The following is a 279,052-nucleotide window of genomic DNA, read 5'->3' on the forward strand; positions in this document are numbered from 1 at the left end:
GAGAAGAGAGCTTGTAGTAAATTAGTGTACTTCCAAACCCCTGATTGTGTACAGATACATCACAAATGCAAAAGTCGGTACCCTGCCATAATTGAGACCAGGGTCCATCTCATCCCACCCTCCGTTGCCAAGGAGCAGGCTAGAGGGAGGTTGCGAGGGCAAGATTAGTTTTCCAGAAATAGCTGGTCTTCTCCTCTATGCCGTTCTTTACCAGCGTGCTGACATCGCAGCCATGTTGTGCTAAAAGGTCAAATCCAGTCAGTTCCCATATTGTGGCTCCAGTCCCCAGGGGGACTTGCACAGCACACATGCTAACTCACCCCCACCTCCAGCCCCAGGTGAAGCAGCCGATTCCCTTGGGGAGGAAAGCCTGGAAGAGGGAAGAGTTTGCGTGAGGTGCCAGATGGACGGTGGGAGCACAAGCACATTTACATCTCTTGAGCCACACTTAGCCCCTAATCCCCAAAAGATGGGGGCTCTTCTTAGTGGCTCTATATGGGACTAACGAATTCCCAAATGAGTGAGGGAATTATGCAACCGTGAGGCAACTGATCTCATGTTCGTAGCGCTGGGAAGGAGAGGAGCCCTCCCCCGCGTCTTACCCGAGCAGACAGTGAGTGGGGTTTCCTTAATGGGAATCCCTCCGCTGCTTCTCCCCCAAAATCCCTAGCTCATGCGTGTGAGGTGTGCCGCCTGTGCATCAGATGGGCGGAATGAGGCTGCCGACTTATTTTTTGTTCAAAGGATTAGCTGAAGATAGATTTGAACTCCACACGTATATTTAAAGAGAAGTTTTTTCAGCAAGTGTAGTAGGCTTAGCCTGAAATGCCCAGCTCTATCCACCCCTCTCCCTCTGGGGAAAGGAGGCAGCTTGGTTCTGTTGCCTCTCACTGTATCTGTTTGTAAGAAAGTTGTGAGGGAAAAGCTCAAATATGTGGGCTGAGCACTCCAAGATAAAAAATAACAAAACCAAAAAAAACCCACCCAGATCCTCATAAGTGAACTGACAGCTTGAGGTTCACCCCAGTGTTGGTGAAGGCCAGTTGAGGAAGGGGAAGGGCTTTGTCCTTTCCCGGAGGCGTGGCACGTGTGTGGTGCAGGGCAGGTTAACAAAGCCTCTAGTTGGGAGCTCCCCCATGTTCCCAAACTCTCCAGCGTCTTCTATCACCTAACTTTCATTTACCCAGAGTTCCGAAGCATTTACAAGACATTGATTAATCTGATCGCATGGCTTCCCCAGCTACTCCTGCTCTATCTTGGGTAAGGTAGCACAACTTACCCAGGTCAGACTGTGGCAGAAGCAAGAGAAAGCCTGAGGAGCATCTGCTCCCAGCACTTTCCTACCTGTCAGGCCATGTTTGTTCTCTGTGCATGCAAGTGTGAGAAAAACTTGGTGCCTGAATGGGTTTTGCCAGGAGGTAGGGGTGTATTTGCATGTGCAGATCTGATAATTAAGTGACTGCCATAGCCGGTGAAGGCTGGCTCCCTCCTAGGAGGCCACAGAGGAAGATGACAACACCCCAGCCACACCAGGCAGGGAGCAGGGCTGAGGCCTGACCAGGAGGTGGGGACGGGGGACAGATCATGGCCCCTCAGGAGTGGATTTTCCCAATGTCACCGGGACACTCCTCTGGGGGAAGAGCTAAAGCCCCCCACACCAGGTCTCTGAGCAGCGAGGCTGGACCCTCCTCTGCCTTCGCCTCCCCAGGGGCGAGAGACATTTGGGCTAGGGCTGACTCAGCTCAGTAGGGGCCAGGAGGGGGGGAACACCCCACTGGGCAGCCCCACCAGCACCAGGACCAGCGGTACCGACGTGATCATGGGCATCTGCCGCCCTGAGCCCCGAGTGCCCCTGGCTGCCTGCCAGGGTCAAGGCAGGGGCTGCCTGCCAGAGCTGCATGGCCAGACTGAGCGTGGGAGTGACTGTAACTTGGAGGGGGCCCTGAAATCTGCTTGGGGTGTCCCCCCGCACCATGCTGGGCCTTGGCTGGGGAGGGCGGCTCCAACTGGTACGTGTCCCTCCACAAGAGAGTAATAGGAAAATTACTGCAATTTCTGCTTCTGGAAACCAGTCTGCCTGTGAAATAGCTAAGCAGAAACATCTGGGAGAAAAAAAATTGAAACTTCTTCTTGATCACTTGAAGGGTGTTGTGCTAAGATGGAAAAGCTGGCTTTGTGTCCCGGCAGTGCCACAGACTCCCTCTATAGCCTTGGGTGAGTCACCCAACTTTCATTTACCCAGCTATAAAGCAAGCGTAAAGGTGGGTTTTTTCTTTTGTCTTTATTCTTTTCTTTTTCTTCTCTTTCTCCTCTTTTCACATGTTAAGCTTCTTGGGCAGTCTCTTAGTACCAAGCGTGTACAGCTCCTAGCGTGTTATGGTGCAGATCTTACTTGGTTGTTTACTTCTTCCCATAATATAAATGAAAATTCACTATTAAAATCCCTGTAGGAATACTGAGATTGGGAGAGGTTATTTTGGGAAGGACAGGATGGAGGGGGAAAAAAAAAGGATTTTGTTAAAATGCAGACACTGCCCTTCCTAAGCCAGGCTGAGTTAGCATCCCAGGATTGGGTAATAAACGCTACTTTCTTGTGTGTTCATCCCTGCTTTCAGCCATTCTGAGCTGAACCTTTCTGCTGCAGAATATATTCTGTCCTCAATTAAAAACAGGAAAAACACAAAATAAAATAAACCCCCGGTAATATAATTCTTCTCCCACTGCCTGAGTCTCTGCACCAGGGAACTGTGAATAATCTCCCAGTGCAAACAGCCCCCTGTGTAAAAATAGCAACACAACTGCGAACTTCAGGGTAATCACTGCTTGATTTCAAAATATTTGTTCTGCTCCTGCCCTGTCCTTTATCTCTCAGGCCTCTATATGTCACTAAAGCAACATTCGACAGCTCCTCACCAGGTCTGCCTCCTCCAATGTGCTCCACCATTATTAATGGAAACAATCTCCATCTCAGAGTATTTAAAAATATACCCTTTGCTAAATATAGGCAATCTGCGTGTGCTTAACTACTACAGGGCAGAATGAGAGGGACCAAAATATTGACATGCACTGGGTGTATATAATTTGTTTTGATTGCTGCTCTCTCTCTCTCTCCCCCTATGCCAATCTGTGTATTACCCACACACCTTGGTGGAAAATCTGTTTTTATTTAGCATGAGGAATGTGGCTGCAGCTTGGAGCCTGGCTCGGACGGAGTTTCCTTTGTTTATTTTTCCATCCTCTGTCCAAACGGTGTCAATGAGAGCGGAGCTTACGGAGCTATTTATAGCCTCTCGCCACACTAGGCTGCACCTTGCCAGCAGCAGCAGCAGCAGCAGCAGCAGCAGCAGCAGCAGCAGCAGCAGCAGCAGCAGCAGCAGCAGCTGCCGCCGCCCCCGGGGGGGACAGGACAGGGCAGGCCATGGGGTAGGGCAGGGCGCAGGAGAGGAGGGCAGGGGAAAGCCTGGAAGGCAAGGAGGGGCAGGGAGCAGAGCAGAGGAGGTAGGGGAAGCGGGGGGCATGGTGTGCAAGGGGGAGAGGAGCAAAGGGCAGGCAGACAAGGGGAGCCATCTCAGGCGCTTGGGAGGGGATGGAAGCTGAAAGCATCAAAAATTGGTTTGGGAGAGATTCGAGGAGGGAGGTGGCTATTCCCAGGTTAGGAAGGGGGCTTTGAATCAAAGTGTCTTGGGGCAACCCTTGCCTGGGATCTGGGAGTGCTTGGGAGCTGGTCAGAGTGAGACCTGCCCCTTGGGAAGTGGATTTGGGGGATGCAGAAACATCACAGCTCGCCCAGTACAGAGGGAGAGTTTAAAAAAGAGCAGTACTGGAATTTGTCCCATGGGGAGGGGGTGACTGGTCCAGTGAGAGTCGTAACTGGGACTGGGGGACTCTGGGCTTGTGCGGCCGGTTGCCATGGGGGACTGGGTGCAGCATGTGCTCCCCATCCCTTCCCGGCATCATTCCTGTTTTAGGGTGCCAGGCTCTGATCTTGGCTGGGGAAACTGCACAGTGAGGGACAGAGCCACAGCACGTGTGGTGAAACCCCCTGAGAGGGTCTCGGCACCTCCTCCCCAGCCCCCTCAGCTCGAGCTGAGCTGAGCCTTTGCTCCCCTCCGACGAGCCTGGCCCCTCTCCCCAGGAGTCCTGCCTGCTTCCTGCGCCCCACCAGGGACGTTTCCCCTCCCTGCTCGTGGGTGGGTTTGATTCATGCCTGGCTTTATGTGCAGACATGTGCTAGTGGCAGTTCCCTAAAAGGGGGTGAGGGCGACCTACCCGATAACAGAGGTAGGTTCTGGGGCTCAGTTGGCAGCTGTGTTTTGTTGTTAGCGTTAATAAGCTTGCCCTTGGTGCAGTCTGCAGGGCTTGAGGTGCTGACTAAGGAGCAAAAATCCGAGGAAGGGGGGGAGCGAGAAAGGGAGCCTGCATTTGGGAGTGCGTGTGCATGCTCTCCCCTGAGTACATGTCTGGAGTCTAGGGCCACCCTATTTTCCTAATGGGCTGCAGGGAAAAAGCTGCAGTTTCTGCTTGAGGTATTGCTTGAGCTGGCAGGGAGAGCTGGGCTGGCCAGATGGAGGGATGAGAGGGAGGCAGGGAGAGAGAGGCAGGCAGGGATGGGAGGGGGGCGAAGGGAGCTAGACACCTACGCAAACACAGAGTGAGAGGAGATCCTTGGATGCAAACACAGACACAGGCGTCCTCCTCCTCCTCACATGCCCCTGATTCATTTCCACATGCCATACACGTGACATGCTAATTCAGGGCTACTACAGAACTCCAGGGCGAGAGAGGAACAGGAGAGAGAAATAAAACCCAGTAAGACACCAAACTGCAGATTTTTAAAGGGGATTCAGCACAGCTTAGCCATACCCCCGCTCCATGCTCCCTCCGGGTGGCCAGAGCCCGGGTGGCCAGGGGGAGGCCTTGCCAGCAGCCCTCCCCACCCCACCTCCTGACACCCCCACACACCACCACCTTGCGGGAGCTGTTCCACGTGACCCCCGCACACAAAACCAGCACAGTGCCAGCACACACTCCACCCTTCCCCGGGACACAGGGTTACATCAGCAGCGTACTCCCCTCCGCGTCCCTGTGGCACCACGCAGGCTGGGGCAGTGAGCTGCGCTCTGCCGAGCCATAGCCTCTGCCCTCCCCCCTAAAACTGGGGACTTGGCAAGCTTTAGTCTATATTTAAACATAGGCACATAAGTCCTACGTGCTGGGGGGCGAATAAACTCCAAACCACCACATTACAAACCCCAGAGATCCCCAAGGTAAATGTTATCCGGCAGCAGGGTAGGAAACGCTCCCCGCCACAGCCCCACCTCGCTGCAGCCCACCTCCCCGCCGCCAGCCCCAGCGCTTAGTGCCCCCGCCTGCCTCCATTCCCAAGCCATTACAGGCCGCCTGCCCCACCTGACTCCGACAGTCACATCCCCACTGTAACAAGGAGCTGAAAAGGGCGGGAGGAAAAACCCAAAATACCTGGAGAGCATCACCCCTTGGGTGCTACCAGGTGTGCCAGCAACACGGGCAGGGGAGAGCAAATTTCCTCTTGACGAGCACCTTTGCCCCAGCATGGGTGGGCAAGGACTCCTACCCTGGCCATCCCAGGTGAACGGCACAAAGAGGGGACCGGGTCCCTGGTGCATGATGTCCACACCAGAGCAAACGTGGTGAGCAAGAACAAGCAACCCTTTGAACTGTGCTTGGGAGTGGCAGTGGCCAGCAGCAGCAGGGCTAGACCTCTCCCCAGCAAACAATCAGCGCTGATGGGGGCTTCCAGCACCCTTCGGGGTTAGCCTTGAACCCCCCCAGCTCCCGTTGCAGCAGGTCAGTCTGATGGGGGCTCAGGCCTGGACAGGAAGAAATCCAGGTGAAAAATACTCTTTCCTTCAAAGGGGTAGGTTATTACACTCCGGGAAACAGAGGGGAAAATCCCTCAACCTCTCTCCTACAACCCCACTTCTGTTGGAAAATGAGGCAGGGAGAGGTACCAGCAACATCAGGGAAGAATTTTATCTCAGCAGAAGCATCGTGTATTAATTTCCTCATTAATTTAGTGGGCATGAGACAAGGGACTTAATGGAGTTGATCTCTCTGTAGCATGGAGCACCAAAGATATTTTGGGCTATATTGGATCCTTAGGATGCTTTTGCTAACTAGAGTAACCCTCCAGACATCTCTAAGAGGAGCTCCAAATCCAGCAGGGCAAAAGCATCTTTGCCTTCTCCTGGATAGCATCTTGTGTGTTGTACCTTTGGAAAGCATCAAGGAGAAATCTGGGTTGCAGTCCTGGTAATTTTCTCCTGTGAACAGGTGGCAGTTACAATTTTTTCTCCAAGTGCTGAATCCCCTTCTCTTTTTGGGAGCCAGGGGAGCTGGCCCCTGGTCCCAAGAAAGACATCTTAGCAAGCTGCTTTCTTCTTCTGTGTTCCTGAGGAGGAAAGAGAGATGATCTAGTCTACTGGCTGCTCTAGATCTCCCTGTGTGTGAAGGGGCTCTCTCTGCAGGACTGAGTATTTTGAACCAAGACCTGTGAAGGAGAATACACAGCAATCCCAGATTTAACTGCCATAGTTTTTATTAGAGAGACACTGCTCACTCAGGAGAAGAAACCTGTGCCAGTTCATGCAAAGAGAGAGAGGAGAAGGTGGAAAGCATTCAAGTTAAATATTCCACCCGAGTATTTTAAACTGACAGCCACATGAAGTAAAAAATCCCACAAGCTATATAAGATTGTGTAAGGCTTACTGAAAAACAAGGCTTTCTGTCTAAGGCAGAAGAAACAAAGGTCGCTCATAACACCCACTACCGTATGTATTTTTAAACTCCTATTATGTCCATTCTCAGAGGCCCTAATCATGATCAAAGTCCTTGTATGTACAGACATAAAGGTAAGGTGCCCACCCCAAAACGCTTTTAATGATGTACACAGATAGTTACGCAGGAAGGGGTCACAAATACACACATGCACAAGTGTGTGTGTGTATTTTACGTACAGCATCCTATCTCTTCATAATATTGCCTGTGGGCCCCACAGTACTAGACGCTTCCCCAAAAGTAACAAGGAAATCCCTGACCAAAGAACGTGCAACTGCAAGTAGAGACCAAACCGATCTGAGTGTTTAGTCCGAGCCTAACAAGCTGCCACGCACACGCCGGCGTTGCAGCCCAGGAGTCCCGCCTCTCCCTGTCTCCAGTAACCATGAGACTGCACTCCTTCCCACATTTGCAGGAACAAAGATTTTATTTTTCGTAATTATATTAATACCTGTTCTTCCCTCATGCTAGCAATTTGGCTGATTTCTTGTTTATTGCTTTTCACCTTCTACCATCAATAATTCAGCCACATAGCCCCCAGGAGGTGGAGAACTCATTTTACAGAGACTTGCCTAAGAAAGGAGTGATGTGATAGCTGGGATCGGAGCCCTGGCATTCCCCGTTCCTAACCCCAGCCACAATCCTGGAGACAGCAATCCCACAACCTGTGATGCCAGGGCTCTCACTGGCTTTGGGAGGTTTGTTCTGGCTTCTGTCTCCTTGGGTTTTGCCATGAATAATGGCCACAGGATGTGACCCTAATTGCAAATGAGGTCCACGGGTGGGCTCTGCACCCACGGTCTTGCCTCTTCTCGTCCGGTGGGTGCGCTTTGGTATTGTATTCCCCAAATCAAAGCGTTGTACCTGGGTCCTCTCAGGAGTCCCTCTGTGGATTAGGTCATGGGGTTAATTTCGTTTCTCAGTAAAAACTGGTTCTCATAATTAAACTGCTACCGTAGCCAAACCCAGAAAATCCCATGTTAGGGACTGGAAGGGGTGAGGAGAGAAAAGGCTGTGAAGAATCAGCTCCACTTATGCTCTCTAGCGAGTGTCTGAGCCATATAGGTCAGGCAGAAGCCATTTGCTGTGCTGTACCTGCTCCATGGATGAACAGGGGACTGCATTCTGCATATGTGTCAGCCGCCTCGCTTTCCAGTTCGATTCAATTAGCTAAACCCTTCTTAAAACCCTGTAGAAATAAATATCCCTTTACCCCTCAAGCAGCTGCTTTTTTTTTCCCCCGCATGCTGTCCTTTCAGCTCATCATTCGGATACTCCGGCCATCTCTTCGGGTGCCATGGGCTATTTTTAACCCCCGTGCAGGTTTCAGCGAAGCCTCTCCTTGCCGGAGTGCCCCCGCCGGGGTGCGGAGGGGGCTGGCGGCGTGGAGCAGGGAGCGAAGTCAAGCCACAAGGGGGCATGTGCTCTTCTAATTCACAAAATGTGCCTTCATTGACAAAAATGCTGAACAATTGGTGAATGGTGTGTGCATAAGCTAATGCTGCTGGAGAACACACGGGTAGTGACGGGGGAGCTTGGCCGGGGGGCTTGTCTACAGGGAGACAGAGAGACATGGAGGAGCGGTGGGGGCCTAAAATGCACCTGCGGCCTCTCTGCGGCTCTCTCCTGCTAAAGCCGGGAGCTCTGGTGGGGGGAGAGTCAGAGAGCCTAATTCTGCTCCCAGACTCCACTGAAAGTAATGACAACAGTAACGCCAAAGCCGGAAGGATGTTAGCGATAGTCACAGGCTCTAGCCTTGGCTTGCTCTGGGGATGCTTTCTGGGTTTTTTTAAGGTTTTGTAGCAAAAGTGCTCAGCTGCCAAACATTTTTAATTCCTCCGCTGGGCAAGACAGGAGAAGAGACTAATGGCTAAGAAGCATGTTTACACACAGAATATTTATTTCTGAGCAAACTCAACATCCACCTCCATCTCCTAACCTGGTGTGACTGAACCCGTCCTCACCACGGTAAGTTCCACAGTTTCTGCTGTCTCTTCCTGCCCTACAGCACTGTGTCGGGGTTTGGGGGGTTGCGCTAAAGGGCAACAAGAGTAGAGGGAAGAGGGGGGGCTGAGCACTGAACAGGGAGCCTGGACCCCTGGGGATGCTTTAGCCCAGCTTTGCTATGATCTCATCAAGTGCCTGCGAGTGCTCTGATGAATTAAAGGACTAGGAACTGCTAATGACTACTGCAAAGTCTTCCTTTCAAACAGATTTTCCAATGCAATGGATAAAAGAAAATATGAGATGAGAAGAAGCTTTTCTGGCTGGGCATCTCACAGTAAATAGTTGTTTTATTGGCTTTTTAGAGTCCTATCTTCTCGATCCAAAATGGAGCCAGATGTGCTGGGAGTCAGTTTATAATTTCACAGGATATGAGTCAAAATGTGCAGCTCACCGCCTGTAACTCCAGTGACTGCAGTGGAGTTCAGCCAAGGACAGATTTGGCAGAGAGGAATGGTCAAGATGGTCCTAAGCAATATCAGGTATGGGTAAGCAACCCTCACTTCTGCCTGCCCTGCGAGCCCGTGCCTGCCTGCTGCAACCTTTCCCCTCCAAGTGTCAGGGCAACGCAGTCAGACCTTCACCCACCGTGGGCTGGGACCAGCCGGTGTACGCAGTCAAGGGCTCTTCCACCGGTCGTTACAGACTACACTGCAATAAGGGGCAGGGTTGCGGAGGGTGAGTCTGACCCCGCTCTCTGAATTATTTCCTGCCTCCCTTTCCTCTCTTTGATGGCGAGAGGGAGGGAAAAAGCCAGGCAGAAAGAAAAAGTACCAGTGCTGTCCCCACAGCACGCAGAGTAGAGATATGAATTGCTCCATAGTGACAAGCCAGTGCGTCACAGGGAGCACCTCCTCCAGTAACCACGCAGGGGAGGACCAGGCCTACAGCCACTGTTATTCAGCTTCAACGATTCAGCCTTCAAGCCCCTTCATCTCACTTATAAAAGGCAGAAAGACCCTGTCACGCGGGTCAGAAGGTAACCTTGCCCTCTGTCTCCATCTCTCCCCTGCACAGATACGAGCAGGACATAGGTGCTGCGAGGTTTTATACAAAGAGGAAGAGGGGAAGTAGGTTGGATTTACCTGTGGAATGAAACTGATTTAGCTCTTGAATGAGTTTGCCCAAAATGGCCTCTCTGAGACTTCAAGCTACAATGCAGTGGAGGTAGAAATAAACCTGCAAAGGGCTTTCTAGCCTGAACGACGCAAGAGTGATGTGCGTGTGTGACAAAATTGTTGGGGAGATCAGCAGAAACAAACCCAGTCTGAAGTATGCTGAAGCCTGGGACATCATATCCAAGGCTGCTGCATAGGAGTCTTCTGTCAGAAACTGTGTGACTATTTCATGATGCTGACAGCAACACCACACCATTCAACATTTTATGTGTGGTATGGGCAAAGCTTTGGGAAGTCCAATTCACCCTTGGGACATGTTTGGTTAGGTAGGATGCAGGACGGATGCCTTTCACTGCGTTAGCAGTTTGCCAGGGCTTTGGTAGTGCCATAGCTGATCATGATTTTGCTTTTGTTAAATTCCAGATAAATCCCCCATCCCTCGGACTCCTTGTACTCCGTGCAGATCAGAAATTTCCCTTTGGACTTCAAGTTGTGAGGGTAGCCCTCCTTCACATGGGAAAAAAGACATCTTCCTTTGACCTGGGGCTAGACACAGACACTTGCTCGTGTGCTCTGATGCCTGCATAGCCTATGACCTCTAAAACCCCTAAACCCATGGGCCACGCAGCCTATCCAGACTGAAAAGCTCCTGGTTCTTCTTCCAGGACTGAACCTTCTGTAGTAGAAGTAAAGACAAGATGCCAATTTGATTAAAAAGCTGAAAATAGCAAGATGTGTCTGTCCCACCTACAGTTGAATTTGGTAACTTACCTTGTCCACCCTCCCTCCCCTTTTCTAGTTGTTCTTCTTTGTGTGGTTACTCATTTAGACTGTAATCTCCTTGTGTACAGGATGCTCTCCTATACTTGACCATAAGCACTGTGTGCACTGAACTGCCTTCTTTCACCATTATGTAGTGCTCGGAACATTTGTTGCTGCACAGTTAATGTGGTGTCTCCCTGCTCTTCTAGAAAAGTCCGATATTCACAGGACTGCAACGTCGGAGAAGTCAGCAATGAAACGCTAAAAGAAACATCCCTTCCCAACACAATCTTAACTGTGTCCTGCTGTCATTAGCTCCTGGGAATGGCACGGCAAAAAGTGAGGAGCCTGATAAAGAGAGCTGAGACCCTCTCTTTGGGTATGCTATTATTAGAAGCACAGACAACAAATTGGAAATCAAGCATTTATCTGCATCTATTCTGAGTGTATTAACTGTGTTGACTGTAGCTGTATTGATTATCCGTTGGAGCAGCTTGGAAAAGCTGATATCATGATACAGTGCAAGGTCTATGTTGAGAGATGGAGCGTAGGTTATTTGGTTTGCCGACAGAGGTTTGGCCGACGTGCCCGTAGTAATCTCTTGCTGCAGGAATCGTCCACAGCCTGGTGGTGTACATCAGTGTGATCTCCTGGTCGTTGGGAGAGGTGAGCAAGACCATCTCGCAGAAGGAATCTGTACAGAAAGGGAAAAGTCAAGATAACTTTTCATGTGATGTGTGTAGGCTCAGCACTTGAACATAGGCCAAGTCTAGCTTGCGCCTGTTTGCTGTGCGTGACCTTCCTCTGTGTTTTGCCACAGCAAGGGAGACGTTAGACTTTGTCCAGGAGTCCTCCGTGCTCGTTTCCAGCGTGTCTGCAACGGCTGGTGAGGGAGGGTGCTGGTGTGCGGGTGAGAGCCCTGCTGTGGCACAGCGCCCAGAGGACAGAGTTGAAGTCACATTGTAAACAGCATGTGCAACACAATTCTGTATCATCTCCGGGGTTTCCATGCTTGCTTTCAGCCACTCTCTGCTCCTCTACTTCCTGAAAGGAAATTAAGGAAATGTAATTCCCTGTAAGCAAAGTTTTGGAACATTCAATCTTCTTCAGTCATCGTGTCCCCTTCCCCAAAAAAAGCACATTTTTCCATGTCCAGACCCCAGCTCCCCACACTGCATTTGGTTCACTGTGTTGCTTCCCTCTCCTTTATCCTCCTGTGTTTGCAGGTACCAGCATGCAGCCCTGGAGAGGAGCTGGGGAAGGACTGGGGAGTAGCCTGGAGCCACTGAGCACACTTCGAAAGGTGGAGAGGACAAACATGAAGGGAGCGTGTACAATGAGTAGGAAACCTGAAACGAAGCACTCCAAAGCCCCATGAGGTATGGGTGTTGGTTGTGAAGTCTATGAAGCCCAACTGCTCAGCTTCTCCCGTTCCTCTTCACTGCTTTCATCCACTGTACTCCTTCTGGCTCTTTTTACTCCCCTACAGTGCTCCAGCTCCCCTGAAATCCCCTCCATTACACCCAGACTTTGTACCTCTGTGTCTTCTGACACCCTCCTCTTCTGCTCCATGCATGCACGGTTTGCAGCTCTCCTCCCTCTTTTCCTCCCACGTGTCCATCTCAGCTTTACCCTTCTCCTTCCCACCCCACACTCGGAGGTAATTTGAGAGACCTGTGGGCAAGTAGGAGCATGGCAGCGCTGTGAGGCGTGATTGTACCAGGTGCAGGGTGGCAGGACAGGGAATGAGAGCCAAGGTCCAGCCCCAGGCTGCTCCTGGTGCGTTGGGAAGGGGGTTGACACCCCTGGAAATTCAGAGATTCATTCTTGGTCGAACAAAAATGCTGCATGGAGGAAAACACTCTGCACAGCTCTGAGTGGCTCCAGCCAGAGACGGGCTCAGTGCCCAGCAGAAGGGCAGCGAGACAGATGCAGATTCCCCACCCCACCCCCACCCCCCGACTAACATACTCTGCTTACATGGTGGGAAGGGAGAGAGTTTCTAACTCGCTCTCTTCACTGCCTACCTGGCCTTCATTCTCCACCAAGCCTTGGGCAGGGCCCCTAGCTCTACTCCCTTGCCTTTGTTTCCTGCCACCTTTTAACCCCCTCCCTCTAATCCCTTTCGCCTCTCCAGAGGCCTAGCCTCTCCTCCAGACCCTTCTTCTCTCTGCATCCAACCGACCCACCCTGCCCCAGTTCAGTCAGCGCACATGCCCCAAATCCTTCCCTCTGTTCACCACCACCACCCCCAAAATGTAAAAAATTTAGAAACTCCAGAACAGCTTGTGCTAAAGGGGTTTTGTATCAGTGACTTACTGGGGCAGATGACCAAGTTGCTTGGTTTTTTTTTACTGCATTCACTTTCCGTGCTGCAGGTAACTTAATCCTGTTTTTTTTAACTGGTTTCTGTCTTCCCTCAGTTAGTCATTACTGATTTTTCCTGACTACTTATGTTTCTAAAACAACATTGGACTGTTTATTTTAGAGAACTCGCAAATGTTGTTTTTAAACCAGAGATAGCGGGGTTTGGGCAAAAGGCGCCCTTGTAAAATGCAAGAAGCGTGTACATCACTCTGTTCCTGAAAGCTGTCAAGAGAAGAAGTCACCTGCACAGTGCACGGGTGCAGCTCAGGTTCAGCCAACACTCCATGTCACCTGGAATCACCCAGTTATTTTACCAGCAAGCCGCCTGGAAACCTTCTTGCCTCAGCACATGTCTTACAGCCCATGTGCACTTCACTTTCTTTGGCTCGATAGTTGGCCACAAGCTGATGTGGGGACTCGAGCTCAAAGGTCAGTCACTTTTGCAGTAGAGTGTCATCACTGGGTGCTGAGCACCAGCAGAAAAGAATACCAAAGAACAGACCAGCCTGAACAGGACCAAACCATCTTTTGCAAAATAATAATAATATCAACAGTAATACGAAGATGAATGAATGCATGAATGAATGATTCATATAATGGCCATACTTTCATTCTTCCCCTGGATTTTCCCCTCAGAACTAAGGGTGGAGCCTCTGTGCACACTGATGCTAAACTTGGAGTAATCAGTCTGCAGATACAGTTGCAGCCACAGTACGTGTGTGGCCATTACATGAAAAAAAAGTGACACGTGAGATGCCCATCTGAGCCAGGCTGCGCATCCATCTTGCTCAGATGACTCCAAGTTTGCCCCAAGTGGTATTAGCCAGGGCCTCTGGGAGGCTCCTCAGCATCGCAAAAATCAGATCAGGCATACGAGTATCGAGGTGTGCTGCATATGAGTATCGAGGTGTGCTGCATACTTCCTCATTAAGCAGAATATGATGCTCATTCTTCACTACAGCAGAGCAATGCACACTCCAGGATGGATCTGAGCGTATACCGTGCTGAAGTATTGTAAGTAATAAATGGTGTACCCAATAGTGCCTAGCTGCAGTGGTGATTAATCATTTAGGCCCTGATCCTGCAAACATGCATGAGTTTAATGTTACTACTATGAGTAATCCCCTTGATTTCAAATTAGATTAGTCACAGTCTTAACACTTGGCACGTGAATAAATGTTTGCAGGGTGAGAGCCCTATTTATGGCCTGATCTTGCAAATTATTAGTCTAGCACAGTGCCTCTGTTCCTGAATAGTTCCACTGATGCAAAAAAAAAAAAAGCCTCAAACACTCCCCTGAATTGTGAACGTAGCAGGATTAGATCTGCTGTATGGTATGTACGCACAGCTCTGCATAGCATAGGTCATGGATAGATATAGCTGTATCTTGCCATGGGTGTGTGCCTGCTTAAGGCTCTGATGCAAAGCACTCGGAAGCCGATTGCCGTCGATGTTTTTTACTGTCCTTTACCACTTGTTCTAAGATTTAGGTCTTCCATCTACAGTGCAAATGGGATTTTTCTCCTATTTCTTTTTAAAGAAAGAAAGAGAGATTAAATCAGTTTTGCTAAGTTAGGGTGAAGACAATAAGGAACCCAATAAGCAGCTTGCAAATTTAAATCACCAGTCTAATCAAATTCCTCTGGGCTGCAGTGTCCTTTCTGTGAAATCAACCTGCATTAAAGGGACTGGGTTGCTGTTTGTGAATGTACCATCTCTGCAAATTACCGCTGCTCCGTTGCATTGTGTTTGTATGAATGGGGGTGACATGTGCTTGCCCACAGGTCCACGTGAGAGAGGTGGGGTGAGGAAGGAAGGATATTTTTAAAATGAATCTAGAGGGAGAAAGTGGAAGCTGCGGCTTCATAGAATGTGAATGCTATCCTAAAATAACCCCTGTCATCTGCCCACCCACCCACCCACCCTCCCTCCCTCTGCCAAAATCAAGGTGCAGCTCTTTCATTTAAAATTAATTTTTGGCCCCAGAGGGTATCGATAGATCAATATCTTGTGCTTCTGATCTCTTGCGGGCCACCCTTCAATGGCTCATGCAAAGGCTAAAAACAGAAAGATGCAACACAAAAGATACCGCAGTCAGCTCAAGCAGGGGGGATATTTTTAGATCAGAAAAGGGAAAGGAGGGGAGAGAGAGAGAGAGAGAGAGAGAGAAAGGAAAGAGAGGGAGAGAGGCTGGTCTAGGGTTTGCAATCTAATTTGGTCTCTCTCTTCCCCCCCCCTTTCTTTCTTTCTCTCTTTTTTTATTCCATCGGTGGTATTTTCCATACAATCTGATTTCTGCCCGCTTGGCCGGGGGGGCTGGCACAGCAAAGCCGGGCTGAAGATTCTGGAGTTTTATGGCTCATTCCAGCTAGTGGCTTCTCTCTGCCAGTTGAATTAATTTGATACTATTTTTGAAAGTCAGTGTTTCTAAGGGAGACCTAATGACGCAATGACGTCAATGCAGGTCAATAGCACACACTGGAGGAACTGACTGTGCTACCGGGAGCCAAGGGCTGGGAGCCCGCTCCAACACCCCGGCTCCCGCACACGCACACCCCCCCCTCCCCCCGCACCCCGTGGGCTGTTTGCAAGCACCCCCCCCCCCAAAAAAAAAACCCCAAAACTAAAAAATATGTGATGAGACGCAGTGCAGTGAAAAAAAAACCCACCCTTGCTACCTGTCAAAGGCAGCGTTATTGTGGCGGTGCACGCACACGGAGGCAGGCAGGGACACGCGTGTGCCCGCCCGGCCGGGAGCCGCTGGGCTATAAATAGCGGCGGGGGCGCGGGGCCGGCGCGGGGGCTGAGCGATTCCGCCCCACGCAGTCACTCAGGAGGTGCCGGGCTTGGCGGTGCGGGGGCGGTGCGTGGGCGGCAGGGCGAGGGGGAGGGGGAGGGGGGGGGAGAGAGGGAGGGGGCTGCTTCTCCCTGTCTCCAAGTCAGGCTCTGAACACGAACTGGCTTTTTTTTTTTCCCCCCTCTTTTTTTTGGGGGGGGGCCCTTTTTTTTTTTTTTTTTTTTTTTTTTGCCTTTCTCCTGGAAGAGTGCAGGCACACATTACGCGAAACCCACAGCCTTTCGCGATACACAGCTCGAAACGCTCTAGTTTATTTATACAGCCCCTCCACCCTCGGCTCTTCCCACCCGTCCCCAAATTCCCTAGAAATCCAGCTAAGGCGTGGGGAAGAGGGGAAAGCGGTTTTGGAGGGGAGGGAATTATTTATTTTTGTTTTGTTTGGGGATTGTTTTGGTTTGGGTTTTGGTGTTTTGGGTTTTTTTTTTCTTTGCATACAAAAATAAGTGAAGAAGATTTTGCAAGGTAGGTTTCTCTGTGTGTGTGTGTGTGTGTGTGTGTGTGTGTGCAGGTGTTTTGCTTTTGCTTTTTGCAAAGTTTTCTGATTTCAGTTGTTAGATGCTTTTACAAGAAGTAGACTTTTCTGATTTGTTCTGCTGCCTGCCTTTGAAAAGACTGGACAACATTGCATTCCCCCTCCTTGCAAAGAGTTCTCTAGGCTGTAGTGTCGTGTGTCCTGTGTATTTGATGTTCCTGCAGGAAAGCATGCTAGTTTGTGAGCTCAAACTGCAGCCAGGGAGCTATGTATTTAAGACCCCCACACACTTTTTGCAGAGGTTGCAACTTTCACTTTGTCACATTTTGGGGTGGGGGGAGAAGGAAGGCATCGACTCACTCGGGTAACGAGCTTGCAAATTAAATTTTAATTGCAAAAAGAGTCAAAGTCAGCAGCGTTAAAGCTTAAGGAGGACGGAAAGGAGTTGATATTTCTTGCATAGAGAATTTGCTACCACTGGGAATAGACTGAAAGCCCGTGGGGGGGGGAATAGGCAAAATAATAAGAAAGTAAATGATGAGACAAAATACTAATTAAAGTGATGTAGGGAAGTGAGAGGCTGTTACAAGCTCTAACCACCTGTAGAGGGAAATCTTTATACATAGTAATTTCTGATAGCTGATCTATAGAGAAGCTAAAGAGAATTACATGTTTCAAACTTTGCTGCTCTGCAATGTGCAAGCCGAAATGCCAAGCTGCTCGGTTAATTCTTGGGGGCTTAGAAACTGCAGAGCCTGTTAGCTCAGGAGAAACTAGGGTTTAGCAGCTACTGAGTCTTAGTCTCCACCTTGGCTGCAGCCATCTGTGGTGCATGTCCTGGTTTTCTTTAATGCTGCTGCACTCGACGTGGTTATCAACAGATGTCTTGCCTGAGAAGAGTGGGTTTGATTTATTGCTAATTTAAAGCGGGTTTCTTAATCGGGAAAAGTTGGATGGTCTTCACTGTCTGAGGGGAAGGTTTCCAAAGTAGCTGGGAGGACTGAATGCTCTAACCAGTGGAAAGCCTTTTCCTCTCAGAGAACCCTGCTCAACTTCTGTGTAACCAAGAGTAATAACTAACACCGTGTGATAACTGACACAGGGCACGATGTGAGTAATGATGTGCCACACCTTGTGCAGTACCTTTTCTTCTGAAGAACCTCAGGGCACTCAGTGGAGTGATGAAGCAGCTTGACCTCAGAGGGGACCCAACATGCAACTGCAGGGTGATGGCCAAATGCCTCAGAAGTGTGAGGTAGCACTGGAAGTCAAAGCCGTGGTAGGTGGTGCAGAAAGTCAAAAGTGAGGTGGTTTGGAGGCAGCGTTTTCCCTTCTCGCTTGCTCATGCACTATTTTCATCCATTGTCATGAAATGCAGATCTGTCAGGAATAGGCCGGGGGTTACAAAGCCCTCGTCTCTTAATTCTCCTGCCTGTTGCACCATCAGTCCACCTGCCCTGCAGAAGTATGGAGATCTTAAGTTAGCCTGGCCTTGAATCACCTCTACTGCCATCTGTTCACCCCTCATCTGTCGTTTGCCTATCCAGCTGAGAAAAGGTGGAAATCCTGTGGTTTATCGCTGTGAATCTTGATGCATACGTCATCGGGGTCATCTGATTAGTGAGAACTGTAGGAGGTGAAACACCATGAGGCAGTGCCACTCTTCTTTCCTCCGCATAGCGTTACAACAGCTGGAGTCCATCACCTGGGGGTGCTGGTTTAGGTCCAACCTGTGCCCTCAAAATATGCATTAATGCCTCTGATTTCTGGTTCGATGACCTGTATCATCTCCTGCCAAAAAAGCAAGTTGTTCCCAGCCCTCATCTTCTGAGGTTTGGGCTTCATCTGTTTTCTTTTCTCTGCTCCTCTCCCCCACCCCAAAATCTTTGACTGATCTGGATATCTGAGTGTTTTGAAATGCCACCAGGTTTAAACAGCTTCAGGAGCTCCTCGCTTGTTGCTTCAAGGAAACAGTCTGTGACAGGATGACTCTTTGTAATGAGTTTTCATTAACTCCTTTCACTTCCCCTTCTCTGGGAACTTCTGAGGTCCTACACATGGTCTTCTCAGTACAAACTCTCTTTAACCCAGATACTTTCCCATCCCATCCACTTCACCTTGAGTCGCTGCACTTTCTAGCCTACGATTACATTTGCATAGCTTGTGCAACAGAGGGATTTCTCCAGCTTGCACACAGCTCATCTACCTTCTTGCAGCATTCCACATGCTGTGTGTTTTCATGTCAGGTTTAGAAGGATTCTCTGTGTTGAAAGAGCTAACCACTACCTCTTTTTCTGCCCTGTCCTTTCTCTCTACTTCCATCTCCTCCTAGTCCAACAGTGAACAGGACTGCATCAACACAGGGTCTTACCCTGAAGGTGCTTATCTAGGTTTAGATGCTTGTGCTGAAGGATATTCCTTATTAATGCTCCTCCTGCTTTGTATGTTCTTCTGCTACTCTTGATTTTCTTCTGCTGCTCTTGATTTTCTCATGTCAAACTGTGTCCTGTGATGCCACTTATCTCAAGGAGGCTGCGTAAGCTAATTTTAAAATGAAGTTTTTATTCAAGATGGTGGTATCATACGCCACCATGCAATGTATTAAGAGTGTCAGGTGGACAGCCGTGTAGATGAAAAACCATTTCTTCTCACAGTACCGCTCTGCATTGTCTTAACAATAATTGCATAGTACTATTAGAGATCTAGAAAAAATCTTCTTCATAGTAAATGGGCAGCTATAAACTAGCACTTTCTTATGAAAAACCTTCAGAGAGGCAACCCCATGCTACCTTGTATACTCTAGGAATAAGAAGCAAAACTCTCTCTTCTACTCAACTATGTATGTAGTAGAAGGACTGGACAAAAAGTCAATGCTGGTGAGGTAGAACTACATTTTGTTCTTTCATCAAACGTCTTATGCTATTTTATGACCATTGATCAATCAGGCTTCAATTGTGCTAAATATTGTACTTTATGAGTGGATAAATGGAAGATTTATACTGTCTGGCAGAAGTATTGCCCTCTCTCAATTTCGTTGCAGACCTCTCTGAAAGACACTCCAAACTTCATTGACACCCATGTGCAGTTTCACTGCCAGGTTAGTTCACCTCTGCTTTCTCATTTGAAAAAATAGTATCAAGCCGAGATGAGTGGCTCCATTCATCCACATACTCCATGAAGTATTTTCGATACTCCATGACATTTTTCCCTTTGGAACACCAGGATCACAAATAAAATAGCAAGATTGTCTCACCCCTGATATTTACCTTATTGCAATGCATTCTTGCAAATTCTTGGTGTATAGAAGCTTCCATTTCTTCCAGATTTCAAGTTTAGTCACCAGCTTCTCGTTGACTCCCACAGTGAGATCAACTGTGAGGCCGTGCATCTTGCTCTTGCCACTTGTGACTTTCCACTCCTCTTCGTTCTACCCAAGATCTCCTTCTTATCAACTTGTGTCTGCCTCTTACTGTGACCTTACCAAAATGATCTGCACAGCTGGAATACCTTTCAGCAAATACCCCGTTTAATTTATCCACATCTCTTCCAAAATACAAAAACATGCCAGGACACAAGTAATTTTCCTCTGTTCTTCAGGGGACTCTGTCTTTGTTCTGTGCCGTTCCATTTTGATTGTAACCTCATGGGGCAAGTACTGTGTCTTGTTCATTATTTTGTACAGTACCCACCACACCATGAGTGGTTAGGTAACAATGACATAATCTGCCCTCCCACCTGAATAAGGATCAGTTTTCTTTTAATGCCCCAACCTCTGTTTCAGGTGTTGGCTCCCAGCTAGAATGTTCCACATGGTTACTTTTTGGTTCTGTGTTTGCACAGCATCCAACAGAATGGGAGCTTAATCTGTGATTGCCGATATATAATAATAAGGCTCATGTGTGAAAGTTTAACTTGTGACATGTGTTGCTAATGTAAGGAGCAATCAACTGATACAATATTAAAGAAAAAAAAAATAAACACGTTTCTAAATTTAGCTAAGTACTCATTGTCAGTCTTGAACAACAACTCAGGATAGCTTTTATATGCAAACCTTGAACTACTCAGAAAATCATTACATGGAATATAATTCAGACTTTGTATCTCTGTTCATATAGTCCTACAATAATTGCAATTACTGCAAAAGCAGCACCAAAATGATGATCTGTGAGGGATTTGCAGAAGTATATGTGTTTCATCAGCTGGCTCTGCAGCAGGCATTTATAGCAATATGATAATAGCCTGCACTTCTCTGTTGCTTGTCCATGGATCTCCAGATACTTTACTAATACTCAGTAAGTTATGTGTGATACTCACTTCCCCATCCAGTTCACGTGATGAGCTGGGTAAGTATTAATACCCATCTTCTGACATTAAGAGAATATAAATGTAGCCGCAGCAAGGAACAGAGAGACAGCTGCTACCCATCCTTTGCTTTGGTGGGCCCACTGATGAGGAGACAAATGGAGAAAACAACTGCGGTTCCACTACACACATTTGGCCATCCAGTGGCTGATGGTAGTGGTGTGATCAGGTGTATGCAATGCAGTGGTGTTTCTGAAGACTATCTTAAGGGCCTATACTCTTCCGAGTATTGAAGTGTGTCCTTCTTCCTGTTAATTTCATGGCACGTCCTGTCTTCTCAGTGATAGCTGTTAGTCCAGTAGCTGTCACAATTTTCCCCAGGGGAATTGAAGCATGACTTAACAGTAAAAACTTGTAGATGTTTCCACTCCCATGCACAGTCACATGAATTACCTCCTTCCGATTCATGATCAAATAACACCATGTGCCAATAGCCGTAGTCATTTATTTGGCAAAGTAAAAGGACATGAAGTATTGTAAGTTTCTACAGAGAAGATTCAGCAGGTGGGAAAATAAAAGCCATTGCTGCTTGGCCAGCTGGTCCTCCTGGGGCTTCCACAAGTTCTGTACACACTGATGGTTTGCCAGTCACAGTCAAGGAACCAGTGGCTTAATTTGTAAACTGTGCATAGCAAAGACAGCTTGGATTCAAGCAGAAACAGCTTGGATCTTGGTGCCATTTATAGGGTTGAACTTGCTATTAGCACGCAGTGCATAAATGTGAACTGGTTATAAAAATAGATGTTCAGACAAAAAGTCATATGTGATCTAGATCTTGTGCTCCATTCATGTTTTAATTTTCCCTGATGTTATTGGAAACCACTTTGCCAGATGTTTCTGCCCTACTGAATGTGGATTTCTGGAAGTTTGGGCTCTAGATAGATAGGAACACCAGAACCGCTGAATGGTGTGAATTTGAGGTTTTCTTACCCCAAAAGGTAAGTAGAGAAGTGACTGGTAAGATTGCCATCCTGTCCTAGTTTGAATATCCACTGGATTTTTCTGGCTGAGTAGCAATTTTATGTTGTAATTTTTGATAGCTAGATCGAACTACATCATAGGGAAGAACAAATCAGAGGCAACAAACTAGGAAAGAACAGTGTTACAGGAGCACCATAGGTCAGGATAAGAGCTCACAAGGCCGTGTCTTCATAACCCTAGGCATCTCACCTTGTCTTTCACCTCACCATCTATGAAATGCAGCTAAATGAATGTATTTTCTTTTTCCACCCCACTGTCTTCTTCCTTGAGAGAACTTGATTTTTTTTTCTTTGATTGGCTCCTTTGGCTTCATGTTCTATTATCTCAGTAAATAAATTCTTCCTAAATTACTCCAATATTACCCCACTCCATATCCCATTCTCTCCCACTGGCTATGATAATGGCTAGCTTGAGGTAAAGACTGACACAGATTTTTGGCATTTCTTCATCACTGCTTTCTCTTTTTTCTACCAGTACAAGATCCTGTATAATGCACCTCAAAGTATTGTCTTATCCTTTTGTTCTTGTTTATAACTCTTTCTTTAAGGTGGTTGCCAGATGTGTGCACATGATGTTAAAGGTCATGGGTCTTATTCGTGAAAAGTTCCATTTTAAAGGCTAATGAAAATCAAATCTTAGTGTAAAGGCTCATCAAATTCATAGCAGGATTCCTCAAAGGTTATGCTCCATGTGTCGGAAGTATGATGCCTATCCGCTGTATTTCTTCCATAGGTTCAACTTTTATTAAAAAGCGGTATGATTTTCTTTTGATATCATCCTCAATATTGAGACCTTAGTAGTCTTTTCCACCAGCTTCATTATGCTAATGGTTTTCTTCTTTTCATCCCTGTTACACAGAAGTATGTCTCTAGGGTCTGATTTTGCAGCCATTGGAGGAAGATCCAGTTTCTATCCTTTTACATGTTATAGCCATGATATATCTCTATAATGTAAACAGAAAAGTTAAAGATAACAAAGCAACCCAGGTATACCGGCATTTCAACCCAAAACTGTTCAAAGTGTTTATTAACGCAATCTGTGTGAGATGACATTAGCACGTGAGTTGTCTATTTTGTTGGTTTCCTGGTCTATGAATCCAGATTCTCCAAAAATTCCGTAAATTGAAGTCTTAATAAGTCCTTGATCTTCTGACACAGGTGAGATTTTCTTTACTAACATACTGCACAGCCTCTCATTCTGATGTTGGAGGAAAAGCACTCTTTTCCTCCTTGTGCTTCCTTGTGTGCTCTGATTTCTGTGATTATTTATAATATTGCTGTCTTCTTACTGATGACTTTTATTGATTATCTCAATGCTATAGATATCTTCAAGAACTTCCTGGTTAGGTAAGTAGGTATCATCTTATCTTCATTTCATGGGTGCATAAACCAAGCATAAATTGATGGGCACTTCACCTGAAATCTGAGGAGAACCTCAAAAATATTCAAGGAAAAAGCCTTTCCATGAGAAATTTCAGATCAACACTTGTTGCAGTAAATTTGTGATTAGAAGAGGAATATCTAGATCCTAATCTCCTGCTTTAACTAGCAATTACTCTTCTTCAGGTCCTTTCACTATCTTATACTTTGCCACTTGTAATAGCCAGTAGACTGTAGGACAGATGTTGCTCTAATTTATTTCCATTTCAGTGTGATTGCTCTTTCCTCTGGGTACTACATTTTCCTGTAACAAGAGTTAACTGTTATAAGTCATTGATTGCCCTGATATAAGGTGAATTATAGTCAAAAAAATGAGGGTTTTTTGTGAAATTCTGGTATATCTTAGTGGCGCTTCACTCTGTTTCTGGTCGTCTTCTGCTCTCCTTATGTTTGGAACATATCACGTATCATTCAGCTGCCCAGGTGAACTTGCCCAGGCCAAGAGCAGACTCTAACTGTTTGTGGGAGTAAGGCTGGGTTAGGAGAATATGTTATAGTGATTATATTAATGAATCAACCCCTGGCTCACAGGTCAGCAGAACTCCAAGGCTCTGAGGAGGTAACTCTTGAACTACAGCAAAACGTTGTTAGGCTATTTTCCCCTCATTTTGCAGTGCTCCCTCCAGCTGATCGTTGTCTTGAAGAGAGAAGGTGAAAACCATCTTCCAGGCCAAAATGAGAAAGAGGTGGAGCCTTGAAATTGCTGGATCAAAACTGCAAACAAGTAATGAATACCACCAAAATAGCTTTTACTTGCAAACTAAACTACTTTGTAAGTGGCAGATCATAGTTGTTTTGAGCAGCAATTTTGTGCAGGCTAATATTTTACTACTGCTACTACTAGTATCCCAATGTGTGCCATTGTCCATTAGGGCAGAGTTTGGAAGGGAAATTTCCAAGGGTGAGGACAGTCCGATATGCAGTTCATACGTGTTAGAGACTGGGCTGCCCACTTTGGCACCTCCAGTAGCTCTAAGTCAAAGGCTGCGTACCCGCAGTTGATGGGCACTCCGCCGCTTCGGCCAGTGTCAGCGGTATTACTTTTCAGTGGAGGGAAAAAATACAGGATCCGTTGCTTTCATTAAGACTTCATTGGTAGGGAGGCTTAGTTGTTTGGAAACAAGGAGATTGCTGATAACTAAAATATCAAGATAGAAGATAAATCTTCCTTTTAGTGCTTCTAATGATCAGGAGAAGTGGGAACTGCTGTTTGGTACACAATCGCCTGCCAAACATTCTTTCCAGTTTGGATGGTTTCCATTTCTGTTTTTTTAAGCCAGAGATTCCCTGGGCACTGGACTTTGCTTCCACCAAGCCTTTAGCAGCAGACAGGCAAGACGGGAAATGGTTCTGCTGGGATGGAGATGACACATTTGGAGAAGCAGAGGAGAGCAAAGGAGCAGGCAGGCTGCTTTTGTGAAATTGAGGCTAAAAGATGGTACTACAGCTTCCAGAAGAACATGTCAAACCCTTTGGTAGAAAGATTTAGTTCTTTCACTAAGATTGGAGAGTTCAGAAAAAAACCCACACATGGGACTGCAAGGAGCTGCTCAGGATGGGAAGCAGGGAGGGAATTCCAGGCACCTGCCTGGCTGGGGAGGGCCTGAGGTCCAGGAGCTGCAGGGCTTGCCAGAGTACCCACTCCTGACCTTCCACCAAGATCATCCTTTGTACACAACCATGTTGATACCTTTTCTTTGCAATAGAGAAAAGCTAAAGCTAAACAGCTTTCCTCTGTTCACATGCACAGAGGTGGACACTACAGAGAAATGCAAAGCTCTTAGGGTATGTGTGGGAGGGAAGAGAGAAGATGACCATCCCCTCCCTCAGCAGTAGGCCGCGGATTGTCTGAACACTCTTGGGTCTGAGTGGCAGAAGATAGTTTAGGTGTGCACACCTGCATCTTTAAACTCCTGTGTGGCCTAACATTTTTATTCGTCCAGGATGAGCTTCGTTGCAGCTCCTCGGAGAAGGTATGTTTCATGGCTGGCTTTTTGTCTGGGGTCTTGAGGTGACGAAATCTGTCCATGGTAAAAGGTCTTTCCCTGCTGTGGTATTTCTTCGTGTCCTTCTGGCTTCTGGGCTACTACTGCTGTAAAGGCCGTCTTTCCAGGTGTATATGGTGAAAGCACGGTTTAAGCTGGGCTGTTCTTCCAGATCTGAAGTACATCTCTCCCAGTCCTGGGGAGATGGGTTCGTGGCTGGCGTGTGCGGAGATGTGTGAATGGCAATGCGTCTGCTTGCTTCTACCAGAGAGTGCGTGTAGTCATTTTAAATACCTAATCTATCTTCCTGAACCTGGCAGTGCCTACAATGTGATCTCATATAGATGTGTGATGCCCCTCATCCCCGGGTGCTGCTGTATTAGTAGCAGTAGTTGGCAATGGTATTGTCTGGCTAAAAGAGAGAGAGGGGGAGAAACAGCCTTACCTCATTGATTGCAGTTTATTGACATTAGGAAATTCATTGTCTGCGAAAGAAGTTGGTAATAATTAAGTGAGTTAATAAATAAGGAATGTGTGTGTACAGATTAGACAGTAAATAACTTACTGGCTTCTTGATTGCCTCGGCATTTTGCTTCTCTCTTCATACAAGGTGTGAAGTGGGCTGATGGTGGGTAGGGCGTAGTAGGGGACTCTCGATACTCACCTGGGGAAGAGACGGTCCCCATGAACCTTGGCTTTCCCCTGGGTGCTGGCGTGTGTGTCTGAGCCTGTCCCCGGGGACAGGGAGGTTGTTTAATGCTTTTAGGGCCATTTTCCAACAAATGAGAGATGTGTTTAAAAATAGCAACAGCCCTTTGCGCTTGCCTTTTTTTAGGCATTTTAAGAAAGAGCTGCGTCCCTTTGTCTGGGAGACGGGGAAGACGACCTGCTCTTCAAGGTCCTCATTAGCTCCTCTGGGACCGTGGAAGGGCTCCTGGTGGCCCCCCTCCCCTCCCCGGCTGCATGTGTTAATTGTCTCCTCTTCACACACTTAGTGGCAAGCGAGGTCGTTTCAGAGATGTGTTTTGCTTAATGGGAGCTGGGAAAGGTGTGGTGCATAAAGGAAATACCTCTCTTGGCCAGATAAACCCCGCATTTGTCAGCAAGACAATTCTCTTTTGTGTGGTTGCTATTCATGCCTGGGTTTGGGGCAGGGGGCTCGGGGGTGAGAGTGTGTGTCTGTGTGTGCCACTGTGCAAGCTCAGGTTTAGCCATTTGCGTACAGACCACAGCAGCATTGTAATTTTTAATTGCAATTTCATTTGTTATTCTCTCCCTTTCCCCCACCCCTCTCTCTGTATAATCTGGATCATTGCTCTCTGTAGCTGATTCCGTGGGAGACCAAGCAGAGTGCGTGGGTGCAGAATATAGAAAACCAGAGCCATAGAATCTGTTATTTGCGTCATTCTAGGAGACGGGGCTGTTTGCCTGACAAATATACAGAATTAATCCTGGTTTTATCAATATCTGTCTTTTGCTACAGTAGCCAAATACAAGTGTAAGGTGGTAGGGGAACTAGCTGCTGCTGTTGTTGGGCGGATTGGGGGGGGAGGGGGGGGCAGGGGTAGTGAGAGGGGGAGAGAGAAAGAAAGGATGCTAAAATATATTCAGCTACCCCCGTGCTGTTTGTCTTAAAAATATTCAAAAACCTGAGATTTTTATCCAAACTGCTTTTTGTTAAAATTGCTAACCACGAGAAGGGGATGGGTGGGGAGGGCGGGGAGATGTTCTTGCAAGGTCTGGCTATGCAGATTGTTCTCCCTGCCTGTGCTTCTGCATGGGATATGTGTGTGTTTTTTAAGGAATATCTCCCCATCCCCAGCGCATATTCTTTTTTATCCCCCTCTCTCTCTCTTACAAACACACATATGCACACCCCTCAGGATTTTTGTGCAACTGTACAGAGAGCTGCACAACACAAAATATGGGGCTTGCTAATTAACTCTTTTCCTCGAATTGAAGTGCCTTACTGCAAGCACAAAGCTCCAAGCACAGACATCTTTTATGATGAACTAGAGCCTCTGAAGAGGAGAATCTGAACGTGACGTCAATAGCTGATAACTGACGCAGCCTTGCAAAGGAGTCTCAGGCTGGCTCCTTGCAGCCTGCAAGCCCTAATGATTCTATTTTTTCCCCAGTCCCCCCTCGTAGTGAATTACTAGAACGCAAACACACACACACCCTTTTTTTTCATATATATATTTATAGATCCTTTATTCTCCAAACAAAGGATTTTTTAAGGGGGGAAAGGCACTGGGAGGGGAGGAGAGAATTTAAAAAAAACCCAACCCTTCTTTGTGCTGGGTGCAATTCACTGTTTGAAACCATCTCTGTCTCTCGGCAAAGCAACCATCCCTGCCTGAAATCCACATTTGTGCATGATGGCAAACTGGTGCATGGTGGTTGTTGTGTTTTTTCCAAAGCCCACTTTATAAAGACACTGCAAGAAGACAGGCACAATAATGCTTGCAAGGCAACAGGCAGAGAGGCACAGAGACAGACTCAATACAACTGTGGATTAGGGGTTTGTGCAATAGGACAGCATGGAAGGCGGTCAGTTTGGGTTGTTTGGTGTGGGTTGGTTGTTTTTTTTTTTTAATTCTCTGCAATGATGCACCTAAAGCAACTGTGGATGGTGGTACAGAAAGAAGCTGGGGTAGGGGGGTGCGTGGTTGGGGGTGGTTGTGTTGTAGGGGGGCAGACTTAATGCACATTTAATGTTTTGGACGTAGCGTTCCAGCGAAATGCCTTTGTGTGTGGATTTTTTCCCCCAGTACCTGCTAAAAATAGCATCAGGGTTTTGATCGTGTTCCAGAAATAGACAGAGGGTTGCACTTGTATAAAAAGCGAGCGCGGGTGGAAGAAAACCTGGACATCACCGCAGTATTTTTTTCCAACTCCTGTCTGGAAATTAATTGTTGGATTCCCCCCCCCCCCCGCCCCTTTCCTCGCCCCCCCTCCCCCCTCCCTCCCCTAACCGAGGAGTTCCCGTTTGGGTAAGTAGTGATCTTTCCTGTGCATGGTGCAGAGAGTGGCCGTGAGTCTTGTCTTTATTTTATGCATGCCTGGATTATTTTTTTCCTTCCTTTCTACTTTTCCTCTAAAGCGAGAGGGGGGATACTCGTCTCCGTAGTGAATTTGGTGCATGCACGGAGCCCGGAGACAGGGAATTCTTGCAGAAAGGGGAATCACCCTGTCGGTAAATCTCTGAATCAATAGCGAGCTGCAACTCTCTCTCTCTCTCTGTCGGCGCTGTTGAGCCCCTCTCCCTACCCGCCCCCCTCTCTATTTTCGCCTTCCGAGGGGGGGCGAGGCAGGGCCGCCGCCGGCGGGGCCGGGGGGCGAGGGCCGGGCGCTCCCCGCAGGGCTGCCGCCGGGAGCTGTCCGCGCCCCGGTGCTGAACCCGCCGCCGCCGCCGCGGGCGGGGGTCGGCCCCGGCCCCGCTGCCCGCCGGGCGGGGGCCCCGCAGCGCCGCCCGGGAGCGCCTCTCCCGCGGAGGCTTCCCCGCCGCCGCGCCTCCGCGCGGCGCCGCCTGCCCTTCCCGCCCGTGCGTTTGAAAGAGCCTGTACCTGATGATGGTGCTCCGCAAAATAAGAGGCTATAGGTTGCTTTATTTGGACTCACCCCTTCTCCTCCCACCTCATTTTCCCCCTCTAAGTGCTCACACCTTCCGCAGATCGTGTGTGTGCGAGTGTCTGTTTTTATTATTGCCCGTCCTTCGCGTCCTTAGTCACATCCTCACCAGATGAGTTGGTGGAATGACTGAATTAGAGGCGAACTAGTGGGGGATTGTTGTGGTGTGTACGGAGTAGGTACGTAGGGTTACCTCGGTGCTGCAAACACCCGCCATCCCCCCGCTGCTCCTGGGAGCCGGGGAAGTTCTCGCTAGGCTATGAGCATGCAGGTTCACAGGCATTCCGGCTAGCAAAGACATGTCCTCGGATTGCATTAAAAGAGACACGGAAACACCGTCCGGCACTCGCACGCACCACCCCGTTATCCCGCACGATGGTATCCCTCCGAAACTGCCGTGGAGGGGGGCTTAGCCGCAGACTCAGACCTGCAAGGGGTGGAAAATGCAAAAGGCAGACAATAGCCAAGGCAGCAGCTTTCCCCTAAGCACGTTTAGCCATAGCCTCAGAGTAAAAGCAAGCTTAGAAAATGGTGCACCTACCACACAAAGCCCAGCAACAATTGCGGATCCTGCAGACAATGGCATGATGCAGCCATGAACATCAGTATAGCACAGCACATTGGGTTGGGGGGTGAGAGCACCTCCTGGCCAAGACCGCATGCAATGGCTCTAATCTAGGCATACAAAAGACATCATTTCTTGCAGTTAATCAAACACCAGCGCCTGAATTCACAGCACGGTACTCCACCCACGGCTGCCCTTAATGTCTAAACCGTCCCTTCCCCGAGCTTGCGTGGTCGTATTTACAAGCGGACCCGATATCTGGTTTGTTTGTTTGGTTTTTTAAAGAAAAAAAAATCCCCTTACAACACGTGTAGCCAATCATTGCAACTCTTAATATATCTCTATAAAACAGTCATTAGAAACAAGAAATGCCCTCCTTCCTCGCCCCCTCCCTCGCCTTCCCAGCCCTCCCCTCCTAGATCGTTGCCTCTCTTGGCACAATGCATAAGATTACCCTTAACTGGATCCTATTAAATAATTCAATGGTGGCGGTGTAATTTTGGTTGGAAACTGCACGGATTTCCAAGTCGTGACTGTAAAAGTGAGTAATGTGCTCTGGCTGCGTCATGGCTCCAGTCACAGATGGTTCCAAACTGAGGAGAAATCGTGACTTCGACTTGAGACGTCCCCTCTCCATGAAAAGACCATCCAATCACAACGGCGTCGGGGGGCAGCCGGACTCCGCGGAGCTCGCTTTCTCCTTGCTCTCCCGTCCGTGTGTGTGTGTGCGCGCCCGCGTGTGTGTGCCCGTGTGTGTGTGCGCCCGTGTGTGTGCGTGCCTGCGCGCGTGTGTGTATAAAATCCTCAACAAGTTGCAGAAGGGGAAGGGAGAGGAGGGGTTAATCCCGGGGAATCTTCTGCACCTAGTGAGATCGTGACCCTCCCACACAGTACAGTAACTTATATACATACCTGGAGGAAGGGACGCTTTGCTTTTGGGCTTTCTAAAAAAAAAAACAAAACCAAAAAAAAACCACTGTTGGTGATGGTCGCACCCCGCGCGGGACTCCCCGGAGCGGCCAGGGACGCGCCCCGCCAGGTAAGTGCTGGGGGTTTTCAAACTTCTGCTGCCTGCGCTGCCCCGGCCGCCCTGCCCGCCCTCCCGCGCTCCGCTCCGCTCCGCTCCGCTCCGCTCCGCCGCGCCGCTGCCGCTGGGCTCGCTGGGGGCTTGGGAGGCGCGGGGCGTCGTGCCGCCCGGCGGGCAGGAGCGTCGGTGCGACCGAGGGGAGGGAGCCGCGGCGGTGCGGGCTGGGACTCGCGCGGAGGTGTCTCGCGTGGGCTTCCCGCGCCTCGCTCGCGGGACCCTTTGCCGCCGCGGGGCAGCGGTGGACTCGCAAGTTCTGGAGTTTGGGACGAGGTGCGAGTCCCCTCCGGTCCCCCGCGGGTCCCTGCCCCAACTCGTGCGGGCGGGCAGGACGCGACGTGGACGCGGACGTGTGTTTGCCTTGCTCCTGCTGCCGCCGGGCACTGGCGGGGCCGCTGGTTCCCCGCAGGCTTTCAGTAGAAGACCTCTGGAGTTCAGTGACATGTCCCGGAAACTTTTACCGAGCGGGTGTCCCCGCCGGCGGCGGTGGCCGGGTGGCTCAGCGCCCGGGACGGTGTTACGGCGCTAAGGAGCGGAGAGGAGGGGGCGTCCCGCGTACCCCGCCGCCCCGGGAGGGTCGCCCCTCGGGGCTGGCCGGCTCCCCGCGCTGGGGGGGGGAAGGCGGCGGCGGGTCCCCCATGTCCCCGGCTGCCCGCCGGGAGGTGGCAGGCGGCCCGGGGCGCCCCCGCCGGGGGGAGCAGCGGCTCCGCGCCCCGGGCCCCCCGGCGGTGGGGCTGGTCCTTAGCTTAACGGCGCCCCTTTGGCAGCGGCTTCCCGGAGAGGGGTTTGGGGGGGGCGGCAGGGGCGAGGAGGGGTCTGGGCTGGCTCGGCCGCGGTCTCGGACGTGCTCTTGTCGCGGATTTGGTGACTAATTAGACATGGAGAGGGCTTTTTTTTTTTTTCCCCTTTTCTTTTCCCTTTCTTCCTTCCTTTCTTCCTTCCTTCCTTCTTTCCTTCCTTCCCTCCCTCCCTCCCGCTCTCCTCTCCTCTCCTCTCCTCTCCTCTCCTCTCCTCTCCTCTCCTCTCCTCTCCGCTCCTCTCCTCTCCTCTCCTCTCCTCTCCGCTCCTCTCCTCTCCTCTCCTCTCCTCTCCTCTCCGCTCCTCTCCTCTCCTCTCCTCTCCGCTCCCCCTTTCGGGGGGAAAAAAAAAAAAAAAAAAAGGAAAAAAAAAAAAGCCGAACTAGGCAATGTGAGGCGCCGCCTGATTGGTGGGTGACGATTTTAGCCCGCACCAATGAGCTGCCCGCCTGCTCTCTATTTATTTAGCGCTCAGGGGGGAGAGTTTTCTCTTTACGCAGCGCCCGTGCCCAGCGCCGGAGCCTCCGCGCGGAGCGGGGCCGCGGACACGCCGCGCTCCGCCACGCTCCCGCGGCCCCGCGCCGCCGGCCTCGGCCCCGCCGGGGGGGGGGGGGGGGGAGGAGCGGCGGTATCCCCCCCCCCCCGCCGCCGCCGCCGCCTCGCCCTGGCGGGGTCCCGGGTTTTCGGAGCGGGACTTGGTGGGGATGGGGGGTGGGGACCCGGCGTGGCGGGGGATGGCGGAACCGATCGCCCGTGGGTCCTGTGGATGTTGTGGTGGCAGCCGGATGGATGGATGTAGGAAGCCGCGGGAGACTTTGTCCTTCGCGAATCTTTTTGCGGTCTGGGCTTGCTGTACATAACTACCTACCCGGGAAGCCCTTACCCCAAAAAGCATTCGCGGAGGGCGCATTCGCCGAAGGAGCAGCAGCTGCGATCGCCGAGCCTTGGACTTATCTAGACTCTATGGGCTTCTATTATTAATTCCTGGCACCTTTCCCTTTCCCCCGTCCAGCCCCCCCCCCCCCCCCATGCTGTGAGTGTATACATGTGTCTCTCTAGATATATATGTAGCGAGAGAAATAAACACCCTTTCCCCCCTTTCCTACTCCGCTTGGTCCCCCAGACGTTCAAATATTCACCGTCGCCTACTAGCCTAACTTTTTAATCGACTTTTGCCTAACGGAGCAGATCACACGTTTATTCGGATAACTGTATGGTGGTTTTTATTTCATTAATGGAAAAATAAAAATAGAATAAAACTTCCTAAAAGTTCTCCGCCCCTCACCTTTCTCCCCCTCCCCTCCTTCCAGGGCATAGCTGTGTTTAAAAAATACGGGTGTCCTAGCTGGTCGAGATTAATTCATAAAAAAAAAAAAATCATCTTCGGAGCGATTCACTAAATGCTCTGTAACCGGGAGCCTCGGCTTATTTCGAGGTGGGGAGGGTGGGATTTACTGGGATCACCCCATAAATAATAGGGAGGGAGGAGGAGGGGGAGGCGCACGGATCTGCCGCGGTTTGGGGGAGACCCCAGTTAGCAGGAGATGCACCATGGAAGCGCTTGCCAAAGGCGCCTCCCTCCCCCCTGCCCACTTCCAACCTGATTTTAAGCAACTTGCAGTCCGGCGATCTCTCCGATCACTCTTTCCCCAAAAGCTAGTGCCCCCGAAAAGGGTAAAAAAGGCAGAATCCGGGGGAAAACCCAGCCGAGGCGATGCTTTTGGACGAGGTGATTGCAAGCGAGCAAAGCAGCATCAGCACCAGCTCTCTCTGGTTCTGAAACTGCCTTGTGCATGCACACAGCACTGAGAGCATCTCAGGCAGGAGTTGGGGAAGCTGCATTTTCCCTCTCTTTGCAGTAATTACCAGCCCGGATTCCGTGAGCAAGCAATAAATAGCAAAGAGAAATCCTCCCTGCTTGCCGCCCCCCAAAAGAAGGAGCGATTAAGAGCAGATCTGTCCGTGCAGATCAGCCTCGTGAAAGAGACAAGATCTCAGCAGCAAGTTGGTAGCAGAGTGGCCGCTTGACGCAACACAGGGGCCTGTGGTTCACCCGGCTGTAAAATAAAAGGGGGGGGGGGGGCGATCTAATGTCTCAACTGTTAGAGACTAGAAGGGTTCTCCCCTCTGCTCCCCCGACAGCGGCACGGAGGGAGATCCGGCTGAGAAAGGGCTGATCTTGCATTTCAGGGAAGCCTGCATTGGAGAGATCGGGCGAGGACCACAGTCGAGGCTAAGAGTTAATATTTCTCGAGAGATAAAAGAGATTTTGAGGATCTGCCTGCACTTTAGAAAAGAGTAAAAGGCCGGCTAAGGGATAAGCGGGGAGCGAAGGCGAAGGAAAAGCACCTCATTGCTCCCCTCCCTCCTTTCCTTCTTGCTCAGGACACGTAGCTTGAGCACTGTCTGGCTTGATGAAAACAGAGGTGGAAGGGTCACAGTATCTTTCAAGTAGACGCGCATTTTCATAATTATTTATCCTCTCCTATTTAGAGAAAAAAAAGTGATTGTCCTTTCCGGTCGCCAGCAAACCTCTTTATAGGGGTTTTATTCATGTGAGCATATTTTAAAAGGAGAGACAAGGTACTAGAGGGAACTTGGGAAAAAAAGAAAAGAGAAGTGATAAGAGGGATCAGCCAAGCTAAGGCTAAAAAAGCATCCTCTCTCTTCCCTGCCTACCGTCGTCCCTCAAGAGGACTGAAACCAGGAGTGATTTGGGGGGGGGGGGCAGCTCAGGCGCGAGTGGAAATCCGAGCGACGGTGGTGCAGCTCCACGTCTCTTTACCTTGCCAGCCAACTGTTGCTGCCATGCTAAGGGCTGCTGCTGCTGCGGGCGGGAGCGGGAACCGCTCCTCTCTGCTCGGGGGCTACCCCGAGTCGGGCTCCGCAGCCGCTGCAGCTCCACGGGGCACCTCTGCCTCACCCCGCCCTGCCCCACTCCGCCCTTCCCCTCTCCCTTCCCTCGGCCCTCAAAGGTTTCTATCCGCTGCAGGAAAGTTAGACACGTCGGGCCATCCGGGCCGCTGCCGGGCCTGCCCCTGCCGACGAGGCACCCACCCCCGGCAGCCCCCTCCGGGCCGTCCCGGGGGAGGCCCCTGCCCTCTCCTCCTCCCGCCGGGCCCCCGCCCGGCCCTGCCGGGGCGCGCCCCAGCTTGGCCTGGCCTCGCCTCCCCCGAGGTGCTGAGCCGGGGCCGGGCCGCTCGTCCCTCTGCTGCGGGCCTGGGGCAGCTGGGGGGGGTCTCTATGCTGGGGCTCTGTGTGTGTCCGCATGTGTGTCCCCACGGGTGAAAGGGACCCCGGGTGGGGCCGTGGGCAGGTCTCCGCTCCCCTCTAGGCGTCAGGGCAAGCCGCAGCCAGGTGAGTCGGGGAGGAGCGGAGACCCCAGCGGGAGTAGGCAGGCGTGCCGCCACCCCCGACCCGGTTAACCCTCCTCTCCCTCTGCCTTTCCCCTCAGGTGCGGCCGCGCCGTCGAGGTCGGAGGCGCCGCGGGAGCAGCGAGGGCCGCAGGCAGGTGAGAGCTGCGACGCAAAGGGCTTCCCCCACACCCCCGGGGCTCCCTCAGGCTGAGGCGGGGGGCTCGGGGCCCTCACACAGACCGGGGAGCCGGGACGGGGGCTGCGGCACCCTCCCCGGGCACACGGGCGCCCGTGTGCCCGGGGAGGGTGCCGCAGCCCCCGTCCCGGCTCCCCGGCTGCCGCCCTCCCCTTTGACCCCGGCGGTGGTTACAGCCAGGCCCGGCCTAACGCAGCGCTAAGCAGCGGCCGCCCCGGGGCCCCCAGCCCAGGCAGGGCCCAGGGCAGCACCTGCCGCCCCCGGGTACGGGCAGCCACCCCTCGTCCACACAGGGGAAGGCCCGGGTTGGCAGAGGGGAGGTCAGGGCATTGAAAGAGGCAGAAAAATCCACTTAAAGTTTATATAAATTATATACAAAAAGGCCATCGCATTGATTTCAGATGAAACCTGTCGTCGTAAGAAGGTGGGGAAGGAAAAAAGTTAGTGGGCTTTGCCTAAAAAAAAAATCTCCTTCTTTATCTCATCTTTCCTTCTTTATTCACTAGTTAACGCTCTTTTCCACTTCATAGTTAAATGCATTGTCCGACATTTGCAGTTCTCGTAGTTTTTGTCTCGGAGGTTTCTTCTTTTTCTTTTTTTTTTTTTTTAATCCACGATCCTTGAGACAGCTAGTACAATTTTCTGCCGACCACTGTAATCGTGAGGTAGAAAATTGAGAGGCAAATTAATTAATAGCACGTGTTTTAAAAGCAAAAGGACCCCCTCCCAGTAAAACAACAGAACATATTGTTTTCAGTCATGTTTAGTGATCATCCCCTGCTTTGTTTCCAGACCTGGCAGTTTTGGAGAAAGAGGAAATACATTCCAGTTACAAAATTAAAAGTTTATCGATGAGTAACTACAGCAAAGTCTCTTTACATTTACTGTATTTTGAATTTTAAATTCAATTTATGAGTAACTAAAATACATAGGAAGGCTTTTTGCAAGAAGTCAATTTTGTCCTTTCATTTTGGCATCTAATTTCTCAACGACCGTTATCTGCTCACGAATTGCTATGTACAATTTGCTGTAAAACAACAAAAATGTCTTCCTTCAGAAAGCTGCCATTATGGGCAGATGTCTTCAGAGGTTAGGGACTCCGTTGCCACCTGACTTAGGTCAAACACTTCGTTAGGAGCCGTAAAGCTTAGCAGCGCTTTACTAGTATCAGCTAGTTTACCACCAAAATAGACAAACTGTTTATTTACAGATAGGAAAGAAAAGCAGATCCTCGTAGCCAAAGATGGAAAAGGCCTGTTAGAGCTTCAAGTACATACACCTCCTAGACCAGCATTTAATCTCCCCCAAAAGAGGATGTATCAAATATTAAACTAGTACTGCTCTTGAGGTTTTTTAAAAGGTCAAGGCATACATTGCTAGGAGCATGGGGTCAGTGCATGTTAATTTACGTCTGTTACTGCACTTAATACAATTATATAAAGGCTAAGGGCCTATGAATAGAATTGCTGCTTAAGGCCTCTGAGCCTCCTGTATTCCTGTCAGTTAAGGGCTGAGAAATACCTCCAACCATCTGTAAAAAATTGCTTTGTGAATACGGGCCTCATGAAATAATGATTAACACTCTTACCCTCCCCTCCTTCTACCCTCCCTCCCCCCAATTTTTATTAGTATTCGAATCTTTTACAGATCATCTGCACATCAGTTCTCATTCTTGCTTTTTTAAATCTGTTACCACAAATATATTTGGCTATAATATTTGCATTAGCAGTGGTATGCTGCCATCTCATTTCTGGCTATAGAGACCGCTCTAATAAAGGACACACGTAAATTAACTTACATTTTTATTATTACATTTTCAGGCAAGTTTTGTGGTGGTTGTTGTTTGTGCAGCTTTCAATAACTATCAACTCTTGCTGAAATGCTAGTAGTTTTTAAATATACTTTTGGAGGGGCTTTTTCTAGAAATTAAAATAAATAACTTTTGCCTTTTATACTACTAGATACACCTCAGGTTCAGTGGGGGCAGGTTAATTTGGTTGGTGTCATGTCGTGCCCCCCCCCCAAAAAAAAGGGACAAAAAGTTATTATTTCTCTTTCTTTGAAATATTTTATGGGGACTACTTAGGGAATGATAAGTAGGGTTTGTTGACTCGCTGGCAGTGTCCACACAAGTCTGTTTTGCCAAAATATTCCCACTGTCATTATCACCTGTTTAGCATGACCACTGGAACTGCTCTGATAACCCGTAATGCAGTTAGCAGTTCTTACAGCGTGCTTAGCTGCCACTGCATTTATCTAACGTAGGGAGCGTAAGAGTGAAAACCCTGATGAAGCCTAATTAGCAGTAGAAGTGGTAGGAAAGGTTAGCAGATTTATGGTACTGCAGACGTGATAAGCAGTGTGTGGGAAAATATAGGGTGTAGACTTACCAAACTTCAGAGAGGAGCACTACAGCAGCCAAACTTAGTCTGAAATGAGACTACGCTGTTCCACTTTAATTTCTGTTTATAAATATAATCCATTTCCATTTGTAAATATAACCAGGAAAGAGATGCGTTTGGACCTGCAGCAGTGTCCATGGACGTTGTTTGGAGCAGGAAGAAGGAGTTGCACCTTATTTAAATACAGGCAATTTTCCGTATAAGTGACCTAGTATTGTTCAGAACAGTACACAGAGGCACAGGGTTGGCTGCACACGTGCGTGCATACATGCACGTAAAATACATATGTATGTGAATATAGAATGGATTTTTTTTCTAGCATTTTGTTTTAGTTCTGGATAGTCAAGCTTCCTAATTTGTAGAAGAGAGTTACAAAACTTGTCCCTGTGAAACTCAAAGTTTCCACGTAAAAGTAAGAAGTGACACCTGTGTTTTATAGCATATTTGATGCTGTTGTTTGGATGGGTTTGGAAGGACAATAGAAGATGCTTTATTAAGTATTATATTTGCACATGGAGAAATGCATCGCGGTAGCAGCATGACATGAGTCTCATTTCTAACACAGCTTTAGTTTCTGTAGAACCTCCCCGGGGTTGGTGCACACTGTCCACCCCGCACGGCCACAGTATGGTCTTCAGCACAGCTCAGGTGCTTCCCGTGACCGGCGTTCCTGTCCCTGTGCAGGTAGCCACAGGCTGAGCTATAAGCACTGTGGTGAGGGCATGCATTCCTGTACCGATGGTACCTGTGCTGGTCACCAGGATGCAGCATTAACCTCCACAGGAGAAAAGGGACGATTCCCTCGAGTCCAGCCAAAGGTGAAGCGTGACCCTTGTGTTTGTGTAATGTTGCTGAGTTGTGGCATTGTTAGTCCTAATGTCTAGGCACCACGTTGTTCTCTCCAAGCAGGCATAGATGGGAGACGTGGGAGGAAAAAAGAGGTGAATTTAATTTCCCGTTTATTTTGTTAGTGGATTCCCCCACCCCCAAAGCTCATTCTCTGAATTTGGCAAATCCCTGTTTTCCTCCTGTTCTTGCTCTCCCATTGCAGCAGCTCTGTCCCACAGGAGGTGGCCAAGCTGTCTTCCGAAGTCACCCCCTTTGCTACCCAGTGGAGGTGCTGAAAGGGTTATTGTCAACTTCTCCCCACAGCTGAAAGTGGCTGCTCCAATTGGGCATGTTTTTTAAAAAGGGCTTGGAGTAACGTGAGTTTCTAGGCCGAGAATATAGTAAACAATTTACTAAGAATAAAGCCAGGGTGTGCCCAGGAAAATGTGTTCCATCATCCCTTATTTTCAGCGAGCTGTAAGTAAACAGTATGGGATAATGCCATGCTAAATAACGTAAGCTATCATGGGCTTCTGCCTGAGCGGACAAGGTTCAACTGCCTGGGAAACCTGAACATTTTCAGTTTGCGTGCAAACCTTTCTGAAAAAGGGAATTGCAAAAAAAATTTCTTCTGAGAATTTGATTGTTTTAAATGATGCATTTTCAAAATGAGTGCATGGTTGAAGGAAAAAAATGGAAAGCAGTGGGAAACTGCCATGGAGAAATTACATCTAGTTTTTAAAGGATGCGATTCTTCCATTTTTCCTCCTTGAATTATCTGCCCTCACGTGAACAGTTCTACCGGATCGGTGTGGGAGGCAGAAAGCACTGCTGAATCGGGGCCCACCGCACGCTTGTGCTTATAGCGTTACTGAAGCAAATAAGGTTATTTTCCAACAGAGGAATCGGGACAAGCACTGAAAAAACGTGCTGTTGTGCAGCTCGTCGCATTACAGTCCCAGCTGTATGGATGTAAGTCAGTGCCCACGTTGGTGTCCACCCTCAGCACAAGCAAAAGGAGGGAAAGGAAGAAGTGGCCTAGAAGAGAGCGTGTTTGATCTTGCGCTGAGTGAATGGCACATAGTGTCCACTCTGGAAAAAATGTCAGCATTTCCCAGGAGAGGAGTAAAGATGAAAAAGGCCAGTTAATTAGGAGAAGGGCTGGGGAGAAGTGGCCAGCAGCCATGACACTATCAGTTATTTAACCTCAATATACGGAATATATAGTCAGCAGTATTAATCTAACATAAGTACCGTGAGCTGCGAGCATCCAAAGAAAGACACAAAAGCCAACAATGCCCTTGCCTTTCTCTGTCTGGAAAGCCTGGCTGGGTGACTTGCTAAAATTCTGCATGTCTGGCGTAGCTGCCCATGTCCTTAGTGGCAAGCTGATGCCAGGTCTCTATCACTTTCTGGTTTCCTTTCTAAATCTCTTTAATTATGTTGTTATATTTTAGTTAATTTTCAGCACGTGTTCCTATGCTCTGTTTTGTCACATTAGAAATGGCCAGTGATTTAAGTGAAGACAAAACCAGTAGGAGTAGTGGGGGGGGAGAGGGGAAATGTACATAAGCTATTTATTTGCTACGAGAATGTGAAAAATCCTGATATACCTGTTAGAAGTTCCTGACTGTGCCAATACATTTGCCAATTTTGATGCAGATACTCATTGTTAATTTGCTATTTGTTGGTACATCTCCAGTGCAGGCATGGTGCAGTGAGGGGTTCTCTGACCGGGCACAGCTCTCAGCCCTTGCCGTAGATCTGCTCGTGTGGCCTCTTGCTCTTCAGAGAGGCTCCAGCCCATGTGTCCCAAACGTAGGGCCAGACAGAATTGCTCATTGGAAGAGGAATTGAGTTTCCTCTCAAGGAAGTAGGAAGAGAGGGGCATCCTAAAGTACAGGGAGAGATGACATGGCTTTGGAGAGTGTCGGGTTTTGGCAATATATTTGGTAACTTTCTTTTCCTTCCAAATCAGGATGTAAGAAGCCAAAAAAAGAAATGAATTAGCAGAGTGACATGTAGGCTTTTGAAAAAATCTGTCCACTCTTGGTTCCCAGACTCACCCTCATCAAAGCAACGCTTCTCAGTCACCCTCCTAACCCTCAAGGGAACATCTGCTGGGGCAGTATGATACGGCACAGGTAGAGAAAAGACTGAATGCAACTCATGATGTGAACGTGGCAAGACAGTTCCTAGTTCTCCTCTTTCAATCCCACCTCCTTTTTTTTTTTTTTTTTTTTTTTTTTAAATTTCCTGTTTTGCCCTTATTTCTGTTTCATTGTTCCTCCTCCTTTGTCCTGACTCAGGCACACGCGCACTGTCTCTCTGTTTTCCTTCCATTGTGTCTCCCAGATTTTCACCCACCTCTATGGACACCTGTCTCTGGAAAGGCCCCTCAGCTGATCCCCCTGCTACACTGCTCCTCCCGCCCTTTTCCTATGAAGCACAAGACCAGTGCTCCTGGTGAACACAGGAGTAGAAAACTGGGAGGCAGGGCAGAAGGCAGAGGAGTGAGCCTGACTCTGAGCAGCCAGTTCAGCAGGCGTGGTCACTAGCTGGGTTGGTCACTGTCTTCTGGCACTTGGATGATCACAAAGTTCATCACAGAGCAAAGGAGGCAGATGTCGGGGCCTGTCAATGTAAGTGTGAGAAATCTACCCCCTCGGCTGCTGCGTTTGGTGTTAAGGTTCCTCGCCTTAATTGCTTCATAGGTAAACTAGAGTGGTGTGTGCTGCTGCGCCTGTTGCACAGGGCTGATGTGGACTTTGCAGGCAGTGTGGCTAGATCAGAAATGGATTACCCATCTGCAGTACGTTGCAGACGACGGTGGAAATTGCAAGGCATAGAGGGGAGCATGTGCTCCCTGTTTTATGATAAGTTGAGGCACGCAAGGGTGGGAAGGAAGAATCTACTACACAAAAATAGGATTTGTTAACATGTATTCCATATTTTTATATGGAGTTTTGTAAATAATTGTTTGTGTGTGTGTATGTTCATATGCATGCGTTTTTATCATGCAATTGTAGCAAAAGGCCAACCTAACTGAACCAAATAAGAAAAACAGGAGCAAGAAAAAAATCCCAACTTTACGATACTGATTTGTACGCTGAACTGTTCTAGTCCGTATACTGGCAGGTCACCCACACCTTCGTCTCTAGGCTTTATTAAGAGGTTGAAGTACTTGGGTATAGAGTGACATACAAGAACAGGGTGCCAAGTCACTAAGCTGAAACATTGGGAGCTCTGCTCAGCAGGCTTGCAGTCTAAGGGATGTTATGTTGAAGTGTGACCCTAAAAGTCGTCTTGAAGGACCTATGGCAATGACTTCTTAAAGCTCCATGTTTTTCTTTAAAAAAAAAAAAAAAAAAAAAAAAAAAAATTACGTTTGTGAGAAGGAACAGAAAGAACTATTATCTTTTGTTTTTAAATTAAAGACTTTATATTTAATGTCAGAAAGCCAAATGCAACTGATTTGTGTTAGTACATGGCAGCAAAGAGGTAAAATAGCTAGGACAGGAAGATAAACAATTGATTTGTTAATACTTTTTTTTTTACTGGCCAAACTGAATGAAATACAACAATAAAGAGCTTACAAAATGGGAAATCAGTATTGCCCTTTTTTTTTTTTAGTTTCTCCAAGTGCTCTCTGGTTTTGCTCCTTAAAATAAAATCAGTATCACAAACCATGACATCTTTTACATAATAATTTTAAATTTACGCAATAGTTTTAACTTATTATAACAATTATACAAGGTGAATTTTTTAGTTTTTCTTACCCGGTATTTGTGAATATACAAGCCTTCATATGTGCGTGAGGACTATTTTAAGGGTGGCTGGACGGATGTGTATGTGCACATGTGGACATATCCACAAATACATGTGCATGCAAATCCGTAGTAGAAATAATAAAGGCATTTATGTGATCCTTTTCTTGATATGTATAAGTTTTACAAAAAGTTAAAGATGGTTTACCAATTCACAGGTTTTACTGTACACTAAGAAAATTATGGTTCATTTCTTAAATATTTACTAACTTCTTTAAGGCCTATTCAGTATTAATTATGCTGAAGTACAGGGCAGACTATTTTACTATATCACAGTTTATGGAGGCGAGGGCATTTAAAAAAAAAAAGTTTATTGACCTGTGATTGCCTGCATTTCTGCAACTTCCATTCAGTTTTTTAACCCCAATTTTAACCATACAGCCAGGAAAATATTTTATGGCTGTCTGTATTCACCAGCAGTCTGTTGTGATACAAAGCTTTGTATGTTATTTGCAAACCCAGCAGCTATTTCTTGAGTAACTACCTCCTGATCCAGCAAGGGCTTTCCTCTTCCAAACAGTCTTCTAACAGGACTTAGCCTGACCGCAGTAGGGCTCCTCACAGCAGTAAGCGCTGCTCAGAGAAGCAGATGCTTGCAGGGAAAGGCCTTTTGTCTTGCACTACTGCATCTGAGATTTTTTCCCTTTCTTTTCACAATGGGTAAAAATACCTTGGTTGTGTTGAAAATCAAGCTCTTGCTGAATTTTGCTTTACTTTTAATTGTCCACTCGCAGACGTGGGATAAAGACCTTACAGCCCTCCCTGAAGGATCCTGGTTTCTGTGAATTTCTATTTGTTGTTATTTTGAAGAGTTTCCATAGGATGTAGTTCTGGCACTGTGTGACTGGTTCTCTGTTCACATGCTTAGTAAACCCATTAGCAATAGATATTCTGGCTTTATTAATTCACTGCCCCATGCTACATCTGCTCCAGGGCAGAGGGACTACTCAAAGCCTGAGAGGAATATTTGGTTTTCCTGGTCCTCTCTGCTCAGGTTGTCAAAAGATGAGAGTGGGGGTATTTTTTTAATTATTATGTTTTTAACACTAACAATTATTGCCTGGCTACTGAACAGAGACCTTCCAAACTTGTATCGCACAAACCATTGGTACCTTGTTTGTTAGCTTGCTTGCTTGCTTGTTTCCTTCTCTGATTGGTCATAGTCAATCTAGGCCTTTCTCAATGTAATGGGTTTGAAAAATGCAAGCTGGCAAACTGAGAATGGAGATCCTGCAGTTTAGCACTCAGTAAACAAAATGTGACCAAGTACTTCCATGCCAATAGGTTTAAAGATTCCCAAATGAACAGGAGTGCTGAAATCCTTGCAACCTGCTATACTATATCTTTTTGCATAAGACCTTCATTTACTCTCCTGTATGGTTCATGAGATTACGGAGTCAGTTCTGTTCCTACAGTGAGGCCATTAGCAAAACTCCTTTAGACTTGTATACAAAAAGTACTGGTTCAAGAGTGATAATTTTTTATTCTGAAGTTGTTATTTGACCTCTTCTTTTGAGGCATATTCATCCCTTTCATTTATTTTGTTCAGTTGATATATATTTATACACAGTAGAAACATCATGATTTAGCTATTTTATGTGCTGCCCAAATTTAAGCAGATATTACATGCAAGAAAAGCAATCAGAAAAAAATCAGGAAAATCTGATGAGATTGAAATGGAAGAAAACATTGTTCTGCATAAAATAATATTTATTGCATTTCATCTTTATTTTTTCTTTTTACATTAATTTGGGTGTTCTGATCTACAAAAGACCACAGTCCATCCATCGTGTCCCCCCCCCCCCCCCCGAGTCATGTAACACCCATTAAACACTACTGAACTCACTGGTACCACATAAGCATGCTCCCCTCGTATTCCCAACACTCCATACCTGAAATTTTAGCTAACACTGTCCAGTTAAATAATGGTCATTGCTTTTCACTCTTATTAAACTGAATCAGTCTCTTGATTCATTCCTGTTAAAGGAATTTCTTGTATAAATTTGAACTAGTATAGTAGGACTCTGGGGGGGACTGGGTATATGTGCATATATGTAGGCATATGTGCATTAAAAAAACCAGGAAAAGTATAGTAACTGAAAATAATAAATAGAATCAAATGAATCTGTTCTCAGTTCATTTGATTATAAGGCATTTGGGTAGGTTAATAGAATTTTAACTTCATGAAACTGCAGTATAGTTATTCTATATAGTAAAACAGTTATGCTGGAGAGGGATTTCACAAATTTATTGCTGTTCCAATAGTTGCTTTGAAAATGTGTTTGAACATACCTGTCTATAAGGTGCACGCTGCTCACCTAGTTTAACCGAATCTGATCCAAACCCCACAGAAATTAAGGGCTATTTTTTCTCTGAATAGGAATTGTATCAGTCCCTTCAGTAGCCTTGTTTATTTGAGGGACACAGCTGTCATGATTGCTCTGTGTGTGTATGTGTGCATGTGTAGCCGTGTATATTTTATCCATCTATCCATATACAAAAAACATAAGTTTTTTGTAGTTCTTACTGTGGCTTTGTGCATGCATTCGGTAGACACATGTGCATGAGGTTGTACATGAGAAGAATTGTGTAACAGTGGTCTCCTCTTTATGCACAAGTATTTTTTTTTTTATATCTAGGGGAATAGGCATTATCTAGACTTCAATGGGAAAAACAGCAGATTAATTTTTGCTGCTTTTTTCAATTTGTCCTTGAAGGTCAAAATTATTTTGGTGATCGCTTCATGTCACGATTTTTATTTGGAAACAGACTGTAATGTCTCTGGCTCAGGGACTGAAAAGTCATGAACACGTATTTGAAGTGTCTAACACACCAAAGGAGATTTTTTTTTTTTTCCTCTCCATAGTGATAAAGCAACTGTGGGCCAAATCCTGCTTACTTTATTATCCAAATTTTCCTAACAAAGTCCACTTACTTAATTACAGAGCTAAAAATACTGGTTGCTATCATAGGTGGACTTTTGCATCTGTATGTGTCATAGACATTACATCAAATAGTTGTTCCTTGATGTAAAATGCTTTTATTTATTGGCTTGCCTTTTCCTGCCGCCTAGTTTTAGGAGCCTAACCTCAGACAAGCAAGTTTGAAATTTTAGGTCATTGGTTTTTAACCTTATGGATAGTCCCCAAACTATACAGCACTTATTTCTGTATCAGCTTTAAGAATAGATGTATATAGAATCTAACAATTATGAGCTATTACTTTCTGGTATCCGAAAGCTAACCACAGTTAGGTCTAATGGAGTTTCGGGAAAAGATGTCAAGAAGGAAACCAGTCAACTTGCTCTCTGTCATTTCTAGCAGCCCTGAACAGTATGGAATTTGAATAACAGAATTTCAGTGGAGCAAATAGAAGATCTTGGATCTAAGGGAATTCTGAAAGGTGCAAATTGCGCTAATAGAGCACGGTGAAATGTGCCCATTTGGTCATCTAGGCATCAGCCTCGGGTGAAACCAATCTGTGCAGTCAGTCCCCCACCCTCTCAGGCCAGCAGACGCGTAAGGCTGTGGCAGCGTGTCCGACTGGGTGAATGGGCGGGAGAGGGGACATGCACCATCATGCTGAGGCCACCTGCTCGGTGCGTGAGCCCTGCTGTAGCTGTGGCACCAGGTCATGCTCTGCTGGTCTACCCACTGCCCTGCTGCAACGCTAGCTCAGCCTGTTAGAACGTCTGGGTCAAAATAAGAATGGAATATAATTGGCCCTGACCTTTAGTTTCAAATAGTTTTTAACTTTAGTGGGCTTTAGTCTTGTAAACCGGTAGGTCTGTAACGTGTGAAGTCCCCTGGAGTTGCGGTGGCCGATACCAGTCAGCTGAGCCAGCAGCCTGCCTCAATGCCTGCAGTGTCAAGGCTCGAGCTAATCTGTCTATTGAGGAGGAGCAAAAATGAAGCAAACTGAATGCTAAAAATGTAAGAAGGAAACTTAAACATCAGAAAGATACCAAAAATACTTGGGGGCTCTTTTTGAAATTGCAAGTTCTGGATGCACGATGAATGCAGGCTTGGCTTCTTATTTGAAGGAATATTTGTAATAGCTTTGTCTTATTTATTCTAAAGTTAGGCAGCGTTCTAGTGGAAACTTTGAGGATCTTTTAAAATAGTTGCTTAAGAAGCACATTTGCCTAGTAGAAGCAAGCCTTAATGAAAGTTTTAGTTTGTATATGCTTATTCAAGGGTCCGGTATGTGAGTAAGAGAATGTTTTGTAGGGGGGGAAAAAAAAAGATAAGTGTGTCTGTTAGGCATGATACAGATTCCAAGCCCATGTGTGTAAAGGCCAAATGCAGCTCACTTTCCGTACATTATTTACCACAGTCTTGTTTCCAGTAAATGAAAGTATTTATCTGAGTGGCCAGAGCAGAAACTGGCATTAAAAATTAGCCATGAGTGTTATTCCTTTGCATCCTTCAGAAAAAAAAAAAAATCCAAATTTATAATGAAGCAGACAACAAACAAAAAATTAAAAATTTACTCTGTCGTTCTTGCTATAGCTAGTCAGGGGGTTATTGATATAAAGTGCATAATGACTGCTACAGCTAATAAAACAAAAACTAATTGCATGTTTAGGTAACAGTCAAATCCATATTGCTCTGTCCCATTAATCTAGTCCTATTACACGTAAGCAGGATCTAGCCCATTGGCTTCATGAGGGCAATTCAGATGCATAAAGCAAGCATGTTTTGGCTCAGTCATATGCAAACAAAAGTCTCCTGCACATTTACAACCAACAAAGCAGGTTTAGGATGAATTTTTTATATGAATGTAACCCAAAGTAGGAAGGAAACATAATTCCATTGAGGTAGTAGTGGAAGCTAAATGTTAAACAAGCTTGGATCAGAAAAAAAAAAAGTGTCAGAGCAGCATACTGCCATTTTGTCACTGTCATCTGTTAATATAAATGTTATTAAATAAATATGAATATTAAAAATAAATATTAATCCTCTTTTCTTATCTACTCCATAGTAACAGTCATATTTTCCTTTTTTTTTAATTTTGACGTTAAAAATATAAAAATTTTTTGCTGTTCAGAACAAAGGCTGGAGATTTTTTTTTTCTCCATTTAAACTACTGATTAACAATTTATTTACTTGTCACTTATTGTTGACCATCCCAGTCATTGCTTTTTATTTGATATTTTACTTGATGTTTCTTTCTGGGCAGTATATGAAGCAGGTTTTAATTTCTGTATGATTCTAATCCTCTATTTCTACGTATATTACTAATATTTTCCTTAGAAATATCTTGTCTTTCAAATGAGAATTTCCCCTCTGTAACTTTACATTTGTATTTCAAAACACTAAATACTCTATACTGAAGTTTTCTTATTTTGAGCCGTCACTGTTTGGGATAGTCTTTCTTGCAAGCTTGGGGATTCAGGTTTGAGGCTATAAACACTTCTGTACGTATGAGTTAAGTCTAATTTTGTGAGTAGTCTAAGCCAGCAGGACTCCTCAAACAAGTACGTGTTTGCAGGCTTGGGACCTGCAGATATTTGGATTGAGGAGAAGACAGGGAGGGCTACAGATACTAAATTTTAATTACATATGCCTGCCAGGATCATCAAGAAATAGGACAGTATATTTCGTGAAATTGGCTGGATTGTTTGGGACTCGTAACACATAAATGAAACTGCTTAATTTGGTACCATAAGATAAAATTAACTCAAATACCTGATATCTTAATCAAACCTAATAATTGTGATTGTTGAAACCTTTGGTCCTGATTTAGTTAAATTTATAGGTAACAGTCTAACATCTAGAAATCTTCCCATCCGATGATACCTGGTTGAAAAATTTGCAAAAACAGGCATCAGTCTCTAAAATTTGTGGGGGGTCAAAAGACTTAGTAAAGATGCTATGAGATTAACAGCTTTTTATTTTATATACGTAAGTTGTTATAGTTGCTGTGTTTTTTCACTAAGAATTTTGTTTGGGTTAGTTAGGCTTTTTTCCCCCTTCACCCCATCCCTTCCAAACTGCAGCCACAAATTTAAAACCAGCTAAGAAAAAGCTACATGCCTGGTTCTTGATACTGCTCCTACTGAATTTAATGGGATCAGTATCAGTTTTAGAGATGAGGGGTATGGTGTAAAAGCAGAAGGACAGAGTAAAAAGAGTATTTCACAACTCAGAGAATATTTATAACTTAGTCAGAAGCTTGTGCAATGAGAGAAAAGGGATCTGAGGACATAGTCAATGGTAAATAAGGAGGCCAGAAAAATCAATGTTTTAGAAGCCATGTTTGCAAGTGTGACAAATATATCTACCTGGGAAATGGCAATTAAGTTTTTAAACAATATTGTTTTTACAGTAGCAAAAATTAAGGAAAACTATGAGGGTCAAATTCTGCCCTTAGATACACTCGTATATTGCCTGTTGACATTGAGAGGGAAGAGTTTAACATTTCACATCTAACTTGGAACCAAAACAAAAAGAGTGTTTTCAGATGACTCTGGAGTGACTTCCAGATCAGAGGATCCCAAATTGATCTGCCAATGTATGGAAATATGATTTCATCAGGCAGTGAGAGCAGTCTCTTTGGAGTCAAACGTGATAGCTATTTAACTGTACGTAGCAATGACAAATGGCAATTTTGGCTTTTACAGGAAAGAGGGAATTGGTCATATGGAGAACTTCATACTACAGACGGCTATCTCTGCTAAAAGGAGTGACAGCAATCCTGGCCATCATTCCCTCTTCAAACTACTTCGTAATGGCTTTGCTCCTCTGTCCTGTAAATATGACTAGCCCAAATGAATTGCTAGGTTCTGCAATTAAAATAGACCATTAATAAGCAGGATTTCCACGTCCTCCTCCAGGCTCCACCAGCTTTTCAGTATAACCCCGGACAGGCATCTGTTTTTTAAATGGTATGTAGTATTTACATGAGACATGTTTCAGCAAAATGGAGGCTTCAGCAAGCAGACACAGTTTTGGGTAGACTGATCCTAGGCAGCTGGTTACTGAACTGCAGGGACTGGCGTATGCTCATTTGTTCTACTTTGTTCACTTCTCTTCTGAGTGTAGCGTAGTGATCCCATCTGAATGGCCTGGTTGCTGGTAGTTTCTGAAGGTTCTTGTCTGGGATAGTGATTTGCTCCCTCTCCATTGTTAAAAATGACTCGGAAGAAGAATGAAGGAAGCCTGCTGTTTCAGCAGGCTATGTACGAAGATAGGTAGAAAGGTTTTGGTGGGTCTTCCCAAACCACACTGACCAGAAATTAACTGTCCTTTTTAACTGGCAGACCTTAGCAATGTCAACACTAGTTTTTCTCAGCTGTCTTTAGAGGACCCAGCTAAGCTGCCTATGATGTTTCTTGGCCCTTTGTTGAAGAAGGCAGTCATCAAATCCTTGATTCTCATTTGTCTTGCAAAACATTTTATTTATGTGGCTATTGACGTATACAACAGTCTTAAAAAAAAATCCAAATTAAAAGTTCTTGTATCCTTGCTGTCAATCAGGATCAGCTTCCTGAAGACCAGCAATGGGGATGTCCCTGTTAACTTTCACCAGGAAAAACAGGGAAAGGTATGTCGCCTGAATGCCTTACACACTGTAGCACCAGAACTGACAAAGCTGATTTCCTACAGTTGTTTCATGCTTTGCTGCAAGTTTTGATGGATGCTTCTCCTGCAGTTGGGACATTCATAACTTACCCTCTCCTGTGTGGATTTTCCAGTGCCTAATAAGGCATGCACTCCCAGTGCAGCCTTTCCCTTCAACCTGGGAAACTTACAGGTCTCAGTGGTCTTGGTGGCCACCTGCTTCCACAAAACTTGTAGGAACTTAATTGTCATTGAGACCTGTATCCGAGTGCCAGGTCTGACTACAAACTAGCAATGCATTCAATGGTTACTGAACATCCTGATGGTCACTTCTGTCTGTCTTTTACATGCACATGTATGCACACATACACATGCACACACAGAGCATGATCGTAAGCCTTGTTGCCATAGGAAACCAGGCTAAAAACAAGCAAGGTCAGAAGGCATGAGCTCATTGTTTTTCCTTTGCAGCTCCTTTTTAAAACTGCTAGCACAGGCTTTTTTTATTCATTAGATCAGATGTGTTCTTGCATGCTGGGTAATGGAAATCATACTTGCTGTGTGCTAAGCTCTGTTCTGCATGACACCATGGTGTCTGCTGTGGAGTTTATCCAGTTGCCATCTTTGTCAGGCCTTAGCTCATTCCCTAGTCATTCTCTACTTGATTCGGTAGTCATATTTGGTGCTTTGGCTTGCAGGTTTCCTTCCTGGTCCCCTGCTTATTTTGAGAATATCTCCCATAATCACTCTGATCTCACTGTGGAGTCTTGCCCACCTTGAAAAAAGTAGCAGCATCACAGGAACAAGGGATATTCTCACGTGGATTTCAGTGGGCTGCATTGTTTGCATAAAAGCCCAAAGCAGGGTCATCAGTGATTAAATATTAAGGAAGTCTCTACTCTGGTTAGGACTACCTCAACCACTATCATCTTTGCTTTAGCATAAATATGTATAGTGCATTATGGCTAAACCTTTATAATACAGAGGTACTTATGCTGCCTAGCATTTGTGGATGTGAGCCACATTCATCCTGTGACCAAGGTGATGGCCAGCCACCCCTCCAAACTGATGTGTTGGTGACAGATGGAGAAGCAGTCTCTGCTGTCAGTTTGAGATGCCGCTGTAAGTGCCACCAGCTGGCAAACCCTCCCTTTCCTCACCGCAGACCACGTTCTCTACCTTTGAGGGTATTGTAGGCTGCAGAACTAACCCTGGGCAGGAGATCAGATGGATACTAGAGGCCCCTTATCTGCAGACATTGATTACCTTTCTGGTCTTCTATATACATGTGCGTACTTTTAACTTCTTGCAAGGGTGGGGTGACTATGACTGGAGGAATGTTAGGTTAGTGAAAACAGCGGCACGGAGCTGCAAAATTTGAAGAACTTCTCTCCATCAGGGACATGAAAGCCATACTTTTGGTAGCTTTTCATGTATAACCCTTCTTTCTTTGGCCCCCTTGGTACAGCAGTACAAATGTCTGCTCTTTTGACCAACGTGGTTACTTGCGGAGACTTATGTGCCTTTTCAGCATGAATTGTTGCATTCTCTTCCACCTTCTTCTTCTAGTGAAGACAATTACAAAGTACAAACCATAAGGAGCAAGAATTAATCTGGGTATGAATGTGTAAAACAGCTTAATTAGTGATAAAGCATAGTAGATATCCCTCTATCTCATGTAAACATTAAGTTAAGGTGCCTACAAATGGGCACAGTTATTTGGACATATATTTATCATGTAAGAATAAATCCAACTTCTTGTTTTCCTTATAACTGTTTTAGAAATTCGGAAACTGTAGACCTACTTGGTTATGACTGCCTGTCCCTGTGGCCAGGGTAGGCTTGTTCCTTGCTTGTGATTTTCCACACTTTCACCCGTACTTGCTCTTACAGAAGTTCTGTTCTTGGGTAAAATCTGAAAAATTTCAGCCTTGAAAAATATTTCCACTTGTCCTGTCTGGATGGTCTTTCACTTCGGTGGATGGAAATTATATCTTAACTGTACATATTGTTTATTAGTGATTCCTTTGCTTTCCAACTCCCTACTTGGATTAGCTGGCCTTTTGACTAGTGACAATTAGTAAATCCCAGTGGCACATACGTCACCCAGATCCTGTCTGCATTTCTACATCTTTTCTCCCTGGGTTTGTCAGTGCTGCAGAGACAGAGTACGTGAAGTCACTCAGCAGCAGCCTCTAACCACCTCAGTTTTGTCAGGCCTTCTGGGGACAAAAGCTCTTCTCAGCAGCAAGGGTTTACTGGGGAGTGGGAAGCCTGCTAGAGTAAAGGTGGGAAATTGTAAAACTTGGAGTACTTCTGGCCACCAACAAGGGAACGAAAAATCTATTTTCTGAAACTCTTTTTCACCACCCCGTCCCCAACTTCCCTAGAACCATATCGCTGTCTTTGCTGGTTGCATACACACGGTCTGGGCTGTTCCTGGTGCCGAGCCATGAAACGTTTGTAGCCTGGGAGCTGTGCTGGTGTTCTGGTTGATGTTATCATATCAGCAGAGAAAGGAACTACTAGAATGCAGTTATTTTCAAGAGCCATCTAGGAGATTAAAGTTGCCACAGAGTGTGTGCCTATCTCCCTACATGTCTCTCAAATCCTGGGCACATAGTTTTAAAATCCTTAAAGAAAAGGGATCTGGCAGCTCACTGAGAGATATCTCAGAGCTGGCACCATGTATCTTGAAGGTTCACATCACTGGCTGTGTCCATGCTAGTAAATTAAATTCATCCTGGACCATTCTCTGGCATTGAGGTCAACTGGCACAAAATAGCCAGTATCCATACTATTAAGCTGTCTTGAACTCCAAGACAGGACAGCCATATGCAAAATGCCTACTGAGAACAGTCCCTGGCTCGTGGTAACTCCCACCCCACACCCAGGAGCCGTTTGGGAGAGTGCTGTTTGGCCCCGGCCTCGGCCATGCCAGGGATCTTCTAGAAACTGGAGAAGATGTGCCAGCGGTAGTGTCCCTGGCACCATTTAATGTTTCAGAGAAGGTGTAGCCAGCAGTCGTGCAGGTGACTGAGCCTTTGCCACAGCAACAAGATGGAAGGGTTGATCATTTTCACAAGGGCTACGGTTCCTTCTCTTTTTCAATCCCTTTGTCTTCTCTCTCAAACCTGAGATTTTATTCTGATTAACGCTGGGATGGCTTACTATTTTCAGGTGTTTAATAGTTTGCTGTTGTGATTGTATTTGTGTTTGAATTTCTATCTCCCCAAGCACAGGGAAAGGGATTCTATAAATATTATTTGATGTAATTAATAAATGTCAGTTTCTTTTGTAATGTAGTAGGGGAGTGAGGATGTGCACTGAGAGAATGACCAGTAAGGCAGAAAGGCATTTTTTTTTTAATTCCTGTGCCACCTTCGCCATAGTCCCTGTGCCACTATTTCCAGAAACTCTAATGCCACTGCAAAGGACATTATCTATTATAAAAACTTTTGCTAATGGTCCAAGGTACGAAGGCTGATAATAAATTACTTAATACCTTCTCAGGTATTTTTTTGTAACTCATAGTTTGCTGCCACGATCCATAGAAACCCCATAGTACAGATCCTACTGAAAGGATGCACTTGGTCAACATGTTTTTCTTGATTTGGGCATTCAGATTCTTTTGATCCCTTGTAGGCTCTTCAGCAGAAGATGGTCATGATTATTTTGTGTCAGTATAACCTTCCAAGGCACATCTTCTTTCTGAAATGTCCTCTGTAGCCTGATGTAAGCCCTGGTTGAATTTGGCCAGGTGTGTTGATAGGGCTTCTGCACACTGAGTCAGACCATTTGTCAGCACTGGTCTAGGAGGAGTACTGTTAGCCAGGGAGAAGTGTTTTCCTTTTGCTGATTATTTGGTTAACTGAGAAGACTTCAAATTTCTTGTTAATAATAATATACAAATCTACAGGTAAAAATATAAATTAAAAGATTTTAATCAGGTGCTGATATGTCTTGGAGCAGATTAGTCACAATACAGTGCCATGTAGATTCATGGTAGTCTATTACGGCTGTGCTTACATTCTCAAACTGGTGTATCTATTCCTAGAGCTATGTTGGATAAGTAAATAAAATGTCTTTGGTATTTTTGCTGCTCTGGGGCATTCTGTTAGACTGATAGTTGGGTGAAATATTCTGTGGGCCAAATGCTGTTTGCTTAACTCAGGGGAGCTAGTCTGCTTATTTCAATGAGTTAGCAAAGCAAACTGGCTTTTGTTGTTCGGAAACTATTCGGAAAGCTGCACTATATTTTTACTGAGGATCCTCCACTAATGTGGATGCCACTATATGCTTAAATCAGTGGGAAACCTGTGGGAAAGTCAGAAGGTATGGCACTGAGTTTGCAATGTTCTAGGATTTACAAACAAATCGTTGGAGGGCGGGTGTGCACGGGGCAGATGGAACCAAAGTCCAATACACTCCAAATGGCATTAAGTAATATCCATGGCTATTTCTTACCCTGTGATGTATATATCGGGCTTCTGTGGCAAGAAGGAGTCATGCATACACAGCGCTGGGATTATTACATTCTAAACTAAGAATTTTAGAGTAGTTTTAACAAATGTTCTATTCATCTGTAAAATCTGGAAATGTATTCTGTCAATGGAGGTTAGTACATAAAGATTGACGACTGTTGAAAAAAAATTGTGAACTTTTGTTTGAATATAACTATTTGTTTTGATGGTAATTGAGGCAATTCCTTCACTTTCCACAAACATTCATTAGAATGATATTCTGTAGAAAAACTGTCACATGCAACAATGCATTTCTGTATCCATACGAATGCCTGAACTGGAAGTCTGCATGCAGCTCTTAGGAAAGCCTTTGATGGGTTGTAAATTTACCAACCAAGGGTAAAAAAATGATGTCAGGTGATTTGGGTGACCAGCAACCCCTTATAAATACTAATCTATGAGTGGTGAATTCTTAAAATACACAAAGCAGTAATTTTAGTGAATAGCTTGTGAGCAATCTCATGGGCAGAAATATGTTGGCAATTACTCATGCAATAATTTGTGAAAAATACGTCTGCTTATTGACATTTTGAAAAAAAAAAAGATAAATCTCATAAATGCATTGCGGGAAATATCTTGCCAGCTAACAACGCAAAACACGACTCCACTTACAAATATTTAACCTTCCGAACTTCTGATATTCCTTCTCAGAAGAGGTCTGTCTAGACGTATAGACCCAACCAGTTCCCTGAACAGCAGAAATGGAACCCCAGAGTTGCGACACAGTTTGAAAAAAACCCAAACCTATATGGGTGGCTTGGTCCCAGTCTGAAATTTGCAGCTGGCTGGTTTTCTTAAAAAAAATTTCAAAGTCTTGTACTTGGGCTATATTAAAAAAATGGATTGCGATTTGAGCTTTGAAACAAAATTCACTTCTGAAGGCTGTTATGCACGTGCATTAGGGATCCTAGTATGTATTTGAAAAAGCAGTTACTGGCAGTCATTAGTTTAAACATCTCTGCTGACCACATAAGGCGTGGAGGTAGATCCAGAACAGTTTATAGCTCATGATCTGTGATCTGCTGCAGCTATAGCGTTTATGAAGGCCCATTCCTGCATCATTCCCTTCTCATGGGCCATCAGGAATATCAGTTCTCCCACGCTGCTCCTCTGTGACATGCTTTAGAGGTTCAAAGGATGTTGATTTTCTGTGGCTCCTTCTTCCTTTTATGTCCTTGCTGAAACTCCCAACAAGGAAGGTCATTTTTAAGGGTGTATTTTTGTGACATGTACATGGGACATGAATTGAGACTGACAGATTCATTTCATGCAGGATACAGGAATAGTGCTTGCAACTTGTGGTCCGTATGTGCCTGCACTGATTTCAGATTGGTAGCTTAGCTGGGATAGCTACTTGCAATTTCTTTTTTTCAAGGTTATTTGTGCCATTTCAGCCTCAGCTCAGTAGTGACTGGACAACAGATCCCATCATGTATAGACATGGAGCCCTTCATATATTCCTTTTCTGTTTTTTAATATAGTTTGCTGACACAACTGTTTATTTTTTACAATTTTCTAATTAAAATCCAGTTCCTAAAGCACTCATATTACTAAAATAATTTCATACTTTACTAAAATTTCTTCTGGTTCTCAAGTATGCAATGACTACCCTAGCGTAGTCAAACCAATATCCTTCCGTTATAATTTGATGGTACATCAGCATTAAAATGACTTTGTGTTGTCTGCCCGTCTATCAAAATATTCCAAAAGCAATTTATGATGTTAACAAATTTTGGGTTTATATTTTATACAGTTAAAAAGTATGTAGAATTTTGAAACCCTTCACATTCAAGGCCAGTTAAATGAAAATACAGCAAAAAACACATTCCGCAATAGATACCTCACAAATAATTTGTTTGTCTGTCAGTTGCATCTGTCTTGCTATGGAAATAATAGTTAAAAGGGGCAAATGAGTGAAGTTGTTTCTAGTTTTAGATTTCGTTTAGAAATAAAACAACTGAAGATGGGTAGAGATGTTTCATTGAACTTTTTCCTGAAATATACAATCCTTTTGTTTATATTTTTAGATTTCAGCTTTCCTCTGAATGATTTGCTATCCAAAACCAAAACAGGGCTTTTCTGGTACACAGTAATTAAAAAATGAACTAACAAGTACTAGAAAATGAATCTTGTTCATTGTAGATTGGTGACCTGTACTGCAATGCAGAAAGCAGATGATGACCCGAAAGTCACAGAGACTGAAAAGAGTGACAAAATTTGTTACAAACTGATTACTGAAATTGCTAAGGAATCTGTGTTTTGAGGCAGCCATGTGCCCTTAAGCCTGTCACAATTTGATTCAACTTCTTTTTTTAAGCATTCAACGATGAGACTGAATTAAGCATTCCCAGCAACTCGTAACGTTGATGTTGCTGGCCTGAAATACCCAACCTTTTGTCCCAGCCCTTCTCCCCGCACGGCATGCATTAGTACACCTAGCCCTGTTATCAAGTGCCCCTCTCGTTCTGGCCCCATTCTTCTTTCAGTCAATGGGAATTACAGTATAGGTTTTTGTGAGAACAGGGGCTGGCCCTCTTTCTCAGGATTTCTTTCCTCAACAAAACAATAACTTTGCACAATGCCTGATTGGTTTGGGGGGGTTGTTTATGGTAACTACTTGAGTTCAACGGTGGTTTTGTATTTTCTTTTATTGTTGCTAATTTGAATTTATTTTAAAAAGGAGAATTAGATTACCCAGACAGGAAGATGTTGATGCAAATTTCCTAACTGCTAAGATAATAAGATTGAAATTAGGAGCCTGTACATATCTTCAAGAAGCATCAAAAATACGTAACTACAATTTAGGGACCTTAGAAAGATTTCAGTTTTAACAGAAATATGATTCCTTGACTTGCTTAGTTCAAGTATGTTTTCTAAATGCCGTGACCAAGACTGAAAAGCTCTTTGCTTCCTCAGTGATTCAGCAGGATTGTGTTGAACCCCTCCCGAGAACAACATCCTGCAACAGACTTCTCCCCATTTTCTCCAGATGATCTCAAAGACTCCCCAAACCAAGCACTGTGAGAATTACACTTTACAGTCCATTCCACCATATATCTTCTTTATAATTTTACCTGGAAATTTTGTGGGGGAGTTCAAACAGCAAAACTTACGCTATGGAAGAGTTGTAACATGTACTACCACACACGTACATGTGTGCAATTATTTTACAGCTCAAGAAGCCTAAAGTCCACCTTCGAGACTAGCACTTTTTAACCAACCGAATGCTACAAAAATATAGCATATCTATTATTTATTTCTCCTTATGTGTACAGCTAACAGTGCATATTCAACCCAAAGGATCTCTCAGTGCTTTACAAATGACCTATGTACAGGAATTCCTTCCACACTGAAATGCCCAGGCTTAGAGGGTGGGCTGCAGCCAAGAAAATAATCAGCTTATAGCACACTGCATAATGTGTGTGAACTGCACAATGTGTGTAAGAATCATTCTGGCCAAGGGCATATCAGACAGTACATCTCACCAGTGCATCCTATGGGAAAAGACTAATATTTAAAAGCCATATTAAAAATAAAAAACCACCACCAACATTGTTCATTGACAGTCAATACGATCCATTAAGTTTTTCTTTTTATTTACATATGTATATTTTTTTTTATATACATACATACAATTAAATCATTGGTATCCCTAAAACTTGTCTGTTTTCACAACTAATTTCCTTTAAGCACCAGGTTTTAATAACTGATGATAAAGGAAACTAGAAGAAACTTGACTTACACATCTAAGAGGACAGTATACATCTGTATTGACTAATGATACTGACTTACAGCTCAAAGTACCAGCCCATACGCAGACTGTCTAGTCTAAACTGTGAGCTAGACAGTGAAATGTGTGTGTGCGTTTATTTTTAAATACTACAGCACCTACTGCCTGGTTCTTGTTACTTATATAGAGCTGCCAGCTTGGAGATCCCCAAACATTTTACCAAATTAATTGAGGAATAATCCCATTTAAATGAAAAAAAGAAGGAAGAAAAATTCTAACAAAAACCTAAAGCTTTTTTCTCCATTTAACAAATGAGAAGCCATCAAACAGTTATATGATATGGCTTTACCAATAATGCATGGTGAGCCATGAGTTAATACTTACTGTCAAAACTGAGTGCCATAACTACACCTGCCAAGCTCCTTCTCTGGCCAGGCTTATCCTTCAGATTGCTTTTGGGGTAGAGGCAGCCAGTTGTTGTGGGACTGTACAACCCTACCACAGTGGGACTAAATGTGGTTGTCCCATAGCACCCATGGCAGTCTTAGTGTTGGCTAGTAATTATAAGGAGGACCCCAATGCTCATAACCACTCCAGTGGTGTCAGAGTCTTCTATTACAGAAGTCTTTTCATAGGAGACCTTCAATACATGCTCCAATGTCTCGGGGAGAAAAATATGTTGACTACTACCTTGACATTCCTACCAGCATGAGGAGAAGGGGCATTGTTAACCTTCATCTTCATCATAATTCTTGCTTTCTAGATAATTTAACTTAGCTTCTCTAAGGTGTTTCCCTTGCTTTCTCTTCTCCTTTCATTCTCCCCATCTCCACACTGACTCCCAGGATGCCTCTATTCTCAAAATTATTATACCAACTCTCAATTAATTTTGCTATTCAGGTACTGTCTTTTTCTGCAGATTCCTCAGGACAGATTTCTTCTGCAAGTCCTTTCAGAGGAGGTCTACCAGTGAAATGTCAATGATAACAGGTTGAAAAGGGTGATAAAATAAAATGGCAAGGAATATGTGGAACCAAACAGCAACCACTGGCTGTCTTCTGTAGAAAACCCTTGCACTGCCCAAGCATCCCCACTCTATTTCTCCCTTTTCCTCATACTCCTTAAGGTATGTTTTGGATTAGTCTAATTTAGAACATTAACTTCTCAGCAACAGATTTTTTTATATTTTTGCCTGTACTGGGATATATGTATGTATGGCACCGTATCAGTAACAACGGGAAAGGCATCAGCACAGTTCCTTTAGCTCAAATTTGTGTGTACTAACCAAGGGATTCATTATTGCGGCTCCTCCATGCTTTGATTTTCAAGTCAGATCATTCATGACAAGGCTGCAGGTAGAAAGCCATACTTGGGAATAAAACTTGAAGTAGTAAAGTGGGGGAAGAAGATCTTTATAAATGTAATCCAAGCAGTTATTATTTGATAGCTGATATTTTTGCTTCTCTCATCCCACTTACTGCTGAAGAACACAAGCAGCTCATAAAGAGAAAGAGGTATACTTGATGGAGAAAAATAGCTGATTTTTTTTTTTCTGAAAAATAGGGACTTCTCTTTGGAATGTATGTAAGTGGTGGTATGTACACATTAAAGTGTGCCTGCATTTATTGTAATTGGTGTCTCTGAAACATTATGTGTACACAGTCTCTCTATGCAAGGGAAAAAAAAGGAAAAAAAAAAGATGGTTCAAGCTCAAATAAAATTCCAGTCTGATTTGGGCAGACAGTAATATGAGAATGTGTACACAGGATGCAAATGCCTACATAATGCGTATGCCGTCTGAGCGTAACCGTGCACATGTTCTCTCCATGTCTGTGCATGTGCACTTAGCTTTCTTAATATTTGTATGTGTTTATGTCAAGTAGTTGATTACATATTTTTGTATTTATTTTTATGTGTGTCTGTCTGGACATACATACAATCCATTTTAAAGGTTCTTCCAAGTCAGTATAAGGCATAAGTATATCCATTTAGCTATGTCTGTCAATGCTGTAATGAAAGGATGCACGTACTTGAGTTCATACTACATATACTAGTCAGGACCTGTGCTCATCCATAATATATGTATGCATGCACTCATGTAGACATGGTTACCCTGTTTTTGCCTGATCTGGAGAGCTAGTATATCTCTGTGCAGTAGTGTGTGTGCAAGGGAAGTGCGTTTGTGCTAGTTTGCAGACATTTAACACATTCTCAGTGTACAGAATGCTGACCACTGAGTGCTTATGACAACATCAGTGTCAGTGATAATTGCTAAAGTTAAAGATATTTTAATTTATCAAGTCAATAATGTCCATATTCTTGCACAAAACTGACTCTATTTTTCTCTCATCCACCAAAAAAAAAATCAGAATTACAACACTGTGAGAGAGGTGACCTTTGTTTTTTAAGGGAATACAGAGTATGGCCAAGACTGGTTTTGATAGTTTTTTTTAATTTTTGCCTCATGCTTAGTAATACAAATTTTTAGATTTCTGATCCCAGGTTTGGAAATTGCATCCCTAGTAAATGTTTTACAGGCTCTTTGTAGATGTCTGGTGAGCCAAAGCGAAGGACTGTATCCATCAGTTGTTCTGTCTAGTTAATTTGTTAAGTGAAGCAACCTTCCTGAAGACCTCCTTGGGAGAATTTCGTACAGTTTGCTAAAGAACCAGGAATTATTTTTTTTATGGTAACAGAAAAAAAGTATTTCAGTCTCCAGCACCTTGAATAAAAATAAGGACCTGATTTTTCACTGCTTCATCTAATAATTCAGGCCTATGCAAAGTGAGTGCAAAACAGGTGTAGACACTCTGGTTTGCACTTTTCTTATCTGAGTCTTGAAACATGATTCCCTGATGTGACACGGAGTACCAGCATGGTGAAACAGGTCCACTTTGCTTAAGCAGAACTGAGTATACAAGGGGCAAGACAGCAGAAAATTAGGGCATAGGGGCCTATCCCAATTCCCCTGAAGCAAATGGGAGCTGGATTAAGCCTAAATCTCTAATTACATAGGGGTAATAGTCTATCAGAACTCCCACTGAAGCAAAAGGGAGTTGGATCAAGCCCAAGACTCTAATTGCATTTTTCCTTGCCATTTTTGTTCATATATTTTGTTTACTCTGGCTCATCATTACACTATTTTGTAATTATTATGATGGGATTAGTGTCCATTAAATATCTGATTTCGGCATGGTATGACTTGTTCCTAGTCACTGATGTCATTGATGTATGTCAGAAAGCTTTGTATATTCTGGTGGATATGGCAAGAGATAGATGAATTTATCTAATGACTGAAATGTATCGAGGCTTATACATTTCCTACCAGCACTTCAAAGAGCCATACTAGTTTTCTGCATGCAGAAAACAACATAGTGCAATGCCACACCAGGATTTTTTTCTCCCCTTTTTTCATCCTGGTGTTCATACCAATACCTTTGAATTTCCACTGAGAGGACTGGATTTATCTAAGGAATTTGATAAGAACAGAGCATTACTGACTATGTGATAGATAGCTATTATTTGGAGAAAGTTTCCATGATACCTGTTGTTTTGGAGCACCCCAGTATATTTGTTCAGTTTGTTTGATACCAGATTTCCTCCTGCTCTTCCAAGACTAACTCTGCAGTGGTATCAACATGTCATCTACGGTATAGACGTTTGGGGGTTTTTCCCATCTTGAATCCAATCCCCAAACATCACAGTTCTAGAGTAAGAAGAGAGTTACACATACCAGGCAAGGAGAAATGTACTCATCCTTCCAGCGGTATACTGACTGCGCTGTACTGGTGGTATTAAAACTAAAGGACCATATAGAGGCCCTGGTACGCGATGGGAATTCTCACTGACGACAGCAGAAACTGCATGCGTCGATCTAGGCAGGACTCCAGGTAGATGACGTCAATGTGGCTTGGAAAACATCAAAGTAGGAAATATGTGCTGGAGCAAGGGGCATTTCTGCAGTCATTCTTCATGACATAATTCTACTTAGTCGCCCATTAATAATGTCCTGAGACAGATGGGCACTGCTTTATTTTGGAGATTTTATTGATTTGTCCTAATTTGTACTTCTAATTTGTGACCCTAAAATATAAGCTCAAAATTAGGGAAGGGCTTTATTCAACACAGGTGTAGAGTTCTGGAACAGCTTTGTTACAGGAGCAGTGGAAACAGGCAAGTAAATTAGCTATGGATTTTGCTTAATTAATGAAAGGGATTATATAACAAGGTTGTCCAAAATAGGAGGGCTTTACTCATCAACATAGGAGATCCCATCCACTGTAAGTTCCACTGTATCTATCTGGGGAGCTCTGAAGGAGATACTTATCAATACACTGTGGTAGGACATGGTGAATCATTGATACATCTATTAATTGCTTCCTGGGACAGGAGGACTGTGACTAATTTGGAGGTGTTTTGTTCCCAATTAATATGTTTTTGGCTACAGTAGAGGTACATAAACTTTGAACCAAATAGTAGAAGACATGTCTGTCAATTAAACTATCCAGGAGATGTATTGGTAAGCGACCTTCAGTTACAGAGATATAAAGTCTAAGTAACCTTAGTCACTTCACTGGAGTCATTCAAGACTTAAACTGACAGAAAAGAGGAAGGAATGTCTTCCTCGTTGCATCCCTTTTATCCCAGTTAGAATAACACAGCCTCGACTTGTATCTCCTATCTGCAGTAGGAAATACGGTTTTCTTTCAAACTGAACGGTATTGTGGTGTTTAGCTCACTTGACAGTCTCTGTCAAAGAAGAACATTTTTTCTTTTTGAACTTACAAGCCTGGTTTGCAGTGTTTCCAATATGTACATTAAAATCCATAGGACCACATCACATTGTAGTCCTAGCATGCCTTTGTTAATATCGAGAGGGACATTTGCTTAAGAACGAACAGGATGAAATAGTTCATGATAAACAACAAAAAAATGTTTAAAAATAGATCTGACTATCTAGCTTAAAACTGATTTGTTTCTTACATTCGTAATGAAGATTAGTTAGAAATGTTTACACGATTTGTAAAAATAGCATCACAAGGCCATTTTGGCCACTCGGTGCTTGCAGCCCCGGGCTGCGTAGAGCCTGGGAACTCGAGGAGGCGGAGGAGTAAGCTGGCAGTCCAGCTTCACCATTCAACATGACCAAAGTGCACTGACAAACAGACACTACAGGCTGTGAAATTCAAGTGAACTTGTAAAAATCGCTCTCTTGAGCAGTCCAGTGTGCTATTGGTAACAAAGGTAAGGAAGCTATTTAAAACATATACCTTAACTAAAACATTTACCTTAACATTGCTTTTGAAAAAAGCAATATAAAAATACCTGTCAAATCTATTTTAAAAGATAGGTTCTGTTTTGCCATGAGGGAGGAAACCAGGTACTGGATGGGGAGACAGTTTCATCAGTGGGGACTGACATAAAGGTAAGCAGGTCCTCTCTGTATAACTCTAATGACAAGGTTCCCCCCCCTGCCCCGCCCGTTACCAACAGACGCAAAGGGCAGTACACCTCCAACCGGTGAAGTTAGTGGAATTTTGGGTGGGTTCAGAGGGGCTGGCTCTGGCAGAATTCTGCTAGAAAGGGGAAAAGTGCAGGTTCTGTGACACAGCTTTTGTAAATAAATACCTAAATTATGTGTAATTTGGCAGCTAAGCATTTCCTTAAACACTAACATCAAGATGCAGGCTAAACAGTAAATAATAAGAAAAAATTGTGTTAGTAAAAAACCCTCTCTTTCCTAATATAAAAAAAATGGAGAAAATATATTGCAATGTACATGCAAAATGTTTTTTGCTTTTTTGAAGGAAAGAGTGTGTATGAAGAAACCTATTTGAGCTAAGTTTAAGAAAAAGATTTGTGAATGTAGTAATGGTCAAAAAAATGACTGGACAAGATTTTGCATACATCTCTAGTTCATTCTAACCAGGGAAAAACTGATTCTTCTGCAGAGTGCAGACAGACAGATGACACTCCGCAGGTTTGGGCTGGGGCTTTGTGTAGGTGACATGTTGGCCCTCAGCACAGAGTGTGATTTCACAGAGTTAGGTGGTAACTTTTTAAACAGGTTATTACCCACATTTCAGCCCCCAAGATCTGAAAATCAAGGTACATGTTACTGCCTCTCATAATGTTTATTGGAGATCTCTCTGCTCCAGTTGTAAGAGGCCATGATGCTTTACCAGGCAGACTGAAGTCACGCTCTCTGTATCTTGTACAGGTAGTCTGGCAGCATTAGAGTGATAGAAGTACAGGCGATGGACCTGAATCCTTACTGGCATACGTGAGAGAAACTACAAAAATCATTGCAGCTGCAGATGTTCACATCAGTAACTTTGGCTTTAGTTTGTCAGTAAAATGTGGAGATCTTTGCTCTTAAAATTCCTGGAAGTTTTCCACCACGGGTCAGTACTGTGTACCATGTAACTCTAGTTTAACAGATTGCATTTATATGTAGGGAACTGAATGCATGTGCTAGGAATGGGTAGTTTTTTGCGGTCACTTTTCTGGAAGACACATGCCGTAAACCTGCAGCAAAGAGTTAACAGTACTCTGGGGCTCAGCACAGGGGGCTAATCACAGAACAGTTGCTGACCTCAGTGGATTTCAGCAGATCAGACCCCAAGAGGATGGTGCAGACGTCATGCATTGGGGTTTCGGTTGTGTTTTTTTAAAAACTAGTTAACGACTGTTGACTTTAGTGGAAAAAGTGTAATAAAAAGGGTATTTGCTGCTTAATGCAGAATGTTTTAACTTTTCAGAAGGTAGTTCTTACTCCTCTCTTACCCATCCGGTCCTCTGGGCTGGCCACTTGCATGATAGGCTTTTTTGCAGCCGAGGACGCAAGAGCACAGCAAAGATGACATACCCGAGACTGTGCAGTCAGTGGGAGAGCTACGCAAAAGAGCCCTGCAACTGGCAGCAGACCAAACTGTGACCATTAGATTCCAGTTAAGTTATAGACCTTTTAAAAAATAAAATCTGGGATTAAGGTGTTTGGTTAACCCTTTGGAAGTGGGGACTTTGAAAAGGGAGGGTGGTTTGTCTAGGGAAGCACTAATATAGCGTGATCTACTGTGAAAGAGCTAATAAAGGGTAAAATCAGCAACTCCATGGGTCGTAATACCTGTGGAGCAGGTACTCTTTTAAAGCAGACTAACTCTTTTCATACCTTGTAACAGTTACCTTCCATGTATAAAAGCACCTTTTCTAGTTTAAATAATTGTCTTTATTAATGATTAATGGGCTCAGAACTTGAACTTGCTTTGTTTGCAATTACAGAAATATTCAAAATCACCTGAATAGCACTAATTTCTATTTATTAGTAATGCATTTTTTTATTTTTTAGAAGTTAAAAATAGGACAAATTACTAATTACATTTTAAGTAAATTTCACGTCTCGTTTAAATAGAAGTTTGTTACACATCTAGACTGAAATTTTAGATGTCCTGTTTTAATTTAGTGAGACAGTTTTTGGCTCAAAGAAGGGTAATTCTGAACGGAAACGTTATCAAAGCTTTATTTTTGGCAACAGCTTTCCAAAACGACACCAGGTGTAGTCTCCTACACCTTGTGTAGTTTCAAGCCCTTGCTTTGCTGAAAGTGCTCCCGATTTCCTTGGATCAGGCCCATACCTATCTTTGTCACCTCAAATGGAGCCATCAGTGTCTCTCCATAACAAAAACCTTCTTAACCCTTCCCTGCCCGGCACCTTCTCAAAGACTTGTTTCAATTCCAGCAAATCGAAGAACCAGCAGCGGAAAGCTTTGCTGCTTGGTTTGGTTAGTCTTCACCAGACCATCCTGATTTAACTCCTTTTTTGGGAGAAAGTAAAGGAGTTTTCACCAATTCTACCTCTCCCCTCCCAGTTCAACACTTTCTGTATTTGCTGGGAAAATTTCTTGCCAGTTAGCTTCTTTTTTGGGTGGGAGAGGGGAAGCCTACGCCTTAACAGCATATAGACCAGAGACACCAAGATCACAGGTAAAATAGATGGAACTACTAATTTTTCACAACTATATACTAGCAAGAGCGTGCACCACGAAGGCCTGATCCTGACTAACCTTCCGTGCCTTTCCATTGCCCTCTCTATTTGACACCTGCAGCTTTGTGGAATGGAAGCTGACTTTCAGCCCTGTTTTTGCTAGTGCCCCGGGTCCTGAGCCTGCAGGGGACTTGTGTGCCTGGGACCACACAGGGCTGGGGGGCTTGTGAGTGAACTGCTCTGTCTCTGCACCTCTCTCCTTCTTGGGTTCAGAGTCATTTTTACATGAGGCTAAACTGCACTGCTTACTGAAGGAGTTTATAAATCCTGGGGGCTAAATCTAAACAATGATTCCCAAAATTATTTTGTCCTGTTAAAACAGCTCTATAAACATCAGAACTAAAGATGCTTTCTGCTCTTTTCTGAAAAAGTAAGGAATCTCTGCTGGCTATTCGGAGGCTAAATCCTACAACCTCTAGTGAATATTCATGCATATTCATGAAAATAATCTCAAGGAACTCAATAGGAACATTTCTGTGGATCAGGATTATTCCTAGGAGTGGAGGTTAGCGTAATACAGCCCTGGTAGAACCTCCAGTTGATAATGCTGCAGTGCTTCCTCTCATAGTACCTAGCTTTTAGAGCTAAGTTTTGAAAGCAGTAAATCAAAAGTAAAAGTTAAAACCTTTAACTGCATGTTTCCAAATGCAGTATACAGCCAACAACATTAAGTATTTCAAATGAATTAAAACCCAAGTAATCAAAAAAGGCCTTTAGCTGTAGTTTTGTTTGGGTTTCTTTTCTCGGACATTTGGGATCTGCTATAATCAGTTCTAAAAAAATTAAAATCTCCAGGATAAGCAGCTTGAATCTTTAACTAAATAAACAAAATGTTGCAAAGTAGTAGAGTTTTTAAAGGAAAGAAATTGGTGTTTGGATTTGTAACAATAATTGCAAATTTAACTTGGAAACCAGCTTTTTCTTCCAGATGAGGGAGAACCAGAAGTAGCCAGAACATTCAGAAAAGGTAACTATATAAGCTTTCAAAGCTGCTTTGATAACATACTGTCTACCACAAACATTATTTTCACATAATCATAGAAAACATATTTTCAATATTAAGAGAAATTTCATACAGGTCTTTTGACCTCCATAGTTAACTCGGGCAAAATACCTACTGCCTTTAAATGTACTGCCTGAAATTACTTTTGTCTGGCAAAAAAAAAAAAAAAAAAAGGGTTAAGCTTTATATAGCCTTTGTTTGTATATATTACATATTGTGAAATGTCAACATACAGAGACAGGTTCTCTTAATTATCTAGAATTCAGACTTGAAGGAAATTAAAAATTAGACTAGATTAAAGTTTAGGGAAAACACTATAGGACTACAGCCATCAGCCAGATAATTTCAGTGGGCAGCTTTTTTTTTAAGTGAAAATTTATACTAAATGGCATCCAGTTGAAAAATCATTTTCAGGGAAGATATTTTCTTATATTATATTCTGGGAAGTTAGATTCATAATAGCCAAAGTACTACGCAGTATGCAGCTAAATATAAAACAAAGTAAGCTCAGTTATCTAATATAGATATAAATACAAGTATTTGTGAAATCTATTTAGAGCAAGGGTGGGGTGTTTTGTACCTTAATATACAGAGGAAAAAGCTGGAGTAGAAATATTGTATACTTTAGCCAAAATATCAGCTAAATATTTTTTCCTTTTTCTGGATTTATTTCCTAACAGTAATAAAAAAGATTTAAATTATCAAATAGGTCCAAAGAGTAAGCATACCTAATTGTTACCAAATTCATATAGTAAAAGTTAGGAGACAATTGGATTTTAAATTCCTGTGGACTGATCCTGCTCTCCTGAAATCAGTAGTAAAATTCCCTTTGGCTTCAAAGGGAGCTGAATTTCATGTCAGCTTTTTAAATATGATTTATTAACTCTTCAGTATTTTGCTAAAGAATAAAACTTCACTGTTTCTTTACAATCAAAGTAACAAAAAATTTAGATTAAAATCTAAGCAAACAGGAGTAGCAAATACTGTAAAAAAAGCTTTTATGTGGTTGTTATTAGTCTATCAGCTGATAATTTGATAAAAAGAATTCAGTCTTATTTATCTACTATTTTTCAGTGGTTTGTAGGACTTAGATGTTTTACATTCTCCATTTAACATATATAGGATCCAAAACAAAAAAAGCCCTGCCCTTGCAGAATAAAGGCAGAAATATGTTTTGGCAATTAGAACAATTAGATCTAGCTGCTGAATCTAAAACTTAGTTACTTAAGTATTGACATTTTAATGTTAGCAGTAGAAAATAAAGCAGAGAGATCTTTGGATCAAAAAAGAACTTCTTTTAATAAAATACAGAAATTTGGTTTTTCAGACATTAAAAAAAAATCTTTATTTGTATTTGTGAGTTTAAATCTGTAGTTTAGTAAATACTTTGTTTAAATAGCAGGCAGAGGCAATCTTTGAAGAGGGGTAATTGATACTATTAAAACTTACAATTTGTACAAAGAGAAAATACTTTGATAAAGGCAAACAATAAACAGAAGTCAGTTTGGGGTTCATTACTATCCTATGGATTCCTATAGTTCATGCTAATTCATATGACTTAAAGACTAAAATATTAGAACCATTACTCATCCTTACTGAATATATTTCTATTAAAAAGTTATGTTTTTTCCTCTTTTGCAAAAATTGCTATTGACTTTTCTACAGAGAAGCAAAAAAAAAAAGTCAGTAAATTCGATCATAATTCACAAATGCTCCTTCTCGCAGCAGATTTTTTACTTTGAAATTACTAATAGGAAATTATTTGAACAGTTTTTTAAAGTTAATTTATGTAAGAAGCTTTTTGAAAGTTATAATATTATCTTACTTATAACTGCAGCTGGAATACAGCCCTTTTTCAAATTGAATACTGTACATAATAATTAACAAAACGTGGATGTAGATACAGTTACAATTATTAGGAACATTAATTTGCATTGTTGAATCTTAGTGGGGGGTTTGTTCTTTCTTAAGGCTTTTAAGCAGTTAGCAATGAAAATAAATTGAGATTAAAAAAATCTGTTTCAAATCTTCCTTAAAAACTTTAAAAATGTTTCTAAACCTTTAAATGTGGTTTGATACATTTTTGTCTATTATGTATAGGTTATTTATAAATCTTCTTACGATAAAAGATTTCTATTTATAGATAGTTCATATCTCATTAAACTGACTGAGCAGACAGGGTTACATCATACTTGTTTGTAAGTTTAACTGAGACTTATTTAATAGAACAATGAGCTGTATAAATATTCTAAATGAAGTTTTATCCAAATAAAAGCATTTGTAATAATTAATATATGTCAGCAGTCCCATATTGATCATGTGTCTGGAAGCTATCTTTTCAGTTTCTACTTAATATTCTTGGAGGTTTTTTCCTTTTATGGCTTCCAGAATAATAAAAATGATATCCTTGTTGTTTTTGAAATTTATAATAAAGAATAAATATTGATTTTGTTTTGACATCGAAAGAAATTACTGACAGAAGGAGATATACAGCAATTTTGCACAAGTAACTTTATGCAATTGAAGGTTTAAAGTCCTTGAAGTAAGGGAAGGAGTTTAAAAGAACAAAAGCAAACAACCCCCACCACCACATATTTGAATAAAAATGTTTTTAAATGTCTGCTGCAATTTTTTTAAGAGGAGAAAACAGCCATCTCGCTTTGGTAATGTATTCAAATTCAAAGAATGCCATTAAAACCCATGATGAGAGTTGTACCACAGAACTTAGCTTTTCAAAAGACTGGTCAGCTCCTTAAATTTAATTGAAACTACATTAAAAAAATGATGTTTTCATGTACTAAGTAAACCTAAATGTTTACCTTGGGAAAGAATAACAGCATATATCTGATTGATGGAGACATGAACACCACAAAAGTGATTTTTTTCAAGGAAAAGAATTATTTCCACATAACTTTTAAATCAATGGGCATCTGTTTATGGCCATATTAGTGCTATAATCAGTACAATAAGCTAGACTTTACAAACTAAGTGGAAGGTAGGTTCAGTATGATCTGAAATGGGAGCGAGCTCAGAGTCAGCTCAATGTAGTGGCAGCACATAAATATAAATGTCAGGAACAAAGTCCAACTTCTTTGACTACAATTTCCACTGAAATACTACTTTAAATTTGAGTGGGCTAACTGTATGTGCTTCAATGAAATCATGTGCTTTTAAAAGATGTATTAATAAGCTTAAATATGATTAAGTTACTAAATATTTCATTAATTAGAAAGTGAGCTCTGTAAGCTATAGTCTAAGCCCAATATGGAAAACAGAATTGATGTATTAGTAATATGCTTCATTCTTTATTTATTAATGAACAGTTTTAGAGGTGAATAGTAAATTCTCCAGAATAAATTCACAAATTCATACCTCTATTACTTTTTTTGAAAATGTTTTGCTCTTCTGTCACACAAATTATGTATTCTTTTTGCTCTCTAGAAATAATGCCCAAGTTGCTGAAAGGGTCAAACATATTACCAGCTTTGTTTTAAGTCCCAAAAAAAGTTTTCCAAGATTTTTATATTTCACATTAAAATAAGGCAGATGTGGAAGGTGATTCAATGTAATCCATTAATTTAAAAATTCCCAATGATGAAGATTCAGCTATAAATTATTATTACAGTAAACCATTATTACATAATTTGATATGAATTTCTTCTGCAGGACACCATAAATATAAGACAAAGTCCTACAGTCAAAACTCCTACTGATGATAGTATAAGATTAGGCAAGGCAGATACTGCAGGATTTGGAATGCAGTATCCTCATTTGTGGCTGTAATCTTATAACCAGAGGAATATCTATATTAGAGGTTCAAATTTTAATACTTTTTTCTACTACAGTTATCTAGATTTCTATTCTATTTACTAATACTAGTACTTTTGCCACAGTTTTCATTGTTAACGTATTTCAAACAAGAAGACCCAATTGCTTGGTCTCTGGTCTCTCAAAATCCATCCTGTCAGGATGACCATTAATTAATATAGCTTTAATTAACTTTAAGTTTTCCCTTTCCCTTTTTATCCCTGGTTGATTTGGGAGAGGGGAAAAATGGGACTCAGGTTAGTATAATTTCCCAACTCACATCAAATCCTGTGTTTCTATAAGACAAATTCATGGGGTAATAATGACATGCTGCTACTAGTATGCATTTTAAACCCAAAAATATACCATTAATTAAATTTATTTCACTGAAAAAAAATCCAGTTAATTGGCCCCAGTGTTTACCAGAGGTTGCAAATTGTGGTTTTAGTTATTAACTCTTAGTTTTAATGGTCATTATACTTACAGTATAGAATGCTATTTAAGCAACCAGGCCTCATGCTTTTAAGATTTAAAGCAACCATTCAAATCATCTTCACCACTGTTCTGTTATAATAATGCAGCAAATCTGTATTTCATGACATAGGGATATAAGATGAGATGGCACTGTGTGCACAAGGGCATCTAATGGGAACCGAAAGGAAAGCAGTCAGAATACAAGGATATCTGGATTTAAGTGGGTTAACGCCAAACTTCTTTGTAACTTGCTGAACTGAAGATACAAAATTTCAATTAGTATAAAATCATAGGTGTGAAGACGTGAAATTATATAGACTGTCTGATCTATATAAATCCAGCCAAAAGCTTATCAGTGATCACTGGGCTCATGTGATAGCAGTGACTAGTTGTACTGCAGTCTGACTCCACATTGAAACGGAGTTTGGAGTAGAGGTGTGGATGAGTTGGAGGTACAGGCTAAGCTTCGTAACCGGGAGACGGTTACCCTCAGAGCTGACCAGCTCTGGGATGGGGACCGTTCCAGGTCTGTGGTACCCGACTGCATTTGCTCAGTCCTCCAGAAATTTTGAGTCAGGCCTGTTTTTGTAAAAAATATTTGGCTACATTCTAGTGCACAGTGCAGTTGGTTTTAATCAGGTTGTATTTATCAGAATATTTCTGTGTATGGTATTCTATATTTATGGGTTGGACTTTGTGATTATTCTATCTGTTTGCTTAAATGGAACTGAAGCTTTAGGAATAGAGAGCTACAGTTTTATTTCCAAAGAAAAAATATTGTTATGTAGAATGGACTCCATATAAAAGAGATGATATGTCACCTAGCTGCTGGTGCACTTATTCCTTACCCATATGAGATGGAAAGTAACATGAAGCTAGAAGGTAGTAATGGCTGTCTTAAACTAACAACTGGTAAAAAGCAGGTGGATGCTGATAGATTCACTTGCCACCGGTGGGGGCTCCACATGTGCCTCATTTTCCAAATTTAATTAAAATTAAGAATTTTTCCTGTATATGAAGGTAATTCTCTGGAATTTCAGAGTTCACTAGTTGCACACCGATGTGCAACAATAGTGCAATATGGGTCGTATTTATCAACTGCATGGTATGTAAGTGATATATAAGCTCTGAAAGTTCAAAAGGGGAAAAAAATCTTAGCAAGGTTGTGTCAATTAAGAGTGTTCTCCCCATGTTTAGTTTATTTGAGAAGAGTAACAGTGAAGCTTGAATTAATCTGCTTGAACCTTCTCTTTTGTGTGACTTTATACTCTGGCAGCTAGCTGGGTCCCTTTACAAAACACAGTAAGACCAGCTTCAATACCGTTATTGTGAGAGACACAAAACCTGAGCAGAAATATCTTACCTTAACCTATATGAAGTGGCCACTTCATACTGCTTTGATCAGGAGTAAGTACTTGGGCCCACAACCACTGTTTACGGATAGGTCTGTAATTAATTGACAATGTGTGGATAAATATCAGGCCCAAATTTTCTTTTTCTGTGCCCTTTCCTGATTCCTGATTATTTTAACTATGTTTGGGCAGCTGGAGAAGACTAGGTTGCTATTAGCCATGACTGAAGTTCATACAGTATTTAGACAAATAATGTAAACCTTTTTATGAAATGTTCAACCATTAATATTGGGGGCTACAAAATCATATAGGACAGTAAGAAATGTCCATGGGAAAGACTGACGGGGCCTCATTTTTCATAAAAATCTATAGGATCGTTGGTGTAATTTTTATAAAGCACTTTTTTTTTTTTTTTTTTTTGGTGGGAAAAGATCAAAGTCACACCCAGAATATTTCTGAAACCAGAACGCTTCATTTTCTTTTTATGGAAGTCTATTGGATTTTGTTTCATTCCGTTTAAATTGTTATGTCATGCTCAGCACTGCCCTATTGGAAAGCCCCTCACTTGTTCAGTGCTAATAAATGTGATTTGCTATTTGGGAATGGCTAGACTTGGCGTCCAGGAAAGGGATGCCTGTACTATATGTCCAAGTTTAGTTGGACACAGCTTGGTTTACAACCCATGAGTATGCGTTCTTGAGGACTAGATAGAGTATGTTTTTGGATGGTCCTCCTGAGGATAAAAATGGATGTTCTGGTCATCCTCTGTTAGTAGGTGGTTTCTGACCTTCATTATGATACAAAGCAAAAATTTCTAGCCAACTTTTTTTGACGAGAGGGTGTTATTTATTATGCTAGCTTGTTAAGAGAGCAGGAGAAATAAGGGGTATTTTATCTTTTGCAAGCATTTTAATTTAATATGGTGAGTTGAATGTATGCCATTTGCCTAGGTGCCCTGGAATGTCAAATAAAATGTAGAAGTAAGTAAAATATTATTGTCAGATTTGCTGTAGGAGAACTGGCATACCGTCTTCCCCAAGCTACAGTTGGGGAAGAACCTTGGGAGTGTACAAATCTGGTCTAAGCACAAGGAAATAGAAGGGCTGTTTGGCAATAAGTTGTTTTCATAGCTGAAGCCCTTCAAAAAGGCAGAGGGAAATAGAGCAAGCTCATCAGCTGTCTCCTTACAAGCCAAAATAAATGACAGGTACCAAGGTCACGATACATTTTGAGACAATCAGAGTCCACAGGATTTTTAGACGTGCTGAGCACTTCCTCCAACTGAGACGAGTGGTGTGTAGTTCCTTCCCATTCTTCCACTAATAACTCATTCAGAAGGACTAATGCTTTTGGACTATGAGGATCACGCCCTGCTTTTTAATTGTAGAAGGATACTGAATATATGGCAAAAAGGTAGTCACTAAATGAAGCGCTGTTAATTGATCTAGTCCGATAATCTTCTATCAGCCAGCCCATCACTAGGAAGAGTTTTGTGTTTCTTTTTTTTAATCTCATAGGGATCAAGTGCTCGGTACCTGTGGTGCGGTTCCTTTTCCCGTTATCAGGCAGTATATGTACTTCCTTTTTTGCCATCTGCTGTATGCAGTGTCATTATGTCCATTAGTGCAGTATTTATCAAACTTTCTGAATCTGTGGCCTCCTTTTGATTCACCTCTCTCCCTGTTATTGTCTTGAATTCTTCCCTTTTTCGATGACAGAGACTAAGACTCTGTAATCGCTGCCTGAGAACTTACTCACTTTTCCAGGGAGACTGGACTTGCTGCCAGCAAGCCAAGGTAGTTAGTGGCCTAGTGGCTACCCTAGATACTTGCAGGAACTTCTCAGTCCCCTGCTGTCAAAAACTGAGCTGCTGCTGACGAACTTTGTTTTTTCCAACACTGTGAATATCGTTATGTCCTTTTGCAACCCATAGTTTGAGAAACGCTTCTTTAGCAGAGGTGAAGTTCCTGTCTAGTGACGAATTCCCTAGCAGCACAATTTTAGAAAGTGACAGAAACCAGGTTTGTTGAACCTGGATGCAGCGAAGGTCTGTTGATAGTGGCAGAGGACCTACATAATTCCATGACAGTGCAAAGTCCATACGATCACCTGAGTTACAGCCATCTTTCTCTCATGTTCCTCTTCAAATAAAATTATTCTTGGTAAGGGATATGGGCGATAGAAAGAGGTTTTGATATTGGTATGTTGCTTTAAACTTAAGGAAAAAATGAAAGTATTTTTTTCCCTGTTGTGTATATATTGTTTTAGATCTCTTGATCAGCTGGTCTTTAGTTAGAAGTTGGAATAAATTGTACTGGAAATCTAAGAGGTTGCATTACATTGGTTGCTTAAAATAGGTCCAGATGACATTTGTAATACTTGTGTTGTAATATTCACTGTATCTCTGTCAACCCCCTTTGCAAACGGTAAGATGCTGTTGGCTCACAGGCACAAGTAGGGGTCCTCAACGCGGTTGGGATGCTCTCCACGGATACCCATCCCCAACAGCTAGCCTGGCTATTGCTGTGCTTATCTTGGTCTCTCCTGCGTGAATGCCCCACTGAGTTAGGATCAGGGTACCGCATAAGAGATCAGGAAAAGTCTGGTGTATTTGAGATTGAACTAGAGTGAAAAAGAGGTGAAAAGTCAGCGATCCTGGGCTGTGCTCTCTACACCTGTCACAGACACTGTTTGACCTGTTCACATCTCTGTTCCTCAGTTTAACCTACCTGTCATGACAGTTACTCTCCGCTACAATTATTATTAATAACGTGACTATTACATAGCACCAGCGGTTATGCCTGGTGCCTTCCAAAACAAATACATTAACAAGTATTTGTTAATAGTTGCTCTGCTCCTTGTTTCCGGATGGGAAAAGGAGAGAGGAGCAGGCTGCCCCTGTGATAACCTCTTGTACTGCAGCAGGACCTGTCAGGAGAGGGCTGCAGACCATTAGGAACCCCAAGGAGAGACTGCAGAGCCCTTCAAGACTGCTGGCGTGGCTAGGCAGGGCACCTCATGGGGAGTTCCCTTCTTTGCACTTCAGGAATTAGTATAACATTAAGTATCTTTGAAAGAACACCAACCCTCTTTCCTTCGTCTTTCCCATCTGTCTTCTGCCCCTCTGCCACACTCATAGTATTTCAAAGGGTTCGTTGATAATACTTGCTGTGAGGCCTTAATATCCTTAATATTGGAAGACAAAAGATAAATAGCAATCACACAGCTAAAATTACCTGGTTAGTTTAAGTAACACAAAAATGTATGGTAACTATTTATATAAAAGCCAGGTAAAATGCAGGGCAGAATGCTCCAGAAGGAAATCATTTCTACGAGTGCACCAAGAGCAGCATTTAAGAGCAAGGCTAAGTTATGAAACATGTCCTTTAAAGGAACCATTTTGAAACGGGCCATTGTATTTCCCTGTAATTATTTCTCTCATTGGTAATGATCCACCAATATTAATTGATGGATATTTACTGATTTCACGAGTGTCTGCTTAAGTTAAGCTTCATCATATCTTAAAGAAATTGGTACAATTCAGGGTCTTTGCCCTAAAAGCTAACGCAGTGAAAGTTAGCGGTAGCAAAGTCTTTCTCCCAGGACACTTTATCACTGGGGGAGATGCAGCCCTGGGTGAAAGCCTGATGCAAAATCTGTGTAGTAGCTAACTCCCACCAAAGCACTGTATCAACAGCCATTGCAAATCAGAAAATTAGGGACAAACAAGTCTTAGACATTGCAGTTAGAAAAGAGTGAATTTCGGCACTTATGAGGAATGTGGCTACACTGGGACACAGAGGTAGTGTGTTGAGTGTGTGAAAGTCAGTGTTGTGATAATGCTTTCCGGTAAACAGAGTTTTCTGTGACCCGGGTGATTATAGTGGTCTGTCTTTGTATGGCACTGAAGCACTTTAAGGTGCGGTTGACCTAGGCGAGTGAATAACCCCACTGAACACAGGGGCTGTATTTGTATGTTTGAAATTAAGTGTATGTGTAAGTCTCATGTTGAATTGGCCTTGGAAACACAAAAGATGTCTTCTGGGAAAAGGAGAGGAGAGGTGGAGGTAGAGAAGGAAGGCGGAGAGAAATCCTTTGAGAGCGCGGTTATTCCTCTTCTGTGTAGTGGCATCCAGGAAAAGAGAAAACGGGAACATGTGCTACATAGTGCTGTGGAAGCTGCTCGTGTCTAGCTGCGTGACGTGATAATATAAGTCAAATATATATTACCACAGTCTACTTGGATAGAAAAGTGTGTGTCTGTGAAGCGGATGGGTACATGATCACAATGCAATTCCCCGTTTTTATTCATGTTTCATATGGTGAAATAAAACAGTAGGGTAAATAAAACTGAGATACAAGTATTCTCACAGGAGTTGCATACGTAAGCTTTTAAGATTTGACTTTTGGCATGTAAACAGGACAATAATTTCTGTAAGCAGCTAGTGACAGTTTCTCTGTGTGCTTGTGGGACACAGAATTTCTAGGAAAGAAGTTGAAAAAGTGAATGTTGCGCCGCTCCTATAAACCCTGAAGTGTTTCCATTAAGTCTCAATGTCTCAGAAACCCTTAGGTCTACAAAGACAGAAACTGCAGTGCTTTGGTAGCTAGAGGAAGATTTCACTGTATGTATATGTGCCTGCCTACACATACGTGTGAGTTCACGTCTGTGTTTTGGAGTCTCTGCCGTAGAGAGGGGACGGTAATATAGAAGGGAAGATACAGGTTTTGAAAATATAAATGGAAGCCATTTTTTTTTCCTGCTGTTGATAGTTCTAGTTTCTGAAAGCATTGTGGTTTATCCTGAAAAAAATGAGGGTTACGCAAGTATATGCTTGGAAACTTTGATTAAACAAGGTCCTGGTGCAAGACAGTAATGGTTCTGTATCGGTTGGAGCATTTCATATAGCTTGCGCTGGGCACAAGGAGGAGAAATAGTTATTCGCAATGGTAGCAGGGAGATACAGTGTTTCACTCCCCATGCCAACCAAAGTGGATAGATGCCCTCTAATTTCCTACGGCCTGTGTCAAGAAGGGTATTTATCGCTAATTTAAAAGGATACAGAAAGGTAAATGCAGGGGCTGTTTTTTTCCCTTGAGTTTGCATAGGAAAATAATTGAAGGCAAACATTGTATGTTATCAGGCATATATTGGTCTGCATATGGCATTCTTTTGTTGCAGATTACAGACCCAGAGGCCTGATCCTGCTGTCAGTGAAGTTAATGACACATTTCCTATTGATTTCAGGGAAAGAAGGAGCAGACCACAACCTAACATCAGACAGGTGAAAACTGCTCCTTTAGAAGGATGCTGCCCATTACATTTAGGCCCCCAAATTATTTTTTCTTAGTGTCCTGGGAAAGAGATGGACATGAATTGTTCATATTGTAAGTGTAATGAGGATTGTTTAAAAATGTAAATGTCTTCTTTAGCATTGCTGAACCGAAAATGTAAAAGATTCTGCCAGTGCATGAAAGTGAAACTGGCTGAGAACAAAAGTGAAACCAACAGGCGACTTTCACTCCCCAGGCCGAGTGAAATGCAGAAAAGTAAATCCTAAACAGGTGATGCTGAACAGTAAATTTGAATTTTAAAATTTTCTTTACTTTTTTTAGTGTAGAAAAGTGTTGCTTGTGATCTAGATAAAGATTTCCCCAAAGATAGGTGTTTTCTCTTGATGGTATCTCTTTAAAAAGTCAGAATCAGTTAAAAATGTCTATTTTTTTCTTCACTATGTTAAGGGGCATTTCTACATGTTACCCCTTTTTCCTTTTTCATGCTTTGCATCACAGGCTTGCAAGTCAGTTACACTTAGTATGCTGACAGGAGCTTGTACTAGAGCAGGACAGGGCTCACCTTGCTTTGCAAAAGTATGGGTGACTGTAATCAGCAAGTTCCTAGAGAAGGAAAAAAAAAGTATCTTTAAAAATATATGAAAATTACAGTAGAATGTGTTTAATCTATAAAACACTAAAAAATGAGAGACAGTGTAGCAAATGGGAAAGAAAAACATTCAGTTCTTCCTGCCCGGTCTAATAGGATCCGCAGGAGACAAATGTACAGAAAAGTGAGCAAAGACCAAACAAAGCAACAGCAGAGGGTAAAAAAAACCCATAGGGTGCCATGGAGAAAAAGAGAGAATGGAGGAAAGAAATGGTTTAGATAAGTTAACATTGTGCAAAATGCTTCCTTGGTTCACATTTGTCAATGTCTAGGATATTGGGTGGAAAAATACATGTGCGGCAACAGTCCGCTAGGATCTAAGCAGTATGAGGAGGGTAAAATAGGTGGAAGGAGAAGGGTAAAAGATGGAAGAAAAAATTTCAACACAGGCAGGTCCTTTTTTTTTTTTTTTTTTTAAAAAAAAGGCAGTTTAGTCATAAATACTACACCCTACAGTGCTGAGGCTTTCTGACCATGACTTACATTGATAATGCTTATTAAATGATAAACTGAAACAAGGGTTTTTTTGGAAATGTAGCACACCGTGAATTTGTACTCATTATCTTAACCTTTTTTTCCTCTCACATTTGTTTGAAAAAGTGTAGAAGGAAAAGGGGCATAAAAATGGTGTATAGACAGTGATTTTAGCTGGTATCTTCCTTGCAGGTGAAGGGAGGAGATAGAAGTCTCAAAACTACAGGCCTGTGTAAATTCTGCAGTGTCACAAATAAGTACACAATAACACAAATCACAGAAAAACGGGTAAAGCAAACACCATATTTATCTGAGAAGGTATTCAGCTTTTAAAACAGGGGAGGGAAAAGTTGCTGTGGGAAGGAATATCTCAGGACTCTGTCCCTCACGTAAATGGCTTTAAAAAAAAAAAAAAAAAGATTTCAATATATGTAAAGTAAATTATTTTTTTCTTTTTTAATATAAGATCATGCCATTTGCAGATTAAATGTTGCTAATGAGATGGCGCATGCAGCAGTATACAGGCCTCTAAGAACTGAAAACCAGGTCTGGAGAATCTGGTACTTCGATTGACCATGTATGGAGCTAATTTTTGACATGTGTACCTGACTTATCAAAAACAATTTTGAGGGCTCTAATTAGGATGTAATAGGAGTTTTTAAAATGCTTTTCAGACCAGGAGATACAAAGTGTTGTGGGGGCCGGATAATTTGAATGTGCAGAAATGGGTCTAAGCATATAATAACTTTAATCTGTTCTCTCTTTATGTTATAGGGAGCGCGGCACAGCCTCTGTTCTGGACAGAAGGACAGACGTCCAAGGGAAGTGAGCATCACTTCTCAGGTAACGTGCTGTTACTGATGGCTTTCGACATAGCGAGAAAATAACTTTTTGGATTAAATAATACCTGACCTTTTGGCCTTTTTGGTTTTGGAGTTTACTGACATTTCAGACAAACCCAAATATTTCTGTTTTGTCTTGAGAGAGGTGAGGAGGCAAAGTGTTGTGAGGGAGGGAAGTTAATGCCAAGTCCTTCTGAAGTCCGGTCGGTTGCAGGAGAACAGCAGTGCTGACAGTGGTATACTGGATTTTCCCATTAAAAGATGCAAATGATAGGATGTTACAGAAAGATAGATGTATTTGTGAGCTGTGGTGTGCGTTTCAGTTCACCTTGTATTAGAATAGCAAATAAACTGGAAGTGGATGCTGTAATTTATGGTTGGTCAAAGACAGGGCTGAAAAAATTAGTTCTTTCTAATTGTATGTGGCTTTATTGTATTGGCAAATATATTTGATGTGGTAGCAATTAAAAATAGTCTGTTTTGATTAAGTTGAAGGAACGATACTTGTTTTTGAAGCATGCTGGTTAATTAAGCAAGAGTCAGTAAATGGCATAAAGCTGTAGATAGGATGCTTTTTGAGAAAATGCAATTCCTTGAGGTCAAATTAGTCAATAAGTAAAATTTTCTGATCAGGAAAGAGGCTATATTTCTGAGATATTTTATACTTTGCGTAAGCTTATTATACACCAATAGAGAGAGGAGCTGTGTTAAAGTGTTGGACTTGCTGTTGTATTACGGTGCGTCACTTGTTCTTTCTGGTTTGAATTGTTGATTCAATTCTGATAATTTAGACAATAGAGAAATGTAAATTCCATTTACCAAATGGGATGTTTGTAGCATTTAAAAGAGAGAGAGATTAAAAATGGTTAGAAGTCTCTAAAATCTATAATGTTGTTCTGTAGCCTTTTAAAAGGCAAAAATCCAAATAATAATATTTCCACTGGCAAAATAATATACAATATCTAAAACCAATATAAACTGCTGTTAGAAGAGCTTTGAATCAACAATACGTGAAGATAGGTAGCTAGGATTTTGCAGTATTTTTCTTCCCCTAGTCTCCCTCCTTTTTGGCAAGGAAAATTGAAAGATTTCTTTTAAATATAAAAGGAATAAACAAATAAAATTGGAATTAAATGTTATGTTTGATATTTGGTGAAATTTGTTTTCTTAGAAGTATTTTGGTTTTTACATGTAAGTGCTGTGAAATAGTTCAGATCTCAAAGTTTGTGGGGAGAAAATATTTCAGCATCTTTGTTCATACCTGAGGAATCCATTTTAGAAGTCCATTTTCCCTGTTTGCAAAATACATTTTTATTAGATCTATGTATTTGGGTTAAGACTTACTTAAAATTACTTAATTAGGTTATACTGAAATTCTAAGTGACTTAAAAAGAAGGATTATGATAATATGACAAAACATAACACTATTTTCATTGAAATCCTTAAATAAAGCCCTTTTAACATGCCAATTTTAAAAATCTACAAATTTGGGGTGTTAAAATAGTACAACATATAAAAAGGCCGAACTCATTATGGAATGTATAATCCTGTACCAGTGAGCAGGGATTTTCTAGGTACGTCTGGAACATGGGAGGAGGTCATTTACACCTTCAGTTTGTTTTTGAGCATTTCTCTTGTGGTATTGTCTTTTTTAAGACTTTATTATATATATGTGAAATACTTCTAAAATGTTTGTGGTTGATTTGTAAAGAGAAAATTCAGAGAAAGAGGTAACAGTGTAGGTGCGCTAAGCTAGATGGCAATTGATTGTGTTTTCCCAGGAAATTTTGAAAAATATACCAAAGTAAAAATTGCCACAGTAAGGAATAAATTCTAAATAATTGTATTTGTTCCGTTTGGAATAGCATGGCTGTGAATTGTCTTTAAAAACCTCCTGTAAATATCTGCAAAACAGTACAACATAAAAGGGCTTTCCAATTGTGTTTTCTCTAGATAAAGCTATTGGCTTGTAGACTGATTTAAGGGACAAGGTACTAAAAAATAAACTTAAAAAAAAGAGCTATATATGTGCTTTTCTTATCGATAAATTTTTTTTAAAAAAAAAGGAAAACGTATATGTGTTTCTTTTCTCTGTGTTGTTTATGGTCTGAAATAAATCATAAATTTGTGATTTATTTTTTAAAAAGAAGTATTTGTATGAAAAATCTGGCAGTAAGTTTGTTTTACTTAGTATTTTAATTTTAGAGAAATAGCAGAATGTTTCTGGATATTTGCATTTGTTTCAGAGGTTGGAGTATAAGCCAGATTTCTGTGTAGTCTGTCAGGCAGTTACACGTCTGAGCATGTTACAGTTTGTAGCACTACAAATTAGAGCCATTTGACTTGTATTTGCTGCACAAGGCTTTCATAAAAAATATTGCAAATGAAATAGATGTATAGGGGATGAGCTCTGCATGTGCACGGGGGGTGTCTCGGGGTGCGGATGCCGAGCTGTGGAGGGGGGTCGGGTGAGACCCAGTGGATTTTACTCTGAGGTGCTGCTTCTGCATGAACTTGTGCTATCTGCCCCCGTCCCTCACCTACTTTAAAAATGGATTCTGACTCTCTGGGTTATTTTTTTAGTTCGCAGCGGGTTAATTGTATGCACATCCATTTGCTACGTATTTTAAGAGAGGAGCTGGAAAAGTGCTGTATGCGTTAGTCACGCATATACTGTACGCCTATATGAAGAGTATATGGGAGGGAGGACAAAACATGATAGCGTGACTGAGTTTTCACATTACTTTTCACTGCAGGATAACCCAGCATTTCTTGGTAACTTTGTCCCAAAGTTTTCTGGGGGTTGCAAGGCTATTTTTGAGTTAATTTACTTACTACAATTTGTCTTTTGAAACAAAAAAACCCCAAACCAACCCCCCCCCAAAAAAAAAAACAAAACCCACACCAGTTGGAAGAAGAGATTTCACTTGCTTCTTAACTGGCAGGGAGCGGGCAATTATACCACCGCCGCCAGTAACAAACAGCAGTAGCTGGGACCAGAAACCACAGTGCAGGAATAGAGACCTGCCACAGCATGAGCGGGCCGGGGCCGGGGCCGGGCTGGGCCGGGCCGCTCGGAGCAAGCACCGCCGCCGGGCCGGGCCGGGCCGGGCCGGGGGCGGCTCTTCCTCCACGGGCCGCGGAGGAGCCGGGCCGGGGCCTCGGGCAGCGGAGGGCCCGCCGCGAGGAAGTGGTTGCGACGGGCGGAGGGGGCCGGCTGCAGCGGCGCCTCGGCGCCACAGAGGGTTAACGGCGGCGGGGCCGGGCAGGCTGGGAGTTGTAGGCGCCGCGGCATGCTGGGAGGTGTCGTAAACGCCGCTGCGGCGCCTGCCCAGCATGGCGGGCCGCCTCTCTCCTTGCCAGGCGGGAGCGCAGGCAGGCCGGGCGCGCCGGCCGGCCGGCCGGCCGGCCAGCCAGCCAGCGCGCCCGCCCGCCCTCAGCTGCCGCCGCCGCGCTGGGGAGGCCCGTGCCCGGCCGGCGCCGCTCGAGGAGTGCTGGCTTTATCCCCCGCTCCGTGAGGATCAGCCCCGGGGTGCCGGCCCGGCCCGGCCCAGCCGGGATACCCGCCTGAGGTGCCGGCAGGTCAGTGGCGGGTTTGCCCCTTTCCCCCGGAGCCGGCCGGGCCGGGCGTGTCCGGCCATCCCTGGCCTGCCCTGATGCCGGCGGAGGCGCTGGCCCGCCGTTCCCGCCGGGCAGCGGGCGGAGGCCGGGCGGCTGGGGCCTCCCTCTGTCACCTTCTGCCCGCGAGCGGGCTCCCGGCGGCGGTGCCGGCCGTGCACTGCGGGGCGGCCCGGGGCACAGGCACCGACCGACCGGGCGGGCGAGGGCCCGTCGGTGGTGGGGACGGAGGATCAGGCCGAAAGCGGGCCCCGGCGGCCGCGGGGCGCTCGGGCTGGCCTGGCCTGGCCTGGTGGCAGCCGCGCTCCGCCGCGGCACCGTGCCGCAGGGCGGCGGGGCACCGGCCCGGCAGGGCCTCCCTGCGGGCTCGCCCGAAGCCTCGTCCTCCCAAGCGGGAGTTTGCTTTCTTTAAACAACATGTGCGGCTCATCTGCATGGCTCCCGCTGATGGCTCTGCGTCCCCTGTGCGCTCCTGTCGTCCCGCCGCAGCTGTGGCTGCTCGGGGCCCCGGCCGAGACGCTGGCTCACAGGTTCACGGCGTGTGCCGAGTTTTGCTTCCGCTTTCTGGTGAGCTCTGCATCAAAACGAAGAGCCATGCCTTCCTGTGGCCTCCTCCGGGAGTCAGCTTGCTGGATAGCAAACGCTTGCACGTGGCAGGAGGGGGGGTCTCGGTTTTTATCTACAAGTTTGTTTGTTTGTTTTTTAATGTGAAAGGGAAGAATTTAGATGCATGAAGATGCTGAAGTGTGTTGAAGTTATGGAGGGACAAACCCAGGAAGCAAACAGGACTTGGTAGTCTACCTGTTAGCAAGGTATTTTCTCTGAGGGCAAAGCAGAGAGGGAAGAAAAACGAGAAAAAAATATTACATGTTAATTTAATTTATGCTAATAGTGGGCCCAAAGTGCAAAATCAGCTTCTTAACATTCTGATGTTTTAAAGGAATTTGTTAATTAGCTGGAGGTAACTTATTTTATGTATGAAAGGAATGACAAATAATAGTATGTGAAATAAATCAGTCTGAAGTGAATTTGGTAAATTTTGTTTGGGTTTTTTTTTTTTTTCCTCCTCACTTTTTGAAGGCAAATCTTGAAAGATGGTGGTGCCATGCATCAGCAGTTAGCTGATCTTGGGGTTGAGCATGCTTAAACTTCTCATGGGAATGGAATGGGAAAGATTCTTGTTAGGTAGTTTCTTTTTCTTGGTAATAGTAATCCTCTTGAAATGCAGAAGAAAACATAATTTATTTGTTAACTAATAAATGAAGGTGTGCAAAGAAAGTAACACTGAGATCAAACAAAAAAGGGAAATATGCCATAATAGGTTTGTTTTCTATTGCATGTGTTACAGTTCAGTTCTGAGAGGAGGTATATGAGGAGCTCTACAAACATTTTTGTATTTGTGTGAGGAAGCACATCGGATTTTGCCAATGATCGTCACCTGAAATGCAGTCCTTAAAGTATACCCAGATGGGTGTAATTCTCGGAAGAAAGACAGCAAAGAAATGAATTTTTTTTTTAGGGAAGGCTAGTGGAGGTGCTTATAAAAGAAATTGTTGGGTAGACAAAAAAAAGGGATAAGTGTCTGAGTGCCTGCTTTATAACCCCTGGTGGTTTGGACTTGCAGAGTTAAGCTGTTGAAGATGACTTGAGATACAAAATCAGCAAGTTGAGAACAAAATAAAATGTAAAAGTTCAAGACAAGGAAAATGTGAATAATGTGTTTTAAACTTATTAGCATATGGCCCACTCTATTCCCATCTGAAAAGAACCATTGCTTTTCCAGCTCTTCAATAGGGAAATTAATTTTACTGGATTCTGTTTTCTTACTTCAGTGGCAATGGAAGTGCATTAGCACAATAAATACAACATATCCCCTTTCCAAAAACGTACAATCTAGCTTTAAATACTATATAAGCAGTGGAAGCTACAGGGCCAAATAGTTGAGGGTACCCAGTGGAAAGACAAGATTTGTAATACGGATGATCTAATCCGATAGCCATAGTACACCTAGCTGTAGAACAGTTTCTGAAGGGCAAAATAAAAGACACAGAGAAAAATGAAAGGTGGGATGAAATGCAGCATAGTTTTAGCAAAAACAGACTGTGCCAGACTAATTTGTTACCTTATGCTAGGATTTTCTAGACAGAGGAAACACACTAGATCTAATATGTTTCATTGTCGGGAAAGTATTTGATATTGTACCATGTGAGGAAATTAGAGGAAATTATGTAAATGAAGAAAACTTGGATTAATTACATTGTAAGGTGACTTGGGAATGCACTGACGGATAATAGGTGGAAAGAGAATGTACTGATGGAAAGGAGGCTGTGAACTGGATTTTTCAAAGACTATATTGGAAATGATTTAATTTTTCGCTTAGTGATGCTAGTGAAAAAGTAGAACTGTGGTGATAAAAGCTTACGACAAAACTGGTGGACTGTATCGATAGAGAGGAGGATTGGAATATCCATGTACCAAGAAGATGAATCAAAACTGAGATTAACAGAATTAGATGAGATTTAGTGATGCAAATAGAAGCTCCTCACAATTTATTCTAGAAGAGCTCATCACTAGCGGTGATTTGGTAGTTGGTGTAGCAGGCAGCAGCAGAATGACAGCATACTGCCATGTGATGTGGCTGAGAAAATAAAATAAAAAAAAGATGGTGTCCTGGAAAGTATTAGGGGAGGGATTTCCTGTGTGTATAGAAAATATTAATGTCAAAGTATGTGGCATTAGTGAGAACTTATCTGGAGCCCAACTGTCACCTGCATTGAGATAAATGGATTCAAACAGATGGATGGAACAGATGCAGAAAAGGACCACATGGATGTTAAGAGGAATAGAGAGACTGTTAACGGAAAGACACAAAAGTGACAATTACAGTTTTTATATAGGGGAGGAAAATAATTATGTGAGCTCAAGATTAGAGTAAACAAGCAAAACAAATGCGTATAAAGGGGATAATGAGCACAGTTTGCTGGAAATTACAGGAAGAGTTCTAACTATCAGACCACTGATATTTTGGAGCAGTTTCAAATGAGAAAGAAGTTTAAATTTCTTTTAAAATGAAGTTTGATAAATCCAGAAAAGAACATCAACGTTTGGTTCTGCGTAGGAGTGGGGAAATTGACTCGGGAATCCTGTGGGTATCCCCTCCTTTAATTCTGCGTTCTCATGTATCAGTAAAATGGATTCTGAGATGGGTGTGTACATTTACAGTGGGCACATTTTGAAAATGCTGCTGGTTTTTGTCATCTTAATTTCCTTTTCCATTAATCAAGTTCTTTTCTTCGGACCCCTTACTAGAAGCAGAGTAGTTTGGTTATATTTGCTATCAACTGCTTACCACCTGCGCACTCTGAGTTGTGCTGGCAGAAGAGAAGCGATGTTCTTTACCTCACTGACTTTAACATTGGGAGTAGACAAACTGTATGATTTGGACACCATGGTTGAAGGTGTACTCACACAGTGCTGCCTGACTTCTTGTCCCTGGATGGGCTATTTGTAGAACTCTTCATGGAAAATTTTTTAGGGAAAAACTTGGTCATCTAAGGCAAGACAATATCGCGTTCTGAAATGTATGTATAATCAGCTCCCTTGGGATGTTACCTGAGACCTTGTACCTTTTTTTCTGCCTTTTAGACTGTATAGTTTTTAGATACAGCACTTAGTGCAGCACTGAAGAATTAACAGAAGAACCTTAAAATTAAAGAACATTGCTTTTCAGCAAGGCTACCATACCCTAGGCAGACATTTTAGGTTTTTACTTGGCATTTTTGCTATTTGGGAAATCTCCACAAAGCAGGGTGTTAAACAATCATTGCTCAGCCATCCATTTTAATTTTATTTTTCAGTCCACAACTGTCGCAGGTTATTCAAAGAGAAAGAATTTATTTTAAGGAGGTAACTTCCCATTCGGTGGTCAGTAGAAAATTAAGTGATGGAATCAATCTAATCATCAATGTATGCGTTAAGTGCTACCAGTGGCACTTTCACTAGTTGCTGAAGCAGAGAAGTGAATGGATTACAAGGATTAAAATTCCTTCATCCCCCTAGAGGTGAACAAGTCCTGTGAAAATGGAAGGCTCATTTGGTAAGAGACAGTATGAAAGACCTGGAAGACAAAAAAAGGAATATATATTATCTCTAAATGGTTTCTTGCACATTTTTTCTGTAATAGATGGTGGGATGTGAGCTACAGACAGAATCTCAAAGCTTACAGGGCAGAAATGTGGCCGTAAAATGATTCTGTGAGTATGGAATAAAACACGCTTGGTCGTTTTTTAACCTGGATTCCTGAAAAATATTTTTCTCTTCCATCATAAGTCTGATTCTTCAAGGAAAATGATTCCTGTTCATAGCAGATGCTTTCTCTTGTTCTTTTCTTGACCTTTTTGAATTGGAAGGAAGTCACGGACTTTCCCACTGAAATGGTGGGAACGCAGTGTTAGGACTACAGCAAAGGAAATTTTTCTGACCTGATTTGCCCGTGTCATCCTACAAGGCTTTCCGTCGCAAAAAGAGGCACTTCCACTAGTGTCACCGGTTTTTCGTTCTCTTGTGCTGTATTACGCCTCTTGAAATATTACTGATCGGAGGAGCAAATTTATGGGAGTGAGAAGCATTCGTGTGATATGGTTGATAATTACTTTTGCATGATTCAATAACAAAAGCAAAACAGCTAATATTTTAATATTAAACAAAAATAAGGTGTTAGTGCTGTTATTAAGAGTAGGACAAATCCATTCTCTTGCTGGTTTTATATAAACAAGTCTGGGAGGAATGTGTAGACGTGTATACTCACACACACACATATGTATATATACACATACACCTGCTTTGCTGCATGTGCTGGCTGATGAGTAAAAATAGAAGAGAATCAATATGTAAAAGTGCTGGGAACTTACACACTGAACAAAATCAAAGTATGCCAGACTGGGAAAGGGATGGTTTGCTGCAGCCTGCAGCAGCATTCTTTGGGTTCTTTTTTTTTTTTATTGTTGTTGCTTGTTTGTTTTTAATTATTATTTGTAGGAATGCTTTGGAGCCAGGTCATTGCTGCTGTAAATCTTCACATTTTCATTGATGTCTCAGAGGGATGGTGATTTACACCCCCTGAATAGATAGCCTTCTGGGTGAGGACATTATTATGGTGTCTTTGGTCTTACATCATTTACTTCCTCTTATTGCCAGAAAGAAAAAACAGTCAAAGGAGAGGTAACGATAAGCTCCTCAATAAGTGCCTCCTCAATAACGAAGGCGGGGGGGGGGGGGGGGGGGAGCTCAGTACCTCTAAAATGGTCATACAGTTGGTACAAAAGCTGGTGGATGTTGTTGTTATAGCAGTATCTATAGGAATAGAAGTAGCAAGAGGAGAAATAGGAATTTTGGCATTCCCCTGGTCTCTCTCCAACTTGTGAAAATCCTGGGATGGAAGGAAATGCCATCTTTTGGAGCTACTTATTTTGTTTTCTGCAGTGCCTTCATATACAGAAACTTCTCTTGAAATATAATCAAAGCAGAATAACTAATAAGTAAGTAAGATAAAACTATTGTTTGTACTTGTTTCAGAGTGGCGGTGGTAATTTCTGTCTCAAGTGTTTCTGTGGAAGGAGAGTCCAAATGATTGCTGCTATTCTTATTGCTGTATTTAGGTAGATGACAGCTTGGTTTAAATTACTAAGGCAAAGTGAGTTTTGCTCTCCCACCATCAAGCACAAAGAAGCATTGAGTTAAGAGAAGCCAGACCTCACTTGTTTGAGCAAGGCGATATTTTACTACCAGAAATTCCCTGACATAATATCAACCTTTAATACTTCTTTTCCTATTACCATCCAGAACATCTGGTTGCCCTTGGCATCTAAAGATAAAGCTTAGGCCCCCCCAAATCACCTGCTCAGGTGCCATCTAACTGTGAGAGGACCTCAGTTCCTGCCCCTAGATTCCTCTGCCTGCCAGGGTCCCAGTGACCTTAGTGCTGGTGAGCAGTGCATTTGCACTGGGCTCTACCGGCACGGCACGGCACTCCCCTCCAGTCTTAGCGGGGGTCTGTCCTGTCAGGTCTCCTAGAGCAGGTCAACTGCGGTTGGGCCTCACGAAGTGAGACACACTGTGTCTCACTGTAGTCTGCCAGTTCAAGTGTGTGAGACACGGAAACCTGAAGTTCAAATCCCATGCCTACCTCAGCAGATACATCCCCTAAGAGCTCATGCTTCATTTCCCCCAGGACCTCTGAGGTATTTGGAGAAGACGGGTATGGGATGAGTGTGCATGTTGGAAGAACTGCTACTGTTTGGGCAGGAGAGAGAGCAGTGCCACATCACTGAAGCCAATGGTTAGGGCAACCATCTGCAATGATGGGTACTTGGGATCCAAATCCTTGTTGTAATGGGGAGCAATATACAGTCCTGGGAATGACTGAATCTCCCAGAGTGTTTTTTAAATGCCAGCTTTAATAGTTAAAACTTTAATGGTAGAACTCTTCAGGAAGCCTGGAAGCCGGACATTTTAAAGAATTACGGAGAACTTGAAGAAAAAAAATACAGAAGCATAATTGGGTGTTAAAGATAGGAAACTGAGATTTTTTGCTCTCAACTTCTGTCCCTGGTAGGGTCCTAGTTGAACTCTCTGCCCTCACATTTCCTCACGTGCAAACTAGGAGCGATACATCGTACTTAACGAGCATTCTTCAAAGCATAGTTCATGTTTGTGAAATACTGGGAGTGGCCAAGGCAAAGACTTCTGGAAGTACCAGGTTATGGCAGGGGCACCAGAACTGTCTGGCAAGTGGATCTTTAAGGAGACACTCGAGGAAGATTTTTTTTTTTTTTTTTTTAAAGGATATGATGGCAAAGCTAGTCCACTGGGATATGGAAGAGGTGAAGTAGTTATGTGGAAGAGAGGAAATGTCGCATGGTTCCTGTCCCATGGACATGAACCAGCTCGTGCTAGGCGAACTCTTTCAGGGACAATAGATGCATTGGAGGGGGGTGGAGGGAGGGCTATAGACACAATGTCACATTCAATGTACTCACAAAAGGATGCAGTGAAAGAGGGTTGAATGTATGTAATACAGTGCAGTGGATGAACAGTAGGTTATAGATGAAGAGACAAAGGTTTATTGTCAAATGTAGTCCATCATGCAAGGTGACACTGAGTGTTGGCAGTGGCGTGAGGGACACGCATTCCTGAACTTAGTTCATTTTATGTCGACAAGTATCTGTATCGCTTATCTACAGTTACGAAACTAGGTAGCAGAGACATCAAGGATTAAACAATGAGAACACAGTATTTCATTTCTACAGATGGTATTTTCAGCTCAAAATCAATACGTTTCAATGACCTGTAGGATTGAAGAAGGTTAATCTTTTGTTGCCGTGGTCCATATTATGTCTTTCCACTAAACATATGCTGCACTTAGATTTGCAGCATGCACAACTACTACAATTTTTTTTTTGAGAAGTACTTGATTTCCAGTGTTGCTGGTGATTTAAAAAAACCCAAAACTTTATATGCATGTCCTACTGAAGCCTTTCCTTGGTTTGCATGATGAGAGGATCTGGAGCTCTCCATTGTAATCACTTCTGGGAACTCTAAATGGGGAATGGCAACAAAAAGAGGAATTCTGAGATTTTACAAGAGACTCACCTGTTAATCCATAGTAGGTAAAAGTGAAAAATCCCTGTATAAAGTACTAGAAGTTTGTAGTGCCATTTGCATTGTTTCCTTTTCTTCTTAAGGGGAATTGAATGGACCTTCCCATAAAGAGCAGTGTGCATCTGCGTGGCATGTTAAATTTACAATCTGTAGACTCAACTAGTTAATAGGCCAACTACTGTCTTGCTTTAGATTCTGTTTAGTTTCCATTGCTACATTTGCCTGGAGTGATTTGTTGTTGAGAAATTTGGGACTTTAATCCCTGAAGCAGAAGGACAGGTTGCTGATGCCCAAGGTTTATTGAAGAAACAAGAAAGAGTGTATAGCTGTTACACAGTGTGGTAACCTAAAATGCCTGGATGACTCAGTTTCAAACTAAGACTTGTGTTTCAAAGGTGACTTGTGTTTTCAGGTTCCTGTCCTTCTTATAGAAACTATAGTCAAAAGTGCGCAATGGCAGGGTGAGACACACAAATCAAAATTTGTGCTTGCTTGCTTATTTATTATGGCACTTAATGGTACCAGTTCCATCCCTGTCTCTCACCCTGCTGCTATCTGGGTCACTTGCACCTGTAAGCTCTGCAGAGCAGGGACGGTCGGCTCTTCTGTGGTTGTTCAGTGCCTGGGTGAGTTGGGTACCCCTGCTTCACGAGTGCTGAGGCACCTTGTGTTAGGCCCCCAGGAGTGCTGGAGGGGCTGAGAGCGAGAGCCAGCTAGCTGCTGCTGTCAAGGCCCAAGTCTAAAACATAGATCCCTAAGCCCCTGCTTACTAGTACGCCAGGAGTGAGGAGGGTTACATAAATACCTGCTTCCAGAGTGGCCCAAATACACTGCTTTAACACATGCTTAACATTTATGCACAGGATGAGGCTGAGAATGTCTGCCCCAGTGCCCCAGCCCCTCCAGTCCCGCTGGCTTTCCCTCCCATCATTGCAGCTGATGGAGAACCAGTTATTCTGTGTGCTGTGTAACAGCTTCAACCGAGAGCACCTTGCCCAGCACACGTCTGTGCCGTGCTGTTCAGACACTTTGCTGGTGCAAGCCGTTTCAGGCAGAGGAGGGAAAACTGTGTTCCTGGGTGAGTGCTAAATAGCGTGTCGGCTCAGAGGGGTACCATGACCCCTGCAAGGGGATGGAGTAGGAGCCTAAGAAAAGGCTCAGGATTGGGAATTCCACACGAGGTATCTTACCTCACCCCAGCTATTTGAGGTGTCTTGAGAGATTTATTGGCATGTCCAACTGATTCCTGTAGAGTTCTTCACTTAACAGGATGGACAGTGTAGATCCCATTCTTAGGTATTCTACTTTTTGCCTTCAATGTGCGCTGAGGCAGCGTCTCTTAATTTGGGGCTGTGGATTTAGGCAAAGACACACTGCAGTGCTCAGCCCTGCAACAGCCAGGCACTTTATTGAATCTGGCCTCACTGCAGTAAGTGTGAGTAAGGGTAAGAGAGGCATGAGAGGAGAATGACTGTACAGGAAGGAGAGTTGCACTTGACTTGCTAGAATGAAAAACATATTTGTAAAGGGATAAAATTAGCGCTGGGTACAAGAATGCCATTTAATGAAACAAATGACTACACCTCTTCTCAGTGGCAGGAAAAAAGCGACACATCACAGATAACCAGCAGTCCCCCATCCTACTCTCCGGGTTGCTACAGAGTAGACGGCACGGCCGGCTGGGCTGGCCAGGCTAGGGTGAGGAGTGGATCCCAGCGCTGAGGCCTCCCGAGTGCTGACACCCCCTGGCCACACGCCTCGCTGTATGTACAGTGAGTGACTGACTTTGGTTCTCATCTGTGGGCTTGTAGTAAGAGGTGTCTTCCTCAGGTACTGGGAGAGCAGGGCAGGAGGGAGGATATACGTGTGAGACATGGGAATGTGGTCTCACTGAGATGTGTGATTGCTCGTGAGGTACTTGTGGCAGCAAAGTCACAGAAATACTTAATAAAAATTGAATGTCTCTTATTGGATGCTCTTTTATCCCCTATTTGTTGTATTTTATTTCTCCTCTCTGCTATATTTTTGCTTGCTTTATGTCTCCTTTTGATGTCGTCTTCTCTGTAGTTCTACATCCTTATTTTGTGTTCATTTTTATTTACTGTTGCTTTTTTACTCATGCATGTCTTTACTACTTTAGCATTCCTAAATACTTTCTCTTTTGTCTCTCTTGTGATCTGCCATACAGTTTGTCCACCTTCCATGCGATGGAACAATGTAGCTGAGTTGTGGGTTGACTTAGGCTTGCTTCACCACCCTGAACCAGGCTGCATCTGCAGTCATCTGGAACGGACTACATGCCCAAACTGATAAAGGATGCTGTGGAAATGTGGATCTCTGGGGCCTTGGCAAGGTATCCTCATATACATATGTGTGCATGTTGATGTGTGAGTACATTCAAAATGCCTGTCTGTTCCATCAGCTCAGCTGACTGGGTGCTCCTTTGGGCTTTGCAGCAGCTTATGGGAAATGGGAACAGACCTGCAAAGCTCGTGGGAAGACTGGGGTTAACCCTGAGAAGGGGGATATGCCTGTTGCCCAGGAATGTGATGATTGTAAGCAAGAGATCAAAACCCCCTCACTTGACCTTTGTATAATTCCTTCCCTTCCAGTGAGTCCCTTTCCCTGCCTGTGACTCATCTTCTTCTAAATGTAGACTGTAAGCCTCTCAGAGGACTGCCTTTCTCTCTGAACAGAGTAGCATAAAAAATAGCAATACTGTTGAATAACTGGTATTATTTTTTAACACAGAAAACTTGAGGACTGCCTTGCTGTATCTGTGCTTCTCTGTCAAGGGATTTATTGGTTCCCCGAGAGAACAGCGGAGCAGGTTCTGTCCTGACCCGCAACAAGGTTGTTCATACAAGAGGCCTCAGGAGCAGCACAACTGCAGTACAGTGGGCAGTAGACGTTATAATGAAAGATAGGTAGGCTCTGACAAAGGCCAACGAATCTTTCATAGCACCCACATACTTCCTTCCCTATTTCTGACCCATTTATAATTGGCAGCATCCCCGTGGTAACTGCAGTGTGGCTTACATGGACGTCCAGTGGGAAGTTGCCTGCTCCCTTCAGCAGGTTGCCCAACACCCGTCTCCTTTCCTCCAACCTCTACATATGCTGTCCAGCTGCCCAGCCCACTTCTGTTCACAACACTTGGTGACCCTGGTGATCATACCGTTACCTTCCATCCCTCACTTTAGCTCTTGTTTTGCCTTTGACTTGTAGCAGGTCTCTTACTAGAGCCAAACTGGTTCCTTTTCTCTTTTCAGATGCTTTTGCTGTATCCTGTCTCTTTATTGCCTGGTCCTCTGGAAGACAAAAGAGTGAGAATCGGCGGTGTGTGGTTATCCTGCAAACAGTTTGAGAACTGCTTTGACAGCCAGTAGAAGAAAATAGCGTGATGTGGCCACAGCAAGCGCATGCTCTAACAATTTACAGTTGCACTATGATCCCAACGAGGAGTGATGCTTGAACCTCCCTCTGATTACCTGTGTTCTTTTCTTTTGCTGTAACAACGTTGTTTCTTTCCAACACACAAGTGTTCATGCAGAAATGCCAAAATTCTCCATGCTGATTAAAGTAGGTTTACAAATTAAGGAAAGGCCAGTATGGAACAAAAGGAAAATTAAATTATCCCAGCAGTTTTGCACTTCCTTGTAATCAAAGTCCTGTCTTTTGCAGGTGTTACGTTACAGATGAATTTTCCTTGTGTAAAGACTGCAGAAGTTAGCCCTAGCAAATCACACTGTTCTAAAAATGGTGGCCAGTAAGCAGTAGGTGGGCTTTCTTGGGGAAAAAACAGGAAGAAAACTTGGTGAGAGCTTGATCCTCTGTGGTGTCACCTTTCACAATTGAGTGACTGACAAACAAAAGAAAAGTGAGCTAAATCACCGGGAGGATGGATGCCTTCTGTTGTGGAATAGGACGAAATCCAGTTACATGCTCCCTCCCATTAGATCTGATATGACTGCTGTATGATAAAGATGAATTTCTAAAAATCAACCATAAACCTATAGGTCAGCCAATAAGACAGTGACTTGACAAATTTTTAATTGCAAAGTGTATGATAGTTTAATGTCTTTAATCTGCATCACTGCAGACAGTGTATTGTTGAATCCAATGAAGTTTGAATGCCACTATGAATTTAATTGTTTTCCACAAGCAGATTATAAACAGAAACCTTTGATTGCTATTAATTATGTATCTTTGAGTGAAAAGCTATTGTGTGTATATATATATTTAATAACAGGAAATGTAAAAAACATTTATTTTTATTAAACTAATAAAACGGATAAACCTATCAAAGCATGTTTTCATTTAATTTCTTTGGTCTTGTTTCCCTTAGCGTAAATGAAAGATCATTAAGTGCAATCTTGTCTATCTTGGGACACACAGTTCGTTGCATCAGCTAGTTGATGTCACACAAAAGTGTCTTGTTTCTAAATAAGAGCTTTGAGGTTGTAGCGGTCTTTGTAACTGCACCCATATGGCACCATAATCTGATCGGGACCTCAAGGTACAACACTCAGGGTACTACTTACCTGTTGCATTTAGGGTAGCACCTAATACAAGATCTCTCCAAACTCTGAAAAACGTAATCCCTGCATCGAGGAGCTCACGCCCTATGAACAACGAGGAGGCAAAGGTTAGGAAACATGGAATGGGACAAGGAGAGGTAAATTGTAGATAGCTTGTAAATCCATCCAGTTTACAGTTGGCAGATGAGCTCCCCGGAGGCTGCATCCAGCATCAACATGGCACGTGGAAAGTAACCTAAAGGAGTGGATGAGGGGAACTGGCAAATGGCTGCAGCCTGGCAGCAGCGCTTTAGCGGAGGCAAGGAAGGCACGGAAAGCTGGGGGTTCCTGAAAACCGGCTGGTGGCAAAGCTACGTGTAGGGACCCCTGAACGTGAGTGCCACCAGCTTGAGTGGCTGTGGCAGCAGCCGGAAAGCCAGTGAGGGAGGGAGGGAAAGAGCAACGTAACAAAATTGGTGGACAAGGAAGATCAACTCCGTGACTGTTTTGGGTTCAGCTGGGATTGGTGGTGGGTATCTGGGACGGCCGAAGTAGGCTCTCCTAGGTGTCAGAGCAGCACGGAAAGAGGAGGAAGTCTGAAGCAGAGCGGTGCTTTGGTAGAGCTTGGAGATCTTCAGCAGTAGCGGCTGGATTTGGGTATGACCTGTTTTCCAAGGCAGAGGAGAGAGGAAAGACAACGCATAAAACTGCCCTCTGCGCTACCTGTCGTCGATGACTCGGATGGATGTGGATCTCCGAAAAACCTCATCTAGAGGAGGTTTCTTACTGCTTGCAATGAGGTCATTGTCAAACAAATCATATAAAAGGCTTGCTTTCTAGAAAAAGATTTTGACACTGCGAGTTGCAAAAGCCCACCTTTAAAAACGGAGTCTGCCCCACCTCCGCCGCTGCTGGACTTTTCCGGCGTTTTGGTTGACCCACACCGTGCACCAAGTCGCCGTTGATTTTCCGTCTTCCTCGGCCGTTCCCGTCCTTTCGGCCCGTTCGGGCAGTACACCTCAACCACGAGCTATTTCAGGGCTTCAGCCTCCCACAGCCTCCGTGTCGCACCTCCCCCCCGCCCCCAGGCCGGTGTCCGTGAGAAGGAAGGACAAACCCCGGGCCTGCACGTGGGGTACGGGTGGCGCGGCCCCGGCCGCTGCCTGGAGGCGGGGCAGGAGGCAGCGGAGCTTTGTGCTCTTCTCCGCCACCACGGGAAGAGCCACCGAGGGGGGGTGATTTCGGAGGTGTCTCCTACACCCCTCCCGAGTCCAGGGGTTCCCAACCCATCGCGCGCGGGGCTGTGGGAGCGAGGTCCTGTCTAGCGGGCCGGTGAAGGGCAGCGGGGAGGAGCAAGCCCAGGCGTGGCGCAGCAAGCGGTCAGCTCGGGGGAAGTGTCTCAGGAGGCCCCCGCCGCCCCCGGACCTTGCCGGGGGAGGCAGGGTGAGGCCGGTCAGACAGGAGGGCGCTGCCAGCCCCACGGTGCGTGCGGTGTAACGGCAGCCGGGCTGCGACGCCCAGTCCCGGGGATGGACTCTCCCCGGTGCCCGGCTCCCTGGTTTGGGGGCACACGCCCCTGCCCGCGGGGTCACTGCTCCTGCGGCCCCCCCCCCCCGCCCCCCGCCGTGGCGATCGCAGCGCGGGGGCGCCCCGTGGGGGAGCGCAGCGCGGGGCGGGGGGGGAGGGGGGAACCGAGGGACGTATTGGGGCGCGAGGCGGAGCCTGAGCATTTTATGAATGGGCTCATATGACGTCAGTGGGGGCGGGAAGATAGGCCCCGTCTCCCACCAATCCTGCGAGACCCCCGGGCGGCAGGACCAATCGAAGCACGGCCGCCGGTTGACTGCCATCCTCGCCGACCAATGGCGGTAAGAGAGCCGTGCCGACCACGTGGGGCGCAGGCCGCAAGTAGTACGGGGGCGTGTGGCCGCTCGCTCCCTGCCCCCCTCCTTTCCGGCGCGGCGGGAGCGTGGCGGGGCCGCGCGGCCCGAGGGCGGGCGGGGCCGGCCGCGTTGCCGGGTTACCCGGCGGCTGAGCGGCCCCTCAGCCAATCGCGGCGGAGCGGGGGCGGGCGTCGTGACGGCTGCAGGTCGGCGGTGGCCGGGAGGGCTCAGTTCGGCCGTGGCCGCCTCCGCAGCATGGTGGCTCCCACCGCGCTCCCGGCCGCCGGCCTCCTCTACTGGGTGGGCGCGCTGGGCGCCCTCTACGCGGCGGCGCTGGCCTCCTACCGCCTGCTGGCCGGCCTCCGCGTCTGGGTGCTGGGCAGCGGCGCCGCCGCCGTGGGGCCGGCGCTGGGCGCCTGGGCAGGTGAGCGCGCGTCCCGGCCGGCCGCGCCGCCCCCGCGACGGCTCTTCCCTCCCCTCGCCCCGCGGGGCCGGACCCCCGGGGGAGCCCGGCGGCGGCGGCCTCGGCCCGGCGGGGAGGGGGCGAGGGGGCGGGGCGCGCTCCTCACGGGGAGAGCGGGCGGCGGGTGGGCCCTGGGTGGAACCGGGGCGGCCCGGCGGAGCGGCCGGGGGCGGCGCCTCGCGGCCGGGCTGGCGGCAGCCGGGTCCCCGGGCGGGCCGGCGGCTGAGGGGCCGGCGGGCTCCGCCGGGCGCGCTCCCGCGGAGCCGGGCTCGGGCTCCCCGCGAAAGTTGCGGGGCCGGAGGGCGCCGGTCAGAGAGGGTCTGGAGGGAAGCGCTGTTGGTTGGGACTCGTGCGCGTCGGGCGGGCGCGGCTTGTTTGAACTTCGGCTCGGGCCGCCTGGCCCGGCCTCCTGGGCGGCCGGGCACGCAGCAGCCTGGCTCGGGCAGCGCGCAGCCTGGCTCGGGGTCCGCGCTCCGCAGAGCGGTGCCTGCCCGAGGGGAGGCCGCGGGGAGCGGTCCGGGTGCCGGCAGCGGTTTCCAGCGCGGCTGGTCGGTGCGCGCCCGCCCCTTCCGCGCCGGCGCTGGCGGCTGGCTCCGCGCGCGCCGGCCTCGCACCTCATCGCTGACGTCACGTCAGCCCCGTCCCCCGCCGCCCCCGGAGGAGCGGGCTCTTCCCTCCGCCTGCCCGGCTCCCTGCGCGGGAGGAGGGAAGAACCGCGGGTACGTCGGTACCGAACAGCCCCGCGTCTGGCAGCGTGAGGCGGAGCGGTGCTGACCGGCGGTGCCGGCAGAGAGCCGGTGCGCGGCCGGACGGTGGCTGCTGCGAGCCGCTGCGAACCGCTCCGGAGCGCGGGGATTGAAGAGCGAGGGAACAGACGCCCTAAGAACGGCTCGCTGACAGAGGGGCTGTGTGAAACTTGTGCCGACCCCCCCCTTTCTCCTGCGGACCGTCCCCTCTCGAATCCGGGGACGTGGTTGCCTGCAGCTCGGGGCCCTTCCGAAAAGGGCTGCAGCACGAGTGGCCGTCCCTGGTGAAAGGGGCGATAGTAGCCATGGCCAGGAGGGAGTGGCCACAGCACTTAACTGGCGTCCCAGAAATACAGGGGCGCTGTGGAAGTATAGCGGAGGATATTACCAGGGGATTCTCAGTGCTATGTTGTGCGAACTTTTCTCAGTTTTCCCATTCCTGGTCACGGGAACCGTGCTGGGGAAAGACCATTTCTTCCATCTTAGTCTGACGCTGCTACAGTGGCTTTTAAGTAATGATGAGGAATTAGAAAGGGCTTCCCTGCTGGAGTAACAGATCAGGCCAAGAGAATTTTCAAATCCGTTCCTGCCAAAGGCAGTGGGAAGGGAAAGTCCTGTGTCTGGTTGGGAATTGTTAAGGTGGGCCATAAAAATAATTGCAAACTGTAAGAGCTGTGAGTTTGAGATGAGATGGTAGTTTGAAAGGCTGCAAAAGGTACTCCCTTCCCTGAAGGGCAGTAGGAGGGCATCAGGTGTTTAGACTCTGCAGCTGCTTCTGGGTGGCAGACCTGTAGGTACAGCAGCCCCACAACAAGCTGGTAGGTTGCAGGGCTAATGAATGTGGTTCCCCATAACCTCTGCAAGAGCCAACACAGAACTCATGCGTGAAGACATGGTTGAGTAATTGAACGTCTGTTTGCATGAGACACCAGTAAGCCAGCAATGCTACTGGCAGCGTACGTAATCCCAGCGCATGTCATGGGTCCTGCATGCACAGGCTTGAAATACAGCAGCAGTGCTTTGGACAAGTTACAGCATTACGTACAGGTGATCAAGCCCATGTCTTCCTTCCAGCTAGAGAAATGCTATGCCTCTTAAAGGTATGGTTGGCACAGGAGACCCAAAGCCTCTGACTTTCTAAGGTTGGTTTTGAATGTATTACTACATTATCAGTTGCCTGCTGGCCTGTGGTGCATCACAGAAGTCTTGGTTGTTACTTTAACTTTTCTGCAGTGTTTCAAACATGGAAGTTTTCAGTGCTTGAGCCAAACGCCGCCTTATCACCTGGAACCGCAGACTGTAGACAACAGATCTTTCCTCAGTCACATCCTTGAACATCCCGTGAACAGAGAACTGTGATGCAAATGTCCTCTGTCACTGTTTCGTACAAGCGCAGGCAGCAGCGGGCCATTGCGTGGGGCCAATGGATGCTCACAAAAATTATTCTTTCTCTTTGCCATGATCATGATCTTCAAGGCATGGAGGAAGAGGAGTGTTGGCAGTACAGCTAAATTCCCTGTGTTTATTACTCCCGCTCTGAAGCGGGAGCACTGCTGCAACACCTGCTAACTTGGACCTGAGCTGTCACTGTAGAAGGACACGTGGCCATCATCAGCTGGCTGTTGTATGTCCTCTGTGTGCTGCTGATGCAGGCGAGATGCTGCTTTACTGGGGTGGCTGCTGTAGTCTCCAGCTGAAATGAGGAGAGGTTTTCTCAGTGTGAATAAACACTGGGGTGGTTTGCCCTGAAGTGCATTGTGGCACCAGCAATAGGCTGGGGAGGCTCTCTGTTTTCTCTCCTGCTGGAAAGGAGGGTGAAGGCACAGCTGCAGATACATTGGGTCACCTTGAGGATTAGCGAATTACTAAGTCATACTGTGGGAGGAAGTGCATTTCCTCCTCTCCTGGTCTTTTAAAAACCAATGGGTCTGATGCTAATTAGCTGCTGTGATTACTGTGACAATGCTTTTTTTCTACTGCACAACTAGAAAGCAACTCTACAAAAATTAGAAAGCCCTTACAAGGCCTTTTGTAAGGGCTCTTTACTGCCCTTTAACGCTTCTGCACATCTGAAATTGAGTTGCAAATTCTTTCCTTGTTTTCTTAGTGGGTTTTTGGTTGCATATATGCAATTGCTTCTGTCTCTGCTCTGTCTAATTGGCTGGTATTTAGAAGGAGCGGATGTGAGGAGGAGGAACTATGTGAACTGGTAATGTACTCTGAGAAAATTAGGTTTGTACTACTTTAAATAGCAGCTGTTTTGACAAAAAGTTAATTTTTTCTACTGTCATGCTCATGTGTGAAGGTCTGTATGCAGCTTTTCTGGTTTTCTCTCCCCATAACTCACATCTGGCTTCGTTTTGGCTACTGTGCAGTGATGGAGGTTGGGTGGATGTTGTCTCGATGCGGGATTTCTGGGTGCATCTTGAGAAAGAATACAGTGAAAATTCCTGGGTCAACTGCTCTGTACCTTTAGCGTGCCTCATAAATTGGTAACAGAAGATAAGAATAACAGCTCACTTGCTTGGAGAACAGTTTAGCTAAATAAACCACAGACTCGAGAGGAGCAGAGTGCCAAGGAGTCATTCTGAAATCACCAAGAATGCAGCAAAGATGTGGCTATTCCACTGCCTTCCTCTAGACAGGCAGATCCGTTGGCAGTGCTGGTAGTTGTGATCCATAATGGTATTTCCTTAGGCTGGATGAGAGTGTCCCTTCGGTGGTGGTGGCAGGCAGCCACCTCGCTTCTCTGCCATTGACGGGTGTATTCTGGAGCGCAGAGTCTCTGGAGCAGGGAACCGTCTGCTGCTGTCATAGCTCCCGCTTGCAGAGTTGCTGTATCTCCTATTTTAGGAAGCCGCCTCTTTTTCTGGAAGAGATGAAATCGTTTTTCTGCCCCTTCCCTTCAGTAACTTCGTGAAATGAAGTCAAACTCCTATGGTAATTCAGACTGGGAGGGACCTCAGGAGGCCTCTAGTCCAACCTCCTGCTCAGAGCAGGGTCAGACCACTTCGGTATATGCAAATAATCAACTTTGTATATTCAAAATACAATGGCTCTACAAGTTGGAGTGATCTGATGCTCTAAAACTTCTAAATCTTGGTTGTGTCAGATACTTAAACTTTTCTTTCTTTTTTTCCTGGCTCAAAATTACAAATATTTTAATGAGAAATAATTTTTTTTCCAATTTGCTGTAACTGAAGTGATGTGTTAACTGGAAACAAAATTTATTTTGACTGTGTAATTGGCCATATGACACTCAAAGAAAAGTCCTGTTTTCTTTCAAGCCTCACAGTGGCTTAGAAAAGGGTCCACTTCTTCCCCCAGTGCCTTTGATACAAGCATGGTTGAATAATCGCACATTTAGTGATTACAAAATGTCTGATAGTGATGATGCTTTCTCATGTGGTGAATACAGCTGTACAGTTGTACTGGGGCCAACAAATGTTTGTGAAGATGAGCTTGCCTTAATTAAGCTTCTTGGAGTTTATTCACTAACATGCAAAAATAACTAAATGTGGGCAATTTGCTCTAGATTTCTTAAAAAAGAATCTGTAAGAGGTCATTAATCAGGATGGTGCTCTCAACTGCCTCTAACTTTCTGTAATTTGGTTTTAGACAAAACCCCCTTATCCAGTCTTAAACCATTCTTTTCCTGTGTAAATGTTTAACAATAAGTTCTTTCATCAGCAGCGAAGCTGGGTGGACGCTCTCTGCCTGTTCTTGTTGTCTTCTTTTACTTAACATGGGCTACATTTGACTATGCGTAGTCCAGCATCTGAAAATAGTGATGCGTATACCAGGGCCGCTAAGGGAGGCATGAAAAATACGTGTAACCAGGTACACGAGCAGTGGATTAGATACTTATTTGTGTCTTTATGGTCAGGCCTTTTAAAAACTAAGAATATGCGGGGTGATTCCCAAACTCTTATTGACTAGGAAGTTGGGGTAATAACAAGCTCTAAATCAGACCTTAACGATAATCCTATTAGATTAATGAGATGTGATGCTTATATGAAGAGGAAGAAGTGACAAGCTGGATTTTGTGCTTGTAAATGGTTTGAGTTAGATTCCCATCTCTAAGATTATGCTTCCTATGGTCCCTGGAAACAGTGTCTTATAAAACAGACCCTGATCCTTGTGAAGTTAAGGGACAACCTTAATGAAATAAGTTGGATGATAAATGATTTTAATGACAATTTTAAGAGCTCCATACAAACGACATTCACTTGAGTGCTGACCAGGTGGTAACCTGTTGATAACTTTGAGCAGCTTTCACAAGCCATGTCATTTTTCAGGCTCCTTAGCATCAAGTGAAATAGTTGTTACCTGAAGGTGTTTTTGTTTTCTGCAGTTAAGTTTCAATCCCTGTTGCGCAAATGAGTGCAATCTTGCTTTGCAGGTGTTTGGCAATATGCAATGATAGTTGACAGACCACGTCACAAATCACTATTGCAGATTAAAACAGCCAACCTGGTGCAATGTGTGGTGAGGGTATAGTTAGTAGGGAAACAAAGGGAGTTTCAACCTCTTAGCACTGCTCTCACTGCAGGCTGTGAGAGGAGAGGCTCTGTGCGACTCCCTGTTTTCCCTGCACCTGAGTGCTTGGCTGGTGTGTGCGGAGCTTTGGGGAGAGCTTTTGGTTATCTCTCATTCTTTAGCAGAATCACTTATTCAGGGATTTATCATCTTCAGCACTTTGGATCCATGGCGAGGGTTTTCTGGTCTTCTCAATTCTGGGCGCTACACAAACACTTCTACCCTTGTATGAAATAAGCATGGCAGTCGTCAACCTAAAAAGTAACAGTAAGAACATGTGAAAATATGCCAGCTTGCTTATAACTCTTGATCATGGCAGCTCAAGTCAAACTTGCAGCCTGAACTTGGAGCATGTGTTGTTTTCTTGTATGGCTATTTGCAAAGTGCTTCTGAAGGGTTACTGCTCTGAACTGTGGCTCTGGGAACGATCTGGTGCAAGTGTCCTAATCCTGTCTGAACTTCCCAGAAGTGCCGTACTGCAGTGTGTATGGTGTTTTCTTTTTCCATCTACCATGTAACGTTTTCCGGTATCCATCCTAAACTTTCTTTGGTAAAAAAAAAAGAGCTGTCTTCCTTTAGTCATCAGTCCTACTCGTAGCTTGTAATGTAGAAGATTTCTGTCCGTGTCTCCCTCCAGCCTGCTCTTTGTTGGACTAAGCAAGTGGTGCTCTTCCAGAGCAACCCAGGAGAGGTGGGATCTCTGACCCTGTTGCTCTAGGCTCAGCAGCTCGCACTGCGTGGTACTTCAGTGGGCTGCAACTCCTTTTGAGACCTTGCAGCTCTTAGTGAGTCAGGGAGGTCCTCTACTATTTTTTACGTAGGCTACTGCTACTAAAACTAGTTTTGCTTCCTGGACAATATAAAGGAGTAAACCATACTCTGCTCTGTTTTCTACAATTTTGCTGTCTTTCTGCTTCTTGATTGCTACTTTTGGGTGTTTTCCTTTGCACATGATGTTACTAACTGTTTAAAATGCCTGCTTAGTAGGATTGCTCAACACTTGTTGCATTAAGTGCTCCTTCTTGCACTCTCTGGTCAGAAGAGGAGAGGGAGAGCAAATGCTTAGAGCCCAGAAGTCCAGAGTCCCATCTCCGGTTCTGCTGCGTCCCTGCTGATGGGACTTCACTTCTGGCTTGTGTCAGCACCTGTTGAGACTAAATGGGTATGTGCGGGCACCACCAACCCAGCATCAACCAGGCTCATAATCTCCAGCTCTAGTTTGATTTGGTGTGAACACTTCCATTCTCCTGTCTTTTTGAGAGATGCTTTTCATTTTTCAAGTGAAATTCTGCGTGGAACTGTTCAGTAACACAGAGCTAATGTCACGAGGGAACTTGAATCAGAATATGAACAGGCTTTGCCATGTTTAACTGCAGGAACAGAGATGCATGTGAAGGAGAGTTAAATACTGTAGTATGGTCTCTCCACCTCCAAAAGAAAGCTAATGGTGAGTGGAGGACAGATGCTGTTTGCATTAAGGTGAAAGGAATACCCATCTCTGATAAGCAGCCTGCGAGAGAAATGCTTGAAAATTTATTAGCCCAGGGGATGAATAGCTGTGTTATTTTAAGCTAGCTCGTTCTCTCAACCTTCTGTGTATTTTAAAGTAGGAATACTTGTAATGGAAATCGGTTACTTAAAACTAGGGAATTTATGCAAGAATGTAATCTAGAGTAGTATCTTGCTCCAGTTTCTTTATATCGCTTTTTTGGCCAGTGTACTTCCCTCCCCTTTGGGAAGGTTACCTGTGAAGCACCCTGGTGAAAGCAAGGAAAGGCCTTGTGTAGGAGTGAGGAGCATGGAAGTGTCTCCAGCAAAGCAGTCCAACTGGAACTGTGCCGGCTGTTAGAGCCAGTTGGGTATGTGCACTCCTGTGTAAGGAACAAGTGAGCTAGCAGGAGGTCCTGAGGGTGTGAGGGTAGAGCTGAGAGTGGGGTTTGGGGAAAACTGCAGTAGTTTACCACCTGGGAATTATTTTTTGGTAGGTGGGTGAAACACATTGTTCTTGGTCTTAAGAATATTTTCATTCCTAATCCATAGGGTTGGGACGACCATCTCTGCTACAGAAGGGGTGATAGTAAGAAAATATCTTTCCTAATTATTCTAACAGAAATGCCAAATGTGATTCTTTAGGCTTGTATATGAACACAAATGTGGGATAAACAGTGTCGCTAATGGGTAAAGCATCTCATGTTGTGTTGGGCTTGCATGGTTTAATCACTTGCCTAATTAGATTTAGGGTTGCTGCTTGTAACTTCAGATGACTTCTGTTGCTCACTTATTGATAGGCTTTAGGAAACGGAGGTTCCTAGAGTAAAGCAAAACACTTCTGAGATTAAGTACATTAATATCTGAAAATGCTAGAATTGGGGCTATTTGACTTCCTTCCTCTGTAGTACATTTAATTGCACAAAGGGATTCTACCTTAAATCTGCTATTTTTTGACTCCTGATTATTTAACCTTAATGTAGTATTTTTTTTCTAAGTCTGTGTAACTTCCCAGATTCCTGGAGTTGAAGTCTAGAGCAGTACACCATCACCCACTGGGTGAGTCATTAGCAGAGCTGAAATCCCGATCCACAATATAAGCTTCTCCAGCTAACACTGGAAAAGAGCTATATGCAAAATTTCCTACTGAGCTTTTTATTTACTCCCCTGCCCTCAGCAACAGATGGTGACACCTAAGATCCTGGGGTTTAGTTTTGAAAGAAACCTCTTGTGTAGCAGTTCTTAAAACTGGAGATGAGATGTCCAGAAGCTGAGCCTCAGGGAAAACTGTGACTGTCCCTTTGTTTCTTGTACTACTTCTTCCATTTTTGTCACCCTCCCTGCTTCTTTCTCTCCTGAGGGTTCTCTTGTGTTTCTCTCATGACTCAGTTGCTTGTCCCAAAGAGGGTGGGAGACAGCTGTGTGGCTCAGGTTGAGGCATGGTCTGTGTATGTGCAGTACTTACTGTCTAGTTGACTGTACAGGATTTGGTTTTGGTTGCTTATTTTCTCCTCTTAAGCTCATTAATCTCATGATTAATGAGCCACGGTGTCCTAGGAGGGTGTATAACATCAGTCATGCCAGTACCCAAGGGACAGCTGTACTTCCACTTCTTGAGGAGCTCTATACTTTCTGGACAAGGAAGAGCAGAGGTGAGGAGCTCAGCTCTAGGGATGTTAATCACAAAGATTTTCCAGAGGATTTCCATGTATGTTAGAAGACTATCACTGAAGCAAAAAGGAGAAAAGCTGTAATGAGAGAAGGGGAATGGGAGGTGTGGGATAAGCTCAATGGGGCAAAGGTTTTTGTTGTTGATGGGAAGAAACTGTTGTGCAGAGACTAAAGAGTCTGGTCTCCTTCCACAGTCTCTAGTCCCTACTTTTAGATGCAGAGGTTTGTGGGGGTGTGGACAGGTGTGTGTAGGTGTGGAAAGCAGAAGGCAGAGAACTATCTGCAGTGTGACTGCTGCTACCCAACCAACACTTGCTTATGCTTGCATGCTGCTCTTCTCCATACTCTACTTCACCACTGGATCCTTGTTCCAACAAGTCCCAGTTTCACGTTCCTCACCTGTGTCCAGCCAATCTGTTCCTCCAAAACTCTTCCCTTGTATCTCTTTTGAAGCCTCTGATTAACTTGTTTCCCATGGGCTTTGTCCCCTCTGCTTCCTTCCCCAGGATTCTTATCCTGCCAGCAAAGGCATTTGATCTATAAACTCGTCATAGCTTTCACAAGTATTTTTTTTCCTGAAGAGGTGTATATGCCCAGTATTCCTGGTGTCCGAGTCCCATCTGCCACAGGAGCTTTCCATCTCCAGAGTGTGACTGAGCAGGGGTGATTCAGCACAGCTCATGAGTCAAATCTCTTAACAGGAGGGAGAAGCAGCAACCAACCAGGAGAAGGATAGGGTGGTAAAGGATCGCTGTACTGCTGGAAGAAGCTGCTACCCTGTCAGTAGTTGAACAAGGGATTAGAGTTAGGGTTTCTTAGTGTTTGTTCCTGCCCTCAGATGTCCTGCATGTCCAACCTACTGTTTGGCATGGCAGAAAGGGTTGTGTGTTCTGATCAACTTACAGTTGTGCTTAAAGGCAAGTTACCTGTCCTAATACAAACTCTTTACTTCAGTCTCCTTGTCCCGGTAGTCCCAATTCTGCCTTCAGACCTATGTCAAAACTTTTGGTGCTCTACAGCTTTGTGTTGGTTCCTAGATTCTGAACTAAGATCCTCCATTTGCTGGACCGGTTCTTCACCTTTGCCATTTTTTGCCAATTCTAGTTGTGGTCTGAGTGTTCACTCCAGCCTCCAGGGCCTCGTTCATGTTCCTTTGCAGTGGAATCAGTTTACTGCCTCTCTCAAGCGATGTCAGTTTATAAATGAGATATCTTCAGTCACAAGAAGACTGTGTGGTTTTACATCATGGCTTTCTGATCTAATTGTTTGGTGGGGGGAGAGATGGTGGTAGATGGAGAGCTCTTCTGCTTTTCTCCTGCTTGTGCTGGCACTGGTGTTTGTCTTGTTCTGCAGTGATCTGGTCAAGGAGTCTGCCCTGCAGAAGATTGATCACTTTTGGCTATTTATGCTCCTTAGACTGCTTTGCTGTGGGTCAAATGGGTTCCAGTGCCCGTGCAACAGAAGGGAAACTCAGCAGTATCATGAAACTGTATGTTGAGGATACAGTTAAGCCCAGTGGTCAGCTTGAGTTGCTCCAAGACCAGACTGCTGCCAAAAGAATTGCTTCCGCTCTAGTCGCTGGCTGTGAGCTCTCACTGCTTCCCTTATGTTGCCTCTAGTCGATGCGTGGTGGTGGTGTGAGTGAGGTCTGCTCACTAGCATGGCTGACAACTAACTCTGCAAGAAAGACCAGCTGCTGGGTTAGCTGGATCAGCTTGCTGATTTGCCTGAAAAGCAACTGGTGAACAGATGCTGGGGAAGCAGGTAGGAGTGGATGGTTGGGTGACATCCTGCAGCTACGCTGGCTTAAACTGAGCCTAAAACCGCAGGAGGAGCCTGTTGTCACTTCTGTTGCTTGGCCCCCCTCTTGATGGGCTATTCCAAAGTCTTGTTTTGCTTGGTTCCATGTGGGTCAAGGTAGGTGACATGTATGCAGTCCTCTTGTGGGTATGTTGGGAGGCTTGTTTGTGAGTTGCAGAGTACAGTTTTGGAGATCGTTGCTAACAAGTTCTAACAAGCTCCTTTCCTTTCAAAGACTAGGATAATGGTCTTGTCTTGATTTGCTAGTTATGGAATTAATTTTAAGAAAACTTTAAGCCACTCCTTACACGGTAGTTTTAGCGTTCTGTTCTTTCTGTGGGGACTTACCCTTAGGGACGGACCAGTTGTATTTGGCTATATTTAAAACTCTAATTCTGGGAACTGAAATCTTGATGGTTTACAGTGTTTGAAAATGTGAGGGGGGTGGGAAATCTGTCCATCCGGAACTCATTTTAACTAAACTTTCTTGGCTTACAAAGAAAGAGGTGGATTTTCAAGCTGCCAGCTATGCAGAATTGTGGTAGGATCTCATCCCAGCTGGATTCCTCACTTCTACGCTGTTGCTGGTTGTGGTTAAAAATCAAAGTGTAGAAGTTCTGATATGAAACATTGCCTTGCCAACATATGAAAATAATGCATTTGTTTAGAGAATGTTAGTGTGACGTACCAGTATAGACTAGCTTGTTTCAGTCACTGTTAGTAAGCTTTGGATTGAAACCATGTCTCTCATAAGCTAGCCTACAATTTGTCTCCTTGCAGCTTCGCTTTTTTTTTCTCTCAAACTTACTTTCAGCACAAATTCTGCAGAAATAGAGGAAGTAGATCTGAGTAAGAATATATTTTATCAGTGCATATTTTTTTAAAATAGTCTTTTCTGTAGAAGTTTGTTTATATTTTCATTTTTAAAGGCTTACTTTTGGGGGAATTAGTAGTATGGCACGCATCTAAGCAAGGCATGCTGATCATAACTTTTAATGCTCAGTCCTGTCCTGCATATAGTCTTACTAGCGGTGGATTTTCTGCAGTCTGAAGTTTTGCCCTTACTCCTAAATCTTGGAGCAGTGATATGGGTGTTCTGGTTTTTTTTTTTCCTTAAGGTGTCTTGGTAACTTTGATGCAAGCTACTTCCACAATGGCCATTTTTAGTGTGAATGATGTTCCTAAATTCAGTAGTGCATTAGTTTGCAGGTGGGGTGGGCTGCGCTGCCTCTAACAGTGACCTGACTAGACTGTGCTGTGCCCCAGTTGGTCCATATTCAGAGTGCTGATGACCATGTACATGTCCTGTTGCTTTTAGGACAGCAGTATTTTGGTGAGGTGGCACTGGCTGTCTGACCATGCTGTAGGAAAGGTTTGTGGGACCTGAAGGAGTGAAGCAGAATTGCTGCATCAGTTCCTGCTGGCAGCGGGGGAAGCTTTGTGCTGTTTTGAGGGGGTCTCTTGGGAGAGAGGCTCGCAGGACCTGGGGATAATAAAGCTGTTTTGGCAGGCTGGTTCTGGCCAGTGGATTAAAGGTACCAAGATCAGTCTATGCTGAGGTGGTAAGAGCAATTTCCTTTGCTCTTCCTAGTGTCTGACTTCTAAAGGAGGGTTTTCTTTTGGACCAGAAAAAGAAGTCCAACAGCAGGCCCCCAGTCCCACTCAGAGAGGAGTGGGGGGAGCACTACTTGAAACCTTTTCTGTTGTTTGTTCCTCTAGTGGAAGCGGTAAACCTTTCTAAATCAAAAAGTCCTTGAGAAGTTGGGATAGCAAGGATGGGATGTCAAAAAGGGGGGAGAGCAGCAAATAGGAAAAGAGGGATGGGGCAGGAGGTTCATAAAGTCAAACAGGGAGCCAGCAGGGTGCAACCTGTTGTGGGTGCTGCTTTCCAGAGTATCCAGGCGGATGCTGTTCTCTTTATAGCATTACATCTCTGGACAAAGCATGTTGCTGGAAATTCCTCTGAGCTTCCTTTTTTCTGAGCTGGTCTGCTTGCTTGGGACGAGCTGAAGAGTCCTGTCACCACTTACTTGAGGGGTGGGCTCTGTAAATGAAAAGGGCTTTGGGGAGACTGCAGTGAAGACCTTGGAAGGAGGTTGTGGTGGAGCTTGATGCTGCATTCTTGGTGTAAGTATCCATAGAAGTCTCCACCTTGCCAGGAACAGGGTACGTGTTGAGGACATGGTGAATAGTGCTGTGTCTGTGCCTGTGCTCCCTGATGGAGCCAGGGCTCAGTGGGACCTGAAATTCATGTGGAGTGTGGGCTGGCCCGGGGGTCCTCCCCTCTGTCAGGGGTGTGTGCCCTGCTGCCTTGGGTATGGGACAGAGCATGTAGGGCTGTTGGCATCAAGGGTGTGAATGCTCTGCTGGATTCTCTGTGAAAGCCAACTGTGGAGACTCGTGGGGCAGGGCGGTGAGGTGCAGGAAATGCTCTCAGTTGTGTCGCTTTTTCTGCCTGCTGCTGCAGCTGAGCATGGTGCGGGCTGGGCTGCGAAGAAAGTGTTGGTAGCCCCGAGCTGGTCCTGCTGGAAGCCCAGCTCTCTGGAAGTGCCAGCTGCTGGTCTGGAGTGGGGCTCCAGCACCTCGGTAATGCGCATTTTTAGTGTCAGAGTGTTGATCACATGAATGTACTGGGATGAATGTGTAAGGGTAAAAGGTGGTCCTCACACCTGTTGAACCCTGGGCCTCGTGTGAGACTTGCCGGCTGAACTGCTGCTTCCCTGTGGCTGCCTCTGCCCCTTTCCTCGCGGAGCGGCACTGCCGGGCACACCTGCTCCCCAGCTGTCACCGCCGTGGGACAGCCCAGTGCCCCACGGGCTGGGGCAGAGGCATCACGCATGGACGTGGGGCCAGTCTTGTTCAATGTCTTTATCAATGATCTGGATGAGGGGATTGAGCGCACCCTCAGTAAGTTTGCAGATGACACCAAGTTGGGCGGGAGTGTTGATCTGCTTGAGGGTAGGAAGGCTCTGCAGAGGGACCTGGACAGGCTGGATCGATGGGCTGAGGCCAACTGTATGAGATTCAACAAGGCCAAATGCCAGGTCCTGCACTTGGGCCACAACAACCCCATGCAGCGCTACAGGCTTGGGGAAGAGTGGCTGGAAAGCTGCCTGGCGGGAAAGGACCTGGGGGTGCTGGTTGACAGCCGGCTGAACATGAGCTGGCAGTGTGCCCAGGCGGCCAAGAAGGCCCATGGCATCCTGGCCTGTATCAGAACTAGTGTGGCCAGCAGGAGTAGGGAAGTGATCGTGCCCCTGTACTCAGCACTGGTGAGGCCGCACCTCGAATACTGTGTTCAGTTTTGGGCCCCTCACTACAAGAAGGACGTTGAGGTGCTGGAGCGTGTCCAGAGAAGGGCAACGAGGCTGGTGAGGGGTCTGGAGAACAAGTCTTCTGAGGAGCGGCTGAGGGAACTGGTGTTGTTTAGCCTGGAGAAAAGGAGGCTGAGGGGAGACCTCATCGCGCTCTACAACTACCTGAAAGGAGGTTGTAGCGAGGTGGGTGTTGGTCTCTTCTCCCAAGTAACTAGTGACAGGACGAGAGGAAATGGCCTCAAGTTGCGCCAGGGGAGGTTTAGATTGGATGTGAGGAAAAATTTGTTCACCGTAGGGGTTATCAAGCATTGGAACAGGCTGCCCAGGGAAGTGGTTGAGTCCCCATCCCTGGAGGTCTTTAAAAGACGTGTAGATGAGGCGCTTAGGGACATGGTGGTGTTGGGTCGACGGTTGGACTCGATGATCTTAGAGGTCTTTTCCAACCTTAATGATTCTATGATTCTAAATGGCCGCACGGCGGGAGCCGGGGGGTGGGTGGGTGTGTCCCCTTCCCGCCCCGCCGCGGCGCCGCAGCGCCCCCTGCTGGCCCCGCCCGGCGGCCGCGGCGGGCAGGGGAAGGTGCGAGTGTTCGGCGCCGTCGGTGAGAGCCCGTGCCGCCGCCGCGCCTCTCGTTGGGAGCCGGCCTCGCTCCCCGCTGGCTCCGGTGGGCGGCGGGGGAAGCCCGCCCCGCTCCCCTCGGGCGCCGCGGGTGAAGGCCGCTCCCGCCCCCGCGAAGGGTTAACGCCGCCTCACCTCATCCGCCCCGGCCGCGCCGCGAGGGAGGAGGAGGAGTGCCGTCGCTGCGGCGGCTCCCGCGCCCGTTACCTAACCGGTGACATAACGCGCTCCCTCCGCTCCGCTTACGAAACGCCCGGGGCCAGCGCTGGGGCAGGTTCGCAGACCCTGCGGGGGGGGGGGGGTGGAGCCCTTTTGAGCCCGGCCAGGGTGCGACTGGCTTCCCCCTCCCGGATTCCCGTTATTCCCGGGGTGCGGGATGCCCTCGCTCGCGGCCCCCCCGCCCCGAGGGGCGGCGGGCCGCCCCGTTCGCAAGCCGGGCGGAGGAGGAGTTCTCCTCCCGAAGTTTCATGAACGGTTCGCGGCGAGCCGTGTGGGTTGTGAATGGACGGCGCCCGCCGCTGTGAATCGGGAGGGGCGCCGTTCACCGCCGGATCCCTGCAGCCGCGGGACCCGTCGGCCCCAGCCCTGCCTGGGGGTGGCTGAGTCGGGGAGGGGGGGGCCGCCGCCGCCTCGCGTGACGGGGACGCTGGCTGGTCCACGTGCGGCCGGGGGGCCGCCGAACGCAGCCTGCGCCAGCCCATGCAGTGCCCACAGGCGCTTCCTCTGCCTCCCTGCTATGCCAGGGAGAAGAAAGTGCATCGAATCAATTGCAGCTGAAACATCTAAGGAGGCTTGATGTGAGCCCCGTTTCCATAGGAAAATCTGGGGAGCCTTCCCCTGGGGACAATACTGCAAGTTTTCAAGGGCTCGGAGTGAAATATAGAAGGCATCAGTGGCTGTTTCTTTATTTAGAAATGGGAACGGAAAGGCAGTGCTGCCTGAGCTTTTCCTTCAATCTTTAATGCAAACACCTATTGCAAAACAGTGCCGATACAAATAAAACAGTCAAGGATTTCTAAATCGCTTTAACATAAGAGTCTCCCTAATGCTTGCTGGTAACTTATTGAGGGCATTTCTCATGAGACAACTGTAAGCTTCCAAACTGATTAACTTGGGCGTGTTAACATAATTTCCTCCCCCCCCCCTCAATTAGAGCAAATGTAATTAAGAGTGTGGGATGGAAGGGACCTCTGTGGAACAATAATTACCAAATATTCCCATTTTAGCTAAAACATACATATATTTTAAAGCCAAAAAATACAGAACAGTCTTCAGATTTGATCAGTTTCTAGCACTGCATCGTTGTCTTTCAGCTCTAAGTGACCCCCTTTTATGAATGGTAGGTTTTGCTCAATTGAAGAGACTAGTCTGTTCTCTGTTCCTTCTTAAAGTCTGTGGGCTAGAGGGTGCTGCTGAGCGCTTGAGTAATCTTCCTGGCAATGCGGAGAAGAAAGACTTTTGCGAAAGGTGTGGTTTGAGCTTGTTTAAGCTTCTGTTCGAGAACAGCAGTGCACAAAAGCAAGATAATCAGATGACTTCTAATTTAAACAAAATTGCGCTTGTGTATTGGTTTCTAGTACATAGGTTAGAATGTAAAATGCGGACTTTAAACAAAATATTGCAGAGTACCTCACACTTGTAGGCAGGGTATCTTTTGAAGATAAGTTTAATGGCTTTTCAGCAACTTTAGACTTTGTCATTTTTTGTATGAAACATCTATTTGAATAGATTGTTCCTCATAAGAATTAGCTAACTTCCGAAGACTCTAGAAACTTAAATTCTTCTTGTGCTACTCCTCTATGTTTTTAAGAGTTGCCTTTATAACATGTCAGCAGCTGAATAAAGACTTGCCAGCTACATCAGCTTTTACCTGTGCTTGTCTTTGCATCTTTTTAACAGCACATTATCTACTAAATATACTACTAAAGCCATCTTTGTCTCTGACAACACACGAGAAGCTATTTCCAATATGACTGAGAGGGCTCTGCTTTTAACAGAAATAACGGTCTTATTTAGAGTGAGAGGTTATAAAAGGTTTAGAGTCATTCCTAGCATAGCATAAACATGCTCACCAGGTTCTCGTGGATCTTGGAGTGCACGCAATCATGCTTGAACCTGTGAGAGGGGACACCCTGAGGGGTGTTTTCTTGTCTCCCCAGAAGTGCTACTTTAGCAGTTGGTTTGAGCAAGATTGCACAGATACTTCATTTCAAACTAGCAAGGGGGAGGGGAGGAAGAGTCATATTTGATGTTTTGTGTCTTGGGTAGCAACAGGCAGCTTAAATGGTCTAGTCCACCTTTTTTTGTACTTGGGAACTGAAGACTTGGGTGACTTGAAATTTTGGGTCTTTCCATTCAGTGGGAATAGAGGCACAACCTTTTACTAGAAGATACAATAATATCTCTAAATGGGAAGATACCGTTTGTCACTTAATGTGTACTACTTTAAGAAGCCATCTAGGCTAATTAGTGTTCTAAACCCTTCAATTTTATTACCTAATTTAAGTACGGGAGACTTTTACCTGTAGTGGTCACATTAATTTCAGTCCACATTTATCCTAGACAAGCTGCACACAGATGTAATAAGGATATGATAGATTGACCTGCTCACTTAAAATTGTGAGTGTCCTGCAGTCCCATAGTTCTGTAGCCTCACGTGAGGAGTGGTGGGCTGGGTGAATGGGAGCAGCTCTTTCAGGCTCTCGTGACACCAGTGAATGTTTCTCACCTCTGTCTAGCACGACACATCTTACGTTGCTGCTGTGCTCTTCCTTCATCTCGGTAAAACCATCAGGAACTGGCCCAGTGTCCTGGCTTGTCATCGCTCCTGTGGCGCAGGAGTGAAGCAGACATACGCTTGTACTCTTGCTTCCTGCTGCGTATATGTTAAAGGACCTGAGCTTGCTTTCCACAGTTGTCATCCTCCTGCCACCTTCACAAGGCCTTGTAAAATTCCCTGTGTGATGCTCCCCATACTGCTGTTTTGGGGCTTCAGGTGTGGAAGCCTCTGTGCTTCAACTTCCTTACTTCTGAGCAGGTTACACGGTTTGGGCATGAGTCTTGTTGCCACTTCAGCTGTTCTGCAGAATCCTTATTTTCATACCTCTGTGTCCCTAGAGCAAATGCTAACTTCTCAGTGTACAGCTTGTTTTAATGTTGCTTCTAGCCAAAATGAATAAAATATAACTGGGTGTTTTCCTGCCTCAATTTCTGTTCTACTTCTGAGCAGTCAGGATCTCTAAGAGAGTTTAATTCCCTGTTCTGTATATAGCTTTGGAATGAAATCTCTCCAAGTCTCGCTGCTTTGCAGACAGATTCCTTTTTCCCCAGATAGCTTGCAGATGTTACAAATTCTACCCACATTGGCTTTCCCATGCTTGTGTTGGAGGGGGAGGAACTAAATATATTGTGGGGGTGGTGGGGTGGCAGAACTTGACTGCTCCAACAAGTAGTGAAGAGTTGTCAAGCTTTTCTACTTCTGTCTTTCTTGCGTAGTACATGACATGACGAGAACTCATGAAGAGGGGAAGATCTTAGAAATATCCTAAAACAAAGCAAATGCTTTTGCTGTGTTCAGATCCATCTTTACACCTGCTCTCTCCTGATCTGTTACGTGCTGTAGGAGCTGAGGTGTAAAACTTGAAACAAATGTTAACACTACTAATGCTAACTGCAGGCTTTGCAAACTGGCCTGTGAAGTAAGATGTGAATTGACTCGTGCTCAAGTTGTTTTTTGTTTTATGGCTGCTTAAAAAAAACCCCAAAGACTAAGCCTGGAATATAATCAGGATGTTAATGTGGAGTTTAAATAGATCATGACAGCAAAAGTTTGGAAATACAAAACCAACAAAACCCAAGCCAAATGTGAGCTGTTATATATATATATATGATATGTGCAGGGGAATTCCTCCTGAGCCCTAAATGCTGGCCATGACTGATAAATGGATGGTCTGAAATAGTAGGTAAGAGGAGCTATATATACCCTGCATGTGTTAAGCAAAGGAATCAAACTCTGCATGGCAGCAGATTGGGCTCATGGATTTATTAATATATTGTGTCCATGACCACACATTCAAAATAGTGTATTTTTTTTTTATGGCCCTTGCACCTCTTCCACCCCCGTAGGCCCCTGGAGATCAGAAGTCAAACAAAAGTAGTTTCTTGGGTAGTTCTGACTTCAGGAATACCCCTGTTTATTTTTTTTTGGGGGGGGGGCAGGGGGGAGTAGGTGGAATTTGAATTTATAAGGGTCAGTGGAAAACGTAACAGTAAGCTTGATTGTGTTACGTGGAGGTCCACATGGCTATTGCAAAACCTAAAGGGTCCACAGATCCAAAGGGCTGAAAAATCCCTATTCTATTTTAAAAATAATTCAAAAAAAAAAAAAAGCCTTAGCATCTCTGGAACTCTTCTCGTTTTTAGAATTTTTAGCTGTTGAAACAGTCACATAGCAGAAATGTGTCTTAACAGTTGTCAGTTATACACAAGAACTTTTTAAAAGATCAAGAATGGAAATAGCTTTGGGAAGGATTAGATGTTGTATTAGCTTTGTGGGATTTTCAAAGTCTTCACAGAAATTTAGCAAAGAAACCTAGCTGCTTCATATTCCAATAGAAAATGAAGAAGTCAGAAAATCCCTATACAGTGTCGTGTAACTTTCTTGTTATATACAGTGCAGGGCAGGTGTATTTGCTGATGGATGTATATATACACTTTTTCTCTTCATATGTAAAATCTGACTCTTTCTTCGAAGATAAAACTTTAAGAAGGGTGATTTCTGTGGGTAATGTGCTAGTGCAGAGAATGGGAAGCTGACAATGCAGGGTTATTAGGTATCTTGTAACACGTTTTAATATGGCTTGGGCTCTTAAATGAAAGGTTCTGGGAGAGCCCTTGCAGCTATTGCATCACTTGCCAAAAATAGCATCTTTACTGCATAAGGCAGCCTGTCTGCAGTGTGGATAGGCTTGAGAAATTAGTGCTTCTTGTGAACGATGTTCGGTCATTTTTGCTTCTCAGTTAAGCTGTTTTTTAGTCTAAATTTTGAGGCAGAATGAAGTAAAAGGTTTTATTTTCTGGCTCTGGGAGTGGGGTGGGGTGAGTTTGAAAATAGCAGTGTCCACAGTTCTGTCTGCAGCGTGATTCTAAAAATACATTTTTAAGCTTACTGAAATTACAATTTAAAGACACTGATAAATATGTTCTTATATTGTAATTGTCTGGGGAAGGGAAGAAAAAAAATTTGCTTTGTGCAGCATGAGGTAGTCTGCTATTCTCATCAATCACTTAAAATTTAGGAGTGCTTTTTTTAAAATTGCAGTTATACAATGCAAGCAAAGTATAATGCTAATCTAACTTCTTATTTTAAAAAAAACACAAAACCCAAATCCCTTCCCTTGAAAATAGAAGATATGTTCTACAGTGTTTTTTTTCCCTTGTCTTATTCTGAAATCTTAGTCAAAATGTACCAGCAAGGGAGTGTGTTTGTATTCCAGTGGTGTTGCTGAACCAGACAGGTCTGCAGCACAGCATTTTATTTTTAGACTCTAGGTTGCCATTTTTATCCTGTAAAAAAATATTTATCAGCGTCTGGGTGACAGGCCATCAGTTTTTATAAATGTGTCAGACCACATTTTTTCCACCTCTCTCTCTCCCCTTCTCCTTTTATGTCCTGCTGTATACATTTCTTTTTGGGGGGAAAGGGAGAGGAGGAACGAGGGTGCGGATTTTAATTCATGCATTAGGTTTTTTTCAATTCACAGGTCTTTAGCGTCACACAGTTCATTCATCTTCGGTACTCGGCTGCTTACACAGCTTTGCTTATTGTCTGCAGTGGGTGAACTGTTCTGGTGCACAGAGCTGAAGGCATGGGAAGGGGCCAAACAGGTTTGCTGCTGGACTGATTGCCTCAGCTGCCCTCTCTCTGCTCGCCCCCAAAGTACCCTGATGTGGCAGTGCTATTGAGAAATAGTTTTATGTATGATTTCGGGGTACTTGTCAGGTATAAAATTACTTCCTGGAGAAGCTATTGAAGATATCTTTGCAATAAATTTATATAGGTCAGCTGACTTCTAAAAATAGAAGTGGGGAGATCTCTCCTGCTCTGGGATACTGAGAAGTGGCTAGCGCATGGCAGCAGGGGCTCCAAGCGAAGCGGTTTTAGGATGGTGAGGCAGTAACTCTCACTAAGCGTGAATCTATAGCACAAATTTCTTTTCATGGCGGGCGTGCCACATGTTACAGTTGCTTTCTAGGGTGCTGGACTTTGGAACCTCCATAGTGCAGCTGCCCTGTATACGTGTGGAAAGCCTGAGGCTTTTGTAAAGAGTTGCTCCTTGAGTCCTTGAAGAGCCATTGAGGTTGGCAGGGAATTCTGGTGACAGCAGTCCACGCTGAGCAATTGGTACTGCTCCTGGCCCCTTCCTTTTTCCCCTGAACCCAAACATGGGGATCTTGCTGTAGCAGTGACAGGAGCTTGCTTTTGAGTGACTCCTAGCTGCTTTTGCTGGTGTTGGGGAAGAGTTGTTGCTTGTGGGAGGTGGCAACCAGGAGCAGCTTGCTGCTGGAGCTGAGTTAGCTCATGGCCCAAGGGGGACCTGCCTAGGAGGGCAATGGGTCGTATAAAGGTCTAGCTGCGTACTTAGGCTTTACCCGAATGATGGGAGACGTAGCATCTCAAATGCTAAAAGAGGACTGAGAGAAACAAGTGAAAATGGTGCAAATACTCTATCAGTAGTTGAAAGTCTGAGTCAACTCTGTCGTGATTAGTTTTGATTTATTTATAATTTTAAAAACTTTTGAAGTCTTGGCAGTGCTAGTACGAAAGATGGCTTGTTGGGGCAGGGCCAAACTTAAGTGTTACGATAGGTAATGGTAGGTATTCACAAATGTAAGAGCAATAAAATGATTAGGATGGGTTTTGGGTTAGAAGTGGAGATTCAGTAGGCTTAGACTGTATATACACGTGTTAAACCTTCTTTAAGGGGGAAAAATGGATTGGATTTTGATCTTATTTGGAGAGGCACTGTAGATTAAGACCTTCCGAAGGAGGGTTCTCAGGTACAATCATGCACCTTTTGTGTATGGGAGTATAATATACTGAGCATGTGGTGTGACTTAACTAGTAGCCTCCCTAAGTGTGTATAATTAAAAAGTAGCTTATCAAAGATACACTTTATCAGTCATATTTCTGCTGCACGAGATAATGTAACACTATGCCTTTCTCAGGGTTAAAACCTGTTTTTCCTTCTATACAGATAGGTAGCTGTCCTGATTTATAACATGCCTTCCTAAAAATGGAACTTTTTCATTTTTGCGTATTAGGGTTTGTAAACCCTAGGAAAGTGGCCTTGTGGAAAAAAGGTACAGTGGTAGGTGGTGCTCTAGAAGAAATTAAGTAACACATGTATTTCAGTTTTTTGATCTGTTTTGGCTATGATGAGTTTGAAACCATGTTGTAAATAAGAGGTTAAGGATTGGAGGCTGGACATAAAATAGTTTACTGTCGTGAAAGGTAATGATATCCAGGTTGGATAAATGTTACAGGAGAAAGCAGGTAAGGCAGAAACGTGCTAGTGGCTGCATGGAGTGAGCACAGGCCTGACGTGGCTGGTCTGAGCCAGAGCGAAAAGGCTTGTCCACATGTGAGGCTGCTCGGGTGCAGCCTCAGATCTGCCTTCAGCAGGAAGGTGCAACGGTGGCCAAGTTCGTCCGTGCAGACCTGGGTTAGTTAGTAAGTCCTGTTCTGTCCAAAAAAAAATGCTGAGGAGCGCAGTGCCAGTAAGTGGTTCCAACATGGCCAGCCTGTGCCTAGCTGGGGTATTGGTACCAATTTGGCAGCAAGTAGGGTGAACCCAGCCTGGCTCCCACTCGGGACTGTGTTGGCTATCTGCTTTCCTTCCCAGGGGCTGTGCTGCAAGGAGTTTTGTCGCTTGGGTGCAGTGCTGGGTGAATGCGCGAGTCCAAGGCACTCCTCAGCTCTCCGGGAGGCTGAAAGGCACCCAGTGATTCTGTGGGAGATGACTTCGGTCTGGATGGGCTCATGAGCTGAAAGCTGGCAGGCTGTGTTGTGTGACAATATACCCATGAGAGTATCTCTAGCTCTCTTTCTTCTCAGAGACCATCTTGCCTGTCTTTCCCAGAGAATGTTTTATCTTGGACACAGTGATCCTTGTTGCAGACTTAGATGCTGCAAATGTTTATTATCTTTGGCACAAGGCAGGGTGCTGATGAGGGTGGTGAAGAAATGTCCGAGCAGTTCTGCAGCTTGGGGTTCATTGGAGCTGGAAGTTAAGAAGAAAAATCAGTTTCTACAGTGTCAGTTTTCTTAGTCTTCCTGTGCTTCCCGGTTTGCCTCTTTTTGGTGTATTGTTGACGCAGTGAAATTCAACTCTGTAACTTCCATTCAAAATGAAGATTTTTAATTCTGGAGATAGGGAGGGAGCATGATTTTTCTAATAGATGGAATATATTTAGATAATTTTGGTAGTTTAAATGTACTTAATTTTTTAATTCATTTGCTATCTGCAAACCCGTAGTCCAAAGAGATTCTGATAGAGGCTCTCGTCAAATGGTTGCCTGAATGTCTAATCTTATAAATTTTGTTATATCCATTAGATTTACCTGTTTAATAAAGATATAAAATAACTTGAAAAGCCACAACTTCAATTTAAAGGACAGAGAGAAAGTCAAGCAAAGTGATCAGCGTCATTGCTTACCATGATCAGGAGGTGGTGGAGAAAGCACCAAATCCCAAACTAGCAGATCAGTTTCAAAAAGAGTAGAAGGAGATGATACTGTCCCATGCAGGATGTAGTTCAGCTGTGCAGCTTCTTGTTACAGTCTGTATTAGATGCTAAAGGTTTACATGGATTAAAAAAAAATACTGTCAAAGATCTTGATAGCTTTTTCTCCTGTGAATTTGTCCAAAATCACCAGCTGTAGTCCACCAAATCGCGGAGCTGCAAGCTGGAGACAGGAAGAGTATCCTGGAGAGGTATCACGATGTGCTTGGCTTCTTCTTAAATTCTCCCCTCAGTACCTATTACTGACCACTGCCAGAGACTAAGTCTCTGTTAGCTGGATCTCTGTTCTGAGCTGGAAGGTCTGTTCTTGTGATAAAACCGTTACACCATGAGAGAGCTTGTCTACACTATGTTTTTCTCCCTCGCTTCCAATATAGATAGTTGGATATGTGCAAATGGAGGGAACAGGTGAATGATGACAGGATGTTTTTATTAAGTTACATGGTTTTTTTTCTAATGATCTGATGCGTCAGCATGTGCCATGCCTGTACTGAATGATGCATTATGCTTGAAATGTACCCAAACCTTGATTTAAAGATCTCTTCAAGACTTTGTGTTTTGTATAATTCAAAATAGTTCAGATCCTAGTCATGAAGCTGTGAAAGGTCAACCAATGTTTCAAGGGTGTAGAGAAAAGGTTGTATTTAGCATTGCATTCTGGGGTCTCTTGACATGTACAGCAAAAAATTATGGAATTTCACGCCCATAGTCTGATCTTAAAAAGCCATTACGAGGTTCTGTTGCTTCTTTTCATGCCCTATATGTTTTTGGAGACTGGTGTCCTCACTTTGAATATGGAGGTGCTTGAGTAAGATGATTTGAGTTATTGCCAACACAATAGGGGGTGCCAGAAGGAACCCCTTCCTGCTTCAGATCCTCTTTGTGAAACCAGGGTCTCTGTTCTGTTAGGACCACTGTGCATTTGTCTTTCATATCATTTGTCTCTCATCTCTAGCTGCCACTAGCTTCTCTTTCATGAAGAGATGAGCAGAGACACTCTGGAAATCAAATTGTATGTTGAGATGGGGAGGGGAGAAGAGGAGAATTTCTCTGATGCCCTCTGACAACCTGAGGAAGCCTAGAAGCACGTGATTAATAGAATGTATCAAAAACAGTCAACAGATTACAGTCAGGCTTGTTTTGTTTCTCATTTTCCTTCTGATCCATTAAATGGATAGTAATAAACAGATTCTTGTTGCAAGTTTGTAGTTCTGTTTCCAGAGTTACGTCTGTCTTGTCCTGCACTACTGTCTGGCATCTCAGATCTCCTCCAGCAGGTCAGGTTCCTTACCCTTACTGTGTTCTTCAGAGTCAGAAACAAATTTTTTTCTTCTTTGAGATATCCTAATTTCCAGTCTTAATTGTGACCAACTTACATTTTCTTCCCAATGTTAACCTGAACTCTTCCTTTTCTGGTGGTTACACTACATGAGCTTATGAAGAGCAAACAAAACCCTTTGAAACTCATCTCCCAAAATAGGTAACTCTTAATCATCTTAGCAGCCCTTTTTTTTTGCAGCTGTTCCCATTTAAACTATTTAATGTATTATTGCTTTCTATTACTATGGGAAGCACCTCAGTGGATGCAATCAGGTTATATAAATTGTCTTTATAGCTGCATCAGAATGGCAGTTTATAGTCCATTTTATATTCAGCCACTGCACCCCAGGTACCTTTCTTCCATTGCTTACAATGGTCACCTCAACTCTAAGCAAAGTTAGTCTCAAGCGCACGTCTTGACATCTGGTACCACCATGTCACCACATGATATCTGGCAATATTTTCTTTTTATTACTCTGGTCTATAAAACCATCTAATTCTTTGTGGTGTGATGCTGTGATCCGTTTCAGTAGCTAGGTTGTCTGTGAAGTTCATAAAGCATTCCCTTCTTTGTGCAGTGGTCACTAGTAACAGTGCTGAACAGGATTTGTGCTGGGATCAGTCCCCGAGGAGTGTAACTAGTAATTTGTTTTCATCCTGATAAAGTTTAAAAAAAAAAAAAAAAAAAAAAAAAAAAGAAAAGAAAAAGAAAAAAAGGAACTTTAATCTGAACCGTTGTAGATGCCTCCCCAGGTAACTCCTGACAGTATTCTAAGATTCTTATGTTTGGTCCCAGTCACCTTCACAGTCATAGTTTCTTATGGTCATCATATAAAATGATTTTCTTTTTGCCTCGTAGGTCTGGAGCATTATTCTTGTCTAAACTGATCACACTGTTTTAAAAGTTTGGCACAGTTTGCCTTTTTTGATTAGAAATGGATCCAGTGCTGCATTTTTATCCCAATCTCCACTTTTTTCTATGCTTATGATTATTCTGACACCTTGCATAGCTTTGACTTGAAATGAATAAGCCCCATAGCTTGCCAGGATCCCTTGTTATACTCTTCTCTTCCCAGGTGTTGGTTTTTTCTTGCCATGTCACTAACTGGAATTTGTTTTTCTGCCTGTTACAAACATATAGTGAAAGAGAAAAAAAAATATCTCTAATTTCTTCTAGTGACTTCTTATGTAGAGCCTTCTTTCAGCTTTGCAGACTCCAAACCCAGAGGCCCTTAGTTCCCTGGCTGCTTAGTTCCTTCTCAGAAAAGCAACTTATCTATGCATGTTTCCAGTGGCAAAAACACTCAAAGCCTTCAGAGGGTGCCAGTCCCAAGCTATCTGATCTTCAAAATTTTCCTGTTGTATTCACCCTCTCTTAGAGGCAGGAAGAATCAGACGGTAATTTGAACGACCTCCGTGCAATGTGCTTTCTTGGCCTGGTTGTGCTTGCAGCGACAGTCAGCATCTGTCACGTATTTCACAATGATGAACAAATGAGAGCTTGTTTTTGCTGAATATTAATACTATGCAGTAACTCTTATGGTAGTGTCTTACTGAGCACAAGGCAGCAATAGCTTTTGCGAATGCTTAACTCAACTTAAACAGAGTTGAGCAGATGATCTCAACAACTTCCTTGCTATTGCAGAAGTTAAGTTCAGGGCACTCTTGGGTTCACCTGACATTTTCTGGATCAAAAGCCTTGAAAGCATCAAAGTTCTTAAATTTGTAACAGGATGGGGTGGGAGCTTCTGACCACAGGAGACAGGATGACAAAGTTCCCGCTCTCCTCTCAGAGTTCCATATCCATAACCCAGCCGCCTGTGACTAACAGGAGAAAAAGACCTCATGGCAAAAATTTGAGTGTGAGCGGGTAAAAGAAGGCCACCCTGGAATTGGGAGAGCTCACATAGAGGCAACTGGAACTGATACTGCATAAGCGTTGCCCGTGACTTTCATGAACTCTTCTGTATGGTTTTCTTGTTGAGATTTCTAGATTGCTTCTAGCTCTCAAGTCTAAAGGAATCTTGAGAGTGCACTGCCCAAAACCCTTTCTTGCTGTAGTTCTGGATGAAAAGGGAACTTGTCAGTTCTGCGATATTTATAGAATATTTTTCTACCCACAATCCTAGCTCCTAGACACAAGCTGTTACCAAGTAAGTGTTTGGTTCCAGGAACTGAACCTTTTTCTGTAGCCTGTCTTTTCAAAGCCTGACCATTAGGTGTTAGCTCCTTTGTGCAGAAAAAAAACCTTTATATGAGGAAAAAAAAAACCAACAGAATTTCTAGGATTTCAGCTCGGGTACAGATGATCTTTCTGATGAGGCTTCCTATTTCAGCAAGTTAAATTGAGAATAGAAGTGAAGTTTGTTTCATTTTTGCACTGAGTTTTCTGTTTTTATTTAATAAAAATGCAGGGAGTTACTGCTGTCTTATTAACTTGCAGCCAGCATGCTTATCTTCTTTGTTCTTTGTTAAATATGAGCTGGCATGTGTTAGGCTGCGTTAGCGTTCACTCTTTGGGACTTCAGTGGTTTCTAAATTTGGCATTGCTAAGCCGGTGCACTGTTTGCTTGAATCAATTGGGGCTGCTATTTTTAGCAACAAAAGGGAATTGAAATAGCAATTTTCTTTCCATGTAATAGATTCCCAAGAGGAATACTGATGCAAGCTCTCTGTCATCCCATATTCTCCCCCTCCCCAAAAGCACTCAGACGAAAGGCAGCTGTCACGGTTTGCGGCTGTATTAATCTTTAATCAATCGAGTGTTTTCTGCATTCAGGTGTTCAGGGAAAAAAAGGGTCACGACGAGGATCTGCCTAGAATAACTAAGCACTCGTGCATGGTCTGTGCAGTCAGAATTTGTGGGTAACGGCAGGGATAGACAGAGCAGCTAAAAATAGTATTTGCTTCCAGTGTTTCTCCAGTCTATTTTTGATGCTTGATTTTGATAAGGTTGATTGGGCTCTTACTAAAAATAGCTGTTCCTAGCAAGCTGAGGACAAAAAGTAGAATATTTTTAACTAGCACAGACTAAAGTACTTTTGTTGGCTGGAGATAATCTAGAAGCTTGGTATTGGTCAAATGCCAGTGATTTATATAAATCTGTAATAAATGAAGCACTGCTTGATGCCAAGCAGGGATAGTCTTTTCTCCCCTTGCCAGCTTTTGTTTTCCCCAGGAGCTGTCACATTCTTAATATAGCCTCCGTGTTTCGTAGCAGAAGAATCTCGAGTCTTCAGTTATTTATGTGTTGTACTTTAAGTCTATGCTAAGGTTAGCTGTGCTATGAAGTTTCTCTCAACTGTATTGCTTTAACAAGACACACTAGGTTCCTAGTTTCTTCTTTACGTTGATGTCTGCTGCAGCTGGGTGCTATGCCGTGACAGACCCTCACTCATACCTGGCTTCAGTCTTGCAGGACAGGGATGGCTTTTCTGTGTGAATGGAGGATGTAGCTGAGAGACTAGCTCTGCAGTGGCCATTTTGACAACAAATTTGAATACCTCTCAGGGGATCAGAAATGTAGCTGAGCTGCCCTCCTTGAGATCTGTTTGTTAGCTTAATTTTTTGGCAGGAAGAGTGTAGGTACTCCCAAATTGCTGGACCTGCATCTTTCTAGGGGCAATAACATTGTTAGTGGCTTGAGTTCTCCTTCCTAGGTCATGATGTGCATGAGTGCACCTGCAGTGCTTTGAAAGATTGCCTAAAAACTCACGCTTTTCTTAATGAAAACAGGAAGATGGCTGAACTGAAATGAATTTGTAGTTTGAAGAGGCTAGTAAAGAACATGCATAATAGTTATTAGCTTCATTGTGCAGGTAGTCAAAGCAGTGCAAAGAGTATGCCTGGTGCTGTTTGCTAGCAGCAACATGGATAAAAGTATGCCATGCTTTATCTCCATTAGGCATCTCAAAAGCTTATTTTGCTGTGGAAAATGTGTGTTTGTATCTGAAGGCAGGCTTGATCTCTTTAAGCTTTGTCTTCACTGTAGTCTAACCTTGAATTGGGCAGTCACGAATCTATAATCTTGTTTCAGTGTGATTGCTCTGCAGAACTGCAGTAGAATTTTCTATGCTTGCTGTTGCTCCCTCTCCCTGTGTCAATGCTGGTCCTTGCTCCCATCGTGAGACGAGATGATTTCTACATGCCTGCCTCATGCTTTACTGCACCATTCTTTGCTTTTGTTTTAAGATGTCCTAGCTGCGTGAGCAGATAAAAATGTTCTTTCTGGGCCTTGAATATTCACTTCATTCACAAAACAGACTGCCTTGGTCTGCTGGGTGCTGCTTTTGCCTGGCTGTAGAACGGTGGTCCCTTTTTAACAGTAGGTAATGTTTATCCAGTATACCTCTTTAGGAGGTGGTGGTTGTTTTCTAGGTGACCTCTTATTTGGAAGGGCAGTGGCTGTTACTTCTTAGAAGCAGAAAGAACATGTGAGCTCCCCGCACCATTGGTGGTACCTTATCCCGTGCAGGTTTAGCCATGGGCTGTGGGATTTCTGAAGGATGCAGGTGCTATTGGAAGCATTTGCATATTCACCCCTCTGTAAGCCTTCTGGAGAAGAGTCTACATTTTTAGCCCCTAAAGTCATGTACCACTGGGCATATTAATCTTCTAGACTAAAGTCACTGGCTGGTTACATGATGTGTTTCATAGACTTGGTCTATGGCTTTTTTAGTAACGGGAAAGCTGTTCCCTTTTAGTGCAAGACCACACATCTCACTGACTGCTGAGTTCATTTAACTTTGCCCTGTGTTCGTCAAGGGTTGCCGTGAGTTTGGTACTGGACAGGAAATGATGCCAATGCTTATGAACTGCATCACATCTGTTGTGTATGTGACCAAAGCTGTGAGACACACCATGTGAAACATTAGGAGGTGAAGTGGCTAGGCAGTATTAAGGTTTAGAGAATTAGTGAGTTGCATCTATCGATAACTAGTCCAGTAGTAGAAGCTATGGTGGATTCCTGTGTAGCTGTATCTTAAATTGAAGAGATCATTGTAAGAGGTCAAAGATGTATAAGTAAACTCAAAGCAGGAGTTGGAAAAGGTGGCTTTTTTCTTTTTTTTTTTTCCCCTCTTCCCTCCCCACAACATATAGGAAGCAAAATTCTGACACAGTCTTTAGGGCAAAGACGCTATACTGTCCTAAGGTGGAGATTTTGGTGATTTATGGAAATGATTACATGATGTGTTAAGGATAATACTGTAATTAAAAATTTAACTGCTGATATGAGCTCTTGTGCAGATGACTTGTATATATGCAATGGCAGTTGAAAGATGTACAGCCTACATATGGCATAACCTCCTCCAGTGGTGTGAGCAGATGATACCCCATACTGCTTTCTTTGTTCAGAGACCCTGATACCAGCTTTCCCACTTCTTGCCTACCATTTTGAACAGTATAGGGTCAGTTGGAATATAAGACTGTTCATGCACAACTGAAATGAAAGCTGGGACTAGAGGATAAAACCCATGCATACATCTGTAACCCATTATAACGATGATTACGCCAGTCTTACCCAGTCAAGAAAGTGTCATTACATAGAAGAGCAAGAGATGTTCCTTTCAGTGTGCTGGACTCGCTAGGGCCAGGCTGTGTGGACTGCGTGACTTGGAACAGGAGTCTTTGGGCAGGTTTTTCAGAACTGAGAAAAGGTGTTGTAGTCTTGCACATGTCAGCTCAGCTCTGTACTTATACATATGCTAGTTTCAAAAAAGCACGTCTTGAGATGGGAATCTGTTCCAGATGAAGTCTAACTATTTTGTGAAATACCTTGCATCCAGAGCTGCTGAACTCTGGCTAGTGGTAACTTCCTGGGGTAGAACGTCTCCAGACCAATGCAAGTGCATATATTGATTTATTAAGAGTGAGCTGTTTTCAGAGTATGTCATGTTACTGGATACCTTTCCTTATTTTTCTTCCCCTTTTCCTCTACAGCCCCAAAAGTCAGGGGAAGATGGATATTGACTTCTTTGCCTAAAATCAGCCAGTGCTTCAATACAAGCCTCCATTCAGGCAAACTTTTATTCGGTGGGCTCACACATGAGCTGCCTGGGCACTCTTCTCACTTCTCTTCTGGAGACGGCAGATGGCTGAAGTGGGAAGCTACTACAGTTAGTCTGACTACTGAGTAAATGTGTATAATCACACTTACGAGCTGGTGCAGCTTTCTTGTACAGACAATAACTTATTCCTACCCTACTTGCTTTGCCTTCTTTAAGCTCTGCCAACTGCAGCCAGTTTGTAACTTTTGTTGGAAGGCAGTCTGTAGAAGAAACAGAATTTAAAAGCTTAATCCACACTTGGAGTTAAACTAGCTTTGGCACATCAAGTTGATAGTAAAAATTTAGTTAAACTGGCACAGCTTTGGAGTGGTTAAAACTGTAACACTTGGCTCTGGAGTGGAAACTAGAGATGAATGTAATCAATATGAAAATTATAACTGCCTTGCTAATGCACAAGTCTTACTAAAGCCTCTTTTTTTTTTTATCGCTCTCCCCTTCCCCATAGCATATACACTTTCGGTAATCCAAAACAGAGGAATATAAGGTGGCTGAATCTTGACTTTTGTGACGTTGGTCCAGTCAGTGGCCTTTGCCCCACCTCTTTTCCTTGCTTTTACAACATAGGGTCTAAGTATTGCTCTCTGCTCTGGCAGGTATCTGTCTGGGCAGCCTTTCTGACCCACCAAACTGCTCACTAGGATCCCATAAATGGGCTGTAACCGCAGCTCCCTGGCTGAACTGGGTGCTACTGGTCAGCAGCAGGACAGGTCTGTATTAGTGCATATTTCCCATCGTAGTCCTCTGGTGCCGACCTCGATGGCCTCTGCACCAGCACAGCTGTTGATGGGAAGTCCATTTGCTTAGAATAGGTGAGAACTGAGCCAGGCGGCTTCTCCTGAAGGGCCTTAGGAAGAGAAGCATGGCCTGAAAAAAGGTGGTTTTTAGGTTATATGTTGGAAAGCAGTCCTTGTACTGTGTTTGTTCTTCAAGATGGTGTGGGAGCATGAAGCAGGAGACAAAATTATCCTTCTCAAAGTGGAGCCACTAATAAAATGATGGTATTAGTGCCTTCTTGTGAGAAGAGGATTTCCCTTATTGCTAAAAAAACCTAGCTGTGTGCTTTATTCGGATGCCTATGCCTTTACCTGCAGCAGAAGCAAAACAATAAAGTGTATCAGCTAGGTGCCTGTTTATGTAGGTAATGGCTCAAGCACTTTTTTTTCCTGCTGGGATTTTGTAATGTTTTTCATCATTTATCTATATCAGATTTGTTTAAATTTCTCCAGTTCTGTTCTGGAGGGTATTTTAACCTCTGGACTACAGGTTATATTAATTTGAAGTAGAACCTGAAAAGGGAGGAACCATCCTGTTACTCGTACTTCAGTTAGAAATCCCTGATCTTCAGCTGCTTAAGTCTCATGTTCCAGCCGATTCTATTACAATTTACCTAAGCAATGGATTCAATAAATGAGGTAAATATCCTTGACTGAAATTGTACTTGCACTTTACTAAGCCTTTAAAGTGCTACAGATGCTCTTTTGGAGTCCCTGCCTTATGGAGCATGCACTCTCAGCTGTAGTTGCTAGAAGCTGAACAACTCACAGTGTCAGAAAACAGTATTTTAAAATGCTGAGCTTGTTATCTGGGAATAAAACCATTAAGTCCATGAATTTTGAGTTGGAAGGAGGAGAAACTATCTATAAGTGTTATAGGGCATGGCTGTTCTTTAGGTACCTCACTAACTATAATGAAGGAGACAACCCCTTTCACTGAGTCACTGAAGTTGAATTTTTTCCAGATTGGGTCAACTTAGAACATGTCTAGCCACTGTTGTAAGCCTAACAGGGAGTGGTACCGGTGCAGGTTTTTGCTGTGCTCTTGTTTGTTTCGTTGTTTTCCTGAAGCAATAATGAATCGTGTGATAATAATGTGAAACCCAAGATCAGCAAGGCTGAAACTGAAGCTTGTTAGTCCTTGAACTAAAGGGATAGTGCCATCCTGCAGGACTGTAATGCTGTCTGGCTAAATGGGTAACAATATTGGTATAAGTTTGGCTGCAGGCAAGTGGACTCCTGGGAATATATTCTTGATTTCTTCCCCAAGGTCTGCTTTTGTCGTCACTTGGACCCTTGCTTGATCTTTCTGTATGTGGATTTGTTTCTGTAACAAAACTGTTACTTACACTTCTCTAATCGTGGCTGGATAGGAAGTGGCAAAACAGTGTGACACAGACACTTGGCTTTCTCTATAAAATTCACTGGGGCTGACAGTGCAGCAGCTAGGACTCCATTTCCTAGCCAGAGCATCCTGCGTGTGCAGTATGTGTTAGTATGCTAACGGTACGGTCCTGCATATCCTTATCACGCTGGAGCTATGGCATCTTGCAAATAAACCTTGAAACCAGGGAAAGGATAAATGTATGTGTATGTACCTTCATCTGTGGTCATCTGTAAATCTAGCTCGAGTCAGGGGCATGACTGGATCTTTCATTCTTAGCCTGTTATTGCACTGTTGGCTGGCCATTCAAGCTCAAATAGGACCTTCACTGGCAGCTTCCTCACTTTTTATTACATCCACTTATTTATAGCTAGCCGGCACAGAAACTGAAATGGTTACAGCATTTCCTAGCTGTTACTACTCAAACAGAAATATTCTGGCTGCTGTTTGCATGCCAACTGTTATGGGTGATCTGCAAGCAGTGACTAATCAAATCATAGGATGGTTTGGGTTGGAAGGGACCTTAAAGGTCATCTAGTTCCAACCCCCCTGCCATGGGGAGGGATACTTTCCACTAGACCAGGTTGCTCAGAGCCCCGTTCAACCTGGCCTTGAACACTTCCAGGGATGGGGCATCCACAACTTCTCTGGGCAACCTGTTCCAGTGCCTCACCACACTCATAGTGAAGAATTTCTTCCTAATACCTAATCTAAATCTGCCCTCTTTCAGTTGAAAGCCATTACCCCTTGTCCTATCACTACGTGCCCTTGTAAAAAGTCCCTCTCCAGCTTTCTTGTAGGTCCTGTTCAGGTACTGGAAGGCTGCTATAAGGTCTTCCCAGAGCTTTCTCTTCTCTAGGCTGAACAACCCCAACTCTCTCAGCCTTTCTGCATAGGATAGATGCTCCAGCACTCTGTTCATCTTTGTGGCCCTCCTCTGGACTTGCTCCAACAGGTCCATGTCCTCCTTATGTTGGGGGCCCCAGAGCTGGATGCAGTACTGCAGGTGGGGTCTCACCAGAGCAGAGTAGAGGGGCAGAATCATCTCCCTCAACCTGCTGGCCACGCTTCTTTTGGTGCAGCCCAGGATACGAATGGCTGCAAGTGCACATTGCCAGGTCATGTTGAGTTTCTCATCAACCAACAACCCCAAGTCCTTCTCCTCAGGGCTGCTCTCAATCCATTCTCTGCCCAGCCTGTATTTGTGCTTGGGATTGCCCCGACCCACGTGCAGGATCTGGCACTTGGCCTTGTTGAACTTCATGAGGTTCTCACGGGCCCACCTCTCAAGCCTGTCAAGGTCCCTCTGGATGGCATCCCTTCCCTCCAGCGTGTCAACTGCACCACACAGCTTGGTGTTGTCGGCAAACTTGCTCAGGGTACACTCAACCCCACTGTCCATGTTGCTGACAAAGATGTTAAACAGCGCCGGTCCCAATACCGACCCCTGAGGAACGCCACTCGTCACTGGTCTCCACTTGGACATGGAGCCATTGGCCGTAACTCTTTGAGTGCGACCATCCAGCCAATTACCTTATCCACTGAGTGGTCCATCTGTCATATCCATGTCTCTCCAATTTAGAGACATGCAAGCATGTCTCATTCTGGTGCCCTGAAGTGAAGTTATTGCTGAATCTCAGTGCCAGACACCACCTCCGTCTGCTGTGAGTTTCACTCAGGTAGAGGTTGACCTGCGAGTTGAACCAACACTCTCAGTTCAGTTTTCTGAAACATTAAATAAGGCAAATTATTTGGGCATGCCTGCGTTCAGGGATAAGCAGTGGAAGCACAAACCAAGCTGTTCTGATCTGACTTGAGGACAAACAGAAAAATCCGGTATATTCTGTAGCCACTTGGAGAGTGAGAGCAGAGACAGATGAATGAGTGGGGAGCTAAATGAGTAAGGATATTGAGGTGTAGGCATTGGGTTTGATGAGAAGGAAGAGCTGAGAGAAAAAGGAAGTGGTGCTGAATGTGCTTGCTTAAAAAGTAGTTGGAGAAGCAGATTCTGGATGGAGGAATTACTATTTAGTGAGCAAACTGAGATGATCAGCTACTGGTGTCGTGAGAGCCCTGGAATAATCTGTCAAACTAATGGCACGTTGAGTCACTCAGAGCTTCTCAGCATGTGGAAGAGAATCCTAGAAAGACTTGAGGCTTGACACAGATCCCAGTCACCCACGGGTGAAAAAGTTTAATCTCTAGAAGCCTGGCTTGCAACTGATGGCTGCATCAGTCACTCATATTTGGTGCTGGTAAACACAATGGTCACAGGGATCTGAAATCTACTGGAGAGTCACTAAGAGACCTGTTGCCCGTGTCCTAAAATGTTTGTTTTATTGGATGCTTTTACAGGCTTTAAGATACTTTTTATTTTACTATATACTTAAAACTAAGTTGAGAGCTAGTTTAATAGTCATAACTGAGCTTTTTTTACAGTCTGCAAAGCTTCTAAAGAAGCGTAGTGGGCCAGAGAAGGGGTGCTGAACGTGATTCTTAAAATAACTTGTTAAGCTCATAACTCCTTCTCTTCCTCTCCTTTCTTACATGTGGAAAAGATTTTAGTGCGACTTCCCTAAGAGATTTAATAAGTTGTACACCTATTCCAGAAACTTTGATGTGTCTCTTGGTTGGAATTAGTACTTTAATGGCCTACTAATGAACACCCATTGCAGTTATTTCTGTGAAGCAACTAATGTATATGTCTTTCTTTTTCAGTGGTCACAGGAGCTACTGATGGGATTGGAAAAGCCTATGCAGAAGAGGTAAGAATTCTTATCACTTGGAAGTGTATCTCGACCCTTGGCAAGATGTCATGCTGTCTCAACTCTGTCAAGCATCAGGTCATATCTCCTCACCTTATCTTAACATAGATATCTGTGGAGAAAGAGGTCTATTGCCTTGCTTCCCTCAGGTGACCAGCCAAAAGTTGTATCCCTTTTTGTTAATTTCCTGTGTTTGTGAATTTTATTTTTAGCCTTTACCTTGTCCTTCAGTTTTTATTTTTAACTTTTTTGGTTGTTACGATTATTTTAACTTTCTCAACCCTTGGTATTTCCTTTTGGTATTTCCAGGCACTGACTAAATGGCATTTCTAGCTGCCTGCAGTATGTTCCAATTATTCCCTATAGTTCATGAAGTCTCTGAAGCTGGGTTTTACCTCTATCTCTTTTACCGTACTTTTGTTCTTGATGGATATGTGGGCTCCAAATATGGTACTGGAATGTATTGCTTAAGACAGAAAGTGCCTGTTAGTATGGGGCAATTTAGCCTATAAGCCCAGAGAACATCATGACAAATAGTGCTGACTACAACAATTTATAGCAAAAATAACTTTCAACTCCAGCATCAGTACCAAAGTGAGCCTGTCTGTACTCATTTTTGTGTAATTTGAAACACCAGCATGGCTTTGTGTGAAGAGATCAGCAGTGAGAGATTCCCTTTTTCTGGAATTTTTTGTTCTGTGGTGCCCACGGGGACAGTAGCGTTCATCTTCACGGGTAGTCCTCGCCCTTCAGATCTCCCTTCCATCCCTGTGTGCCCTGCCACCCACACCCTTAGTCCCCAAAGTCCTTTCTGCTTTGCAGAAAGTAGCACCCTGTCCTACTGGGTCAAGATAGGGGGAGTTGGCTGCAAAGGGAAATAAGCCTGATGCCAACAGTGCCTGATTCTGGCGCAGAGCTGACGCTCATGCATGCCAAATATCCCAGTTACACAGAACTTAAACAAATGATCACTTAAATTGAACTGCCTAGAGCAAGTGGAAGGAGATCATTGTGCCCAGGGCATAGCACTATCAGGAGGAAGTCCTCTGGTGTGGGAGATACCCTCTGAATATCATGGGAGATTAGTTTCAGGATATATATGTTAGGCTATCAGGTGAGTGAAACTACAGCTTGCTTTATGTTCTGCTGGTGTCTCTGAGAACCAGGCTGCCTTCAAACACAAGTGGGTGCTGCTGGTAGACCCCTATATACGAACCCCTATTAGGAAAGCTGATGACAAGTATGAGATCCTGCTGGGAAACACTTGACTGTTTCAGCTTCCCTGCTGTAGGCACAGTGCACCCCAAGGAGTACAAATATTCATTCTTTGGCTGTAGAATAAAACATTTCTATTTTTAAAAAATTATTATTGTTATTTATTTATTTAGAATAAAACACATATCTACCCGTTGACAGTTTACGTGGATAAAGAATACTTGATGAAGTAAAGTGTGAATGCAGGGTGAAATGTGGAATACCTGAAAAGACTTACCAATCTTTCAATTAACTCTAGAGATGTCTTCATAAGACTGCCAGTGGAGGCTTGGCTTTCTGCTAGGAATTCCTATCAGGTTACTAGAAATGCCACTGGCATACAGCTGCCTGGGCACCGATGGCTGTGATTATAATCATGCAGATTACTTCATTCTCCTTGGAGGAGTTTGAGAAATGTAACAGTGTGTTGAGAATCACCTCTTCGAAAGTTTGACATGGTCACCAGTAAGTGATGGAAGAGTGTTACAAGTTTGTGGATTCTCTGGTTGTACTCTGCTCTGTTAGTTACTTTCCTTCTTTTCCAAGCAAAGAGCTGTTTTTACACTTTTCACTCTTGCAGTATTAAGATCTTTATGCCTTGCTCAGCACTGATAACCTTTTCATCACTAGACCACCCCTTCACGAAAGGTAGTGCCATAGTAAATGCAAGTTTTCTTCTCTGTTTGGGTAATGCTCACCCAGTCTTCGATTCCAAAGCAGCACATTTTTTTCTTTTTTTTTTTTTTTTTAAGGGTATGGTCAGGAGTCACTATTTGTTACCCCTTTCTTGCTGTCTGCTGTTCACTTTTGCAAATCATGAGTTAAATTTAATCTCAGATGTATTTGTATGCTAGTGATAAACTAGAGGTTGTGATCCCATTGCAGTACTCTGCTGTGCACATCTGCTTAGTATTGCTTTTTGTAGATCCTCTTGCTATACCTACTCTAACAAGAGCTTTAACTCTGCTTTGGTGGGCTGTCAATGACATTCCTTTCCATCTTGGAGAGAAAGGGCTTTGACAGCAGCTGTGTTTTGCTACCAAAGTGGAAAACGTGGTAGTTACTAATATGGGATTTAAGGAAGTCAGACACCTACATCCACCAACTCCGTTAGAATGGTGACTCTTGCTTGCATCAATCCTTAGGCTACAAGAGCATCTTCCCAATGTTTGCTACTCTGGATGAGTTTTTGTGATTAGTTTTAAGATCATCTCATTCAGCCTTTTTATGACCGTACGGACATTGGCCAAAGATCTGAGTATAATGGCAGGTTATTTACAAAGCAACTGGGTCTTCCTCGTTCCTTATGTAAAAACGTGATTAGTTACTGGGATCTCAGAGGATCATTATTGCTCTTTGGACTATTGTGGTTCTTTTCAACTCACTAGGCCTCTACCAGGGAATTCAGAGTGCTCAGCAGAAACTTACCTGGTTTCATCAGACTCCAATTGAACTTGCCATTGAGCCACCGTATCTTTTCCAAGTTTGATTACTTCTCTTAAGTGGTATTCTTTCCTACTTAAGGCTCTTTCCTTGGCCATTTTATGTGCTCTGTACTCAGAGAATTCCTCTTGCAAATGGGTTTCCATTTCCAGGTTTCAGATGCGCTTCTCAGAGTCTGTCCCTTTAGTGTCAATATAGCAGCAGTTTCTCTCAAGCTCGCTCTTGTGGTGGAAGTTCTCTAAATGTCCTGAGGTTCCACTAACTGGGTGTGTTGACATGACTTTGCTTTCTCGACTTTTGAGACAAGCACAGCTGGATACTTCTCCGTAAAGCTGAGGTACCTACTTAAGCAATCTGGGAGCCCAGACATCATGACTGCCGAAAGCAAGCAAACTGTGTGTCAATGGTCTGGAGCTTGCACCCATGAGGAACATCTCTGGGGCTGTTTTGCCCCATGGGACCACAGCTATTTCAGACTCTGAGTAGATTACTTTCAGGTTGTCCTCGGTGTCACAGGCTGAGATACTTTTAGGTAAAGTATTTGCCTTCGCCGCCTTGATCATGTGGAATGAGAGAATGCTATGTTATTCCCTTCTCCCTCCTGCCCTCCAAGCCTACTGCTTGGTTTTATGAAAAGTTTATTCCAGTGGGCCAGGTGCTTATCTGGAGGTGTATGTGTTCATCCGTTTTAGACAATTGTCCTCATAACACTAGATCATTTCCTTGAGCGGAAAGCAGCGGTTTGTTAGCAGTTCCTAGTGTGAGTGTCTTTGGTTTCATCACACCTCACTCTAAGCTCACGACAGATCTAGTATGAGATTTCTTCTGCTTGGAGATCACACATGGGAGTGAAGTATGGAGTTCACTGATGAACTTCGTCATACTTCTCTCTGAAAGAAGCTTTCTTGGTTTGCCTACTTCTGCTAGAAAGGTAGATGAGATTAAGTCATTTTAGGTTGTCGCTATACTATGCTGTGGTTTTTTGATTTTTTTTTTTTTTTTTTTTTTAGGTTTCCTTTAAGACCCATTCTCATCTGCTTCCTAAGGCAGTGAAGGAGTTTTGTTGGAGCAATGAGAACTTACCTGTTTTTTATATGTAGGTGTTAAGTGTCTGAAGGGCAGTGTCACTGTGAATTGTGGATATATTGTTTTTACTTTTCTCTGTAACAGGGACTTATAGTAGTCACAAACATTGTTTGTTTTCATTGCAGAGTAATTCAGATATGTAGCTGTCTTTCTGCAGACAGTTTTAAATTGAGTTGTTAGATTACATTACAAACCTGCAGCGGTAGGTCTGATTTGATGACCAGGATATGCTCTGGCCACTGCTTAAGTTACACAGCTTCCCTGAAGAACTGCATGAGTAAATTAACCTTTATATACCTATGATTAGTACAAAGTAAGGGTGGAGTCTGACTAAAGGAAGCAAGTATTGAGTGCTGGGGTAATTTTGCAACATGGTTGTTCAAGTGACCATGGATATCTTAACTTGGCACGTTAATTATGGGTAATAACTTCTTTGCTCTGACTTGCAGGGGTGTTGTAAAAGTTCTGTAAAATGTCTGCTGTTGGTTTTCTATTTTATAAATGTGCCTATAAGCCTGTATTAGATGACTGAGAAGATAATACATTTGTCATGAAGGGAATCAAGTAAGAAAAAGCATGGAAGTATTTGTCCTGGTTTACTCCTTCATGTCTCTATTTAAAATTCTAATTTTTTGAACTTGCTGGTCATATATTGTTGTGATGTTTGACAAATTATGCAATTCCTTTAATTAGGATACTAACTGAAAAGAGATTTATGATTGTTCTTATGTCTCCTGTTCTGTTTTGTTGCAGTTAGCAAGACGTGGAATGAAGGTGGCTCTAATCAGTAGGTCAAAAGAAAAACTGGACCAGGTTGCTAGTGAAATAAGTGAGTTGAAAATGTCTTCCCTAAACTTCACAGGCATGCTTATAAGTAAATGCAATTGCACATGAATTTCATACATGCTGATATATACAGCTTTAATTTTGAAAAAGGTTTGCTCTTGTGCACAGTGCAAATGTTACAGATGTAAGTGGTAAAGGCCTTGCAGATTAATTTTACAGGTGTTCATGTTTAACTTCTGAGAACAATAGAGCTTAATTCTGGAATAAGTACTTCTAAAACTGTTAGTCTTCCATATAAGAACAGCTTACCAGGTCAGACTAAAATACCACCTATCCCCATAGTAGCTGTCTAAAATCATAATAAGGAAAAAAACATGTAGCCATTGCTTCATCTTGAGGCAAGTTTTTGATTTCATGGGCTTCAGCCATAGGGTGGTTTCTTTGTAACTCAAAGTTGTTGAAAACATGTTCTTTATGTTACTCATTGTATTACCAAGTATACAAATTTATTGTGGGTAGCTTCCCCCTACTCCCCTTTTTTTTTGTTTTGTTTGGGTAAACTACTCAAAGATAGATTAGAGAGCTGTAAGCTTTTCTGAGGTGATGAGTGTGCATAGTCATAGGAATATAGGGAATGAGTTAATGTGTTTAAGAACCTGTATGAGGGATTGTTTCTTCAGTAAGTGTGTGGTAAATGGCTGTAATGCAAAAGTAAGGGAGCAACTTAAGTATTCCAATCGCAAATGTAAAATGGATATCTGTACAGGGTCAGTTAGGAGAAAGCTTCCTCAAGTCTCATGTTGACAAATGATTTTCCAATCAGAGCAATGTATAACCATAACACACAAGAATTCCTCTTGTAATCTATATCTCTTATTAAGGCAGATTTCATGCAAGGTTATTAGCTTATGCAAAGTATGTCAAGATAAAGTGAGAAATGTAGCCTTGTGTGTAGAGGTTTTGATAAGCAGGAGTGGGAGTTGTGTATTACAAAGCAGGTTTCTCAGCACAATGATGTTGGGTAAAGAAACCTTTAAGATTATGCTTCTGTCTTACCCTCCCTTGTCTTGCTTAGACTTTTCTAAAATGATTTGTGTACATAATGCAGATAATTGTAAGAGCTGCTCTCTTTCAGAGGTCATAAATGTATTATTTTGGCTTGAGTTTGTTAAAATTTTTAATAAATTTGTTAGTGGTACCACTTTACTGTAGAGCATAATCTGTAAGTCAAGCCTCAACAAACTGTCCTATACCAAGTTGTAAGGGGCTGCTTAGTGAATGTAAAGATGACTAAAAGACTCTAGGACTTCAACTTGCCTAATGGTAACTGTTTTACTAGTTTACTGAAAGAGAGGGCATACAATTCTGCTGATGTAAATGCCGCTGTCTCTGATTTTTAGTGTCCAATGTAAGATGGCATATGAAACTGTTTTCTAGACAGGAAAGTCTTCCTTTCTATGTGTATGCTTAGGTGGTAGAGAGCATTCCTTCTTAGAGCAAAGATGGCATCAAGTCCTATCTTTGCTGGTTTGGAAGTAACTGGCATTGTTCTTTAGTATCCTGCATGCAAGGATGTCGCTGCAGTGTCTGGACGTACCTGTGATACTCTAGTCAACGCAGTCACAGTGCAAATTAAACGGTACAGGTGTCACTGCTCGGGTAACCTGCGTGAGTACTGAAGCTTAATGCAAAGACATACAGAAGTTGCAACAAGATGGTCTTTTTGGTGGTTCACTGCAGTAGCTGGATGGTATTTTGCTGCATATGTGGGTGTATGCAGTCACGTTTCTTACTATGCTGTATAAAGCTGTCTTGCTAAGTAAAAGTGTAACTGATAGAAGTATCTACAAATATCTTGTTCTGGAATCAAACACTTAAGCATGAAGCGACAAGCTTCCTGAAAGTGGTCATAGCCCTTTCTGTGCCAGTCTGGAAATCTCTTCCTCCTTGGGAATTAAGCATGATGCTGACAGGACAGATAAATCTACTGCTTTGAGCTTTCAGCCCTTACATGATAGCTGCTGGGAGAGTTTTTCAGATTAAAATAATAGGTACATGTGCCTATGTAGAGCAGCCTGTAATACATAATTACTGTTAGGCCTCACCCAAACACTTTTTTGCCTTCTTTCCTAAACCATTCTGAAATGAAATGACTCATGCTGGGTTTTCAGAACATTTCTTTTGACAACACCAAGCTACTGAAATGTATACCTTGTTCGCTGTGGCATATGCTGAAGGATTAGGATAGTCTGAATAATCGAGCAAGCCTGAGTCGCACTTTCGGATCCTGCTAGGTTTTAGCTGGACACAATTTTCTTGTATTCAGGCTCATGTGATCTCTGCAGTCTGTTCAGATGTTGTCATATATAAGGTGGGTGACTTTTTTAGAGCTAAGGCTGTAACTACTTGGGTGTTTCCCTTGCAGGCTCCTAAGGTAGCTTTAAACTTCTTTATGGTGGTCCCGCAGTTTTTCTTCAAATTGACGTGAGCTTGCTCCTCTTTGAGTAATGACCCTTAATCACTTTAAGAAAGAATGGCTATTTAACTAATTCCAGTTCTTTGAATTATGTGAGCCGTGCATGTTTTCTGTTCCTTCCTCATTTTCACTGATCAGAGTCCTGCTCATGCTAGTGAATGGATAGATGCCCTTTGCCACAAATAACAAGAGGGCTTTTGAGGATCAGGTATGTTCATTCTATTTCAGAAGAATATTTTCTTGTGCTCTTAGGATATACTTATATTAGGAGTGGTATCTATGTACAAAATGCAAGTTGCATAACCACCATCATAAGGGAAGAACTGATACGTCTTTCTGAACGTTAAATGCCAGCTGACCTGGATCTGGTATTTTTGTGTGTGTATGCACATTAAACTGGCTGTACTGATGTTAAAGGAAGGCCAGATGTTCTGAACTTGCAGCTCAGTTTGAGCAATGAAAATTAGTGGATTAATTACAAGTAGTTAAAGACTTCAGAAGACTTCCCAATGTGTCTTCAAGCATGTTGTAAAGCTGAATTTTTTTTGCAGAATACTTAGGTGTTGTAGGATTTGCCACAAAATGGAAATTCTGCTTTGTGTTCCCTAAGAAATAGAGCATAGGCCACAGACTGAAGAAGAAAAAATTTTGAATTTCCTCTTCAGTGGTCCTGGAACACCTTTGCATGGAATTACATAGGTTTTATGGAAACATACTTGATCTTTTAATCAAGTTTTCATACACAAACACTGACTACTAGGGTCACCGTACAAAATCCTTGATCTAGTTTAGTTTATGCTACATCATTGTTCCAGCACCTTTTTAAAGTGCCTGTTGTATTACATCATTAAACACTTTCAAAGGTTCAGGGAGGATCAGAAAGAAAAATTCTCTGTGAATGGAGACAATTACTTGAACGCCATGTAATGAGGCTGTTCCCTGATTTGCTGTATTTAATAACGAGTATGGTCCAAGACATCTCAGGTGCTCTGTGCCAGCAGTTGGTTCAAGAGCCATGGATTTGTAAGCAGAAAAGCTTCAGTTATTGCACTGCTGCTGATAGGTATGTTCTGAGCAGACTTGAGAAGAACTTTGCTGTAGAAACTCATTTTCTAGGGGCTGCAATATGAAGAATGTAGTGAAAACCAGTCAAGCAGGGAAAACGCTTTAAAGAGAGCTTGCCTGTAGGGAAATTGTCAAAAGAGGAATTTGGTATCGGTGTATGTTATTAGCTGGTGGCTTCATAGGACAGGTGGTGGAGCTCTGCATAAGCTGTGGGAGGCAAGAAAAAACAGTTGTAGCTAAGTAGTGTTCCTACTTGCAAGTGTAAGTACCTACTTACTTGTAGGTAAGTGCATATAAATGCAACACAGGAGATTGAGTTTGTCATCAGTTACTATACAATTCAAAACTTTTTTTAAAGTAAATTCCCATTTGCTGCTTTAAAATTGGTAGTTGTTACTATTACGTACACACAGGTGATAATATTAGTTCCTAAGAAATTGTTTGGACTGAAAAAACCCAAATTTTTTCCAATGTATTCTCACAAATGATCATTTAATTGGAATACGTTGTCTTTTAAGCCTTTAATACTGTTTAAGACCTAGAGTCCAAAACTTTAATTTGATTCTGCTACACGTCTTTCTTTAAGAAAATAAAGGTTTTTTGCAATTAAAATCCATGTAGCTGACTATTTACTTCCAGTAAGTTTCCTGAGCTCAGTGTGTAGTGTTCCTGAAGTTGCTTGGTCGTGGTAGTTTCATATTGAGCTGTTCTCTAACCCTAAGATTTCAGGTACATTGTAAACTGATAGCTGTCAAGTTTAGACTTGGGATCTATCATGTTCTCACTACTCTGGCATGATTTGTGAGTACATGAAATGAGTGGGATGTGGTGCCAAAACCAGAAATGTTCCTTCTCCATTTCCTAGGCAGGTGGGTTTTACAGCTTTCTTCTGCTTTCTTGGTAACAAGATAGCGGGGAACATTCTGAAGCAGACCTGATGCTGACCACTGTGCTTGTGCCTCAGCTGTTACCGTGACCTACTGCTACAAATGGCCAATGCCCCCATGGCAAATCTGTCCCCTGCAGATGCTCAGCTGCACCTACCTGGGAGCGCTTTGCCCCTTAATTTCTGACCTGTCACTTGCATTTCCTCCCCCCCACGCCCTGATAAATCCTCCTCCCGTCTTGGAGTTGGCAGGTAGGAATATTTGCATTTAATAGAGGAGGTTGAAATGCAGACACACTCGGTGAGGGAAGGGACATCATCTTACTTTTCTTGCACAGAAATGACAAGGTTCACTTTCCTGAGCTTAACTTGAAGACTGACTGAATCTGGCAGTTATTTTGACCTTTTGTGATCTATTTCAAGGTAAATTAATGTGTTTGCAGCCTTCCATCATCTGAGCCAGGTTCAGCTTGACATACTTGAAATCCCCGTATATTTCTTGGACTTGACAAAATGGCTTCAAATATTTTGGACTTGTTTTGATGCACTGAAGTCACCTTTCACATAAAGTTGTAGCATAAGGATCTTTGATTCAAAATGAGCTCTCGGTTTTCATCTCTGAAGAAACTTTCCCTTGGATGAAGTGAAGAAAGTTCCCATGGTTTTGCCTTGAATGGTGTCAGCCACTTACTAAAGGAGCAGTTGTCAGACACTGTAGAGAGCTGATGGAGGATTCAAGCTGAATTAATTTTTATTAATTTGTCAATAAATGAAATAGATGAACCCTGAATACAATCAACAGAGCATGTAGAAGACATAGAACAATTGGGAAGGGAGCTTATTATTTTATTTTATTTTTCTTTAAGAAGCATCCTGCGTCTGTGGTTTGGGTTTTTTTCCCCCTTAGTCCCTCCTTTTCATCATCTTCTCTTACATTTTCTCAGTGAAATTTTGCCTGGGTTAATTTGAAGAAACTGAGCAGAATGCTTAGAGAAACACTTGACAGATGTCCTGCAAGCTACAGGATGCAGTCCTAGGACTGCTTTACCCTTTAGGAGAATTTTGAGGCAGCTACAAGGTAGGACAAGCCGTGAGTAAAATATTCTGCAGGTGACTAGTGACATCCTCGCAAAAGGGCTTTGTTTACATATCAGCTGTCAGCATATGGAGTAACAGACCACGTTGTCATAGTTGCTTTTAAGGATGGAAACCAGTTTAAGAAAGTTTAGCAGTTGGTGTCCTGGGTTACACATAGCAGTAAGTGATCTAGCAAGTTCTAGCAGACGGTGCTTTTTCACACGTGGCAAGACTGAGTTAGCTTCTTCCAGAAAGAAGGATTGGAAGCATGCTTGCTGTGAACCTCACTGCCAGAGTGCTTCTATGCAGTATTTGTTGTGTTGATAGTTTGTAAACCCATAAAGTCCAGGAGAAGAAATGTGTAAAGGTTATTTAAATGTGAATTAGGTGCTTTGGGTTTCCTTTTCTGAATATAAACTACAGCAGAAGTAGCCTTTTCCACACCTCAGATACTCTGTATGTGTGTATATCGTGTCTATAGGTTCAGGACTAACTCTGGGACCTAACGGTGTCTTGAGTCTCAATGTTTTACACGCTAGGTAATTGGATCAATGGGGCAGATGACTTACACTGTACTTTTGAAACCCAGACCGAAGAACTAGGAATTAGTCATCCTTGCAAACATTCAGGGTCACTGCTGCCTCCACCTGGCAGTAGCTGGGTGAGGGAATAGGTTGCATGTTCTTTAATACACAGAAACTTAATGCCTGTCTCGCCTAACAACCTGTTTGTAACATCAGCTTTTGTGGATGCCAAAAACAAGAGCCCTTGTGCTAGCCTCTGGGCCCTTAAACACCTTCTGTTAACACAAAAGCTGCGATATATTGCTTATCACTTTCAGTGTAAAATAAACTGAATATTACGTGAAAAATGAGTATTGGATTGTTTTCAATGAGTGAAAGTCTGTTTTGCAAATCTGGTTTAAGGCAATTGGTGGAAGCTCTGTTGCCAAGAGACTTAAAATTAGGCCTTTTGAGAGGCTCTACAGGGAACGGTCGCTCTGGAACAAGGAAAGGACTGGATGATGCTAACAGTGCTGTCCTTCTACAACTTCATTCTATGAATGTATATTTTAGTCTCTTCTCACTTTTTTAGCACGTTGAGTTCCGTTACACCAAGCCCTTTTTATCTGTCAAAGCTGTAAAAATCCCCGATAGACTTCTCTGCTGAGGAAATGGTGATAATCGCATTTATGTTTTTTCAGGAATATGTTGTGGTGAGGAAAATAATTAATGCTAGTTAGTAGCTCTTCATAGAGAAAGGAAACTCAGTTGATCTGTTTTTCACAACAAATTCTTTAGGGAAAAAAAAATCCATGAATATGAAACATAAACAATTTTAAAAATGGTGTAACTAATGGATGCAAGTATGCTTGCTGTGTAACTCCTTAAGCATGTGCAACACTTCCAGTGCTGAACTGGGTACTATACTACTTTGTGCATTAGATGTGGACTAATTAACAATGTATTTTCCCTTACAAGTAACACTTTGGAGAACCCTGGAAACTGTGCTTTTAAGTGTCTGTCTCTTAACTACAGTAAACACTTTTCTGTGGATGCTGAATGCAGATGAAACTCAGGGATGTAAAAAATAATGCTGAATTAGCCTAGAAGCTTGTTTCACTTTTTTAATTTGTTTAATTCATGTAGAGTGACTGACTTAAATGTCTTGAAATTGACTTGAGTAAGGGCACAATTTTTTCATTAATCCATACTACGATACCTTTCAGTCTCTGTAAGTGACTCTTAAATTCTTCTTACTAAATAATTCTCCTGGTCATTCTGGAATTCACTCTGTTGACCTTAAATCTGAAAAAAAAAAAAGGTTGGTTTTTTTTTTTTTTAAATCATTAACGTTCTAATAATTGTAGGGCTAGAGAATTTAGACTTTTATTTTCAAAAAGTGATGAAACATTTTACATGTATATACATATCATGTGTACACATTGTCACAGTCAGGCAATAATAATGACATTAAGGAAAACTAAATGTTACAGGAAGTATTGGAAATAGTCCATATGCCCTTCATAAAATGAGTTAGTAAAGTAAAAATAGCTTTCTTCCTGCTGTGTAAAAACCAGTACCACCAATGAGTATCAAAAAAAGCCTTGGTGGGGGGTTGAAAATAGCATCAGGGGAAGAGGAGAGAAGGAATGGGAGTTTGAGATGCTGCCTGTCACACAATACTAACCTCTCCGCACCTGATGTTGCACTTATCTCTGAAACAGCTTGGGACTGCGTCCTAACAAACTCTTTGTGCAGCTTCAGCCATAGTGGATAGTTTGAGGTAGCGATGAAGAAAACCACACAAGGGCAAAACGATGCTGTTCTTGGAAGGCAGGACTCCTGACCTGCGCAAGGATGGTCGCACATGTCTGTTGGGGTGTCTCATGCCTAGCCCCATTGCGGCGTACTGGAGTGAGGGGGTGTGTGTGGTGAGCATTGAAGCTGTGCTTGCCTTACTGCCTGAAATAACGTCGACGTTTGGAAACATTGCGATGACTTGACTGTGCAGCCCCCCTGGCTGTCAGCCTCTGCAGCTGTTTTTACAGGCTGCTTGATTTTGTGTTTTTAGTTAGCTTTGTAATTAGGACAAGCTTGATTTAGGGAAGCTTACAATGTTGAGCATAATGTTTGGGTGAATGGGCTTATTGATTGATCCTGTGTGTTGCTAATAATGTTTTTCTGACTTGGTAAGTGTATCTTAGAAGCTGTAATATATTTTGACGTAATGGGAGTCAGAGGAGCATATGGAGGCAAGTATTAATAAAGCATGTTTTCTTTCTATGTTTTGTAGCAACAGTACTGCTTATACACATTAAAAACTTAAATGTCCCCTGTGGCTCAAGGGTTTGTGGACTTTGGCTTAGAGATCCATCTTCTGCTGTGTCGTCTTTGAAAGCTGAGAGAAGTGAGGAACTGACTTGTGTGTATGTGTGTGTATTCGAACTTAAAGCTGTTTAACAGAATTGTAACTTTTTAAATAAGGTCTGGCATTTTTTACCCATTCTGTACTTCTATGTGATTAGATTTTTAAAATATTCACTGTTTTTAAGGAAGCTGTATCTATGAAATTACATGTGCAACTAGTGCAGTATGTAAGGAATTCCCTGGCAGTGTTGCATGTGTAGTTGAATGAAAGGAATCTGAACCTATTCCTTAGTGCTTGAAAAAATGTGCATACACACGTGCTTTTAAAAATGTGTTGAAACATAGCAAGTTCTGTTAAATTGTAGGCAGGCATCTCATCATGCTATGCAGAAACTGATACAGTAAAGCATTCCTACCTGGAGACTTCTTTTGCAAACCAGGTGCAGACAGAGCTTTCTTTTAGCTACAACTTACTTCAACTTTTGTTATTCCTTAGGTACTCTGCTTTGGAGTTTTATAGAAATGTCTATAACTTAGGTATCATAATAAAAATCTTACCGTATCTGTGGCTGCATATCTGCTCCCCTTCTGGACACTCGTGTTCTCTTGCATGGGGTCTCTGCTGTGCAGCATCCCTCTGGATGAGGGTTCAGCACTGACCCTCCCTTATCTTCTGTGCTGCTCTCCAGGCCCTAGTCTCTCTTGTTTCTTCTTTTGCAGAAATGAGAAGCGTGATCTGTCATTTGGGACAAGGACTGATACAGCTACACAAATGGGAACTCTCATCCCCTCAGAAAGGCTAGCCTTTTAGGTATTCAGTTTGTCTATGGACTTGGTAATCAAAACATAAATAAAATGCATGGGGCAAAAGAGTCCATAGGTTTTGCTCTAGATCACCTTTTCTCCTTCTGTTACCTGTGCTACTGGGATCTGATTCCTGAAGAATATTGCAGGTTCTCCAGGCTTTCTGCTCTTTTTCTTAATATGCTTCATATGCTCCTCTGGTAATTCTGTATTTCACTGTGACTGATTTGGGGGGGGGAGGTTTATCTCATTTTACATGTCTTTCTCAATATCTTAGACTTCATTGAGTAACTTAAAACTGTAATTAACAGCTTGTACCTATTCTACTGAAAGGGAAAGCTCATTGCTTGCATTCTTAAGTCCCTACAAAATGATCAGAAAAAGCTAGCTCTTGTTATACCCAGCTGACTTTAACATGCTTCTATATGGTGAATATTATCAGTGCGTAGTAACAATCTGCTGTCACCAGTCTGGAAGTATTTGGTCCTTCTGGAAAACAGATTCCAGCCATACATGACACTCGGTGTGCTACTTCTGTGAACTCTGAAAGTCCTAAATTGGATACGTTCCCAAAATGGATGGCTCTCCCTTAAAAAAGCCCAAAGACTTTGTAGAGCTATCTGCAGCTGCCCTATACTCTTAAATTCTTCTTCATCTCTGCCCTGCATAGGTATAGTACTAAAAAGCAGAAGGTTTTCATGTTTTGCTTTCATCTCTCAGCTTCTTACCCTTTATTGAAAGGTTACAAACTCTCTGGAGACTGGGTGCCGGATTAGGGTGAGTTTTGCCACTGCAGCAATACTGGAAAGATGACATCTTTATTTGTGGATGTAGTTGAACCTCCTTACTTAAACAAATTTTTCCCCTCCTGTGTGATGAAGAATGGAGAGCTATTTTTCTGCTGCTTTGCTTGCATGTCTGGCCATCCTGAAGCTAAAGACCAAGTGAGACTTCTTTTATGTTTTTGCAAACAGTTGCTTTATACCATGTCACTGTGATGGCAGTATTTATATGAGGCTTTGAATGTAAAGTGATGAGATGCTTCAGTTCTAGCAAGAGGTTTTTAATGTACTTTCCCTGAGCTTGAAATAACTGCTTCCCAGTACCTGCTTACAACGTGGGCCTCGTGTCCTGAACCTCTCTGTTGCAAAGTTGACTGGATTTCTTTCAACATACTCGGTGCAAATTCAAGCTGCTGTAGCCAACTGCTTTGAAACAGGTGGTGCAAGTACTAATGTTATTTTGTTAGGTATGGTGATCTTCTAGTTTTCCTGTTTCCCAGCAGGACTTTGTACCACAGACCCCTTTAACACTGACACTGCTTCTGTCAGGTAAACTGAGCTGCTTCTCCTGACCATCAGGCTAGTGTCTGTTTGCTTTCGCATCTGAGGACACAAGGTTACTACTCTGGGGGAACCTTCTTTCAAGCCCAGTTTATCTGTGTCTGAAAACTTCACTTCCTTAGCATTTTCTTAGCCTGTCAACCCAGATTTCAGCTTAGGGGGGCTGCTGCTTTGAATTATTTGCAAGCTTCCAAAAAAATAAATTTGAAGATGCTTACCTCCTAACCACTTTACAATTCTTTATTAGTCTTTATTTAGGTTGTAGCTCACTGTAGTTTCTAACGTTCCACTTTTTTAAATTCCAGTGTGATCCTTTTTTCTGGTGTTCTAGGTAATGTGGTGCTATTTTGCACCTGAATCTTTTTAGTAGCAAAGGTGTGCCCTAGTTTGCCTGATCGTTTAGATTAGTGTTTTCCTTGCGTAGCAAGACACTGGATAGATTTCCTGTAAGTCAGACATCTTTCTGGCCTTTGGAGTTAATTAAGCTTCTGCTTCACCTAGTGAGGTTGTTACTAACCATCTTATAGATGAGAAATCAGTTAAGTGTTGTGTCTTTTTGGCTGTTGCTCAGGACGGTGCTGGTGTGCTTTCTGCCACTGAGCTGTCCTTGCTCTACCTTTCTGTCTTCAGTTCTCTGCTGCCTCAGTTGTGCCTGCTCCGTGGCTGCCTGCTTGCTGAAGTGCATGGTTTCCAGCTCCACCAGTCTGTCTTTCTTGAGTATTATTCTGCTCCCCCCCTGCCCCAGTGCTGCAGCATCTTTTCACTTATGATCTTGCTGGCTACAAACTAACTTCGTTTGGCACCTGGAGGTACTGTTTCCATGTAAGGTAGAACTGGGGGTCTCCCCTGGGCCTCTTAGGCTTAATTTGCTCTTTAGCAGCCTTTGTTCTTGCATTTCTAGGTAAACACTAAAGTCACATCTGTGTAAGAGTAAATATTCTTTTCCTGTGAACTATTGATGACTTAAATCATGTATGAATACACGAGTATCCTTTTAATAAACATCTTGAACTTGACAATTTGGTTTCTGATTTTAAAATGTCAAACTGAGTCTCTAATATTTGTTTGCAAGAACTTCCACGAACATTAGACAATGTATAAAAATTAAAAACCAGAGTTTAGGAAGACTATTGAAATCTGGACATATAATATGCATCATTTCTTTTCAAAGCATGAGTGTATTTAAAAGTTTTATCATAGTGGAGACCCCTTAGAAGGACCGTGTAGGATAGATGTGGCTTTTGTTTTTGCTGTCTCCCTTCCACCCTCCTTGTGCTTGTGAAATTCAATAAGGTAAGATTTGTAAAAGCTGAAAGGGGCAGGTTCAAATTCTGAAAAATCTAGAAGATGCATAGGAGAAGTCTGACATGCATAGGAAATTGAAAAGACTGACATGAAAACAAGTAAATGCTAACACCCTAGTGTCTGCTGGCTCAAAATTGAGAAGTAATGAAAGTAAGTTACCTCTTCAGTGTTACTGCACTGACATTTGGTTGCTATCAACCAATGCATAGTGACAGGAATGGGGGGAAAAAAAAAAAATCATTATGAGGTATGACTGAGGAAGAGGCGGTGGCAGTTCAAAAACCTAGTATCAGATGGAGCAATCAGAATGGATCCAGGCACACCAATTTGCAATTTGGTCAGTTCTGCTTTTGGCAGGTTCAAAAGCAAAAAATGTGGCAGCGGTGAGGTGGTGTGGGTGCTGAAAATGTGTAGGGATTTGTAGTGACTGGGCAAACAGCTGTAGGGAAAAACTGGCTGAAGGCCATCAGGGTAGACATACCCAGCTCAGGAAGTTTCTGAGCAACAAACTGTTGGAGCTTGGGATAATAAATTGAGGAAACATTACTATGTACTTTCTTTATACCATTTTCCTCTTTATCTGCTACAGAATACTTGCAAATACTTGCATAGATGGACCTCTGGGCAGACCTGGAATGACTGCTTAAATGTCTTTATGCTTATTTTGAATAGTGGCACCTTAACCAAGTTTGGGACACTATTTGGAGTCCTTTTCTGAGGATACCAAAGGTAGTGTTTTCTTCAAGGGATTATCCATAAAAGTGTGTGTATTTCTGATGATGTGTATGTGAAGAACGTGGTTAAATAGCCTATTTGTTTCCAGACCGTCTCATCCTGTACTGTGCAGGAATGCATAGAATGGGAACATGCCTCAGGAGGTCAGTTCTTTACCACCTGTGCAAAAAGTGGCACTTTTTCCAATTACATTATGTTCCCCTTCTAATGTGCATTTTTTATACTGCCTTTGTTTGCATGACCACTGTTTTTCTATAGGTATTGGTCTGGGACATGCCTATGCCTCTGCAGTCTGTGTTCTTGGGTTGCTATCTGGATCTTCGAAAGAATCCATCCCAGTATCTTCTACAAAAGTTCACTTTGCCTTTTTGTCCTTTACCATCCTGCTCTATCACCATTATGACTATTGGTTCGTTCAGCCTTCCCACAGCTGTGAAGATGTTTTGTCAAGGCTTTGTTCGTGGTCAACAACTTATTTTTCAAATGATGGTGTGGTTGCAGAAGATCATGTCTGCTTTTATTAGATTACCAGGATACTGTTGTGCGTAGTTGGTCTCTTGCTAAATTACCAGAAGTCTTGGCTAAGGTTTACAGGCCCTGTAAATTAACGGGACATGTGCAAGTTTAGGTTAAAACTTATTTGTAGGGTCAGTACTGATCTCACCTGAAATTTTTAGTAAATGAGATGATTAAAACACTGGTGTGTCAGAGTTGAGGAATGTGAAGGAGGTCTGCTGAACTTCCTTTCCCATCCTTGAGACCTTATGGGTAGGTGATGACCGATTGCTGCACAGCTATTGATAACATGGCGGTGTAATATTCAGTTCCCCGCTAAGAAGCATTTGAAATACCAGTTCCAAAGATGAAACATTAGATTCACTTTTCAATATATCATCAGGAATGCTGGACGTGCTGGCAGATAATATCAGCTCTTTCAGATCCTCTAGCTGCTGACTGCAAAAACTGGCTGATACCCTTCTTTTGCTCCCTGTGGCTCCCGAGTATCTCACGGTCTTCAGGCTGAAAGCTCCATTAAGGAGTTTCAGGTTTTCTCTTCTTGGACAGCAAGAGCCCAGTGACTGCTAGATATCCTGGATTAGGACATAGCCTGCTTGCTTCTTTCTCTATTACGCTACATCTCAGTCTTTTTGGCAGATAAAACAAGGATGTGCACTACTCTTTCTTCTAGCTCATCTGTTTGAGAACATCTTAATCCTTCTTAAGATCAAGGAAATTCCCTTTTCCATTGCTCGTACAGAGCAGAGCACACCTGTTCTTCTCTGCACCTTGTGCTCTGACTACTAGGATGGGCTTATGTAAAAGTGACTTAATGCTATTTGCATCGTTGTTTGACATGGAACCGTTTCTCAGGTGTACCTACTAGTCTTTTCTCTGATGTAGTGGATCATCCCACCTACCACAGGTTCTGGACAGAGCATGGGATACGCAGAAGTTACAGGATAACTGAACTCTGGTGTGAAATGGGGAGGGAGGGTTTGGTCAGCAGGTGGCATCTGCCGGGGCAAGACAGTCTCGCATGTTTGCAGTGAGCAACCGCACAAAGACTGTGTCCTCTGGCCATACCGGTAGGCAGTCTTCTACTTTTCGTATGTTTTTATACACTGTACTACCCATGCTCCATCCACAAAGGGTGCTGCATCTTTTTATAGGTGTATTGCTTGACTACCTTAAATGTAGTGGTTCTTTGCTAATTTTCTAAAGGCTCAGGGGAGGGTCTTATATGAACAGTGATGTGAGGACTTTTTTTTTTTTCTTTCTATTTATAGTATTAGGTCTTCAGATTTTTTTTTTTTCCTTACCACATCCTCTCAGTATCCCTGTAGTGATTTCAAAAGGCTTTGAAGATAGATCAGTAACAATCCTAATGAAGAGTGTTGAGTATAAAAGGGCCAGTACCAATTGAGCAAATTTGTGAGGATGGTGTTTGGGTCCTTTAAACAGCTCGCATTTCATGAGGCATCTGAGTGGCAGTGAAGACAGCTGCAGAACCCACAAAACAGTTAAAAATGGCACATGTGTGGAAGTGTGCGACTTGGACTTTGCCCGCCCAGTCCACTCGCACATATTAGATGTGCCTCTAACGCTGCCTTTTAATGCAGTGTCCTGTAAGAACTCGCATGTGTATGCTAAATATTAGAACAGCTGTGTTCAAAAATAGACCATTTCTACCCCCCCCCAACGTTGAACTTGATTTTGTTCTGATGTGAGCACAAGACTGCTGCTGCAGTAGGGGCTTAATGCTACTTACGTCGTCATTTGACATAGCAACATCTCTCAGGGGATTTTTAAACAATGCAGCTGTTCAGGAGAGATGAAGAGGTTGAGGGTGGGGAGGGGGAAAAGGAGGAGAAATAATTTCATCTGCTATTAGGGCTATTGCGGGGGGGAGGGGAGGCAGCCAGCAAACCAGCGGGTTCAGTAGATTCATGATTCTGCATGAATGGACGGCAGGATCATGGGAGTCGTGGCTTTCCCTTGAATGGGAAGGAGCATCATGGGAATCTGGCTGCTTCTAATCTTTTTGTGAATGATTCTTTTCCTTTAACATGGCACTGCTTTTATGAATGGTTCTGGGGGAAAAGTGCTGCAAAATCCTTCTCAAGCTGTATACAGGTTCCTTAAGGAGCACTAGGGTGGGAGTCAGGTGCAGCAAAACAGAGATGCTGCGGTGTTAAGCTACTGTTCTGCTCTTTTGAAGTCTGAGAGGACACTGTACTGATTTTAATTCAGTGTAATTGATTAAGCTTGATGGAAGCAGAATTGCTTTTTATATGAAGTATTTTTAATACTTGCTTTCTTCTATTTCAAAATGTAGTTGGCTACGTGTATTTTTCCTGTTCTGTTAAGGAAGGAGATGACAGCATATCAGAATGGTTTTGGAATGATTAAACTTGAAGTTCTGCTCTTCTTGTTCACCCACATGTTCCCTTTTTGATTTATGTTCAAAATACTAAATATTCAAGAAGTCGTATGGCACCAGCAGTGAGAATGGAAATGGAGGGCAATAAAGAATTGTTTTGCTTGGTCTGAAGCAACTCATTTACCATTTGGCTTAAGTTGGAAAAAAGTGTTCTTAAGTTGTACTTGAACACTGTTGTGTACGTGCATTTTCAGATTTCAGCTTTTGTTTTTTTGATTCTGTGCAAACCCGTATAATTTGTTTTCTTGCCATCTTTGTTGTCCCTTGCAAACAAAATGCTGAATCATTTGAGAATTTGTTCTCACCAGAAGTAGCTTAATGTCGCAAACTTCTTGTGCAGGTTATGTTAAAATTCAAGGATTCCTATTGCAGAGGTGAAAATGGTAATGTGTAATATTAGCTACTTAACATAATGTTTTGTAAAACCATAATAACTGATATATTCTTAATATCTGAATGGTAATTCAACTATTTCAAACTTAAACTTTTAAAAACTTTTTTTTCTAGAGGAGAAGTACAAAGTGGAAACAAAAGTCATTGTGGCAGACTTTGGAGAGAGAGAAGATATTTACAGTAGAATCAAAGCAGGATTGGAAGGCCTGGAGATTGGTGTTTTAGGTTTGTATCTGATCTTTCTACATCTTTCATAGTGGTGTTTCGTCTCAACGTGCCTACTAACTTTTTCCCATATTGAAGTTTATTGAAAACAATTCACAAAAGCTAATGTTTGCCTGACTAAAGCTATGTTGCTGCATGCTGGGTATGTTTTTTAGCTTCCTGTTGATCGAGTACACGAGATGGTGCTTGCATGTGTGCTTAGGTTCCAGGAATTGTGATGCTTATTGAATGTTTTTGATGTGTTATTCTGTGATTGCTAAAGGCTCTTTAGCTTATGGCTGTGTGCACAGTGACTTGACCTAATGCTGTCTTAGAACCTAAGCAAGCTCCAGATACTTAGATTCAGCTTAGCAGTAGAGCCCTGTGGGAGAACCATTAACTTTTAATTATAGAGCTGTTGAAATTTAATCATTACAATATAGCATCAAGTAACTGGCTCCTGCTTCAAAAGTTTTAAGCATGTTCTGGTCATGTTGGTAAACTGCGGTTCTTTTGCTGGTAGCAACACAATATGCCCGAGTATGGTTTGTGAAATTGCAGGAGGTAGGTGGTGTGGTAGTCCTTGAAAAAACAAAGTGATCCATCCAGTTACTTTGTCGAATGTAGAACTAAGGTGATTTCAAGAAGGTGTTTATCACAAATTAAGAAGAGTTTAAACGTAACAGCAGTTTACCTGAATCTTTTGAGAACAGTGGTGTAAAGGCAGTTTCTTATCAGTTTTCTGGTTCTTTCCTTAGAAGCACATATACCTGTGCATATCCTGTATTTCTGTGGTTACTCAATATGGGGATGAGAACCTGTGATGGTTAAACGTAAGGCATGAAATTTTGTAAAGTTGCATAGCTCGGTCATCCACTGGTATATGTCATCTGATAAAGTACTTCTCACTACAAAATTCATTTTACTAACCTGAAGTGCAATAATTTGAGCTAGAACTGTGTTTTTTTTATTAAAAAAGCATGTTTCAAAATAAATGTTACACGCATGATGATATAGTGTATGAACTTTGCTAATGGATGAATCTTGTTGTACGATGTCTGCAAATAATGCCCAAGAAAATAGTGTCTATAAAAACTCAATTAAAAAATAGCATTAAAGGATAAAGCCCAGAATGTTCCCAATACTTCTGACAGATTTGAGTACACGCAACTCATGAGATCCAGAATTTAATTGCTATAAAAATTCAAATCCATTGAGTAACTACACCTGCCAACAATGTGTTTTTTTGTAAAGGGTAGTTGTGACAAAGCTATGGGTGCCTTGTTTCTTGTTTCTGAAGGAAATAAGTTCCAAAGAAATTTTGAAGATTAAAATTAACGTCTGTTCTAATCTGTCCCGTCAAAATCAACTCAGGGAATGTAAGGCTTGCAAGCTGCCTGTCACGTAGCAATTGCTGCAGAATAGTGTATCACTTAAATGTCTCAGAACTCCAGCAAACCTTTTACTGTGTGAGGTACGTGTCCACGCTGGAAGGGCTTTATTATTTCTTAGGCTGTGATAAGGTTATGGTGATGCACGAAATAATGAAAATCTGACTCTTCATAGTCTTGCTCAAAGTGAGCACTAAAGTGGTGAATGTGTCTTAAATTTTGTGTAAGCTTATTACAGGAAAACAAGCACGTTCCTCAAACAGAGCCTGCTTCTTGCTTTTATTTGTGTGAGCACCTTGACTAAAAACATGGTAAAAATAGGAACTGAATGCTCTAGAGTTGTGTATTCTCTAGCTGAGTTCCTCTGCTTTTTTTTCTTGCAGCCATTGTCAGTGCAGGTTTACAGAAATCTCTCTTCTAACTAATCACTAGCAGTTTTAGTAGATCTCATGCTTGGGCTCATCAGATTACATGATACGTAGTTTTTTTTCTTTTCCTCAGTTGTAGCTGTATGGCAAGAAACCACTTGCCAGTGTAATTTTTCAACACAGATGATGGCTACTGCAGAAAGACCGTATCTTAATTTTTTTACGGCAATTAATTTCATGCTTTAGTGCCTTATACTTTAAATTCTGTAGCATTTGTTGCAATCTGGAATATAGCTTTTGCTGATCTGCGTTTTTCATGTTTGTGTGAGGGAAAACATGGGTTTAAATGAGAACAGCCATAAGGGATGAATTCTCAGGTTCCAGTATATTTTCTTCTTTCAGGTCTCATCTGGAGCGGTAGGTATGAGAAGCGTTGGTAGCACAGCCTGGTTGCCAGTGATCGATGCTGATTATTTTTTTAGCCTTACACTTAAGAGTCACGGAAGTCTCCACGTGTACTGCTCAAGATTGAGCTTTTGATTATATAGTTGCACAGAGTCTAACTAAAGTACTTACATATTGAAATCCTTGTAAACTTCTTATTTGGAAGCTTCTTCTCACCCACGTATGAAGGCTAAAAGAGTTTGCATAATGTTTTGCTGTGTGTTCAAAACAGCGTCTGTCAGTGACTTCGAACATGTGCTAGCTACAGCAATATGTTAAACAAGCAGAGGTGGGAAATCTTTCTTTTGCTGTTCTTAGATCGCTGTGATTCTCGAAAGGAGTTTGAGCTGGACAGTGTCTTACCCTGTTGTTATCCAGATTTCTCTAGGTAAAATAGGCCTGTACAAACTGAAAACTAATTTTTGTAATGTTCTGTTCCAAACTGCAGCAAAGTATGATCTGGTAGAACATGATTGCTGAAGGTGGAAGGGTACATATCAGGGACCCAGTCTGCAGTAAGGGGTGTGAATTTTGTGCGACTGTCTCTGTAGCATGAATCATATAAATATGCTAAATTTGGAGAGAATAACCAAGGTTAGTCCCAAAACCCTGCCACAGTTCATAGCCAAAATCCTTTCCAGAGAGATGAACTGAAAAATAGTTTATTTTAGGATGAAAAGAAGGAAAAAATCTGGTGCTCTCTTGCAATAGCAAGATTGGACCTTCTTCCTTTTTAAAACTTTTCTCTCTTTCTAAATATAGCAAATGTCTGCTGGGAATTTGCCCACTCCCTGTTCTCCTCAATTCCTGTATTTTTAAAGGTTATCTAAAAGTTAAAAATTTGAAACACACAACATGACTAATGAACTAAGGGTTTCCATAAATACACAAAGATGTGGACTACAGGAGCTATCATTCGAGGGAATCTCTGAATGAAGTTTGTGTACTTTGCCAGAATCTCTCCTACGTGTTTCCCGCACGTCCTGCATCCCTATTGATTCTTAAATATCTTTCAGGTTGGATGTTAAAATGATAGCTTTTGGCACAGATGTAGGGGCCACTTTTTTAATTTTATTTTTTTTTTAAAAAAAGGCATCAGTACCTTTTGACGGTGTTTCTTACGGTGGTGTAGACTCCTGCCCTGGAGGTGTACAGTGCTGTTGAGCGTACATAGCACTCTGGGATTCTCTGGGGTGTAAGACACTATATAAATGTAAAATGTTGCCACAGCAACCAAATGTCACACGATTCACTTGCGTAAGATGAACAACAGATACTTAGGAAACGGAGATCCCATTTGCTTGCTTTTTTCTGTCTCCATATCAATATGCTTTATCAAGTTTGAGGCAACCAAGGCTGCAGAGCAGCATTGTTTCCTAACGGCATTGGAAGTTTTCCCCTACTTGTGTTGGGATTCGAGAATGGATATTGGTTTCATGTCTGAGAATAAAACCTCGCCAGTCTGAAGTGTTGAAAAAAATTGGGTTTAAGTAATTAATGCATCCTCTCGGTTAATTTTAAATGCTGCCAACGGGGAAAGATTTTGCAGATGTGGGGGTGAGCGGGAGAACAGCTTGCTGCGATGAACCTCCCTGTAACCAGTCCCTGACGAGGCAGCGAAAGCAAACCAGAAACCCTTTCTAAAGGCGGATAATCTCCGTCGAAAACACGGGCTGCTCGGGGCGGGGAGCTCGCCCCGCCGCTGGCGCCTCCCGCCCCGGGCCGGCGGGGCGCTGCGGGCGGCGGCCGCCGCCGCCTGGACTCCTGCTGCCACCTGCCGCCGCTCCCCGGCGGAGCGCGGCGGCCGGCCTGCCCGTTGCCTTCCTCCGCGGGAATCCGGGGCTGGGGAGGGTCACGGTGCGTGTCCCGAAGCGATCGCTGGCCTGCAGCCCTCGGGACGCCTGGGGAAGGGAGCGGCTGGCCGGAGGAGTGTTGGGGAGGCTTACCGGGAGACGTTTTTGCTATCTTATTTCACTTTGTATGTATGTACTTATTTATCAGAAGAAGAATAAAGATGTTAAACAGTTTCAGTTGATGTCCTGCCAGGCGCTGAGAGCTTTTCTCTGGCTTGAAACTCCATTTTGGCGACTGCATCTCCGTGTTGCAGCGATGTCGCGCGTGCACTTGCACGGTGTGCGCTGACATTTCTCAAAGAGGAAATGTTCTTCCCCTGCACTGTGAAAAGCGGTGGAAGATGGGTACGATGTGCTAAACGTGCCAGCTTTTAAACAGTTGGAGAATTAATATTTACACGTTTAAAATGGCTTGCATATTCACTCTCACATTCCACTTGTGTGGGTACAAGTATATTTACAGTTAAGGAAACTTGGCTAAAGGGGTTAGAATGTTTTAGATGCAACATCTTAAGAGTATTGCTTGAAAATTGTCATTAATCAGAGCGTGAGAAATCAGATGGCATCCAAGCAATCTAATTAAAACTTCATGCTTTCGTTTCAGTCAACAATGTGGGAATTTCCTATGTTTATCCTGAATATTTTCTTGATGTTCCAGACCTGGATAAAGTAAGTGCTTTTGTGGTACCTTCTAGTGTTCTCATTTTTACCACTAAATGCTTAATGGATATGGTGAAAGTATTTAGGTTTGGTTAAGGTACTCACATAACAAGGTTTTCTGGTTAGAATTAAGGGTTCAAAAAGCTAAGAGGTTTACATAAGCAACATAACACAATTCAGATGATGGCAGCCTCAGTTTTTTGTGTTGTTTTTTACTTACGCTCTTCCCTGCTTCTTCATTTTGTATTTCTATTTTAGACAGATGCTCTGGGGTCAAGATCTGAATTCCACTCCTGTCCGTGGTCTCAGCTGGCGGCTGTTCTTGAGCTGCTTTAGCTTGTGGGGAGGTTCCTAAGTGACTGAAGGGAAGGGAAGCAAGCAACTTCATGAATGGAAGCTGCATATTCCATAACACTATTATGAAACTTAAATATGACAGTTTTAGACATTTTGTAATGTAGGGACAATCTTGGTTGCATTGAGTACTTTGAAAACTCTGACTATGAACACTTTCACTGGTGCATGATTTTGTTTCCTAAACCCCTGTAGCTAACTGTATTTATTCACTGCAGATTTGTTTTTTCTGCTTAAGTATTGATAAATATGTCTGGTTTTTGGTTCACCTTCAATTAAGCTTCATAATATTTAGCAAAAAAACCCTTTTTTTTTTTTACCTGATGAATAAACTTTAAGTCACTAAAAACACTGTTATGAAATGGTTAAGAGCAAAGTACAGACATTAATTTATGAACATGTCTAAAATATCAGAATTTATTTATGTTCATAAATATTGCAAATAGTGTTAGGAAATATGGTGTCAATGTGATACATCTGTGTTGTTCTTTATTGGTATGAGTCCCTAATCAGGGATAAAACATGACCAAGAGCAGTTCACAGACTTTGCTTTGAAAGCCTGTCACTGCTGCTGATACTTAAGCAGGAAGGCAAGGAGTAAAGGTGGATGTATAAGTGTAAGGTTTAATTTACCCTGGCACTTATAACCCAGAGGGTATGTAAATATTGATCAAATAACTTGAAACAACAAAACCCAAAACTTTGTTTTCTTGCAGACAATCGACAAAATGATCAACATTAACATCATGTCTGTTTGTAAGGTAAGTGCCCTGTTACCAATACTTGCTCTTGATGTCTTAATACAAAACCAGTAACAATTAAAATTCAGTAGTCTGAAGCAGTTACTTTCACCTGTTGGACCACAGGTTCATTCTTCATCTTGGAGTAACCCAGAAATTATGATTGTTGTATCAGACTGTCCTGATTGTTGTGTGAAATATAATTTGTTGCAAAGATACCTATTACCTATTTAGAAGAGCAAGGTATGTACACAAAACAACACTTAATGCTTCTTCATGCTTATCATTCTAGTCCTTCTTGTAAATCGTTCATTCTTTGCCCCCTGTATCTGTGTTTCTTGGGGTAGGCAACCCTTATCTCTGCATACCTAAGGTTTTTTGTACACTGTCATCAGAAGGCACTTAAATATTTTCTGCGAAATAGATGAGCAAGAAGGAAAACTAAGTTCACAGAAGTGGGCATTAACTTCTGAAGTAAGGTTACCTTCCCTTTTTGATATTTAAACTGAAGTTTTCATTGGGAAGAAATCAGCCTGACTTCAGGCTAAAACATACGGCTGTTCCCTTGTTTATTAACATGAGGCCCATTCAAAAATCAGATTTTCATCCTAGTATTTCAAAGCTTTAAACGGGCAGAGGCAATAGTAGCTGCTTACATGACACCGGGAGTCAATTAGTGTATTACCAGCAACTGCTGAAGAAACTCCTTGTGATTATGCACTGCTAAACCTTAACTTTCTCTTCTTATGCATAACAAAACTTGCACCTCCATTAGCTGAGGGTTAACCTTTTGCTGCAAAGCCGAAATATTGGGTGTTTCAAAGCTGGCTTGAAAGATTTGACTTTCTTGCAGCTGTTCTGATTAGGTTAAGTACTAAATTAATCTAGTACAGTGCTCTCAGGGAGTCTAAACTGTAGGTGTTTTGTTTCCATGTGAGGAGGCACAGGGCGTCTTAAAATAATGCTTCGGTAAGATATTCACACCTTATTAAAACATAGGCAAACAGTGAAAATGCAACCCCTGCATGACTGAATGGGATTGTTAATGTCAGCCTGCTGCTGCTGACTCTCACTGTTGTGTGTGTTTTATTTGACATCTTAGAACTACTTGTTGCAAAGTTAGAAATGCTACAACAGTGAGTCTTCAGAAACTTTTCACCTTGAAGATGACTGCTAACGTGACGAGCACTGATTTTAGTTGACTGACGATTGTGGCCCATGGTGTCTTGTTGCACTCCTGCAAGATTTTCATCAGAGAAGTCAGTTATTAATGGGCACCTTTGAAAACTTCTGTTATGGAAGTCATTTAGCAGACTTGTTTTAATGTTAGCACAGCTACAGCAGGTGTAAATGTGAAGTAACGCTGTAATGCATAGGCCTCTTCGCTAGAGATTAGTGTAATCAGAAGAATGCCTCTGTTAAGGTGTGACATCTGTGCTGTGCCAGCAGAGGGAGTGCACTATTCAGTGATTAAAGAATTTGGGGTGTCAGTCTTCCTGGAAGCATTTTGTTAGAATAGAAGAGTTACAGATGAACTACTTTAATACGTATTTCTGAAGATGGTAGGCTAGAATAATAGTTGAGGTCTGCTTTAACTCGGTATACACCTAAAATTCCAGAGATGCAGCCAGATTATATTGGTTTCCAGAATAACTAGTGCTGTTTTGTGGCTTGAGTTTTTGTGTTTATGATCAGTGGTGGTCAATAATTTAACAAAATTGTCATACAGTTTCTTGTAAAATTTGCATCGTGTCAGCCTCTTCACATTCTAATGTGGTTGTCTTCACACATATAAAAACTTACTGAATATCTACTTGCTGTGTGTTAATAGTGTTTTTCCTTCTGTTTAAAAACTTTTTTTCTTGACCGTGAACAGCTCGTGCTACTGGGTATAATCAGAGTTTGAGCATAAGCTTCCAGGCTTGGAAATGTTTCCTCCTGCATGAGCCTGTTGTGTAATTAAACAGTAGGCACGCCAGATGCTTACTGTTTGGGGGAGAGGAGTACATTGGAGATATGTACCATCTGTAAGTCATTTTTTCAGGAGAACCCATAGAACTAGAGAATCATGGTAGGAAAAAATAATTTTGGGAGAAGTCTGTATGTCCTTTCACTTAGATTTTTGGGACGTAATCCTGTGAATATTTAGTTCAGTGGTTTAGGTTGATACCATCTCTTATCCAGGGGTGTAAGTGTGTTTAAAAAAAAAAAAAAAAAAAAATTCTCCCTTCTTGCCTGATTAAAAACGTGAAGTTTGGGATGGAAGAGAGCACCGAGTTCTTAAGGAGATGAAGGTCTGTTGAAAAGGTGAAGGTACAGGAGAGACAAAGCAGGTTTTGCTGGTACCCATTCAGGCTCTGCTCACAGTATCTCCAGATCCTTGTCAGGTGTCGCATAACCTGTCTACTGTTACATTCTGGAGCATTGCCATCCACTTCCTTGCCTTTGGGAGAAAACTTCCTCAGTGCTTAAAAGGTAATGATATCTCCTGTCTTCTTGGTAATCTGCACCATGTGCCATCAGCAACACCTCTGTTGGACACCATAACTCTTCTGGCATGCATGTCAAATAACTCCAGTTCTGGCTGAAACACTCCTTAGAATTGAAGTGGGAAAGTCAAGATATTCAGCCCGGTCTGACTGCAGAAATGTTAAGGTCGGTTTTGTTGCCACAAGCGTAGGCATTTTTGAAGGGTTAATGCTCATCCCTTACCTTTTGACCCATCTTTTTCTTTGTTAGGCAGCTCATTGGATTTCCTAGGGACTATGCAGCATGTAGGAAGGGGTATGCTAAGAGATAAGACCCCATCTTCACCTTGCAGGATAAGTTATGAGCCTAGTTGGTCCTGCTGTTTAATACTTTTCCCAATCATAAAGGATCTAATACTATGAAATTTTCCCTGATGTTTGAGAACTTGTTTCTCATCAGAGCTTTTAAACATGTTTCTTTCCCAAATCCTATTCCATGCTGTCTGACCCCATCGTGTCCTTAGAGCAGTGTTGGGTTAGATCACCCATGAACCCCACAGTGGTGCAATTTTGGGGCTCAATCAGGCTGGTATGAAGTGTTGTGATTACTGTGATCTGCCTTCAAAGTGCCCTGTACACCACTGAAAACAAGCTACGTAAAACTATGTAAAACATGTTGGAAGTCTCACATATGTAAAATACTGGTTAAACCCAACCAAACACCACCTTGTCCATGCCCCCCCCCCCCCCCCCCCCCCGAACTACAGTAGGTTCTTTTTAAGCTCTTTGGAAAATGTCACATTTTTATGGTGATGTGCCGTGCAGGAGTTACTCCGTTCTTCATATAATATACAAAAGAAGAAGTGCCTTAGGTCTTGATGATGCCATAAATAGAATGAAGAATTTTTGTTTGTGGTATTTTTTCAAGAAAGCTTGAGACTTAATGCAGCCTTATACAAGGATTGAGTTGATAGATACGTGAGGAAGAAGATGGGGTAGTATGCGAAGTTTCATGGTTCCTGTCATGATCTCATCTCAAGCTTCTGGGGGGATTTAAAAAGCAGAACTCTTTAGTGATTGTTGGTGGCAGTTCAGGTAACATGGGTTTCTATTACAATTTTTTGATGTCTCATCACATTTTGAGACACAAACTAAACATATTTCTGCCGTTGAATAAAATAGCAGGTCAGAAGTCCTGGGGTTTTTCACTAACCAGCAAGTGTTGAAGAGCCAAAATTATAGTTGCTCTGTATAGTTTTCATCTATAGTTCCTTTGCATCAACTGCATCTTCTTGTGTCAATTCACCTTTGTATGCTACAGCCTTTGATTTCACCTGGAAAAACAATTAAACTTGATTTGGCTGTTGGATTAATGTACTGAAAGCTAAGGATGCCAGGCTTGCTGTCCAGTGGAAAAAGTGGGTAGGTAATGAGCATAGAGAATAGTTTCCCATACTTCAGGGAGCCCTTCTTTCTCCTTTGGAAGCTGCAAGAGATACTTAGTATGTGAGGACAAGCAAGTATGTTATTTCAGTTTGCGGCATCGCAATATGCTAATTGCATTGGGAGTGAGGCATAAACTTGTGTTCCCTTGAAAAATGAGTAGGACTAAATAGTTGAGGGAGTGCTGGCTTAGCAGTTGATTAAGCAAGGAGCTGAATTGGTTTGTGAGCTATTATGTTGTGGGGGAATGTAAATTTTAGCCTTGCAGGCCAGGCTTTGGTTGGAAATTGGCATTAACATAGGAAGGGGGAGAGTAGATTACATGTATGTACATGCCTTGGTGTCTGTGGTAATCTTCGCCTTGATCACCTTACTTATGTTTTATACTGAGTGTCAAATACAAAGGGATAACAGGCCTACAAGATCGAGCATTTTTATCATCACCGTATTTGAGAAGCTTATAATTTGCTTAAGACTTCAAAATACATAAATACTCTGTGTTGAACTGAGAGATCTAGTGTCAGCTGCCCTCTTAATGGAAGAGGAGCAAGAGGTGAATTATACCAGGTTGTGAATCCCAGGCAGGACAAGGGAACAACTCTACCTACAAAGTCTGAAACTGTAAGTTCAGGAAACAAAACCCACAACCGATATAAAATTGAAAGGGGGAGGAGAAGCTAGTATATTTGAGAAAGAGGGGAAATAGTCTTTTGCAGACCTATGCGTAGAAAGAAGAAAAGCCTGGGGAGCAATAATCCTGAAAGACAGTAGGAAATTACCTCTCTCTCTCCCATGAGTGTTCAGATGGGCTAGTGCAGTCTAATACCGTGGCTGTAAAGGTACCTTACCAGAAATCAGATGATAGTTGCTTATGCCCTGCTAGAACCCTATGTGAATTTTTGTATTTGCTGTGTATTGGAGGGGATCACAGTAAGTGGAACGTAATTCTGAGGGAAGTGGCAACACTGACTTGTGAGAAGAGATCACTCTGTATGTGTGTATTCCAGTCTAGTCAAGAGGTTTCTTTACATTTATATTCAAAGTCATAATCAAAGGGGGGGACGACGATTTAGCCAAGTACATAATATAAGTTTATAACAGAGAGGTACAGTTGCCAACGCTTGGAAGAGGAGCAAGCGTTCCGTGAAGGTGGTAATGAATATCATTCAGATGGTCTAGAGGGAGAAATTAGATGCTGCGGTTTCCCCACCTTGCTGACTTTGAACCTGAGAGCATGATACACAGGAAGCTGGAACAAGGGAAATGGAGCTGTGATAAATACTTTTCAGCAATAGGGAAGCACTTGGGATTTTTCTTCAAAATACAAGTAACTTGGGAAAATTTAGGAAATCCTGGAGTTCTGTGGCTTTTTGTAGATTTGGGGTTGAGACAAATACGTATTCCACATCTTGAAAAGAGAAAAGTTCAGCCTTCTTATTTGAGTAGTCTTTTTCCTACGTAAAGGGGGACGGGAAAGATGCTTATTTTGAGAGCTTTCCCTTGTAAACTGGACTCCAAAAGTTTGTGGCTCTAAATAGGGAAAACTTTCTCTCCTAAAAATGTTGCTCAAAGGAAAGTCACTGGCAATGAACAGGGCTTACAGCATGTTAAGTTTGTAGTTCCCTTTGTATGTCCCGTGCCCCTTTCTGGTTCCTGACCTTGCCACATGCGTTATTGCATGATTTCCTGCTGAACTGACATCAGGTTTACTTGCCAGTTTTTACAAATATAAATCATTCTTGTTCTGCTTGGGGTATGAGCTGCATTAAGAAGTTATTGTTTCAAAAGAGATACATTATAAAAACTTAACGGTAGATGCTGAGAACAGGTTTCGTGATCAATTTAACTACCAGTGTATGAGTAAAATTCCTTAGTTCTTTCAGTGCAAGGTCTGCAGATGAGAGTTGCACAGGCACGGTGTCAGTTAACTATTTGTTAAACAGCTATTTGTGAACTTGTGTGAATCCTCTACCCAGGCACTACGAATTATCTTATGGTAGCAATGGTATTTTTTACATGCGTGGGTGCACCACAGGAAATTGCCGCTCTTTAAAAAGTTATGTTGCTTTGAGTTGTTATAATTTCACTCCAGATTCGTGAATGAGATCTGAAGGAAGCTTCTCAGCTGCATAACAAAGCAGAAATGTTGTCCAAGTTCTCTAGCTTCATCCGTTGTTGTACTTGCATAGGCTTAACTAGAGATCATTATCCCTTTTGGAAGTGGAAAGAGTGACTTGCAGTCATAACACCTTACCGTGGAATGATTTCTCTCTGAATATACAACTGTGGTATTAGGTTTCTGGCTTTGGATAACAATTACGTGGCCCATAATTTATGAAGGATGACTTTGAATATTTACCTCAGCTTTTCCTACTGTATTTTAGCAGTCTGAGTGAATATCATTTGAAAGGTATTCAGAACTTTACAAATTATTATTCTTTCCCTAAGCTCTACTCCTGAGCTATTGCTTGGATCGGGGTGAGAAAAGACTGCATTTTGGTGATCACTAAGAATGGGAGATTTTTTTTTCTGAATTAAAAACACTGGAAATACATGGCTATAACTTCTAACTATTTGTTAGTCCTCTAATAGGAGCTTTTAAGTGTAGCACCTGTTTTAGAACATAAATCTAGCCATATGGCTGTGCATTTCTGTACCTGCAAGTAGGAATCTCTGCTTCTTTAGACTGAAAGTGCTGTTCCTTTTTCCAAAATTAGAAGGTAGAAGACAGGTCTGGTGAGGAAGAGTGGACAATACAACCAGTGCTTCCCAGGCATGTAATAAATGCAGTTGCAGATAAACGGACGTCAAGAAATGATAGCTGCCTGTAAAAGATCAATTAAATGGTCTGTAATGAATCTCTACCTTGTTAGCCATTTGCTGTCAGCATCCTGGAACTTAGGAGCTGGAGGGTTAGGTGTGAAAGAAGTTGACTTAAAAATAATGCAGCCCTCCAAACCAAAGGAACTATACCTCAAACTCTATGGTACCATTATGTGTGTCTGTGAAATCATTGAAAAACAAACAAGCAAAGAAACCTCAACACCTACTGCTTCATGGTTGTGTGCTAAACATAACTTTTTGCCAGACTATAGAAAATATAAAAGATTAACAACTTCTGATGTCGAGGAGACTGTCCTGAGCAAATTTCTCAGACGCGCACACATGCACGCAAGTTCTCACTCTGCTCCCGTGCAAACTTTCAGAAATCAAAAACAGTTTTCTTTGGATGAGCTGGCAGTTTTCACATAGCCTAGTGTCTAGCTACTCTGTCTGAAATTACCTGAGCCTTCAGAGTCTTGGGAACATTCACGTTTTCGACTGCTGCACTGGCATTTCTGTGGAAAGTAGTACTCGCTCAGAAAAACAGTTATGTGAAGGAAGCCTCAGTGAGTTCAGTAACCACTAACTGAAGGCACTACTCTTAGGGTGGTTCCCAGCCTCTCCTTTAGGTTGCCTGCCACTTTCTTCTTCCTTTATTAGATTGCCTTCAGAGAAAGAAACACTGTCATAGAGTTCTCTGGCATCCTACATGCTAATTCCTACAGACGCAGACTTGCAATGCTTTGGCATTTATGAAATACACCTCATTACACAACTGGCTATCTCTAAATAAGACCTAGCTAAAACTTGGATTCTTTATCTGGGAAACGTTTATTCAATTCTAGATGTTTGTTGTTGAGCTGCCTGTTTCATAATGGCATGTCTGAGATTACAGCTATTGAAGGCAAGAGTGTTAATCAGTTTGGCTATTTTGGATAAAGATCGTGCAAGTTCGTATGGACACTGTTATTAGTGGCAAAACTACGTTTCTGCTATAGATTGTTTTATTTGAATTAATGCTGGCAATATTTTACATGTGTGTACAATGTATAAATTTGCCAGACCCGAATACGGCTGCAGAACGCCCTGCCAGCATTTTTCCAATAGCGCTCTTGCACTGCTGAACAGTGTGAGTGTGGACTTGGCTGGGTGAGGTGAGACTGACTCAGAGAGCTGCCTTCTGTTATTTCATTCTTTAAAAAAAAATCCAGTCTTTTTTTCTGTACATAAAGATACTGAATATACATATCTCTCTTCACACAGCACGATGTAAAAATACAGATAGGAAAAACAGTTTTGCCCTATTTCACAGGTTTTTGAAATTCCCTCAAAATACTAATTTTAATGGAAACAAATGGAAGTGATGCTGAGTATGAAATCCAGTTTTGCCATCAGTGTTTTTCTGTGGGGGGAAAAAAAAATAAATTTATTGCCTGTCCAGCTGAACTTTAGAAACAGACTATTTAACATAGCTGGTGGTGAGAGACTTCTTGATTTCTACCTGAATTGTGTACCTATTGTTATATCTCAGCTCTCAATGGCTCATAGTTTTTTAATTTATATTAAGTCAAACAGTTATTGTAGCATGTTTTTCTGTGCTTTCGTTTGGACATCAATAGTAACCCGCAGGTTTGTGATACACTAAGTTAGAGCTGCTTGGTGGGTTACAGTTTTGATTCAGACCATGAATGCATTTTTGTGGATTTATGACAAAGTTTCAAACGTGGGTTCCCCTCTGCACTACAATGGGAGATCCTGTACTGGGTTTTCAGACCATTATGGGTTGCCTAAAGGAAGGCAATTGCAGTCTACGTCCATGTGTCAATCTATGGAGATGATATGCAGCGTTATGCTGCCCTTAGAGGCAAGAAACAGTACACTGCATTTTGCCAAGGGACCTGTGGGAGAGATCATAAAGCTTGCACCAGATAAAAGATCTGCCAGTCTTGAACTAGTCTTAAAATCGGCCCAAATCATTCTTTATCCTTTAACATTAAAAGAAATAGTCGTTTCCACATCTCTTTTGAAGCATTAGTGTGTGAAAAAGCTCATGTATACTTAGACTTAATGTTAGAAGGTTTTTTGAAGTTGCATCAGATCTGTTTAGCTTGGTGATGTTTACCAACTCTGAATACTTAGTTTGACTTCTGGGGCAGTACTGAGGGTTAAATATGTCAACAGCCAACTTCATGAAAGAAGGTCTGTTCGACTCCTGCCTGTACAGTCCCTATTGAAGTGTCATGCAGCATGGCTGATGGCAGAATCTACTCCAAGTGAGAAATTCCAATAAATACAAAACACAGCCCTTCTCTACCATTTTCTTTGAGTGTTAACTGCAATCAGCTGAAACTTTGTTTTCTTTTGTGATTTTTCTCCTTTATTCCTGAAACAATGTGTTTTATAATTTAAAAATAAAAACAAACAAAAACCCCGAAACCCAGATTCAGTCGTATGTAAGGGCTAATGCAGTGGTGATAGTAATATCAATAGCTTGCTACAATAAGATTTGTTTCTTTGTAATAAAAGTGCTTACAGGTGTTTTGTGCTCCTGTATATGCTGATTTCTCTCTTTGTGTGTGTGTTTTCCCTCCCATACTACTCAAATGTTTCATGTTTTAAGCTATCAAGGTAATTTGGTATCAGTGGGAGTACCATAACGTTTTGGTGCCATTAGTATTTTATTACCCCCTCCTCACTGTGTTCTCAAGAACTTTGTTGGAACACCTTTTAAAGATGTGAAAAGTGGTAACAATTTATATTTCTTGTCTGATCTGTCTTTGGTGTCAGTGGCGTGACATTTATTAACAAGGTTGGTTGGGGGCAGGGTAGTATTTGGCACAAGCTGAACTTTGACAACATTATTTCTTAAAGGCAGAAGTTTTGGATTTAAATCGTATTTAGGATTTCACACTAATTAAAAATTTGTCTAAGTTTGGATCAATGCTTGATTTGTTTCCCTTGTCAGAGCTGCTCTGTCTGCAACTGGGAAGCTTGTTTTAGGATTACTGCTCTGGAGAATCCTTCAACCAGGTTGTAAATAGATTGCTTAGAGTCATAACGAAGGCAGGAGCTTCCAGAGCAGTGGGGAGGTTTGCCAGGCTGCTTTGCTTGTGGGGGTGTAGGTTCTTCAGTGTGAAAACATCTGTGTAATCAGCAAAAAATGTTTGGGGGTCTTAAATGTTTTCTGTAGGTAGGAAACTTACCTTCACTAGTTCTGTCCAGTGCTTTTGCTGCTCCACAATTTATTTTTAACTTAAAATCAGCAGTTCAGTAAACCTAGCTAAAATGCATTGGATATTGTCTTGAGTCTTGGCATAGGTGGTAAATTTAGTCTTGAGGAAGACAGATGCTTTTTGTGAGGAGAGAAAGATCATACATGTACCGTAGTACTCTCGTGTCTTAATGTTCTTTAGAGGCCACAGATGCTGCAGAGCGGTGAAGATGTTTGTTTGTTTACTCTTACTGTACTTATGCTACTAGCTGGATGGGTTCACCAGATTCAGTGCACACTACTTGACAGAGCCAAGTTATCCAGGTAGAATAAAAATAAACTGCCTACGCAAAGTATGGTCTCTGCTTCCCCGAGCCTTGGTTGGGGTAGAGGGGGTGGCAGCTGCCTGTGGGAGGAAGGGAGGCTTCCCTCGGTCTCTGGCTGTCTGGTGTCTGCATTCTCAGCCATCACGAATGTTTTCTTTTTGCAGATGACACGATTGGTGCTGCCCGGCATGCTGGAAAGGTGAGTCACACTAACACTATCCAGACAAAGTCATCATTCTTTATAGGGGAGAATCCTTTCTTGAAAAATTCATTACTGTGACTGTTCAGCCTAGTCTCCATGTTTTAATGGCAGAGTAATGCTGGGTGAGTCACACTGATGGTGCATGAATCATCAGACGGTGGAAGCCTTTTCCACTCGATTCCCTTTTTATTTTTCCTCTCCCTTCTCCACTGTTGTGGTGATTCCTTTTAGAACAGAATTAAAAAGCCCGTCTGACTCATCAGCACTAACTCAACAACCTGCTATTCTGAGGGGGTGGTTACAGTTCCTGGGAATAACCTTCTTAAGGCTATTTCTCTAAGTCATTGTAAGTAAAATGGATGCAAAGAATATGTTCTCATTATACAGTAGGAGTTATATTGAGAAAAGTCTGTGATCATTTGGAAAAGTAGAATTGGAGACCAGCTCTTTAACATAAGAGTTAATGTACACCACTGTTGCCGTGGAAGACGTGTACTGACTTCCTAGCGAGCTCCCAGGTGAAACGAAAAGGTGCATGGTTTCCGTGTAGTTCCTCCAGGCTGTTTTCTAGCTGATGTTGACTGTCCCAGGCTGTTCGCCGTCTCTGTTGTGGTACTAACCCTGGCTTGCTGGGGGTTGCCCTAGGTCAGGTCTGAGCCACGCTTGCAATACTGAGGAAAGCTGTGTAGAACCATCCATGACAGTCACCATGGTATTGCCTCCAAACGAATACTGTAGGAGGAGCATGTATATGGGACAAGCCTCCAGATCCGACAAAGGTTAAGAAAAAAATTGTATTTCCTGCATCATCCCGCTATCTGGGAGCCTTCATTGCAGATCAGGATTCAATTATTCAAGTGCTGCGCAGATGCAGAGCAAATGTTTCACATCTAAAACAAAGTTTCTTCGTGGGTATAAACTGTCAGAGCTAGTGGCCAGCATGGGAGTCAGCGTCTAGCACATCAGAGTGACGGTGAGCTTAGATTTTTAGTTAAACAATCAGGAGATAAGAAGGAGTTTATTTCATGTAAAGAAACTTGAATTAGAAAAGAAGACCCAAGACAGAGCTCCCGGGCAGGGGTGTAATATTTCCCAATGAAGCTGGAATAGAGGATGAGGATTATAGTAGGGTGGTGGTAGCTACTCAGGGTTTGTAAGTCAAAAGTTACTCCTTGCCTATGTACTATTATTGATAGATAAAGGTATCTGCCTTTTGTGAAACCACCGCCCTCTGAAGATGCCAACATGACCAAAGCCATTCTGCTATCTAAGGATTTAATGTTGTTTTGTTATCAATTTTTGGAACTTTGAAGGTCTAACAATTTCTTGCCTCCATTTCTTTGTCTAAAGAAATGTCGTAGTTATCCATTTGGCAGAGTTGATCTTTTCAGCTTCTTAGGACAGAATGATGTATACTTACAGAATATCCTGTGTATGGTTGGGTTTTTTTACGTATTTAACCTGGGTAAGATGATTTGAATGAAAGGCAGCAAACCAGGATCCTGCTGACTTCTGGTTCTGACTAACCCTGAGCACACCATGTTATATTCTTCTCACTTTTCCAAGCTACATGATTACCTCAGGAATCTCAAGGATAAATGTTCAAGAAGAAGCTTGGAAAGAAGAGATTAATAGTGGTTAAAAAAAAAAAGTACACATCTTGAACTTTTTCCTGTGTGTGAGCAGCCACGTTGAATGACTGGTCCATTTGAATGAAGGCCTTGGTTTCTGTCCCAGGGAAAAATATTTGAAAATTTTCTGTTTGGTTTTGTGAAGTCAGTTAGGTTTGCAGTGCACAGAAGCAATGTCTGCAGCTGCGAACTCCTGCATAGTCATAGCTCACAGGCCATTAACACCACTAAGAGTCTGTAACCGCAGGAGGACATGGCTGTCCAGCAAATCCAAGAGCATGAGCGAATGGTAGCTGTACTTGGCTGCTCTTTGGGCCAACCATAAATTTCTCACATGGGACCGCAGGTTAGGAAAAAGGGCTCCAGGCTCTAAGAATAAAACCAGACTAGGAATCCCATCGTTATTCCTCACTTGTTCGAGGATAGCAACAGAAATAGAGCAGACTTTACATGCTTTGCATCCAGGTCTGTAAGGAGAAAACACAACCGCATCTTGGTGTGTCTGTTACTTTATAATAAATATAGCAGCATTAGGTGAATGCCACTTCTGGTGATGGCATCTAGATTCTCTGCTGTGGCTCCTCTCCCATGCTCTGAACACTTAAAGTGACAATTTGTAATCTGCAGCTTCCTATTACAGTTAAATGAGCAGTTCCTCTGTAAATTTTCAGGCTACTGTCTAAGGTGGGAGACTCATAGAACTGAAAGTCGAGGCTTGATGTCTTTGGGAACAAAAAAACCACCAACAAAAATCAGTTGACTGTTTCTAGACAAATATCAAACTATGGTATTTATTGCCAGGGAAGTAGCAAGTGCATAATTACATTACAGAGGAAGCTTGCTCTTTCCACTTGGCGTGCAGCTGGAGCAGGCGCTGGTTGCCACAGCAACAGGGAGATGGCTAAATATAGCCTCCCCGGCACTGGACCACTTAAGGTAGAATGATGGGGAGGTGTGAGGGTGTGGGCCTGGCTCTCTTCATCTTGACCAACTTTTTTTTTTTTTTAAGTGCACACTTGAGTTGGATGGAGCCAAAATTTCTTTTTGCTGCGCTGATGCTCGTGTAACTCTTCAGATCCCTCCCTAAAAACATTTCTTCTCCAATTCCTCTAAGAAGCAAAATTGTAACTGGAGTAATTGGAAGTGTTCCCCCTACACGCACGCTTCTCAGTTTCCTTTTATCTGGAGGTTTTAAGTTATGAGCTTTTAAGGCTAGGACTGTTTTCTTTATAAAGAAAAAATACAAACCACAAGACCCACAGTGGCATTGACTGCTTCAAAGAGACCAATACACGGAGCTTCTGCAAAGGGCTGCTACTAATTTGTTGTGTTTCCAAGAGAGTTTTCTTCACTGGGTCAGACCATTAATTCACTGCACCTAGATGATGGTCACTACTGCTGGAAAGTTGCAGTCTAGCCAGACGCTGCGAGACCTGTGCTTTACAGCCTGAATGCCAGCCTCTCTTCTAAAGCTTCAGTTTGTTTTATAAGCATGATGCTCGTGTTTATCCTTACGCCTTTTTGAATCCTATTAAGCTTTTGTCCTCAATTAAGTTTTGTGGCAAGTATTCTTATAGTCTGAATATGGGAAGAGCACTTCCTTTTATCGTATCTAAATTTCAGTCTGTCATTTAAATAAATGTCATCTTTCTTTTGTATTCTGAGAGGATAAATCAAGATCTTGATCTTTGTCATTCATTAGTCTGTATATTCTTATCATGGCTGCTCTTAATAGTCTCTTAAATAGCTAAATTGAACGGATCTTTTCACCTCATAGATGTATCAGGGTTTTTCTTCTCCTCTTCCCCTTTCTTAAATCATCAGGTTCTTAATATTTCTGTCCTATATTTGGAGGGATAAAAGTGTTCCATAGACTGTAATACAGGATTTCAGTGGTGGTGGATCTGTCCCTGCCATTCCCACCATCCTGTTCTTTGGCTGGTTTTGGTGACTGCTGCACAAAAGAGAACTCCTTGTGGACTTTGTTTAGGCTTTCCAGGGAGCAGATAGTTGATTTAAAGTCCTGCAAGGTTTGTGATTAATTCACGTTATTTTCTTTAGTATCCGTTGTTGGTTTTGTTAATATTGATTTTTCATCTGCCATTCTGCAGTCTGTTCACATAGCAGTCTGAGCTCTTTAAAAAGTTCCTTATAGTATTCTCCAATCTGGTAATCTCTTAAAAACTGCATGAATACTCATTTCACTGCTAATCCCCATTTGAGCTCATGAATAAATATCATAAGCACCCACCTGTCTTGATATGAATAATCTGGCATCCACTGTTAACCTTTTGCAGTCGTGAAAATTCGTGATTAATTTGCAGTCTTATTTTCTCCATACTACATATTTTGCTCCATGTTACTACTTTATTTCACCAACCAAGCCTTGCAGATAACTCCTGAAAAATACAACGAACTTTGGCAAAAGTGTTTGAAATTCTGAATGACTGAAATGATTCTTTTCTGTCACGCTAGCCATCTCATTCCCAGAGGTGAATCAATCACAGATTTAATTCACACTTTTATCATAGCAGAAGCCATGTTGGTTTGAATCTGTTGTCACGATTTTCAGAGAGTTATATCGTTTTAATTTTTAAGGGTCACTTAAGCTCAGCTGTTTGTTTTCACAATGGCTACTTAAATCATTGTGGCAGCAGCGGCATAGGGTATATGTGGATGAACAAATATGATGAGAAACTCGTATGTGAATCCGCAGGAGCTGAGCTGCGTGATGCCTACCTGCGTGAATGTTCTCACTCTGCACTAAACACGGCATACTTAGTAGTACATTCAGGTAAACTGTCTTGAATTTACTACAGGGTAAGAAGCAGCAGAGATGCATCTTTCACTGTGTTGGACTGTCTGGTAGCACATTCTAACAGCGTACTTGCCCTAATTTGCCTGAAGCTTTTAAAACTAATTCTTCTTTCTACCTAGCACTAAATAATATGTCTGGTTTTGTAGGTAAAACTAGTCACAGAAATAGACATGCTCAAAATCAGTCAGTGGGTTGGGAAATCCAGGAGTCTCACGTTCTGCCCTACCTGCACATGCTTGGCAGAGCAGGTGGTAGCTACTTTCAGACTGGTACCCTTACTTAAATATTATGGTGGAATACTTTCAGTGTTACTATAATACAGCTGTAAAACAACTCTTATTTTCTGTAGTCATCCACTAAATATCTTCCATACTATATTAAAACACTTCTGTATTTGAGCAGTAAATTCAGATACTTCCTATCTTGAAGATCCATCGTGAAGTAACATTTAGAAGATGTAAGGGATTATCAAAGTGTAAACTGTACAACAAACTTGTGTTGCCATTTCTGCCACTTTGGCCCGAGATTTAGAAGTTGCCTTTTGGACTTGTGCCAGCTTCGCTCAATTGGTTTGGCATAGTTTAGCTCAGTGTGTGTATAAGTGTATGGAGCTTGATTCTCTTGCTGTATTGACCTTGGAGTTGTTCCTGATTTATACCAGCTGCTTGAATACTTATATTGTGCTTAAAGTCATATTAGTAAATTTTAATTTAGGATTTGGTTGGGGTTTTTAAACAGGTCTTAATCTCAGTTGCATCCTAAAGGCTTTCTTTAGGCTTGCAGTAATTTTCTGAAACATGAAAGAAGTTGCCTTTGTTTCATGATAATATATCTTCACTGCCTTTCAGATCAAAAGGGGTAATCCTGAATATCTCCTCAGCTGCTGGGACGTATCCAACTCCACTACTGACTCTTTACTCTGCAACCAAGGTAAGTGTTCTTTTCCACACTGAAATCAAGTGTCAAACATAAGCCAACACTACAGGAATAAATGTTTTGGTGTCCATCTAGTGGTGCTTTCATGAACTAAAAGTACTGAGTTTGTAACTTAAATTTTTTCCAATAGTGGAAGCTGGAAGGTCGAGAGAAAAATGAGTGCAAGGATTTACTGGCATGGAAATGACTATTTTATATATTTCATCATGCATTCTACTTTTACATGGAAAAGGATGCTAGTGTACCAAGCAAGCTTAGTGTGACGTTGAGAAAGGACATTGACTAAGTTTAACACACTTTCTTATTTTGACTTTGAAACTTTTTTCCCTAATCTTACTGAAGATGTGTGTCTTCAATATGTATGTATATATATTTATTTAAGTAGGACTCTTCTGGTGCTTGCTGGAAGCAAACATTTGTTCTCCTTTTTACTAGTTGCCTTAAGTTTAGCATTTCAGGTAAGAGAAAAGGTAGAGCTCTAAGGCCTCGCCATTACGAAATAGTCAACGTCCCTTGATCTGCTGACCATATATCCTGCTAATGTAGCCCAGTATGTCGTTAGATGTTCTTGCAGTGAGTGGATTATTGGCTTATGGCAGCCACCATAAATTCCAGGTTTTTTGCCGCAGGGCTGCTACTCGAACAAAATTAAGGCATGACGTTACCCCTCTCCATATGCAGAACTTTGCACTTCACTCTGTGCCAGTCAAGAAATCTCATGATGTTTAACAATAATCAAGCTTATCAGGGTCTCTCTGGACTGAAGCTCTGTTGTGTCAGCAGCTCCATCTAACGTTGTCATCTGCAAATTTGCTGAGGGTGTGCTCTGTGTCATCATCTGGGTTGCTGATAGGAGATACTGAAGAATATGGGCCTCTGTATTGATCTATAGGGTTCTCTGCTTGTTATCAGCCAGATGTCAAGCTATTGATCATGGCCCTTTGAGCCTGGTGGTCCAGCCAATTTTCAGTCTGGCCAGCAGTTTGTCCTTTCAGCACATATCTGCTCGACTTCCAAATGAGAGTGCTGCAGAAGATGGTGTCAAAATCTTTACTGAAGTGAAAATATATCTATATATATATCACACATACGTATAGTTTATATATAATTAAAAATCTGTTTCCCTCATCTACAAAGCTAGTCCACTCCATTGTAGAAAGCACTTTAGTTGGTCAAACATGATTTGCTGTTGGTACATCAGAAACAGTCAACACAGATTTATCTTCTTGTCCTTTATGTGCTTGGAAATGAATTCCAGGAGGAGGGCTCCATGATCTTTTCACAAACTGAGTTAAAACTGACGGGATCATTCTTGCCTTTTCAAGGAGGGATATGTTAGCCCTCTTCTAGTTGTCAAAGACCTCCCCCAGTTTCCATAGTTTTTCAGATACCGTAGGCAGCAGACTCATATACATGCAGACTAGTTCTTCCAGCTCTCTTGGGTGAATCTGTGGTGGCTCCATGGATTTGAATACATCGAGCTTCTCTGAGTAGTCCCTAAATTGTTGCTGCCTCTACCTATCTCTTTCGTTAAACAAAGCTGGTGCATGCAGAGGCATGTGAGCAGGCTTTGGCTGTGCAAAGGCAAGAGAAGTGTTGAATACCTTAACCTTTTTCTATCCTTTATCTCTAGGTTGTCTCCCTCATCCATCAACAGACCCCCATTTCTCTGAAATTCCTCTTGAAACTCGTGTAGCTGTAGGATCCTTTACTGCTACCCTTAATGTCCTTTTCTAGTCTCTTCCTAGCTTGGATTTTATTCCTAAGTACCCAATAATGTTTTATGTTTCTCTTTTGTTAGTTCTCCCTGTTTCTGTCTCTCATATGCTCATTTTTAGTTCATCAAGAAGCTCCCCACTTAGCCAAACACTACTTTTACTGAAATTTCCTGTCTGCTTCCACAATAGACTGGTTTATTTTATCAGTTCATAAATTACTACTCTAGATCTACATTCATTTTAAATTGAACTGCTCTGGTTTCTCTTTGTGTCACTGGGACAGTTTTGTCTTTCTACAGCTGGTCTTATTTTTTTTCCGAAGATACTTATAGGGGCTTCTAAAATGTTCTCCTAAAAGGTCTCCAGTTAATGCCATAAAGACAGAATATGGGTACACAGTATGGAACTGAAGTATACGTGATAAAACTAAATGCAAGAGACATTTACACCGGTATTAAAGCAGTATGGCACTACAGCTTTTTCAGGTGCACCTGGTAATTACCTTAAACACTTCAAGGATTTCAGAGTCTAAGCAGAATCTTGACAGGATGAAGAAACCTTCAGTAGCATCATTTGTGTCAGAACAGACCTATTTTTCCTCTAGACTCTCAGTAACGTCTTCATATTTCCAGAAAGGAATTGATGCACGCTATTTTATTCATACTAAAGGAGGGGATATTTAAGTTTAGAAATCATGAAAGCCTGGATTAGTTTTAGCTGATAAAATTTGCTCTTGAAATAGCTGTTTCCTGAGAGCACAGTTTTTTGTTTTAATACGAAAGGTCACTTTCATTGTGGCAGTGCCTTCAGCTTTATGGAATGAATTGAGCTTCTGATTTTAGTGATAATATGCCTTATACTGCTTTGGTTAGTCTTTTTTCAGTGAGAATCTTAAATATTTCCTCCCCTCCCCCTAAGAAACTCAATTACAGCTTAAGTAATCTGCCTATTCTCGGTGCTGCTCATCTTCTACCAGAGCAAGATTAGTAAGCATGAAAGTGACTCCCCTAATGTAGCTGTAGAAAGACTGTATCTGCAATTTCTAGGTTTTTTTTCCTCATCTATATAGAGGGAATTTAAAGCATAGTATCCTTCAGGTCTAAGTCAATGGCTTTGGCTAATTATCAGGAACAGACGCAGTCCAACTCTTTAACCTTCCAGTGGAGAATTCCCTATTTTACAGTGAAACAAGACACTTTTAAAGGAATCACAGTCATATTTTTGACAGGCTTACCTATCTACCCGCATTAATACTAATAAGAAGTGAAACGTGATTGCCCACCACCACCACCACGTCTTTAGTATTTGGGTTTGTTACTGGATATCCAAGGAGAAGTAGTTTTCTTAATGCAATGTTTGTCTGTTTATTCAGGGGATGCTTAATTAGATGGCGTTCTTAAGACTGTTTTAAGTTAGAGGCTGCTGGGGGGCTTGAGGATCTGGAGGTAGAAAACACACCTTGGCTCTAAATAAATTCTTCAAGCAGAAAAACTCCAAAGTTTATTTGGATACTGGAAGTTGCTTTTTCTTCTCATGTAAAATGAACATTCTCTTTATTGCAAGCTCTTTGCAACCAGTAGAGATGACAGTCTCTTTGTACTGTCTCTCCATATTTGGAGCAGTAACTGATTTCAGGACTCTGTCATGTAGAAATAGTTAGAAATTTGAATGATCAAAGCCCTTTGATTAACACAATATAGTTTTTTATTTTTAATAGATTATTGATATACTCTGTGCAGTTATCACACATATCTGGTAACTGTGTTCAGGGACTGCACTGAACTATTTGCGTGTATATGCAAGTGACATTGTTGCAACAGCACAACTAGCTCACTTGAATCATTGCTGCTAGGCCTGATTTTCAGAGACTTTGTTGAATACTGGATTTCATTTAAAACTTATACTTGGAGGAAAGGGAGAAGGAAAGAACAGTTGGACAGAAGATAAGCTTTTTTGGTTTAATGAGCCTCCTAGCTTGTACATGCAACGTGACGATGAAGAATAAAAGGACCTATCGGCTACGCAGCAAAGTCTAGTTTTCTTTCAGATCTTGTGTATGCTCAGAAAAGTGTCTGTAGAAATAGCCCAGTAGCATGGGAGTGTTTCTTCTGCTTCTTGTATAGGCTGAGTTCAGTAGGATGACCTTAATAGGAAAAACACTGGGCACCGCAAGCTTTAAGCACTGGTTTCAGTTAGGACTTCTGTTAATCCAGTGGTGATATGGTCAGCAAAGGAAGACTGCAAAGCAGGTGCAATACTAGAGCTTTGCTGTTTGTTTTGAAACTGGTCTGAAGCAACTGCTTCTTAAATACTTGGATTAATTTATTTAGTATTTATTTTAGCTTCAAGCATGGATAAGATAGCTTAGTTCCTGCAGTTTGAAGGTACTCCATTCATCCTGCTTGGCTGTATTGTTTCACTAAAACATGAAACCATAGCAGAACCTGATATTTTGTCTCACTGGACTGCAGGAGGGAAAAGTGGAAAGGTGGTTTAGACAAACTCAGGGAGGGGGAATCTATGCTGGTTTAAACTGCTGAGTAGCCTTGGGTTATTAGGACAATATGTTCTCGTTGTGGTTGTGGAGGTGGCTGTATCAGATGTGAGGGCATCTTGAAGGCAGGTACTAGCATCCACCTTTTAAACCCTTTCACTTCTTTCTTGCAACTTTTAGTCTCGTAATTTCTAAAACTTCCAGAAGTTTGGGAGAGAATCCATGGTAGTGGACTTGAGGACTAGGAAAAAATATCACCGTAGGGTGGCATTTCTTGAAAACGTAAAGGCAGAAGACAAAGTATTTAAACACTATGTTTTAAAAACCATGCCCAAGAGAAACCTACTTAAATCACTCTTAGACTTTTTTTTTAAGCAGATGACATAAGTAGTGGACAATGTGAACATACAAAGTCTTATTTTCCTTTTTTAACTAGGCTGTATGTAACGAATCTGGTTCCTTTTCCTTCTAAATTAAAAAGGGTTTAATTTGTTTAGATTGAGCCTCACTTCTGTAAAAGTGCTTTGTAAGCATAGGGTTTCTATTCAGACGGCATTGCTCTAGTATGCAAAGTTTCTTTGAAAACCTAAGGTTTTTCACTTTGAAAACAGGAACTATAAATAGTAATTCAAATATGCTTACAAAAACCTGCAAACTACAGTTTCCATTTTAATGCATAGCATGCTGCATATTTCCCTTCTTTTCTCTCTAGGCTTTTGTGGATTACTTCTCCCGAGGCCTCCATGCAGAATACAAGAGCAAGGGCATTATTGTGCAGGTGAGTAGTTTGTTTCATGCAAGTGTGGTTACCACAGCAACACTGGTGTCTTGGTAACTAAAGGGAATCAGCATATTCTCTTATTCATGAATATGTGACACAGATTAAGGATAAGGATTTCCTTTGATCCCATTAGCAGTTTTCTTAAGTTACTCTGAAACAATGCGTCTTGAAGCAACAAAAAACATGGTTTGTTTTGTTTTGGTTTTTTTTAGCTGATGGTGGTAATTGAACCTTTAAGTATAAAATATTCCATAAAACTGTGCGCAACTCTGTAGAATACATCTTCATACAACTTAATCTACTGGAATGCACTTCTGGAGTGCATTTGTACAGAGATTCAATGGGAAACTGCTCAAAAGACTAGAATAGTAGCAGTCCATTCCCTGCAGTGTCAGTGAATCAACTACTAGTGTAAGCATAGTAGCAAGAACAAACAAAAACCTCAAAGACCCTTTATATGTAATGGACTGATTTAATTTTCTTTAGTACTGGATTTCCACGTTACTAATGAGTTTTGCTTCCCCCCCCCATTTGTTTACCTTCCATGGTTTTCATTATTTTTGATGGGGCATAAAAGCAAACCAAGCCAGTCTCTCACAGCTTTATGGGATTTTGCTTTAATATCACTTCTCACATACTCTTAGTGTTTTACTTCCAAAATGTAGCTGGAATTCCCAGCTTTGTTCGCAAACACTGAGTTTTTCATTACTTATTACACGTGTTGCTCTCCACAGCAATACTCAGTTTGATAAAGGTGATATAAGATCTTACCTGTACTGTGAAGACAGTGGTGTCTCTCATTTAAATTCAGTTAGGGGTCATCTTACAAACATGATTAGCCTATGTCCATGCCTGTCATTCCCCTATTCTGTACGGTGGTTCTCAAAACCGTCTGAACATCCGAAGGCCCTATGAGGAGTAAGGCACAATGTTGCCTACCTTATTTGTGTAATTATTAAGCGTGAGAGCACAGCTGTTGTTACTGGCTAAAACCATAGAGAAGTTGGTAACAATTTAAGGCTATGTTACCTTTTTGATGTGCTAGATTTTTTTTTTTTCCCTTTAAGCATACTTAGCAAAACAAGAACTTATCACCAGGAAATGTCCTGGAGTTTAGTATCCAGATGTCTATCCCAGATGTTTAATATAATGTCCTGTCCCAGTTCCTGAGAGGAGTTTGTGTTAAGAAAAAAAGACAGTTGCTGGGTGAGCTATTCCCATGCAGTCACTGACCTTTTAATGGGAACCTCATTTAAACCTAGATTTAAACCTTATACTAAACATCTTAAAGGATGCTGTTTATTTTGGGGAGTGTTGGCAGTGGAGAGGAAGCTAGCAAAGGTGGTCCCTGAAAGCATTCTAACTACTGCTGTTACAGACCTTCTCGAGGACAGACTAGATGACATTAGTTTTATGCTGGTAACAGATTATAACTTGCTGTAGAGCTCCCAAAGCGTAACTTCTCCTCAGAGTGCTTGATGCTGTGCCCTAGCACCCTGGGATGTACCTTCAGCTAAACCATTGTGCAGCAATGATGGATGCATAAAAAGGTAGCACTCTGAACAGGTACACATTGAGCATACAGGGTGGTTTGTGTGTGCTCTCAGTTCTTGAAGTGGATTAAGCTGGAGTAACTTTGTGGTTTATGTCTCCTTGTTACTTTCTCTTCTCACAGGGCTTTCCAAGCCTTTCCCCGGCTTCAGCCCCAAACTGTCCAGCAATGGGTCAATTCTTACCATATTGCAAGTTACTTACAGCTTTCTTTTTACTTTTACCCTTCTACATTACTTCTATCCCCCCAGTGTGCTTCAAGCTGTATTACTTGCAGATTTAGCTTCATTATCAGACAGCTGTTCTTCCGATCCATTTCATCTGCATGGAGTGTGGCCCTCTTTTAATCTGTGGTCGCTGTCTCCAAATGAGGCTGAAGAAACTGGTAGAGTATTTCTCTTTTCTACATCAATAATATGAAGTCTTCTGGTAGGATTTCTTTCCTGCTCAAGCCTACCTACAAACTGTGAGGCACGGGCTCCTTCAACACACAGCTTCACTGGCAATAGAGCTGGGTGTGATTTATTTATTGTGTGTGTGTGTGTGTGTTGTGGTACGATGTCTAAGCTCTTTCTCTGTTTTCTGGTGTTTTCTCAGGTAAAGCTGCTTATAGTTACCTCAGTGTGAGAGTATTTAGAGACAGATGCTTGCAGGAGAAAGAAGTGTTACATCTTTGAGATGTGTGTTGTTCCTATGTGCATTTATAACCAGGCAGTCTCCTCCTCCCCAAATTTTGCTTAAATAGTACTATGTCAGTTTGAGAGGAAAACAAAGAAGGAGCAGGTACTGCTCACTTATGGAGTACCTATCGAAACTGAAAAGGTAAATAACCCAGTAACTCATGCTTGGCTAAAGGCATTAAACACAGTATGAATGTAGATAGTATGGGAAAGATTTTTCTAGCATTTGGATCTGGAAAAGCTAGGAAAAAAAGTTTTCAGTGTCCATCATTTTTAACATTTTAAACAAATGAAGAAGTAAATCTGGCTTTCTGTATCAACAGTTATGTTTTCCTGTACAAAACTTCACAGGTTGTGGTAAGCTGTCTTTTTGTAACTCCCATGTTGGCTAAGGGTGCTGCATTCCTGGGAGCACTGCTTTTTTGCCCCTAAATGCATGTAGACAGTGAATTGCCATTCTGAGTTATGACCAAAAGCTGTCACAGCTTCAATTTGTTATGCTAATTTTATTGCAGTCCATGTCCTTGTCATCTTGTTCCAGCCTAAGTCACTATAAACCACTAATGAATATTACAAGTACCTTCCTGTGAAGACTAGCTGACGTATCTCCTTCAAGCCCTTAGGAAGACTGCATCCCCTTTAGATTCTTTGAAGTTCATCTCTCTGTCCTTCAGAAATGTGTAGTGCTTTTAATTCCAGACTTCCGCTTCCAGTTGAGATCACCATTTAAAACAATGGACTTTTACCATGCCAGTATCTGCAGGGTACCACAGTGTGAAAAGCAGAAAAAAAGTGCAGGTGGGATTTTACCAATTTCTGAAGTTCAACCTACAAGTATACCAGTTTTGCTCAAGTGGATTGCCTTCTCTGTGGAAGCTTAGTTTTGATAGTATATAGTGCTTTTATTGCAATGTAGACATCTTTAGGTTAAAAATATACTCTTTCTGGCTGACAGGCCTACTTAATTTCACAGAAGCAGCACAGTAATAGCATAGGTTAATATTCTGTGTGTGTTTACATGGAGAGAAAGAGATAGGCAAAAAGAAAAGGAATGAGGAAGACGACAGCAAGGACTTCTCTCAAGACCTTTTTGGAAAAATCTCTCACTGAAAGGTTTCTGCAGACTCTTCTGAAACATTTTCTCTTTGAATATGTCTAAAAATACTGCTTGGTTCTTTACCCCTTTCTTTTACTCTCTTTTTTTTTAACTTCAGTTAGTTTTGGCATTTTCCCTCTATACTTCATTACTGTCCATAATAAAAGTGGAACAGTGAAAACTGCCACTACCTGTTTTCTTCTACCATATCCACTATATAAAATATCAGATCACAAAATCATGGAAGTGTTTGTTTGAAGGGATCTCTAGGAAGTTTTCTAGTCTAACTTCCTGCTCTCCTAGTGTTAGCAGTGGGATTGCTGCTAACACGAGGTCACAGGCTAGTCATGGCTTTATCCAGCCAAATCTTGAAAACCTTCAAGGGCGGGGATGCCGTGACCTCTCTGGACAACCTGTTAGAGTGTTGCACTGCTCTCCTAGCAAATGGCTTTTTCCTTAGTCTCCAGTCTGAAAGTTCACAGCCAAAATTGACAGTTTTGCCTCTTGTTATTTTATCTGGCGCTACCAAGAAGAGTTTGGCTCTCATCTTCATAACTGCCCTTGAAATAACTACAGGCAGATATTGGGTCACCCCCAGCCTCCTTTTCACCACACTGAACAAGCCCAGCTCTCTCTCCAGATATTCACAAAAGGGTGCTGTCACCAGACTAATGGCATTGCGTTCCTCCGAAGCTTTTTAGCTTTGCTCTTCAGCGTTCTATACAGGTCAGCTTTGGTTGCTGCAATTCTTCCATTTCCCCTTTATGTCCCCCACCTTCCTTTTCCCCACAGAGAAATGGAAAGAGACTTCTTTGGAAACACTCAAGAGTTCAGCTCTTTTTTAAAAGTAAGGTAAAATAGGTGATAAAATTGTGTAAACAAGCTATTCAGACTTTTTGGGGCTTATTTTCATGTGACTGTAGCATAATTGGTAGAGGCTTCGGTTCAGGACTTGAGATCAGTTCTTGCATCCATACAACATTAAAGACCCCAATTCTGAGTGCCGGACAATTTTAATAAGCATTGGAGCTGTAAGCACTAGCAAATGTTTTAAGAGAGCAAGAGACATTGTATTGACATAAGCTACTCTTAAGGCATGTTTTGAAACTGGAGAGCAGGCTAGACTTTCTCTGGACAAAGACAAGAAATTTTCTATACAGTTCCTTGCCCAGGTAGTGTGGGTATCTGCCTGAATACAAAATGCTAAAAGGCTTTAGGCAGTGAAAGATTTTTTTTTTTTTAATCTGTCATGCCAGTTTTAGATATGGTTCATGAATGTTCGAGATCCTTGTGAGGAGGAAGAAGGGGGGAAAACTAACTTAATGGATTCAACAGGTCTCTTCATAGCTGTTAAAATATGGCACAGTTAATGGGAAGATGGTAAATCTTATGTTTCTGAAATTAAATACCTGTCTCTTTTCTAGAGAGCATTTGGGAGGGAAAAAAAAATGTTGGAATGTAATCCTATGCTTCTATGTGCCTTGAAGCCTGTGGATCAATAGCTAACCAGTAGTGCTACTGTATGCTTGCTTTTTCGAGTATCCTCATGCACAATTGTTTGCCCCTTCATGCTATCCAGTGGCTTAACTGGGTAGTGCAGTTCACTTACGAAGTCTGTTTTGAGCAGAGGAAGACAGAAAATAAATCTGAACTAAAACCATTATGCCACTCCATGTGGGGATGTTGCAGATACAATTTGGTGGTGAATAAGAAGCTTAGAATTGTTTTCTTTTTTTAAAACATCAAACTAGAGATTCAGTTTAGAAATGTAATTTGAAAAATGGATGAGATTCACATTCTGGAGCTGAAACTAGGTACCTATGCTGTTATGGTAACAGAATGAGTAATTTTCTTATCCAAGCATTTGCAGCTTTTGGCTACTTTAAAGGCAATGGTAACTGCTTACACCTCTGAAATTCAGGTCTCCATGTTTCACTCTCCATTTGAAGGTGGACTCGTTCAGTATATTATTGAAAGTCCTACTTACAGAGAGAAGTGCACAGTTTTAAAGTTCTAAGGTGAAGGAATGAGGGGACATAGCAATGCTTCCTGTTTGTGGTGGTCGAATTCCTGTTGAAATGTGCACAGCCATGGCATGAATAAATAGTCAATGAGAGTTCAAGTGGTCCTGTCATCCCACCCCCTTCCCCATTGCTATGCTTCTGAGAGAGCGATAGTAAAGCTAATGTTTCTGAGATCAAGCATGTGTGATCACTGTTCGTTAAGAGACATGGGGAAGCAGGTTTCCAAACTGTAACTGGCCTAAATATACTGATTTTCGAGATGGTATTCTCATTTTGAGATCCATTAGTGTAGTGGAAGTGGACACACACTTTTCGGATATCTGCTGTAAAGATATATAGAATCATAGAATCATTTAGGTTGGAAAAGACCTTTAAGATCATTGAGTCCAACTGTAAACCTAGCACTGCCAAGTCCACCACTAAACCGTGTCCCTAAATGCCACATCTGCATGTCTTTTAAATACCTCCAGGGATGGTGACTCAACCACTTCCCTGGGCAGCCTGTTCCAATGCTTCACCTTTTGGTGAAGAAATTTTTCCTCATGTCCAATCTAAACCTCCCCTGGTGCAACTTGAGGCCATTTCCTCTCGTCCTATCGCTTGTTACTTGAGAGAAGAGACCGACACCCACCTCGCTACAACCTCCTTTCAGGCAGTTGTAGGGAGCGATGAGGTCTCCCCTCAGCCTCCTTTTCTCCAGGCTAAACAACACCAGTTCCCTCAGCCGCTCCTCAGAAGACTTGTTTTCCAGACCCCTCACCAGCTTCGTTGCCCTTCTCTGGACACGCTCCAGCACCTTGACGTCCTTCTTGTAGTGAGGGGCCCAAAACTGAACACAGTATTCGACGTGCGACCTCACCAGTGCTGAGTACAGGGGCACGATCACTTCCCTACTCCTGCTGGCCACACTAGTTCTGATACAGGCCAGGATGCCACTGGCCTTCTTGGCCGCCTGGGCACACTGCCGGCTCATGTTCAGCCGGCTGTCAACCAGCACCCCCAGGTCCTTTCCCGCCAGGCAGCTTTCCAGCCACTCTTCCCCAAGCCTGTAGCGCTGCATGGGGTTGTTGTGGCCGAAGTGCAGGACCCGGCACTTGGCCTTGTTGAACCTCATACAGTTGGCCTGGGCCCATCAATCCAGCCTGTCCAGGTCCCTCTGCAGAGCCTTCCTACCCTCGAGCAGATCAACACTCCCGCCCAACTTGGTGTCGTCTGCAAACTTACTGAGGGTGCACTCAATCCCCTCATCCAGATCATTGATATAGATATTAAACAGAACTGGCCCCAGTGCTGAGCCCTGGGAACACCACTTGTGACTGGCCACCAACTGGATTTAACTCCATTCACCACAACTCTTTGGGCCCGGCCATCCAGCCAGTTTTTTACCCAGCAAAGAGTACACCCGTCCAAGCCATGAGCAGCCAGTTTCTCCAGGAGAATGCTCTGGGAAACAGTATCAAAAGCTTTACTGAAGTCTAGGTAGACCACATCCACAGCCTTTCCCTCATCCACTAAGCGGGTTATCTTGTCATAGAAGGAGATCAGGTTAGTCAAGCAGGACTTGCCTTTCATAAATCCATGCTGACTGGGCCTGATCTCCTGGTTGTCCTGTATGTGCTGTGTGATGGCACTCGACGATCTGCTCCATAACCTTCCCTGGCACCGAGGTCAGACTGACAGGCCTGTAGTTCCCCAGATCGTCCTTCCAGCCCTTCTTGTAGACAGGTGTCACATTTGCTAACCTCCAGTCAACAGGGACCTCCCCTGTTAGCCAGGACTGCTGATAAATGATTGCAAGTGGCTTGGTGAGCACTTCCACCAGCTCCCTCCGTACCCTTGGGTGGATTCCATCTGGCCCCATAGACATGAATCATAGTGCTTCGCTACTGTGATGGACAGTAGTGATGGTATGTATTGAAACACTGGTATAGCCATAGATGAACTGTCAGTGTCTTAGGAGGTCCTTGTCAAAGTGTTGGTAAGGTTCCAACCTTTCAAACCTTGTGAGATCTGGTATGTTAATATCTGACTGAGTGGCTATAGACCAGGGCTTTTGATTACTTTTTTTTAGAGGCCTAGGTTGAGGACAAGTTGAAAGCAATGCCAAAACCATGACTATGAGGGAAGAGAGTTGCTTCCTAGTGTGCAAGTATACATGTGTTTCCCTCTTCTCCAGTAGCATGAGCTGAGGATAGGTAGAATGTGGTTTTGGATCCCCCAGGTCTATCTTGCCCCACCACTGATATGCCTTTGTGGTATCAGTGTCCCTCTGTCAACAATATACCCATGCTGCTTTTTCTTGCTTTTCCATTATGCCAGGGCCAGGTAGTTCTCAGACCCACCACCGCTTTTTCTGTTTCTTCCAAGCATTGTTACAAAAGCACATTAACTGTGCTCTGTTTCTTGATCCTTCCTTATGTCCTTGAGGTCTTCCACTCTGGTACAGATATCTCCTCCTTCCTCCAAGACCTCCTTTAGAGTTACAAGATCAGTGTTCCAAGTCTCCTGGCATTGCTTTTCCTTCTTCTTCCTCCCCCCTTCTTGTTTCTCTCTGTACAGGTGCCAAACAGAGGACCTGTTACTCAAGTATGAAATCATAGAATAGTTTGGGTTGGAAGGGACCTCTAAAGGTCATCTAGTCCAATCCCCCCTGCAATAAGCAGGGACATCTTCAACTAGATCAGGTTGCTCAGAGCCCCGTCCAACCTGACCTTGAATGTTTCCAGGGATGGGGCATCCACCACCTCTCTGGGCAACCAGTTCCAGTGTTTCACCATCCTCAGCGTAAAAAATTTCTTCCTTATATCTAGTCTAAATCTACCTTCTTTCAGTTTAAAACCATTACCCCTTGTCCTATTGCAACAGGCCCTGCTAAAAAGTTTGTCTCCATCTTTCTTGTAAGTCCCCTTTAAGTACTGGAAGGCCACAATAAGGTCTCCCTGGAGCCCTCTCTTCTTCTAGGCTGAACAACCCCAACTGTCTCAGCCTTTCTTCATAGGGGAGGTGTTCCATCCCTCTGATCATTTTTGTGGCCCTCCTCTGGACCCGCTCCAAGAGGTCCGTGTCTTTCCTGTGCTGAGGCCTCCAGAGCTGGATGCAGTACTCCAGGTGGGGTCTCACCAGGTTCTGTGCCTCCTTCCCAAGCAAACATTGGGGGTTTACTACAGGGAAGCAGCACTACAGCATTTTCTATTAAACAACTGGAATGAAGTTTTGCACTTAGAAGGCAAATTGTAAGAAAGGCTTTTCAACCATATGCTTGCAAGAGTAGTTTTTCTAGGGCCCCAACTGAGGATGCTGACTGTCAACAGACCACTGAACTATCCTTCACATTCCAAATATGTCCCACAAGAAATCTGATTAAAAATGTTTTTGATATTGTACATTGTGATCTTAGAATTGAAAAGAAGGCTAGCTTAAGCTGGAATTCAGTATACAGGTTATCTAATTTCCAATGATTTTAGTTCCTTGATGGATCTGTAAGTTAATCTGAAAGCATTCTCTGCTTAACATGATCTTTCCTATGTGCAGAGTGTTCTACCGTATTATGTGGCAACAAAAATGTCTAAAATCCGCAAGCCGACCTTCGATAAGCCCAGTCCTGAAACGTATGTCAGAGCTGCCTTAGGCACGGTAGGCCTGCAGTCCCAGACCAACGGGTACCTACCCCATGCAGTCATAGTAAGTCACCTTGGAAAACCTAAGGATCTGGTATGTTCTGTGTATGTGTTTATTATGGAAGAAGAGTAAAGAATAATTTTGAATATTAAATATTTTTGTTCTTTAACTTCTAATCATAACTACTTAATGTTTGTGTGTGCTGGTAAGTGATTTTGCTTAGTACAGGCTATTAAAAGCTGAGACTTTTTTCCCCTTGATTTTTTTTTTTTTTTTTAGGGCTGGGTCTTCTCTCTTCCACCTGCACCTGCTGTCATTAATATCCTCATGAAAACAAACAAACAAATACGGGCTCGTTATTTGAAAAAAATGAAGGAGAAGTAAGTTGGAGGCAACTTGATCTTGGAAGCCTGGGACTCCTGCAGGTTCCATGCTGCAGCACCAAGTAGACCTAATGTTTTAAACATCTTCAATTGTAGGTGTACTTTCTAACAAACAAAACAGTCGTTTTGAGGATACAGATCGAACAAGACTGTTGACTTCTGATTTATTGATATTAGATATATTCAATATATTGAAATTGTTTTTAAAATAGGCTTTATTTGCTTATAGATATTATGAAGGGGGAAGTGCTTTGGACTAAAATTGCACTGTGCTTTAAGAAATACTTAGGTGGACTTGATCAGACATTGCGCTGTTGAGGAGCAGCTTGGTTATATAGTGTCCATCACATCTATGTATTGTGCACGTGGGTGAAGGGCAGAAAAATAGTAGTTCTCGCATATTCCTGGAAAGGTGGGGAGGAGCAGGAAGGGAGCATATTTATTTAAAAAGATAACCTAGCACTATTGACAGAGTATAACTTTTTACCAGCTCAGGTTTAGGGTACTTGCAAGGACTCTGCATTGTCAGCCAGCTCGTGAGCGCTCCTCTGCTTACACAGTCCAGTGTGATTTTTTTGGTTATGAACTTGAGGGAAATGGGCTAAAAACCAAAATGAGTGTAATTGCTCATCTATAAATATATACATAAAATAACATTGCAAAAAGTATTTAAATTCTTGGTTCTTGAATATGGATTCTAACTTTTCAGTAATATGTAATCTTTACAATTTGTAATAACATTTTTAAAAGTTCAGTGCCTGCTCTTTGTAATAGGTGGTGATAACACAATGTAGATAAATGTCACAAGTTGTGTGTTACGTGCTGGTTGCTGTGTAAAAGATTATGGGCACTTTAAATGCAGAGCTTGAAATGAGTTACTCTCCTTGTTAGCAATGATGGTTAAATTCTTTTTGAAGTAGGTATCGGTCTGTCTTTTTGGTGAGGCCCTTTGAAATGTGAATCCTGAATATTTGAGACAGCTTTAAAAATGAGACTCAGTAAACTTCTTCTACATTAAAAATGTAGAACATTTTTAATTTAATTGTGTTTAAATTAACTGATTTGTTTCATGGTTCTATTCCAAAACCGAGTGCTCCAGTGAGGCTGAAGTTACCCAACTCCACGAGACAGGGATCAGAGTATATAAGAAGTCTGCACTGCTGTTGTCTGTATTTACCTACTTGTTAAATAAAGATTTTGGTCTCTAACATTCCTTTTTATAAACATAGAATGTACTGAAACTTACAAGGCAAATCAAATTGCAAGCGGCTACCAGTGTTTTCTGTGCTGACTTCCTATGGTTGAAGAGTGGAGGTTGTTTTCTGTCCTTGAAAGAGTAATTTCAAGCTCTGATTTTGAAGTAAAATATGTTGTACTGAGATGATTTGGGGCTAACATTTCTGTACATTGAAAAAATCTGAATACCGATGCAATGGTGCTGATCAAATCTGAGATGCAGATCCTATCCCATAGTTTTCTTAATTTTTTGGAACAGGGACGGTGAAGTCAGTGGTATTAGTTCTGTAAGAGCACATGACTTGGTTTGCTCTGGATCTGATGTGGAAGCATTGGACTAAACAATCTGTATGTTTTTGACTTTGTAAAGCAAATAAAATGGAATTTACTCTGAATCTTTAATGTGTTGGGTTTTTTCCTTAAAATGTTTGCCTGTACATTCAAATGCCTGATTGTCCTTTATCATATATAATAATGCAGTGAAAATTACTGTACCAAAGCTTTTATTAATGTTTTCCTGGCTGCTATCTGTTTTACAGTGCTGATATTTTAAAATCACTGGAACACAAAATAAACTGTTAATTAGAACTATTAATTAAGCTATTAATTAGAAATAGCAGTGCCCTGGCAAGGCAGTATCTGGCAGTGGGGTTGTTGGAGCCTGTGGTTATTTTGTCCCACTGCCCTGTGTGTGGTGCTAGCAGGCTACAGTTTGGGTTCCCGCTCTCATGCTTCCTCTGAGGTCTTTTTTTATTTTTCCAAACTGCAGCAATGAATTGCTTTTTAACCTAAATTGTCTTGACTTTGCTTCTTCGAGTGTCTGCTCACCTCAGCAATTGAGATGACGTGTGTATTCAATAGCTTCCGATGTACTTTGAAATATCCCGGGCATGCGATAGAAAACAGGATGGGTTTTCTTGTGGTGCTATTGCTGTCTCTTTGCCAACTCTTCTCCGAAGGGTGTTTCTGTCACTGATGCAATGCAAGAGCTGGAGTGAGTTTTCACTCCCTTGTTTGAATGGGAAAAACAGGGTAGGAGTTGAGTACTGTGTCTGCCCCTCACTTCCCAGGGAGCCATCCCTGCCGGCACACGCTGCCCTGCTGCCCCGCACACCGGTGGCACAGACCCATTCCCAAATGCAGGCCTGCTCCCCAGTGAAGGTGACCACTGCCCGTCCCTGCACCCTGTGCCGCAGCCACGAGAGGCTGGCAAGGCCTCGAACAGCCACCCCTTCAGCTGCCTGCCTCGCCCAGGGGTGGCACAGGACTGAAGGGAGGAGAAGCAGCTCCGCGACGCATCTGCAGGTACCACCGAGGGCTGCTGCCGTGACCCGTGCCTGGGGCTGGAGGGGTCCAAGTGCCGTGGTGGGATGGGGTGGCACTTACACAGCGTAATTCTGGTTTCCCTCCTTAGTTGTAACTTTACAAATCTACACTACTTCTTTCTGAACATGGGGAAATACACCTGCAACTTACACAGCTAGTTAAAAACGGCCTCCTTAAGCGAGTGGCCACGTTTCGGACAGAAGCCCTTTAATTTCAACTGTTCACTGAAACCTGTGAGCGGGCCGGTACTGCCTCTGCCCCGCAGTGCCAGGGTCCGGGGACTGCCTGCCCGGCTGAACGCTGGGCGGGCAGCCTACGCCCGGGGAGGAAACGCAGGCTCAGCCCCGGAGGCAGCCGCCGTCGCGGTTTCGTCTCGGGGGGGGACCTCAGCGGGCGCCTGCGGAGCGGAGCGGAACCCCCGGCGCGGGCTGCGGCGGAGGCGGGCGGGTGGAGCGGCGGGGCGGGGCGGGCTGGGCCGGGTCCTGCCGGCGCTCGTTCCCGGCGCGGCGGCAATGACGGAGAGGCGGCAGCGGGCCCGCGTGCAGGGCGGCTGGGCCGGCGCCCCGGCGGGACGGCTCGCAGACAAGGCCCGCCTCGCAGGTAAGGACGGGGCGCGCACCCGGGGGCGCGGCGGCGGGCCCCGGGCTCTGGCGCGCAGGTGCCGTGCCCGGCCCGACCCGGCGCCCCGCGGCCGCCGCTGCCGGACTCGTAGGGCCGCGGGCGGGTGTCTGGGGCTTGTCGGGGCCCTTCCGCCCGGGCCGCGGCGTTGCGGAGAGGCCGGTGCTGGCGAGCCCCGTCCCCGCTGCGCCCGCCGCAGCGACGGCCGCCTCGTCGGCGGTGTGTAGCGCCGGAGCGGGTCCGCCCCGGAGGGAAGCGCTGGGGCCGCCCTGCCCTTGCCTTACAGATGGTGTGGAGAAAACTGCTGTCCTAGGCCTGACGCGGGCTGAGGCTGAAAGGTAATCGGCGAAGCTTTGCAAGCCTCTAGACGTGCGGTTGGAAGTTTGCATCGCTTTCTTTGCCGAGCAGAAGAGCGTAAGTCCGGGCCTCCGAGCACACCTGCAGTGCGTGTGAAACTACCCGCACCCGTGGCCTGGCTGCTCGTTCTGACCGTGCTGGGTGACGGGGAGGAGCGTGAGGCCTTGCGTGGCGGTCCGGTTTTTCTAGCTAACTAAAGTTCAGGTGTTCGAACCTAGTTTTTAAGTAAAATTTTTATGTATGTCACCGATATGTTGTAGCAATTTTGGACACAACACAGGGTCAGCTGCATACGTGCGTAGATGTGCTTCTAATGCACATGCTTAAGTAAGCGTACATCTTTGGGCAAGTTGAATGAGACGAATAGAATTTGGTGGAGCTAAGTTCTGTAATAACTATTAGTCACTTTTTATTGATAAAACTTATTATGTGCTTTCCTCTGTCTTTTCACAGTGAAAACATTGCAAAATAAAGAGCGCTAGTTGAAAGGGCTGGAGTTAATGTCTCTGTTTTGTATCAAACGTTTAACCAAAGAGTGCAGAGGCAGGAGAGCGCTGTGTGGGTTTCCAGTCTTGCAGGGAGGACTGGTTTGGTTTGTGGTCAAAACACCATGTTCCACTTGCCTGATTACAATATCCAATAAAGCTCCCATTTCTCTGCAGACTGAGGGTACTAGGCAAGCTGATTTTTTTTTTAATCCTGAAAAAAATTAGCTGACTGTCTTGACCTGTGCATGTAGCCTGTACAGGTGTGTTTCATTCCACCTTTTCCTAAGGGGATTGTTAAAAATTATTTTTCCCATCTTTTGAATTTTGCAGAGTGAAGACTTTTACTTTGTTTCTGTTTGAGGCCCATTTTTAAGCCTTTTCGCATGTGTAAATAAAACACATCAAGTGGTATGCCTGAGTTGCTCTTCCATACTTTCTCCCTAGTTTCAAAATCTTTTTAATAAAAGTATTTTTCTCAGAGAAGTGCCTTTTTGTTTCCTAAAAAAAAATTGCGGAGGGAAGCAGTTTAGCTGCTTGGGAAAATTTCTGCTGGCATGTGATAGGTGTTTGTGGTAGAACTGGAAGGTTCCAGGTGTTATCCTTTCTGATAAAAGGATGTTTTCATTTTTGTTTGTCTATGAATAACAAATACATATAAAAACTCTCCAGTTTCTGTGCAATTTTAACTCTCACGTAATGTAGGTTTGGCTGTTCCCTGGAGTCTCTGCCAAGCAGAGGAGAGTACTTCAAAGAATGATTCCATAAGTTCTTCCAAACTGTATTTTTTGTATCATGAAATTCTATTTCATGTGACCCCTTTTTTTTCTCTTTGCTTTAGCACCTAAGGCAGCTGTGGCCAGCAGCCCTGCCCCTGCAGGCGCCAGACCGGCATGGGTGAGGAAAGATCAGCCTCACGCTGAAAAGCAGTTTGTCTTTGCAAAACCATCAGAGGTAAAAATTACACAGTAACTAGTAGAATCTTAGCTTTTATTAAACTTAAAATGAGAAAAATTATCAGACTTTGAGATTATAGTCTCATGTTTAAAAACAAATTAAAAACTCAGCTGAGCTGAACTTCGGGCTTTTACCAAGCAGAGTTTGCAACTGTCTTGCATATATGGCAAACAGAAAGTTACGGTCCCTCTGTTTAGCCTCAGACTTCCATTACGTACCTGATCATAACTACTTTTTTTCAGAGAGCCAAAAGAGTATGTTCTCCTAAATATTCAGAATGATGCAATGTCCTAAGCATGATTTAAGCTCTGTTTTTTCCCCTCAGTTGGGGTATCTGTCTTACTTGTTACAGGGGAAGAGCATGGGATTTGTTTTATGGACTTTGCTTTATGTCCTGTCAGCAGATGAAGGATATTGTGCTCTGTGCAGTGGGAGGGCAGTTCCTTGCTTGGGAAAAAAAATCTTGAACACTTCTTTTTAAGCCAGAAGTGTTTAAAAGGCTGTCTTGGCTTGGAAGGATTGGAGACGGTCTGGGTAGATTCTCTTTTCTCTGTGGCAGAACCCTGGTATCTATATAGTACTATATTTTGCTTGCTCAACTCAGTACCTCCTTGCATCTCAGCACTCCGCTGAGCTCAGAGAAGAGAAGCATAAATCCCTGAGACAACCAGAATGATAATCCAGGCTGGACCGGGTTGGATTAAACTACTGTGATTGTTTTTTGTTTTTTTTTTTTGTTTTAACAAAAACCAGCTATCTCAAGCTGTGCAGACAATTTTGAAGCATCAGCTCCTGCTATGTCTGGCCTGTCTTGTGTTTTGCTCATTGTCTGGGGCCTGGGATTTGTTCATCCCTCCTATAGTTGCTCTAGATTTTTACTTCCAAATGTAAGGATAAGAATTTTTTTTTTTTTTGCAGTTGATAAATAGCAAGGATTGTAATAATCTAAATAACTTAGAAATTAATGTCCTTTAGGGGGCAGTTGATTGTTAAAAACTGCCTGCAGTGGTAGCTGCATTTGAGAGTTGCTGGGGCATGGAGAGGGTGGGTGGGTTGTTACTGCTTACCAACTGTCCAGAGGTATATTTTTGTCACCGATATATCAGTATGCAGCTATATAGAGTCACTAGAGATGGCAATTACTTCTATTTGGCTAGAGCATGCCAGGTACTTAAAAGTTTAACATTCACCATGTATTGTCTTGTTACCTTTCAGGTGGAGCGCAAAGTTCCTGAGGCAGGTGTGATAGAGTGAGTACACTGCTGACTTAACTGTCCTTCGTGCGGTTTTTCTGTCTTGTTGGTCAGTGGGAACCTGCTGAAAAAGAGTTCCTTCTCCACTTGCAACTGCCATGCCTTTGGAAGAAATTTCAGTACAAAACGTGGACTTTCAGCCCTTTTATCCTGAACTGAATTTATAATCAGGAGAGTCCGAGTCTGTGTTAACTAGGTTTTATAGCTGTGGTGTAGCTGTATAAGCCAGGAAGAACAAGCAGTTGGACATTCTGGATCAACAGAACTACAAATATGTCTCCTTTGGTCAGCAATGTACGTTTTCCTAGAACAGTCCCTGTGTAAACTATGCTGGAAATTACTTACCATTATCCAGAAATATAGGCAGTATGGCAACTCAAGCAGCGCTTCCTTTGAAGGTTCGGAAAAGTAGCTGCTACTAAGTGTCATAGTGAAGCTAGATATTCACACACTGTAGATCACTTACCCTTCGTGATGAAATGGGGATCTTTTCAGAATAACCTTGGCATGAAATGTGACAAGGTGTGGTGGTGTATGGTGAAGTTACAGATTTTGAAAATTAAATTTGCTTCAGTTTGGTCATCTTGATAGAATTTCCTTACTAAGCGGTTCCTAAGAGGCAAGTTGCAGATTCAGCTTTTGACTCGCTGTATGTTGTTTTCACTTTGAGGGATCTGGGGTTAGTTTTCTGTAGCAACTTCAGATTTGATGCGAGGTGAGTATTCATGCAGAGCAGGCATAACGCAGATGAGGTGTTCAGCTGCCCTCCCACTGCTAGCATGGTAGTGAACAGTTCATTGAGTAGAACTACTTTGTGAGAAGTGTTTCTGTCAACAGTCATGAAAAATATTGCTGGAAATAGTTACAGAATTTCCCAGAAGCACTTACAGATTGTAACAGATTTGCTTATGTTTTAACTTTCCATTTCAGTATGAATGATACAGCCGTATGTCCTTTGCGTATTGTTTATGATTAGTAGTAATAACATAGTATCTATGTATTAAGTAAATTCAGTGTGTTAAGTGTTCTAAAGGTTCACTGACCTTTCGTTTGTTACACTTGTTCACAAATCAAGTAAAAAAATATAGAGGAAGCAAAACTGAGATGCTATTCTCATCACAACAATGTGTTGTAGGTAATATAGTATGGTTTATGCTCTGCATGTGCACTATGGAAGAGATCAGAAGTTTCTGTTTATTTAACTTTCTTAAATACAGCACAGTGCAAAACACAGTATGTGATCATCGTGTGAGTTGCTGAACTGTTTTGAGGGAGAAGCAGTGCTGGAGAGCGATTAACTCCTGGCGTGTTCTAGGGAAAAAGAGCAGTATAAAGTTTGGAGCTAGTTTAGGAGAAAATGAGATAGTAGGTGAAGCAAGCAGTTTGCACAGGAGTAAATAATACTTTATGACAATGCAACTCGTAACAGGGAAGAACTCTTTACCCTCTGTACCAGCTACAATAGTTAAAATACTGCTCACACACCTGTAAGTTGGTTTTGCTGTGTCACACAGGTTGATGAACACTTTGCTGTTAGAAGAATGGTGGTATCGGTCATCTGACTGAAAACAGGATTTTGCATCTTTAGTTACACTCGTGTTTTTTGTAAAATACCTGTAAACGCAAACATAACAGTCAGGGTGCAGTCTTGTATGGTTGTCTCCTTTAGATTCCCCGTGACATCCCTCGTTTACATATCTCTAGAGCCTTAAAACTGTGTATTGGGCCTTTGGTGAAATGAGTGAGAGGCAGGAAGTGCACACAAACTCATTTGCTTCTGCAACACCCCTTGCTGCCTTATTCTGACCTCTGACTGTCTCCAGAACATTATTGCTTCCCTTAGTAGAGCAAAGCTTTTTTTCTTTTCCTTTTTAAAGAATACTCTCCCTAGTCCAGGTTTACAGCAGTTATAGTCGATGCTGCTCAGTGTGAGATAACTTCTTGTTGTTTGTCCATCTGATGGCCTTTCCTTTCTTACATCCTCAGCAAGTCTGGTGTGTATGAGCTCAGCAAAGTACCAACTGGCATTTCTAGGTAAGTGAATTGCATGTTTTTTGAAACTTGTAATTTGCTGTTGCAGAATAACACAGTGATACTCAGCTTTCTGAAGTCTAGTCTCTGCAGAGTGCTTTGACTCTAGCAGGTGCACATTGCCCTTCCTGTGTGTCTTCTGTTTAGAGTACTTCTGGAAATACTTTGAGTATCAGGTAGCAGAGACTTACGCAGTTCTGAGCAGCACTGAAGAGAAGAAAAATGAACCTCTTAACATCTAGTGCTTACTGCGTCTAGTGTTCTTGTCCGGAATAAGGAGAAGGGGCTATGTCCGTTTGTTTCAGAGTAAGTTGCTGCTTGAAATTTGGATCGGTATTCCTGTGTTAGCAAGTGCGTGATGTCTGTGTTAAGAGCCACCAAAAACTTTTAGCTGTAAATTGGACTTGTTTTAAATTAATCTAATAAAAGCATTTCACTTTAGGCAGATTTGGTAACTTTAGAGTTGTCCCTTTTGCTTACATGCTATGCCTTAATTATTTCAGCTTCAGGAAACTTTGAAACAAAACCTACTTGTTATGTGATTCCTACTAGCTAAAATGCATTTTATTTTACCTTGCTGACTTAGCTGCAATATCAGTATTAATCCTTTTCTTCTGGATTTGATAGGTTTTATTAATAGTGGAAAAAATGCCAAGGACATCATAACTTTTTGTGCATTTATTTCAAAGCTTTCAACTTGGTTTCTTCTAAAACTGCAAATAAAATTTTATACCAATTTGAAAAGTAAAAGCTTTGACCAACTGGAAAGAGAAAAGATACACAGCCAGCTGGGTTATTCTGTCATTTTCTGGAGTTTCTTTTCATAATGTGTTGCTGGAATATATACATTTCTGGAAAGTTAATAATCAGATTTTGCATCTCTTAGTGCCTTTACTATACGTATTCTTATTGCGATGTCTTCGGCGCATTGAATACTCGTGAGAGTAACCTCTTGTGAACAGCATTCCTACTCTGCAGTCCACCACAGTGGCTGGAATTTTTGAATGCTGCTGTTAGTACAGTCAAAATATAAAACGTACATATGAAAATGTGAAAATAGGAGAGGTTAAGTGCTCTAGGGTTCTTGTGGTTGGAAAAGAGAGGCCAGGATGGCAGTAGTGGTGAAGGGCTATCAAATTCTGAGTGGCATGGAGATGGTGAATAAAGGGCAATTATTTACTTATGTTGACTGTAGTACCATAATCAGGGCGATCTAATTTATCAAATGGGAAGTTAATAACAAGCAGAAGGATGCCATTTTTCACACAGTATATGGCTGATTGTGGGACTCGTAGAATATTGTTGGTGTCATACGTTTTTACAGGTTTTTAAAAAGCAATTAGATGTGTTTGGTGAGGGGAAGACTCATCAGGAGCTCCTGCTGCCTTCTGTTCTTTCCTTCACACCTGCTTTTGGCTGTGGTCAGAAATAGGGTACTAGGCTTTGACTTTCGGTCTGATGCATTACAGCCATTCTTATCTCCTTTGGGAAACCTGGAAATCAGAATATTTTATCAAAGCATATATAGAAGTGTATATTCCTTCCATTTTTTCTTTATCTTTTTCTTCCTTAGGATTCATTTGGTTCCTGGCTTTATTGATTCAGAACAAGCAGACTGGATGTTTGAACAACTCCTCCAAGACATACCCTGGGGTCAGAGAACTCACATCAGACAGGGTAAGGGGTGTGTAGACCAACTTTTCAGGTCATTCCGAGGGCATTTCCATACCAAAATCCATGCATTGTTTATCATTGTTTTTAATTTTACATGCTACCACTCCTTCACATATTTCCTTCCAGGTTTTCCATGCATATCTGAAAAGTACTGCTGCTTATTTTTCAGTCTCTATCACCATGTTCCTATTGCCAATTAAATGAGATCTTTCCAAATTAAAATTCCCTGTCTTAAAAATCTTTGAATTTTACTGCCTCCTCTGTCATCTCCAGTTCTTTTTCCCACTCTTTTTTTAGATTGTCTGTGCTCCATCCCTTCATATTGTCTCCCAGTGATGCTGCAAAAACTGTGTTCTTTGAGGTTTCTGTCACCGGGAATATTTTTTGCCCCTCTCACTTAAAATCCCGGCAGAGCATGTTTCTTTTCCCTTGTCTTTGCTTATTAGTTCCAGTATGCAGTAAGTGAGGAGATTGCTATTCTGGATTTGTTCGCTAAGGGGCACCTGTTCTAGCTAAATTTCTCTTCAGTCAGGAACGGATATAAGATAATATATTGGAGTAGTTACTGGACAGGGCTGGACAATGTCTTCAACACCTGTGTTTATTGGTTTGCAATAAAGGTACAGTATAATGGAGAATGTTACCTGTCAAGCATGAGAACTAGCTACCGAGATAGTCTTTTCAGAAGTTGAAAGTACTTTTAACTTGATGTTTGTATTACATCACAGAGCACACGCATATTTGACAAAATATTACTTGTCCAGCCTTGCTACATTCTGCTTCTGTAATGTCCTATCGATGCTGCAGTCCTTTCCGCTTCATCCTTTCCAGTGGATACATCTTGCAACTTTTGCCAGTGTATTGGGCACTGGAACCAGGAGAATATAAAACAAGCCAGAATTATAAATAAAATTTCAGTTTCATTTTGCTATCTTTAACTTGTCCAGTCCCTGCCCTGTCTGGCATAGGGATGAGAAAATTAATGTGGTTCTAAGATTTTGGCAAGGTAATTCCTCTTGCAGAGACAGGCCTGCTTTTGAATAATCTCATTCCTTCACTTGAGTTCACTATGTAAGGCTGAGGATTTTAAGGGGCTGCTTTTTAACTTTAGGTGAGTAGACAGTCCCTTTTTGGTCAAGTTTCTCGGCAGAATTGCATCATCTTTCCATTTTCAAGCCCTTTGATAAGGCAGCTGAGAAAGTCTTCCTGTTTTTCTTTTTTTAGAAGTATCTTTTGAGGAACCAAGACTTACCTCCTGGTATGGGGAACTTCCTTACACGTACTCTAGGATAACAATGCAGCCAAACCCAAATGTATGTATATGTTTACAGCTGTCTTTTATTATGGACTACAAAGAAATCCTTTGCAGAGATTGAGACACAAAAATTCTCTGTATCCTCTATTTTTATCTAGAGTATCTATCAGCATTTCATTTGTGATCAGCAACAGATTCTAGTGGAATGTGGACAACTTCATAAAACAAGCATTACGAGTGGATTGACTGAGAGGAGCATGATTTAGTTGCTAAACTTTGGCAAAAGGAAACTCCAGAGTTTAACATTCTGCTTTTGGGTCACTGTAGCTTTGGACAAAACTCTGAATTGTTCTGTGTGACTTACTCTATGCATCTTTATATTGGAGATTGTAGTGTACAGAGTCATACTGAGTTTTTTGTTGTGAAGATATAGTAATATCAATTACTGAAATAGTTACTTTCAGAAACACTTAGATTCAGTACTGCTTAAATGAGAATTTAGGCATATTGTTGATTCCTATGTGAGTGCTGTGAAATTCACACAGACAACCTGCCTGCTCAGCAACTCCAGATTGTATGATGTAACTTCCCACGCTATTTTGGAAGGGTTAAAAACCTTCTGAGTGACTTGTTGACGTTTTGTTCATGTTCACTCGCTCTCTCTGGCTTCCAGCCTGTTGTCCCATTGGCCTGTCTCTTGGTATTGCTTTGTCTGAGATTTCCATGGCAGTAGGCTGCAATGTTCTGAACCATAAATTGTGACTGTTGAAGGCTGGATAGCATGAGAGAGAAGTGTCCCAAGTCCCAGAACTGCCGCCAAAGGCGGGGGGTACCTCCTGGCAAAGCTCTGTTTGGAAAAGTGGAAAGGCGTTATTTAACAAGATGAGTTGTGAAGATTTTGTAGTCTTAAAAATACCATAGTTCAAAAATTCCATAACCTATGGAATTTGTGGTGGAAAAATAGGCATTTTTTTTTCCCACTCATTTGTGGAATATTATTTTAAATTGACTTTTCTAGAAGCTGAATGGCTTTAGGGATTGGAAGTGCCCCTCCAAAATCATTCTGCTGTACACTACTGATTTAAATCCGGTTCAGAATTGCCTGTTGTGGAAGCCATTGCTGCTCAGAGGTTGGATAGAGCCTATATACCCTGAATTGGCGGTTTCAGTTCAGTTCGCATAAAGTTCAGAGTTAGCACTCATTGGGCCACTGGTTTGTTTTTCTCATCCAAGAGGTACAAGGCCTAAATCAGTCACGCATGCTGATCCAGTCTTTTATCCCTGGATAATTCTCCTATTTTACTGAGAGAAAGAAACTCCAGCAGAAAGTGAGATGCACTGGCAAACTTGCATAGCTGGGAGCCAGCCCTGCCACTGACTGGAAACTGCCCGCAGGCAGATATATGGGTAGACTGCACACGGACACACCGATATTTCACTCGGCTTTGTAGGTGGGAGTTCCTGCAGCCTAGAAGAACCAGCAGATGGTGTAAAGAGCACAGTCCTTACCTGTAGAATAGGGTTTATATCACAAAAATATCCCGAGTAAAAAGTGCACAGCTTGGCCAAAACCAATTACCTGCCTTGAACGCTTGATCTGGAAGAGTAATTAGCTTTGTGCCCCTCCTTTTTTTGTTTGGTAAGACTGGGTGTGATTGCAGCACTGCTAGGTATAATCCAGTGCTCGTGCCTAAATTAATTTTGGTATTAGAAAAATGTTTCTTTGTAAGCAGTGATGTAGTTGGTGACACAGTAATGTTTCAACAAAATTACTTCCACTGCTGCAGGTTTGTAGCGGGGTTTCCACTGAATTGTAAAATTCACCATATGGTAACATTTTTAGTAATAAATACTTTTGTGATAGGAATTGAAGGAATCCAGCCCTAGTTGGTCACTGAAAAGTGCTTTCAGTAATTCTTGTTGGACTCTTCAGTCATTGCATTGTATGTCCTGCACATACTGCACATTCAGGCAGCCCAATTACAAGCTGTAGCTTTTTTTGGGTGGTGTTACTGATTTCCCTACATGTCCCATAGCTGCAAGCTAAGTTTATGTGTAATTAATTATTCACATGATGCTGAGTCATTGAAGGGGTGACATAGCTAGAAATACCCCTAGTAGAGGAAGATGGTATATTGAGGCTCCTGCAGTGTAGCCAATAGGTTAAAAACACCTTAAAGATGGGTAAGCATGAAGAGAAGGTGGTGCAGACTTGATTATTAGAGGTGGATATTAGGAACTAATTCCTGCTGTCTGTTCCTCCTTCTGCCAGTGATGCACTGGAAGGTTTGGAATCAGGCCTTTATCCTCTCTTGATCTGTGTTTCTGCTTATATAATGGGCAAAAATTGTGGCCTACATTGCTTTGGCTTTCTTTTTTTAAACTTGTGTAGTACTTAAAAGCACTCTGACAGATGAAAGTCATGATGTAAGTTTATAACATTAAATAATGATTCACTGGACTGAGTTGTAATGGAATGTGCAGAGCTGCCGTGGGCTATGGGCTCAGCAAGATGTTAGCAAAGGGAAGGATGAAATTCAGGGCCTGTGGCACTGGTTTTGTGAACCACTGAAAAGTTACAATGTCGAAGTCAAAACCCCAAGAGGTGATGAGTTGGGCTCAACAAGCTGTACTAACAGAGCGGGGACAGAGGGCCACGCTGTGACAGTGTTAGGCCAACCGTTGTCTCTTGTTCTGTGTCATCAGCTGCAGGCAATTGAGAGCATGTCATTTAGTCACTGGTTGCAACTTTCTGGATGCTCTATGCCCACCAGCAACGGCCAAGTAACTCAGATGTTATCAGAGCCCTGTGTTAAACAGCTCTAGCTTGGCCAGGAGGTTAAAAAAACAGGTGTGCATGGGAGAAGTTGCCCACTTTTTGTCTTAGTTAAGAACTCCCAATGTTTATCTGTGGTCAGTACAAGCAGATTTTCCTCTGTCTACTTTCTCACCTTTCAGTTAATTGGGGTGGCTGGCTACATTAGTAGGAAAGGCAGGCTGGCTTCATAGTTTTAAGAGATGATTTAGTATTGAGCGATAGGTAACGTATGCATATTTCACAGAAAGCCCGTTCCTCAGCTTTATTAAAAATACAATCAGAATTGTTCAGAGGCATTTGTTTGATTTCAAGTTTATTGTGACTAAAGTGCAGTATATTTTGTTTCTTAGTAGTTTTCCCCTTGTGTCTTGATGTTATCTGCTGCTGGTCTGCTTTCATTGTCTTTACCCTATTCCTGCTGTGGTGATTACAGTGGCATCCTCTGCTGACTATGCTAAAGGAGCGCATTGAAGAGTTCACTGGCTATACCTTCAACTCTCTTCTCTGCAACCTCTACCGAAATGAGAAGGATAGCGTAGACTGGCACAGTGACGATGAACCATCACTGGGAAAAAATCCTGTCATTGCCTCACTCAGCTTTGGTGCTACCCGAACCTTTGAGATGAGGAAGAAACCCTCTCCTGTGAGTGTTGATGTCACATTGAGACAGTCCTGTAGTTACTAATATGTTTAGTATTTTCCCTCTGTTTAGAGAACTTAATTACTAAAAACGTTTAATAGTAGTTAATGAAAGCGCAACTCATAAAGTTCTGTGGAATAAGCATAGGGATCAAGAAATCTGTTGCATGGAACGTGACATCTTGATGCGATGGGACCACTCTACTGATGTGCAGCAGTGTAGTGGTGCAGTGAAACTGCAACCTCGGCACTCTTCTGCCCAAGTAAGGGCCTTTCCTGTTACTTAAAATGAAATCGGTGATGGTGGAAGGAGACTTTCACTGCGTAAATGAACCAAAGAGTTGATACCATTTTCTTAAACTCAGGCAAACATTGTGTAATGTATAGTGTCTGTGGGATGAAGAGTAGCTCTGGCTGCTCTTGTCCGTAAAAATCATCTTAATAATGTTTGCATTTTGACTTGTGTGTGTTCAGATTGAGGGACAGTGAACAGAGGGAAGGAGCTAATTTCTTTTCCATAAAATGCCAAACTGTTGCATCATACTTCACAGACTAAACAGTGATCTTTACTTTGATAAGGAGGCATGCAGGAACATCCTTTCAGGAATTAGTTGGTGATTTAGTAGTGAATACTCTTTCTAGATAAAATGCTGTGCTTGGGAATGCTGTGTTTACAAGCCAACTTAAAATTTAAATTTCGCAATTCATATTTATCCAAGTAAAGGTATCACACATTCCTGTGTTGAGAATACAGGCCTCATTTTGGGGTATCCTGCTTCACGTGTCTTTTCTGCATGTGTAGTCTTTGAGAACTTTGGGAAGTTTGCTGTCAGCTTATGTTGCTATTTATTCTGAGTAAGTAATGCAGAAAGCAAAGGTGATGATGATTATCAGCCTATTGGAAAACTGTATGCTGACATACTGAAGTCACCTTGGGTCACCTAGTCATGAACAGCAAAGGTCAGAATTTGAACCAGAAAACAAATAAATAATTTATATTTTTCACCAGTTCTCTAATTTGTAATTTCTTTGTTGTCTGAAGTGAATTTAATCCTGGTCCCTGAGCATGAGATCACATAACCAGTGCATTATATCAGTGGGCATAGCATGAGTAAGTATCTTTGATGCTGTGATGATAACAAAATGTCAGCTGGAAAGTTCATTCCTCTGGGAAACTGTAAATGGTGCTTGGATTAATTTCTAGAAGTGCACGTGTTCCCTTTCGATGGATCAGAATCAAAGCCACTTAGATTTCAGTATAAACTTTGCAGTTTCCCTCTTAAAAATCAAACCCAGTTCTTAAGCAAGATGTCTTTTTGTTCCATTTTCTATTTTCTGAAAAGACACCCACTATTAGAAAAGGGGGAAATTCAGTCTGTGCCATTCATAATCGGCCGCCTTCTTTGATCCGTACTGCACAATTTCTTCCCTTTTGCTCCTGAGATGGGTGATTTTCTATAGATGTATCCCTCAAGCTCTCCTAATTTTTTTTCTTCAGTGCCTCTGACCTGATATTTCTGACTAGCTGAGTCTTGTTACCTATGAAGTGTATTCCTTTTGCAAGTGTGACATACCTCTTTCTAAGGTATGATTCCCATGTGCAGAGTGATCTTTGAATAAGTTGCTATTAACTGCATCCTGTGCCTAAGGGAACTCGTACTTAATAATTATATGGCACACATTACGTATTCTTTGCACATTCCCAAAGCCTGCAATTTTCTGAGAGCATCTTACGACACTAGAGGCTTTGCCAAGTGGGAGTTACAAGACGCTCTGATGGAAATTACCACCTTTCAGGCTGTACCACCAAAGAAGTAATTTTCATACTCTATTGTAATGTAGCATTCTCTCTTTCATTAAGAGAAAGTTAAAGTTGATTGTAGGTATTTGAAGTTTGATCATTACTTTGTTCAAAAGCAAGTTACAGGAAGAGGAATGTAGTCTAGGGAAAAGGGATTCAGACTAACAGTCATCACAGGCATTCAGGCTCTTCCTGGTTTGTAATCTGCCAGTATCAGTACATCGGGTTTTCCAGAGTTAGTCTTCATTGAGGAGGGAAAGAGAAAGTAAATCCTTTTCCTCCCAAAATTAAACCTCTTTGAGGGCCAACATTCTAGTATTTCAGATTCTAGAGTTTGAGGCCTTCATTTCCCTCTGTTCTTGTAAGTGCTTTTAAGTATTTTGAGATGAAAGATGTAATGAAAATAGGAGGTGAGAAATACTGTGGTAGAAGCTCACGGTGGATAAATGGTACTGGAAAAAAAAAACTAAAGCGGTTGCCTGTGTGTGATTGTGTACTGGGTACAAAACAGTATATACCACAAGTCACGTAACATCTTGTAGTGCTATTGAAGAATACTAGATCAGAGCCTTCAGAGACTTCAGTTTATGTTAGTATCTGTACAAATATTTTCCATTTTATATCTTGAAATGTGGATGAACTTCTTATAGAATAAAATCCTATTTCTCTAACTGCAAAGAAGACCAGTAATGTTGGTGGGTTGGGGTTTTTTGTGCATGTTTGTGTGAATTTTGACATTTGTCTGGTAGGCATTTGATGGCGTTTATATAGGCCGTTCTGAAGCTGTCACAAAAGGAAATCTTTTTATCCTTTCTCTGCATTTTTCCTTGGCAAAAAATGAAAAAAAAAAAGTTATGTATGTGCAAGTGGTATTTTTTTCCTGAAAATTGTTCTAGCGTGAGGGGAGGGAAAGGTTGTTCTCTGTTTTTCTTTTTGGTGAGTACTGTACTGGATGAGTAAGTGTTCATCATATAATAGGAGGTAAAGGAATGTAGAGACATGCATAGTCTATTTGAATCTGCATCAACAAGCATTCCTTGTGGATAAGTAGAAATAATTCCTACTCTGATTTCAGCCCAGTGTGTGTAAAAAAGCTACAAATACATTTCAGGAGCAAATTCCCTACTGGAATTAAGGAGACTTTTCATGGAAATTAACATGATGCCAGAAGCTGTTTTACTTTACCCGCTGGAGTTTTTAAGCATTCTTTCTTCTAAATACTGCTTTTTGTGCTTATTTGGACCAGTTATGTGGTTGTAGCCAATATTTTGCCTTTGCTTTAAATGGTTTCTAGGGGTATTTGGATGCCTACTTGGTAGTTCAAAGTCTACAGTGAAGTGATCTGGTTTCTTTTATTTTCTACTTCTAGTTCCAGTAAATTACTTAAACTTTTTCTTGCCTTCTTGTTCCCCCCCATCGAAGCTCCTGCCTACACTGAAACCAAGAGGTGAATGCTTTGTTTTAGAGCTGTGATTCATACACAATTCACACACAATCTATTGGTTTAGTCCTCTCATACTTGCCCGCATCATACTTGTCACCTCTGCACCACCATGACCTCCTCCTGTTCTCCACACAGCCTCAAGGTCCCTGTCCCACTCATACATGACTTAATTGTCCTACTCTAGAGGAATTGATTTCACTGTGTTAGATGGGTCTTTCTGATACAGTCTCACTACCATTTTTGCTATTGCTTATCACTGCTCAACTCAGTGTGACAATGCCATGTTATCTGATAAGGTCTTTTTGGAAGCTGAGTGTGAAATGTTAGGTCAAGGGTGAAGGGTGATATTTAATGTCCTGCTAAGCTCCTGCGTCCCACTGGGAGCTTCTCTGTAGCAGACATCTGGGTGCCATAAGGGCCAGTTGGGTGCAGGTGTCCAACAAACTGCCGTGTGAACTGTGGAAGGAGTTAGAAAGCCAGCTGTCAGGTTGCTCTTCTTCCATCTGTAACCAAGGAAACTGATGGGTGCTGGGGAAGGGAGGGAGCTTCACGTGTGTGTTAGATAATAGCAGGATGTTCGTGGTGTTCTCAGAATGAGCCTTCAGATGGGCCTGTCATTCAAATGAAACACTAAAACACGGTCCTTTTCTTCTGTCCTTGAGTAGCTGTTCTAGCAGAAGTTACAGATTTCCTAGTACTTTTGAAAACAGCAGAAAAATAACCCTTCATGTCCTAACAGGCCTAATTGAAGACGAACGTGGGAATATATGGAGCACAGTACAAACTGAGGCTTGGATCAGGATGAGGAGGATTGAAATTTAGATTGGCATGAGGGAGACTTGCAGACAGCAGTGGCTGCAGAGGAGGAGGAGGTGTCCACCAGTATGGGCAGGACTTGAGCAGCTATAGACAGGCAGAGGAAGATGTGAGTGCTTTAGAGCTACCTCACTTGCAGTCTGCTCGGTCAGCTGCAGAAAGACTGAGGGAGTTTAAAGATAGTCCTATGTAGGTGGGCAAGTGGATTACATGGGGAAAGGGCAATATGACTGATATTCATTCTTAGTGAATCTGTAAAGAAAACAGCTGCAGTGAGGATTTTGTCAGAGGTAGTGAGAATAAACAGGTAAAAATGCAGAAGTATTGATAGATGAGACCACTTTGTTGGAGGAGGAGGGTGTTTCCACAGCTGGTGGTAGAGGAGTAAACTGGAAAAGAGGGCTACAAGCAAGATGGGAGTCTGAAAAATAAGAGATGAGAAGTTTTGTAAGGATAATTCTCTTGGTAATAGGTAAATAGGTAAAGCAGAAGACTAGGAGCCAGCACTCTCCGTGAGGGCTGCTGACTTTAGCCTTTGAAAATAATTTTGCATCATTTGCATGTATAACTGCATTATTATTTATACATTCTTCTACGGGATGTTTCCATTTACTTTTCCTTATATTAGAAGATGCTTCCACACTATCCAGAACCCATTTCCTACTGCTATCTCAATAAACTTGCCTGAGACTTAAGAAACAAACTTCGGTGATTTATATAGATTTATACTAGATCTTTTCTTTTTCTAACCTTTTTGATTTTGATACCATTTTAAGAAAAAAACCTTGATGGAGTCCTGGAATACGTACAGATTTTATATTTAGAGCTTGCCATCAACTCATGCTGAGCTTTCCTCACTTATTAACTGTAGTTACTTGAATTAAGGATTAAAAAAAAAAAAAAGTTTTAGCCAGTGTACTTGGACAGTGTAAAGCTTGGATTGTATTAAATGTGCAACTCAAGATTATGAAAATTCTAATATACTAAGATGCGTAACAGTTGCTTTACTAGACCTGTTCTTGGAAACAGCTGGTTTTGTAATACATATATAGAGTTGCGAAGTGACCATATAAAAGTTACCTGATGCATTTCTTTCCGTGTTTGTTACTAGTATTTTAAAAAAGTCTCTTCCTCCTTAGATGCCAAGAATAAATTTCCTTCATAAACTTCTTGACCTGTGAAACTCAACTGAGTTTTCTGTATATCTAACATCAGCTCTAGAGATAAAAGTTCTGAAATGAGATTTGGTGGACAGTGTTAGTAACGACATGTAAGACAGTAAAAACTTTTTGTCTAACTTCACTGGCTCTGCAAAACCAGTTGACATAAAAATCTCTTTTTCTAAGTAAAACTAAGCTCAGAGATGTCCCATTTAAAACAGAAAGTAAATGCTGCTTTTACATACTGACTTTTCTAAGCCAAAAGGATGTTTTCTCCTAAATCATTTATCTTAGAAGCATTCCTTTTTAATCAAGATTGCCATGGTTTAACCCTAGCCAGTACCACACAGCCACTCGCTCACTCCCCCCTCAGTGGGATGGGGGAGAGAATCGGAAAAAAGGTAAAACTCATGGGTTGAGATAGAGACAATTTAATAGGACAAAAAAGGAAGAAAATAATAATAATAATAATGATAAAAGAATATACAAAGCAAGCGATGCACAATGCAATTGCTCACCACCTGCCGACTGATGCCCAGCCAGTCCCCAAGCAGCGGACCCCCCTGGCCACCTTTCCCCCAGTTTATATACTGAGCGTGACATCACATGGTATAGAATATCCTTTTGGCCAGTTTGGGTCAGCTGTCCTGGCTGTGCCCCCTCCCAGCTTCTTGTGCACCCCCAGCCTCCTCGCTGGTAGGGCAGTATGAGAAGCTGAAAAGTCCTTGACTTAGTGTAAGCACTGCTCAGCAACAACTAAAACATCAGTGTGTTACCAACATTGTTCTCCTCCTAAATCCAAAACACAGCACTGTACCAGCTACTAGGAAGAAAATTAAATCTATCCCAGCTGAAACCAGGACAAAGATGAGCAAGAGATAAAAATAAGTCCACTGTTGTCAATCCACAAAGTGAAATGATGTAATCCTGTGAAATAGAAAACAGCCATGCAATGGTATTTCTCTGCTTTTCATCAGCAGTCACGTTTATAATACCTATTTTTGAAATTTTCCTCTTGTTTCCTCTGAAGTTTAAGAAAATGTTTTTGGCATTACACCTTACTTTTAATAGAGCAAGATAAATAAGCTTAATAGAAGCTTAAAAATATGTTTCGCATTTTCCTTGCAAAGAATATATATTACAGGTGATTGTGAGTGCCTTCAGCACTCCCTGATTCCAGAGGTTTAGTGAGCTTAATTAATCACTGCCACAGCCTCGATCCCTTACATATTCCCAAGAAATGCACAAATCCAGAATTGCCAGCCAGTGCTGCCAGTATTAAATAGCCTTGTTCTGTCACACTGCAACTTCTAGTCCCAGACATGAACAGAAAGTGGCAAAGGTGCGAGTATATAGTCAATTATATCAAGTGATGCTTTTTATTATTGGGAATTGATTTGATCCCAACTAAGCTCTTTTGCATTTTAGAGGATTTGCAGTCATCTTTCTATCTGCATCTTTTTTATACCGCCCCCTCCCCCAGTTGTTCTTTTGAAAATTAGACGGTGTTTTAAGTCCAAGACATAATTTTCCCAGTAGTTGAGACTTTACCTCGTTATTTTGAGCTTTTCAGCGAGCCATGAACTTTAGAAAGACAAACGTGCATCAAGTTGGGCCACTGCAGAATTAAGCTTCAAGGAAATTAGTTAAGATTTTTGAAAATGTGAGTTTTTGTAAAAGCAGTAAAATGTGTTGGATGAGAGCTGTTGGGTCTTTTTAATGGCTCTCAAAAGACTGCATCTGCCTTTTTATGACCTGGTAATGTTTTCTTCTAACTGTCGGGTCTGTGCAGAGTCCTGTTAGTTTTCCTGAATAACTTAACATACAGCTGAAGCCTGGAGGTCTTGTAACGTTTGTTTCTGTTTCAGAAATGTGGGACTTTTGTCAGTGTGAGGTAACTATACCTGCGCCTCAAGCTGGGTTAAATCTTACTGTGATAATTCCATTTTCCAAGTCTCAGTTGTCCTGTACTGTTTCTAGCTTCTTTGCAATCTGCCTCTGTTACAAGTGACCTAAGTTGTGACCTCTCATATCTTTCCCTCTCCACGCCCCCCCCCGCCCCCCCCCCCAAAGATAGTTCTGGAAGATAGTTCATTTTACATGACAAATGTGACAAATGCCACTCTGGTAGTAAGGTTTTGTTGAGTCTGGAGTAATTGCTGCCTTCAGCTGGGTCTGAAATAATTGAGCATTGCCTCCTCCCAAACACTCAGCAAGTGTGATTTTAGGAGTCCACCAGCCATTACAAGAAACTAGAAGAGAAGATACTGCCTAACTAATTAAAAAATAAAAAATCTGAAGCATTTGTTTAGCAACTGCCTAAGATGTATGGTCCCTTACAGGAACACCATCATGCTTTAGAAGCTCAGACCTGGCCTAATTATTTTTTTCTCATCTCTTTGTAGTAATTGTGTATTTCTGGCTTTTCTTTCAAGAACAAATAACTGGTTTGGTGATCTCTTTGGAAAAAAGCCAGTATCTCTGCTTCTAGAGGCAGTGGTACAATAACAAATACGCGTTCAGGCTATCTGTTTGCTACATGCAGTATACTCAGAACAAGGTTAACCCCATACTTACAGAGATGTAGAGACTGAGAATTTGTCATACTCTTTTTTTCAGTGAAGGACCTTTATTATCCGCTTTACACTTTCAAGCTATCTATGGCTTTCTATAACTTAAAAATAAAAGACCTCTTGAGTCCCCTCCCTTTCAACACTAATTAAAATATTTCTCTAACTCCCTGTCTCTCTGAAATAATTCTTGTATTTTGCAGGTGATTTCCTATCTGAAACTTCCCTGAATTCCTCATTTCAGAGAGTTGCTTTCCACTCTTCCTAGACAGCTTGCAAAATTGGCAACGGAGATCTGTAAAAGGCAAAAATATACACTGCCATTCTGTTTTTGGGGGAAATCCTGGTTTTCCTATTCACATTTCAATGTTAATGAAATAATCAAAGTGCCAGCATTAAGTAGGCAAGATGTTAAATGGAAGTTGTTCAAGATTTGCAGCAATTTTTTCTGCAGCTGTTGAAGGCTAAAATTGGAAAATATTAAAGGAGTACATAGAGCATTATAATACCTGCCCATATGGCATTCTGGAAGATAGTTTGTGTCAGGCATAGTATGATTTCATGAGGAGGTTACTGTCATGATTGACAAAGAGAACTGTGTTGGCATAATAGACTTCCCTGAGCAATTTGACTTAGCGGTGTATTAGTCTGATTTAAAATTGGAAGGGGTAGAACAAAGCAATAGAGAGTTGCTATTCCCACTGATGTGGCATGAGTGAGACTAATACTGCGGTGTTACTATGTCTGGTTGTTGTATTTGTGCTTTAAAAGAGTTGCACATAATCTGAAGTCTTAACAAAAGTTTGAGAATTATTTGTCTTCTAGTTTAGCAGTCTGTTTTGCTTAATGATGATAAAGTTTACGACAACTTGTTTTACAAGGTACTATAGGAAAAGGAGATTTTTTTGGATAGGAAAAGTTCTTCATCTAGCAGATAATATTATACCAACATGGAATGTCCAAAACAAGACAAATTCAGGATAGAAGGAAGATGTGTATTTTTGATGAAGTAGTTAACCGTTGGAATCAGCGTGGCTATTGCAGAATATCTCCACACAGAATTGTTTATTTCAAGAATGGATGTTTCCAAAAGGTTCGCAGCCTCGCTCCAGAATTTTGCACTAGATGCAGGAACTGGTTGTTGCACTTTACCTGTGTTGTACAGGCAGTGAGACGCAATGGCTTCTTTCATACTTAGAATGCTCAGCTCCTGAACTCTTTATGAAATATGGTGAGAGAGAGGTTTAGTTAGACTTCTTGATCTTGTGAGAGCTTTCTTTCCTCCTTTGCCCTCCCAGCTTTTTAAACTCTGCTATAGAGGACTGGTTTTCTACCGAATGCACATGCCCGCTTCTTCAGTGTCTAATGTTTCTTTTTAGGAAGAGAATGGAGACTATACTTACGTAGAAAGACTAAGAATCCCACTTGATCACGGGACTCTGCTGATGATGGAAGGAGCTACCCAGGAGGATTGGCAGGTAAGAACTCCTTGACACGGTTTGTGTGCTTTACTTGCAATGCAGTTTTCTAAAAATGCACGAGGCACGCCCATAAAGGTATGGGACATTCTGCTTCCAGTGACACAATTGTTTCCCAGCACATTAATATTGCTTTCTGCCTCAGAATTTCGAAGCACCCACAGAAACAATGGGTTTTCTTTCAACTGCTAAGTGATGTAATAGGGATCAGCTCAGATGTTCCAGCATTAAAGTTCAGCAATGAAGGTTGCAGCCTGCAGCTGAAAGAGGAAAATCAATTTAGGAACTTGGAATATAAAAAAGTTGCAACTTAATTTAACAAGGCTACAGTAATCTACAAAGACCTTTTGTTTTCAGTGGCCCTGAGCAGTCAGAACATGAATTTCCTGCCTTACCTAAATGTTTAGAAATGTTAATATAAGCCATCACAGGAAATGAAGTTTTTTTACATTGTTTGATTACCTGTATTTTAAGCTCATGCTTTTTTTTTTTTTTCTTTTTTTCCTAATGCCACTTACAGCATCGAGTGCCTAAGGAATATCATTCTAGAGATGCACGGATAAACTTGACCTTTAGGATCATTTATCCAGAACATGATGGAGTTTGGAAGTGAAGAAGCACTTTGGGCATTGTTGGATATAAACCCAGAGCAGATCCAGAGCCTCAGATGGCTACAGATTTAAAGGAAGCCTTACAGGAACAGAGTTCTGTGAAATACCTGATGGGGAAAAGAATCGATGTTATGAAGATCTTTGACAATCAGAAGCTGCCTGTGTTACGTGGACAGTGCTGTTTTGTTTTCAGAAATGATGTGCTATTAGATGATACGAAATCAGTTTGTTAAAAAACCAATGATCATTCTTAAAAGAACACAAAGCACATGAAAGATCTGAGAGGTACCGACTGGAGCAGAAAGATTCATAGAGTAAATACTCTATGCCTTGTAACACATTACCATTGTTAGGCAAGCTAGCATCCCTCTTCAGTGCAAGAATAAGTTGGTGTTTAGAAAATGTCTATCTTTTCTTAGCCAGCATTTGCTGTAGTTTAAAATTCTTATTTGATGAGAGCAGTCAAGTTGTTAATACTCAATTATGCCTATGTTTTAATGTTATTGATGACGTAAAGGGCAGACTGTTGAGCCATTTCAATCCTTGTGCTCTGAAATTGGGCAGAATAATTTTCTTTGTATATCAAACAACTCTAGAAGCAGCTTCTCTACCTAAAGCACCATACAGCTTTTGAAATAGCTTATTCTTCTAAAGTGAATGAATGTTATTAGAAAACTTACTTTGTTATCTAATAATGTCTTCACTTTCCTCCCAGTTTGTATAGAAGTACATTTTTGGAGTATGTTTAATTCCTTGCATTTGAATCTAAGATCTGGGCTCTGTGACGTATCTCCTGAGAATTAGGGTTGAAGGAGGCAGACACTTACTTTCACGTCTACTTTCTTTGGGTAACTGGAGCTTTGTGCACATCCCTGTATGTGTGCCCAGGTTTGGCAGTCCTGACAGAGGGGGGTTTTCCTTAACCAAGGGGCAGTGCTAATTTCTCCAGGTATTCTCACAAGGCAACACTTTAGCCTTTATCAGTTCATACAAGCTACATTTATTTGCACTGTGTTAAGAGCAGTCATGCTGCAATAGAGAGTAGGAGATGGGGGCTAGAGGGAAACTTTTAAATCCCCAAACCTCAGCCTATGGAAGTTGCAACTCATTTGAATTCAGTGAAGCTGTGACACGCAGCTGAAGGTAGGGCCCTGGAGACTGGTACTGTTGCGGAAGAACAGTTTTTCGCTTATTTTCTCGGTTTCAATTTATAGTGTTAGCAAATTGTGGTTTAGTTTCTTTACTTCCTTTGATCTGGGAGAAGACCAAGATTTCCTCCCCAACAGTAAAAAGATTTATAAGAGAAATGCTGCATCCCACAGAGCTTTCTTGGGGCAATACCCTTTTGTTGCTGGTGTCTACTATGTTTTGCGCTCTCTCATGTGTTGACTGTGCTGCTGCTTGTATCCAAATCTGGTGGACAGTGGAGAAGAAGGCACATGGCATCATTCCTCCCCCTGTCCTGTGTGCCCTGGCTGCAAGGGGAACAGCTGGCATAGAGGTCAAGTTTCTTTGTCAGCCGGGAACTTGTGGGTCCTTCCTTCCTCCCCCCACCTCCTCCCAAAAAAGTCACCTAGCCAGGTGGCAGTGGATTGCAACCTCCTGCCTGCTGGGACAGCAGGAAATGGCTTAGAGCAGAGGAGATTCCAGCCCACATCTCCTCAGAAGAGCTTTCTGCAGGGACATTTTTCCTGTAGGTAGAAATTTGTTCCTGAATGCTGCAAGCACTCTTAACAGTTCTCAAAACGGATGTGCGCAGAAGTGAGATTTAAGAAGTCTCGAGCCTGGTGTTCTCATGGCACCTGAAGATTTTTCACTAGAGACCAAGGCAACTTGAAAATTCTTTAACGCTAGTATTCAGCTGTTTCTGCTGTTGGAGTCAAGTGCAGAGGGTAACATACTTAGAATGGTAAATACATAGTTAGGTTCCATTCTTTAACTTAAAGATAGCTGGAGGAACCTTTCCCCTAGTTACATGGATTTGAAAACAGTATTTCTAAAAATGCTACCCAAAAGATTTACTTTCCAGTTATAAGGCTTTTTTCCTTCCCAGGACTGTTTTGACACTACAATATTCCCAGCCAACAGCTTTTTGAAAAAAGGTTTAAACTCGGAATTCATGACATTAATTTAAAGTAAAATATATTGTTTATCTGAAAACAAAGGTTTGTATGTGCACAAAGGATTTGGGAGGGGTGTGGGGGTTGCCTGGGGGGGTGGTTTTTGCTGTTATCACCAGACTCGCCAAACTAAGCATGGAGTAGTCCATCCATATGAGGTAGTGGAGCAGATGCTAGGAGCTGCTTTGCCTACCGAGCACTTCTGAATTTTATTTTCCATATTCCCTGTGTCTCCCAAACTGCCTCTCGTAGCCTTTTCCTTTCCCCCTCTCGCTCCCATTGTCATTTGTTCGTATTTATCTCTAGTTACCTCTTGTATGCTCCCTGCTGCAGGTGTGACGATTTTTTTTTATGTAGAAGATAGAAACTGTGGGTTTACGTTTTCCCTGTTTCTTAATTCTGAAATGTTATTTTTCAGCAGAGCATGTGTGTCTCTTCCAAGAAAAGCTGAAAAACTGCATTCGTCAAAACTGTTCATTATCTGTGGCTTCCAAACAGATGGAGTCTACTAGTTATGCCAGTTAAGATTCCCTTTTCCAAAATAGCCATCACCTTTTCTGAAATATAATGGCCCTCAGGCCTGATGATAAGGAGCAGGTGAATGACAGCTGTCTTTGGTAAGGAGGGATGGAGCTGTTCTGAAAAAAGGGCGACTGGTTCCATCAGCAATATGTAACCATTCATTTATTTAACACCTATATAAACAATAACATTATTAATTAACATACTGGTGTCAGGAATTGCTCTGTCTCCATGCTACTTGCAATAAGGATTTAATCACGGAATACTTGAATATTCAAGCACAAACTCTTGATGAGGTTAGAGTATATCTGATTGAATACTATGCTGTTGGGCCACACCAGGTTGATCTGAGCACATGCCATTTAAAATCAATAGCAAAGTTCCGTCATTTCTCTGCTGTATTTTTTTTTAAGGAAAAAAACCCTCTTTAGGATTTTCAGTTTTGATTAGCTTTAAAGCCGTAGATAATTTTATTCCTCCTGTGTCAGATTAATTCTAGCTATATATTTTCCACTTGTCATGACTGATGGGCTTAGTATAGCTACATATAGTAATTTATAGCTACAATAGTAATGTAGACGGAGATGGGGTGCCAGGAAGGGGTTAAGAAACCAGAATTTTCATACCATAGTATTGGCAAAGTACAGAAGACTGTTCTCCTGGGGTTTGGGATAGAAGAGGTATGATGGGTGCTGCGAATCCATGCCTCCTTCTCAAGTGCTGCTACTATTGACTTAGCTAAAAAGCATTTAACACTCACTTTGCCTTTTCTGGTCATAAACCTTTTCAGAGTGGATATGAAATCTGCCTCACTAGGTTTTGTTTTCAAAGTGCTTCTTTTCCATCCTTGAGGTTTCCATAGCAACCTGGGCCATTTGTTTAAATTGGAGCTCACTGGCCTGTCCTCCCTGCACCTAACTTCTGCTGAGATCTTGCAGGTATCATCTCCTCTTCTTGGCATGCCTGAGGGTGACTTGTAAGGGCTATATAGGGGCTCAGCAACGGTTGGCTGTAAGAACACTGACCCTTCCCAGAGGGCCTTTCGCTCAGCAAGATGACAGATGTGTGCTTTCTCCCCATTGCCCTATTTGAGTTACCTCATTCTTCTTCTGTGTAATGTTCAGTATGGCTTTGTGGAGTTATTACAAGCTCCCTTGAAGAACAGGTTAGCTGGCAGGTCTTCGGCAGCTCACACTGGGAAGGCACGTCTCGGGAGAGCTAGGAGGCCTTGTTTTAAGGAAAGAAAGTGGGGACCATATTAAAGAATCAGAATAAGGAGCAAGGAGGTCTACCGCACAGCCTCCATCGTTTGGTTTAGGTTCCCCAATGTTCTGATCACTCATGAGGTTTTGCTGGCTGAGCAAGGCTTAGAGCAGAGTCTTGACATCACAGGGGATCATCCAGACAAGACGGTGCTCACTGGATCCAGAATGATGCTCGACCAAAAGTTGTTTCTGCCTATAGCTGCGTGTGCAGCTGCTTTGCTGTTCACATGAGGGTGGTGTTTACTCTCTCTCTAGTCCCATGGTGGAGACACCACATAGACCCACACTGAAGAGTGGGTTGACATTACAGCTGATCTCCGGGTTACCTCTGCCAGTCCTCTGCCCCTGGGCATGTTTCCAGCAATGCCCTTGCACCAGGGCAGGCTGCCATGCAACCCTGCAGTGGCTGACCCTGGGAGGTAAGCTGGCCGAGCACAATCCCTTAAAGCAGAAAAGAGCAGAAAACAGGTCACTTGGCAGAAGCCACAGGCTAGAAAGAACCCCAGCATTGTGTGGGACAGGGGAGTCATGGCTGTGACTCGTTGCTGGCCATCGGGTCCTCGTCATCATTAGGGAGGGCTGTGGGAGGACTTCTTTCCCTGAAGAGCTTACGATTCAGAGAGCAAAAGATGAAGCAGGAGTGAACAGAGGCATGACTTGCCAGAGGGCATACTGGCCTAGACATACAGCCTGCAATCCCAGTTTGGTGCCCGGTTTGTTAGGCTGCAGAGCTTACATGGTTCCCAGTATCCCCCCTCCCCACATCCCACTTTCCGGAGGCAGATCTGTGCCAGGTTTCTGCACTGTGCCAAGGAGGAGACAGCCTGCCTGACTGGCATGGCATGCCTTTATTGAAATAGCTGGGGGGCTTGGAAAGGAGGGGGCTACAAGATGTATGCTCCTTGATTATTTGGGAGAAGCAAGGGGGAGTGATGGAAGAGGGATTTAAAATTGCCCGGTGGTGGTGTTTTCTGCGGGGAAGCGGTGGGTGACTGCAGGGTCCCTGGGTTTCAGGGCCAGGATGCAGCACCGATACCTGCCCACCCACTGCAGCACAGAGGAGGGGAGGCAGCGGGCATGTCAGTAGGAAAGTTTCTGACAAACTGTGCGTAAGGCAAAATTTGCCAATATCTGCACTTCCCCAGCGGCAATGAAGCCTTCACAGCTTGCACAAGAGAAGAGATTGTTTCCCTGGGACATGCTGACAAGCCAGCATGAAGAAGTCCTCCCAGGCCTCAGGGCAAAGAGAGCGATGGAGCGAGGCACTGCAGGCCGGACACAGGACACAGCATCTCGGTGCTGCAGCAGCCACAGGTAGAATAAAATAGCCTGAGCATTGGCTGCTTCCCTGTGACAGCTCTGTATTTTGCACTGATTAGTCTTTTCTTTGGTTGCCTCATCAGTTAACTCCTGGCTTCGTTTCCCTTGCACAGACCAAAGTAGCCTTATTTTATCTTATAAAAGCTTCTTCCCGGTGTTACAAAGATCATTCCTCAGCTTTGGGTGCTATGGGCTTTCATCTGACAGGGATGGGGTTATGCTTTTTTTCTTTCTGCTTGTCAGCATTAGCGCCACACTGGATCCCCTCCTCAGGGCAGGGCTTCGGTTGCTGGAACCAGTGTCACTCACCTATTTACTGATGTGGTTGTAGTAATTTTTGTCTAAAGTCCCCGAAAAGGTTTAGAGACCGAGTAAAAAACAGTCTGCAGGATTTGGTTACTTGAAGTCTGATAGTTCATTGTCAAGAAACTTCTATTTTAATCTCTAGACTACAGTTGATTTCTTTCTTGATTACTTACAAATAGGCTTAAAAAGAGTGGAAAAAAGGAAATTTATTCTGCTGAAATACTTGGATGCTCTGCAGTGTTTTTAGCTGCAGAAGAAAGTGGAAGATAAAATCCTTCAGAAGTGCTATGATCCTATTTGTGGCACCGACTTAAGTTTTTTAATCTCGACTCACATAAGAAAGGTTTCCCTTTTGCCCAACCTCCAAAGCAGCCAGAGCCTTTGTGGCCGTGCTGTCTGCTGGTTTTGAGGTTTGTGGTCAATTTTGTCCAAACCTGAGAGAGGATAGGAAAAGTCTCAGAAATAATTCAATTTATTCAGCTCTTGCAAAAATCAGCGGTTGTGTACAGAAGAGAAACCAAGATGAGCGTCTGATGCTCAGACAGCTGTGTGTTACGCTGGGCCGCCCCGACAAGGAGCGAGTGAATCCTCCTCTCCTTGCTCCCTTGCCAAGAGCATTTCTGCTCCTGCAGCTGACACGTTGCCTGGGAGGCAGCACAGCCTGGGCGAGCCCAGCACCGTCCCGGCCACCAGCTCGGCACGGGCCATGTGGAGGGACAGAAACTCCTTGGATTCATCAGCGAAGTCTTCCCCTGCACATGCAAAGATTTTTTTTTTTCCCAAAACTTTTTTTTAATTTATTTTGTGGGGGGAAAAACATTTTTTCAAGCTTTTCAACCTGAGACAGGATGTGTTTTATTAATTGCAAAAGGTATTATTGAAATAAAAATCCTAATTTCTGTGCTGCTTAATTGATAGATCACAGTAACAACTAGACATAGTAGTACCTTGACAGTTAAAGCCGTGGAAGGTTAGAGGTTAACTTTGCTCCAAGTGGCAGCAACTTGTACCAGCAGGAATATTTAAAGCAATCAGTCTCTTAATTTGTTAAAAGTACAGTTTCATTCTTTAAACAGCTGAGTTTTCTGCAATCACTGGTCTCCAGCTGTCTAAACCGCAACTCTTATCTTGTATCCTTGTAGCACCATGTCCTGATACGTCAGTAACAGCGCTGGGAAAAGCTGCTATCCCTCCTGACACCCGCCAGGCCAAACAAGGGAAATTTAATGTAGCAGTTTCCATCAGGGAACGTTTTGCAGCTCTCTTTGAAAACAGAGAGTTTTATTACTACATTTATTGTTAGTGGTGTGATGACAGCCAAATGCTGTTATCCTGTGACATGCTACTGAAACACTGACTTCTCACTTCAGCTATCAATTTACAATTAAAACAATTCAATACAGAGAATAAAATAATATATTTCTGTGTGGAGCATTAATACATTCAAACATTTTAGTCAGTACGTTTTCCTAGCGGCAGCGGGCAGAAGCTTTATAGGATTTATGGCAGCTCAGAAAAAGTCAGGCAAGACTGAAAGTAAGGTATTTGAGGGGGTAGGAGCTTTGAATACCCATACTTTGTATTAACCATGTTGCATCAGGAGCTCCTCACAAGTATTAACGAGTGTTCATCACGACCTACAGTCATGCTGTGGGTACATCCTTGCCTTGCAGCGCTGGCTGCTGCGCTTGAAGGAAATGGACCCACTCCCAGATCTCATAACAGGCTGGCAGGGCGAAGTGAGGTTGGAAAAGGGCTAAATGCCGTGTACCCTGCAGGCAGCGTGCCGTATGGTCCCCTGCTGGGTTTTCCATCCTAGTCATCAGCCCAGACTGTCCCCTGCTCTTGTTACTCCAGCCTTGGTTCTGCTCTTGACCGGCCCGTGTGGCCTCGCTGTTCCTCCTGCTCCCTCCTGTCTCAACCTTCACTGCACTCCTGCCTTCGGCTGGCTCCTCTGCTTCTGGGGGTTCCTCATTTCAACTCATCCTTCCCACCAAACCTGATGCTGATCTTTACGGTCTCATTTTTAAAGCGGCCCAAGCCTGACCTGACTGCCCTTGGCCAAGTTACAACAGCACTCTTTCACACACCTCGCTGGGAAGCTGAAACGTGGGTTTCAGTGACTTACATCGCAGTGAAAATCCATGGCAGGCTTACATCTCCAGTGTCCTAGGCCTGTGACCGCACCCCTGAAATGATTCAGCATCGCATTGATTTACATTTTATAAATATATGTATAGATTGCATAGTTATACTTAATGGAAGTAACAATGCTCAGACTTTGTATGGCTAACACGGTCTAGTGGAATACCTTCTCTTCCAGGTCAGTTCCCAGCTAGTGAGAGGCGCCAGTGGGGATGGTGAACCCCAGCCCGTCCCGGTGCTGGTAAGCATTGCTGGGCTGGTGGCCTTGGGTGCATGGGGGTGTTGCTAAAACTGTAGCGGCTGTGACTGAGGAAGAGGGAGCAGGAGACGCAGCTGGAGGACAGGAAAGAGGAGGAGCCAGGTTTTAGGGACAGGCTGAGGAAGGGAGGATCGTGCTGTGAAGCTATCTGTAAAAAGAAAAAGTTGGAATCACCAACTTAGCCGAATTTAATTTTTAAACAGACTTATTACTTTAAGTTGACTTAGAAGGAAATGTTTCAGCTAAAATGGCCAAGTCTCTATAAAAATGAGACAAACTTTTTCTCTTAAAAAGTTATTTTGTCTAGACAAGTATCTTAAAACTTCAGTATGTGGCAAGGTGGCACCATTTCTGTGGCAGATTGCCTGGGGAGATGTAAAAATCCTTCCATTCACCTATAATTCATGCATTGAACACATCCAGTTCGAAGCATCCCTCAGAGAACTTGCCCATCCTAGCAACTCCCTGCTACATTGGCAAGAGCTTGCTCATGGAAAGGGCTTGTATAAATAATTTTTCATAAGCTGCCTGCAAACACCCCAGCAGGGACCTCTGCCACTCACTGATGCCTTGCTGAACCTATTTGCTCTCCAGGATACGGTAAGTGCTGTAGGGGAGTTTCCTCATGCCTTATTGCCTAAGGCTTCTGCCTTGTCTCACGCTGCAGGGAACAAGATCACGGTGCTTGGGGTGGGAAGGAGACCCCCGGCCCGCAGGAGGCTGGAGTCAGGGTGTGCTGCAGAACAAGCCTGATCTTTCCTTGCCTATGGAGATTTCCAAACCTGCAGTTAAATCCCTGTGGAGACCTGCCTGCTGCAGAGGGGAGACGTGCTTACCCCTCACCTGCGTTGCCGGCTGCAGGGCTCCCCACAGCTGCCACCAAGTGCTGCCAGGTAGGATGCCCCCTGGCATGGCCCAGGGAACGTGAGGCATCTGTCTTTAGGAAAATATTTCAAGGGACATGTCAAGCATTTAAAACGCTGGCTGTGTGTTGCTCTGTCGGCTGCCTGACGGTGGGTGAGCATGCGGGTGTGTGATCCTTACTGTAGGATTACCCTCAGGCAGTCAGCTGCTGGGGCTGGTTTTGCTTTTATTTATCTTTTTAAGACAGAAAAAAATGCTAAAAGGCTGCTGAAGTCCCAGTTAGAAACACTGGAAAGGAAGATGAAGGATATCCAACCAAATACATAAGGAAAGGGATATGGTAACCTTGGGTGTATAGCCCTTGCAAGTAATTAGTCAAACAATTCCCTGGTGTAAATGCATTCGTGTGTGCTTGAGAGAGGCTTGGCTGCTGAGTTAAGCTGCCCTTGGTGATGCTGCTATTTTGTTATGATAGTTAGAAAGTACCAACAGTTTCCTTTTTTCCAGGCAGCAGACTCAGAGCGGGTTTCAACTGGGCCTTGTTGAGTAACTTAAGTTCTCCTGTCAGAAAGGTACAATTTCAAGTTCAAATGAAATGTGTGTGTGCACGCAGAGAAAGAGATGAGAAGACTTACCTTCTGCTTTCAGAAGTAGCTTGTATCGATTGACTGTTTATTTTGTCCTTTCCTATTTGTAAGCCGGTATCTGTTAGGTTGCAGTTAGCTGAGTGTTTTTATTATTATTTTAAAAATGGTTGTTTCAAGATGTGGACTATACTGGAGAAGGAACTGCAACTCCTTCCCACTTCCTCATGGAAATTAATTCACGGAGCAGAATGCTGAGGAGACGATGTGCACGACGAGGCGCTGTGTTGTGGCTGACAGAGTACAAAGTGTGACTGGAAAGGCTGCCTGGCAGGGCAGCAAGAGGCAGATTTTACTCTCGAGTATGTTTTGAGAGGAGATTTGAAACCCACCTGCTGGGGATGGGTTGAAGGCATCCCGCTGGGAAGCAGCTTATCCCGCTGACTCGTGAGGGAGGCCCCATCAACTGCAACGATGAGGTTACAGCACTGCTCCATTTCGGGACAAACACAAACCGTGGTGTTCAGGGTATCCGCACTGGGATTGCCTAACTACAGGTGGTTTCTGTGGAAGCCCTGGCCTTTGAAAAGCTTATTTTTCTACAGAAAGAGGTGGATTTCTCTCTCCCTCTTCTCTTCTTACTCTTTCCTTTCCCTTTGGTGGCATTCGGTCTGATAGCCAGCAAGAGGAATAATAATTAATAGGCTATGTGTGTATTTCCTATAATCACATTGTTAAATGAGTGACCTGATGACATAAACTAATTTCCATGGTGCTGTTTCAGCAGCGTTAGCTGTTTCTCCTCCTGTGAAACTGGCATTTTAATTTCCCAAGGCCCCACAGCTGTCAAGTGGATATTTTATGTGAAACATGCAGCATTTGAAATGTTCCCAGCCCTGGGTAAAGGTCCCCTCCAGCCGCTGCGCAGTGCCCTGGCGTACAACGTGACTTCAGCCCTGTACTATGCAGGAAAGAAATCCGCTCTGATGATCCACGTGGCAGAGAGTTTCTGTAATCTATACCATGAGGTCACATTTCAATACCGGGAGCAACCGAGATTAAAGTCATGATTTAAACCACTGGAGTAAATATAGTTTTTACATTAGCGCATTGCAGATCTAACTTGGGGGATTATGTCACAGGATATTTTTTCTGAATTGTCTCAAATAAAATCTTAAGGCCTCCCAGTTATTACCATGGTGATGTTGCTCCAACTCAGCACTGAAATTTCCCAGAGCACTTTATAATCAGAATCATGAGGGAATTAAATGGTCACTCTACCTGAAGCAAAACCAGTTTGCCCTCATACTGAACTTTCTGTATGAAACCAGATGGGCACTTTGGACTGGGGATGTGTGTGTTGAATTTCAGATATCAAGTCAACCGGCCTTTTTTCTGCAGAGCCTTGGATTCTCTTATGTTAAGGCTGTTGCTAGAGCAGATTGAATTTACCTTGCTTCATATGAATGAGAGATGCTTTTCTCCACTGCCAGAACAAGGCTCCTATGTCAAGCCACAGCTTGCTTCTGCAGGACAGACAATCTCAGCCCCAGGAGTCCAAACTGTTCTGCAGACTCGTCCTCTCAGAGGGCTGTGCTGAGGAAACACAGCTTGGCCCTCACCGTGCTGCAGGACTGAGCTGTCAGGAATAAAAACTGTTGTACATGGGGCTCTGGGAGAGGGAGTCGTACTGCAGTAAAGGCTTTATGGGCTAAATTTAGGCATTAAAATCAACACTAAAAAGCACAGCCTTCTCCAAGCTGGAATGATTCAATTTGACCAAACAGAAAATTGTTCCCTTATTAAGTGAACTGTATCTCCCAATAAAAAGGCTTCAAACTGAAGGCCCTAAAGCTGCCTTGGGGAGCCAAGGAGCCGAGAGATTGCAGCCAGGTGCTTCATAAAGGCAAGGCTCTTAATGTTTCTTTCACGCTGGCAAGAGGCAAAGCAGCCAGCCTTCTGGAAACATGCTAGCAAGTGCCTCCGGTCCCCTCTCTCCCAAAGCTGTATTCTTGTTTTGTTTTATCCCGTTTGAGAGAGGGCAGTAGTTACAATGGTTTGTTTCCAGTGAAGGTCCTGAAACATGGCCACTCCTAAGGCAGTTCGAAACAAGGAGGGACCAGTCCTGAGACTTGCTGAAAGACAAAGTTGAGACTTTCTAATGGTGAACTCGCAACAGCAAGTCCCTTTCTGTGTGCCGAACTGTGGCACGGGGCGTGTGTGCTGTAGGTAAGGTGCTGTTTTTTCTCAGGGCACTTGTCTACCTCTGCACACAGAACATGTTTTATGGCAAAATGCAATAAACTCAAGCTAGCTGCAGATGTGCTAGCTTGGGCACGGGACCCAGGGCTGCTGGGGTCAGCGCAGATCTCTCTGTGGGCTAATTTACCGGCTGGTGCTGGAGGTACCCCGGGTACCTCTACACTGCGCTGCTGTGCCGTGTGTGCACACCGAGCACGGGGGTACTGACTGCTCGGCAAGCCTCAGGGGCCCTGAGCGCGCTGTTCCTGTCCCCTCGCCAGCACAGACCAGGATTCCCGATGCCATTGCTAAGCCTCTGCTTCCTTCCCCGTTCCTAAACCAAGCTTCAAAAATATCCTCGAGTGGGTGAAGCTATACTGGAGAATGTCTTTATGGGAGTAGTCTAACATTAGCCCTGAAGAGGGGACAGACTAACCATTTTGGGCTCTTCCTCCCTCCCTCATGCTTTTATACTCCGCTTCCTTCTAGCTCCTTTCCTATTCATATTCCTCTTGTCTGTTTTTCTTATGCTGTTGGGTTTTTCTATTCACTGAGACTCCTTGGCGCACACAGCTTTAAAGCGTGGTCCCAGCCATCACTAATTTGCAAGCTTTTGTTTCGGCTCAGTAATACTTGTATGCCGTTTTTTGGCTGAGGATCCAATTCTGCATCATATCAAAGAAGCATTACTGAGCCCACGGAGGAATGGAAAATTTTAGGATCCCTTCTAAAGTGAAAAAAGTGGAGTCACACTGAAGCAGGTGTTTAAACTACGTTAGCGGTGGCAGAATTGGGAACAAGATCCCAGTGCCTTGAGACCTGTTTAACCCTTTGCTGCTGATGGTTTCTTGTCTGGGACCATCCCGTGTGATCTCTGTAGGTTACATCTGGGTCGTTGCAGCATTAGGGCATTCAGATTTGGGCTTGCCTCGGGGTTTCCTTTAACCATGTGTATGTTACTCTGATGTTAGCGATCCCTGCTGAAAGCTGATGTGACAAGCCTGTTGGTATTCTTTTACAGCCATAGAAATCATGGTATTGATAAAAAAGCTGCGAGGCGAGATGTAGAAAGCTGAACGACTGCTGTGGCTCTCCGGGATGTGCCGAGGCCCCAGTAACCTGCCTGACGCTCCACCGGGCGCCGAGGGGCAGGCGGGGGATGCCCTGGGGAGAGAGGACCGGGGGAGACGGCCTTTGCGGCGGCGGCGGTGCCCGGGGGAGAGGAGGCGAGCGAGTGGAGCCTCGAGGCCGGCGGTCGGACGGGGAGAGGGGCCGGGAAGGGGCGACGGGACCGAGCGCGAAGCCTCCGCAGGGGCAGCGGCGAGGCTCCCCCCCCCCGCCGCCCCGAGGGGACGCGGCGGGCGGGGAGGCCGGGGGCGGCGGCGCGGTGACAGCGGTGCCGGGGAGACGTCAGGCGGAAGGGAAGCGCCCGGCAGGCTGCAAGTGGGCTCCGCTGCCGTCTGAGCATGCTCCCGCGGGGGCAGCGCCGGGATATATAACGGCGCCGAGGCGCCGGCGGCGGCAGCAGCAGCAGCGGGTCCGCTGAGGCGGCGCGACGCACCCCACTGCGCTCTGATCCGCTCGGCACGGTACCGCGCCTCTGCGCACCGCTCCGCATCGCTCCGCACCGCACCGCACCTCCCCGGACAGCACCGCTCCGCACCGTACCGCACTGCTCCGCGGGGTCCGTCCCAGCCCGGCCGCGGCTGCCCGCCGGAGCCTCGGCGCCCGGCACGGCCGAAGCAGCGCGCCCCGCTCCGCCGGCCCCGGCCCCCGCGGCGGGCGCTCCCGCGGGCGGCAGGATGGCCGCGAAGCCGGCCGAGCTGATGGGCATCTGCTCCAGCTACCAGGCGGTGATGCCCCATTTCGTCTGCGTGACCGAGGAGTTCCCCCCGCCCGCCCGCCCCGCCAAGGCCCCCAAGGGCAAGCTGCGGCGGCCGCGGCAGTCGCGCTTCAAGACGCAGCCGGTGACTTTCGACGAGATCCAGGAGGTGGAGGAGGAGGGGGTGTCCCCCATGGAGGAGGAGAAGGCCAAGAAGTCCTTCCTGCAGTCGCTGGAGTGCCTGCGGCGGAGCACCCAGAACCTTAGCCTCCAGCGGGACCGCCTCGGCAGCTGCCGGCTCCGCAACAGCCTCGACTCCAGCGACTCGGACTCGGCCCTCTGAGGGCGGCGGGACCCGGCCCGGCCCGGCCCGGCTCGGCGGGGCCCGGCGGGAGCGCGCCCGGCGGCGGCGGCGGCGGCACGGACTGGGCTGCAGGGAGCCGCCCCGCCGCCGGCCGAGGAGCGCCCGGGGCGGGCAGCCGGGTCGGGATGTTTTCTAAGAAAGCGCTTGTACCTTCGTTTCTATTTGATTGTATGAAACTCTCCGTTTAAAAGACAAAAAAAAAAAAATCTTTTCTATTCGTTAGAAGAAATGAGCTGTTTTAGATGCATTGAGCTGCTGGACTTTATATTTATTTTTGCATTTAAACTGTTGACTGCATTAATTTAATATGTTTCTACCTGAATGTCTGTTATTATTTCCATAAGAGTAATAAAATCTGATATATTTGCACAGTACATACCGGACTGTCCTTATTTCAGGGGTCTAACTGTCCTCTTTCAGCTTCCCTTTGAAGGCTAAAGGGATTTAAAGGCTGTCGACAGCTAATGCAGAAGCAGTAATGCTTTCCTCAGGGATGCTGCTCGGAGAGATTTTGCAGTCCGTACTGTCAGGTACACGCTAATGAAACGAGCCGAGTTAGACTGTTTTTAGACAACTTTATTTGCTTGTTTGAGATCTTCGTGTTAACCTGAATTGATGTTCCAGGAGTGTTTATAACTGTTGTGTCTGAGAACCTTAATGCAACTGGGCAAGCCTAGTGCATTCACAGAAGTGCATATATACTTTCTGTTCTCATCCAAGTTGTTCTTGTCTCTCTTCTCCCCTTCCCCTTCTGACCCGTAAATGGTTTAGCGCTGCAGAGATGTTTGGTACTTGGATATAATGCAGTTTTTCACTAGAGCAAGCGGTACTATGTGGACGTGCTTTTCTTGGAGTTGAAAAGCAAGGGTATTTTGATGTATAGGAGTGAAGTTACGTGGGGCTTCTCTGTGTGTGTGTGTGTGCAGGCATGTGTAAGATTTTGTAAGATTTTTCTCTGTCCACCGTGTGTATGCCAAGGAGCATCTGAAGCTCCCCACAGAAGGAAGAGCAAATTCCTGGACTGGGAGTCTTTTCCCTGTATTTTCTCCATTCTCTTGAAATATTCTTGTGCTAATAGTGTAATCCCATGGGAGCATCTTCCTTCAAGGCAAGCTTCAGGCAGTCGAAACTTCCCAGTTATTAGGTATTATTAGGATAATGAACTGTAGCCTCTAACACTTCTGTGGTAAGATTTTCTGGGGAGTTACACCTTTTCTTATGTCCTGGCTTGAAGTGTGATCATGCTGATAAATAGGGATAAACAGCATGCTGTGAGGTTTATCGGGCAAAGTGAGGGCTGGGGCAGAGGAAAAAGATGAACGTGATGCAGATGGAGAACAGGGTGCCTAGTTAGAGCTGGCAACCACGGACTTGCACCTGCTGGGCACTGAAGTACAGCAGATGACCTGTGTGAGGAGCCCGGTGGTGGCTCTGGGCACGACTGAAGCCTGTCTCTCTCTAGCTTAAAGGTGAGGAAAATCAGGAGGTGGGGGGCTTGGTTTTGGACAGGTCCTTCCCCAACTTTCATAAGTACAGGAAGAGTTTTTAAAAAAAATCCCTTGCAGTAGGAGAGCCAGCTGACCGCCAGCACCAGGGGAGGGTCGTGCATGCAATTCAGCGGGTAAGGAAACAGGTCTGGGCTCTGACCTGATCTCCTGTGTAAAAAAGCGTTTAAACCACCCCACCTGCCCCCTTCATGCAGTCTGTGAAACAGCTTGTCTCCCTTTGCTATTAGACCCTGATGGCTGCTTTCTGTGTAGGCGCAGTACATACATAACATCTACATACAAGGCAAAGCAACTTGACCTCCAGAACAGCTTTCAGCCAGGCAAACTGGACTCGGTAGGAAATAACCAGTTACTAACAGCTGGGCTAATTTTCCTCAACAAATTCCTAATGCTGTTACAAATCTGGGAGTTCTGAGATTGTGAAAGGGTTTGAAACATCTGTGGGAACTCTACAGCCATGTGCCTAAATGTTGCATAATGTTCACAGAGGGCTAATGAGCTCCGTAAGATTTCCAGAGGTTGTACAGCATCCTCCATATACTGCAGGTTTCAGATACTTTTCAGTCTTGCTTTGCTTTCGTCTCTGCTACAAATCCCTGTGAGACACAAAGCGTGTGGTAGCTTCAAGAGGCTGTGAGTGCACGATCCTTTTCCCTGCTCATCGTTTCTGTTTAGCAGCTGGGATTAATAGCAGGCCATTTACCGTCGCCCTTCCCATCCCTGCTTTAGCGTGCAGCTGTGCTGCCATCATGCAGGAGGCACAGGAGGCTGTGCTGCACCAGCCAGCAGCAGAGCATCGGGTACCCGCTTCCTGGAAGGGGGAAAATAGCCATATTCCCTTTTCTGTTTCAAGAGACAAATGTGGATGTTAACACAGAGAACAAAGAGGGTTTGAGAATCTGTTGTAGCATAATATTTGAGAAAAAGCCATATTCCAGTGGTTAGGCTGAATAAGTAAGTTTTCTCTTCAGCTGTTCTTTGTTAACATTTTTCTGCTCCATCTCAAAGTGAATAACATGGGAGATGCCAGTGCTAAAGATAGGCTAGCGTTTATCTTCCAAACAGTTACGATCGAGGCAAAAGGGTGAAAAGCCAGCCTCTCTCTGTCCTGGAGAGGCTCTCCTGAATGTAGCTGGAAATATAAACCTCCCTTACAGTCTTCCTGTGCTGCTAATTTTGAAGGTTCCTCTTGCAATGGTTTTTAGTGTCATGGATATCCGTCATGGACAGATATCCTTACAGGATTGCAGGAAGACCTATTAAATTCACTTTACTGAGGCTAATGACTATATCAAAGGGTTTTGAGTCTGTCACCCACTACCCAGGCTTGAGATGTGGGTTGTACATTTCCCTTCAGCAATTCACAACTTAAAAGCATCCAGCAGATGCTACTTACCGTGATGCTCAGGATGGCAGCGAGTAGGCACGAGCATCCTACGACTGCACAGAAAGGAGCTGGGAGCCAAATGCTCATGGCGCTGCAGGATGGGTCTCAGGGCGGAGGGGAGACTGAGCACCCCAGGGGTGCCTTCAGCCCTATTTCTCCAAATTACAGGAAATCACACAGCAGAATTTGTCTTTAATAGGACCTGCATTTTATTCTCATATCACTTCATGTGTAAATCATCCTGTCCTCTGCGGTGAGAGGAGCGCCTAGTGGGGTGAGTAAAAGCTTGAACTTGAAGGCAATTCTTCTATTGTATTCCTGTTTTGTGCCCAGTCCCCTTCAAGCTCGTCAGCATTTTTCCCCCGTGCTAGTGTTGAAATGCTGCATTAGCGTAAAGCTACTTGTGCTGGTGTGGTAGATCTGTACCTCCGTGCCTTAGGTTGGCCTGACAAGCATAGAGGTGATCTGAATGGTGCAGTATCATTGCTCTCCTGGCATCAGGAAAAAAAAATTCTCTCTGTGCATCTTATGGACAAGATTTTTCTGCTTTTTTTCCCAAACATTTTAGTTAAATTTGACTCAGTAATTCATGGAGGATTTTTGGTTACAATTTGGTGTTCACCTCAAGGGGCTGAGGACAGTCTCCTCTCCTAGCTGTGAGCTCACCATTTCTGCTGTTGGATGACTTCCCTCATCTCTGGGTTTCCAGTGACTCACTGGCGACACTTCAGAGTGGAGCTGCTATCAGGAACGAATATGAGAAGGTGCTTGTAATTTCTGCAGGTTTCTGTGCTGGGATCCCAAGAATGCGTTTGCTTTAGGAGCTGGTTAATAATGGCACGACTCCTGACCCTTACCAGTGCTGTGGGTCTGATCCTGCAGGACTGCGGTGGACGGGCCACGGGGCACTTCCCTTGGTAAGAAACACCACATGACCGTTGCTATCTAACCTCCAAAGTAACAGCGGAGCTGTGGGACAAAGCACAAATCGAGGCATCTATTTTATTGTCAGGCTGACAGCAAACAAATTGCCATGTAACAGGGGCCGATGGACGAGCTCTAGCAGATCTGGTTGCCGTGGTTTTTCAAATGTTAGCAGTGCCAGCGGTTTGCTGGCTGCCCTCTGAGGGGTTGTAGCTCTACGGCAGCGTTAGCAGAGCACGGTGCATGCGTGGACCTCAGCCCCCGCAGCCCTTGGTCTTAGGTACGGGCTATTGCAGCCACCACCGGAGAGGAGATCAGCACGGTTCTCCAGGCTGCATCTAGCCTTGTTTGAACCTCAGCTCCTGTGGCATGGCTCAGCCCAAGCTATCTTTTGTACATCTGCAAGATGCACATGGGGCTTGCATTTCTGTGGGGGAAAAAAATAGCTTGGGGAGGTGCAGATAGCCTTAAATCCCTGAGCAGAGCTCAGGCTGCCTGTGCAGTGATGCACCGGTGCCCTGGATTTGCAGTTTAGCTTCTCACAGCCATCTTAAATAGAGTGTGCAAGCTGTGCACAGTGCTTTAGCAAGCCTGGCTCCAAACTTTAGGGGTATTTTTTAAGCTGTAAAGATGCAAGATTACATCCTGAGCAGAAGATAATCAGGTGTCCAGTAACAACACATGCAAGGGGAGCTCACCTTCTCCTGAAGTAGGAGGCCACTGCACAGTATGGGGATGTTGCCAGCTCAACCCTGCAGGCTTCATCAAGAAGTAGTATGTGGTCTTTCACTTCCAGTCGAGCAGCCACCTGAACTCAGGTGGCTGAACTTGGGGGAATTAATTCATTCCCACAATGAATTAATTCCCAAACAGCATCTCATCACACATACATGCGTATGTGTCCCTGTGCCTGGTCTGTCTAGTCTAGGGTGAATGCTGCTAGCAGAGCAGCCCAGCTCTTGACTGTAGAGCAAAGCACCTCCAGATATTTAATTGACAGTGCAATTAGTTTAACTGGTACCAGGGGAGAAGGAAATACTTCCTGCATAACCAGTAACTGCGGTGTCAGAATCGTGTAACCGTTTCTTGTGCCAGAGCATCAGTTTAAAGGCTATTAAATGTGTGAACTTGGTAATTATGCACTTATGACTACTGTGTTAGCAAATGTCATGGTATGTAATAAATAGTATAGGGTCAGATCCTGATTTTGGCTGCCCTGGTGTCAGGCTGGCTTTGGTCCAGCTGTACTCTGGAGTTGATCGGGATTTGCCCCTTGAGAATTCATGCTATTTGCTGATGTTCCTGAGCATGTTTCTGGACTGGCTTGAAATGTCCAAGCCATTGCCCCCCTGCTCCATCACACCCAGGATACTCTGAGGCTTCACACAACCTTACGGAAATGTAACCATCGTTGTGCTTTGGGAGCAGTGTGGCTGATGTGCACCCGCCTGGCTGGGACATCTGTTCCCTGCTCCCGGACGGAGCAGGAGCTGGCAGCAGTGATGGGGAGATACTGGGGGAGCTGAGGCAAGAGGGGAGGGGGCTTTCCTTCGGGTCCTTCATGAGTCCATACTGATATAAAACTGCAGAAGACTTTCTTTGAAACCAAACCGAGGTTTGCCTCAGTCCGATTTCAAACAAAACAAGATCTACCATGATAATTTATGATTCTGTCTCGAACAGAGATTCTTTGTTTGGAAATATTTGCATTGAAGAGGTTGAAGTTATTTATTAGGAACTGGTGAAAGGGAAGTTTTCTTCCTTGGCTTGATTTAAGGCCCTGTTGTTGTGGAAGATTTTTTTTTTCCCCCTGTGAAGAAAATGACCTTTCTTGGGCAGGAGGGAAGGGGACTGGCAAGAAGGGAGAGAGGGAGGGAGGAAACACAGCTCGCCTGTGAAATGGCTCTTGGCTAATACAAAACCATGTGAAGGATGTTTATGTGCTTGTTACTTTCAATGTTGGGTTCTGGCAAGTCAGTGTTTTCCCTTTGAGAAGTATTTGGAGGTCCTGACCCTGTTCGTTAAAGATCCATTTTGGTCTCTTTTCACAACAACCTCTAATGTCTGAGGGAGCCTGCACTCCGCTGACTTGAATCTTTCAGGGGAAATTCAGCAAGGTAACGTGGTTTTCTCACCATTACTTAAGTAAAAGCAAACAGAAGTAAAGCAGCATCGGAAACATAGGTTATTGCTCGTGCTTACTGTTAAACATTTGCTGTTAAGCTGAGTTGGATGCATTTCAACCGTATGGCAGCAGTGCGTATGTGGCTGGCATTTGCTGGCCGGGAATGAATGCATGCAGGGGGGTTTCACGGGGGCGCGGATGTGGTATCATGGTGACCCGCACAGCTCCAAGGTACTCCGCGCTTTGGAGGCAGGCTGGATGGTCGGGTTTTGAAGGGGTGGAAAGATGCAGAAGCGCTGAAGCCTGGAAGGACACAGCTCTGTCACTTTGCAGAGAGGCAGCTAAAGCAGAGTTGTCTGGGAATGGAGCTGCTGGAGCAGAACCAAATGGTGCTGCGAGAGGGGAGAGGCAGGAAGGAAAGAAAGAAAGAAGACAAAAACACCCAACCTCAGAGCGAAATTGGATGTGGCCCGTCTGCCTAAGATGGCAAACAAGAGAGTCTGTTTTTAATCAACTTCCATTAGTAGCACCCCTGAGTTTATGCACCCTTGGGATCCAACGAAATGAAATGAAGCTTTGCCTGCTTTTTCTAGTTCTGAAGCATATTGACATTTTTATGTGACATTTTTGTTTGTTTCTCAAAATAAATGTGAGACTTATCAACCAACTCCTCCTTTTCCCAGAAAATCAACCCAAAATAACCAATCCACTAGCTTTAGGAGTTTAGTTACTAATTTTATGACTGTGTCTATGTGTGTGTTTACTCCTGGATAAAGTGGCCCTATGTGTTTTTATCATACAGATGAAGCAAGCAAACTGGCAGAGCAGGGGAGGTGGCAGGATCGCTGAGATTTCTGCTTAGCTTTAGATGCAAAGGTGCTCCAGGGCTCAGAGCAGGGGTGCTGATGGTTGGGGCTCCCGGGGTTTACTGCTTGTTCGGGGACAGAAAATGGTCTTGTGCTCGCAGGGAGGGACGGAGAGTTAGGGGAGAGAGTGCTCTTCCTGATCCTCCTGTTGGTGCACTGTGTGGCCCTGAGCAAGCTGCTTTTCTCTGGACCTCAGTTTCCCTGTAGGAGACTGGGAATTGATGAAGCTTGATTCGTTAATCCCTGCAGATGGAGGTCTGTTGCTTTGCAGCCACAGGAGATGCGTTTAGTTGGTGAATGGAGAGGACTTCGATTTATTCAGAGGACAAATGCCCAACAATGTGATGTCATGGTTTATAAAACTCACAGCTGCGTGGTGGTATCACCTGTGCCAAAGAAGGAGGCTTTGCTTTGCCAGAGAACCCTGCACAGAGCCCGGGCCCCTCTGGTCCAGACTCCCCGTGTCACCTGTCGGAGGCTGCGTGCAGCCCCTGGCTGACCAGAGGCACCTGCCCTTTGGGGACACACACACGCTTTCTGCTGCTCAGCAGATACTTTTGGGAACTGGGAAGAAAAAAGTGTCCTGCCACTTGCTGGTGAACTGTGCTAGGATTTCAGGCTGAGAAAGCTGATGAATGGTATTTACACATTACCAGGCTTGCATGTGGCCTTCTCGGGTGTCCCATCCCCTTGCTCGGAGACCTGAGCCTGGTGGCTCTCCTCCTTCTGCTATGCAGGGATCCCATGGTTTTTCTACATTAGGAAAGGGCTTATTTTGTCAGCATGAATGCGAGTCTGGATCAGGGAGGAAGGAGGGCTTCATGTGAGCATCTGAGAGAAGAGGGTGGCATCGTGTCTGAGCCGAAATGTGGTCACTTCAGGACCTTAGTGGAAAGGAGCTGACCGGAAGGATATACAAGGAACGTGATGGCTGAGTAGGTCAACCAGGAGAGGAGTAACGCTTTCTGTGAAAGAAAACCTGAGCTAAACAACATAGCTAAGTGAACAGTGCCAGCAAGTACCATAGAGTCCTTGCAGATGGAGATGTCATGCCTCCATAGGATCAGTATATGACTAGGGTGGTGATACCGAGCACCCAGAGGGGATGCTGCAATGGATGAGCTGTTCTGTGTACAAAGGTAACCAATAAAGCAATAACGACAAATTTCACCTAACTTCATACAGACCGGGTAAATAGTACAAAAGGGCATGATGGTGATGCTACATTTTGGTACTATAAGCAGTGCTTCCTAGAGCAACAAGTCTCAGCACCCACAAGCCTCGAGGAGTTCTTGATTTAGCTCAAGGAGCACACAGATGCAATGAGGATGCACTTTGCAATAGAGATAATCAAGCATTCAAATTTCACAGCTCTGTAGGGTGAAACTTCCTCCCCCCATCCTCTACAGTAAAGCCTTAGCTTCAAGGATGAAAATTAAAAGAAGTCAAAAGAGTAAAAAAGGCTTGCAGATATCTAGGCTCTGGATATTAGGAGTCCATGATAAATTTAACTACCAGAAAGACTTTTCAAAAAGAATAAAAATAGCTAGCATAGTTAAATAGTATATTAAAGAATATTATTAGAAGTAAAAAGATATCCTGCAAAAAGCATAAGTCATGTCGAAAGGGGGAAAACAGAAAGGATCATAAATGCTGGGATGTTAAATGTGAAATCATAATAAGACATGCTTAAAAAAAGATTTTGAAGAATGGCTTGTAAAAGGCTAGAAGCTTCTGCTATAAACTTTTGCAAACACATTGAAAGAAAGAAGCTTGCTAGAAAGTCTTTGGCCCTCTGGCTGAACGAAGACTAAAGTGAACACTCGAGGATAAGGCAATATCAGAAAAGCTAGGTCTATTCCCTGCAACACTGTAAACTATGCATACTTGACTATATATTCAATACGAAGTACTCTAAAGCAGCAATTATTGATGGTGAAAGAGATGCTGGAGTCATTGGAGATAGTCTTAAGTCAACTTGCTACTCAGTAATGACTAAGTGATAAGAATGTTGACAATTACTAGGAAAGAAATCAAGAGCAAAACAAAAATCCTAACCTGGCAACTGTCTAAAATGACAGTGCTCTGGTATCTTGAATATTTCGTTTAGGCCTGGTTATTTAAAAAAAAAAAATTCAAAAAAGGTACCTATGTTTCCTCCTGTTGAACAGAAATTTAACAGAGTAGGACCTTTTGTTTTGAAAAAAAAAAAAAAAGGAAGATAGGAGGGAGATGCAGGAATTCATGAATAGTTTGCAAAGATCAATGAGGAACTTCTTAATTGTTTCTGATGATACAAGAGCTGGAGCAGCATATAAGTTATTGGACAGCAGGTTTAGGACAAACGAAAGCAAATACTTTTTTGCACAATGAATAACAGAATCACACAATTCACTGCCAAAGGATGTTGTGGATGCCAAAAGGACTAGCCCACTCAAAAAGCAATTAGGCAAATTCCTAGGAGAAAGGTTTATGCAGAGCTAGTAACGATCACGTGGGGACCAGGGACAGAGGCTTCGCAAACCACCGGTGGCCAGAAGCTGGGTGGGCGCTCCCAGGCGATGCACTGGTGCTTCCCGGCAGCCTGTGCACGTGGCTGTGGTTGCAGCCAGGATGAGGGACCTTTTTATCTGACCGGCAGAAGCCTCTGGACACCCCTGGGCTGCTGCCCAGCTGTGCTGACCGCCTGCGCTGCTCTGGGGCAAAGTCCAGCCTCCCGGTCTGTCCTGCATGTGACCCTGCAGCTGCCTGTCCGGGCAGAGCAAGGGCAGGTCAGGGGTGCCGATCCCCTGCCAACGCTCCCCAGGCAGTGGGCAGCTCTTGTGCGGGGGCAGTCCTTATGGCCGTGGTGGAGCAACAGCCCCTTCCCCACGTACCGTCAGGTCTCCAGTGGGAAGCGAGCTGGTGTGGTCCCTCCAAGAATGTTATTGATACCTGCCTTGGAGGGAGGTGTTCAAGGCTGTGGTGTTTGCTGCACAATTGTTGTGTTAAGCCCAAGATTGGGGGAAATTTTTGGTAGGAGTCGGGCAGGACTCGCCGAGGCTTGTTGCACTGATCCGCCCAGCTGGCCAGGCACTGCAGGCGGGTGGGCTGAGGCGAGAGGCTGAGTGTCCCCGGGCAGCCCTTCTGCCCCGCAGCAATGCCATGTCTGGTGCTGCGGTGCATGCGTCTGTGTGTATGTGGGCTTTTGGTTTGGTTGCTTTCAAGCAATTGGAAATTCAGCTTTATAAGCAGAAAGCAAAGATTTCTGTGCTTGTCCTCCCATGTCCGTGTCCCTGTGGACGTGTGCTTTATCTCCTACCCTGTGCTTAATTCCTGCGTAGGCACTTGGAGACTGATCTTAAAGTGAGCATCAGCACCACCTCCAGAACATATCTAAATAAAGCAGAAGTCGGGTGCCAGCATACGGTTCCTTTCCAAATGCCATGTTGGTCCTGCTAGAGAAAATGGCTACTTTATATAGGCTGTAGGGTTAACATTTCAGGGGGCATGATTAGAAAAATAAAATAAATGTCCAAATAAAAAGAATTGAGCCACATTTTGCAATGACTAAGTAACTCCACTCAATAAATGGAATTATACTGAGTGAGGAATAAATCACCCCAGAATTTGGCTCAGGGTTCGTTGCTGGAGCCCAGACAATAATAACAGGTAGACTGGGATTGTATGTGAAAAGCCGGGATTGTGCTTTTCCCTGCTGTTACCAAATGTGCAGTCCTATTTTTGTCGAGTACGTTCCTAGCTCATGTATGATGGGCTGAAAGCTCTTGTCACTGTGTGATGCCCCTGCTTCCTACACAAACACACTCATACATGTGTGCAAGGTCTTGACTGATCCTTGTAGCTTGGTTTGACGTGTTTCCTGCTGCTTATCTGCTGGGCTTGGACGAAGCCAGTGAAACTCTGGAGAGGGTCCCAGTGTTGCTGAGCGTATTGGACCCTCCCGCTCAGGGCTTTCCAAGTCCCCTCCTTGCTCGGCTGCCCCAGGAGACCTGTGCCTGTGGTTTCCTTGTGCTTTAGCAGAGACCCACAGCCTCAGAGGAGCAGGACGGGTCGTCGCCCTCCCTGGGTGAGCTGGACCGTCTGAGCGGGAGGCAGGTTGAAGAGGAGGGCTGCTGCCGTCGCAGGGGTCCCTGGTGCACCACAGGCAGGGGCAGGATTCCCTATAGAAACCACTGGGGCCAGGAGGTCTTGCCGGCTTTCAGCCTGCAGCTGTTCCTGCAAGGTCTGTTTGCGCTCCTCTGACAGGGCCTTCAGGCTTTTTTTTTTTTTTAAAATACTGTTCAGATTTAAAAAAAAAAATCCCAAACGCTATTAAAGCAAGGAAGTGTCAGGTCTCCCTTGTCCATCCACTGGTTCTTGGGAGCCCTCTGGATGCTGCCCATCCTTAAGGCTTCTGGGACCTGAAGCCTGCAACATGCTGCCATGTCCTCTGTGACCATCTTAAGACCATGCTGGACCTGAGGGGCATAAGGAAAACCTGCCAGATCGGACTGCAGCAAGCTGACTCCTCCGGGCTTTGCTGGGCTCACTGCAGACCGGGAGCTACGTGCCAAGCGCCTCCCGGGCTGCTCCAGTTCATTTCCTGCATGTCGGCAGGGCTGTGTTGAAAAGGAGGGCAGGACTTCGGACTTTTGGGGACTATTTTCTTGCATGTCCTGTGAAACACCAGTTTTTTGTCATTAAAGGAGTATATGCTGTCTGGCCCATGGAAAGCTATCTCTTTCGGCCACGTTCCTCAAAATATAAATAGGGTTGACATAATGTTTAGCTCAGCTTTCCCCGAGTACATTTTGTTTTGTGAAGCTCTGGTTTGTTAGTGTTCCCAGCTGAATAAAACCTGCCCCGAGGAAGCAGTGGTGAGCCCACAGAGCAGAGCACCTCTTCCCACCACTGCATGCCCCATCCATCACACAACATTCTGCTCTTTCTTGCCATCATCCCGAAGCGAACAAACTTCACCGAAAGCCGTAACTCTACTTAATGTTTGCACTGCCTGCCTGCTGCTCCCCAGTCTTCCCTGCGCTCACAACTCTGATTTACAGCCCAGTGACTGCTTGTCTGTGTAACCCCAGCAGATTCACATTTTCCATTTTGCTATCTCTCTCTTGGCCTGATGTGTGCTCAAGTGGGACAGCACGTCAGACTCAGCCTCTTTAGCAGCTTGTAAAGTACATCACGGTTCTCTGCTTGTTGGTGGCACTGATCTGAAAGCAGCTCTCACAGCTGTGTCCTGGCCACCACACGCTTTGGCCAACAGCTTCCATCATACCTAACGAGGTGGGAGCATCACATAGGCTGCCTGGGTGAGGGATTCCTGCACCCTGGAGTGAGGCGAGGCTTCTCTCCCCATCCCCAGCCTCGTTTCACGGTTCCCTGGACACAGCCCCAGCCAGAATCAGGCCTTCCGTGTGCTTCATTTTGTGCATGCCTGCGAAAACCTCTGCGTTGTGCTGGATTCGTTATGGAGCTCTCTCCTCCTATCTCTGAGTGCCACAGCACATAGAAGAATCAATTAAAGATACTAATAAGTAAATATTTCCTGTCAAAATGTTGTGTTTTTTTTTTTTTTGCCAGGAAATTGCTTGTTTATTTTTTCCACTGTGTTGATTTTTCTTTGCCCAGCTTAAATACTTGCTTTTGATTAAAACTCAAAAAATCTAATTTTGCCTCTCCTGCAAAGATGCCTCGTGGGAGGCGCAGCTCGGTGGCCTGACGCTGCCCTTCTCTTTGCTGGGGTGGGTGAGGGCATCTCCTTCCTCGCTCTGGGGCTGTGCCAGCCCCATGAGGCAGCACTTCCAGGAAGGGCACTGGCGAGGCAAAGAGGGTGGCGGACCATTTTGGGGGGACTCAGGCAGAAGGGCAGTGGGAGATGCCCAAGCGACAGCTAAAGTAAAATTTTCAAAATGCTCTGCTTTTGTTTCTTTCACCAGAGAGATGGCCATTTTCAGGAGGAGTTTGCTTTTGCCTCTTTTTCCATCTAACTAAGAGCTGCCATTGATTTCAGGCCCAGAGAACAGAGCTGGGTGTGAAGGCAGAGGGCTGGAAGAAAACACATGTTGCCACACATCAGCAGAGGCAGTGGACTGAGGTAACCTTTTCAATTGCTCCTGTAAAAATGGTTCAAGCGCCTTTGTCAGAGTCTTCAGACTTTAAAAAAAACTGTTAAGACTTTTTATTTAATGATGCTATAATAGGAAATCATTAGGGCTCCCTCATTGTTGGCAAAAGACAGGAGGACCTGACTTCTTGAGGGAGGCTGTGTGTGAGCACGGGAGCAGCCTGTGGCGCAGGCACAGGCTCTCGCCTGTCCTGAGGGTACACGTTGCTCGCTCACGAGCTGTGGGACCATGCCTCTGGTTAAAGCCTTCCAGTGCAGACATCTAAGCCCAGTGTGCCTCAGTCCTGCCTGCCTTTGGGGATGCTTTAACCTGATTGAAACTGAGGAAGAGCTCTGACCATTTTGTGTTGCTCATCTAGCGTAGTTAATACAGTCCCAGCCCCAGCTGCTCTCACTGCGTTACAGCTCCTTGGAGATCCTCCAGCCACCTGAAAACACACCCAAACACCCCCACAAACACACAACTTGTAAAACACAGGATATAACCTACCCATGGTTACACAAAGCGCTGTCGTTTTATCCATGATTTACAGATGCGTGCGCTAAACACAAACCCAGCACATCACGTGCACCTCCTGCTCGAGTGTACCAAACACAAACCCACAGCTTTGTTTACCCTGGCACTACATCTGTATATCGAATGCAAAATGCGTCCTCATGGCATAGGGTTTGTCTTTCAAAGAATACGACTGTCCTATGTGTGCAGTAAAAGACAAGCTGCACAAGTAGCTCTGTGAGAGAAGTTGCAGAGGCTGAGAGCTGCCTCCAGCCCAGCTTTGCTGCTGGGTGGCTGGGCTGCTGGAGCCGATTCAGCTGGCCCCTGCCACAGCGAGAGCTGCCAGCTGAACACAAAGACTCCTTGTAGTCTGGGGCTGCTATGGCCAGAACAAACTGCAGAGAAAACCGTTGCATCAATATTTACCCGAACCACACGCACAGCTCCGCATGCTGTCCAGAAACGCGTGTGCCCTGCGTATGCCCTGCACACAGATTTCCATGTGTCTCTGTACGTAAATCCGTAAGAGCATGCGCACCCTATGCAGCACCTATAAAGCCATGTGCAAGCTCCGACATGCCTCGCACACCTGTGTGCCTGCACTACACATCACATTGAAAACCTCTCTCTGAGGAGGAAACCGCAGCACTGGCTGAAACGCAGGAGTGGGCAAGGCTCTTAGGGATGGCCAGTGTATAGAGGGCAGACCTCAAACTGAAATGCCACCAGGATTTTAGAGGTGGGACTTTATGACACTTTGGTGGTAACAAGTGTGTGGAAAATAGCCTCTGGTTTCTCAGTATCTGAATACTGTATATGCATCCACTAGTAAGTGACAATTAGCATAGGATATTAGGTGTCCAGCAGTGGTGAAGTGACAACCAGAGGGAAAAGGTGGTTGCCATTAATGGCAGTGGCACTGGCAGGCACTTCTGACAAGTCAAAACCAGCCCTTGACTTGCTGAGAAGGGGCCTATGAATAACACACAACACAAGCACTTGTTGTCCTTAAAACTGAAAGCCATAAAAAGAGCACAAATAGCCCTCAAATTATGACTGCTTGTTCTTGGATTGCACTCACTGTGTTTCAGCTGCAGTCTCACAAGGACTTAACCTAAGGCTTTGGTTTAATATCTCTCCAGGCTGGGGGAGAAGGGAGTTTCTGGGGTCTCCTCTTGCCCCAGGCGTTTGCAGTGACCATGTAACAAACTGAGGGATTCAAGTGGGTTTTGCTGAGGCGCAGCGTCGCGAGCGGGCTGGGCTCCTGCTGGCTCAGCTGTGATCATGGTTATGCCCAATGAGGCTGAGGCAGGAGGTTAGGGCTCCTCTTGGCTCACAGAGCCACGGTCACAGCACGCTCTGTGCTGCGACAGTGGTTTCAAGGTTTCACCCCAGGCTTCTCATGCTTCACATACATGCTGGAGCAGGGGAATGACAAGCAAGTCCAGGACAAGGCTGAGTGTGCAGGGGGCTGTTAGTACCCCTCCCAATCCTTGGAAGAAAATTGGAGGTGTGAGGAAATGCATTTAAGGCTCTTGAGCTGGAAAATAAAGAACAGGAACCTCAAATGTATTGTTCTTAGCATAATCACCCGTGTACCGCTCTGCTCCTCTCCCATGAAACAAAATCAGAGCAGCATTACCTTATGGTATGTTGGAGTACTGACTGTTGGTGCTCAAATATTTCAGGTTGGAAGGACCAGGTGAGGTAAGTGCTATTTGTTCCCAAAAAACTTGAGCATTTTGAGAAGGATTCTTGCTGGAGACAACGTGAAGGTATCAGAGCTGTCTTTTCCTTTCTGTCTCCCATCAGGAAGGCTAAGTGAGGCAGAAAAATAGTGTAAGATTAGAGGAAAACAGGGGTGAATGTTACAAAGACTTGTACACTGTGGGAATCTTTGTTGACACTTGATACCCAGCAATACTGAGCCTGTGACAAGCTGTGGAAGCTGGTACCGCTCTGGATCCTAGGAAAGCCACAGGTGACACTGTGAAGAAAGATGATGCCTGATAGCATCAGGCCATGGAAGAACTAGGAAGGGCAGGTTGGGCCCTGGGAGTCTTGCTGTGCAGATGGGCAGCATGGTAATACACATGAAAGTGTCCTCTTACCTGTTTCGCCCTCAGTCGTACCACTGAGCCTGCTTCAAGCCCCCTTTTGTGCTCCCCACACTTTCTGCGGGGCCATATCTGAGCTGAGGTCAGACTTCCTTTGCAGTTAGCTGTCCTGGGACAAGGAGACAGCAAATAAAATCCAAAAGATAAATGGTGCCTGCTAAGCCTTTCTGTGTGTCCCAGCGACCTGGCTTTGTTGTTTAACGGCCAGCAGCTCTCCCTCTGTGCAATGTTCCCTGGAGACCAAATGCATAAACCCTCAGCTCCTCACATATCAGGTTCCAGCAGACGGGGATCCAAAAAGGCTTTTAGAAGAGGGATTTCTGCTTGCTTGCTGATTATCGATCGGTGCAAAGAACAAAATGCTCTTCATGAGGTGGGAACCCACATATCTCTGTATCTTTAGCAATAAAACCAAATACTGGCTTCTGAAGTGCAAAGCATGGCCAGGGCACTGCATGGCAGACCTAAGGCTGTTGCTTCTTACTGGGGGCTTGCTTCTGACTTCTGCTTCTAACAAGGGGGTCAGCAGAGAGGATTTTGTGATGATGCGAGAGATGTGGTTAATGTTTTTTTTCTTGATTCTGCCAGAGCCTCTGTGTGAGTGGGAAGCACAGCTCCCCCTCCGTGCCTGCACACTTCCTTTCCCAAGAGCATCATGTCTGACCGTAGCAATGTGCGCACTTGATGCACCTCGGTGTCCTGTCTGCAGGGCATGAACCTGCGGGAGCAGGCTGGTGCTGGATGTAATTCTTCTTCCACGAGTCTGATCCAGGGCTTTTCTCCTGGGTAGGAAGCCAATCGTGGGAAACAACTCTCAGGAGGTGCTGATATTTAGCAAGGAGGCGATGCGGTTTGAAGCACATTGCACTCTCCACGGGGGACCGGCTTGCAGCAGAAGAGCTTTGCTCTGGACTGGTGTGACAGGGGGTCCAAGACCAGACAGGATGGATCTATCCGTGGACCAGTACAACCTTCAGGTAAGAAAGTCATCTGTCTGGATCAGTGGACCTTGCCTGTATAACCAACAAAGGGGAACTGTACTGCGCATTAGGGACGTATTCTGTATTATCCTGGCAAGCTCCCCTGCACATGAACATGTGGTACATGAGGGTGCAGCAGTTGTGTGCACAGCTGTGCAGAGTGGCAGAAGCTTTCAACATGGCCCTGGGGCTTCCACAGACCTCTTGGGGCTACTGTGGTCAAAGGAGGGTGGCAAGAGCCACAGTCTGGCAGGGCTGTGCCAGAGCCATGCTGCATGTGTGGGACACTCCAGGTTGCTCAGATCTGGACAGGTTTATTATTTAGGGCATACCCTCAGAAAACAGGTTCCCAGAACCAGCTGGGTCCAGCACCTGTTATTTAGTAATTTAATTAATTATTTATTATAGATCTATAGTAATTATATTTATGTATTTCTTTTTTAATACATTTTCCTTTTTATTTTATTTATGCATTTTACATTCAGGTATCTGCTTAGTGCAGGCAGTTGAGTTAGTCATGTCAATACCAGATATTGAATCTGTTGTACTGCCAGAGCTCAGAGGGCAAAGCTAAGGCTGAACATCCACCCCAAAGTCAGCACTTCCTAGTAGTCCTGAAGGCCTAAATCCAGAACAGGACCCATCACGTCTTTAGGAATCTGTACCTAACATTTAAGTGTCACAATCACTCCAGCTTAAACCTATAGATGCTCAGCTACTCAGGGCAATCAAGTTTCTGGTTGTCTGCCCAACAGCACTGGCTGAAGTCTCAGAGAGGACTGGCCTGAACCCATAACTGTCCTCAGACCAGGTCTCCTAGAATAGACCCAGATAAATGTCAACAAACAATGGCATTTGTGTGTTATTTTATCTGCCAGTCCAACGGATAGAGCACTAACCTTTGGAGGGACAGAAAGGAAGACGTGTTCCGTCCTTACTCTGCCTGATTTGGCTCTGGGAATAAACCTGATTCCCCCATGTCCTGGAGGGCAGTGTAGCCAGAGGCAACTGCAAAACCCCTGGCTGCAGCTCTGTGGCTGGTTTTGTCACCCTAGACGGGGTCTCAAGCTTCATGGTCCTGAGGAGAGAGACCTGCGGCTCTTAGCCCAGAGGCTGTCACCTAAGCCCTTCTCCTTGGCCACTCCTGCTAGCTACTTTAGCTGACTTCCAGCTTGCTCTGCTGCTACCTTAACAACCTAACAACCTCCCCGTCTTGTAAAGTAAGCCCTGGGAACTGAATTCTAGGCTATGCCTGTCTGTGGGTGGGAAGACACCTAGGAGCTTGGCATTGTCATGCAACTGGGCTACTTGTGAGTGTAGCTCTGCTTGCTGCTAACTGCAACCATGTCTTAGCACAGCAGCAGCATGTGGGGAGCTGGTGATGAGGCAGCACGGTGCACAACAATTTAAGCCTTTCATGGCTGCTCAAAGCATCCCAGAGGAGGGAGCTGATTTCAAAAACAGCTCCAGATCCCGGAACTCACAAGCATCTCAGGAGGTGCTATGAGACCAGGTCTGGTCTCAGCCAACAGAGGTCTATGGTACACACCTTATGGGCAATGTGGTATCGAGGAAGGGTACGGGGCTTTGAATAGCTTTTTGAGATTTGTAATCCTGTTGGTTTTTAAAAGCAATTTTTCTGGTGCGTTTAATACCATGGGCACACAGAGGGCTCAAGAGGCCTAAGGCAAGAGAGAGAATTACTCTTTATATACGGGCTCAGCAGAGCGGTATCCTGATGTAACAGGATCAGACACCTGGTTCACTTCTGCATAGAGGACTTGGAGGCAATCTGCCCCATTCACCCCTGCCTGCTCAGCCATGACTCCAGGCTGTGAAAAACATTAGTTATGTGCAGAAAAAGTTTTGAGACTAAACAAAGAATGCATTTTGGTTCCTCTTCCTTGTTTCCAGATACAACTTGTATCCTGTTGGGTACAACTAGGTCAATAGTCTCAAGCACTTTTCTGTACACAGGAGGACTAGGGATGTGTTTTCTTTCCTGAGCAGAAACTGAGAGTCTTGTGCAAAGCCAAAGGCTGGGATTTAAAGATAGTGATGTCTGGTGTGTCACTGCTGCTGTTTAACCTGGCTGCATGGGGACAGGAGGTGGCTGACCTAAAGCTGGAGAGGGAATATTTTTGTAGAGGGAAACAGATAAACATAAAAGGGAGGGCTTGGCTGCAGGTAGCATGGGAAGGGGATGGAGGGGACATATGAGAGGGCAGAGGGACCAAACCCTGGGGGCTGTGACTACTCCACCTGCTGCCACGGCCCCTTTTCCCTGGCTCCCCGGGGCGCTGGTTCGAGGGGCGCACACCCATCCCGCTCTGGAAAAGCACAGCAGTGCCACATAGTTGTCTCTCTTGCTTCTGTCGCTTGCTCTGACCTTTGGTGACAAAGACATCCCTAAGGGACGGTTTGCTTTGAAAGGCTCTGGGTTGCGAAGGGCTCCCATGCTCCATCGCTTTGCCATGCCATTGCAAGTTACAGTGAAGCTGCTGAGTTGGGGCAGCTGTCTGCATGTATGTGCTGCAGCCCAGGATGAGCTGATCATCTTACCCTCTTTCATCACGGGCTGAGCTTAATTTCATTTGCCTTGCAATAGTCCTGAATCGTCCTGTTCGCATGGCTGGTTACTCATGGTAACTCATGTCACCATAACTCAGCTCTGAGCCCCAGCTCTTGCAATTTGACTGTAAATCTTCTGCTATTTGAGGGGTTTTTTTCTTACTATCTTGGCTCCTGGAAGCCTCTGGTCTGGCAAAAATCTCTACTTTTGCTTTTATAACACTTTCCACACTTTCTGTCTATGGAAAGAAAAAGCTTGAAAATGGGATTCCAGTATTCTCAGTAGGCTGGGAAAAGAGAGGTGAAATGCATCAACTATTAAAAAATAATCATGACTTTCTAGCAGCTTCATATCAGGAGGAGTTGATTTGGGAACACAGAGGACTCACTGAAAGAGAAACACCATAGCTTTTTTCTCACTATGGTGGCTGATGATCTGCGGGCTGGAGGGGTAACTAATTGTGTCAGTTGAAGCTTGGGAGAGTTACTTGTTGTAGGGGTTTTTTTAATGCATTATAATCTTATCCTGAGAAGCTTTTCCTAGAAGCTCCATCATAAAAATCAGGTGCCACAATATAATTTTAGTTTGTCTGCCTATTACTACTGTTCTTATTTATGTGACTTCAGCTATTTTTAGTGCCAGTTGCAACACAAAGTTTATTACTGGCAATGTGAAACCTCAGTGTCACTTTTTTTTCAGCTAAACAGTAAGGAGAAGCAGCAGCAAGTGTTCTCCCCCAGGAGCAGTAAATGCACATGGAAATCACACGGCCCCTGTAGATCCGATGGCCATGGCAGCATCCCTTAAGAAAGTAAGTTTGTGGATTGCTCTGAGAGCTGCCCAGGTCCACAGTCACACACCAACTTTAGGAGTCAACAAAAATGTCAATGAGGATGATGTACCACAGAGCAAATGTTAAAAACGCTGCAGCTTGTTCACAACCAGAAAAATTGTGGATGTTAGTGTGATACAAGAGCATCACAGAAATAATAGTGCCAAGGGAGAAATCTCTAGGTCAACACTGAAGCAGGCTCCAGGGGTTTGAAACATCTGAGGCAGGAAATAACCTTCTGTCAGCTGAAAAACTTTTGATTACGGCCCCTTTGGAAGACACATTGCAGCGTATCATCAATATTTATGACAACGGGTGTCAAGCAGGTTTTGAAACAACCCTTTATATTTACCCATTCTATGAACCATGCCTCTTTGTAAGTTTATTCCAGTTAACTGAAAGGCAATGGAAAACTAATGGCATTTTGTATTTCTTATTCTTTATGCAGGGGTTTATGTGGATTTCTAAGCAGGGAAACTGGATGTTACATCTGCTTTTCATCTGGGCCATGATCCCCTGGACTTTGAGTACATGCATGTCAATATATCATTTCACTGCTCACCTGCCTGTAGGAAAAAAAAATAAAGAAAGGAGATTCAATTCAGAAATTCAGTCCTGTTTGGAAGGATCCTAGTAGACCAGTCAATGGAGCAGAGGAGTGTGAACTCTGGTGCAGATATCCACAAGCTGCAAATCTATATCAAAAGGAGGACTGTGCACAGGATCATTTCAGGAAATATCTGGAGGAAGAAGGTAAGGATTATGATGATGTGTGAAATGAACATCTAATATATTACAAGTTCCTTACAGTAACCCATGATGCTTTCAAGGGAAAATATTGTATGTTCATTTATGATTCATTACACACACAGGTATAATTTGTTAATTCCTTATTTGTAATATGAATCTCTTTTTAACCAATGAATGTGTAAAGCAAAAGTCTTACAATGCAAAAATATATTTACACGGAGGCAGGAGGCTGTTGCTATTAAGCAGTAGTAAGCTTGCCACCTTAGGTGCAGTATTAGTATCAGCAATAACTGAAATTTTTGTTCATGGCTTGCTGATTATCAGAATATGAACTAGGAGAAGAAAGGCTGGTCATGTAGGCTTGTTACAGTCCCATGTAGCCTAGAAAGAGACTGGAGACTGTAGAAAACTGGGAAAGACAGCAAAGCTCTTAAGCCATGGTGCACCTTAAAGAAGGCTTGCCATTGAGTGGGTACTCTAACGTCTGGAAGGGCACGTGAGAATTTCCCACCTGCGCCCTGCATCCTTCCCACCACGTATCACCGAGCACCTTCTGTCCACAGTGCTTTTATTTCAAACCAACTGCAGACCTGTGGCCCAGAGGACCAAAAGCCGCAACAACTTTGAGGTGCTGCAGGAGCGGGATGTGAGAGATTAAGAGCATCGCCGGTGTCCTAGGTCCCTGCTGCAGCAGCGAATTTCTTAGTACAAAACTCTGAGGTGATTCTAAGAAACAGACTGTAACCCACCTCACCGTGAAGCCCGAATGCTGCTCTGTGCAACGACACCATGACCTCTGACAAGGTACGCTAACCTAACCCCCAGGAGGTCGGGAGGAGTTAACGAGCAGCTTGCTGAGATTGTAACAAGTGCCTGATCTGTGGGCTGGGGAGACTCGTGGTGGTGACAAGGTGGGGTACAGACCAACCATCTCAGCAGATGAAGGCAGGATCCCCATCTTCCTCTTTCTAGGCCTATCTGGGATCTAGTGGGGTTGTCCCATCTGAGAAGCATTAATTCGGAGACCTGAGCTGTGACAGTTAACCCTGGCGACAGCGAAAACTCCTGCATTTGGGGTGGACATTGGGCCCAGACACTCGCTCAGCTCCCAGTGCAATGCGTGGCAAAAATCCCACCACTGTTGTCAGCTGCTGTCTTACAGCAGTGGGATGAGCCTTTGGAAATCCTGCCCTACCACTGCCACCCGGCTTGTCTTCTAAGACCACAGGCTCTGTTTTTTTTCACTCTGCACCTGGCTCCTAGAAGCCTCAGCTCACCTCTCCCTCCCGGTTCGACCATTTAATATGGATATTTAGTGATTAAAAATGGTAGCGGGAAATTGGCACTTTCTCTCTGCTAACCCTTAAAACTCTGGCATCTCCCTCACTTCCAGCTAGCTGTGAAGGGAAGACTTGGATTTCTGAAAGACCGAGAGCAGGATCATGTGGGCAAAAAAGACAGCCAGCACCTAACTCCTGATGTATCGCCTTTTTGTGGTCAGCGGAGAATCCATACTCTCTGATGGACATGGTGGCCAAAGCCCAGATTCCCTGGGTCCATATCATGGGAGGGGAATGGATGAAGAACCATAGGAACCTTGAGTGTGAATTTTGGCCAGGGCCCGTTTGCTGCTCCCATCGACAGTGCCCCAAGTGCTAATTATAATCTCTTTATTGTGCTTTGGTCAGGGCAAATGACAAAGTAGGGTGAAACCCCAAAATAAGCAGCCCTCAGAAGAGCCCTCTCTACATCTTCCTGCTAATGGCATCTCTGAACAAGACTGCTTGTTCCCCTTCAGACAAGCTTTCAGAGGCTATTTTAATCCATTTTTAGTTGCAAATAGCATGTATCAGAATAAAAGTGGGCTGGTCGCCAGCTCCTTCAGATCTTTGACAGCCCAGAGGGGAAAGTCTCTGAAAAATAACTGAGTGTGCTTCTACTGCATGTTCGCCTGCCTAGGGGATTTTGGGGACATAGTAAGGAAACATTCATCTGATGGAGCAGAGCCCAGGAACCAGTGCTTTGCTAAAACCAGCGATTCCCCTGTCATCAACACTTGTTCCCAGGAATCAGAGCTCTTGTTCCTGTCATCAGTGTGGATGTTTTCAGATTCAATTTAGCAATCATTAGGAGGCAAGAAGCAAGGTTGGCAAAAAGGTTAGAGCGCCACTCATTTCTGAGTCACTGCTTAGAACATGACCCCGGCTAATTGTGTCCAAAAATCCTCGCTGACAGTCATCTCATGGCCACTCGGTGGTCTCCAGTGAGTTCACGATCTTTGCCGAGTTCATAAACTGTTCAAAGTTATAATTTAGAAAATACCACATTGAACACTAATTGGCATTCCCAGGGAAGCAAACATGGAGCTGGCCATGAAGATTAAATTCCCCTTTCCCTGAAGGCATTTTGATAACGGGCAGTATCTGGGCAGCTTGCCCTACTGCTCTATCAGTGATCTGTCTTGGGCTCTGGGGCAGCCGTCTTTCACCAGTTCTAAATCAATTTTAAAATATCTTAGGACTAATATATGTGGTGGCCTACTGCCTGATTTCCCTGGGCAAGGTGTGACAGGCAAGGGAGAAAGAGCCGACAGAAGGATGGAGGGTAGCACGAGAGATCTTGGGGCCTGATAGAGGTTGACATAGGAGAAATTTAGGAAAATATTGCTACATTCGTGATGTCTTGCTGTCCTCCAGCATTTGTCAGAGTGACTTTGAAGACCACTTGATCTGGTCTTGATCTACTGATATCTCTTGTATTCAAAACCAGGCATCTGAAGTGCAGATCAGAAGGGGTCCACGAGCAAATACTATACAGAAGGCCTGTTGAGTGTGTGATACCCGAGGCAGTTTTGGATCCATGATCCTGGCCAAACATCAGCATAATAATCATAAACTCTTTGCTATGCTGAGGGAAATTGTTGCACTTCACCAAGAATACAATGGTACCTGTTTATTTTTCTCTCTCTCCTGCCACCTGAGACCCAATTATATATTTTCTGATGTGCAAAATTCATGTGTTTTGCCAGTCACGATAAACATTTCAGGGTGATATGGGAAATGACATAATACTAAGTTCTGGTTTCTTTATTATTTAAAAGGGTAAAGCCCGGTAGTAACAGAACTGATTGGATATGTTAACATGTAGATGGAAACAAGCCTTTAGGGAATATTAGCCAATCTTATTCTCCGTATTTAATTTCACTGGCTCTGTGAAAGCAAAGGAGACTCAGCTGGAGGCAAGCAGGTAGCACACGTTTCTAATTATTACAAGTTTGAAGGCTGACTAGACCATCCTTGCGGCTTTTGTTGACATCTATCAGCGCACCATCAGGGTCTCGTGACCTATGCATTTGTTGCCTGAAAAATGCCAGTAAACATGACTTACCAGTTGTGTGACCTCCTCTCAATACCAGTAGGGCAGTTACACTTTTCCAGTGAAATATGGCTCCTTTAACTTGTTTGTGTAAGGGTCCTAGCAAAAAACAAATGACAGCCCTTACCTACAAGCTCCTGTCAATTCTGTTTCACTCTCTGTTTCCACAGATGTGTTTGGCTGTCGAGTGGGGAAGTCTTTAAGCTTTGCTGTGGGAAGAGTATAGGATGACTCACTCTGCTGCAGGGAGCTGGGATGCTTCTGCTCACTGCCTGCAGACTAATTCATTTATCATGAAGGTGGAAGAGTTTTGGCCTGCTGAATGTTACCATGCTTGTTTTTCCTGCCTGGGCTTCCCCCATTATTTCTAGGTGGATCTTTAATGGAAAAATCTGATCTGCCTCCTGTAAATGCACCCGGCTCTGTGATGATGCTGCAGTCCCAGGTGGTAAACCCCAGCAGCATCTTCCCTCGCACGCCTCCAGGCACTGCACCATGGCAGCACGCCCAGGGCACGGCAGGGCCCAGGCTGCCAAGAGCAAGCAGGGTAGCAGGGCCGGTACCTGCAGTCCCATGGAGGGGGCAGCCGCTCCTGGCTCACTGCCCCACTGTCTTGGCTGTTTCCCACCTTGGTGCCTTGCCTGTTGTGCCAGCTGGAGCCTTGGGGAAGCTGCTGCTGATTTTCTAGTTCAATAAATATCCCTGGTGCGAATGGAGATGAAAGTGTCTCCATCTCAGGTAGGTCTGGTGCCAAGAGTGCCAGAGAGCAGTCCAAATGGTTGCAGGGAAAGCTGGAAGGGCCATTTAATGGTCTTAGCAACAGGCTTGAGTCACAGAGACGCCCTTCCACCCATGCACTCCTGCATTCACAGCCTGAAGTGCCAACTGCCTTGTCACAGCCATCCCTCCTCATTACAGAGATGGATTTACTCCAATGCAGGTTTGCCATGGAGGTCAGTTTTGGTATGTGTGTTACGTAGTAAAGCTTGGGCACCCTCATGACTACTAAAAGCGCTGCAGTGCTTTCGACTGGAGAATAAACCCATCTTTTTCACCTTGGCTCAGCTGTATTCTCTCACCTGTATTTTCAGGAATAGGTTCTGCTCCTCACCTTGTGATGGGGGCATTTAAGACATTGAATTTATGTAGTGTATCTAACATTTGGAGTTAAAGGAGGTTTGCATTTCTGCACATCTGAAAGTGGTAGTCGATGAATTAAAACCGAGTACTTGTGGGGAGATTCTCTATAGGCCAAATAAGAAGGGGATGAGCTTTGCCAGAGTTCACCCTTGACTACATCATCTTCTGCAGAAGGTCACTGCCTCTGTTGTTGTGTTGAGGAAATGCTGAGAGCAGACTGTGAGAAGGAAGGAGGAAGCAAGCAGGGGCTTAAGGAATAAAGGGAGAGAAAACCAGGAATGAGGCTTGAAGACAGGAGACTGAAGGAGAATGTCAAATCTGTATACCCACAGTGTTGCAGAAACAAAGGGGAGGTCTTGCCTGAGCAAGCAGAGGAATGAGGGGTTGTATTTGTTTGTGGTTTTTTTTGCAACTGCACTTAAGGTTTGGTTTTGTCTTTGGACACTTGCATAAAACCAGGGGCAGAACTTCTTTTAAAAGGCTTGCATTGCAGTCTGGCAAGCAAAGATTCCTCATCATCATTTCCCGCAATTCCCTTGGTAGAAGTCAATTCCCAAGGCAGAGGCAGTACACGATGTGTGCATGTACTGGGGGTGGCAGTACAGAAATGAGTAAGCAAAGGAATGCCTCTTGCCCTGAGCCCAGAGAGCTCGAACATGCTGTCCCGGTGGTAGGCACAGCTCAGAGGCGGCGGCCAAACTTTGCTCTTTCCCTGCCAGGCCAGAGCTGCCTTTAGCATCTGCTTTCCCACCCTCTCCTCCTCCACCCTCTCGTACAGGACACTTGGACAGAACACTGTTTTGGATAGGCTTCAAGAGACCTTTTAAGGCTGTGGGGTTTTTCCTTTATAGCTGCAATTTACTGGTAAAACTTGTCTGAATTATGCAGGCTTTTTACAGTGAAACAGGTTCAAGAACCTCTATTTTTAGTCCAGCTCTAAACAAGTGCAAGAATTACTGCTTGCTCCTCCCATGTTTCCCCATGGCCCTCTCCCTCACCAGGGTTGTCAGCTTTCTGTGCCAGGTAGCTGTTTGGTGGCAGGAACAGTCAGAGAAATGGGACTATTTAGTCTCAAAGACACCATAACCTGCTTTTCCAGAATCATAAAAAGCTAATCAATCCTCTTGATTTGTCACAACAAGCTGATGTGCCGTTAACTAGCAAGTCCAGGCTGCTCTTGGAACAGGATGGCTGAAAAGCGTGCAGGCTTTTAGAAGATTGTTGACCAGGAGAGAGCATGAGGTAAATGTAACCACGTAATACAGGAGTATCAAGTGTGTGTGTGTGTACTGTTTACATAGTGATGTATTTGTGCATGATACGTTACAGATATTTAAAATGCACATTCCTTGATGTGAAGAACTGTACTTGAGAAACCATTTGCAATCATAACAAGGACTCTAGTTGACCTGCAGATATGTTAACTGTGGTAGAGTTCCTTACTCTGATATCTGTTTATATAAAGCGTGTATGTGCTCTCCCTCTGTTTTATATACAAATTCACATGGCGTCCATCCCAGGAAGCTTACGATCTAAGCTTAGCACTAAAGGATAGTGACTGTGGCATGAGTGGGAATGTCTGGAAAGCACACAGGAGCCCACCCTCATGAGAGACGGTGATTGCCACGAACCCACTGTGCTAATCCCTACCCGCATTGCCTCTCCTCATTTGACCCCATCTCCAGCAGGTATCAAACAACCCTGCAGCACCCCTAGAGCTGGCTGCCCCAGGAAGAGTCCCATGAAGCAGGAATGGCGGGCTAGACTTCAGAAAGGACAAGGTTACCTCCGTAGAACTCATACATGTGCCCATCCCAACCACCTCCTCAAGCGCTGAAGGAAATGAAGGCCCTGCTGCAACTAATTGGCTGGTGCAGCTTCCTTATATACACCGCCTTGGGGAGAGGATTTTGCAGACTCTGCAAAAGACATGAAAGCAGCTCCAGCCTCCCTTCTTGGCACAGGGGTGGTCCTTGGACGTGCAGGAAATGTGCAGCCATCTTGCAAAGTCAATTCATTACTTGCTTGGCTTCGCACTGCTGGCTTCATAACTGGAGCTGCCCTGGCTGCTGCTGCTCTGCTGGGCAGACCCCCATGGCCAAGGATGGTGGCTTGAGAGGTGGTAAGTTCTGGGCAGGGGGTGCTCGGCTTTGGCTGGCTGGACTACGTCCAGGGCTCCTGCATGTCATTGTCACTTGATGTAACTCAAACCCTCGTGGTCCAAAAAGTTTTGGAGCCCAAGCAGAGAGGCTCTCAGAGCGAGTATAGCAGGGCCTGTGCAGAGCTGGTCTCAGGGGGCACTCCCTTCCTTTGCTGAGATAGGGAGGTTTTAGCACATGGAGGAAGGTGCATGTGGAGGTTGGTTGCACATGGATGAAGGTGACATGCTTCCTGAGAGCCTACGGTCCTCAGCTGTTTTCCCTTACGTGTAAGCTGTGACAAATTATGTGGAGTTGAATAGGTAAAACCTGTAACTGGCAGACCAGCTTTGCTTTCTGTCCCCGAAAGACCACTGAGAGCCCAGCACAGGCCCTGTCCTGCCTTCTGCAGGGGACCTGCGAAAGGCTTGCCTCCTGGAGCCATCCCAAGCTAGCTCTCTTCTTGTAGCTCCCTCTGCCCTTGCCGGGCTTGTGAGCAGCTCCGAGGGTGTGAAAGGAAGGGACAGCCTTTTCTTTCAGCTCCCACAGCTCAACCATGTCCCGCACCTCCCCAGAGGGATGCACCCAGGGGCTGGGAAAGAAGCAGCAACAGGCATCGGCAGGGTGCAGCTCCCCTGCCCCAGGCCAGCTTGACATGGCGCAACCTCCTGGGTCAGAAGTCCCAGGGGTGAGTCCGGTGTGGACAGTTGCCTCTCTGCTTCCTGCAGAGCAGCATTGAGGCATCTGTTGCTGCTTTTCTGCTTGAAATCTATTCATCTGCAGGCTGAAATGAGAACCAGCTGGTGGTTGTTTGGGATTTATTTTAGAAAAAAACATCTTCTGTAAAGCATTATTCTGTTTTGAGTTCCTGTTTCCTTTCCCATCTGTCCGAGGAGCTGGGTTCGTAAATCTCCTGCTGTCCACGTGTCCTCACTCACGGCATGGCTCCTCTGCTCTGGGTCCCAATGCAGCTCCGGCAGGCCGGCGCGAGGGTATGTTTCTCCTCGGACTGTGAGCAGGGGTGCTTGTACAAACTCTTTGTTTGTTAGCTGGGTATGTTTTCATCTGCTTATGGTTTCCCTCCTCCTGAGTTTCCTAGATTTGAGCGAACCCAGAAATGTCAAAGCAAAACACCACTGAAACACCATCTGGTTTCACATCAAAACAGCACGCTTCCCAGCCATTTCTCTGCCAGCCCACTTGACTCTCCCTTGCAGCCTGCAACTGTGAGTTATCACTGGCACCAGCACAAAGTGGCTGGTTTGGTGGTATTCTGCACCCACAAAGCCTCTGCAAAGATGCAAAAACACAAGGCACAAGGCCAGCTTTCAAAAACTGGGCAGAGCATGCCCAAAGACATTTAGCAATCTCTAGATTGTAATTTTTACACCTTTGTTTTCTGTGTTTGATTTTATGAGAGTACAAAACTCTGCCTTATTTGTTTAAAAGGAGAGGCCAGATGCTGCTCTCAGTTGCACCAAAATTAATCTGGATTTACTTCATTTTGGATTTACGCTTAAGTTGTGCAGAAAAGGAATACTGCTCTGTGTCCTCTTTTTTGTTTTCTACAGATGTCCTTTCTCTTCCCTTCAGTTGTTGCCAGCTACATGAAGGATTTTCTCACTGGATTTTTCACGTTTATTAAAAAGAAATTATGGCTTTTAAAAATAAGATTTCACTTTCTTTTGTAACTTCTAATAGTAATTAAAATCTCTTTCATAACACAGCACAACTTGCTCTGATGTCTTTCAGAGGTCTTCGCCATTCTTCCTGGGCATTTTTCATATTTTTAAGACCAGAGGGAACTTTATGATTATCTGTTCTGACAATGAATCTCACCCAATAATTTCTGCTTCAACATTTCCTGAGGTACAATGTATCTTTGAAAAAAGGCTGTTTAGTCTTCAGTTCAAGACCTCAAATTGTGGAAGGTCTACCCCATCCCTAGGTAGATTGTTCTAATGGCTAACGGCTTTTGCTAAACAGTTCCCCCTATAGTTCATCTGAATTTGCTTGGCTTCTGTTTCCAAACACCGCATCAAATTATATTCTTGTTTCTTTTCTCTCTGCCTGATTAAAGAGCCCTAATATTAATAATTTCTTCTTGTGTTGGTAATTATAGACAGTGCTCAAGTCACCTTTTCACCTTCTGTTGGATAAACTTGGATTGACCTTCTTGAGTTTCTTGCTAGAAGTATGTTTTCCAGATGCTGAATCTTTCTTGAAGCTCTTTCCTGAACTCTTGACAATTGCTGTGTTGTTTTTAAACTGTGAACACTAACATATAACCACACATTTCTCTATCGATGTAGTGCAGTAGTTTCTGCTGCTGTTTCAAAAGCACTGTATACTGAGGTAATGCCACCTCTCTGCTATGACGTGATACTCTCCTGCTTGTATGTCCAAGAATCACATTTGTCCTAGCAACAGTATCATGTTAAGGGATCGTCTTTAACTGACTATGTACCATGACCCTTGGGTAGAGTCAGATTTGTAATCATCCTTCACGGAGACGCTACTTTGCAAGAGACTGTCTTCCACTGTACACACATAACCATCACCATCCTTTGCTACCGTATGAATGATCCCAATTTGGATGCATTAACCACCGTATTGCACAAATTAATTTGTCATGCTGGACAGTCTTCTAGGTGGGTCTGTACAGCTAAGCATGCTCCTTGTCTTTTCAAGCCCACCACTTTTGTATCATTCTTAATGCTACCTGCTTTCTATGAGCAATACCAATTTTGCAGATTGCTGTTTTTATATGAGAATGCCAAGTGAGGCTGTAAAATGCCTCCTGATGTAAACATACTGATACAGTTATCTACATTAAATAAACTAGTGATCTCACCAAATATGGGACCAAGTATGTTTTCATAAGGCCTGTTCCCATAAAAAGATATGCACATTTCCCAGAGAGAAAGGGGAATCTCCGTCTCTGGAGATACTAAAAACTGGACAAGTCCCTGAGCAACCTGACCACTTAATCACACCTGTTTTGGGCAGGAGCTTGGATGAGATGACTTCCAGAGGTCCCTTCCAACCCCAGTTTTTCTGTAATTATATAATTATGTGACTAGGTTACTATTCTTAACGATTGTCACTGTTCTCTACAGTCACCTTTCTGCATATCACCCTGCTCCAATGACATGTTAAATGGAATAGGCCCCACAGATTTAAATATCTTTTATACCAACATCTGCTTTAAAAAAACCATATTTATGGATGAAATAGAGAGCACTTCATTATCAGGTAATCCTGCTCATGCCAAATACAGAACAAACGTGCTTGCAAAAGACATCTTTCTCTGCAGGCTGACAACGTTACGGAGGGTGTCTGCTGTGAGGTGTGTTTCTTGGGGGACCTGACTGGCACTGGGGTGCCTGCAGAGATTCCCCAGGGCCCTCTCTCTCACACTCTGGCCAAACAGAGGCAACCGAAGCCTGTGGCTGGGCTCCTGCCATCCCTGGAGCAGGACTACCGGGCTGGCAGTCTCCAGGAGAGGTCACTCCTGTCTGCCAGAACCTGCCAGCGCTGGACAGGGAGCCGTCTCCTCCCAGAGCAGGTCCTTACTCTCACCTCTGCGACATGCAGCAGGACGGTAGGAAGGAAAGTCATCTCCTGAAGGTGGAGGAAGGTGCTGCTCTGTTTGTCCCCAGTCTGCCTTTCCCATCCTGGATGCATCCAGCAATATTAGGAATGTCAAGGCATGCGACTGGCCTGTGATTTCAATAAAACCTATTTGATCATGTTTATTTTAATAACAGAATATTTCCAAATCTTCCTGCTTTTGATTTCTTCACCCTGATCACAGTTCCCTTCCTAAATACTGTAAATAGCCATTCTCAAGCTCCTGTTTTATTCCAGTGCTTAATGGTTTGCAGATGACACCAAGTTGGGCGGGAGTGTTGATCTGCTCGAGGGTGGGAAGGCTCTGCAGAGGGACCTGGACAGGCTGGATTGATGGGCCGAGGCCAACTGTATGAGGTTCAACAAGGACAAGTGCCGGGTCCTGCACTTCGGCCACAACAACCCCATGCAGCGCTACAGGCTTGGGGAAGAGTGGCTGCCTGTCGGAAAAGGACCTGGGGGTGCTGGTTGACAGCCGGCTGAACATGAGCCGGCAGTGTGCCCAGGCGGCCAAGAAGGCCAATGGCATCCTGGCCTATATCAGAAATAGTGTGGCCAGCAGGAGTAGGGAAGTGATCGTGCCCCTGTACTCGGCACTGGTGAGGCTGCACCTCGAATACTGTGTTCAGTTTTGGGCCCCTCACTACAAGAAGGACGTTGAGGTGCTGGAGCGTGTCCAGAGAAGGGCAATGAGGCTGGTGAAGGGTCTGGAGAACAAGTCCTATGAGGAGCAGCTGAGGGAACTGGTGTTGTTTAGCCTGGAGAAAAGGAGGCTGAGGGGAGACCTCATTGCCCTCTACAACTACCTGAAAGGAGGTTGTAGCGAGGTGGGGGGTCAGTCTCTTCTCCCAAGTAACTAGCGATAGGACGAGAGGAAATGGCCTCAAGTTGCACCAGGGGAAGTTTAGATTGGATGTAAGGAAAAATTTCTTTACTGAAAGAGTGGTGAAACATTGGAAGAGGCTGCCCAGGGAAGTGGTTGAGTCCCCATCCCTGGAAGTATTTAAAAGACGTGTAGATGAGGTGCTTAGGGACATGGTTTAGTGGGCATGGTGGTGTTGGGTTGACGGTTGGACTCGATGATCTTAGAGGTCTTTTCCAACCTTAGTGATTCTACGATTCTATGATTCTATGGTAACTTGTGATCAAACATTGTTGTAGAATCTAATTTAGGTTGGAAGACATCTCTGAAGATCACCTGGTCCTTCCATCCACTCAAAGCAGGACCAACTTCAAAGCCACATTGTGTTGCTCGGGGCCATATCTGGTCGGTTACTGAATATGTCCATGAACGGCAATTTCACAGCCTCTCCAGGCACCTGTTGCGCTGCTTGACCGCCCTCATCAGGATTTGGTTTTTGGCTTAATACCTAAGGGAAATTCCCTTGCTCTGCCCTGTGTCGATTGCACGTAATCCTGTTGTTATACCCTTTATTGAGATCTTCTATCCTATTCCCATCCCCATCCAAGCTTTCCCTTCTATTTGCCAGATCAATCGTGCTGCCCTTCCTGAAGTGCCTAAATTAACAGGGGCCAAGCATGTACTCACTGGACGCGAGGGAGTCTGGGGGCACTGCAGCTCTGCAAGCGTGCTTCATGTTGAGAAATGTGCTCTGGTGCTAGAGAAGAGAAGCACGGTAGGGGCAGCAGGCAGCTGGGACCCCTGGCATCTTCCAGAGGGGCCTCAGGGGTGGCACGGGGGACTGCATGCCCGGGGTTATGTTTGTGCAGCCCTTCGCCCACCTCCATGATACAGCCGCCGCTACTGCCTGAGCCAGGCATCGTGCTCCGGCTGCCTTCCTTGTTTGTTTTCCTCCTTGTGGGTTCAGTTGTTTTGCATCTGCAAGGTTGAGTGGGTGGCTTGTAGTTCCTGTACACTCTGTTCTTTTGGTGGGTTTAGTTTAATCTGTGTGTTTAAATGCAGGTTGTGCTTTGCAAAAGGGACATTACTGTCATTGAATGGCATCAGCCATCTAAATACCTGGTTTGGCTTTTGCACCAGAAAATCTGATGAGATACAAGCTGACATCTTTTCTTCATCTGGTTAGAGGAAGTCACGATGTTTTTTCAGGGAAATCTTTTTTCGAAGATCTGAAAATGTATAAACAAGGAGATACTTCCTCTGCTATTCTTTGTCAGACTGTCAAAATTTTCCCAGGCCACCCTGGTTTGTGGTTTTCACTTGTTATTCCTTCTTTCAGATGACAACAGAGAAATGAGTTGACAGGCACTGGTGTCTGAGGCAGGGAGTTGCTCTGGGGAGAGAAGCTCTCGTCGTGAAGAAAAACTTTGCTGTGGTTTTGGCAAGGCTGGGTCAGTGACCCTGCTGCAGAATGATGGTGACTTTCATCCAACGGTATTCATATTGCTAAAAGACACAAAATGCCTGAAATAACTGCTCTCTGGGACTGCCCTTTGTGGCTGGGAAGGTGTGCATGGGTTTTATCCAAGGGATATAGGCTACGCTCAAACCCGTAAACATGAGCACGTGCTGACTTATTTATAGTCAGTCTCCTGCCAACAGTACAAATAGCATATGGCTTTCCAGACACCTAAGTGTAGGTTCGTACCTTTATTTTGCTCTTGTTTACACTTCTATTTCAGCACTGTAAAGTGTTGGATCAGTAAAAGGGCAGGCTCAAGCCCAAAGTTGCTCATCAATTTGTTTTGTTTGGACCCAGTCAGCAGTTTGTAGGCTGGGTGCAAGGGGATGACTCGGAGAGCTGAGGTCTGTCTGGTTTTTGACTTTCAGGATCAGGCCTTAGCAAGTCACAGCAGCTAATGAGACAGGAGCAGGAGAACACGCCTCGGGCTTGCATGGTTATATTGTGTTAGCTTGAGCTTAAAACAGCAAAGGGTGATGAGCAGTGGCTGGTGGTGGTTGTACTGGTGTGTAATGTGTCCATGTTGGCTGGAGGTGGGGGCTGGAGACAGCAGTCGGCGAGGAAAGGGGCTTCGCTGGGTTCACGAGAGAGGAGCAAGGAGAGCCTTAGGCATGAGCTGGAGAGTGTTTGACTGAGGTGTAACTGGTCCCTATGTTTCAAAAGTCCACGTGGTGAATTGGAATAGATACAGGCTGTGAAAAGGAAGGAGGATGGTGGGGAGCAGCAGAATATGAGGGCAGTGAAAATGGGGTGGGAAAGTAGGAAGGGAAAAGCTGGAGCGGTACGGACCCCCTGCAAAGGGAGAAGTCAGGTTGGTGAAAGATTCCCCATGTTGCATGTTGAAACTTGTGACAACATCCAAGTTCTTCTAAATATTAATTGTGCATTCAAACACAAGGCGACATGCGAGGAAGCTCAAGTTCGAGAGTTTTTCCTTGTCCACTTTCCTTGTCTCTTCTACTTGTCCTTCCTTCATCTATCAGCGTCATGTTACGGCTGAACAAAGCTGGAGGTTGCCAAACTGCTGCACACGAGTCCTGTGTAGAGTAGAGAGCAGAGGCAGAGCCATGCTACTGGCAGCCACTTTGCCTGCTGCCTCCCATCATTGCTGTGAGGCGTGTGAGAACACAGGCAGACTGGAGCATGCCAGACATCCTCTGATCCAGGCAGCGGCAGATCAGTTATGTGCGTGAGGACCTCAGTGACTGAGAAAGGGTGGGAGAGTTGTGGGGAGTGATATCAGGAGTGGGAGGAGGGAGGGGTGCACTGAGTGGTTCTTGGTGGCTTGAGGTAGCCATGGAAGTGCTCAGCAAGGTGCTACCTGCACTGCCTTGCCAACATCCACAACAGATGCCAGTGTTGCCTGGGATCATAGGCATGACCATTCCTCTGTTGACCTTTGGCATCCCTTATGGGACTATGTATGGGAGGGAATAAAAGCCAAAGGTATATGTGTTCTCCTGTGGTGGATGTGAAGCCGTGGATAAATGTTCTCTTGTCTCATACGAAGGTTACCTGGCAGCTGTTGGGCAGCATTTTGTCCCTGTAGAGGCAGGTGTTGGGTTGAAACTCCAGAGGCAGAGTAATGCTCTGTTAAGCACCTCCCCATAGAGCTGCCTTGCCTGTCCTGGAGGTCCTGGGTATGCCATGCTCTACTGAGCTCAGGCATGGGGAGTCCAGTGTGTCATGTCTAATATCTCTCTGGAGTCTGTACAGAGAGCCCAGTGTTGGGCCCCGGGTGTAGTGGCAGCTATCTAGTAGGAGGTCCTTTAAAGGGTCACCCCTGCCCCTTGGGCCCACCATCAAACAGCACTGCCTTCCTGTAATGCCCAGGCAAATCTCTCACGGGCTTTATTCTTTCTGCACACGAAGAGACACCCTCCTGGTGCAGACTCACAGCTGGTTGCAGTTCGCAGCATGCATCAGCCTGTTATTGTTGTGACACTGCTCATGTATTTCCTCCTCTCACCCACTGCCTTTCCAAGGGGAAGCTGTGATAATGACAGGACTTCTCGTTCTTTGTCACAGAAATTTGGTATAATTGCTCCATTTCAGTGGCTTTAAGAAGTGCAGCAAGGGAACAGGCTGGATTCTTTCTTAAGATATCAGTCATCTGAAGCATTTGGTAGATGGCACATCAGGGCTAGGAAATGACTCAACTTTCTTTGTTAAAAGCAATCTTTGGGCTCTGGGAATAAAATTAGAGGGAGAGAGCTGAGGGGGGTGCGGGAGAGGAAAGGAGACTTGAGCAGCAGAGACGCTGTGTTCTGTGCCGCTGTCGTAGCATGAGAGTTTCCTCTTGCCAGAGCTGTATCTGAATCATCCCCTCAGTCAAGAAGCTATTCATCAGCCAGCCTCCCCACAGCATAAAGGCCAAGGGGCCCAGAGGGGAGAGGTGGCTGGTGGGTGCAGCTGGGCTCAGAACAGCCACATTGCCGCTGTCAGCAGCAATGCAGCCATGCGTGGCTGCGAAGAGTGTCATTTCTGCGAGGGTGCTGGGGAGAGCACAGACCTCTGTCCTAGACCTCTGGGATCCCTTAGAGAGGCGTGGGGAGGTGAGTGCTCTGACATCTGCCTAGGTCCCATATACCTCTTGCTTTCAGCTTAGTCTTGAGATCTAAGCAGAAGAACACAAGTTTCCCACTACTGCCTGAGCCCAAGATAGGCTGTTATTAGAGAAAAGCCTCTTTGAGGGGAGTGAGGATTGCCATGAACTTGCATGGTCTGATTAAATTAGCTCCCTGTTAGTTAGTCCCTCAACTGGCACAGTGCACAGGAACCAGGGTGGCCTTCAGGTGAGCGTTCTGCCCAGGGCCAGGAATGTCTCCCTGCTGGTGTGCTGCTGAGCCGCCTGGACCGGCTGCAGCCTTGCCCTCCTGTCATGTCACTGGGAACATCCAGCTTGAAGTAATCCTAGCCAGGAGCCATTTCTCCTCCTGGCTGGGCTCACAGAAACCTTGTTGAGTTAGTCTTGCCTGCCTGTGAGTCTTTGCAGGTCTTGTGTGACAAACTGCTGATGGCAAAACAAGCTGCTTCTCAGTGGACGTAGCAGGGACTGGCTTTATTTATTTTTCCTGCTGCCAAGGCCTTGCTTATCTAACCTCCATTTCAGTCCTGTTCTGTGTGGAAATATTCTTATTTATGCAGCTGGGGCAGAGGCCCTTTTTGTTTTAACTCTTCTAAGTTTGAACTTGTGGAACAGTTTAACTCTTCTAAGTTTGAACTTGTGGAAGAGAAAAATCACTCATGGCGACTGTCTTCCTTCTGCTGCATGAAATGTGGTGCCTGATACAGGGGTTGTACCAACAAGCCCAGCTGTTTGTTGTTCAGTAACGAGCCATGGTAATGTCTTCAGTGCATTTACACATCTACTCAAATGCATCTAGTACAGCTAACCCAGGCCTTTTGGGTCCAAGAATCACCCCCATGACAGTAACATCCAGAGGCTTCAAGCCTGATACAAGCCAATAGCAAGAAACAATCCCTGTTCCAAAGAGTACTCAGAGGTGTAAGTGCCACCGTATCTGGAGGACTCTTTCAAGAGCACCCCTATGGGATCTCAGAGTGGGACTGGAGGCCATCTCCTGGGATGTCATGGACACACTTTTGAGGCTACTCTGCAGTCAGGCTGGGGGCTGTCCATGAAGGGGCAGGTCATTGAGCAGACTGTGCTTGTAGCTGCTCTCATACCATATGTGAAGATGTAGCCATGTATCTAGGAGGCCCTATCACTTTGTCTTGCTGTTTCTGCCTTTACTCTGGGTACCAGCATCCCTGATTGCCAGCAATGACTTGGCAATGACTATTGCGATAGTGGGGACCTGATGGTCTTCATGCACTGATGTTGACCTCTTTGATCATGGGAACCAAGGTGACTGTTTTGTTCTGTTATAAGTTAATAGAGAATTCAGTCATTTGCAGAGCATCTTATGCCTCTTAGGATGTCTACTGCAGTGTGAGGGCTCAACGGCCCTGATACTGTGGCTGTACTAAGTACTGTGCATTCCTAGACGATACTGTAAAAGGATGCAGAAATGAGATTTCTTCTTATATATTGCTTCCTTTAATAGTTTCTCAATGCACTGCTTTGTGTATTTGTTTAAATACTCCAGGCTCTAGGTTTGCTTTGTTCATCACAGTCTGTCCAACACAAAGGAAAGTCAGTCATTAGTGGTTAATTGGAACGTGTTTTTCTTTCTTAGCTGTCCTGTGCTTTTATGGACTGTCCAGGTGCCTGTTGCCAAAACAAAGTCGATCTCTGTGGCTCCCCTCTGAAAAGCATCTACCTATGCTAGGTTATGACTCCGCAGTAATTAATGAAGAGTTGCAGAGCTGGCCAACACTGTCTATTTAGTGTGGCCCAGCGTGTTTCTAAGTACCATGACAAATTGGTTGAGGGAGCATGTGTGCACGATTTGCTGCAGCTGATGCTACCGGTGACAGAATTAGACTGTCCATCTGCATGCTCAAAGGATCTGCATCGATAAGGACCTAATGACAGCTCTCATGTAGTCTGTGTGAGGAGAAATTGTAATTTTGGGAGCAAGCGGAACTGAATAGAGCTTGTTAGGAATGTTTTGACAAAGATGATGTGGTTAGAAAATGTGTATGTGCTGAAGCAGAAATGTTCCATGGAAACGTGGTTTGACAAACTTTGTCAGTCTTCTACTGGATAACTTGCCTGTTGTATCATATGTTTTACCTTGGTGCTGCACAGAAACACAGCTTCCAAGGTTTGCCCCTGAATTACTGCCCTGTAGTCACAGTCCTGGCAACCTCTGGCTGGCCGAGATGGGAATTCTCTTGTCCTGTAGAACCTGGAAACTTGGCTCTTGAGTGAAGTTGATGTGACTCTTCAGTTTCGGTGCTGCTCACTCCCAAATAAATTTGCTGTCCCTAATCAGTGTTGAGCAGTGATATTGGGAAAAAAAAACTATAGTAATTTTATTCAATAGCTACTGAAGTCCTGGGCTATGTCTAATATTTTGGAAACACCATGTATCAGTGTTTCTGAAATTAAATTTTACAGAATTTCTGTTTCACAGGAAACTTGCAAACCTTTTTTATGCCTATTTGAAATTACATTTCAAGCTATTGAAAATATCTACAGAAGGGGAATCCTATTATTCAGCTAGCCTGAGATCTGACTTCCACCTTATTGTAACTGAGATTTTGAGTGGATGTGGCTGGAGACGTGACAACCACTATACTAGATAGCAGTTGCTTTTGTTGCTGTATGAAATACAATGTATACTGAGGTTTACTTGCACATGGGCTCTGGAGGCTCATTCAATAGAGATTAAGCGCAGAATGTGTTTGGCCATTTCTAAAACTCTGCAAGAAAGAAAATTGTTTTGCAGGCTCTGATAAGATATTGCTGTGTTCTGTCTCTACAGAATGAGTTTGAAACTCAACAGCAACGAAAAAAATGTTAGTATTTTCTACATTCAGGAGATGTTACTTTCTTGGGAATTTGGTCACAGGTATATTTAGTGCTTAAAAAACCCCCACCCCAGAGAACTGAAACCCCTGGAGAAGTTTGACTATTGCCTACTTTATATCCTATGACTCAATTCTGTGCAGTTTTATCTTATTACAGACTGAAATCAAAGATGAAATATTATGACTCTAAAGCCATGGCATGCTTACCACCTTCGTTTCCAAGTGGCTTCACAGGATATTGAAATTATACTAGCTGTGGGATGCTTAGTTTCTCTGTGCAGCAATTTTGCTGCCCATAAGTAAACAGAGACTGAGATCTTAACAAGGTGAATTCCAAGAACTGCAATCCCGCAAGATAAATGAAAAACTCACACACATCCATCAGTATTTACCTTCTAGATCAAATCTCAGGTCAAGCTAGGAGGACAGTGTTAAAGATTAAAGTTCTGACCTAGGGACAGGGCAGCTGGGTTGGACTCAACTGCTCTGCCATTGGTTTTATGTGCTAATTTGGGCAAACAGTTTTATTTCACCTATTCTTGACTCCTCATTTTCAAAGTGGGGGTGGTAGTACCTTTCTGTCTCACAGGGGTGGGAATACAGTACAGCTTGAGGCACTCGGTCGTTACCGGTTTGGAAGTACAATAAATCCACCTGTTTTCCTGATTATACAGATGGCAAAGGCAACAGGGGGAGTCAGCTTTGTCTGAGGCTGTGCTAAAAAAGATGGACTAGTTGATCTAGTCTGGGAATAACATGTTCTGATGCCAGATCCCTGCTTTGGCCATCCTGTTGCTGTCTGTGCTATGCTTGGCTTTGTATCTCGGGTGCTGAGGAGTTCCACCTGGGGGAGCAACTTGGAGGTAAAAACCTCTAGTTTCTCTCCTTTACCAGCTGCAGTTTCTTCTGGAAGTCTTTCAGATTAGCTCAGTCATTAGACTCTCTAATTCCTTTAAAAAAGGTTTGTTTTTGCTTTCATATACTGACAACATGCTGATGCTTGTCACTTGACTTGGCTGCATAGCACTTCCCATGACCCCAGTAAGATATTTTGGAAAGAATATTAAAACAAGCATAAATTGGCCCTGAAGGAGAGCGTGTTCGGTAAGCGTGTGTTGCAAGCACTTACGTCAAGGAAGCTAGAAAGCTGTGCAGAACTATTCTCTCCCCGAAAACCTTGTCATGACGTAATTTTCTGAGGTGCTGACTGCTGACACAAAAGGACCTTGATGCTGTTTATGCAAGATCTGGTTGGCCTTCCCTCTAGTATTTACAGCACCCTCGTTGATTGCACATATCAGTGGAACAGAGGAGGCTTTGCTCCCATCTCTTTGGGAGCATTGCCTGGTACTGCACAACTTAGGGTTCTGCCACACAGTTGATTTGCCATGTGCACAGGTTACTGACAAAGTTGCATGTGGTCAACAAAATGTGTGTCCATCTTGGTCACTGACCAAAGGAAAGAATAATTAATGCAAAGCTATGAGAGAATGAAAAACCAGAAATATGTGCATGTTCCTTTTTTGTTCCATCTTAGCAGTAGCAGATTTTGTTTTCTTTTTTGCCAAAGATTGCAGTACCTGATTGCTCAAAATGATTGATTAGTTTAGGTAAAAATAAGCAGATTGTTTCAGCTATCTACAGCTGAAATGTAGACAGACTTATTTTCTGATGTTTCTTTAACAAGATATTTCAGATTGTTCAGGCTGGGATCCTAAGTGGAACTGGCTACCACTTACTGTTGGCGTTTCTAGTCCACTCACTAGGGCAGAAGACCCTATGGTGCAAGAGACCCATGTCCAAGCCGCCTTCTGCAAAGACTGATGCCCAGGTGCTTCAGTCACCAGGCTGTTGTGCTATGCTGTCTCCATTATGTTTTGTTGTAGAAATGGTGGGATGGCTTCAAAAGAGAAGCCTGAAAGACATATGTAGCATATCTGACGGTTTGGTGATTGGGACCCTCTAATGGGAAGGGTAATGGGGGCAGATAAAAGTACATGTTCTGGCTCACATACATGTGAGGTTTGAATTTGGGATTCCCTTGTACATGACGGACAACCAGAGGCTACTCTGCCCTGTGTAATAGAGCCCTCTAACCATCTCTGCTGAAGCTTCTCTACTTCATTTCCAGTAACTCCTGAGGTCAGAGTAAATGTGGTTCCACGGCCCACACAGTACCACCTTCTCTTCTGCAGCCCCGGGAACAGTCTCTGCTCCCTTGGGAATCCAGCCATTTCATCTGATTCCTTTGGCTTTTGTAGAAAATGCCCCCCAAGGGAAATTATTTGTTTTCCACCTAATAAAACATTTTACTTAATCTGAAGCCAAATGTTTTCAATTTGCCAGATATTCCAAAATATATCAGTCTCAGGGGGACCTGCAACAACACTTCCTTTTTTTTTTCCTGTTCCATGGCAGAACAAAATTAATTAATTAGCGCCCTCCTCTTCTCATGCTAAAGGCAAGGCGGAGAAAGTATGGGAGCGCTATCTCCCCTTCTCGGCACAGAGAGCTGTGCAAAACGTGCTCAGGCTGAGGGAAGCGCTGTGTCTGGGGGGAGCGATACGTGGGCACCCACCGACCCCGAGGGCTAGCTCATGTTTGAGAGGGCGAGTCACACCTGCCTGTTTGCTTTCCAGTGAAAAAGAGTTGCCCCGCAAAAGGAGAGGTGAGCGGTTCATAGGTTCAGGGCTGTCCTCAGGCAAAGGGGTGAATTTCACAATATCGTCTGTCCTTTGGGCACCTTCCTCTTTACGCACTGACAGCCAAACCACTCAGTTCACGTGCGCTGGGGCCGTGAGGTGCTGCTTCTTGCAAGTTATCTGTCTTGCTTGAACAGTATCGTGGATCACAGTTCCTGCTGTCGTGACAGTGACCTCCCTCCGGGCACCAAAGAAAGTGTCCAAGGAAGGACGTGGTGACACTGTGGCCTCAGTTACTTTCCTCCCCCTGCAGCCGCTGCCTCTGGCTCTCCTGTTTCCCAGCAACTCAGCTGGCAGGCGTGATGCCTGTGTGTTGTGGGGATACCTTCACCTCCGCTTCCAATGTCAAATCTGTGCTTTTACTCATCGGTCCTTTCTCTCCTCATCTGTTATTCAGCCCATGATAATGCTCCTATCCTCCTCACGAAAGCTAGACGGGGGGAAGGAGGAACAAGCTGTCTTCTAGCAACACAGGAACATATTGCTGCAGCCGCAATTGCAGTTACCAAGCGCGTAAAAGCCATAATTTCTTTGCCAGTGCACAGTCCCCATCCAGAGACAAAGCCCCTGCAAAGCCCTGCTGGCAACCGCCCCAGCCAGAGACATCTGCATGGCACATCCCTAAAGGGGTGTAGAGCAGAGGGGATGATACATCTCTACTCTGCAATTAAGGCTCTCATTTTGTCATTTTTATTCCCTTCTTGTGGAAGCCGGCAAAGCGCTTTGCTTCTTCCCATCTCCCACCCCCAGTGCAGTGCTTTACGGTGCTTGGGTGCTCCCTCCCCCTCTGCGGAGCGGCTGCCACCGTGTGCCCCTGTCCCCAGCTGCTCTAGCAGGGCTGGGTGACCTGCCACCCTGCCTGCCTGCCTTCAGATGAATGATGCACTTCTTGCTTTCCCAGCCACTGCTGGGAGGCACTGATCGGCACAGGACCCTGCTGCTGGGAAACACGTGCGTGCAGCCCTGCTCTGAGGCATAATGCAAAGGCTTAAGTATGTTTGTTTGCTTCATGGGTTCAGAAGGGCTGCCCAGGCCTTTCCCTACTTTTTGGGCTTTTTAAATTTTTTTCTTTTTTATGAGTCCTCTCTTTCCATGTCTGTGATTTAAAGTACCCTGCTGCAGGTCCCACACTAATCACTTGCCTGCCCAGCTCTCCTCTTCCACCTAACGCTGTGCTGCCAGGGCACTCCAAAGTGCGTAACTCTGAGCAGATTGACTGAACTGCTCAGCTGTTTGGATACACACGCAGGCTGCTTTCGGGGTGTTACTGATCTGGTGTGATTCAAAGATTTCACAGAGACTGAAATCTGGACAGACCCTGGGAAGAAGTCGGATCTGCTGCACTTCACTGTCCCATTACACCGACGTGCGTTGCAGGTTTTCTCTTCTCATCTGAGAGACGGTGTTGTACATCCTTCATCCTTCCTCCTAGTGCACTCACATACAAAGATCATCTCCGAGCAGAGCTGTATTTCTCAGCGTCCTAAAAGAGGAGTCACGAGGCAGAATGAGTCAGTAGTGCAATTTTTCATAGTTTAATCTAAACTTTTAGGGCCTGATTTCGTTATTGTTGCTTACATTGAGTGGTTTCTTCCTGCACGCTGAAATCAGCAGGATTACTTGTGTCACTTGGGTGGAAGGTTTTTTAAAAACACAGGTTGTTTTAGGTCAGGACTCAATTAGGGGAGTGAAGTACAGGAAGAAGTACTGGACAGGTAAACAGAGCTGGTGATAAAAGATGCCTTCACGCAACCTTTCCTCTGTCATGTGTACTTTTATGTTACTTAAGCACTTGAGCAGTTTAGTAACTTCTGTGAGCTCCAAGCTGGAGCAGAGGGGCTGGCAGGGAGTGGTGTGGAGTGGATTCAGTGGGCAACTAAGAAATGTCTCTTGTGGAAACATGCAGTTTTTTGGAGAGCAGGGAGTTGTATGCAGTGCTGTTCTTTACATTTTCTTTCCCAGTAAATCCTTACTCAAGAAACAGAATAACTTCCCCAGACCATCAGAGCTGAGTACTCCAGAAAAAGCATTTAGGTCTTTGAAATTACCCAAGGACCTGATGCCCTGTCCTCACATGCCACGAAACAGGTCTCTGCTATTTCCCAGAATCACAGATCATTCCTTTTCCCTCTTGTCCCTTCTTCTGCTAAAAAAAATTCAGTCCCTCTGCAGGATTTCTTAGTATCTTGGCCAGTCTAACTTGAAAAATACTCTTGTATTGAAGCTTTCAGATCTACTGTATTGCATATTTTTCTTTAGTCACGTCTTTCTTTTTTTTCTTTCTAGTTAAGCCCTTTTCACATGCATAAAAAAAATCTTCTGCTTATTTTTGCCATATTTGCAGACTTACTAGCATATCTGTTTTGTCTCTCAGCCAAATGTCAGACAGCTCAGTTCTGACAGTCTAGCTCAGTCCTCTCTCTCCCGTTTGTTTCTCTTCTCTGAATTCCCACTTTGACAATGTCTTACTGGTAGCGTGCTACCCATAACTGAGCAAGAGTATCCCAGAGGACATCACCCACAGATCTTGACCAGGATTGTCCCTTCTCTCCTTCAGGACATGATGTATTTTCTGATTCTGTCAAAAAAATCTTTTGCAGAATAGCATCCCTTCCCCCACTACTGCAGATATGACTTTTTCAGGATTAGCTGAGGAAGGCTTTGACCCTGCCAGATCTAGGGCAAGAGACCCCTGGGGACAGCAAATCGGGTCCTGGACCCCCGCTGCACTTGCGCCAGAGTACTGGCAAGTCAGGTTGGCTACTGTGCTCCCCAGTGAGCTCTGTCCTACTTTCTTTCCTTCCTTTACCCCTTTTTCTCTGTTCCTTTTCTCATGGCAAAAGCAGTTCAGCCCCTTTTTCTTGAGTCAGTAAGTTAGTTTTTTTTTAAATTCAGTTCAATCTTCCCACGCTGCAGACATTTTTTTCCATGCTGGCTGTGATATCACTCTGTATGGAGACCTTTCTTTTCCTGTAACCCCTGAAAGTGTGGGTGAAAACTATAGCATATATTCAAATATTTTGAGAAAGCATATAATAATTAAAAAAAAATGATTACCAGAGGCTTCAATGTTCTAATTTTCAAAGCAGTTAGATAATAGAGTAGGTCAAGAATATGCCTGCCCCGCTTTTTCATTTTCCACTTTCCTTATGTCCTATTTCTGTAGCTTTTAACCCTCATAATAGCTAATCCTTTGGGAGTAAGAATGAATCCCTTGAAACTAGTTTACTTGGAAGGCCTGGAGTAGTTTTTCCCTTTGCAAGCGCTAGCTTTACCTAACTGCATAATCTGTGTGAATGTTCTCTCTGGTAGCCTATGTAACCCATAGGACCTCTCAGATTGTTATTTGCAGTAGAAATTATTGAGTTTAAAGCCTGTGTTTCAGATCGAATGAGTCCTGGTTGTTAAGCTGAGGCACATGGGTGATGAGTAAGAATTGCCCTTGCACATCATCCCAGCTACTTACAAGCACTGATTGGTATTTTCTGTGAGGCAATAGCCACACATAGGTGAAATCCAGAGCAGAGGAGAAGAGAAGGAGAGCCAAAGTTGAACAGAGAACAGGCTGGGTCATGAAGAATAGACTAGAAAAGAGAAAACTTTTCCCACACAGTTTAGCACAAAGCGAATGAGGGATGACAAGGGGGGTGAGCACAGCTGGCCGAGCTCCTCTTCCCGGGTCTACGGGTGGTGCCTGGGGCTTTGGCAGGTCCCCTGGGGCAGCAGCTGTCACTGCTTCCTCTTTGGCTCTCTGTAGACTCACAGCTGGAAAAGTCTCATGGGCTACTCAGGCTCCATCTGCTCTCTGTTTATACTGTGATATGCTCCGCAGGGCCATACATGCAATGCACCCATCGAAACAGAGTCTCTGCAGAGAAAATGTCCCTTGTGACTTGACATGCTGCGCTACACGGGACAGGCATAAAGCTGCCGCCTCCTGCCAGAACTCCGCTGGCTCAGACCTCCCCTGAAAATGCAAAAAGCTCAGGTCAGGAGTTTGTTGTTGCCGTAGGTTTGAAAAACATTTGTTCTTCTCAGTGTCTGGTGTCTTTGGGGATCTGACACAGAGCTGTGAAACTGTACATGGTGCACCACCTTCTACAATATTTACCAGGCTATAGAAAGCTAAAAGTCTTAGAGGACAGGTTGCCCTCACAGAGCAAGTGCCCCAGGCCAGGCAGGTCCCAGAGATGGGGCTGAGCTTGCCAAGTTCAAACCCTCATCCAGGGCTTCGTTTGGCTTTGTTATCGCTCTGACGCAGTTGTATCTGGAAAGGGGCTTTGGGCGGGTCCTCCTTGCTCGTTCCTACCGAGATCAAGACTTTCAGGTGCCTGTGCAAACTGTGACCTGAAATTCCAGGTCAGAGCCTGCCTCGCAACCCAGCCCACCCATGGAAATGGGAGTGAAATTCCCGACACCTCTGGCTGCCTGAGCTGCCTGGATATTTACTGAGTTCTCCCACACAAAGTCCTCTGAGAAAAAACCCGGCTCCGGATCTCTCCGCTCTGCAGATTTTTTCCTCTCAAAACAGTCAGACTTGATCAAAGCATAACCCAGTTTGACAAAGAATTTGTGAACTTGAGCAGACCTGGCCTTCACTGCAGTTTGTAATGAAACCCCAAACCAGTGGCGCCTCGCCTGGTTCCAGGCTGGGTTTCACTCAGCTGCCGGGTTCAAAGCAGCCTAAGCCAGTTGGGTTTAATGGCTACAGACGCCATACTCTGTGCAGTGGGACACAAAGTGGAAAACAGGCTTTCGCCCCCTTGACAGACAAACACGAGAGAGGTCCAGTGTCTCCAAAGGGCAGAGGGTTTGGATGGGAGTCGCAGGGAATTTGCAGGGGGAATTCTGGTGGAGCTGGGTTTGCACAGGGGCCAAGCGCATTCCTGGTGGAACGCTGTTGACGTCAGCGCCCCATGCCTCGTTCAGCGCTGGATCCTCATTCGTGCTTCCTCCTGAGCTCATACGGCCTGGCATCTGGTTTGTGCTTTTGTTACCGCAGCTGTTTGCTGGTCTGGCTCCTTCAATAATTCCCTCAGTCCCTGGAAAACCCACCCGCGAGCCCGTCTCTAGAGCTCTGTGATTGCTCTGTTAAACACACGCTTCCCAGATTGGCTCCCTCTCCCCAGACTAATTCATCTGACTAATTATCCCCTTCGTTGGTGCTAGTTTGTTGTGAATGCAGAAATTTGGTCATTACAATTTGTTCTATTCTTGAAAATTCCAAAGTCGTTGAATAACGATGCATAGAAAAAGCCTTTTGTTAATTCAAATTCAGCAGTGAATAGTGGCAGCCCCTCTGATGGGCCTGGCACGTGAGGCTCTCTCTCCTGAAAACGTGAGGTTGTGGCAGCAGAAATTCGGCTGCTTCAGGGAAGTTGGGTGGGAGGCTGTGCTGTTGTCCAGTGCTGCAGCAGGTATTGCTCGCAGGTGCTTTCCTGAGCAAAATACTGGTGAATTCTTGGGAGACTTTCCAGTGGGAAACAAGAAGGAAAACCACTGGGACCTAGAAAGGAAAAATGGATTTCCCTTAGCGGAAGTGGTTTGGAAAACAAAGTGTCTACCAGCACCTTCTCAGTGCAGTGTCAGTCTAGCAGGACTCAAGCACAGGAATTGCCACACTGGCTTAGACCAAGGGCTCATGACTGTGCCCAGCCTTCGTTGCTTCAGAGGACAGCATAAAATGCTATTAAAATGGACACTGGGTAGCACTGTGTTAATAACCATGTTTAACTATGGAGAGTACTTCTGCTGTCTGCATAAATCTCCGCTGGATTTTTTGCATTCCTGCGAGCACTTTGTCTCAAGCAAGTTCTCAAGACAAGGGCCGTGTCTTTCAAATTCCTGTGGAGCCATCTGTGCAACTGTGCTCTGCACATCATAACTCAAAATACTTTGCTTCAGCTCTGTTTCACTAGTGAGTGGCAAGCTCTGTGGGCGTGTGGGACAGTTTTACACTTGGACCTTCTTTAACTGCGTGTTCTCTGGGTCTTACATTTTAAAGTGAGGTCATTAGGTATGCATAAATGATCTCTTCCACAGTTCTGCTTATGTCTGCCCTCTCATATCCCTCCTCACCTGCTTGTTTCTCTTCTAAAAGAACCATTTCTTTGGATCCCTCTCAATGTTTTTATATGGATAATTTTCCAATCTTCCTAGTGCCTCCTTTGTCATTTTCTGTTTTATTTTGGCTGTTTCTTTTGAAAAAGAAAACTGAACAGTTATTTCAGAGGCTGGACTACTATTATTCCTATAATTCCATTATATTTTCAGTATCATCTTTGTGATCTTCTCAGCATGCCTTAAGATTGATTGGTTTTGACCACTGCTGAAACTTGAGCAATATTTTTACTGAATCATTTGTTAAGTGGTTTAATTTTTTTTTAAAACACCAGTAAAGGCAGTTTGCCTAGTCTCCCATTGCCTGGTTCTCTCTGCAAGTTAGGACCTTCTGAGACTCTTACAGTTGCCTTTTCTTGATGTCAGGGGTAAATGATGTGAACTCTAGTTCAGATACTTCTACTCAAAAAATGACTGCTTATGCCAGATTTCCACCTGCTGCATTTTTGCTAAAATGGGTATCTTGAATTTGTCTGGATGAGCATTCCTATCCCAACATCACTTAATTATGGGGAAACTGAAAAAAATTATCAGCACCTATTTATGCATCTCTGAGAGCAACTCATAGACATTCCTGCTTTCTAGAAGGAATATGGCTACAGTGATGTTTTGGTTTCATGGAAAGTTAAAACTATAATTCCCTGAAAGAACATAACACATTGAGTCAAAGTCCATGAAAACATTGTTATCTTAGGACACCTCTGGAGTGAAAGCAGATCTTTTTGCTTCTGTCATCTCCTTGACTCTTTCTTGAGGTGATCAAGTTCTCACCCGGTGCTGTTTAGTGGCAGATCTTAATCATGTTCTTAGGGGGCAGTTCTGTTCCACCCAGAAACCACCACCACAGCTGCCGTCTCATTGACCACATCAGAAAGAAAAGTGAAGTTTGAAAGAGAGATGGAGTTAATTGCCTTCTGATCTGTAGATGAAAGGTTGCATCCTTTTCCACTTGCCTTAAACATGCTGGTTTAAAAGAGAGAATTTTATTATTACAGTAAATCTATTAGCTCTGGGGCTTCTTTTGGTAGGTCTCTGTTAGGTTTCTTCTCCAATACTGTGTGAGATGCAAAGTGACTTTTGCTCAAAATATTTGCTGTGGTTAACTGTAGAGAGGACCGTGAATCCAAAATCAGCCGATGGGGGGAAAAAAAAACCAGTGAGATGTGGTCATGCAGAAATGAATTGAATTCCTATGAATGGAAGATTTCCCATAAAAGGCCGCACACTGTCACCTGCTTATTCCCATTTGTCTCCCTGGCAGGCTTGAGAATGTGCTGGAACATACAGCTTTTTCACATTCTTTTCTGTGTATCGTTTTCTCCTCCTTGTCTACCCCCTTCCCCCCATCTCTAATATTTGTGTTTGAGTCAAAGCTGGACACAGCAGGAGAGAGATTTGGGTTCACCCCTCCTCTTCTCCTCTGATCTCTCAATCTCTTATTTATGTCTGTAAATGTTTTGCTTTATTTGATGTACATTTGCCAGAGAAATGCTGGGCCCAGCTCCAGGCAGTCTCATTTCCCTCTTCCATCTTGAGACATTCCAGACCTGAACAGCATGAGCTTGCACAGCTAAATATTTAGGAGAAAGCAATGAAGCTGTGTCACCAAAAAGCTCTGAATATCCCTCAGAATAAAATGAGATATTTCGTATGTGCAGAAAAAGATGCATCACACCTTTTCTATGAAAAGTCTTGGAGCAGACTGGGAAAGGCCTATACTTAAACTATCAACCATTGTGATCAACTTAGCATCTCACCTGAGTCTCATATCAGAGGTAAGGTACCACCATACTCAACTCACTTCTAACCCCAGACCACTGAAAGATCACAGTGTGGTGGTGACTTCTCAATCCAGTAGGGTCCCAGACCCCTTCTAGCACAGGTCAACTTCTTTCACTGAAGATCAGCATCTTTGTGTTTCTTCATCTCGTTCCTCTTTTAACCTTTCAGTACTTTCTACAAATGTGGAGACAAATTATGGCAAAGCACGCTTCCCTTGGAGCACAGGCACTGTACTGCTCACCTTTGTTGAGACAAACATCACCCTCTGCTATGAGTTCTGAATCTGGCACCAGTGACTTTGTCTGCAAAGGTTTCAGAGATTTCTAAACCTCTCTTAAAAGTTGATGCAGAATTTTGCCAGAGTTTACCACAACTTGTAGGAGTGATGATCTTCAGCAGAGGAGTAAAGCAGACAGCTAGGACTGTCTGCCTTACTTATACTGTTGCAGCTAATTTTGACAGGCTGTGAACCAGAGCACAAAGTCTGAAAAAAGTACCAGAGGTTTGGAGTAGCTTCTGGACATTAGCGCTTGTATGAATCAAGCTCCAAGCCTTCAGACTGGACATGACCATGAAAGCAGCTCTTTCTCCTCCATTGCCACATACCCTGGACGTGATGGCAGTAGAGGAAATTGAAAGCAAATGGGATTCTGGAGAAAGAGGTCCAATTTATCCTCAGTGATGCTGGAGTAACTCCACATGGAGGCTCCTTCATGTCCAGATGAGCAAGACAAGGCAAAGACTGGCTGCCTGTATGCACTTGCCCTGCCTGATAGTGGCTAGAGCATGCTGCATCTTCCAGTTGTCTCCTGCCCATCGTAAAGGTTCTTAACACTTCTCTAATCAAGTAAGGACAACACTGTATTTAATCAGTTGCCCATCAGCTGGCACAAGGCCTTGAAGTAGCTTGGAAGAGGGAGGACAAACACTGCATACCTGCTTCAAGCCTCTGCCCAAGACATGCTCAGCAACATCAAGCACTCCCGTTCTGTTTGTTTCTGGGTTACAAGTGAGTATTACAACAGGGCTACTAGTTACACAGATATACAATATCTTTGCACCAGCCTAGGCCCAACATTTTACTCGTTAGCTTATCAGCCTTGTCATCAAATGGGAAACATCTGAAGCCTGGTCATACGCGAATAAATATTCCCAGTGGATGAGAGGGAGGGAAAGGGAGAGGTAAGCCAACAGCTTGACTGAATGCAAATAGCAGAGAAGGTGAACCAGCTCTGCATTGCCAAAGTCTGGATTTTTCTATCAACTTTGTGATTGTTTTTGCTTTTCTTAATGCTCCAGCTCCATGGAAATCAGTGTTTATTTATTCATATTTAAATAATGCATTCCTAGCTCTTGTGTTTGTAGTGTGAATCTAGAAGTGGAATGAGCCTAAACTCACTAACATCCTGAAAAAACACCAAATTTATTATTATTTCTCAAAAATGGGAGCTTTAAGGCAAGTCTCCTGGAAAAGGGGAAGTCAGGATGATCGTTTTTGAATGTTTGCTAACTCAATATATTGATAATAAAAGAAAAATGTGTATATTAATATACACAAAAATATGTAATTCCCTGAGGTTTGTGTATCCTC

At 44.0% G+C, this 279,052-nt stretch overlaps 4 protein-coding genes across 9 annotated transcripts; all 4 read left to right on the forward strand.

The window, feature by feature from the left end:
* Positions 1 to 27,675: 27,675 nt before the first annotated feature.
* LOC143163302 (uncharacterized) lies at positions 27,676 to 95,185 on the forward strand. Of its 6 annotated transcripts, none has more exons than XR_012995883.1 (6): positions 27,676 to 27,716; positions 34,697 to 34,753; positions 79,542 to 79,610; positions 92,480 to 92,658; positions 93,075 to 93,239; positions 94,159 to 95,185. XR_012995883.1 is itself a non-coding variant. In XM_076344402.1 (5 exons), exons 1-4 carry the CDS (start codon positions 27,707 to 27,709, stop codon positions 93,194 to 93,196), a joined length of 258 nt encoding a protein of 85 aa, XP_076200517.1. In that variant the 5' UTR covers positions 27,676 to 27,706; the 3' UTR covers positions 93,197 to 93,239; positions 94,159 to 95,185. The 6 variants fall into 6 exon arrangements, 2 of the variants coding, with proteins under 2 accessions (XP_076200517.1, XP_076200515.1); XR_012995882.1 differs by lacking the exon at positions 27,676 to 27,716 and adding an exon at positions 30,305 to 30,400; XM_076344402.1 differs by lacking the exon at positions 92,480 to 92,658.
* A 2,083-nt stretch (positions 95,186 to 97,268) lies between these two features.
* Positions 97,269 to 191,357, forward strand: HSD17B12 (hydroxysteroid 17-beta dehydrogenase 12). Its single transcript, XM_076344403.1, is given in 13 exon segments — positions 97,269 to 97,349; positions 97,351 to 97,537; positions 97,540 to 97,713; positions 132,999 to 133,045; positions 137,582 to 137,657; positions 153,624 to 153,734; positions 158,374 to 158,438; positions 159,500 to 159,544; positions 169,959 to 169,993; positions 175,294 to 175,375; positions 180,306 to 180,371; positions 189,257 to 189,406; positions 189,623 to 191,357. Coding segments are annotated over 13 exon segments (1,224 nt in total). The 3' UTR covers positions 189,728 to 191,357.
* Positions 191,358 to 192,800: 1,443 nt separating this feature from the next.
* On the forward strand, positions 192,801 to 216,449 carry ALKBH3 (alkB homolog 3, alpha-ketoglutarate dependent dioxygenase). Its single transcript, XM_076344404.1, has 9 exons — positions 192,801 to 192,888; positions 194,590 to 194,702; positions 195,921 to 195,955; positions 197,945 to 197,992; positions 199,563 to 199,666; positions 200,888 to 200,976; positions 204,170 to 204,379; positions 213,546 to 213,644; positions 214,165 to 216,449. Exons 1-9 carry the CDS (start codon positions 192,801 to 192,803, stop codon positions 214,255 to 214,257), a joined length of 879 nt encoding a protein of 292 aa, XP_076200519.1. The 3' UTR covers positions 214,258 to 216,449.
* Positions 216,450 to 227,417: 10,968 nt separating this feature from the next.
* C7H11orf96 (chromosome 7 C11orf96 homolog) lies at positions 227,418 to 228,072 on the forward strand. The gene has a single exon (XM_076343401.1). The coding sequence runs from the start codon at positions 227,684 to 227,686 to the stop codon at positions 228,044 to 228,046; it is 363 nt and encodes a 120-aa protein (XP_076199516.1). The 5' UTR covers positions 227,418 to 227,683; the 3' UTR covers positions 228,047 to 228,072.
* The last annotated feature ends 50,980 nt before the right edge of the window (positions 228,073 to 279,052 follow it).

Source organism: Aptenodytes patagonicus, chromosome 7 (genome assembly GCF_965638725.1).
Source record: "Aptenodytes patagonicus chromosome 7, bAptPat1.pri.cur, whole genome shotgun sequence".
Lineage (NCBI taxonomy): Eukaryota > Metazoa > Chordata > Aves > Sphenisciformes > Spheniscidae > Aptenodytes > Aptenodytes patagonicus.

Coding starts and splice junctions, on each gene's coding strand:
- LOC143163302 (XM_076344400.1), top strand. CDS start 30,347: ATGGTCGCACCCCGCGCGGGACTCCCCGGAGCGGCCAGGGACGCGCCC. Junction 30,401..34,696: donor CCAGGGACGCGCCCCGCCAG/GTAAGTGCTGGG, acceptor CTTTCCCCTCAG/GTGCGGCCGCGCCGTCGAGG. Junction 79,611..91,749: donor AAGTGAGCATCACTTCTCAG/GTAACGTGCTGT, acceptor ATTTATGCACAG/GATGAGGCTGAGAATGTCTG.
- ALKBH3 (XM_076344404.1), top strand. CDS start 192,801: ATGACGGAGAGGCGGCAGCGGGCCCGCGTGCAGGGCGGCTGGGCCGGC. Junction 199,667..200,887: donor GAGAACTCACATCAGACAGG/GTAAGGGGTGTG, acceptor TTCTTTTTTTAG/AAGTATCTTTTGAGGAACCA. Junction 213,645..214,164: donor CTACCCAGGAGGATTGGCAG/GTAAGAACTCCT, acceptor TGCCACTTACAG/CATCGAGTGCCTAAGGAATA.
- C7H11orf96 (XM_076343401.1), top strand. CDS start 227,684: ATGGCCGCGAAGCCGGCCGAGCTGATGGGCATCTGCTCCAGCTACCAG.